This window comes from Haliotis rufescens, unplaced genomic scaffold (assembly GCF_023055435.1).
Source record: "Haliotis rufescens isolate VD_foot unplaced genomic scaffold, xgHalRufe1.0.p SCAF_1, whole genome shotgun sequence".
Lineage (NCBI taxonomy): Eukaryota > Metazoa > Mollusca > Gastropoda > Lepetellida > Haliotidae > Haliotis > Haliotis rufescens.
In genome coordinates this window covers 61,450,248-61,668,258 of record NW_025963779.1, presented here as the reverse complement: position 1 = coordinate 61,668,258, position 218,011 = coordinate 61,450,248, and the positions used below count along the sequence as shown (strand labels likewise).

Sequence of the window (218,011 nt, the reverse complement as noted above, 5' to 3'; positions counted from 1 at the left end):
AAACAAAAATGCATTCCTACAGTGCAATATGTATTCCCTTTCTTGGGAGTTAGATGTTTTATAGACGTAACCATATATCTCGATAACAGAAAAACTGGAGACTTATGTCCCGTGTACTGTAAACTACGGTTATAACGAACTCAAAGGGACCACTAATTTTAGTTCGTTATAACCGTAGTTCGTTATAAGCATATATACAGCATAACGACAGCAAATAGTCGGGACAAAAAAGTAGGTTCGTTATATCCGTCAGTTCGTTATAAGCGTGTTCGTTATAACCGTAATTTACTGTACTATATATAACGAGCCTGAGTTGTTCAGGGGAACTAGCGGTTTATCTGAATACAATACAAGAGGCTCACAAAGCCTCCTCACATGCTCGCTTAACAGGAAGTATAGGTGCGTTGACACTATTTATGTGTATAGGTAATAGTTTTTGTGAATACAATATACATACAGTAAATGCATTCACTGCGCGATTGTATGATTTAAGTTACTTCAGGTACACGGCTGCATGGTATATGCCCAGGAGACAAAGGCGTGCCTTGTGCAGTGTAAACCTCTGAACCTGTCATGGTTAATGCATATCTACCAGCCTAATACCCCGTTCACATGTACAACATTTATTAACAAGTAATTTTGCACATGTGTAACTATACATACGTGTGTATATGTAAATTTACTATGCGTTCACATGAAAATCAACTTAAGTGTGTAAATAAATTATGTAAATTGTGTGAGGCACACATATTCGTCAGTCTGTTTACGACTTTCAACACAAAACAGGGTGTTTTCCAATCAAAGTTGAATGAGAGGAGGGTTACTTCACCGACAATCTTGTGTTTGATTTAATTTGTACACAAAATTTTGACTCCTTGAAACCTGAAGGAAACACCGTCCGCTCAACTCTGTATATACGCATAAAAGTTGGCAACTGTTCACAGTTTTTTTGGTGTTGGCAAAAGAACATATATTAATTAGATCGTCCTCTTACGTTAACATAAACGTTCACATTGCAACATATGCACACAGTGCAAATTTACATTTACATTTGCACCTGCTCCAGACATGATGCAAATTTGCTCCTTGTGTAAATATACACACATGAGTAAACGCGTTCACATGACATAAATACTCACGTATGAATTTCTACACACGTATGCATAGAGGCGCATGTGAACGGGGTATAAGTCGTGATAGATAATGGAACATGTGTCTTGGTAAACGGATGATATATGTTTTTATGCCAATTTCATGGGAATACAATACATATAAATAATACTGATTTGTTAACATTCAACCTTTTATTTATATAGGATGACTATCCAAACTTATAATGACTAGATTAAAAGGCTACCATAATTGATTCACTAGGGTAAACATATCCATATTTTCTTATTTGTACATCAAATGGACAAATTAATCCAAGTAGCATATAGATTGTCTCCACACAGAGAATGTAGTGAAGAGACCTGTAAGTGTATGCCTTTCGTTATGCATAATAAATGTGCTGGTACATGTACACCATACTATAAACAAGTGCCGGGCCGGTAAAGGTACGTCATACTATATACATGTGCCGGGCCAGTACAAGTACGCCATGCCATATACAAGTGCCGGTACAGGTACGCCATATTATATACAAGTGCCAGTACAGGTATGCCATACTATATACAAGTGCCGGTCCAGGTATGCCATGCTATATACTAGTGCCGGTACAGGTACACCATACTATATACAAGTGCCGGGCCGGTAAAGGTGTGAGTGGGACAGTGTGATGTGCTACAGGATGTCTAGGTGTGAGTGGGGCAGTTTGCTGTGCTACAGGATGTCTAGGTGTGAGTGAGACAGTGTGATGAGCTACATGATGTCTAGGTGTGAGTGAGACAGTGTGCTGTGTGCTACAAGATGTCTAGGTGTGAGTTGGACAGTGTGCTGTGCTACAGGATGTCTAGGTGTGAGTGAGGCAGTGTGCTGTGCTACAGGATGTCTAGGTGTGAGTGAGACAGTGTGCTGTGCTACAGGATGTCTAGGTGTGAGTGAGACATTGTGCTGTGCTACAGGATGTCTAGGTGTGAGTGAGACAGTGTGATGAGCTACATGATGTCTAGGTGTGAGTGAGACAGTGTGCTGTGCTACAGGATGTCTAGGTGTGAGTGGGACAGTGTGCTGTGCTACAGGATGTCTAGGTGTGAGTGGGACAGTGTGCTGTGCTACAGGATGTCTAGGTGTGAGTGAGACAGTGTGATGAGCTACAGGATGTCTAGACGTGAGTGGGACAGTGTGCTGTGCTACAGGATGTCTAGGTGTGAGTGAGACAGTGTGATGAGCTACAGGATTTCTAGGTGTGAGTGAGGCAGTGTGATGAACTACAGGATGTCTAGGTGTGAGTGAGGCAGTGTGATGAGCTACAGGATGTCTAGGTGTGAGTGAGGCAGTGTGATGAGCTACAGGATGTCTAGGTGTGAGTGAGGCAGTGTGATGAGCTACAGGATGTCTAGGTGTGAGTTAGGCAGTGTGATGAGCTACAGGATGTCTAGGTGTGAGTTAGGCAGTGTGATGAGCTACATGATGTCTAGTTGTGAGTGGGACAGTGTGATGAGCTACAGGATGTCTAGTTGTGAGTGGGACAGTGTGCTGTGCTACAGGATGTCTAGGTGTGAGTGAGGCAGTGTGATGATCTACAGGTTGTCTAGGTGTGAGTGGGACAGTGTGCTGTGTGCTACAAGATGTCTATGTGTGAGTGAGACAGTGTGATGTGCTACATGATGTCTAGGTGTGAGTGAGACAGTGTGCTGTGCTACATGATGTCTAGGTGTGAGTGAGACAGTGTGCTGTGCTACATGATGTCTAGGTGTGAGTGAGACAGTGTGCTGTGCTACAGGATGTCTAGGTGTGGGTGAGACAGTGTGCTGTACTCCTGGATGTCTAGGTGTGAGTGAGACAGTGTGCTGTGCTACAGGATGTCTAGGTGTGAGTGAGGCAGTGTGCTGTGCTACAGGATGTCTAGGTGTGAGTGGGACAGTTTGCTGTGCTACAGGATGTCTATGTGTGAGTGAGGCAGTGTGCTGTACTACAGGATGTCTAGGTGTGAGTGGGACAGTGTGCTGTACTACATGATGTCTAGGTGTGAGTGAGACAGTGTGCTGTGCTACATGATGTCTAGGTGTGAGTGGGACAGTGTGCTGTACTACATGATGTCTAGGTGTGAGTGGGACAGTGTGCTGTACTACATGATGTCTAGGTGTGAGTGAGACAGTGTGCTGTGCTACATGATGTCTAGGTGTGAGTGGGACAGTGTGATGTACTACATGATGTCTAGGTGTGAGTGAGACAGTGTGCTGTACTACATGATGTCTAGGTGTGAGTGAGACAGTGTGCTGTGCTACAGTATGTCTAGGTGTGAGTGGGACAGTGTGATGAGCTACATGATGTCTAGGTGTGAGTGAGGCAGTGTGCTGTACTACATGATGTCTATGTGTGAGTGAGGTAGTGTGATGAGCTACATGATGTCTAGGTGTGAGTGGGACAGTGTGATGAACTACATGATGTCTAGGTGTGAGTGAGGCAGTGTGATGTGCTACATGATGTCTAGGTGTGAGTGAGACAGTGTGCTGTACTACATGATGTCTAGGTGTGAGTGAGACAGTGTGCTGTACTACATGATGTCTAGGTGTGAGTGGGACAGTGTGCTGTGCTACAGGATGTCTAGGTGTGAATGAGACAGTGTGCTGTACTACATGATGTCTAGGTGTGAGTGAGACAGTGTGCTGTGCTACAGGATGTCTAGGTGTGAGTGGGACAGTGTGCTGTACTACAGGATGTCTAGGTGTGAGTGAGGTAGTGTGATGAGCTACATGATGTCTAGGTGTGAGTGAGACAGTGTGCTGTGCTACAGGATGTCTTGGTGTGAGTGAGACAGTGTGCTGTGCTACAGGATGTCTAGGTGTGAGTAGGACAGTGTGCTGTACTACATGATGTCTAGGTGTGAGTGAGACAGTGTGCTGTGCTACATGATGTCTAGGTGTGGGTGAGACAGTGTGATGAGCTACAGTATGTCTAGGTGTGAGTAGGACAGTGTGCTGTGCTACATGATGTCTAGGTGTGAGTGAGACAGTGTGCTGTGCTACAGGATGTCTAGGTGTGAGTGGGACAGTGTGCTGTACTACATGATGTCTAGGTGTGAGTGAGACAGTGTGCTGTGCTACAGGATGTCTATGTGTGAGTGAGGTAGTGTGATGAGCTACATGATGTCTAGGTGTGAGTGAGACAGTGTGCTGTGCTACAGGATGTCTTGGTGTGAGTGAGACAGTGTGCTGTGCTACAGGATGTCTAGGTGTGAGTAGGACAGTGTGCTGTACTACATGATGTCTAGGTGTGAGTGAGACAGTGTGCTGTGCTACATGATGTCTAGGTGTGGGTGAGACAGTGTGATGAGCTACAGTATGTCTAGGTGTGAGTGGGACAGTGTGCTGTGCTACATGATGTCTAGGTGTGAGTGAGACAGTGTGCTGTGCTACAGGATGTCTAGGTGTGAGTGGGACAGTGTGCTGTGCTACATGATGTCTAGGTGTGAGTAGGACAGTGTGCTGTACTCCTGGATGTCTAGGTGTGGGTGAGACAGTGTGATGAGCTACAGTATGTCTAGGTGTGAGTGAGACAGTGTGCTGTGCTACATGATGTCTAGGTGTGAGTGAGACAGTGTGCTGTGCTACATGATGTCTAGGTGTGAGTGGGACAGTGTGCTGTGCTACATGATGTCTAGGTGTGAGTGAGACAGTGTGCTGTACTACATGATGTCTAGGTGTGAGTGGGACAGTCTGCTGTACTACATGATGTCTAGGTGTGAGTGGGACAGTGTGCTGTACTACAGGATGTCTAGGTGTGAGTGGGACAGTGTGCTGTGCTACAGCATGTCTAGGTGTGAGTGAGACAGTGTGCTGTGCTACAGGATGTCTAGGTGTGAGTAGGACGGTGTGCTGTACTCCTGGATGTCTAGGTGTGGGTGAGACAGTGTGCTGTACTACATGATGTCTGGGTGTGGGTGAGACAGTGTGATGAGCTACAGGATGTCTAGGTGTGAGTGGGACAGTGTGCTGTACTACATGATGTCTTGGTGTGGGTGAGACAGTGTGATGAGCTACAGGATGTCTAGGTGTGAGTGAGACAGTGTGCTGTACTACATGATGTCTAGGTGTGGGTGAGACAGTGTGATGAGCTACAGGATGTCTAGGTGTGAGTGAGACAGTGTGCTGTGCTTCATGATGTCTAGGTGTGAGTGAGACAGTGTGCTGTGCTACAGTATGTCTAGGTGTGAGTGAGACAGTGTGCTGTGCTACAGTATGTCTAGGTGTGAGTGGGACAGTGTGCTGTGCTACAGGATGTCTAGGTGTGAGTGGGACAGTGTGCTGTACTACAGGATGTCTAGGTGTAAGTGAGACAGTGTGCTGTACTACATGATGTCTAGGTGTGAGTGAGACAGTGTGCTGTACTACATGATGTCTAGGTGTTAGTGAGACTGTGTGCTGTGCTACATGTTGTCTAGGTGTGAGTGAGACAGTGTGCTGTACTACATGATGTCTAGGTGTGAGTGAGACAGTGTGCTGTACTACATGATGTCTAGGTGTGAGTGGGACAGTGTGCTGTACTACATGATGTCTAGGTGTGAGTGGGACAGTGTGCTGTACTACATGATGTCTAGGTGTGAGTGAGACAGTGTGCTGTACTACATGATGTCTAGGTGTGAGTGGGACAGTGTGCTGTACTACATGATGTCTAGGTGTGAGTGGGACAGTGTGCTGTACTACATGATGTCTAGGTGTGAGTGAGACAGTGTGCTGTACTACATGATGTCTAGGTGTGAGTGGGACAGTGTGCTGTACTACATGATGTCTAGGTGTGAGTGGGACAGTGTGCTGTACTACAGGATGTCTAGGTGTGAGTAGGACGGTGTGCTGTACTCCTGGATGTCTAGGTGTGGGTGAGACAGTGTGATGAGCTACAGGATGTCTAGGTGTGAGTGAGACAGTGTGCTGTGCTACATGATGTCTAGGTGTGAGTGAGACAGTGTGCTGTGCTACAGTATGTCTAGGTGTGAGTGAGACAGTGTGCTGTGCTACAGTATGTCTAGGTGTGAGTGGGACAGTGTGCTGTGCTACAGGATGTCTAGGTGTGAGTCGGACAGTGTGCTGTACTACAGGATGTCTAGGTGTGGGTGAGACAGTGTGCTGTACTACATGATGTCTAGGTGTGAGTGAGACAGTGTGCTGTACTACATGATGTCTAGGTGTTAGTGAGACTGTGTGCTGTGCTACATGTTGTCTAGGTGTGAGTGAGACAGTGTGCTGTACTACATGATGTCTAGGTGTGAGTGAGACAGTGTGCTGTACTACATGATGTCTAGGTGTGAGTGGGACAGTGTGCTGTACTACAGGATGTCTAGGTGTGAGTGGGACAGTGTGCTGTACTACATGATGTCTAGGTGTGAGTGAGACAGTGTGCTGTACTACATGATGTCTAGGTGTGAGTGGGACAGTGTGCTGTACTACATGATGTCTAGGTGTGAGTGGGACAGTGTGCTGTACTACAGGATGTCTAGGTGTGAGTGGGACAGTGTGCTGTGCTACATGATGTCTAGGTGTGAGTGGGACAGTGTGCTGTACTACATGATGTCTAGGTGTGAGTGGGACAGTGTGCTGTACTACATGATGTCTAGGTGTGAGTGGGACATTGTGCTGTACTACATGATGTCTAGGTGGGACAGTGTGTGACTCTCACTCACCCAGCTACAAATAAATTACATTAACAACGTTACAACGTTATATTCCAACACTCTGACTCATAATAATCTACTTGTGATTTCATAATGGCGAGCCTGACGCTGACCAAAGCGGAAGTGAGGAATGTCAAGTAGTTTTACGCCGAAACACTGTGACGTCATTCTATTGTTTAAACGCTCTATTATGTTAAGGGTAATAGCCGAGTAGCTCTCCATTCTTTACAAATAATGGACCGAGACCCCGAGCTACTCATTACGTGGGGCGGTCGGGTAGCCGAGTGGTTAAAGCATTCGCTCGTCACGCCGAAGACCCGGGTTCGATTCCCGACATGGGTACAATGTGTGAAGTCTCCCGCCGTGATATTGCTGGAATATTGCTAAAAGCGGCGTAAAACCATACTCACTCACTCACTGTTCGACTAGGCTGCGTTTTCTGGAAGCGTTCGCTATCTGGGCTGGTGTAGATAGGGCAAGGGCCCTGAGCTGATGATGAGCCTAACAAGCCTGACTGTCAGAGGATCACCCGACCCCCCTTTGATGCACTTTTATTTCAGCCTGTAAAACATAATAATAGTTTAAATGAAGTAATTGTATCCAAACATTCAATAAAGTTAAGACGACACAGTTCAGATTTCGTAAAGGCTACTGAACTCATCCCATGGAAGGAAAATTCCGGTTGGAAATTTGCGTGTTTAGCCTTTTAGAAGATAACTGAAAAAAGAATTTAAAGGGAGGTCATGTGTACTGCCTTTGATTTAAAGTACACTCCTCAAAAATAGAAACGCAACAGGTAGTATGTAGTTCATTGAACCTGACTACACAAAAATTCCGGAATATAAATTGGATATATGTTATTGGAAAATGTTGGTGGCCTGATATTCGACAAACGGTGCGTCAAAACGAGGCCATTGTCGATTTGCAATGTCTTAAACGGCATTGTTTTCACACTTGTTCAAAAATGTCATGGAGGTGAACAGTAAAGCAAAATGCATGTACAAGTTATGGCATTCGTAACTCGCGGTAGAGGCTATAAAAAGGCAAGCATAAGCCACTAATTTGTCATTCAATTGTCAACATTTTTCAAGTTCGGAAATGCCGAAAACATCGCCATAGGACGTATCCAAAGAGGGGAATCGCAGCCGTCTGTTGCACGCCAGTTCAACGTCCACCACAGCACCATTTGCCGCCCTTGGAACCGATACACACAGTTCAATTCCACTGTGGACCGTCCGAGAACCGGCCGACAAAGAGTTACCACCCCTGCACAGGATCGCTACATTCGACTGTCCCACCTACGTCATCGCAATGCCACAGCTACGGAGACTGCTGGACGCATCCCTGGTTTGAGGAGGATATCAGACCAGGCTGTCAGGAATCATCTTCGCGAGGCTGGAATCCGAACCAGAAGACCAGTTATCGCCTCTGTTTTGCAACAGATCCACCGATAGCGACGCTTGCGTTGGTGCCATACCTTACAGCCTTGGAATGTGACAAACTGGAGACGAGTGTGGTTCACGATTTCTTCTTCACATGCGAGATGGAAGACAACGTGTTTATCGTCGTCGAAATGAGCGTTTCGCCCCACATTGTGTACGTGAATTCGACAAATTCGGTGACGGTAGTGTCATGGTGTGGGGGGCCATATCCTTCACCATGAGATCTGACTTGGTTGTGGTTTAGGGACATTAGACAGCAAATCGCTACATGAATCAAATTCTTCAACCTCATCTTCTTCCAATCATTGACCGCCAGAGAGAGCTGTTTCAACAGGACAACGCTCCACCGCACACAGATCGTGTCGTGGTAGACTACCTCATAATGCCAACATCAACCTCATACCCTGGCCGTCGAGATCTCCAGATCTCAACCCAATCGAACACTTCTGGGATGAATTCGAGCGACCTGTACGTCAACGTCAGAACACGCCGCAGACACTCCCACAACTGGCCAACGCGTTGCAAACAGAATGGCGCATAATTCCGCAGGACAGAATTCGTACACTTATTCAATAAGTGCCGAGGAGATGCAGAGCCGTGATTGCTGCCCGGGGTGGTCACATGAGATACTGAGTTCAGCGCTACCTTGTGATCTTATGTGACATGACAATGAACAATTTTCAATGCCGTTGTACAACGACAGCATGTGACTATCGAGCTCCAAAATTTCATATTTGTATCTATGATATTAAATTAAATACATGTATTTCGACTTTATTTGGTACAATATATTTACTAAAAATCTACCTGTGCGTTTCCTTTTTTGAAGAGTGTAGATATAATGTTAATCCTTGGCCTGACCAACTTTGATAACGTTGCATTATCAAGAGCAGTTCCAGGTGTTCTGTTTTTATTGAGCTGTGGTTTACGTCACGTTGCACTCTACCTCAGTTATTTCACGGCGTGTCAGCTTGACGTGGAAGGAAAATGTGATGCAGGTCATACACGTTTACCACTTTGCAACTGGTTAAACCCCTTGAGCACGGGTATGGTGCTGACAATCCCAGAAACAATGTGGGAGAACCGGAATTCGAACTCACGATCACAGTTTTCTAATACGGCCAATTTTAGTGTCGGTTTGAAGGACAGCGAATTACGCCGAATCAGACGCCTTCGCCACCCTTGCCCCCTACCTATCTGTAGAAGGAATAACATCAAGTAGAGTGGTCACTCGTTTCGTTTAACTGTGCTGTTCTTGGCCGGTAGACACTTGTAGAATGCAGGTTTCTGAGACAATAGGCTTTTTGTACTTTTTTTTGTTCAACTCCGCGCTCAGCAATATTCCATCTATATGGCGGCTAGTAAATAACGAATTTGGACCAGACAAACCAATGATAGATATCATGAGCAACGACCAACGCCGTCGGGGCAAGATGACGCAATTAAGCAAGTGACCGAATCTGACCACCCGATTCATTTTGTCTCCCTGTAAAGGCGCCTACAAAAAGGAGATTGGAGGGTGAGTTTGTGTCACTTCCGGGAAGTAGGGATATTTTAACTTGTGAGTGAGTGAGTATGGTTTTACGCCGCTTTTAGCAATATTCCAGCAATATCAAGGCAGGGGACACCACAAATGGGCTTCTCACACTTTGTTCTCATGTCGGGAATCGAACCCGGGTCTTCGATGCGAACGCTTTAACCACTAGACTACCCGACCGCCCCTTTAGCTTGTAATGAGTGTGAAGTGGATTAGTTGTCATTGACTTGGTTGATGGAAAATAACAAAACGACGGTCGTATAGAATCGACGCTGTACAATTTATTTAGTACAATTACAACAAACGTTTTTCAACATTCGGGGACTCTCAGATAAAATTTACCTTTAAGGCGGGTAGTAGCAATTATTAATGTTTCTACAATTTTAGCATGATTGATATAATCCGGGAATGAAGGTTAGTCATGGTGATTTTGTTTATTCTTTGACGTTTCAGTCCAGACAGCGTGCAACACTGTTCCAGCGTTACTGGCCAGTAGATGACTCAGTCATTTTGTACTGGACAGGGATATCAGCGACCTACCTCAGTCTCTTTCAGTGAAATCAGTGACATTAAAACCGGCACCTTTATTTCAAGATGTCTACATGGAAACAAAGTCGTTGGTAAGATATATATATTGTTTGAGTCCCTTAGTGCCGACTTGTCTGCACCCATCAAGGAGCTGGATTTCACGCTGGTTCTGTACGATAGGTCCAGGTGAACGAAATTCAGAATGGTTGATGCGGGGCAACACAATGATGACAGAATGACATGTACATAAGGACCTACACTCGGATATGTGTACATTGCTTCTACTACACTGCAGTATATATGTATCTGTTTGATATATCAAATACATGTTGAATGGTCACCAGTGACACACTGGGGAACACTGATGTCAAATGTCGGTGTTCGAATATCGATTCATCGGTTAACATCCCCACAAGCATCCCGTCTGTACAATATAAAGTAAGGGCAAACTTGTCCAGCAGCATGTGATTTTGGAAAACTACGTTTATAACGAACACGCTTATAACGAACAGTCGGATATAACGAACGGTTTCTTGGTGCCGTCCGTTTTCTGTATAGATGTTGTACATATGCTTATAACGAACTACGGTTATAACGAATTTGAATTAGTGGTCCCTTTGAGTTCGTTATAATCGTAGTTTACTGTTGCCTTGATAGAAGAGTGAGTGAGTTAAGCTTAACGCTGCTTTGAACAATATTCCATTTAAACACTTAGCCTGGCCATCAGTCTACTCTGAAGGACTCAATGACCTGAAGGACACCCTGCATGTGAGTCTGTTATAGGAAGTGTATAATTAGGAGTCGGGAAGGGGGGCACAACAGCGGATATATTGCCACTCTGATCATTTTAATCTCACTTGATTAACTGGCTTCCTTTCCTCTTTGTGTGTTTGTTGTTTAACGCCGCACTCAGCGATATTCCAGCTACCTATATGATGGCGGTCTGTAAATAATCGAGTCTGAACCAGACAATCATGAGCATCGATCCACGCAATTTGGATACGATGGCATGCATCAACCAAATCAGCGAGCCTGACAACCCGATTCCGTTAGTCGCCACTAACGACAAGCATAGTTGCCTTTTACGGCAAGCATGGGTTGCTGAAGACCCATATATTCTACCCCGGGTCGGCTTCCTTTCTACGTAAGAAACCTTTGCATGGGAACTATTCACATGTTGATAGGTAACTGAGCTCAATTTCCTTAACATACCGAGTCCATGAATATGCCTCAACCAGGACGGATTCTTCTGTAATGTAATTTGGCAAATTGATATATTTATTCTCAAATAATTAATCACCTTTTCAGAAATACATAAATGCTACTGCCTGGCCCTTGGGATCCCCACGGAACGTTTGTGAATGCAGTACTTGTTGTTTGGAGTATTGTTTTGTGTTGCTATTCAATATTTTATACAAGAGAGCAGTTCACATCACTCTGGGTCCGTCTCAGCCTGTGTTGAGTGAGTGGGTGAGTTGGGGTTAACGCCGCTCTGAACGGCGTGTCAGCTTGATGTGGGAGGAAAGCCCCAAGTGATGCAGGTCTTAGACGTTTACCACTTCGGTGAAACCCACGAGCACGGGTATGGTGCTGACAAACCTAGAAACATAATCGGGGTGAACCGGGATTCGAACCAACAATCATAGGTTTCTGGCGTGCCTAAGGGACGCAACTCTGCACAGCGTATCGCGGCGCTTTAGACGACTGGGCCACCCGTGCCCCCTCAGCCTGTGTTGAAATGGGATCCTGGACTCCCCCTAAGAAGAGCAAGTACAACCGACTGTTCAAAGATAGGGAACAAACTTTGGTGCTGATGTTCCAAACGTGTCAACTAAGTTCACACCATAGAAACTGAATAATTAATTACTCGTATCTGTAGCCATGGCAATCGTACGGATACAAAGTGTTTCAATCATTCAAGTTATGATAATTTATTATTCTGTTTTGTGTTTTTGTGTGGCAAAGATAACTCAAAAACTAGTGGTGAGATTCTGTACATATAGTTTTGAGCAATGAAAAATGTCATGTGCCCGCGCCACTATGACCAAGGATAGATGATTAAAATGATCCTTTTAAAAATACTTTATTCTCCGATACATGCTTGCCTAATAGCTGCCAAACTAAGCACGTGGGTGCAGATGCAGCTGCTTGTTTATCAGTCCTCCACATGTCTACAATAAAAGGTTTTGAACCTACTGAGGTCGTATGACGCTCTTTGAAATCGTCGTAGAAAGAGCATTCTCGATTGTTCCTCAAAAGTTGTGAAATGTAGACCCCAAGGCAAGAGCTGCTGGAATAGGTTCGACATGAAGGGAAAGTTAGAGGCATCCATCCGTCTTGTCATACACTCTTGGGAAGAGTTTTCTGTCGCTCTGAATATCTATGCATAGATCTAAATATATAAGAGATGATCATGAGGCGGTCCCACAGTCTCTTTTATCTCCAGTTCAGGTGGGTAAATCAATGGAAGAGAATGATAGAAGGGCTGCTATTTGATGGTTATTGAACGATATCAGATAATCAATACACGAAAAGCTTAACTTCAATTTCTTGGCCAAATTACCTTGTTTTGACTTTGCCAATCCGAGCAGAAATTGCTGAACGTATGCATAGAGAAACAGATCAGCAAGAAGGGGAGTGCAATTGGTGCCCATGGGTGCAATTGGTGCCTCTTGCCTAAACGCCAAACTAGGCACAGACATACAGTAAACTACGGTTATAACGAACACGCTTATAACGAACTGACGGATATAACGAACCTACTTTTTGGTCCCGACTACTTGCTGTAGTCATGCTGCATATGTACTTATAACGAACTACGGTTATAACGAACTAAAATTAGTAGTCCCTTTGAGTTCGTTATAACCGTATATAACTGTAATGTAAAACTGTGAAAACCGGTATCTTGTTTAGATATCTTGCGTCTTTTGCCCCTTTGAGTCGTTACCAATAAATTACTGAATTATGTACACAAATCCCTACTAATAAATCTAATCTATTCAGATTAAGAATAGTAAGTTCGTTTATAATGAGCAAAATCCAAATTCCATCCGCACAGGACCACATGCTACTACGTGCACGATTCGGGAAATGACTAGTCCTGCCTCCCTATCCTCATGCCCATATGAAATATATAGTTGTCTCCTAATGAATCAAATCAGGAACGTAAAACCCATTGTGCTTTGACACTGGCACATGTCACGACAATAAATCTGTTACGTCCATTGTCACAGTGACATACTTTCGAGATACAATGGAAATGTTGGTGACATATTTCTCACTGAAGACAAATCGGAAATGTGGATTGTTTGATAGGCATTACCTATAAGATTACGGATGACAAAGTAGAGATAATTTATGGATAACAACTTCTCTATTTACTGTAAAGGCGACGATTCGATATAAATCCTTATACCGGGTCGTTAACGATATATGCTTGACAACGGTATAGGATCTATAGGGGCGGTCGGGTACCCCAGTGGTTTAAGCGTTCGCTCGTCACGCCGAAGACCCGGGTTCGATTCCCGACATGGGTACAATGTGTGAAGCCCATTTCTGGTGTCTCCCGCCGTGATATTGCTGGAATATTGCTAAAAGCGGCGTAAAACCATACTCACTCACTATAGGATCTATATCGAAACGTCGCCTTTACAGTAAATAAAGAAGTTGTTATCCCTAAATTGTCTCTGCCTTGCGGAAATGTGGAGATGGTGTGGTGTCTCACATCGTCAGACATGAACAGAACTTTATTTCTATCATGCGGATATGACATGCCGATATACCAAGAATTAGAGAACAATTGACAGTCATTTTCATGTTCCATTTTATTTCAGGAAAAAGGATGAATTGTCCGAGCATATGGTCAAACTAGATCCTTGCAAAAATTATGTTTTACGTCTTTTAAAGGGTTGATTACCAAAGAAAGGACTTACTTATGCTTATGTTACCGTTTAGCGCTTTAATGATTCATTTAGGAGATAAACATTATTTGTTTTAATGTAGAGCTAGGTTACATGAAAGCACTTTTGAAAGCATGTAAGCACGGTAACTTGGAAAGCTAACATAAGGTGGGCACCCCTAAGCAAGCTTTGTAAAGCTTTCGTTCTACACCGCACGTCACATTGTGACGCAAACGGTATGACGTCACAGTCGTAAATAGAAAAGCGCCAAATTCCGAGCTCTCTGTTGTCCCCAAAACTTAAATTACATTCTCATTGTAGATTTCTATCTTGTTTTCTGCACGAAATGTTTTGCCACACCTCCTATGAATATTATAGTAACCGCAACTTTGCAATTATTTAAATATGCCTACCGAAAATGACTACTATTCTACGAATATAAGCTTCCGCGGTGATGCGACCGTCAAACCAGCTGTTTCAATCAGAGGGGTTTTATTGTGATTTAAATAGCCTCTGACTGACCAATCAGAATCGAGCAATTTCCAAATTCATGGTAGAATTACTTACGTTAGCAAACAAGCCAGTTTACATTGTGTCACAAGTTGTTAAGACGGCGGCCAATGAACTTTTCTGGGAATTCGTAATCAAATATGATAAATACATCAGGATACAAACGATTAGGGAAAATAACCCTAACATCATTCCACGTAGTCGAAGGTATGCGATACTGAATTGTACCCACTATCTTTAGTTGATATATAATTAGGATTTTTTTCAATTTATTGACAATAGACAATTGACAATTTGCCAGATGAAAATTATATAGTCAAAGGTGAATTGCTTAGCATAGAATATGGACAGCGACGGGAGCGTCCATTACAGTACATACAGTAGTCATGGGACTTTAAACTGTTTCATATGGCTACTTTTATTAAGTACTCAAACAACTTATTCTTCTTTTTAAAAGCTAAATAACGCCAGTCAGTTCCTTTTTATAAATGTCCAAGGTCAAAAAGTCAGAAACGATAACACCTAGAGAGCTTATAGATAACATTTTCTTCTCGCACCTGAGGCTTCTCAGAACTCCATTCAGTGTTCCTGAAGGCTTGAACAACTATGACTGGATGGACAGTGTTTGCACTGACGGTGGTGCTATGGCACCTGGGTAAGACTATAATTGCTTCTTTTTCAAATAATCAGCCGAAGAATAAAACTTAAGATACATTTACAAATCACTTTCAGCACATACCTTATGAAGTTACATGGTGTTTGCCTGTACACTTCAACATGTAATGATACAGAATAAAATGTACGCTTCATATAATCCTATGATCCTAACCAAACTGGATTGAATGTGGAATGGAATGTGGAATTTAACGCTCTTTAATATAGGTATATGTATCTATATAAATTGTTTCTACGGACTGGACTATTGTTTGTGTTTATGGTTTCGACAGTTATTTGTATATGTAATATGGATATTTAACCGTGCCAGTGAGTGAGTGTGAGTGAATATGGTTTTACGCCGCTTTTAGCAATATTCCAGCAATATCACGGCGGGGGACACCAGAAATGGGCTTCACACATTGTACCCATGTCGGGAATCGAACCCGGGTCTTCGGCGTGACGATCGAACGCCTTAACCACTAGGCTACCCGACCGCCCCAACCGTGCCAGTGACGTGGCCACTAATGGATAACTTGTGTTGATGGTGTACATGCCCACAGCTGTGCTTATGTGTGAGACATAACGCATTCTTGTTGCAGCCGAGTCTGCATGTACCTCTTGCTCTAGCGGAAATGGACGGTATGTGTTTCTACCGTAAACTTGTCTTTTCCGGCACATACCTTAAAAACATGAGTAGCATATAGATGTAACTGCTTCTGTGATCCTGCAATTCTGCTTGAACCATTCAATATATTATCATAAAATAAACTCTTTGCTCAACATTTCTCTTCGAAACAATGATTTATCACTAGAACTGCCAGTGTAATCGATTATTATGCATGTAACACCTTTGTGACGTAGTAGGTGTACACATACAGAATAATGTTGTCATCTATCACTATCTGGTAACAGGAGGCATACCTATAGCAGCAGTATGGACCATCTCGAGAATCCTCACCGGGGCTTTGTTGATCAAATCGTAGGAACTGCTTCTCACTTCGACCCACTCACAGTATGTATTCCGAGGAACTGCATTTGTCACGTTAAGTCTACTAACTGATGTCTATATGTATATGTAATATACTTCTCAGATAGTATCATGTATTCACAGGGAGATGTGGTCGAGCATCTGTCGCAATTCATGTAAAGGGTGAAGAACCCACGCTGAGATAATGCTTACTAATAGTAAACAAATATCGAAGAAATTTTGAAGTCACACTGTTGAGTCCCTGTCGATTTGTGGCGTCAATATAGTGGTGTGTATATTTGGGAGTTTGTTCATTGTGTCTTATGTTGTTGTTTTTATTATGTTATTTTGTGAGTGTTTTTTAGGAGGGCGGAGGTAGGTGCCTGAGCTAGTTGATGGTCATGGTAGAATTGAAATAAAACTATTTAAAAGTATCTACCACCGAAACTTCTTTATTGAAAACTCAGCATGAATCTTGGAGTCTTCCCTCCAATTACAATTCAGTTAAGGAAGGTAATCATTGAAGTCTACAACATAATAGTAGGACGTTTACACATTCAAGTTCTCAGTTCAAACTTCATTAAGTACAAATGAAATTGGGTGCCTTGTTTAGACATTTGTTTAATAAGATTTGCTTGATCAGTGTGTATGTATTTGGATGGTTATTTAGCAACTGGTACTAATTGCTGCATTTTTTTTTCTCACAGGGCTAGGATCAAGTTGTTTTGAAACCATTACTATTACCTGCAGGAGAAGACAATTTTGTGTACGTATCATGGCATGAATCCTCTTTCAACAGGTTTCACACCTGGACAGTGAGCGTAGGAGGTCGGGCATGACGATGGTATGGAGGACATACGTCTTGGACACATTTCGTACTAAAGCAATTAGCGCTGACTTCCTTCACAAGATCCGAGTAGATCTAACCAACGTCCACACAGCTGGTATGACAGTAGTTGTCCGGTTCTGCTATACCTTTCACAGGGTAAGTTGTTCCAAGCTCCTACCAAACGAGCAAACATAATATAGAATAGATTCAATAATATGATATTCCGTGGATCTGTTAACCCTTCCTCTACAGAATCAACATGCCCCTTATGGCGACGCCACAGAGCATCAGATCCTGCAGCACATCCAGCAGCTCAAACCAATCTTCCACGACTTTGAAGGGGTCATCACTTCAGTAGAGGCTGGCTTCATCGGTACATGGGGTGAGTACAATTATCATTACCATGCCTTCACTCAGTACGTTGGCCGAGTGACAATCACTAAAGTTACGTATTCTACACCAAAGTTCATTGGAGACACGTGAGACTTTACAAAGCTTGGCAGCAACATACCCGTTAACGACCTGCATCACGTGTATCTTTCATCCCAAATTGTGTCCCGTGTGCCCCGCGTGTCCCGTGTGTCCCGTGTGCCCCGTGTGTCCCGTGTGCCCGTGTGTCCCGTGTGCCCGTGTGTCCCGTGTGCCCCGTGTGTCCCGTGTGCCCCGTGTAAGTGTTGTATGCAATGATTTTCATGTTCATTCAAGTGACATTAGTTTTTCTTACTATTGTATTAGGGATGTTGTTTGGTCAGGCAATATTTCTGCTGCAGGAGAATGGTACTACACAACATATTTTGGTGATCCTGAGCATCGAAACTTCCACATCGACCCTTACTATGGCTACACTCCCCAGCAGTGGCAAGGGCGAAAGAACGTCCTCACTGCACTTCTCGATGCTGTTCCACAGTCCATGTAAGTTCAAGACTGTCATCCTTATGCCAGATCCCGTTATCAACCATTGACATTGCTTTAACTCTATGAATAATCAAATATAACAATTTAGCTAAATACAGCTTTATGTTACGGCTATACCAGTCAGGTCCAGCTGCGATATCCGGGGCAGAAGATTGCCATGTTCCATACAACAAAGCCCATCACATATGCTGATGTCAACAAGAATACCAAGTCTTACGTTGCCAGGATCGGTAGGCTACTCTCTATCATAATATCGAATTGTCATCTTAATTCTCTGATTGTTTAGCAAATGTTTAGTTTACATACTACTAGGTTTTTTTCCATTTTGAATGGTAATATCTACATAAAATAATTACTTGTTCGCATGAGATCTAAAGCTACATAATAATGCCCCTCGTGATCAGTACAGTGTATAGGCCTTTACTATCAGAAACTATGATGTTCGTTTGCTTGTGTGTGTGTTGTTTAACGCTGCACTCAGAAATATTCCAGCTATATCACGACGAACTGTGAAAAAAATCAAGACTGGCCTACACAATCCAGTGATCGATATTGTGAGGGAGGATCCATGTTGCCGGGGTACGGTGACACCTAGGCACCCAGCCTGACCACCCGATCCATTCCTTCGCCTCTCACCACCAGCATATGTTGTAAGGGATACTGCCTCGGAATCTTCATGGGGTTCGGACTCTATGAAGTGTATCATTCAAAATAATAAAATGAATCATTTTTTGAAAATTACAGAAGATAGGATATAGCCATAAAATAGTTTGCCGACTACAAAAGGTTTTGATTGGAGAAATTTGTTTTCTTTGGATTTTGAACATTGACCATGGAAAGTTGCTTGCTATTTTTTTTTTAGCAAAATCCGTGTTTTCATTGAAAGCAACAACACTCCTCTCATAGCCACATGAAATCTCTGATAAAAGTCAATTGTACGCTTCCGATATCATGATCATGTGTTTATGAATCTCTATCAAACAATGATGGTATCAGGTGTTCGCGAAAAGGTAAGTGTATCCCTCCCCCTCCCCCACCCACTGGTTGCAACCACGGTAAGTCAAAAATAGTGAATTGCAACGTCGAACATCATTTTTGTCAATGATGCGTCAGGTTTAGAAAGCACTGTATAACAGTCTTTTTTATTATTAAGTAATTGCATTTATAGATTATTTTCTGACAACCTGAATACCACAATCAAGAAACAGAACAATATTTGCGTTATTTTAGGCTAGAATCGGTTTCCCTTTCTTGGAGTCTTCACTTGTCTACAGAGGATTACTGCTTCTGTTTATTTCCAAAATGATATAAGTTGTGTTGCTATTGCACTTTCAGCTTCTCACAACGACTGTTTCCTATCAAGCGATAACGACGTTGGCACCTACAAAAACGCAAGTATTGAGAGACCCTACCTTGCAGCCGAGACTCGCTACCTAATTATTGGTGGAGAAACATGCAGCCTCACCAAAAATGATAGGTAGCTATTGATTAAAACGGTCTATTTGAAACATGATGCATGAGTGTCATACCAATTATTAATATCATTATAAAAACACTGTAGTTTCTGGTGTGTGTCATGTCAGTTTTTGCAAAGCAAACGAATTCTTTTTGTCTCTTTCAGGATTTAATATAAATGTCACAAAAAGATAATACAATCTTATTCTAAATGACGCTTCATAGGTATTTTAAGGGAAGTTGCCACTTAAGCGCACTGAATGACATTGAAGATGAATATTATTTTCTTTTTATATATCCATTTTATTCTATATTAAGGATTCAGTACATCCCTGAATATTACTGTCAACCCCAATTCCTTTAAAATTCGCAATTCTCTGTTAAACAACTCGAATAGCTTTATTTTACTTGACTTTTAACTTGTACAGTTATCATGCAATGAGATATAGGGAAAATAATATACACTCTACTTCTACTAATTATAAAAGTACCATGGGCATATGGCCTCCTTCAGAGGAGGAGTTCGGGAATAAAGAATATCAAATAAGTCTCATCTTTATCTTCCAACCAATAGAGACCACTGCCCTACAGCCCTGTCTGAGATGAAGACTTTCCACTGGACGTGGCTCAATCAACAATTCGACAAGGATATGTATAATCTCTGGGCAAGGGAAGGATGCTACGAAGAAGTCCACAGGAAGCTTGGCTACAGGTTACGGTTGACTGAGGTAGGCATTGAAACCCCAGGTTTTCTTTATATATATTTATATGATTGTCTTTTGATCAGATGAAGATCCATTCGATAGGGATGAAATATGTCTTGTATTAGAAGACGTGTCTTGGCATAAAATCCTATTGATTTAAGTATATGTGGCCCCGAAAGAATCCGACTATGTAGTGTCAGTAGGGCAGCCAGATTTTGGATGGCAGCTGGCTGGGACAGAATGGCTCTTTCCAATTCTGTTTCTTAAATTTCAGTTTGTGGGCTTTACCAATGCCATCGCGTACTGATCTAATCCACTCAGCAAGACACTCAGCAACGAATTCATGTCAATTGGCCCATCCTTTGCCTCAAGCTTCTTATTGGCATTACCATAATCATCTGATTATTGCGATCCCAATTGATCGCAGGCTGTTCAAGACACGCATTCATTAACCCATTCATGTCTCATGGGCCATGCTCTCTGTGCAGTCGATCCTTCCAGACAGCGTGCAGAAAGGAGCAGACTTCTGCGTCCATCTCACTCTCACTAACGACGGTTTTGCTGCCCCAGTCAAGGAGATGGATGTCACTCTTGTCATGCATGACAAGGCCAGGTAGGCAAAGGCCACGTTAAAGAAAGTGAAAGCCACTATTACATCAGTGTTGTTTTTCTCCATTTTCATATATTCAAATGGTGGTTTTCCGCCTGCATGTAAAGGGCAGAAAGGATTATGTCCACAATATTTTATCTCTACAGCATACCAAGACTTACGTGTGTTTTGTGTTTTTTCAGTGGAAAATATTATGGTACCCCAATCACCAGTGTTGATGTTCGAGTATGGCAGCCCAATGAGCATCACACAATTGCTACTTCTGTCAACATCCCAACCAACATCCCAGCTGGGCAGTATGATGTAGGTTTAGCAACAGCACACAATCGCTACCTCATAATGTCACACATACTTTCTATATCAGTCAACATTATCTAACGACTAGTAATGTTGGTTAATAGGTCAACAACTCAATATAATCCCAGCTAGGCTATATCATACGAGACTACGTACGTTCATACCATTATTCATACCTAGCAGCTAATTCTGACGGTGCAAGAACATAATAGACATGTGAATTGTATGTCTCCTTATAAACCTATCATGGTGTTGTAACCATCTCCCAGACGACCTTTCTTTTGTAGTAAGACCACTCAGCAAGTTTTACAATTGCTCCTCAGGTTTTACAATTGCTCCCCAGGTTTTACAATTGCAATTGTAAAACCTGGGGAGCAATTTTTTGCACTCATTTCGACCAAAGATTCTGTCAAACAACTTCGTGACAAGGACAAATTGTCAACAAGAGAACGTTGCTTCCTCTGCTCTTGCCATTTTTCAGGACACCAAGAGCCCAATCGTTTTTAATTCTCGTTCGCTCCGAAATTTTGTTTCGCAGTTTTTTGGCAACTTCATCATCTGACAAAGGGTCACCTAAAAGGGAACAAAAGTCATCCTCATCCTTTTCTGCAGAATTTTCATCAATTAACTTACTTTGAGTAAGGAAAATATCGTCATCGTCAGACATCCTCTCTTGTGAACAGTTAACGACACAATGCCATGTGGTACGACGCACGCGGTTCTTTCTGCACGTACAGCCCTCTTCTGCACGTGCAGTCCGCGCAGCGGCCCGCGATAACAACTGTTATAAAGCGTGTCTCGTTATACCGCGCTTATTTGCGACCCGTATACCGCGTAAATATAAGCTCAAAAAAATACATAGATTAATGGATAGCGTTTTATAAGTTGGACAAACCATTCCACCTCAGGAATGGTATGATTGTATAACCGGGTAGGCACAGAAGGCACTGTAGGCACTGTGCCTACCCGGTTATACAATCATACCATTCCTTCGGTGTCATGGTTTCTCCATTACTTAATTCGGTAACATTTATATGTATTTTTTTACATTGTCAATTTATGTAGTAACCTTTCAATCCTTCAGTTGTACCTGGCTATTGGTGACAAGATCATGAAGCACGAGTCTGACTACTACGTCCTCCTGGCCAACACTGGGGGAGTGCCAGTTTACTCTGAAGGTCTCAATGACCTGAAGCACACCCTGCACGTGAGTCAAGATAGTTACGTGATAAAACTAACAGGAATATAACGGCAGTGGATGCACATTTTGTGAACACTGTCATCATCATTGTCATTATAGACGAGGGAAGATGATGTCCATGCCAATAGTACACTTATGATCTCCGTGATACTTGCAGATGTAACGACAATGGTACACGTATGACCTGCATGATGCTTGCATGATATCACGACAATGGTACACGTATGACCTGCATGATGCTTGCATGATATCACGGCAAAGGTACACGTATGACCTGCATGATGCTTGCATGATATCACGACAATGGTACACGTATGACCTGCATGATGCTTGCATGATATCACGGCAAAGGTACACGCATGACCTGCATGATGCTTGCATGATATCACGGCAATGGTACACGCATGACCTGCATGGTGCTTGCATGATATCACGGCAATGGTACACGTATAACCTGCATGGTGCTTGCATGATATCACCGCAATGGTACACGCATGACCTGCATGATGCTTGCATGATATTACGACAATGGTACACGCATGACCTGCATGGTGCTTGCATGATATCACGGCAATGGTACACGCATGACCTGCATGGTGCTTGCATGATATCAACGCAATGGTACACGTATGACTTGCATGGTGCTTACATGATATATCGGCAATGGTACACGCATGACCTGCATAGTGCTTACATGATATCACGGCAATGGTACACGCATGACCTGCATGATGATTGCATGATATCACGCAAAGGGAACAGGTAAGACCTGCATGACGCTTTCATGATATCATGGCAATGGTACACGCAAGACCTGCATGGTGCTTGCATGATATCACGGCAATGGTACACGCATGACCTGCATGATGCTTGCATGATATCACGGCAATGGTACACGCATGACCTGCATGGTGCTTGCATGATATCACGGCAATTGTACACGCATGACCTGCATGGTGCTTGCATGATATTTGGCAATGGTACACGCATGACCTGCATGGTGCTTGCATGATATCACGGCAATGGTACACGTATGACCCGCATGGTGCTTACATGATACCACGGCAATGGTACACGCATGACCTGCATGATGCTTGCATGATATCACCGCAATGGTACACGTATGACCTGCATGGTGCTTGCATGATATCACAGCAATGGTACACGTATGACTTGCATGATGCTTGCATGATATCACAGCAATGGTACACGTATGACCTGCATGATGCTTGCATGATATCACAGCAATGGTACACGCATGACCTGCATGATGCTTGCATGATATCACGGCAATGATACATGCATGACCTGCATGATGCTTGCATGATATCACCGCAATGGTACAAGTATAACCTGCATGATGCTTGCAAATGTAACAACAAGGGTACAAGTATCACCAGCAAGATGCTTTCATGATATCATGGCAATAGTACACGTATGACCTGCATGATATCAACACAAGATTCATCAAGGCATTGCCGCTCATAGAGCATGTATTAATATGATTGTCATGATGCCTGTTTTCTGCCTTTATTATACATGCACACTGTCAGCATGATATATGTATGGTGCCTATGTGATGTCTGTATAACGTCTGTATTTGGCCAAACTAAATTAGTATAACCAAGTAATATAATGTAGTGAATCAGTGTCAGCAATATACCCGCCACATCAAGGCGGCCTGGAGATGAGTTTGAGTCTTACCACTAACCCGCTTCAGTCAGCACAAACACACGTATTCATTTTGTGCTCAAAACTTGTATGAGTTCCATGGCAGAATTTGTACCCAGTACCAAATGTGTGTCATAAGTGCCAAATACTACTGGGATCCGCTGATTACATCATTACTACAACGAGAACATGGGCTGGTGTCCGCATGAAGACCTTTCAACCAGTTTCAAATCTGCATTTCGTGAACATAACCGTAGCTTCCCAACACCATCAAATGCCTTTTTAAGTTTACACCTTATTAAGGATAATAATTTATCGATGAACAACTTCTTTATTACAATTAAGAGCGACGTTTCGGTGTAGGTTCTAACACCGTTATCAAGCAAGTGATAAATTGTAATAAAGAAGTTGTTCATCGACAAATTCTGATCCTTACTTATTACTCCAACTTCTAAATGCCTATCAAAGACGTTACACCTTATGTATAGCCTGTTGATTGTGTGTCATCGTCACCCTAACTGCATGGGTCGATATTAACCACAGACTTTCCTGGTTTAGGATTGATTACCTAGAGACAACCAGGACTTGCTTGTTGCTGATTGTGACATGAAATCTATGAAATATGTGTCTCAATAAGAGTGGCTTGCCCTGGCAAATAATCACTTAAGTTCCTCGTTGTGCTGGAACAATAATCTGTAGCACAATGAATATCAAGGAAGTATAGTAAATGAAGCAACCGAATGACTCCCTTAGTCCCTTAGTCAAGTTAAGCGGTGTGCAATTACTGTTGTAGCTAAATAAACCTAAAAACATTTCTCGGAAGCAATTGTATATAATTTCATATAAATATGCACATGCACACAGGTGAGCAGTTCACATCATTCCGGGTCCTCCTCAGCCTGTGCTAAAGTGGGGTCCTGGACTCCCCCGAAGAAGAGCAAGTACAACCGACTGTTCACAGGTACGGACGACTCGCCAGTAAGCCTCCACGTTTCAATAGCGTTAATTAACATTACGTTTCGTAAAACTCTTTCATTTCTTCTTGCAGTACATGCATATGTGTCCATCATCGGCTGAGTGAACCTTCCTTGGAGTAAACAGTTGTTAAAATTTCCATGGAACTTGACATCTTTGTTCGTTGTTAGTTGCGGACTCTTGGAAGGATGACGTAATGCTGCTTTAACGTTTAGGGAAGGGATTGCATCAAAGAAATACTTACACGTGAAGATCCGGGGTAGAATACGTCTTCAGCAACCTATGCTTGTCGTAAAAGGCGACAATGCTTGCCGCAAGAGGAGACTAACGGGATCGGGTGGTCAGACTCGCTGACTTGGTTGATGCATGTCATCGTATCCCAATTGCGTGGATCGATGCTCATGATGTCAATTACTGGATTGTCTGTTCGTTCAGACTCGATTATTTACAGACCTCGTCATATAGCTTGAATGTTGCTGAGTGCGGCGTTAAACAACAAACAAACAAACAAATACTGCGTTTTACGTGTGTTGCCAGAACAGTGTATGCTGGTTACCTGAACGGGAATGTATTTGGTTTGTAATCGTAGCATTACCAATAGAACACCTAAGTCATTTTAGAAATACAACATAGGAAGTGGTATGTAAACACGGCATCTCTCACGGGAATCCCATTTCATTTTCGTCTGAGAAATACAGCATGTGGAGTGGTATATACCCATAACATCACCCACAGTGGTCTCATGACATATTCATCTTAGCACAACAACAAAGGGATTCATACCTACTTATACATTGTAACATCACCCAGCGTGATCTCATGACATATTCATCTTAGCACTACAACAAAGGGAGTCATACCTACTTATACATTGTAACATCACCCAGCGTGATCTCATGACATATTCATCTTAGCACTACAACGTAGGGAGTCATACCTACTTAAAACATCACCCAGAGTGATTTCATGACATATTCATCTTAGCACTACAACGTAGGGAGTCATACCTACTTATAACATCACCCAGAGTGGTCTCATGACACATTCATCTTAGCACTACAACATAGGGAGTCATACCTACTTATAACATCACCCAGCGTGATCTCATGACATATTCATCTTAGCACTACAAGAAAGGGAGTCATACCTACTTATACATTGTAACATCACCCAGCGTGATCTCATGACATATTCATCTTAGCACTACAACATAGGGAGTCATACCTACTTTTAACATCACCCAGAGTGGTCTCATGACATATTCATCTTAGCACTACAACATAGGGAGTCGTACCTACTTATAACATCACCCATAGTGGTCTCATGACATATTCATCTTAACACTACAAAAAAGGGAGTCTTACCTACTTATAACATCACCGATATTGATCGCATGAAATATTCATCATAGCACTACAATACAGGGAGTCATGCATACACATAGCATCTCCCGCAGTGATCTCAGGTCATATTCATCTTTGATATGCAAACACAGGGAGTCATACTTACCCATAGCATCACCAATATTGTGATAAAGCGATTATATTGACACATTGTGTAACAACAACCACAATCATCCAAATTGCAAGTAGATGTAGACAGTAGATGAGTCAAAGGAGGTTGTACGTGCGCTTCAACTTTGTGACACGATGTGCAAACCGAAGATGAGTGAGTGAGTTGGGTTTAACGCCGCTTTTAACAGTATTCCAGTTATATCGCGGCGTGTCAGTTTAATGTGGGAGGTAAGCCCGAAGTGATTCAGGTCTCAGACGTTTACCACTTCGGTCGGTGAAACCCAAGAGCACGGGTATGGTGCTGACAAACCTAGAAACATAAACGGGGCGAACCGGGATTTGAACCCACAATTTGGCGTACCCAAGGGACGCAACTCTGCACAGCAAATCGCGGCGCTTTAGACGACTGGGTTGCTTCTTGAGTTTACAGAAGGCCGGAGAAGGTCTCTTTGGAGACATCTTAAGATTGCCTGGCATCACCTACAGATACAGTACAGACCTCATCCACCGTCTTGGTCGACTCACTCGTTAACGTGATGAGGTCTTGAAACCAATCGTGGAACGTTTAAACGTAGGATTGATAATCAGTTTGAACAGGATTTGAACAGGATACCGTCCTCTCATATACATCGTGTGTGTCAATTGGTTGTTTTACGAATGGGAACATCCTGGTGCTGCAATGCACCACTAACAGGCTTCACCTGAATTTACCTGGCCGGCGTATTCGCCAACGTCCTCTAGCACCTTAAATCTGCACCAATATTGTTGTTGAATATTTCAGACAACAAAGAAATCCATACAAGAAGTAGAGTATGCATCTGATATCATACCAGTCATAAACCTGTCAAATCTGCAGTTTGTGTCAACGCGCTTGACATGCATATTCTGACATTACATTTATCAATCATTTGCTAAGCTTCTAATATTAAGTTCACTTACGTTCCAGCAGTAATTGAACACCACTGCCTGAGGCTGAATAATGAACATAAACCTACAGTAGCTTTGTTGTTTAACGTCATACTTGCGGCTATATGCAGGCTGCCTGTAAATGATAGACTCTGAAGCAGACAATCCAGTGATTGATATTATGACCAACGATCCACGCCGTACGTTGATATGGCAAGCCGTTTTCACATTTATTAAGGAATTACAGATATCTTCAATTGTTTTAAAGATATCGGTATTTTATTTAAAGATATCAATAATGTTTTTAAGATATCAAAAAATAATTAAAAATATCTTAAATTCATTTCTGATATCCATAATACAATTACTGATATCTTAAAATGTTACGGTGATATCAACAAATTAGTTTGTGATATCTCTAAATGTATTTAAGATATCATTAAACAATTACCATCCTACAATACATAAATATATTAGAAATAAATTCAAGATATCTTAAATTCAATTCAAGATATCTTGAAATAAGTTATACATATCCACAAATGCATTACAGATATCTTTAATTCAATTAGAGATATCTTTAATTCAATTAGAGATATCTTTAATTCAATTCAAGATATCATGAATTCTGACCGTTACTGATATCAAACATCCAATTAAAGATATCATTAATCCTTTTGATGATATCTTTATATCAATTAATGATATCAGTTATCTAATTTAAGTAACATTATTAATGTAACATCTTTAGTAATGGCAACAATTGAAGACATCAATAATTAATTATTGATATCTTTATTTAGTTTCAAGATATCAGGAATTGAATTAATGACATCAAAACAGAACATGCCATTTTGATATCTTTAAATCATATTTTGATATCAATAATCGAATTTAAGATATCAGCAATTCTTTTCAAGATATCTTCAATTCCATTCAAGATATCTTCAATTCATTTCAAGATATCTTTAAAACAATTGAAGATATCTTAAATTTTATTGCAGATATCTACAATTATCTCCATTGAAGATATCTTCAATTCCATTCCAGATATCTTCAATTCCATTCAAGATATCTTCAATTCATTTCAAGATATCTTTAAAACAATTGAAGATATCTGTAATTCCGTAATAAATGTGAAAACCGAGTGACCAAACCTTACCACAGGTCCATTATCTCGCGTCTTACAACCCGCATAGGTTATTTGAGCAGAATAGATTGCTTGGGCCAATTCTAAACCGGAATCCACATGTTTCAGTGACATGGATAAATACCAGAATCTGTGCATGACAGCTATTTGTTTCTGTGGGATGGGCAGCTATCTTTGTCTAGGGCATGATCTGTCACACCTCATCGTCTATATGTACTCCTCGCTCCAAAGGAAATGGACGGTATGCGTATCATTTGTCATTTGGTATATGTATCTCACAATTATATGATGTCCTTATTTTGTTGTACTTGATAGTCTACTTCCTACATACACTACTCAACTTTGGATAATGGTACTTAGACATTTTGTTTGTTTGTTGTGTAAGGCCGCACTTAGTAATATTCCAGCTATATGACGGCGGTCTGTATATAATCGAGTCTTGGCCAGACAATCCAGTGATTGACATCATGCGCATCGATCCACGCATTTGGGATTCGATGACATGCATCCTTAGACATTTCATACTTCTACACTATCATATTATCAGTAATGGCATAGTAGTACGTGTGGTGAATCAAGAAGTAATAAATGTGTCCCATTGAAAGTAGAGTAGTGTATAATATATATCCAGAACATAAAGCAACGACAATGTAAACTATGACTCCGGCAACAGTCCAGTAGCAGTATCCCCACCGTGGCTTTGTCAAACAGGAAGTAGCCTCCAGCTTTAAACAGCTGACAGTATGGTCACAACAGCCGTCGCTGATATACAGATAAACATTGTAGTAATGTAGGTTTCAGGTCAAGTATGTGTCAATGTTCTGATGAACGGTGAACTAAATTCAGAACCCCTAAAAACATGCAGGAGAGCAATTCGTCATTTCCATAAAGGCGGTGTGTTCTCAGCCATCTCACTATAAAAAGTAGTTTTTATGTCAACATTATGGTTGTACTACTGAACTCAAAATAACCGATGACAGAATAAATACCTAAATAAAGAAGAAATATATACTCGACTTCATTTCCACCTGACTCGATTATAAAACAAGGGATATATATATAGAAACCTTATATGCAGTGACTATAGGCACACTCTTCCAATAGACCATGGACCAAAAGCAGCTAATTGCTGTGTTGTGATGCTGAGACAACCCCTGGATATATCAATTCTGTCCATAATTAAGAAGTATAGATTTGGTATTGTACCGGACATGTATCGGTTATATAAAATATTTAATAAGATGAAAGGGGTAGGTTTGTGTCAGATATATTATAAACAACATTAAAGAAGGAAAGAGGGAGCGTGGAATGATCGTTTACAAGAGCGGAAGTAGAATTTGTTCAACAAAACTTCAAGCTGCTGGGTTGTTTATATTCAAAATGTGCCGGAGCCGGGGCGAGGTGTGGGCTCGTCGTTATCGGAACATTAATGCTGAGAACATTAATTCCTTGAATTCACCGATTTGGGCATTACTTAACATATACTCTTTCAATCTACTGATAGAACACACATATGGTAGTTCAAATTTAGACTAATTCACTGTACCAGGTAATGCTTTTCTCCATAAAATAACATATGCAGTCCCGCTCATGTGTTCTTTCTGAAAACATTTATCATGTGACAACTCGCATCTATTTAGGGACTGGCCCTATTTCAAGTCTCTTTGCAATCATGTTGAACAGTGGACAATCGAAAAGCTGCTATTCAAATAACACTCACCAAAACTAGAATTTCTCTTCTTTTCCCCCAAACAATGACCCTATTAATACTATTATTACAATAATTAAAGATTTACTCATTCATCTCCATTTAACAAAATATATGTTAAACTTCACAAAAATGCAATTGGAAAACAAACAATATATATTTACAAAAGCAACAGCTAGTCAATCTTTATTTCACGTACTGAAGAGGCCACAGGCCTATAGTACAATTTGAAGAATATACAATTTTATACAATTTATGTACATATCTCACCAAATCACCTCACGCCATTCCACATCGCATCTCAACACAGTCACATAATTTCACACATACAGTACAATACCATACCCTGTAATTTCATAATTTCTATTTTACCATATCACAACTTGTTATATCATACAACATATTCTATAACATCATATCATATTGTATCATTATTATAAGATCATACCATAAAGTATTATTTCATATACCATTATCATATCATAACATACCATACATACAGCTATTGACAAGCTTGTTAATTTTCTGTCCAGTTGGCATGCATTATTGGAAGAGTAAATTTGTTTACGACTAATTGTAAGTATATGCCCTCAATATGTATATGAGCCATGTGTCGTATACAAAATAATACGTGCGATAAAAAAAACCTCCTACAACTCCTGACATATCATCAGTAACGTAGGTAGACGTGTGATGCAGTTCAAACACATTTATCCCTGGGGAAAGATACATGCGTATACAACTAACGAGTAACTGAAGGTAAACTCACATCAATCACAACGGTAAAATGACGCAGAGCACATTCCTGTTTTAACGGAAATTATACGTGCGCTACAGTGTACTTAACTGAGTGAAATCTGGCACTTTTATCGCAGATGCAGGGTATACAGTAGTGTTTGATCTGCCAATACCCACGATATACAGTAGTGTTTGATCTGCCAATACCCACGATATACAGTAGTGTTGGATCTGCCAATACCAACGATATACAGTGGTTTAGGATCTGTCCTAACCAACTATATACAATTGTGTCGAATCTGTCATTACCAACGATATACAGTAGTAACGAATCTGTCATTACCAACGATATACAGAAGTAACGAATCTGTCATTACCAACGATAAACAAAAAGTATCGGATCTGTCGTAACCAACGATATACAGTAGTAAAGGATCTGTCATTACCAACGATTTACAAAAGTATCGGATCTGTCGTAACCAACGATATAGAATAGTGTCGAATCTGCCATTACCAACGATATACGTTAGTATCAAAGCTGTCATTACCAACGTTATACATTCATGTCGGGCTGTCATTGCCATCGTTATACATTAGTATCGGATCTGGGTTATTCTGCTACCAATCGTTTTTTACGTTACCTACATTATACATGCCTATAGAGGACATGGGTTAGAACACTGTCAGGTTACCTGCACTCAGTCGTTGTAAGGGACCACATAATGAGTTCGGGTGGTATCGATAATGGACTCCGTGGCATGGCGAGTCCAGCCTCGATCATGTACTGAAACAACAAACAAACAAACCGTAATTATCAGTTATACCCGAAGCTGACAATGGTTGAGAATACTAGCTGACGTATATTGAACGGTTGTTAAGGAGGTTTCATATATTTGAACCCGTGAAGATCCGGGTAGAATAGGTCTTCAGTAACCAATGCTTGTCGACAATGCTTGTCATAAGATGCGACTCACGGGATTGGGTGGTCAGACTGGGTGGCCTGGCTGATTCATATCATCGTATCCCAGTTGCAAGGCTCATGATATCAATCACTCGGTTGTCTGGTGCAGACGCTATTAATTACAGGCCACCTTCATGTAGCTGGAATATTGTTGAGTTCAGCGTTAAACAACAAACAAAACATAGATTTGATCACTGATAACATACATTATCTTCATCATCACACACACACACACACACACACACACACACACACACACACACACACACACACACGTACACACGCACGCACGCACGCACGCACACACACACACACACACACACACATTTGCACAAAAATAATCTTATTTTTTCACAAAAACTTAACTTCTCTAGCAATTAACGATCGTTCTTGACAGGTTGGTCGTTTTCCAGCATTGGCTGACATCAATATGTATATATGGCACGCTATAGATAAGTGTTTGAAATTAGCAAGATATTTGAAACCTGATTGTTTGATAACTTTTAAAGATGAAACCATCTCTAATCTGACGCTTGAACCAGATCACGCTGAAGTTATCCCACGATCGAGGTAAGTTTCATCAGTCCAAACTTTAACAAGATTGGGAAACTGTGCCCCAACGTCAGTTACAATATCGCTGTAAGTTCAACCTTCTTTATCGTCCTAAATAATGTTTGCATACTGTTTGAGGTTACTGTATCGTACAAAAACAGTTGATTCATCGTTCATCACGAAAGACCAATGTTTCTCTCATAAATACATTTGATTCATCATTCGTCACTCTTGTCCGTTGCTTATCATAAATACAGTTGGTACGTCGTTCATCACGCGTGTCCAATGCTTGTCTCATAAATGCAGTTGATTCATCGTTCATCTTGCTATTCCATTGCTTGTTCCATAAATACAGTGGATACATCGTTCATCACGCGAGTCCAATGCTTGTTTCTATAAAACAGTCGACAAATTGTTCATCATGCATGTCGCTTTTATTATTGTTATTGTTTTTATTGTTCTTGTTGTTGCTGCTATTCTTCTTCTTCTGGGGTGGTCGGGTAGCCTAGTGGTTAAAGCGTTCGCACGTCACGTCGAAGACCCGGGTTTGATCCCGGACATGGGTACAATGTGTGAAGCCCATTTCTGGTGTCCCCCGCCGTGATATTGATGGAATATTGCTAAAAGCTCATTCTCCTCCTCCTCCTCCTCCTCCTCCTCCTCCTCCTCCTTCTTCTTCTTCTTCTTCTTCTTCTTCTTCTTCTTATTATTATTATTATTATTATTATTACACTGATATTAAATTTCAGATGATGCCACTGAAACCCACTTCCTGCTGCGATGTTTGTCTTGTCCTGCTGTCTGTGATGCTGTGGTCAATCGTGTTATAATTACACATCAGCATCACACTATTCATCACGACTCCGCAATACATCATTAGTCTACCAGAGGGATCAGAGGTATTAGAGGCATCAGAGGTATCAGAGGGATCAGAGGGATCAGAGGTATCAGAGGGATCAGAGGGATTAGAGGTATCAGAGGGATCAGAGGGATCAGAGGTATCAGAGGTATTAGAGGCATCAGAGGTATCAGAGGGATCAGAGGTATCAGAGGGATCAGAGGGATCAGAGGGATCAGAGGTATCAGAGGGATCAGAGGGATCAGAGGGATCAGAGGGATCAGAGGTATCAGAGGGATCAGAGGTATTAGAGGTATCAGAGGGATCAGAGGGATCAGAGGGATCAGAGAGATCAGAGGGATCAGAGGTATCAGAGGGATCAGAGGTATCAGAGGTATTAGAGGTATCAGAGAGATCAGAGGGATCAGAGGTATTAGAGGTATCAGAGGGATCAGAGGGATCAGAGGTATCAGAGAGATCAGAGGGATCAGAGGTATTAGAGGGATCAGAGGGATCAGAGGGATCAGAGGGATCAGAGAGATCAGAGGGATCAGAGGGATCAGAGGTATCAGAGGTATTAGAGGTATCAGAGAGATCAGAGGGATCAGAGGTATTAGAGGTATCAGAGGGATCAGAGGGATCAGAGGGATCAGAGGTATTAGAGGTATCAGAGGGATCAGAGGGATCAGAGGTATTAGAGGTATCAGAGGGATCAGAGGTATTAGAGGGATCAGAGGGATCAGAGGTATCAGAGGTATTAGAGGTATCAGAGGGATCAGAGGGATCAGAGGTATCAGAGGGATCAGAGGGATCAGAGGGATCAGAGGGATCAGAGGTATCAGAGGTATTAGAGGTATCAGAGGGATCAGAGGGATCAGAGGTATCAGAGGGATCAGAGGGATCAGAGGGATCAGAGGTATTAGAGGTATCAGAGGGATCAGAGGGATCAGAGGGATCAGAGGTATCAGAGGTATTAGAGGTATCAGAGGGATCAGAGGGATCAGAGGTATCAGAGGGATCAGAGGTATCAGAGGTATCAGAGGGATCAGAGGGATCAGAGGGATCACGGGGTTTCACGTTGAAGGACTACTGGATACCACCAGCATGGTCAGGGATTGCATTCCATATGATGGAAAAAAGCTGGACCAAGCACAATGATATATGCCGGTCAGAAGAGAACTTCACTGCCATATAGTAACACCGGGTCGCAAATCCTTCTTTCTGTACAACCACGCCTCAGAGAGTGACGGAACAGTGAATCAAACACAGACCAAGACATACAAGGAAACAAAGACGTTTATGTAGAGGCATTATTGCATCTGGCCTTCGGTGACGAAACTACATCGTGACGAATGCACTTTACAGCAGCCATACGGATCTGGCTTTAACCACTGACAAAATTGCACCAGAAAAGTACGCAATGAAATCACTTATGACTTCAAAAAAGAAACGAAAACAAGATATCATGTCATTCTCAATATTGCTAGACGACCTTTTGACAAAATTTAATATTACTGTTGCGGGATTGCGAATACCAGCAACGCACCATCCTGACAGGATTTTGAAGGGAGGGCAAGCATTTTTTACGAAAGTAGACGACAGGTTTGTGTATATGGACTGGCGTTGGAATGAGGACTTCAAGGGGAAGTACATTTGCCTTTTTTTGACTGACAACGGTATGTTGCCCTACGCCAAGAGCGACTTCGATAACGCTCTTAAGATAGAGGACCACTTTAATTGGTCTTCAATTGTAATCTGGAAACGAAGAGGTCCTTAACAGTTATATGTGTCATGTACTGGCTTAGATCATCAGGGCCGGTCGGGTAGCCTAGTGGTTAAGGAGTTAGCTCGTCACACCGAAGACCCGGGTTCGATTCCCGACATGGGTACAATGTGTGAAGCCCATTTCTGGTGTCCCCCGCCGTGATATTGCTGGAATATTGCTAAAAGCGGCGTAAAACCATACTCACCCACTCACTTAGATCATCAAAGCTTGTGGGTTGTACTGAATTAAAGGCACGTATTAACACAGCATCGTATTTGAAATGGTCCATGTGCGGCGGGGAGGTAGGATTAGGGAGGGGAAGGGATGGATGAGTTAGGGTGATAGAGGGTGAGGGTGAAAGGGAGACGAGGTTGTGGCAGTAGATTTGAACCATTTGTGATAAACGTGGATAAACACTAACGATCTACGTCATTTGGGACTGTCCTCTTACATTCAACAGGGGCAACGTGATATGCCTGCCTTAAAGTTTTACTGGTAATAGATAGCATTCCCACAATACAACCATACCGTAATCGGCCATCAATGACTATCGTTGTTTCCCGAGATTAGACGGTAGCTTTTGATTAACATGGCAGATATCAGGATAGATTCTCTCTTCTCTCTTACCCACAGACGCACGCTCCATGTAGTGGTGCACGCGACGTTATCAATGTGCTGCACAAAACCTCGCTACTACTCCGTTTTCCTACTCTGTTACGAGCCTACCCTGTATTGTTTAGTGTGAGTGAGTATGCTTTTACGCTGCTTTTAGCAATATTCCAGAAATATCACGACGGCGGACACCAGAAATGGGCTTCACACATTGTACCCATGTCGGGAATCGAACCCGGGTCTTCGGCGTGACGAGCGAACGCTTTAACCACTAGGCTACCAGACCACCCCTGTCTTGTTTAGAAGTTGTATTTTGAGCGATGGACTGAAGATTAGTAAATGTATGTGAGAATAAACCTCGTGTTGTGTTTAGCCTTTGTGTGTATGGTCCGGTACATGAATTCTGATGAGGGCAATTCGGAGATCACTCCTTGACCCCTCGATACCAGGCGAGTTGTAGAGCCAGGGCGTACACAGACCATGACGGCACCGTACGGCAATACGTTTAGGTAACTGTGGATAGGTTCTCTTTAAGCCCCAAACGCAGTTTCGGTCGACACAATCGGGACAACATACTGGGACATGTTAGGGAGACGTGTGCATCAACGTCATAGGCCGCCGACCACGTTGGCAGAACTTGGTCAGGCGCTCCAAGATCACCTTCGGAAGACTCATACGTAGTATGTCTCGTGGAGCGAATGAATGTTTCCAACGTCTCCACCGACTTCAATAAACACCCACTACCATTTGGCGAAATATGCGACAGTTTCAGTGATATACAAAAGAAATAACATAGCCAATATTTAACAAAAAACTCGTTATCCTAAACTAGTACGTTTGCTTTCCACAATCTCTAGACACACAAAAACGTTATTCGTATATATTTAAAGGGCAAAATAATAGGGTTGCAATAGCAGGTTTTACGACGTTTGAAAAGGGTGCGTCGTGTTGGTGAAATAAAAGGTTTCCATAGTATTACATTGTCCATGCATGAGTATCTCGGGTGCAGTTACTCCGACGATGTTGTTAGGTGTTCGGGTATATTCACATCACTCTAACACTAACCGAGAGGGAAATTATAGGCCATCAGAATGAATCCCTTAAATATGGCGAGGTTATAGTAATGACAACAAAAAAACACATTCAGTTGATTCATATGATTGCAGAATATCATTTCTTAATAAAATATTAATACATTATCTGCAAATCGTTTGTTTTGACACAAGAAACCAGGGTGTAGGACGTGTCGTTGTATCGTATGTCTGGTTGAACTGTTCCCTTTGTTTATTTAACAACTTTCGTCAGATGTTTTTTCAGCGAGGTCAGTATAAAGGGTTTTTTTCAATAAGAATTAGACATAAACTCAATGACCTTGTGATCATGATTACTACTCAAACATTCATGGTCGATCGTTGTGATCTGAGATATTCAATAAATGCTATGTTGATTTCTATTTGAGTATACGCAATGATTGTTGTATTCCATTAAACAGAATGTTTTTGTGTATCACAAATATATAATATTTCACTAAATTTGATGACTTGCGCATTCAATATAAACTTTTTGGAATTCGAAATGAAACAACTCTAGTTCGATTCCCACTTCCGATGAAACTTTTGTAGTCACTTATTGTGAACGTGGGGGCACGGGTGGCCCAGTCGTCTAAGGCCCTGCGTTTCGCTGTGCAGAGTTGCGTCCCTTGGCACGCCAGAAACCTATGATTGTGGGTTCGAATCCCGGGTCGCCCCGATTATGTTTCTAGGTTTGTCAGCACCATACCCGTGCTCGTGGGTTTCATCGAAGGGGTAAACGTCTGATATCTGCATCACTTCGGGCTTTCCTCCCACATTAAGCTGGAATACTGTTAAAAGCGGCGTAAAACCAAACTCACTCACTCACTATTGTGAACGTGATGATATAACCATGTTGTTCACTTTGCACGTGAATGCACGTGCCCAAGTAATTCATTGACGTTTAATGTGATTCGATATCAGATCAAGACTTAGATCATTATTTCCATTGTACAGGTATAGCCTTATATAATTTCTGCAAAAGGCAGTTTATTATTTTAAAATACAGCAGTAACCTTTGAAGGTGTTTTCGAGAAAAGAGAAAAATCAAATAAGTAAATCTCATTGTGTAACTACTGAATCACATCTGTATTGTTGGAAGTATGGGGCACACCTATCCATTGAAACACTAGATATGAGTCTGCGTCGTCAAACTATAGCCCACAAACGGGGGGTGGTGATAGACACGCTATCTGGGGACATGACACGACTCAGCATGAGACCAGAACCGACATGCAATATCCGAGAGTGAAATAATACTTCTCTCGTGACTGAATTGTGATTAACATGACGATTGTCTTTAATAATAATCATAATAATAGATAAACACGCGTAGCTCACACAGGTCCATGTACACATGGTGTGGTTTAAGTATTCAATAACGCCGATGAAGGTATCCATGTCAGCCTCGACATACGCTTTGTTGGGCATACCATGAGGCGATCCTTATCGCCAGCAGCATGGCATGTACATGACGCGACACACTCGCACAAGGTACTAGGACACCTGATGCAGGTAAGACAGCAATGTCCTTTTTCAACATTGATTCTACAAGCAATTTTTTTAATGCCCCGAGAAATGTTTGCACTGATAAATAGTAAAACAATAATAATAATTGTCCACAGAGTTGAGATATCCGAAATACATACATTCTCGTTCATATTCCTGTTGTTTAGACGATCAAATGGTGTTCTGTGTAGTATCATTTCGCCCGACATGTCAGCACCGTGCCCGTGGTCATGGGTTTCACAGAAGGGCTTTCCTCCAACATAGTGCTGATACATCGTGATGTAAGTGAAATTAAACCCAAGTCACTCACTTTCAGACACCATGCGCACCTCCGGATCCAGACTGGAGGACATCTATACTTCCTGTCAAGTATCCAGATATCGCTTACTCTTCATACTGCTGACAGTCCTGGGCATATTTCTCATCATTACTGTAATCAACGAAAGCACGTCTACTGCAACCTTTCACGATGAAGACGTGTCCAACTCATATGACCCCAGTTGGTCCGAAAGGTCGAAAGGCAACTGGTCAGTTCTGGGCACAGGGATGGTGATGAGACGGCAGATGAAGACCTGGAACGTCCTGGACAGCCTATGTGCCACAAATGACACTCTCATACCCGTGAACGTGTCCACCCCTGCTGGAAATGTCGTAATGTATGTACATGATGAAGATGACGAAGTTGCGTATGAGCAGAAAGATAAACAGATCTTGACACCTGTACTAAAACTCATGTGGAAGAACAAAGACATGAGTTTCATTGACATCGGTGCCAACACAGGCCTGTGCAGTTTGGTCGTAGCTGCACTTGGAAACCCCGTTGTTGCTATTGAACCATTCCGTGACAATATTCCAAGGTTCTGCCAAGGAATTCTGGACTCGGACTTGGTTGGCAGATGCTACATTGTCACCAACGCACTATGGGATTCGAACAGAATGGTTAAAGTGACACCAGCTTTAGGAAAATTTAATCACAATTACAAGGTATTGCCATACCCAAATCGAAAAGGTGACACGACGAACACGATTCTTCTCTCGGAGTTGCTCGATCAGTTCCCTATGACGAAAACAGGGATACAGATAGGCTCTCATGACAACGTGACCCGCGTGTTGGCAGGAGGTGTAAAGCTGTTCGATGTAGTGGATGTTGTGTTTGTACATGTAAACTGGCACTATGTACTCCAAAAACAGCAGGACAAGTTCGTCCTCAATTTTCTGAAAAGCCGCGGATATAGATCGTATGGCTATTGGAGGGATTTCACTCTGCTGGACGACCAGCCTGACACATGGCCCCAGTATGTCTTTTTTATGAAAGATGGTGAGGACAGCCCATCGGGCAAAAAGCAGAAATATGTGGGAAAGAAGGACAAGGGTCATTATGCCAATAATGACGAGGATGACGATGGTGACTACGATGGCAAAGACGACAACAACGACTACGATGAATACAAAGAATACGATGATTACGAGGACTACGTAGACTACGATGATTACGAAGACTACATGGATTATGAAGGTAGTGGTTTAGAAGAGGGGAGCATCTGGTCTCGGATGATACAGTCGAAAGTTGGGAGCGTTGTTGCAGATTCAAGGATAGACTATGACGATCTCGAAGACTATAACGATGACGATGACGACGACGACGACGACGTAGAAGAGGAAGACGCCACCTGGTGGCGCTACACTGACACAGACGTCAGAGATGGAGGACATGGACCTCTGACTAGAAGACGATAAAGGACATACAGGATGCTGTATTTAAAGCAAGGCCGCTGCAGGAAGGCTTTGATATTTCAACAGCTAAAATGATTGACAATATTTATAGCTCTAGGTCTAGTAACAGTTGTAGAATATGATGTTTTATTGATTGACAATATTTATAGCGCTAGGTCTAGTAACAGTTGTAGAATATGATGTTTTATTGATTGACAATATTTATAGCGCTAGGTCTAGTAACAGTTGTAGAATATGATGTTTTATTGATTGACAATATTTATAGCTCTAGGTCTAGTACCAGTTGTAGAATATGATGTTTTATTGATTGACAATATCTATAGCTCTAGGTCTAGTAACAGTTGTAGAATATGATGTTTTATTGATTGACAATATTTATAGCTCTAGGTCTAGTTACAGTTGTAGAATATGATGTTTTATTGATTGACAATATTTATAGCTCTAGGTCTAGTAACAGTTGTAGAATATGATGTTTTATTGATTGACAATATCTATAGCTCTAGGTCTAGTAACAGTTGTAGAATATGATGTTTTATTGATTGACAATATCTATAGCTCTAGGTCTAGTTACAGTTGTAGAATATGATGTTTTATTGATTGACAATATTTATAGCGCTTGGTCTAGTAACAGTTGTAGAATATGATGTTTTATTGATTGACAATATCTATAGCTCTAGGTCTAGTTACAGTTGTAGAATATGATGTTTTATTGATTGACAATATTTATAGCTCTAGGTCTAGTTACAGTTATAGAATATGATGTTTTATTGATTGACAATATCTATAGCTCTAGGTCTAGTTACAGTTGTAGAATAAGATGTTTTATTGATTGACAATATCTATAGCTCTAGGTCTAGTTACAGTTGTAGAATATGATGTTTTATTGATTGACAATATTTATAGCTCTAGGTCTAGTTACAGTTGTAGAATATGATGTCTTATTGATTGACAATATTTATAGCTCTAGGTCTAGTTACAGTTGTAGAATATGATGTTTTATTGATTGACAATATTTATAGCTCTAGGTCTAGTAACAGTTGTAGAATATGATGTTTTATTGATTGACAATATTTATAGCTCTAGGTCTAGTTACAGTTGTAGAATATGATGTTTTATTGATTGACAATATTTATAGCTCTAGGTCTAGTAACAGTTGTAGAATATGATGTTTTATTGATTGACAATATTTATAGCTCTAGGTCTAGTTACAGTTGTAGAATATGATGTTTTATTGATTGACAATATCTATAGCTCTAGGTCTAGTAACAGTTGTAGAATAAGATGTTTTATTGATTGACAATATCTATAGCTCTAGGTCTAGTTACAGTTGTAGAATATGATGTTTTATTGTCCCTGACGTTATGCATTACACGAAGTAGCAACATGTGATACGATATCAGCTACTTCTTTATTTGTCTGATATGACTGAAGAGGTTTAATAAAAGTGTATCGGGATGATGTTGCGTATATCATGCATGTCTGCCAGGGATGCATTTTAGTTATCTTGCCTTTCAGTTTATTGCCTACATGCATCGCCTCATTTTAATACCGAATAATGGCGTTGTATTAAGCACTGTGTTTTAGCGTCTGCCCCGGAGGCCGGAAGGACGGTCGCTCGATCCCTTGGCCCTGGCGTTCGACATTAAGGGGGAAAAACCAAGGGCTGGCTGCCTCTAAGACAGTATAATGCCTCTGAGTTGGCTACACATGTGAAGGTATCTCAGTGGGCTAGTACTATAAAACCGACATAAATCTGGACAAGTACAAGCAGCCATACACACACGTGCATTCGGGTCACTATAAAAGTGAAACATTCATGAACGCCACCTTAAACCCCACCTCATGTCACCTCCCACCTCATGTCACAGCGTGAAAGCTTCGAGTAGTGAGAAAAGTGCTAAACAGGTAAAACATGATCAGAGGGGAGGCAAACGGTAAACACTGATCAGAGTGGGGCTAAAGGTGAAAATTGTTCAGAGTGGAGGATAAAGGTGAACACTGATCAGAGGAGAGGCTGAAGGTAAACGCTGATTAGAGGAGAGGCTGAAGGTAAACGCTGATCAGAGGAGAGGCTGAAGGTAAACGCTGATTAGAGGAGAGGCTGAAGGTAAACGCTGATCAGAGGGGAGGCTGAAGGTAAACACTGATCAGAGGAGAGGCTGAAGGTAAACACTGATCAGAGGGGAAGCTAAAGGTAAACACTGATCAGAGGAGAGGCTAAAGGTAAACACTGATCAGAGGGGAGGCTGAAGTTAAACGCTGATCAGAGGAGAGGCTGAAGGTAAACACTGATCAGAGTGGGGCAATTAGCATAAACCCTACTCACTCACAGTGGCGATGGACACCGCATAAATTGATAAGAGATGATACTACATCCGCGTTTGAGTCAGCCTTCCGTGGCAGGAAGCATTACACAAGCAACGGCATGCTGTAAATAATCGAGTCTAGACTAGGCAAACCAGTGGGACAACCCAGTCATCTGCAGAACGACAGTCTGGCCACCGGAACCAACTGTGACACCCTTTACTACCACCAACAGGGTGCTGGGGGCAATCTCTGACCAGGGACCCCCTGGGGAGGGGATGCTGACGGTTAACACTGGTAACATTTAGAAGACTAATGTTAAACACAAATGCGAGATGGGATTTACTGTCAACACAAATCACAAAGAGGCGACTAACGGGATCGGGTGGTCAGGCTCGCTGACTTGGTTGATGCATGATGCACTGGATTGTCTGGTCCAGACTCGATTATTTACAGACCGCGTCATATAGCAGGAATATTGCTGAGTGCGGCGTTAAACAACAAACCAACAAACCAACAACAAAGAGGTTTCGGCCAATGATCACAGAGGCAAAAGCCAGATCGAAACTTGAAACACTATAGGTAGTCATGTTGGGTCGCTCTGGAAACATTGCACATTGTATGCCCGGAAGAATGGAAGTTGACTCTGCAAGCTCATCTCATTACATGAAGATCCGTTATGAAACAAACACCATGGAAATAAACTTGTAACAGCCAATGTTGCATAGAAACTGTTGGATAAATTTTAGGGACCTACCACTTAATATTTTGAGGAGTTGTTGGGGTTGGGGTTTGAGACGTTCAAAACGCGTAACTTGACCCGTTGAATGAGTGAGTGAGTATGGTTTTACGCCGCTGTCAGCAATATTCCAGCAATATCACGGCGGGGAACACCAGAAATGGGCTTCACACATTGTACCCATGTCGGGATTCGAACCCGGGTCTTCGGGGTGACGAGGGAATGCTTTAACCACTATGCTACCCGACCGTCCCCCCTTGAATGAAGTAGCTGTACAATTATTTAAAAAACGTTTCGTAACACCATGTCCAGCCAACAATGTATCTTTTTCGGTAACCTCTGCCTGTCTTCTTCTCTAACGCATTCTCAAATATTCATTCTATCCTGCCAAGTTACATTGGAAAGGTAATTAGTAGCGTTTCCTTGTCAACAACCCAGATGGCGGGAACGTATGGGGATTTATTTCTGTGCGTATGACACGTCTGTCGGCAGACCGTGTGGTGTCTCCCGAACGACGTTGCCAGATATAAATTGCTTCGTGTGTCATGGGCTTTGTGCTAGTTGTAGCACAATATCAGAATACACACATATCTGTCGGCAGACCTTATGGTGTCTCCAGATCGATGTTGCCAAATATAAATTGCTTCGTGTGTCATGGGCTTTATGCTAGTCGTAGCACAATATCAAAATACACAAAGAAACCATGTCGGAATAATGCGACTTGACTGTATAACACTGATTTATCATCCGTGTGATACATGAATCTAGGACACGCGTACATGTGTCTCGCCCATCTCATTCAGGATTGGTTGACAATACACAGGGAAAAACAACTTATCGTATAACCGGTAGCAAGGGGACGTGCAGATTTGTATCAGAACTCATATACGATATTTTTTAAAACGGATATTTGACAATTGAGGTCGCTAGATGGAAGAAAATAAAATTATTTTATACTTCCTCTTGCGATTCGTCATACTTCGTTGTGTAAATTTTTTTAAAGGTTTTAATAGCGAATACACTGCTTGTCATTGTTTTTCACATTTCATTTTGTTGAGTCGGCGGATTCGTAAATATTAAACGTCAACCAGAATACCCATTCGTAAATATTGAACGTCAATCAGAAAACCCATCGTTAATATTGAACGTCAACCAGAATACCCATTCGTAAATATTGAACGTCAACCAGAATACCCATCGTAAATATTGAACGTCAACCAGAATACCCATCGTAAATATTGAACGTCAACCAGAATACCCATCGTAAATATTGAACGTCAACGAGAATACCCTTTCGTAAATATTGAACGTCAACCAGAATACCCATTCGTAAATATTGAACGTCAACCAGAATACCCATCGTAAATATTGAACGTCAACCAGAATACCCATTCGTAAATATTGAACGTCAACCAGAATACCCATCGTAAATATTGAACGTCAACCAGAATACCCATCGTAAATATTGAACGTCAACCAGAATACCCATCGTAAATATTGAACGTCAACCAGAATACCCATTCGTAAATATTGAACGTCATGTCCGCCGAAAGATGTCCATTGGGCGTAGATATATATACTCTTCAAAAAAAGAAACTTGACATAGATGTTAAACCACTTTTGCCAAATATCTAAAATAATTACATTAAATGAGAACCAAATAAGTCAAACAGAAAGATGATGTGTCTATAATTCGCGAAAACACATGCAAAGCACATAAACGTAGCGTTTGGGGATCAATTTTACAGCTTCATCCAAACGCAACCGCCTGTAAAAAACGTGCAGCACAGGATCCTGCATTTAGGCATGCAGGCCCCCCTGCTGAATGGGTATAAAAATCCACATCAACGGCTGTTCATACAGTCCTTATAACGGCAGTAGAGGCGGTGACAGAATGCCAAGACTGAATGCAGCTCAACGGAACAACGCCATTGGGAGATAACAAGCTGGAGCAACTCAGCAAGAAGTGGCCAGGCACTTTGGCGTATCCAGACAGACAATCCCCGCACTGTGGACCCGATACAACAACACCAACAGAGTTGACGACAGACCTAGGTCAGGAAGACCAAGGGTGACAACCCAAGCACAAGATCGATACATCCGGCTCCGACACTTCCGAGACCGCACTACCACAGCCACGTCTACAACCACACAGATCCCTGGGGTACGCAGAATATCAGATCAAACGGTATGCAACAGACTGAGGGAGGCTTGACTTTTTGCACGAAGACCTGTTCGACGTCATGTATTGACCCCACGTCACCTGGCGGACCGTCTGCTTTGGTGCCAACAGAGGGTTAGATGGGCACGTGCAAGGTGGAGAAATGTACTGTTTACTGACGAGTCCCGTTTCCTACTCACACGTACTGATTGGCGCGTTACGCCCCCAACCGTGTGCAGCAGGTTGTCCCATTTGGCGGCGGGAGTGTCATGGTATTGGCCGGAATTCATCACGGTGGTAGGACGCCTCTCGTGCATGTGGCAGGTGCATTGACAGGTGTGCGTTACAGAGACTTGATCCTACAGCCTTACGTTCTTCCTCACGTCAACGTTCATGGCGGACAGTTCCAGCAGGACAACGCTCGACCGCATATTGCACGTGTTTGTCAGGACTTCTTACAGCACAACAACATCCAGACATTACCTTGGCCAGCCCGGTCACCAGATTTGTCCCCGCTTGAGCATCTGTGGGACGAGTTGCATCGACGCCTTCGCAGAAGGAATCCACCGCCCCAAACACTTCCGGCGCTTCTTGATGCACTTCAGCATGAATGGCAGCACATCCAACAGCGTGTTATTGACAACTTGATTGTATCTATGGGTCGTCGGTGTCAAGCGGTGATTGATGCGCGTGGTGGGCACAACCGATACTGACATTTTCTGTACCCCTGTGACATTAACTGTATCGTGTACGTGTGTCTGTCTAGGTGACACGATTAATATTTTGAACATTGTGTACATTGATCTTCAAACAGTGTTTCAATTATGGTTTCTGGGTCCTATTTTGAAACAATCGCATTATACATGTATTACATTTTGAAAGTCAGTGTCAAGTTTCTTTTTTTGAAGAGTATATATTGTGCACTGTGTTTCAACAATGTCAAGCTTCACGTGTAAATTGTTCATTCCCAGTGCGAGATGTTATGTTTAATTGTATAGGCGACAATAAGAGGTGCACGTTTGGACAATAAAATATGGTTAAAACAAATATAAAACTACACCAATCATACCATATTACATGTCTCTTATCCCGTAATGTGTGGTATATTATATACACTGCAAAAATCACAAGAAGCAATTATCACATGTTTTATATTTGTATTGTTTAGGATGTTACAATTAAATATATCTGTTTCTTTTGAGTGATTGAGTGAATATTGTTTAACGCCGCATCAACAATCGTCTAGCTATTGTTCCCTTGGATAATGCCTCACATTTAACCAGGGAAGTGAATATGAGCGTCCCGTTATCTTGTAGATTGTTATCGTCATCAGTGAAATGACACACACATAAATCCTATTGTTAAATACTATACTGTTTGTATGTAAAATGATCAACATGTATTTCTGATATTTGATAAGAGCTTGATTTCATGGAATAAATCAAGGCTGCCATGTGTGCATGTATATTTTTATATGCGATGTGCTCTTGTGATACATTCTCCTATAATCCATAGGGTAGGAGAGTGGGGAGGTGGGGAGGTGGGTGGGGGTGGGAGAAGAGGATGTGTCTGTACAAGATGTTACTTTATACATGCTTCCCCAGAGCTCCATATCCAGGTAAGCTGTGACATAGGAATACTACATTTGTCAATCACCATAACCCACTTGAGTCGCCTTGCGTTCACAGATGTTTTTGCAGATCTTTTCTTACTGACTCGATGCATCCATCGTGTATACAAGAAGCCTACTGCAGTGAGTAATGCATAAATGTGCAACACCTCGCTAACTGCAAATTGTATCACCGTAATAAGTGAGTGAGTGGGTGATTGAGTCGCTTTTAACAATATTCCAGCAATATCACGGCGGGGGAAACAAGAAATGGGCTTCGCACATTGTACCCATGTCGAGAATCGAACCCGGGTCTTCGGCGTGACGAGCGAAAGCTTTAACCACCAGGCTATCCGATCGCCCCCTATCAATGTAATGAAGTGTTCATTTGACAATAATTTTAAAATGTCCACTTATTGGTTTGCAAAGTCCATTAGACGGGAAGAGATTAATAATGCACTTGATATCCAAACAAACTTTCCCATTCCCACTCAGTTGTCTCAAGAACTGGCATTAAGTGATGATTTAATGGGAAAGTGTCAGCTTGCAAAACAGTGTTTTGCGTAGCCAGGCCCCTAGCGTCATAAGGTTAATGAAGTCATGTTCGCCTTGATGCCAAAGGTTTTGTTTGTGTGTTTGTTTGTGTGTGTGTTTGTTTGTTCGTTTGTTTGTTTGTTTGTTTGTTTGTTTAACGCCGCACTCATGGCCCTGTCACACTACAACGTTTTAGAGTAACTTGCATTTAGTGTGCCAAAGACAGTTAGTACGCTGTCATACGTCGAGCTTTCATAGAAAAACCATAATATTGGCGTATCCATTGCGTATGCATAACGAGAGTTTACCGTATATGTAACTCATGTCTAACGTATTAGTACCGTATCACTGACTTATACATAATTTATGGCAGCGTATTAAAGCGTATTGCCAGCGTGTGTCCAGCGTGTTCAACGTATGGCCAGCGTATGCCCAGCGTATGAGTAACGTATGACTAGCGCGCTCAGCGTTGTGGAAAGGTGCCTAAAACGGGCCGAATGGGTAAAGTATATCTGGCGTATGTAAACTTATGTAGAGCGTACCTCTAACGTTTGCCTACCGTATAATTCTTACCTTCATACGTTCCCATACGCCGAAAATTTTGTGCAAGCACAAAAATGTTTTTAAGCCTCGGCGTACTCTCATCGTATACCAGCGTGCTTTCAACGTATACAACGTACACCTAACTTATCCATAGGGTGTTTCAGCGTTGCCGGCGTTTCGGCAAAACTTCTCACACGTCGCAATACGTCACTGCTACACGTTGTTGCGTGACAGGGCCATCAGCAATATCCCAGCTTTATAACGACGGTCTGTATATAATCGGGTCTTGACCAGACAATCCAGTGACTGACATCATGAGTATCGATCCACGCAATTGTGATACGATAACATGTATCAACCAATTCGGATGCCTGACTACCCGATCCCGTTAGTCGCCTCTTACGACTAGCATAGTCGCCTTTTACTGCAAGCATGGGTTGCTGAAGACCTATTCTACCCCGGATATTCACGGGTCCCATTGTAACGGTATCAGCATAAGTGAATAATATATACTAAGGTTAACCCAATATTTCATATGTTGGGCACATATGATCATCTTGCTTCATATGAAATAATTCCCGAATAATTCCCGTTTATATCGGGAAACATACGTAATCCGGTCCTAGCATACATTTCCTACTGTATTTGCGATGGTTTCAGTGGTGCAAATCCCGGCTTTTGGTCCTGTGATACGTTTCACATTTTCGACCCCACTGTTACATTTCATGGAAATATATTCCTCGGTTGCATTATTTCCCGAAAAGTAATTCTTTTGAGGTAACGGCAGTAAAATAAGAGCGATCGAAACATGAAAATGAAACGCGGCACCAAAGCTATTGTATTGGGCGTGACAGTGAACTAGCTGATAGGGAAGTGATGTTGCATGAACATAAAAGATGACACTTATCAAAATACAATTACTGAAGCAAGTGAATGTCCCTATTATGTTCCATGAGTGATCATTACTTTGCGTTACATTGAGATTCAGAGATTCAGAGATTCTTTATTTCAGTATTGGAGGCCTCGTGGCCCAGAGTACAATACATTTATATCTAATTTATGTGTGGATCTCACACAGTTGACTTACAATGTTCCCATCATATGTGACGTAATACATAATATATACAAAAATTATGTTTGTTTGTTTCTTGTGTTTTTCAAAGTTCTCTTTAGGTACAAAGCAAGACCTTTGATTGTTGAATGTGTTGTAGAGGACATTAGTTCAATTAATTTCTGACGAGAAGGATGTTTATGGTAATATTGAGGAATAAATGTATTTCTACTTTGCTTATAGTATGAACAGACTAGTACAAAAGTACATTGAAGCGTCCTGTATAAACATTTGTGACCAAAGAAAAAAAGAATTCTTTAACACTTGCTATTTTGAATCCGAAATTACAAACGCACACACTATTATTTTTTTGGTTTAATGGATGAACTTTAGCCTGTATTTACATAAACGAAACGACATTTTCAGCAATGGCTTTTATGTACATTGTGCCTTTCTATTCTGAAATGAGGGCCTCATCTCGAAAACATGCAATGGTATGACATTCTATTCGCTTGTTTTCACAACATATCTCATATTCATATTCTACACTGATATCACATAGCTGACTGGTGATATCGATCATTTAGATGTATTACAGTCATTTTGCAATTACAAACTCAAAAATAGACCTCACTTTATGATGTTAAAGTCATTACCACGGCAAACACTTAAAGGGCAAGTTCACACGGAAATTAACCTATTTTTCTTGTACTTTTTCCACATTAAAAGTGTGAACCTAGAAGTGTCATAGACAAAAATATAAAGATATCACAATTAATTAACATATTTTTCGCATTAAAACGATTTATATTTTTCACATTTACCAAGTGTTCTATTTCCACAACAAAAACACCATGGCTTATGCCCCTTGCAATATGACGTCATTGGTGCCAATTGATAAACATTATGACGTCATCATGCTTTGTTAGAGCCGCTTCACGTGATGTAGGTCTAGGTGTGTGATTCTAGCGTCTCAGATGCCAGCCAGCATAGTGTTATGCTGAGTCACCACTGCGCTGGAGTGTGTCGTAGGCCATGTTGTTTTACCGCAAACTGGTACTTGATATTTTTTGCGTTGAGAATAGACAGGGACCCAGTTGAATTGGCACCAATTACGTCATAATCTAAGGGGGATAACTCAGGCCTGTTTAGCTCGAAAAACGAAGGCCTCATAACGGCATATCATTTTCACACTATTGTGAGCTTCCTACTTTCACCGTGAAAAAAATGAGTGTATATTTTCAAGCACAGATACTAATTAATTCTAAAATTGCGTTTTGTTTAGAAAAAGAAAGAAAGTGATTTTTGCGTGTACACTTCCCCTTTAACAGACAGATGCAGACGATTCCAACATGGCTGATTTTACACTCCACTCGACAACTGGTGGCATTACAGAGTATACTATTCTTAGGAAACGATATAGATAAAATCTACAATGGTATAATAGTATGGCTACTGCCTACGCGAAACCAAGGCGAATGTTAAATATCGTATCCGTTGATTCAAACTTAAAATGTTGTAGATTTGATCTACATCCTCTGCCGATCAGGTCTGTGGCTCCAGAACTTCCATACTACGCAAGACGAGGGCAGGAGAAACACCGTATATCTCAAATAACTTTTCACTGTTTCAGCATATAATGCGAATCACGTGAACTGAGAGTCTGCCTGATTAGACACAGCTTGTAGAATTCAACGCTTCAAGCAATGATATACAGTTTGTCAGCAGGATATCAGGTTTGCAGGGGGAGGTATTTACCCACTGTTGTTATTTGGGAGTCTGCCTGATTAGACACAGCTTGTAGAATACAACGCTTCAAGCAATGATATACAGTTTGTCAGCAGGATATCAGGTTTGCAGGGGGAGGTATTTACCCACTGTTGTTATTTGTTTTCTACGGACCCTTCTCCGTGTACGTGTGAGTAACGGGTTATTGAACACCACGTATCCAGGCCCGACTCTCGACAGCACGCCAACGGGCTCTGACTCCTCCAGAATCATCAGTAATGTACATCCACTTCAACATCGTCCATCAGCCCATATGTTACACACGCACGGTGAAGTTCACAGTCAGTATTTCTTTGCGTCTCCGATTTCATCGTAGATGGGGTCTTCCTCCTTGCTTCTCTTCAGCTCGTCACAGGGTACCAGATACACCTCCGTGTTGTCATCCAGACTGGCTCCGATCTCCATATACATGTTGTTCGTGAACGGCCCCTCGCGTTGACGGTCCAAGTAGCAATACGTTTCTTGCCGATGTTCTCTTCTGCGTCTGTAAATCAGAAGATTCAGGTATAATCTTCGGTATAATAATGTGTCGGTAGGGAAACTCATTGATTATGACAAGTGTCGTTGTAGAATGGGCTTAAGATTGCATATGGATTGTTTAACGTCGCTTTCACGATTATTGCGCTTATACAACGACGTGAATGAAGGTGTGTGTGCATGTGTGTTTGTGAGTGTGTGAGTGAGTGAGTGAGTGTGCTAGTCCGCACTAATGTCGGTTTTATAGTGCTAACCCACGGAGAAACCATGGCCCAAATTAACAGTGTCCGACACAGACTCCGAGCCGACTAGTCCTTGTTTTATTACCTTTATGCCTTAATGACGAGCGAAAGGCTGGGTTTAACTATAAGTACCATCTTTTAACGTATTTTGGTATGATGCGACCGGATGTGAACCACTGACCTTTCCGACTAGACGCTCACTAGACTACGGAGGCGGTCCTGTGTGTGTGTGTGTGTATATATATATATATATTGCAGGCCCTACCTTATTGAGGATGCGACCGTTGCATAAACCACATACATGTAGATAGAAAGCCTCGGCGTAAGCTTGCAATGGATCCAACGGACCCCTGACCTATTTTTCAGATTAATTGATATATCGAGGTGCACCTAACGTTCTGCTGATACTAAAACGTTCGGTCTTGTGCACAAAGCACCACGTGGTCAGGTACACGGCTGACAGGGAGTTGGGTGGACTAGTTACCTGAGCAGGTAGAAGATGGCCAGGAACGTGACAGCCATCAGGAGGAACACCGACACACAGCCCAGCGCCACGAACATCGTTTGCACTGACAGCAACAACAGCAATGGAAACAGTGTTACAACATAATGAAGCAACATCTTTACAAGCTTAATGGACGAACTGCAATGGACGTATAATTTTATATAAAGTTTCTTGTTGCTTAATGTCGCACTCAGTAATATCCCAGCTATATGTCGGTGGTCTGTAAATAATCAAGTCTAGACCAGACAATCCAGTGACTGACATCATGAGCACCGATCTGCGCAATTTGGATACAATGACATGCATCAATCAAGTCAACGCGTCTGACCACTTGTTAGTCGCGTCGTACATCAAGCACGGGTTGCTGAAGACCAGTTTTAACTCGGATTTTGTTGGGGGTTTGATGCAACTGAACGGCTCACCAAAAGACAAGTGTACTCCCGACTCCACCTCGACACTTGAAGCCCCGACTGCAGGGGTCATATGCTCGTCCTGGGCCGCGTCATGCTTGGAACCTGCAACAAACATTAGTGCATGAGGGGAATATTGGTGCTTGAGTGAGCATCCTCTCAGCAATATTCCAGTAATATCACGACGAGGGAAATGGACTTCACACATTGTACTCATGTAGGAAATTGAACCCCGGCCTTCAACTTGACAGGCGAAAGCTTTACCCACAAGGCTACCCCAAGGCCATAGCGGGATTTAATTTTTCAGCATTGTTGATAATGGTAAAAGTATCTACCCGAATGTTCCTCCCCCACGTCGATGTGCGAATCTGAAGTCGCAGGCGCCACCACAGTCACATAGGTGGAAGATGTTACCGAAGAAACTGAAAATATAGAGGTATTTTTGATTGTTCACCTAGGTAAGAATAAAACATATCAATATAAACACCAACAACATATACCACAGCAAACGAAATTCTAAGGGAATTCATGACATGGCTGCATCACAGGTTTGTCATGTCTTCATGGAACGGAAACATACTCTATAATCTGGAAATGTATTACTTTCATTCGTGAATGTTTATATTTTTCTGTGGCCAAAGATTGATGAATACATTGTTTAAAAGCAAGCGTTACTGATGATCAATCATTTTTTTCGTGCATTTTCAAAACTTCTCTGACATGGTTAACTTTGAATAATATTTACTCTTTTCTTGGTTCCTGACAATGTATTATTACAAAATGAAATGTTACTGTATTGTTACTAAATAATCAAACGTTCATGGGGATTCGACTCAACATTTACTGACATTAAACTTCTAGCCTAAGATGGATTCTCCAATAGCGTCCAGAGACATTGTATCCAAGGATAAGCCTAGTCAAACATCTTTTCTTTCACCAAAACAGTCAAACAGGAGATTTAAACAACCCTCGTACAGTTTGTTACTGCTTTTTGTCAACTTTCTTTTGGACGACAGTCACATGTAGGACCTCGCTAATAAATACTGGTCAGATATATAACAACGCCGATTCAACCCTTTGTCTGCCAACCGGAGTGAGCTACATCTGTGTTGTTGACGATGCCGTACCTGACGGTGAGGAGATGTTAGAGATGACGTGGATGCCGGCGAGGTGGGAGAATCCGTGGGACTCCAGGGAGCTGACATTGCCGCCAGACACGGGGATGTAGAGAATAGACCTGAGATAGGACAGTGGTTCAGTGTGGATGCTGCTTCGTGGTCAGCCAGTACATGGATAACCGGACACAGATATTAAAAGAAGGAGGATACTCCGCCAAAAAGACATAACAGTGAGTTTGGTTTAACGCCGCTGTCAGTAATTTTCCAGCAATATCACGGCGGGGAACATCAGAAATAGGCTTCACACATTGTACCCATGTCGAAAATCGAACCCGGGTCTTCGGCGTGACGAGCGAAAGATTAAACCACTCGGCTACCCAACCGCTCCCAAATAGACAAGAGGGGCTCAAGGGTATACATGTATGTGAAGGTTTATTCATACTAAAACTTTTACAAGTTCAATTATCAACATAATATACATTAATAGAAAACAATATGCGCGAATGTCAGGAGCATGTAGAGTGATACAGCTCGAAGACTTTTACCACTTTGGTGAAACCTACGAGCATGGATTTGGTGTTGACAAACCAAGAAACATATTCAGAGCGATCCCGGGATTCGGAGGTTTCCGGCACGCCTAAGGGACGCAACTGTGCACTGCGAGCTGTTGCGTCTCAGACGTCTGGGCCATCCGTGCCCCTAATACATGGTTCACGCCCTACTAAACGACATGATGCGTGATCACTGGGAATAACATGGGTACATACTGAGGGGTGCTACCTTTGTTTGTGCCAGTCTGTGAAATAGAGGCGTCCCTGGTGGTGAAAGATGTCGAAGTAGTGCGCCTTGGTCTCAGACAACAGCACCCTCCGGCTCCCGCCATCAAGCGACACCGACTCTATGACCTTCCGCTTGGCGTCACACCAATATAGTCGGCCATCTGTCAAACAACGGACATTTTTACACTACCACAGCACACTAGCATCTAATGTTAACAACATTGTCTAACTTCATGATGGCACAATAGTATCTTATCTCATCAATATAACAACCAACATTCTCACACCATGACGGCACAATAGTATCTTATCTCAGCTATATAACAGCCAACATTCTCACACCATGACGGCACAATAGTATTTTATCTCAGCTATATAACAGCCAAAATTCTCACACCATGACGGCACAATAGTATCTTATCTCATCTATATAACGACCAACATTCTCACACCATGACGGCACAATAGCATCTTATCTCATATGTATAACAGCCAACATTCTCACATCATAACGGCACAATAGTATCTTAACTCATCTGTATAACAGCCAAAATTCTCACATTATGACGGCACAATAGCATCTTATCTCATCTATGTAACATCCAACATTCTCACATCATGACGGCACAATAGCATCTTATCTAATCTATATAACAGGAAAAAATTCTCACATCATGACGGCACAACAGTATATAACAACCAGCACATCCAGTTAACACATTGGTTGGTATATCTTGAGGCAAAAATACGATTTTTCAACAAAATTCCAGCACTACCAGTACAACACCACCACCCCCTCCGCGCTCCCATAGCACCCTCTCCCGAACACCACCCCACCCCCTCGCCCGACAACCCTGCCCACCCCCAACCCCTCGCACCCCCTCCCGAATATTTAATTAATCTATCCCAGATGAGCCAATTCAGGAAGAGTATAACCCATTGTGCTGTGGACACTCACATATCGCCACGACATTATTGTGATTTGGGCCATTGTCGTTGTGACATACTTTCCACATACAATGGACATGTTGATGACAAATTTCCCACTGAGGGCAAATCGGAAAGTGAATGTTGTGACGTAGAAGGTAGGCGAGTGCAACCAGTTGGGGGATGCGAGGGAATGAGGGAGTTGTTGAGTTGGCTTCAGCAAGTACTTGAACAGTATCTCACGGCGTAACGCAGGTCGTACTGGTTTACTAATCATAATCAGGGCAGGTCTTCGCAGCAAAGGCCAGCAGAGGCTGGTACGTCAAAGATACTTTTACAAGACATTTGTACGCCTTGAGTTGCATGTATCACTAGCGATATGCGCGGGATGTTATGAGCTGAACGTTCATCACGAGACAGAAGCTCGAGGGTGTACTGGAACGTACAGCAAGTCAAATCCTGAAATATGTGTGTGTGTGACAATATCAGATCTGCCTTCCGAGCGCCAGTTGGGTCGGCATGTTAACTCAAATATGAAAAGGGTCAATTAGGAAGTGACAAGGAGACATGACGTCCGAATAAATGTCATGGTGTCCGTACAGACAAGCAAACCGACTTGCATGGTACTTGAGAAATCCTTTCAGACACACACACACACACACACACACACACACACACACACACACACACACACACACACACACACACACACACACACACACACACACACACACACAATCGCGCGCGCGCACGCACGCACACACACACACACACACACAGGCACACACACACACACATACACACACACGTGTATGCACGTCGCTATATAAGGCCAGGTTAACACAGTGCCGATTATGACTCCCGTTTGAGATCAGACAGCGCTACGACGCGAAAAGTGAAAAGGTCGGATTACTATCCTCAATGATCTGGAATGTCCTAGCATTGTCTGAACGCAGTCGTATACCTTCATAACAGAGTCCCACGGATCGGGAAAGGTCTAGAGAGGTCGGCCAAGCACTCCCGACAGTATGGTGCGTCCCGTTACATTCGGGAAACTCTGCCGATTTTGTCTAGTCGGATTATGTGTGTGACAGTCGTGACCGATTCTGCTGTGTCGGATCAAGATCGTAAAAATGTCCTGTGTTGTCTGGACGGTGTCCTGTGGGTCGGGACGCTGTCGCGATGAACGGGCGTGAATTGTTCATTGCCGTTTCTTGTCGATCGTGTCCAGACTGCGTCCAGATCTTGCCGAATGCTAACCTTTTTTGTCGGTTCACTGTCCGGTCACTGTCGGATCTCTGTCGGATGGCATTCGGGAGAATCGGGACAATGTCGGGACCGATTCGGTCGGTCTTTTTACCATGCGGAAGATACACATCGGATCAGTTTCGGATTGAGAACGGGAGAATCGGGGCGAATTTGGCTAAAAACGCCTGAACAAAATCTGATTGTTTGTGAATTTCCCGCCACGAATCACAGGGTCTTGATCAGACTTTTGACAAATTTTAATCGGGGATGGTCCCATCAAGGACGGCAGTAAAAATGAATGTGTGACTGAGATAGTTAAGTATAAACTTCCAAGCTACAGAAACTCTATTCTGACCCTCTACAGGGTTACTAAAGGCCATGTACTGAGACACTTTGACCCGGAAGTGTGCGGATACTGCGTATTACGATACCTAAATAAGTATGATTCTCACCCGCGAGTACGACGGAATTCAAAGATATCAGTTACAGCGGTGGTTGTGTGATTTCGACCCGACCATGTACCGTACTTATTTCAGGGTGAGGTGAGGTGAGGTGAAATTGGGTTTAACGTCGCGTCCAAGATTATTGCACTTATATAGCGACGTGCATGCACGTGTATGTGTGTGTGTGGCTGCTTGTACTAGTCCGGACTGATGCCGATTTATAGTGCTAGCTCACTGAGATACCATGCCGCAGTTTAACATGAATACCCTACTCAGACACAGTATACTGACTCCGAGCCGACCAGTCCTTGTTTTAGCCCCTTAATGCCGAGCGCTAGACAGGGTAACAACAAGTACAATCTTTTAACGTCTTTTTGTATGACGCGGCCCGGGATCGAACCCTGGACCTTCCGCTCTCCGGGCGGACGCTCTACCACAAGACCACGGAGGCGGTCTCTTATTTCAGGGACATACACCGAAGAGACCTAATACGTACTCGGTTTGTCCAGCGTGATTCCATTTGGCCAGATGAGATCAGTTGCCACAAGTGTTGTCCTGTCTGACCCATCGTATCTGGCCGTCTCTATCCTGGGAAAGGCGCCCCAATCAGTCCAGTACAACTGCCTATACAAGAAAACACTGGCTCTACAGGTCATATTCATAGCGATGTATATTAGAGTATATCTACATTATATAACCTCCATGTTTCAGTGGTATATTGCTGTTACAGTGACATATACATGTTACAGTGGTATATTGATATTACAGGTTTAGTTTCAGTTTATCTGTTACTGTTTCAGTGGTATTTTGCTATTACGGTGACATATACAATCATTTTTCAGTGGTATATTGCTGTTACAGTGGTATATTGCTGTTACAGTGGTATATTGTTGTTGCAGTGGTATATTGTTGTTGCAGTGAAATAAAATGTTACAGTGACATGTTGCTATTGCGGTAAAATTCAAACATTACAGTGGCATATTAAGAGTTGAAGTCATATAAAGCCGTTAAGATGATATAGAAAGCTTGTCGTGGTACATACAACGGACGAGAAAACATGGTCCCAATGAATGAATGCATACAAATCATAGTGAATAGTAAATCGTTTTTAAAACACATATAGATTAAAAATAAAACCCATTTTTTTGTGGATATATTTTTAATGTGTATATATTATTCATCAAAGTATGCTGAGTTGGGCGTTACACAACAAACAAACAAATATTCATCAGAGTAATTTCACATCATGCAATAACAAACATTTGTATGCTACACACCAAAGTGGCGGAAATGTCCACAAAACAGTAGAAGGATGCTGAGCCCCAAAACACTTTTACCCCCGGTACTTCAGTTTGTGTGATGATAGCTGACATTGTGTTGGCAAAGTGATTATTGTCAACTCAAACAAAGTGATTATTGTCATAAAATGTACACTACTGCTCATAAGTACCTACCTCTTTTTGCGGAATCATTCGTGAATATTAAGAGATACCAGTGTGGTAAGTTATGGTAATTCCCCAAACGTACAGTTTCAATTCCGAATACCAACCGCATTAATCACGCAAACGCACAGCGTTGATGCAACAAACGCAAAGTATCAATTTACACAACTCACCGCTTTTCTGTGTATGCATAGATGGCTCTCGGGTCATGGAGATTGGTATCAATCAACGCATGACTCTCAAGAGTATCCAGGTCCACCTTGCCTATGAAGTCATTACCAGCATCTGTGTAAAACACCGTCCTCTCTGTGACGTCAACAGCAATTCCATCCGGCGTTGCAGCTTAAAGGAAAATGATACAATGCAATCATAATGTAAACATTTATTTTCCAAGTAGCCCGTTGTCAGATGTAATTTAATTTTCTATACGATTTGAATATGCATTTAATGTACGTTATTCATATCAGGGAAAGAATGTATTTTACCGGACACCTCCCGTCATTTTAGTAAGGATGTTCTTTCTTTAATAACGGTTTCTAAGTTTTTCAGACACCATTTTCAGCCTTCTCGCTCAAATAACAGGGGATTTGGTGCTTTTTCTCCATACAACGTCTTCAATTAAATACTTTCGTAAGTAAATGTTATTGTTTGTTATCAAAGCTAATAAACGATACTAGAACCTGTTTGTTGAAATGTGTCCCCGACGGATTCTTGCAAACCATTATGGAACTTCTATTTGCGATTATTTTTTATTTCTTTATGTCCAATTTTCGATGTTAATGAACTGCTTTGATATTCAATTTCGAGTGTTAATTATATTAAGCGATGTTATTGTTTCTGCACATAGTGAGCTTCATTGTCCTAGTTTTATATAAATATTAACACAGGCGCGTGCGGCTATATCGGTAACAACAACCAAAAACGGCGGATAGGCATCCGGTAAAATACAGTAGCCCCAGAGGTCAACAGAATTAGAGCTTCGGAAATCATTTAGATCTTTTTCTTTTAAACTTACAGTCGTTCAGCTGAACTAGAACCAGGTCCGTCCCATCATGTAGACTTGTCTGACGAATCTGTTTGAGGAAGACGTCGGTCCAGTAGAGGGCGTGTGCTTCCGGGTCGTAGTCAATGGCAACAGGTCGGGAGATGTTGATGATGGGGAGGGTGGAGAAGTTCATGTGCTGCATGCTGACGCTTTGGACCTTTCCAGGAACGGACCAGTCAGAAACGAGGATGACGGTGTCATCTACCGCTGAAAATTTGAACATCGTTACACCGCCTGTCCGTTATATGATTGAAACTGTCATAGGGTTCATAGTTACTCCATCTTGGTTAGGAATAGGTATGCATTTAAGAAGTTATGCATTCACTTTGTATGATTTTATTGGAAAGAACCTTCGTTAACTGAAGGTCATATTGGATGAACGCCGTCACGGTAACGAGGATTGAATGAAGCGAGGGCATTCAAGAACGTGTAGAAAATTCAGATTTAGAAAAGGTACGCAAATATCCAGAGTAAAAATATATATTGTCTCAGTGGTCATAAGCTGCAACTCTGTATTTATTCCAGGTGTTCGGATGTAGTCCGTCAGCGTTGACGTGTTCTTTTAGATTATGCTCTCAACGGAGAGAAAGGCAACATATTTGTTAAGTTCACATTTAATAGTATTGACATATCAATGACCCGAACTTCATACCAACAGTCAAAACACGTCAACATTCGTGTATATGTACCTTTGTAGATCTGAAAGAGTGATAAGACCGTAGAGGTTTACAAACTCCACTGACACCACAGACCACGTGTATAGTGCTGTCTCTCCAGTCAGGGAGAACATGGGATTACAACCCATTACCAGCACAGCGATTGTCTCCCCCAACCCCTACATGCCCAAGCCCATACCCCCAATACCCCTACACTTAGTTTAAACAATAAAGGAAATTTACTTTTTGTAATAGTAGAAGCAGCTTTTTCAAAGAAGGTTAAAGCTAATTTGCCCATGAGAGTAAGGCTAAGTTTAGATGGAATAAGCCAAGATTAACAATGTTATCTGTTGGATATGATCAAAGATATATATGCTGAAAATATGTCAAGAACCATCCATTGTGCTAATTGATAAACAAATGCCACAACTTTTCGAATTCGACCCATTTGGACAAAATAATTTCAAGGTTTCCTAGTTGCATACAAAATCTATATTCTATACTTAACACACAAAACAGACACAACAATGGACACTGTACAAACTGCAACACTACCGAAAACCTTATATATGTTTATTTCACTTTCCTCTACGGTGGCCCATAAGGGACATGGAGTCTGTTTTTCAATATTTTGATATTTCACTTACTGTTATCGTAACCTTTTGCAAATTAACACTATTTGTCATACAAATGTGTGATTAATCATGTATAAAGAAGATATTGAATCGCTGAAAAGTAAAGCGAAAATGTCAAAAACTAAAATAAAAATGTCAAAAACAAAAACGAAAAGGTCAAAAACTAAAATGAAAATGTCAAAAACAAAAACGAAAAGGTCAAAAACTAAAATGAAAATACAGAAAACTATTTCCACCGCGGTAGGAATATTATCACCGAGGTGGAAATAGTTTTCTTTATTTTCATTTTAGTTTTTGACATTTTCGCTTTTGTTTTTGACATTTCCGTTTTTGTTTTTGACATTTTCATTTTAGTTTTTGACATTTTCGCTTCACATTTCAGCGATTCAATAGTTACTTGAAAGTACATTTTCCGTGTTTTCGGTTGTTTTTATACATGATTTTTCACATATTTGTATGACAAATTGTGTTAATTTGCAAAAGGTTATGATAAAAGTAAGTGAAATATCAAAATATTGCAAAGCAGACTCCATGTCCCTTATGGGCCACCGTAGTCCTCGTTATCATTCTGACCATAAGCAACGCTATCAAGCTTTACCTTCACAGTACAAAAACAGTCTCTTTCTTTTACTCAGCCTCTACAACCTATCGTCATCATTTAAGGGTTTATCGTTCACTTCGTTTCTTAGACGGGGTCAGGTTGGGTTAAGTTAATAATAAATATAGGCAATATAAAGGTAAATACCTGACCCAAAAATATACATGTATAAGTTAAGAAAATATATAAGATATGACTATATAAAAAAATGAAATAAACAATTATTAAAGCTTACAGCGTAGTTTGATAAGTAAAGAAAAAGTAGAACTATTCTAGAGTAAGTATTGAGAATGGGCATGTATAAGTTAAATGAATAAGTATTATAACAGATTATGAATGATTACAGAAATATAGGTTTAAGACTATCATATGAGCTGTCGTAAAACCTCAAATGACTGACTAACTGCTTGATAATTAAAATGTGCTATTTAATTTGTCATACTATGGCTATTCAATTGCTTACTCAGAAACAATACGTCGAATCTATGTGCTTGAAGATTCAAATGAGTATTTATTTTGTCATTAATGTACTTCGATAAATAATTATCTCTATACAGCTTGGTCTTCTCGTTTTGCCACCAGCTATTGTTCTGGATACAAGTGCAGTCAGTATATGAGAATCGAAAATGAGGAGACAAAAGGGGTATTAACTAACTGTTAGTGAAATGTCGCAACGTGTAGGAAAATATCATCTTTTAAGTACATATAAAATTTGATTTTGTACAATGTTTTAAACTTATTTACATATATAAATTACATATACAATTTTAGATATTCAATGTGATAATTTAATTTAATTCAATGAAAAATGAATTTAGAGTAGTAAACAAGCGCCACGGTTACTGCGTTATTACAAGTGGGGGGTCCGCACTTCCAGCGAGTGTACTGAACGCAGGCTGGATGGATATCTACGATAATGTGAACGATGTTCACTATATTGAACATTGCAATGATTAAGCCCCTTGTTTTGACAAGTTGAAAAGTAATCAATGAGATCGTATATATACTCTATACATATAAAATTTATTTCTGCTCCAGATTCAGACTGGTGACAGGCATCCACCAACGAGAGGAATACATCGCAAACAATGACCGGCAGAAAACAATTCCAATTAAGTATGTTGATGCTGTATCCCAATATTGTTGGCCTGTTTGAAGATGTTTGTACATATCAATCAGTAAGTAAGTCAACTCAATCAATGTCTTGTTCATTACAAAGCTTTTCATGTAACAGATTTTCAGAATCTATGTTCTGGAATATGTATCGTAAATCTTTGAAGATGATGTATGTAGACCTTAATAATTATATGTTTATTAAATCAATAATCATATTCATATAATTGAGTTCAATAGAATGTGTATCTGATTAATCTATGCTTCTTGCACTGTATCGCATAGTGTATTTTGTCTGTATATGTGTATTGTGTGCATGTATAAATGAATAAACTAATACATGATATTCTGCAACAGACTATAGTTAATCAGCCTATAGTCTCTCCATTTACCAAGGCTGAATGCACTTTTACTCAGAACAATAGGAGAAGGGCACAGTGAGGTGTCCCAACTATTTGAACCAGATAGACATACACACAGCCACGCACACACAGGCACGTACATCCGACTGCACATACTGCACGACTGTGTTCTGGTACAGACAGTTCCTTTGGGAGTTTTAAGAAGCGTGTCATCATAAAGGGCCATACGTACCCTCAGGCCCAACTCCCTGAACCATCACGATTGGCGGACTATGTCATAAAGCACTTTCGAAGGGCAAGGCTGCCAGTTAAGGTGATATCGGTAAATGACCCTGCGGTAATTGCGTGGCATATTTGGTACCGTCTCGGCCAATGTGGTCAGATTGAAACATACCTTCACTCCAGGGAAATGATTCGACCAGATCCATACCTTCACCACACGACAGTGATTCAACCCGATACATACCTTCACCACACGACAGTGATTCAACCAGATCCATACCTTCATCACACGACAGTGATTCAACCCGATACATACCTTCTCTACAGGACAATGATTCAACGCGATACATACCTTCTCAACAGAACAATGATTCAACCAGATACATACCTTCACTACAAGACTGTGATTCAAACAGAAACATACCTTCACTACAAGACAGTGATTCAACCTGATACATACCTTCACTACAAGACAGTGATTCAACCCGATACATACCTTCTCTACAGGACAATGATTCAACGCGATACATACCTTCTCAACAGAACAATGATTCAACCAGATACATACCTTCATTACAAGACTGTGATTCAAACAGAAACATACCTTCACTACAAGACAGTGATTCAACCTGATACATACCTTCACTACAAGACAGTGATTCAACCTGATACATACCTTCTCTACAGGACAATGATTCAACGCGATACATACCTTCTCAACAGAACAATGATTCAACCAGATACATACCTTCACTACAAGACTGTGATTCAACCTGATACATACCTTCACTACAAGACAGTGATTCAACCTGATACATAGCTCACTACACGACAGTGATTCAACGCCATACATGCTTTTATTGCAAGACTGTGATTCACCGCGGTTCATATCGATTTTTTCAATTCAATCAATGTCATTGACTTTTCCATGATACATACCTTCAGATCCAAACCCCGACAAGAAGATCGCGATGAAAGCTCCACAGATAACCGTCCATCCTTCCATGGTCGCAGCGTCTGACTCAGTGCAGCAGCAATGTGGCCTGCTGGTGACACCACACAGGATAGACTGTGATCGCTGACAACAATGGTAGCTCTCTTCAATTGACTTCCTGTACGTACGCATACAACATTCACAGTTTCATAACCTATTCACACCGATTCTCTTGCATTTTATTAATGCTCTCATTTAAGGAAATAATCCCGTGTGGACTGAGATCAAATACCATTATCAGCTCCCATCTATGTCATCCTAAACAGATAGCACACTTTCTAGGTTACACAATAGGAACTTGTTGTAAAAGACGACTAAATGGATCGGATGGCAAAGGCTTGGGGAGAGTCAGCATATTCCGACGGCGTTGCTCATTTTATCAACCACTGAGTTGTCTCATCCAGACTCGGTTTTTAACACGCCGTCGTCCTATAGCTGTAAGATTGTGACTGTAATAACATAAACAAACTCGATGTGTTACAGAGTAATGGTTGTATTCAACCTGATCTGTAATATAAACCTACATATGTCCGAACCAATTCTCTAATTTGACTTGTACCATATGCTCCAGTATTTATTCAGATGAACAATTGACTCGCCTTTGCATGCGTTTGGGAGGGCTGCCACCGCCGGGGCAGGATACCCTCTTCTTCGCGAGCCCCTGATATAAATATTATTTGATAGTGATTTACAAACACATGCTTATGATATACTCGAGATCGTACAAATGGACTCCGCTTTTAGAAGATATTTCGCATGATTATGGAAATGTTTTTTGTCGCTTTAATTTAATTTATTTATAAAAAATATCCCCCATAATTAAATGTTAAATCTCGGAGTACAAGTGTTTTGTATTTTACCATGTAAAACAGAAACAGATGAACTTTAACATAAGCATCTGTCCAATAATTCCGGAACGTAACAATGGCGTATCACACTCAGCTAAAGGACCGACTTCCTACTGCAGGAAATGTGTAAGATATATACTGAGTGAGGATATGGGAAGGGAGTGTGTGTACATGTCGTCCATCAGAAGTGTTACGTTTCAAATTTCGACTTGATTAAGAATCTTTGCCTTTAATTGGTTAATCCATATCATGTCACGAAACAATATATTTCAATGCCAACCTGACACAAAAATACTGCCCTGAAAAAGGTTTGGTCAAATCACGCCACTGACTCTGACCTCGAATTTTGACTAGTCACATGATCACTATAGACCTATCACGTGATCAATATGGACCTCATCGGCAAGAAAGCAACACGGAAGTTTCGTGTGGCATACACGCCGATCTTACTGCAGAATATCCCGTTGACTACAGGGATAGCAGTAACACCAAAAGATGAAATTAATCACTTTATAAATTACTTTCGGTATAACAAAACAATTATTAGTCATGGCGACCTCAGTATGCGAAAACTAGGACCTTCGGTTTTTGATCATTCAGGTCCTACGGATAACGATGTGCCAACCATGTGCTAATCATGTATATTGAAACAACTGCCGAACATGATTTGTTTTGTTTGTTGTTTAACGCCGCACTCAGCAATATTACAGCTCTATGGCGGCGGTTTGTAAATAATCGAGTCTGAACATGAGCATCGATCCACGCAATTGGGATACGATGACATGTATCAACAAGTCAGAGAGCCTGACTACCCGATTCCGTTAGTCGCCTCTTACGACAAGCATAGTCGACTCTTCCGGTAAGCATGGGTTTGCTGAAGACCTATTCTAACCCGGATGTGCACAGGGTGCCACCCATGTGCTAGATGTGTATATTGAGATAACTTAGTCTGATCGGGTTTTAATGCACCTAAGTTTACTTACATGTATTATCTGGGGACAACTTTCACACGACTGGGTCTCCCTTGACCAAGGCAAAAGTTTGAGCATACAAATTATCATTTAATGATAAATATATACAAATTATTATTATTTTTAAATTAATGGGGCATATATTACGTGTCAAAAATACACAAAACTGCCCCACGTATTAAATTCACACACCAAAACAGACACAGCAATGCAAAAACATTTGTAGTATTTGTTTATTGAAAATTCATATAATTCAACCTCTTTGCTTTTAAAGATGTTCCAGCGTCAGAGGTTTACACTGAGTCAATTACCCCAGTTAGTTGCTAGACTGACGTCACAGAGCATTGCTTTGAGGCTGTTTTGTGTAGTCAAGTTTTCCAAATTACGTCAAAAGGCTTTCTCTGTTCATTGTTTAACAATAAAGCATACTCCTGCTTTGTGACGTCGGTCTGTAAATAATCGAATCTGGAACTGACAATCCAGTGATCGCATTCTTACATGACCATTCATGATCGATAAACATGCACGCTCGAGGCAACAGCTGGCTGGAATACTGCTGAGAGCGGCGATAAACAACATGAAACATGAAGCCCATTTCTGGTGTTCTCCGCCGTGATATTGCTGGAACATTGCTAAAAGTGTCGTAAAACCATACTCACTCACTCACTCTCATACTCAGGCTAACGCATCCAAAGCCCTACAATTGATGCGTTATATAACCCTGCTAATTTAATTTCATCATAGTGCGGGGGGCACGGATGGCCCAGTCTTTTAAGGCGCCGCGATTCGCTGTGCAGAGTTGCGTTCCTAGGCACGCATAAAAAACCTATGATTGTGGGTTCGAATCCCGGTTCGCCCCGATTATGTTTCTAGGTTTGTCAGCACCATACCCGTGCTCGTGGGTTTCACCGAAGTAGTAAACGTCTAAGACCTGCATCACTTCGGGCTTTCCTCCCACATTAAGCTGACACGCCGTGATATGACTGGAATACTGTTAAAAGCGGCGTTAAACGCAAATCACTCACTCACTCATCATAGTGCGCCTCGTCCACTGAAGTCCACTGCACGAACGTGATTGAACCATGACATGACACTCTGGGAGATACTGATGTAGGAGGGATGAGACATTTTCCGCTCGATGTCAAACGTCCAACTCCCTATACTCCACGGAGGGGTGGATCTCCGATACCCTGTTTACATGTTACAACAAACCACGTAACAAACAATTGCCACCTGCATTGCCTGTAAAATGGGTGTTCTGTTTATATACCGAGGACAAAGGCATGAGCTAACAAGAATCAAGTGACCATATGTTTCTAAATCTACAATAGTACTTGTACCTTTTTTTTACAACACTGTTGCAATTCACAGCAGTTTACACAACCTTTGAACTCTGAGTCGTATATACCTACCAAGGATATACAAATCCCACAGTCATTATTATGAAACAATCACTCACAGCAAACGTTTCGCAAGACGACAGGAAAAGGAGATTTGTCACGGCACTTGTTACAAGTCTAGCTGCTGTCCTACACTAGGACGTAGAGGAAAGGAGCACTTCTTGTGGAATTATATATATCACACTTCAAACATTTGACGACGTTCAGGACCAGTGAAGATCCGGGTTAGAATTGATCTTCAGCAACCCGGGCTTGCCGTAAAAGGCGGATATGTTTGTCGTAAGAGGTGAGTCACGCGATCGAGTGGTCAGGCTCGCTGACTTGATTGATGCATGTCATCGTATCCCAATTGCGTGGATCGATGCTCATGATGTCAATCACGGGATTGTCTGTTCGTTCAGCACACAGACACTGCAGCAGTTGCTGTGTACGTTTTATCATCTTATAGGAATAATAAACTTGGTTGTCATCACCAAGTCAACAGATCGTTTTTGTATACACCTGTATGTAGCAGGGTGTTATTAGGTCGGACTTGCTCAGAGATGATTTTGGTGTATGCTTAACTGTCATATGCGTAATACAGCTTTAAAATATCAAACATTTTATGCCTACAACTCGGTTAATGGACTATTCTAGCAACCCACCACCATCTACGACTTGGTCTAGTCTGCTCCAAAATGACTGCCGATAAGTCGCACCCGCCGATCCGAGGTTGATGGGTGTGTTTTGTCAGTGGGGAGTATTAGCAGGGCGTGGATTTATTTCACAGATGACATCCTCATCATGCCACGTTGCTGACGGGGTTAACCTCTTTGGTAATGTGGACAAATTTAATGACCGCCACATGTACATGACATATTTAAAGAACGTTTAATTATCCTTGTACGACTCCCAAGAAGGTCATTACTGGACAGAGGTCACGGGTGGCCCAGTCGTCTAATGCGCCACAATTTGCTGTGCAGAGTTGCGTGCTCGGGAACGCATGAAACCCATGATTGTGGGTTCGAATCCCGGTTCACTCCGATTATGTTTCTAGATTTGTTAGCACCATACCCGTGCTCGTGGGTTTCACTGAAGTGGTAAACGTCCGAGACCTGCATCACTTCGGGCTTTCCACCCACATTAAGCTGGCACGCCGTGATATGACTGGAATACTGTTAAAAGCGGCGTTAAACCCAACTCACTCAATCATTCCTGGACAAAAGGGCATTTGTAAATTTCCAAACTGCGCTGCACATATCTTCATCGGATTACCATGGCAAGATGTGTGCAACTAAAGTTGTCTTTTCACAGACATACGCATGACCAATTGGTTGCAAACTCCCCACGCATGGACGCTGCAGTTTGGTGGCACTTTACTACCCAAAACGCAAGCGCGGCCCTAGAATCGGAGCTGATCCGCATGTAATCAAAATGCTATTAGACTGAAAAGAAGGTTAAGTCGTTGATAGCTTTACAATCGTTATGGCTGCTGTGGAAGCATCTGCCAAACATGAGAAGAAGAACCCGTTGAATGTCTTTCAACTATCAAAATGTCCTTTTTTTTGCCGGTGGAGCAGTATATGTTAAACTGTTCGCGAACACCTTGTACCATTGTGTATTGACTGGAGCACGAGAACCTGGTGTCTAATTGTTGAAATACCAGTAGTTATTTCAACTAATTCAGTTCAACTTCAACTAACCATTTCAACGATTAAACACTATGGTCCGAGTGCTCGAACCTATTTAAACCATAGCCAACATTCAGCGAACTGTACAACCTAAAATGTTTTAACAGCAGTGTTTTGATAACAGTACTTTAAATTATATTCAAGAACTGTGTGCTTAACCGTAGGAACACTATGTGGGTCGCCTTTGTGTGACGCACGTGAAATATGTTCCCTGTGCTTTCACACGTGCATCTCGCGCTTTGGCGATTCGGGTTAAGAAATGCATGTCCCGGGGCAAGTAAACAAATCTTACAGGACCAACTCGAGCATATTTATCAATACTTAAATATTACTCGCCCATGTTGTTTGGCAATTATATGCAAAATCAGCCCTGATCAAGCGAAGAGTAATTTCCGTTCTACATGTTAGTTTCTTTGAATGAAAAGCTACAAATCATTGCGAGTTCGCAATAGCCGCTTTGTCACCCTCGACAGCCGAGCTCAAATCGACAGCCTCGTGGTGCCGGCGAAACTCAAATTAACAATCGTCCGTGCAAGAGACGAAGCGGACGACACGTCATGTGTCTGTGAAATGACATGAACAGGTCCTTGATACAAATTCTTTATTTGAGATACACTCGTATTTCAACACATGTGGTCAATCGATGAAACAACCAGGGGGTCGGGCGGGGGGTCGGGGGTCGTCAATATGCATCACCACTATATGGGGCAGGGCCATTTTTGTTTGTTTGTTGTTTAACGCCTCACTCAGCAATAGTGCTGCGATATGACGGCAATTTGTAAATAATCGAGTCTCGACCAGAACATCTTGTGATTAACATCATGAGCATCGATCCACACAGTTGCTCCACACCAAGTCAGCAAGCCTGACCATCCGATCCTGTTTGTCGCCTCTTACGACAAGCATGGGTTACCGAAGACCAATTCTTACCCGGATCTTCACGGGTCGGCAGGGCCATGAAAAAATGACACAGATATATGTTTTCAAACTACAAACGTAATTTAGGGACTGGTCATCTATGATACGAAGGAGGGACATGAAAAAATGTTTCATCAAATGGGAGTGTCAGCAAAATGTGATACAGTCCTAAGGCCAATCTCACCAACCCCGGCCCCCATGATAAATGACCAGTCTATTACCATATGATTGATATATAGATTGTTTGTCCTTGTTCATGGAGAACATTTTCAGTAAAGCGCACATAAAATCAACCCAACGCCTATCGGTTGATTACAACACGCCTTCCACACATGTGGGTGGGAATGCCATTTGAGATAATTGGTATCAAACATGTGTGACATCGAATTCCAGGTCTGTGATTGGCTGCTCCATGGTGATGACAAAAGGTCAGCTAATGACGGACAGCTTCTCTGGTTGTATTTCATCGATATGTTTCTAACTCGAGCTTCAGTCGAATTCCCCCACGTCGGTGTCGAGAAGTGTTATGGCTTTAGAGGGTTAATAAATGTTCTTTAATCGAGTTTGCATTATCATCATCGCTTTGGTAATCAACACATATGGCGGAAACTTGTGGAGGGTCACAAGCAGTAAGCCACCCATGACCGTTGTGTTATGTATTAATACGCCACTGCGATCATGAGTGAGTGAGTGAGTATGGTTTTACGCCGCTTTTAGCAATATTCAAGCAATATCACGGCGGGGGACACCAGAAATGGGCTTCACACATTGTACCCATGTCGGGAATCGAACCCGGGTCTTCGGCGTGGCGTGCAAACGCTTTAACCACTAGGCTACCCGACCGCCCCTGCGATCATGAGAAAAGACAAGATATGTATCGATTCGATGCTAAATGGTGCGGTTTTAGGGTGTGTAAGAAACACGAGTGGCCGTCAGTGTGCTCTGACGGATAGAGCTGTTCGGACAGAAAAAGGTCGGGGTTCTATCCCCGGCCGCGTCATACCAAAAGACGTCAAAGATGGTACTTGAGAATAAAAGTAGAAATCATGACCCGCCAAGCCTCATAATTATAATCACTGGACGTCGTCCTAATCACATACTTTTCAACGACAAAACCATTTTCCCTGATCATAAGCCGATTTATTTTTTAATCTTTCGTTTACGATTCCGGAGACATTGGAAACGCCAAAGTAAGAATATAGATAAACTGACTTGTTTTATTGCAGGCTATCTATTTCTTCAAGTGTCCTCGAAATAAAATGTCGCTCGATCTCTCAAAACACAATGTCTGAAGATTCAGAACGTACATTTTACCACCAGTGCACGAATACAGCCTCGCAACATTTGTTTTGCCAGTTCCTGGTTAAATCGCCCCCCGAGAATATTTAGAATGATCTCCCTTGATCGCGCATAAACTTCATCTCCGACAATGACACATAGCGACCTACATGAATACATAGCTATATCACGGCGGTCTGTAAATAATCGAGTCTGGACCAGACAATCCAGTGATTGATATCATGAGCCTAACGTCCCGATCCCCTTAGTCACCTCTTACGACAAGCATAGTCGCCTTTTACAGCAAGCATGGGTTGCTGAAGACCTATTCTACCCCGGATCTTCACGTGTCGTATTGTGAAAAGTTGATCGGAGTAGTAGTAGTAGTAGTGGTAGTAGTAGTAGTAGTAGTAGTAGTAGTATAATTTGGATAAACTACGTTCTATCCAGATTATTTTCTATATTTGCCTTATTTTGAACGGTAAATTTTCCCTTTAATATGATATTTGATTGAGATTTGAGTCGTCTTCAAAATTTCTTTTGTTGATTCTGTTTCCCAATGATAGGAATGTAGACATTTCTCGCCACGAATAGCTGCAATCTTTCCGTCCTACCATGACCAAAAGCGTTCTTTCTTGTGTACGTATTCAGTGCAGTGACTCGTTAACCACTTTTGATTTAGTAAAAGTAGCCAATCAAATGAGATCAACCTTCAGTGTTATGGTTGAATCGGTATTAAGACCATAATATGCATACTCATGACAAGTGATTATTAAAGTTTACATACAATTTTTTTTTTTCTGCTGTGAAACAGTAAAAGAGTTCATGAGTTTAATAACACATCATAAAAAACCATAGATTTTGGATATTGTCATATCTGCTAACAAGGAGATATATCAAGGTTGTTTGCTATGTGCTTCATGGCTAGAAGGAGTATCAGATCGAATTTACAAGGACATAAAACATTTATTTCATCGTCAATAAATACAGCTAAAAACATGTATAACTTTTCTTCGACAGGGGTATAAGTATATCTTCCATTCTCAATGCTTAAGTGACCCGTGAAGATCCGGGTTAGAATTGGTCCTCAGTAACTCATGCTTGCCGTAAAATGCGACTTTGCTTTTCGTAAGAGGCTACTAACGGGATTGGGTGATCGGGCTCTCTGACATGGTTGATGCATGTCATCGCATCCCATTTGCGTAGATCGATGCTCATGATATCACAACACTGGATTGTCCAGTCCAGGCTCGATTATTTACAGACCGCCGTCATATAGCTAGAATTATGCTGAATGCTGCGTTAAGCAACAAACAAACTATGCGTAAGTCTTAAGTATCCGATATGCGTAATGATGAATAAGGCGGTGGTGACGTGTCATTCATATTGTCTTTGTTATTGTTCATGATGTTGCTATTAACAATGTCGTTGTATGTCGGAGGAGGGGCAGATAACTCTGTAGCATTACCATTTGGAGCCACAATCCCTGTAGGCATCTCTGCCTGCGGAGTTTGATGCTGAGTTTCAAGTTCAATTCTCCTCTCGTGTCTTTTCCTTGCACATTTGGAGGCAGTTTTGCAAAGAACAAAGAAGAATAAAATGAAACCCGAACATATCCCAATACCGCAAAGGAACGCCGAGGTATACGTCTGTGAGTCTGAAACGAGAGAATGTATTTTATCATCCAAAACTGGCTCCCACAGGAGATATCGCTTGGATGAGATCAAGCGATATCTACACTGTAGATATCGCTGCAATGAAATTACATCACAATGCTTTGCAGACCATTGTGCAATCTTTTTACACTGAAGACACTGCTAATTACTGTCTACAAATTGAAAAAGTTGAAAGAATGATGTTGGATGATAAATAAAATCTCACCCTCGTGTCTTTTGATATCAAATATATCAACACTCGTTGATAAAAGTGGCAAAAATCCTCGGCAAGCCTGAATTTTTCCACTTTTATCAACTCGTGTTGATATATTTGATATCAAAAGACACGAGGGTGAGATTCTCTATTTATACACACAGTATATACAAAGTAACCGACATAACGACCCCGTGCATCACGCTGCCACATCATGAGTCTGCAAGCCTGTGGCGGGGATCGTTTCACTCACTTGTTGTGTGGTCCAAACGTATTTTCAGGACGCCGTGATATAACTTGATTATTGTTCATGCGACGTTTGTAACATTCACCTACTCATTTACTACTGGTATAAAAGGTACGATAAATGGACACTGTCGGGACAGCAATGTGACTAGTTAAAAAAATGTTGTAAAAACATATCTGAACGTAATTAGTTCGTTTGTTTGTTGTTTAATGCCGCACTCGTCAATATTCAAGGTATATGACGGCGGTTTGTATATAATCAAGTATGGACAAGAAACTCCAGTGATTGACATCATGAGCACCGATCTACACAAATGGGATGCGATGACATGCATCAACAAAGTCAGCGATCCTGACCACCCGATCTCGTTAGTCACCCCTTACGACAAGCACTGGCTGCTGAAGATCAATTCTATCCCATCATTTCACGAGGGCGTCTGAATGCTATGAATGCAACAACGCAGCAGTTAACAACTCACCTGTATAGTTGTACTTCAGCCGGAAACCCTTACCAGTTCCTGATCCATCAGATATAAACCTGATCGTGATGGTGGAGCCGCTGCTTCTGTACGAAGGTGTATTGACGCCACAGAAGGTCCCAAGCGAGGCCGCGTCCTTGCTTCCTGGTAAAACAAAAGAATTATACGTATATCACATACCATGTTTAAACGTAATATGTTCATCTGTTTAATTTGATTACTTGTAGACATCATGAGCAACCATCCAAGTAATCGAGACTGGCAACCCGATCCGATATTTACTGGATTAGATTCTTAAGAGATGAGCACGTGTTGATTAATTCATCGACTGAACGTGTAGCAACCTACCATCAAACAATTCGACTGAAGGTATATCAACCTACCATCAAGCACCTGGACTGAACCTATAGCAAACCTACCACCAAGCACCTGGACTGAACCTATAGCAAACCTACCATCAAGCACATGGACTGAACCTACAGCAAACCTACCATCAAGCACCTGGACTGAACCTGTAGCAAACCTACCATCAAGCACCTGGACTGAACCTATAGCAAACCTACCATCAAGCACCTGGACTGAACCTATAGCAAACCTACCATCAAGCACCTGGACTGAACCTATAGCAAACCTACCACCAAGCACCTGGACTGAACCTGTAGCAACCTGCTACAAACACCTGGACTGAACCTATAGCAAACCTACCATCAAGCACCTGGACTGAACCTATAGCAAACCTACCATCAAGCACCTGGACTGAACCTATAGCAAACCTACCACCAAGCACCTGGACTGAACCTGTAGCAACCTGCTACAAACACATGGACTGAACCTATAGCAAACCTACCACTAAACACATGGACTGAACCTATAGCAAACCTACCACCAAACACATGGACTGAACCTATAGCAAACCTACAATCAAGCACCTGGACTGAACCTATAGCAAACTTACCATCAAGCACCTGGACTGAACCTATAGCAAACCTACCATCAAGCACCTGGACTGAACCTATAGCAAACCTACCACCAAACACATCGACTGAACCTATAGCAAACCTACCACCAAACACATGGACTGAACCTATAGCAAACCTACCACCAAGCACCTGGACTGAACCTATTGCAAACCAACCATCAAGCACCTGGACTGAACCTATAGCAAACCTACCACCAAACACATGGACTGAACCTATAGCAAACCTACCATCAAACACATGGACTGAACCTATTGCAAACCTACCACCAAGCACCTGGACTGAACCTATAGCAACTCTACCACCAAGCATCTGGACTGATACTATAGCAACCTGCCACCAAGCACCCGGATTGAACCTATAGCACACCTACCATCAGGCACCTGGACTGAACCTATAGCAAACCTACCATCAAGCACCTGGACTGAACCTATAGCAAACCTACCACCAAACACATGGACTGAACCTATAGCAAACCTACCACCAAACACATGGACTGAACCTATAGCAAACCTACCATCAAGCACCTGGACTGAACCTATAGCAAACCTACCACCAAGCACCTGGACTGAACCTATAGCAAACCTACCACCAAACACATGGACTGAACCTATAGCAAACCTACCACCAAGCACCTGGACTGAACCTATTGCAAACCAACCATCAAGCACCTGGACTGAACCTATAGCAAACCTACCACCAAACACATGGACGGAACCTATAGCAAACCTACCATCAAACACATGGACTGAACCTATTGCAAACCTACCACCAAGCACATGGACTGAACCTATAGCAACTCTACCACCAAGCATCTGGACTGATACTATAGCAACCTGCCACCAAGCACCCGGACTGAACCTATAGCACACCTACCATCAGGCACCTGGACTGAACCTATAGCAAACCTACCATCAAGCACCTAGACTGAACCTATAGCAAACCTACCACCAAACACATGGACTGAACCTATAGCAAACCTACCACCAAACACATGGACTGAACCTATAGCAAACCTACCATCAAGCACATGGACTGAACCTATAGCAAACCTACCATCAAGCACATGGACTGAACCTATAGCAAACCTACCATCAAGCACCTGGACTGAACCTATAGCAAACCTACCACCAAGCACCTGGACTGAACCTGTAGCAACCTGCTACAAACACCTGGACTGAACCTATAGCAAACCTACCATCAAGCACCTGGACTGAACCTATAGCAAACCTACCATCAAGCACCTGGACTGAACCTATAGCAAACCTACCACCAAGCACATGGACTGAACCTGTAGCAACCTGCTACAAACACATGGACTGAACCTATAGCAAACCTACCACCAAACACATGGACTGAACCTATAGCAAACCTACCTCCAAACACATGGACTGAACCTATAGCAAACCTACAATCAAGCACCTGGACTGAACCTATAGCAAACCTACCATCAAGCACCTGGACTGAACCTATAGCAAACCTACCATCAAGCACCTGGACTGAACCTATAGCAAACCTACCACCAAACACATCGACTGAACCTATAGCAAACCTACCACCAAACACATGGACTGAACCTATATCAAACCTACCACCAAGCACCTGGACTGAACCTATTGCAAACCAACCATCAAGCACCTGGACTGAACCTATAGCAAACCTACCACCAAACACATGGACTGAACCTATAGCAAACCTACCATCAAACACATGGACTGAACCTATTGCAAACCTACCACCAAGCACCTGGACTGAACCTATAGCAACTCTACCACCAAGCATCTGGACTGATACTATAGCAACCTGCCACCAAGCACCCGGACTGAACCTATAGCACACCTACCATCAGGCACCTGGACTGAACCTATAGCAAACCTACCATCAAGCACCTAGACTGAACCTATAGCAAACCTACCACCAAACACATGGACTGAACCTATAGCAAACCTACCACCAAACACATGGACTGAACCTATAGCAAACCTACCATCAAGCACCTGGACTGAACCTATAGCAAACCTACCACCAAGCACCTGGACTGAACCTATAGCAAACCTACCACCAAACACATGGACTGAACCTATATCAAACCTACCATCAAGCACCTGGACTGAACCTATTGCAAACCAACCATCAAGCACCTGGACTGAACCTATAGCAAACCTACCACCAAACACATGGACTGAACCTATCGCAAACCTACCATCAAACACATGGACTGAACCTATTGCAAACCTACCACCAAGCACCTGGACTGAACCTATAGCAACTCTACCACCAAGCATCTGGACTGATACTATAGCAACCTGCCATTAAGCACCTGGACTGATTGGAACGCAACCTACCATCAAACACCTGGACTGAATGTGTAGCAAACTTCGATCAAACATCTGGACTGAACGTATAGCAACCTACCATCAAACACCTGGACTGAATGTGTAGCAACATACCATCAAGCACCTGGACTGAACCTATAGCAACATACCATCAAGCACCAGGACTGAACGTATAGCAACATACCATCAAGCACCTGGACTGAACGTATAGCAACATACCATCAAGCACCTGGACTGAAAGTAAAGCAACATACCATCAAACACCTGGACTGAACGTATAGCAACATACCAACAAGCACCTGGACTGAACATACAACTACCCACCATCAAGCACCTGGACTGAACGTATAGCAAACTACCATCAAGCACCTGGACTGAACATACAACTACCCACCATCAAGCACCTGGGCTGAACGTATAGCAAACTACCATCAAGCACCTAGACTGAACGGAAAGCAACATACCATCAAGCACCTGGACTGAACCTATAGCAACATACCATCAAGCACCTGGACTGAACGTAAAGCAACATACCATCAAACACCTGGACTAAACGTATAGCAACATACCATCAAGCACCTGGACTGAACGTATAGCAACATACCATCAAGCACCTGGACTGAACGGAAAGCAACCTACCATCAAGCACCTGACTGAACGTATAGCAACATACCATCAAGCACCTGGACTGAACGGAAAGCAACATACCATCAAGCACCTGGACTGAACGGAAAGCAACATACCATCAAGCACCTGGACTGAACGGAAAGCAACCTACCATCAAGCACCTGACTGAACGTATAGCAACATACCATCAAGCACCTGGACTGAACGGAAAGCAACCTACCATCAAGCACCTGGACTGAATGAATAGCAACATACCATCAAGCACCTGGACTGAACGTATAGCAACATACCATCAAGCACCTGGACTGAACGGAAAGCAACATACCATCAAGCACCTGGACTGAACGGAAAACAACATACCATCAAGCACCTGGACGTAGTCTCCTTCACAGGTCACTTGCCGGCCGATGTCACTGCTGAGGATCTTCACTTTCAGTTTGCTGTTCTGGGGTCCGATAATTTCCCAAGTACAATTTAAGTTGCTGCAAAAGTAAAATGATAGGTTTTTCTCAAGTGTTGTCTCACGTAGATTGTGTCAGAGGTTCTCACACAAACACACGTACTGAACGAGTGAGTTTCGATTTACACTGCTTGGAGAAGTATTTCTCTTACTTTTCGGCGTGTCCGCTTCATGTGGGCTAAAACCCCGAAGTAATGCAAGTCCACCGAACTACGGTATTGCTACATACCAATCTTAATCAGATTCCGACACGCCTACAAATATGATCATTAGAAAGAAAAGCGGCAGCTATATTGAATTTCGAGCTTTCGCTTGTTAACGGTTATCATATCTGATAGGCCGAGTGATGCAAGTCTTAGACGTTTACTAATTTAGCGAAACCAACGAGAACCGGCATTGCGCTACATACCAAAAATCTTAATCAAGGCGTTTCTTGGATTCGGACCAGCGACAATTGGATTCCGGGCGATCTTAGCGCTAAGTAGATCGTAACTCCCATACCTTAAGACAGACTTACGACAGTCGTAGCGCTAAGATTGTTTCGTGCATAATCACCAGGGACATTTGCCAAGAAACGCGATGGCTATATTGAATTTCCGGTAACTTCCGCTTGTCTCAATCAACCATGATCAACCAGTTCATGTGATTCACTAAATGAAACCACAGACATCCAGGTTACTTTCATAATGCATCAAAGGCATCTTCTGTTTAACACACTGCTGTGTACAGCTATACTTACTTCTGGTACCTCAGTGGGTAGCCTGGCGATGTTAGATATCTTGCTTCCTTGGTCGCTGTCAATGTTTCACTGATGCATCCGTCCCCTTCCACTGTTGTAACAGAGTAGATACATTGTTGTGATGCACATGTAGTACATATTTGTACATTTGTTTGTTGTTAAACACTGCACTCAGCAAAATTCCAGCTATATGACGTCGGTCTGTAAGTAATCGAGTCTGGACCAAACAATCCAGTGATAAACATCATGGGCATCGATCCACGCAATTCGGATACGATAACATGCATCAACCAAGTCAGCGTACCAGATAACACGATCCCGTTTGTCGCCTCTTACGACAAGCATGGGTTGCTGAAGACCTCTTATTATCCGGGTCTTCACGGGTCACATGTACAACAAAGATCACAGATACGCACGGGTATTCAAGGAAAAAGGATTATGCAATTGACTGATAACTGAAGGTAATAGTTATTTTATGATACGGTTATCCAACCCTGTACATGTAAGTGTGTAACCAGCAGACCAAGTCGGGCCAGGGAAGCTTGATGTCCTGTTCGGATCCATCTCAAGCTGCCGTACATGAGAAAATCACAATATACTGACATTTCACTTTAAACAAGAATTTCTCGTCAACACTGAATTTGAAATTGGATGTTTCTTGAAACTATATTTTAACAATTAAAATCTTCAGAAAGCCTGGGAAATTCATATTCGGCCAAATCAAATATATACCAGTTCACTTTTAGGTCTTGAAGGAAAAGGAAAGATTTAAGCCTGTGCTTCTGAGCTTAATGGCAATATGATAAATGAAGACATGGATACAGATACGTTTGCCTTTAAGTGTCTTTCCGCGAACAACAGGTGACGTCACTGAATTTCAGTGACCCATTTTCAGCGCTATCTTGCCTTTACGCCCAGTGGAATCTGTTCCGGCCGATAATCGCGACTGTTATACTCTGGCTTTATATACATGTAGTAGATTTGAGTATATATAATGTACAACAACACATATACCATACAACAACAAAGAAGACGCTTTTAACAATATGATAAAGATATTACACCTACATGCATGTTGAATCGTCTGTTGAGCATGTACAACATTAAAGTGTGGTTATGCAGAATAATTCATACACATGACTTCAAACAGTGACTCCCACACTTACCGTGTTTTTGTATATATGTATGTCCAAAGGGATGGGTGAGTGTGTTGAGTAAACGCCGCTTTTAGGATTATTTCAGTCGTGTGAAATGGGTTTCACACATGGAATAACCCTAAAAGTGGCGTTTAACATCGTGAATGAAACCCATGTGTTTGACGTGACCAGCTAACGCTTGATCCACTAGGCGTCCCTCATTCGAGGATGGTGAGGTGAGGTGAAATGGGGTTTAACGTCGCGTCCAAAATTATTGCACTTATATAGCGACTTGCATGCACGTGTGTGTGGCTGCTTGTACTACTCCGGACTGACGCCGATTTGTAGTGCTAGCACACCGAGATACCATGCCGTAGTTTAACATGAATACCCCACTCAGACACAGTATACTGATCCCGAGCCCATCAGTCCTTGTTTTATCCCATGAATGCCGAGCGCCAGGGTAACAACAAATACCATCTTTTAACTTCTTTTGGTACCCCGGACCTTCCGCGCTCCGGGCGGACGCTCTACCAGTAGACCCTGGAGGCGGTCCATTCCAGGATGAAAACAAAGTGATTGAATGTGACTGTTAACATACATTGTACTTTCAATACACTATTTCATATGATGCCTGTCTTTGCCATATATTATCATAAAATGTTGGTACTGGCCAGTCACCATCTTGTATATCGGCGCCCTGTCTGTGCAGACTTCGTGACGTCATCATGTTCAACATAGCGTTACTTACTTGTCACATTACGACTGACCCTGTTATACAGGCTAAACTTAGTACAGACAGATCTAGATTGGTCGGAATTTCACACAAATCTATTTCACCGAACGGTTTTATAACCTGCAAACTCGTAATTCTAAATTCGTTAAATGTGTCAACAGCGGGCTGGGACCCGTATACATCTTCACCAACCCGTGCTTGCCGTAAAAGGCGACAATGCTTGTCGTAAGAGGCGAGTAACGGGATCGTGTGGTCAGGATCGCTGACTTGGTTGATATATGTCATCGCATCCCAATTGCGTGGATCGATGCTCATGTTAGCAATCACTTGATTGCAATTGTCTGGCCCAGACCGCCGTCATATAGCTGGCATATTGGTGAGTGCGGCGTTAAACAACAACAAACAAAAACTAGCAGGGTGGACGGAATTTTACGAGCCCATTCAGATCGTAAAATACGCCACACCACGCAATTGACATTTGTAACTCAAAGCAGTAAGACAATATAGAGTCATACGAAATAATAAATATAACTTACCATTGAAGAAGGCAAAGACAAATACCACAAATGTAAAGTCAAAACTCGATGCTCCGAATACCATAGCCTTCTGCACAATGAAGGTGAATAACAGGCTTACACCGATCACTGGTGAAAGATGAACACCTAATGCCGCAAGTGTGTGTGAATATTATGTCGCAAGTGTTTGTGAAATATACCTTGCATGTCGTCACATTTCCGGCCATGCGTATATCTCGGTTGTAAAGACGGGAAACACTCTCTACGAAGATAACAGGATGTCGCCACTATGACCCAGCTTGCAGTTGTTAATAGGAGGACCAGGTTGTTTGTGTGTATAATGTAATTCTTGTTCTGTCGTGCGTTATTCTATCTATAGAGGGATGCAGCCAATGTTTTCATGCGTTAATGTTTGCCGGTGTATTACTGCGTACAGATACAATATGTTGAATAAATCTGAGTTCTTGAGAGAAATTGAAAGAAAGGTGAGTTACAATTTAACGTCGCATCGGAATTATTTCAGCCATATAGCGGCTTGCGGGTATGCTTTGTTTATTTGTTTGTTGTTTTATGACGCACTCAGCAATATTCTAGCTATATGACGACGGTCTGCCAATAATTGAGCCTGGAACAGACAATCCAGTGAATGACATCATGAGCATCGATTCACGTAATTGGGATACGATGACATGCATCAACCTTGTCAGCGAACCTGAACACCCGGTCCCGATAGTCGCCTCTTCTCTGTTCAAAATGTTTGCATTTCGTTACTATATCACAATATTACAGATTGACATGCTTTGTAGTAAGATATTAATAAGACGCTAGTATAGAACTGATTCTGCAATCGCTTTCATTAGAACATACATTTGAAAGCATGCATGCATATATTTATATAGGGTACACTGCATCACCTTGAAACAGACATACATTTTATTAATCAAATTAAATATTAAGTGGTGTCAATATTTATTAGAACAACTTTGATGTAGTTTGGATGTTTTTTGCAGCAGGGTTAGTCAAATACTAGTATTGTCAACTTCAGCAGGATGAGACAAATATTAGTACTGTTAACTTCAGCAGGGTGAGACAAATATTAGTATTGTCAACATGAGCAAGGTGAGACAAATATTAGTATTGTCAACTTCACTGGGTGAGACAAATATTAGTACTGATAACTTCAGCAGGGTGAGACAAATATTAGTATTGTTAACTTCAGCAGGATGAGACAGATATTAATATTGTCAACTTCAGCATATTTTGCAGGCTAGGCGAGTTCAGTAATTATGGAAGCATGTGACGTCATCCATTATATCATGCCATCATTGCATGCCAGAGGGACGTCATGGCTGTCTCGCAAATATGAGATTTCAGTAAGAGACTTTTTTTTTTTAAAATAATATACAATTTAGATATAAGAATAAAATCTTTTGTTGAGTTTTCAAATCAATTATATTCATCAAAGATGCGTTACTCGCATTACCTGCTTCTGCGTACAATGGCAAAACATCGACGTTTATCATTTTTTTGAATTGTGATTGTAGACAAATTGTCTAGCCTAACTAAAATAATAATATTTAACAATAACATGCGTTGCCAATGTTGCAATAGTGTTGACTATATATAGAATACAGACATAAAAATAGAAAAGTGCAACCAATTTAATAATATGACATTTACGTGATACACAAACATAATAAAATTGTTGATGGTGTATTAGTAACAACATTTTATATAAACATTTAAAACATTACATAATTACAACAAAAAAACATTCAAGAATCTAAACAAGTATAGAACATGAAACTGACACTTCCAATATAAACACAAATTGATATGGTCACACGAGTTATTCCCGCTGCACATTCGGCAACTTACAGTGTATTGTGTGGGACTGTCTCTTTTCGTCTTCAAAATAAGAGACATGTTCCCTGTATGAAAGATGTCGTCTATATGTGAAGACGATTTTTCGTGTGTTTGTGACGGGTGCCAGCGGCGGTGAAGGATACGCTCAAATTTTCGCGAGTATTGTCAACTTCCGCAGGGTGAGACAAATATAAATATTGTTAACTTTAGCAAGGTGAGTCAACATTAGTATTGTCAACTTCAGCAGGGTGAGTCAACATTAGTATTGTTAACTTCAGCAGGGTGAGACAAATATCAATATTGTTAACTTCAGCAGGGTGAGTCGACATTAGTATTGTTAATTTCAGCAGGGTGAGACGAATATCAATATTGTTAACTTCAGCAGGGTGAGTCGACATTAGTATTGTCAATTCAGCAGGGTGAGTCAACATTAGTATTGTTAACTTCAGCAGGGTGAGACAAATATCAATATTGTTAACTTCAGCAGGGTGAATCAAATATCAGTGTTGTTAAATTCAAAAGGTGAGTCAATTATTTGCCTTGTTAACGCCAGTGGGGGTGGGGGGTCAAATATTCGTACCCATCCCACGAGAGACTGCTTCTGTGCACATTGTCTCGGACCACGTTCAGACCACGACGGAGTTTTTCATGTAGGATTACGATTTCTAACTTGATTAATGAAAATATTGCCTTTCGTGAAATACAATCATCCATGTTGGGACGATTCGGTAGCCTATTGGAATAAAAGAAACCTTATCCCGTCAAAGGCGCGAGTTCGATTCCCAGATGGGTAACGATTATGTGAAACTCAATGGCCCCCACGATGTGACAGAATTAGGCCAAAGTAACTCACACACACACACACACACACACACACACACACACACACACACACACACACACACACACACACACACACACACACACACACACACACACACATGACATAAGGATTCTTTTGCCGCCATTAATCCTGAAGAGTTACTGATATAGGCCATTAACAACGAAAGCGTTCCAATCCATCGGCATGACACAAATGGTCTTCCCCATGTTTCAATGTCAATGGACAATGCCGGCCAATAAGGTCATAGTCATTCATATCGGTCTCTCTTCCTCGTACCGTGTTCAGTACACTTGTCTTAATATCAGTACTTATATAATACTTGATTATTCAATCAAATATTAAACAAAGGTGGTGCTGAATTGTCAAGGTCAACAACAACACTATGAACGTTGTTCAAATTGCTATTTGATGTTCGTTATGTCATTACAACGATTCACCATAATCTCTATCTATTACCTTTATCTTTGTACCTTAAATAGAAATATACTGAGTTACCTTGTGACTCGATTTTACTTTATTACTGTTCTGACAGATAAGGACACTCCTGACAAAGCTTGAACACAGCCAGAAATGTGAAATGGCAGTAGGAAAGTGAACTAACATCTGCAACTTGTCCATTGTAATTGTCATCAAGCCCACCTGTGCCCCGTTCCACAAAGCGACTGCCGTGAATTAGTGTTATAGCGTGGGAGTTACGGTCGTGTTAGCGATGAGATCTCTTTGTGGAACATCTTCCTGGTCTAAAGGTCAACGTAAGCTTCACCAATGGTCGATTGCGAGTTTTAAGATTTTCATATGTTCAGTTGCATAATGCCCTGAAACCTATTCACTTTATCAAATTAACTGACAAAGCATCCCTGTTAAAGTGTGCTGTTCCTTCATTTTCTTTTCACTATTGTATTCCTGAGAAGTAAATATGTAGGTCATACATAAGATAATTAATTTCGGTAATATGTCCGTGTTCAGAATTGTAAGTGCTATCACGGCTCGGAAATAGCGACACTATTACGGCTTTAGTAGTATAGAATGTGGTTCACACGTTGCACACATAAGGAGAATCGAACCTAGGGCTTCATTGTGACAAGGTAATCATTTATCAACTACTCTCCATCGTCTCGTTTACATTTTCAGTCATTTTGATGAAACGGAGGTGCATACTCCAAGTACAACGATGAACAAAAGACATATGTATTTAGTCACTTTTATCATATTTATCATCATACTATACTTTTGCATTGAAAATTCCAAAACGTATTTAATTCTATCGTGGAAACTTCATTGGTGAATGTAATATGCGCTGCTGCATTCTGAATTTTCTACCTTTGGTGTTCCGTGTCTTCAGCAACCAGTGCTTGTCGTGAGAGGTCTATGTAGGGCTCGCTCACTTGGTTGATGCATGTCATCGTATCTCAATTGCGTGGATCGATGCTCATGATATCAATTACTGAATTGTCTGATTTAGACTCCATTATTTACAGACAACCGTCATAGAGCTAAAATATTGCTGAGTGCGGCGTTAAACAACAAACAAACACAGCCATTAAGTAGTCAGCCTTAGAAGAAATATTTTAACTACCATATTTCAAGCAAAGCTTTATGGTTTGTGGGTCACATTTCTAAAACTGACGCAAGGTGACAAAAACTATGTCCGTTGCAATTCCCTATTTTGACATCGTACCATATGTGTTTTTAAGTTGAACACTTGACTTGCCTTTGCATGTGTTTGTGACGGGTACCTCCGGTCGGACATGGTTAGCTCCCTTTTGCACGGACACCTGATATCATCATATTTGATACTGATTCAGAAAGACATGCTCATATTATAGTCAGGAATCATACAAAGGACTCTGCTTAAGTGGAGATTTCTTATGGACATTGAAGGGACACGACTGTTCTTGACGAAACACAAACCGGGAAATTGGATATACTCGTATGTTAAGTTTGCATGTATGCACACGACAGTGCATTTAAAGTGACCAACTGCTATCAATGTGACACCGTCCAATCAAATGAGGCGACATTATCACTCGTCTTTGTAGGGTAGTAGTGTCACTTTCATGTCTTTGGTTAAATACACTGCTGTGAGGTGAGACAGTAGTGTAAGTATGTGGATTCTCGGGGCATATTTATGTGAGTATTGTTGGATCTACAGTGATACACCAATACCAATATACTGATCGGCTTCATAATGTTTGTTGTTTTCTATTTGTTGTGTGTGCTTTTAAATTGTTTGTTTGTTTGTTTGTAACGTCGCGCTCAGCACTATTCCCGCTACGTCTTATAAATAGTCAGACAATCCAGTTATTCCACGGCTTTCTGTGGGACTTGTGGGTAGTTGAAACATGGTCTTTTGGGTAATTGAATAGAAATTACATGCTTCTTTTTTAAGCATTTGTTTATAACATGTCATTATTGGTTTACTGGTTCTTACATGTTGCCATATGTCGTTAGATGTTATGTACATTTAAACCATGAACTACATGACATTCATTTGAATGTTTACCGCATATGAGAGGGAGACAGAGCCTACATGTCGGTTCGTCACAAGCGGAGTTCGACTGAATGTGGAAATACACTGATAAGGAAATTCAGTATGCATAGAGAGGGAGAGTGGGTAGGGGGTTGGGGTGGGGTTGAGGTCATCGCATTGTAGTGAAAAACATGGTTTAAGATGTAAGACATGAAAGGACATGTACATATGGTTTTAAACATGACAATGTTTATCAATATATTTTGGTGAAATTATTTCATTTTAAAATTTTTCTGACAAAACTGATTGTTTGCCATTTTGGTGCCACGCGTGAAAAGTATTCTTGTGTGTATCATAAGCAACGCCCAATGGCGTCGGGGTTCCTGTACCCGGGCATGGGTTTAAATGCTGACTTCCAGATTTGGTTTCTGGGTTTGTCAGCTACACACTTGTACTCGTTTGTTTCACCTAAGACCTGCACTTGTTTGTTGTTTTCACCCGCAAGCTGTTATATAATTGACACACGGTTTCAAATCAGCGTTAGAACCCAAGTGTTACCCACCCGAAACCGATAGCAATGGAGGGGCTTCATTACACTCTGGCATAAGGCTGCTTTCAGCAATGTCCCTCTTCCCGCGGCAAGGGAGTCAACTGACTATAAAAATCCAGTTTCCACCCTTGCTGAACTTTGCTGGAATTTCGTGCCACGATCGAAGCGCTACCATTGTCCATTACGAGTTATAGGCTTGACATGTCCATCCTACTGACCAATTAGATTCTAGCTCTCATGTCACACTAGAGTTATATTATGGTTGGACTAACAAGTAAAGCATAGTCCAATCAAAGCCACGTAACGAGATCGACATCTGTTCAGCAGCAGGGGAGCTGAGTGCACTGCTTCATGGCTTGCCTAAGCTCGCCATCAGCTTGCCTTCTCCGCACCACAGCCATGTTGGCAGTGGGTCAAAACAGTGAACACAACATAAAGTCCGTTTGTCCGTTACTGATAACTGTTACGTAACGAGATCGACATCTGTTCAACAGCAGGGGAGCTGAGTGCACTGCTTCATGGCTTGCCTAAGCTCGCTATCAGCTTGCCTTCTCCGCACCACAGCCATGTTGGCAGTGGGTCAAAACAGTGAACACAACATAAAGTCCGTTTCTCCGTTACTGATAACGCTGATACTTTCATTACAATTCAATGATTGTTTTCGATGTCCTTAAAGATCGGATAGGAACTCATCGGTTTCAAAATTAATGTATTGACATTGCTTCTGTATTCGGTAAATGCCTTAATTAAAAAAAAATATAACAAGATAATTACAGACAAATGCAATATAAAGTTATAATATTGGACAAAAGGCTCTTTCATCTTGTTTAACTCTTGGATACAGCCAAAATAACTTTATTAAGGGCACAGCTTTTTGACAGTTTTACACAACTAATGCATAATCTTTGTAATGCCTTTTTGAATTGAGACATCAGGAAGTGGGGCAAACAGTTATCATAGCTGATAGCGCATTTCTCAGCGGTCCACTTATCAGTGTATTGAACAACCACGCGTCATATGACAAACAGTAATATGGTAGTAGAGTGAACAATCATTGCAACAAATACGTGCCACTGGCTAGTTTTAAACGTCATGTGTTGAAAACACTGTAAACATGACTGTCGTCAACATTATCGTGCAATAACAAGGAAAGGGGCACTATTCCAAAGCCCTGTCGCAAGTGTGGAGTTGGCGTTCAGACAGTGACACAGCTTTGTAGACCATGTGGAAGTGGTCTTTTTTATAGTAAACTGTTTCGGAAAGAAAGGACAGCTAGAAAGATGTATCCTAAAGTAATGCAAGAATTGATAGAAAAATTCCATCAAGAGAAACAATGAACAAAAATGTATCATTTTACTAAAACCTTTATCCATGACATAAGCTCATGACATTGTTATAATTGCTGAGCAATGATTCTAATTGTGTTACATTGTTTCTGTTCAGATTCGGTAGACGCTCATTGCATTGTGTTTGGATAGTGATTAGTTGTCAGGAATATAGTACTGTTTAATGTAAGCAGTTTTGAGGAAGTTCCTATTTTAAGATGCTGGTGTCATGCCTCGGATTGTGATAGTGCGAAAATTCTATTCATGTGAAACATGTGGAATATTCTATTTTGTGAGGGCACTGTGTAAACAAATCCAGTAGCTAGTTAGAGTGTATATAAGGGGACAAGGGCATGCCTCTCGTATCTCGTATCACACATTTCGTATTTCTCACATTCCATTACACCAAGACCAGCTTTCGTGTGAAGATCACTTTTCATCCCAGATTCCCTGCATAGGCCCGTCTTGGAAGCTTGACCACTGTCTCCGCTGGGTTAATAAATATTATTATCAGGGTTTTGTGTTATCACTACTGTATTTTTGTATTAGATGCTCACCGCTGCCATTATATTATATATTACCATTGAATATTGTGCTACGACTCTATTGTTTACTGCCACTGTTATTGCTGTGCTGTTATTTGTATTGATTTGTAAATTTAGTTAATTTTGTAATACATTTGTTGATTGTATTCCACTTGTTGGTTGTTTGTTGGTTTAACACTAAGTCATTTTACGTAATAAGTTCTAGGTAAGCCTAATATTGTTTCAATGTGGGAATTGACATGGAACAGAAATTGGGGGCTCGTCCGGGATAGAAATTCGGCTAAAAGAATTGGAAGCAGAAAAAGAGAGAGAATTTCTGCTTAAGAAATTGAAGCTGAAAATACAAAAAAATGAGAATTTAAACTGAGAATGAAAAATTGAGAGCTGATAGAAATTAGGCTAAAACAGCTTGAACTACAGAATGATCGTGCCTCAGCAGGTGATGGATTGTTTGATCTTTCCAAGCAGATTAGACTTGTTCCGCCCTTCTCTGAACATGATGTTGAGAAGGTTTTCTTACATTGTGAAAAGGTGGCTAACAGTTTGAAATGGCCTCAAAATCATTGGACCATGTTTGTTATTAAAACGTGTGTTCAGAGGAAAAGCTCAGGAAGATTATTCTACATTACCTATTGATAGGAGTTCTGATTATCAGGTTTTTAAGGCTGAAGATTTGAAGGCTTATGGATTGATTCCTGAAGCTTACAGACAAAAGTTTCGGTCTACTAAGAAAAGGAATGGTTCAACTTTTGTAGAGTTTGCAAGAGAGAAGGAAACTCTGTTTGATAGGTGGTGTACTTCAAAGGAGGTCATGGTGATTTTGATAGTTTGAGACATATCTTGATGTGCAGAAAGTGGATCAGTTACACAAGGCTGCTACTTTGGCTGATGATGATTCGTTACTCACAGGGTTAGTTTTAAGCAGTCAGGGCATACAGGCAGGAGTTCGCAGGGTAACAAATCAGGAAAGGATAGTTCATTTGGTTCTGAGTTTGTTGACATAAAGTCAAGTTCTACTCCAGTTGGTTCTAAAAATATATCTGGATTTTCGTCAGAGCCTACTTGTAGATATTGCCACAAGCCAGGGCATATCATTTCTAAATGTAGAAGGCTCGCTTTCTAAAACGGCCATTCTTCCCCGAATGCTTTTGTGTATGTCAAGTCAGAGCCTTTTTGTGGTTCGGCTAATGAGGAGTCAGCTGTTGTAGACCAGTCATCAAAGTCTGCTGTTGTGATAGAGGTGTACTTACTTTTGTTAGTAAATGTTTTGTGTCAGTTCCAATGTTAAACCATATTGTGGGATACTGGTGCTCTTCAACCTCTGATTTTGGGTAGAATTTGCCACTTTCTTTGGAGTCATCGGCAAACTCTGAGGTTTTGTTAAAGGGTTAAAGGTGTGGACTTGCTCATTGGAAATGATTTGGCAGGGGTAAGATGTTTGCTTGAAAATTCTGAAAGTTCTGAAAATCTTGGAAAGAACAAAAACAGCTAGTTTACCTTCATTTGTTCTTACTATGGCTAAGTAAAGTTCTTCTTTCTTTTGTGTGTTGTTACTGGTGCTACGCAAAGCGTTTCTTATAATGATTCCATTTATGATTTGGCTGGATTTTTATGGATCATTCTCTTGACCTGTCTAAATTTTCGAGGAGAGAACTCAAAACTCTGAAAGTTTGGCTGTTGAGGAACCACCCCTGGGTAGGGAGCAGTTATTTAAGTTAGAGGGGAAGATCAAGAACTCAAAGCTGTTGCCAACAGGGCACTCTCTTTAGAAGAAGATAAGGTTCCAGTTTGCTATTTCAAGGAAATGAGGAAATTGATACCGCCAGATGTACCTGTTGTTAATGAATGGAAGGTTTTCTAAAAAATAGTTCTTCCATATACATATAAACAGCATGTTTTGAGCTTGGCACATGAAACTCCTTTGGCAGGTCATTTGAGTGTGAACAAAACTTGACAAAAATTGACTTTGGCCTTATTGACGGCATGATGTGGCTGAATTTGGACAATTACAGCTCAGGTTATTATCAAGGGTTTCCTAAGGTTTTTCACCATGGTTGGTTTGCTGAAGACTATACGGTCAGATCAGGGCTCTAGGTGTTTTCGAACAGGCTATGCACCAGGTAGGCATAACTCAGGTGAAGTCAAGTGCATGTTATCTTGAATCTCAAGGAGCTTTACACCGATTTGATCAAACTCTTAAGAATATGACAAGGACTTACTGTATTGAGACTGAGAAGGATTGGAGTGAAAGCATTCATTTGTTGTTGTTTGCTGTGAGGGAGTCAGTTCAGGGGTCCCTAGGTTTTTAGTCCTTTAAAGCACTTAAAGGAGCATTGGCTTAATGATTGGTCTGAAATGAGTTTGTTGGAGTATGTCTTTCAAAATCTTATGAAGTTGCTGGGGATAACTTGAAGGAATCCCAGGGCAAAATGAAAGTACAATATGACAAAAAGTCTCAAAAGAGAAATTTCAGACCTGGTGATTCAATCTTAGTGTTTTTGCCAATCCCTGATCAACCATTACGTGCTAGGTTCCATGGTCCGAATGGCATTGACAGAAGTCAGTGATACTGATGATTATGTTATACAAACACCAGACCATCGTAAAAAGACACAGCTTTGTCATGTCAATATGATTAGAAAGTATCATGAAAGAAATGACAATGTGTTGCCACTGTTTCTCCTGTGTATATTGCATCAGATGGTGATACTAATGAGAATTCTGACGCCAAATACACAAGGACATCCCGATCACTGCTATGGCTTCATGACACGTCAAATATATGACTTGTATACTTTTCAGGTATAGCCTCTTGTATGGCTCTCGATCAGGAAGGCCTCAATGACCTTGGTAAAAATCTCCAGATTAAATGGCTTATCAAGGACAACACCCAAACAGAGACAAGAGCATTTGCCGAAATAATTCTTACCAACAATGGCAACACAACACTCTCTAAAGACGGAGACTGGCGAATTCATCTCGACACAATCTTCTTGTTAGAACCGGACTATCTGCCTCGACCTGGGGGATATGAACTTCCGGGTCAAGGAATCAGGATCAACCATCTTGTAGGGACACAATTCACGATAGCACCTACGGACAGCTTCTTTGATCTTCTTCCTGGCAGAAGCAGAAAGGTAGATGTCGTTTTATAGTTTTATAGTGAAATTGTTTACGTAGTCTAACTGTAGATTAAAAGAGCGAGAGACTGAGACACATATAGATTGACAGACAGATAGTGATCGTGTGATGTTTACTGCATGGACGAGTTTTATTTAGAGATAGATATTCAATCATTCATAATCATGATTAAATTGGATGTGGGTCCGTGGTACCAATATTAACACCCCGTGAGGATCCGATGTGTCACACGCATGAATTGTCGCAGGTCGTCAGAAGAGTTTATCTATATTGTGAAATCTCACGCGCATGGGTATGATGCTGACAGATCAAGGATAATCTATAATACAGGCAACGTCAATGGACGCAACTCTGCAAAGAGATATCCCGCTCGGCTATGCGTGCATTCTATTAATGCTACATGAGAAATCAGTGAGTGAATGAGTGAGTGAGTGAGTCAGTTCAGTTTGATTTATCGCCACAGGGATTCATTTACATCCCGGTGCGTTAGCGTGACCTGGGAGGAAAGCCCGAAGTTATGCTAGTCTTAGAAGTGAATCACTTTGATGAAACCCATAAACACGGACATGTGCTGACAAACCAAGAATTTTAGTCAGGGCGGTCTTGGGTTTCGAACTCATGGGTCAAGAAGTGGGACGAAGTGTATGTTGTTCAGCTGACATTTATTCGTTTGAATTATCTTCTTATAGATAAAGCTGCAACTCATCTACTGGGTGACAGCTAAGACAGATATGATGCCCAATTGGTTCATCGTTGCTGCGGGTCTGGTTCCCCATGTACTGGTCAGCACTGTCGGGGAGACTCTGGACTTTGTCCAGCCAATCACGCAGCCACAGCAATTTAAGAGGTACAACTATGATCGTTTTGCGCCATTTTCTCTGGAGGAAAGGTTCAGTCGGTTTGCTGTGGATGATCTACATGACAGTGGAGAGATCCGCGTCATCCCCAAACCCATGGAGATGACATTGAACAGGCGCCGCAGCTTCCAGATGGATGTGTCTAATGTTGCTGTGCATTCACAGTCTGGGCTAGACACAGAGGAACAAATCTTTAGTAAGCCCCCGTACTATAAGTGAAGGTCATTTGATATTCTGGGTGAAACCTGATATTTCTGTTTAAATATTTTCGCCTCAGATTTTACCATAAATAATAATATATACCGGATATGCGGGGAAAAACAATTGAATGACTTGAAACAGTGACAAAAACATAATTTTGATTCCTCAAAAAACATTACTGCATTATAAAACTTAATTTTAATGAAAAGAAATGAAAATTTATATTTTCTTCCACTCTGTGACACCTGGTACCTCAGACAGAGGAAACAAGCATGACATCTTAGTATATGTAATTGTTACAAATAGATTTGTGTCGTAAATTGAAAATAGTTATCAAAATTGACTTAGGCGTACATTTCAGTAATCGTCCGCATAATATAAGTAAATATTTGTATTTGCAGAGCAAGCATTAAAATCCATTCGTCCCACACCCGGCACAACAACCACCGCATCGGTAAAATTACAGATAGGGAGCGTAACAGTAAAAAATACAAGCCTCTACCACATGGACGACGCTTACAGCATAGACATCAACCCAACGTCGTCGACAGTGACCATTATCGGGTCTCAACCATCCGGAGTGCTCTATGGAATTCAAACATTATTACAGGTGTGCGGTACATATTATACGAGAGGGGCTGTTGGCTAGACTACTTTTATAATATAAAACGTCAACGCCAGAGAACAATTAATCTCGATTATCTTGAGTTACTTAACAGATTCCATGGGTTCTTTGAGTGGCATTTAGAAGTTGGTGTGTTGAAGAAAGACAAGTTCTATGGATGAAAAACTTCTTTATTACAATTAGTGCGACGTTTCGGTGTAGATCCTAACACCTTTATCAGGCAAATGATTCCATAGGGCGTAAAATGCATAATAGTTGTAAATATCAGTGATGACACCAGATGTTCGCGAAAAGGGTAGGCATGTCCTACTTGACCGGTTGCATTGATGTCGTCGTCACACCGAGGGTTCAATCCCTCACATTAGTATCCGAGGACATATCTGATGTTCCACGCAGTGACATTGCAGAAACATTGCAAAAAGCGGCGCAAATCAATTTCCACTGGATCCCTTACTCACTCATATGCCGTCAGTGAAACACTGTTTAATATAAAAAATGGTATTTGTCATATTAATGATAAAACCAAACTTAATATTTAAATTAATTCATAGGTTCGGAGTTATGTTCAGTTGTATTTATTCAAACATTCAAAAAGTTTCGGGCATGATTGTTTTCTGTACCAGCGAAGTTTCATTGTATATACGTGTAATAATTATGTTTTCAGCTGATACGCGAGGCGAACGGTAAGCTCTTCACGACGCTTGTCCGCGATGCACCGCGTTATGGATATCGTGGTCTTTTCCTGGATGCTGGACGGAATTTCTACCCGAAGGATGACGTCATTGGTCTGATTGACAAAATGGCGTCCTACAAGTTGAACAAATTTCACTTCCATCTATCGGATGACGAAGGATGGAGACTAGAAATACCCGGACTTCAGGAGTTGACACAGGTGAAATGCCAACATTTCTCTCATTTAACCCATTTACTGTTACAAGACAAACTGTCTGTCGCAAACAGCCACCATTCCCTTGGGGATAGAATAGACCTTCAGCCATCCATGCTTTCCTTAAAAGGCGACTATGCTTGTTTTAAGAGGCGACTAACGTGATCGGGTGGCCAGGCTCGCTGACTTGGTTGATGCATGTCATCGTATCCCAATTGCGTTGATCAATGCTCATGATTGTCTTGTCCAGACGTGATTTTTTACAGACCGTCGTCATATGGCTGGAATATTGGAACATTATTCGAAGCATTGTACTATGTGGCCTGTCCTAGGATAATTCGAGAAAAAACGGAGTGCAATCTCATAAAAATCAGATCTTAGTTTTCGCTGCTGCTAAACAAATATCTGAGGACATTCCATTACGGGTCATGTCAGAACGACCTTTCGCGAACTCTGACCGACCACTGAAATGACTAACAAGAAGTCGACATCAGCCAAATAAAAAGCAGCTTTCTCGAGCTTCACGGCACTCGTTTCAACCTGGCGAATTCCACTTCAGACAACGCTTGAAAATATGTTGACACCATTCTCGATTAAGATTTTGAAAACTGAACAAACGAACATTCCAGAATTTCTAATATATGGTTGAGATTGTATGGCAGTTCTTCCCACGTACTATGCGACTCCTCCTCCCTTCAATGTTTATCCCAACGTAAGCGAGAGATAGACGATAATTTTGACGGAATCAGTCGTACGGGACGTAACTGTTGTTCGGAATACGTTAACGTTTTCGAGGTTGCATGATTAGAAAACGCATTCCGACTGTCACTTCCACGATCAGGTAAGCGACGCTTGATTTGGTCGGAAAAAAGGTCGTTCTGACATGACCCGTATTGGGATGTCCTCAGATCTTTGTTTAGCAATAGCAAGAACTAAGGTCTGACTTAATGAGATTGAAACGGAGTGTTGACACCATACCACAATTCCGATAAGGACCATGCAGAAACTATTAGAAGTTGATCATTTAATATTGTGGGAGATTATGTGTTTTATTTGCGACATGATATATTTTCAGTCTGCCTTGAAAACTATTGTCTTTTAGACAATGAAGGAATTATTCTTTAGAACATCCATCATTTCCAGAGAACGATTTAAGTTCTTTGTTAATCATTTTTCCAGGATGTTTGGAAACAGATTATTATATTAATAACCTTACTCCACTTTTTATTTGCTCAAGTTTGGCTCTCAGCGATGTTTCGACCCAAGTGGTAACAAATGCCTGCCACCCCAAATAGGTTCAGGTCCAACGAACTGTACCTCGGGATCTGGTTTTTACTCTGTGGCAGATTACAGGGAAATTCTACGGTTTGCCAAAGATCGACATATCGAAATAATCCCAGAGTTTGACCTCCCTGGACATGCGCGCGCCGCCGTTCAGTCGATGGAACTAAGATATAACAATCTGAAGATGGCCGGCAATGACACAGAGGCATTAAAATATCGACTTGTTGAGGGTGGAATCAAAGATTGGTCAAAGTATCTATCTATTCAGATGTATGTTGATGATGCAGTGAATCCCTGCATTGAATCCACTTATAGCTTCATCAATCATGTGATGGAAGAATTATCCATCATGCATCGGGATATTCAGCCTTTGAGGATTTTCAATTTTGGAGGGGACGAGGTGGCGGAGGGAGCCTGGGACAATTCTACCGCCTGTAGACAAGTGTCCAACTCCTCTGTTGTCAATGTTCCCAAAGTCAAGGAGCATTTCTTCAGAAAGGTGGTGGGACTCGGGTCGAGTCGAAACCTAGACATTGCAGCCTGGGAAGATGGGTTGCTCCAAGAGGGGAGCGGCTTTGTAATGACTGTAAGTGTTCCTTACTTACTCTGGTGGCCCAGATGTATCAGCTAGGGGCCTAACTTCGTGATGCAGTGGTGCACCCCTTAGCCGGGGAATGACGGTTCGAATACCAGATACGTCTTGGTGTATCAACTGTTGACTTTCCTGGTGCATGAGACTGATGCATTATGTTGTAAAGGAAATACTAAGCGCTGTAAAAATCAATTAACTCACTCATTCTCTCAAAAGATATGTTCAGTGTGCTATTTGTTATAACCACACTCTCAAATCAATTACTTGAGTAGGTTTGATTCTTTTGTTGTTTTGAGTTGAGAGGGGTTGTGCGATTGGATCCTGTTTTAATTCCTCGTCTCTTATATTTTTTTCTGTAGGGCGCTCCTGACCAGTCGACTGGCTACAAAATGTTCAGCCTAAACGGGAGTCACGATGTGTACGCCTATGTGTACCAGAATATATGGGAATGGGGGAATGCGGGCCGTGCCTATAACCTAGCTAACAATGGTTATAAGGTAGGTTACCTGAGTGGACAAGTGACAAATAACATTAGTTCATTGGAATGATATACTCTATATAATGTCATACTCTATATATATTCCAAAGTAAGACCAAAGTAGTACCAAAGTAACGATAATCATGTTCTTAGCACCATATATTCGTCCTTTTTAGATTGAAGATTTCTCGTTTCGTGTGTTTAATAAAGCTACTGATGTGCCACTTGACCTTTAAAGATTTTACATTCAAATAAATGTGAACGCATTTTACACACATCGTGTGATAGAGAAAAGAGTGGTGATGTTTTACCTTTATAAAGTTTTCTCTCAGTTCTTACTTCCTATAGTATTTAGTAGGTACACATGTAGAGATTGTTACATTGGGCGTGCCATCTGTTCAGGTGGTGATGTGTCCAGCAACTCTCCTTAACTTCGACTTCCCTTATGAACCTGATCCTCTTGAACGTGGGTACTATTGGGCGGCAAGGTACATCGACTCTAGGAAAGCCTTCAGCTTCATGCCAGAAAACCTGTACGGAAACATCGACACTCAGCGTTCTGGAGAACCCATCAGCCACGAGGAGGCCTGTGGCAGCAACAATGAAAAGTGTCCCCCTTTGCTCAAACCAGGCAACATTGTCGGTAAGACGTTTTTAATTAATATCTGTTAATAGCCTGCGGCGGGCCAAAAGTAAATAAAATCAAGTTTGAATGCACGTTTGGTTTTTTCAAAGTCATTGTTGATAATTACCGGTCGGCTGAATAAAAAAAAAGTCACACAGGAGAAAACAAGTAAAATATTTCCCTTTCCATGTTGACTTTGGTGCTTTTTTAATGTTATTAAATTATTACTGAATTTATGAACTCTTTGAGGGGGGATAATTTTATTTGACCATAAAATGAAACTAAAACCCAGAGGAAGACACGATACACAAACTACTTCTGATCTTAAACGTTTATACTACAAAAGCGAGTGTAAATTGGTTTAAGCCGCAATATACAGCCCTATTACGATAGCCTTTGAATATCATGTTGTTGATAGCATGAGTTACCCTGTCAGGGAAAGGTGAATCACAAACTGTCATGTCATACATTGTAACCACCCAATCCTCATTCGTTGGTACAAGCACTGGGTACCGTGAACCTATTTCATGACAGACTCCAACGGCATGTTATATTACTAAAAGAATCTGCATGGTCTATAAACTTAGGAGGTGTAGTGGTGACCTATGATTGTGGGTTCGAATCCCGGTTCGCCCCGATTATGTTTCTAGGTTTGTCAGCACCATCTGACCTGCATCACTCCCTCCATGCTTTCCTCCCACATTAAGCCGACACGCCGCGATTTTACTGTAATACTGTTAAAAGCGGCGTGAAACCAAACACCCAACTTTTGAAAATCACCTATGACAGGAATCCAGGGGCATCTGTGGTCTGACACGTTACGCAGCACAGAAGATATGCACATGAGAGCCTTCCCTCGGATGTTGTCGTTGGCTGAGAGGGCGTGGCATAAAGCTGACTGGGAATCAATGGATAACTCTACGACACGTGATCAAGCCAGACATGACGACTGGTCAAGTTATGTGAAAGCTGTTGGGTTGAGAGAACTCCCTTGGCTGGATTCAGAGGGCATCGATTATCGTGTTGCACCACCCGCCGCAAGGTATGTAACGTACCACTAACACGATGAATATAAAGCGATGTGCATTCATATGTGTGTGTGTGTGTGTGTGTGTGTGTGTGTGTGTGTTTCTGTGTGTGTTTCTGTGTGTGTGTGTGTGTGTGTGTGTGTGTGTGTGTGTGTGTGTGTGTGTGTGTGTGTGTGTGCATTGATATCCTTTGACTTAGAGCATTCAAAGTCTTGTTTGGTTAAACCACAATACCTTCTGTGGTGGCAGCAAGGTGTGACTTTGATATCACCGCTGACAGAATGTCATACTCATATAAAATAAACGCAATGCTGGATATAAAACAATGTCACTCTCTTGTGATATTTAACCTTATCATGTCTACGTTTACATTACTCTAACGTTCAGCGTGAAGACAATGCGATATTGTTCCAATGTGCAGAGTTGTCGATGGGTTGCTGGTACCGATTACCGAGTTTCCAGGCCTACGGGTGCAGTATCAGGACTCGCATGGTAACTGGATTGATATCTTCACCAACTCAAGCACTGACAGGCCTATTCGAACAAGGTGAATATCACCCAATGTTGTACTTATGTTAAATATATCTGAATTTTCTGTTGTCTGTCTTGCACAGTTCCTTCATGTTTCCCTTGGGGGTGTTTAATATGTATCTACACAGCAATTAGTTGTATCTGTCATTTTGTAGCCTCATTAATTTCCCGCCATTTCAGAACAGCTGATGGAAAACGTTACAGTCGAGCTGTCAAATACGATTCGTGTAAGTATCGCGAATCTTATGGACATGTTATGGCACGCGTTTAATCTTATGTGATTTTATGGCACATGTTAGTACAAGTGTCACGGTTTTCCATACTGTTCTAATGGTGTTAGTTATTCTGACGTAGTGTATTAAATATATTATTCAGTAGTATATTAGATTATTTATATAAAAGCAAGTAACATGTAAACTGAAGTATGCCTGGTAATAACGTTTTGGAATACGATACTATAGCATCGTCCAATTCTTTTAAATCCCAAAGCAACAGAAATTAACATTAATACAGTTAGTGACATAATGCAACTGTAAATGGTTTTTTTCTTATTTCAAGCATTGCATGCATTTTGGTTTCACGTTCTTCTTTACCTAATCACACAGCTCCGCCCTACATTGCACAGCCAACCCTCGACAGAATTGCTGATAGTCTAGTTGTAAACTTTTCTGTCATTGACAATCTCTACGATGGATGCACCTCCTACAAAGCACAGCTAACCCTCACCAACAATGGAACACTTCCTATAGAACCAGGGAACTGGGGAATCTACTTCAACAGTGAGACTGTCCTACACAACATAGACTCTGGTATGACAGCTGAAGAGTTCAATGAAGGGTTCTTTGCAATCAAACCCCAGAAAGACTTTAAACCCATAATGCCAAATGAAAAGCGAGTTTTGAATGGTGAATTTAAACCATGGTCTGTCTCAAAGTACGACCAGATGCCTAATTGGTTTGTTGCTGCAGAAGGTTTGGAACCAAGGATATTACCAAATACTGTTGGCGAAAGTCTTGACTTCGTGAGTGCTTTCGATACTCCGAACAAATGGAAACGATGTTTCTCACTTCAGAATGCTTTTACTGATGTATACAAACCGTTTTCACCAGAGGACAGATTTAACCGTAATCCTGACCCTGCCAGTAAAGCCGATTCCCACAAGACCCTGATCCCGACGCCCATGTCCTTGACATCTGTGAAGGAGGGGGACATGGCTACCATATACCTCGACAAATGCTGCTGGACTATTACTTCTGACGTTTTTTTTACCAGAGAAGCTTCATTCTTAAAAGGTGTGTATTGGTTATAGGTTTATACATATCCATGGCTAGGTGTCAAACTTCAATGTCAATATATCTACTATCTGTTGCTTGCTGATATTGATATCCTTGCGCCTTTCTTTGAGAGTAAGCTTTGTAATTGAATCCACAGTGCTATAAGGACGTGCATGGTGACGTAGTCATGGTGTTTTTCATATGAGGTGAAGGCCTGAAAGCTGGTTACTGGAAGATTTAAACATGATTGTAATTGCTCACTTTCAGATCAACTTAGCGCAATGGGATTATCGACAATGACACTTTCTGCCAATACTGCTGCTCAAAGCTACATTAGGATCAAGGAGGACGTCTCACTGTCTGAAGATGGCTACACGTTGACAATGGAGCCAAAGTACCAAGGCATTCTTATATCTGCATCGACTAAGGCAGGAGCATTCTACGGTATTCAATCGCTGATCAGTCTTGCCTTGCGAGGTGTCAAGGTTGGCGTCATGTCTGCAGTCAGTGTGAAGGACAAACCCAGATATCACTACCGTGGTCTCCTGCTAGATGTTGCAAGTAACTTCTATCCAAAAGAAACATTATTTCGGGTACTGGATTTAATGGCGATGTACAAAATGAATAAACTACACTTGCACCTGACCAATAATTATGCATGGCGAATTGAGGTTTCTGGACTTGACGGGCTCAGCCAGGTTAGAGCATGTTATGTAATTCTTTGCACTATATAGATCTTTTGTGGCTTTATTCTAAACATATTTTCCATCCCATATGTCCAGCACTCACACCGTGCGAAACACGAAGGTGATTTAATACAAAGCATATTTTCAATCAATATATTTGCATTTATGGCATATCTATCTGTACCTAGTGTTAGTATTCTATCAGTACCTATCATCCAGCTTATCTATCACAATACATAAATATCAAACAAAATGAAATTAACAGTTCAACAAGCATAGGCTGATGTTGCATCCAATCAATTGCACAATCTGTAAAAAGGAGATAAATTATTATGTGAATTTTGACAGGAACTGCTCGTTGACATGAGTAAATTATTAACGATCAATGTTGCAGATTGGTAGTCAGCGGTGTTTCAATCAAGTGTGGTTACGATGCCTCTACCCCCAATTTGGATCGGGTCCAACCAACAGCACATCCGGATTCTACAGGAAGCAAGACTATGAAGACATCCTGAAGTACGCTGCCTATCGCCACATTGAAGTCATACCAGAAATCAGTCTGCCTGGAAACGCGCATGCAGCCATTCAAGCAATGGCTATCAGAAAACAAACCAGATTAGATGTTGGTGATTTTAATAGTTCCGAAGAATTCATGCTGACAAGTATACCGTTCAAAGAAGATGTACCAATTGGAACCAACACAATTAATCCCATGCTCTCGTCAACGTTTGACTTCTTCTCTCTTGTGTTTGATGAACTTTACAATATGCATCAAAACATTAACCCACTAAAGACCATGCATTTCGGAGGAGGGGAAGCAACGATACATGCATGGTCAGATGCTGTTGTAGACCATATCATGAATTCCCTTAGCGCGACCAGTTTTCAAATCAAACTGGTAAAAGAATTGTCCAAAATAGTAAGCTCCAAAAATGTAACCTTGGCTGGATTTGAAGAAGGCTTCATGAGCAACATTTACGATATCATCCCCAAACAGCAGCTGTCTGGACGTGTGATGGCATATGAGTGGAAGGATTTCTGGGCAGATCAATCAGTTCCAGCTTCTCAGGCTTATTTACTGGCAAACGATGATTATGAGGTACATAAGTAGTAGTAGTAGTAGTAGTAGTAGTAGTAGTAGTAGTAGTAGTAGTAGTAGCAGTAGTAGTAGTTGTTACATTTTAAAAAAACATCAATGCAGCAAAGAGGGTTTGGGTGATCCTGGCATAGTCAGGCTCAGCAGCAGCTCAGGGCCCTTTCAACATCTATACGCAGCTCAGTCAGCGAAAGGGACTTCTCCCAGGAAGCGCTGCCTAGTCAAACCCACCCAGAAATATTCGGGGGAATGCGAAGACTCCCTAACAATGCAGCTTTCTGCATTACTCAGATTGTCAGAGGGGGTTGTATTCCTGGCAGCAAACTCTGGTACTCTCACAATGTCAGTCAACAGATTGGGAGGTACTAAACCTAAGGCACCGAGAACAATGGGGGTCGGACAACTTGGTACTTGGGATGCAAGCGTGATATTTCGAAAGTGAGGTCGACATATTTGCCATGGTGTTCCTGAATGTTGTCAATCACATGAGTGTCAAAAGGGACCAAACAAATTCAATGCTATAAACGATTTCAATGAATTTATCAGGTTTGCTGGTCTGAATTTGTCACAGGCTGTATACGGGACCATGTCAAAGAAGTTTGTATTCATAATTTTCCATGACGCCCTCAACACATTCTGGGTCGTACCATAGGTGGACCTCTGTGTCAAAACCACAAGCTTGGCGAAGACGGTAATAAAATGATCAAGCCACTCCATCATGTCACTTAAGATACTGTGTTTGTGACAAAGCTGTCATCCACTGACAATGTGTTGGACAGTTTCATTTAATTCATTGAATGATCTACATTTCATATTTACATTTTGAGGCAAAATCACACACTGACGGTTTCGAGTGAGAAGTGACTGATCCTGAGCAGCAAATAGAAAGACTTCGGATTCACTTTTCAGGCCAGCCGACTTCATCCAAGCGAAGGACTCTGCAGGGTTGCTGATCCTCTCAACACACTTCACATAAACTCAGATAGCCCCTCATTGTTAAGGAGCACCCGGTTCTTGCATATACTTTGTTTTTAGAAGTATACTAATATATGTGAAGCCCATTATTGGGGTCGACTGCGCTACCCTGAAAATTGTTGTGTATGTACAAGACGTGTTGTATGTATTCTGCTTGATGTAAGGCAGACTTGGGCAGTTAAATGAGTTCTGGGGTCTCTTCACCATGAAATCGTTCAATTTTCAGTCGAGTTCGAATATGTGCCTCTGTAAACTAAGCTTGTTGTAGGAGGTCGATTGAAAGAATCGGATGGTCAACCTCGGGTCTACTTAATTGTGTGTCACTGTACGTCCGCGAAGTGGGAAGTTGCCCACAGATTCAATCACTGGTTTATCTGGTCAAACTCGATTATTCACAGGCTGCTGTCATCTAGTTGGAATATTGCCGAGTGATGTGTTAAACAACAAACATATCTGCCGAATACGTCATATCCTTGTTGTCAACACTAACTCATTCACTCTTTGCAGCTTGTGGTGGCTTCGTCAAAACATCTGAACCTTGACACACCCTATGAGCCCGACCCCCAGGAAAGAGGAGAATATTGGGCCAGTAGGTACACTGACACAAAGAAGGTGTTCGAGTTTATGCCTGGGGATATCTACAGTAACATACACACGAACTCTCAGGGAATAACAGTGACAAGGGAGCGCGTGTGTGGGAACAGTAACGCCATCTGCCCAAGACTGACTCGGCCACAGAACGTCATAGGTATGAAACAGGAACATACATGTAGGTTTGAACTGAGAACATTGGTATGAACCGAGTACATGGGCTTGAGTGTATGAGTATGGTTTTTATGCCGCTTTTAGCAATATTCCAGCAATATCATGGAGTACATGGGTATAAACCGAGAGCATACGTGTGATCGCGAGAGAAGAATTGAGCAGATCTGAATTTTGCTGCATGTTTGAAAAATAGGTAATTCGGTTATGACAGTTACATTATGAAAATAAGTCATCATCCGATTGAAACATTTGAAAATCGGATTTGTCTTACAGGGGTTATTTTTAAGCATGTTTTCATTGATCATCAGGCATGCAAGCTCAGCTCTGGACAGATGAAATCAGAACAGAGCAACAACTCTTTGAAATGCTGCTACCTAGAATGTTGGCTGTGGCTGAGAGAGCTTGGCATAAAGCACCATGGGAGAATTTGAAATACTCAGATTCAAGGCGGGATGATGACTGGCTGCAGTTTTCCTCTAGTATAGGTTTGCAGGAGATGAAGATATTGGACCGACTCAACTACACCTACCACCTGCCACCCCCCGGAGCCAAGTGAGTTACACAAAAGACTAAAACAATATTGTAGCCTAGTACTTAAAGCAGTCGCTCAATTTGAATACCTTGGTTTGATTACAAACATGGATATCACTTGTCAAACGTGTCCTCTGTCGCTGGAAAATTGATAAAATGGAAAATATTAACATGATGCTTAATAAACCAAGTCATCGTCAGTAATATATTTTCCACAAGCTTCATCACTAATGGGTGTCATTGGTGGGGCAGTACATGCTCCCCTTTCCGATATCTGATATCATCAATATTTGATAGCACATTTATAAGCACATGCCGATTATACAGTCGGAACTGTACAATCTTTCTTGTGGCTAGGGAAAGTTTTTTGTCGATTTTATATCTAACCCCTGTAACAAGACTTTTTTCACGGGCTTACGGTTTTGGCCGACCCAACCATGTAAACAAATCCGAGGAATGTAAACGTACAAAAAAATTGTGCATATAATAGGTTAAACTTCAAGACTGACGACGAGACAAACCTAGCTTGCACGTCAATATATTCATAAAACATTTTAAACAACCCCCCCCCCCAAAAAAAAAAAAACCCAAAAAAAACAACAATCAATTCTTTTACATACCGACCAGGTCTTTTCACTGAAAATTATCTGTAATTCAGGAAATAATGTCTGACAAATGTACTTCTGGTAAGAATCCATAATTTCAATTGCCATGATTATTGTTCAGTTACCTGGTAACAATTTTTTACAACAGTCTGTCTTTTTTATTCCCAACGAGTTGTTTTATTAATTTGAGTTCTTATAAAATTAAAATAAGACAATATTAGAAGGGAATGTACCCCTTTACTTTTAATATAAACATCAAATTTACAATTCTTTTATATTTACACAAAATGACTAGTGAATAATATTTACTTGCATTCTAACCATCACCCAGCGTTTTGGGGAAAATGCATTTATCAAAGACTGGAAAAAATGCCTAATGGCATAAAGGAAATATTGTCGACGTGCAAACTACAAAAGGAGTAACCTCAGAAAATTTACACCAACCATTAGATGGCAAATACCAGAGTATTATGCTCTCATACTCGACACTGTTAGGATTATGCATGAAACAATGTTTGTTTCCTGCTCTTTGTAGACTATCCGGGCCTCAGCTACACATCAACACAGCCTTCCCAGGTCTTCCAGTCGAAGCCAGCGTAGACGCTGGTCAGTCCTGGATCACAGTCAACCCAGTTTCTGGCATGACGGTCATTGATGGACAAACTGTACTGCTAAGAACAAGGTACATTGGGACCCCGTTAATCCAGACCTAGCATTCCAACCGAAACCGACCGGATTAACAAAACATTACGAGGAGCCTCCACTTGAATACTTGTAGCTGCCCCCAGCAGTAATCACCTTGGAGGTGGGGATTAACGGGGTTCTGACTAACGAGGTTTCACTATAGATGTATTATCCTCTGCTGTCGTATTGCTTGATGTCCATGTTTCTGCCAGAGCATCATATAACCCTTATTGGCACCACTGGTACATTTCCGCCAACCAACGTTGCGACACATTGACTTGTCAACATGTCAATTATAAGGAAAAATAAGAGATTTAATCAATGTTTTAGATTAAAGGGAGATTAGGCGTGGGCAATTTAGCAGTCCTAGCAAGCTAGATTCAAGTTGTACGTACATGAGTTCAGCTGTCTGCAAACGCAATGTTTATGATGATGATGCATTGCAATCTAGCTGTTTAAATATTATCCTGATTACACACACAGAGGCAATGTCTCAGTTTCATGCATGACACTTATTGCAAGGTCTAGACCTAGACTTAAAATAAGTACCAGACCATGGAGCATTGTCTCCCTTTAAAGGAAGACTAGGCTTAGTGGTCTGTCAACAAATATTTGTCAAGATCCAAATGTTGTTATCAGCGTCATGCTCACGTCTAATACATTAACTAAGCAAAAGAAAGTATAGGTTTTTATTTTCAATTTTTCAAAACTATTTAATATGTAATAGACAGTAAACTGGTTCACTAGAATCGTCCAACTACAGATAATGAAAAACACATCACTTAAACACAAAACACGTTACCGTACAGCTGACGTCATGAAAATGTGTAAACCCTGTATTCCGCTCGCAGTATGAAATGCACGTGCTGTAATCGGGTATAAATTTGCAGCTTTAGTATCACAGCTGAGAAAAACACAAAACATATTGCCAGATTGACTTCGGTGCACACAGAGAGTGGAACAAATGGGTGCTGAGCAAGTCCATACTTCCCGAACAATTTGGTGTACCCCTCTGAAATTGTTACAATGACACAGCCAGACAGAAGGGACCCAAGACAGATCGCATAGTGGTCATAGGATACCGATATTTCGCACGATATATCTCCGGAATAGATTCGTGACGTCAACGGCGTAAGCCTTCGCATAAGTCCGCGCACAGTGTTCACCACGGAACGCCAGTACTCAGACTGACAGAGAGACACAAGACTGTCTAAATCAGAACAACGTCAATGTTCTTCCCTGGCCTGCATGCTCTCCGGATATGAATCCGATAGAACTTCTGTGGGATCAGCTTGGCAGATGAATTCCCTGTCGTCGTTGTGGAACAGACACTGAGAGGAGAAATACTAAATACCAAATTACGTCATCCGATGTTTGAAGTCATCCATGAGAAGACGTGTTGATTGCTTGTGTTAATGCAGCGGGAGTTCATACAAGTTATTATGGCTATTTTGATTCATAAAATAAAGATAAAATGCTTCACGACATTAATTTCAGGTTCACATATCCGTGAAAAGTCGACGTTCTTACCCTTACTGTGTGTTTAAGTTCTGATTTTATCTTGAATGTTGTGAATATCACAACGCCTGCCTAAACGACGAACATCCAGTGATTACTTTATAACATGAAATTAATTTGATTACTTTAAAAAACAAAATATTTTGTTTTCTAGGTTTTATCTACATGTAAAACCCAACCTATACTTCCTTTAGTATTTTAAAGGGCTACCATTTGCCGGGGCCTAATCCACTTGTAATGGTGCAAGATCAACGCTTTGCACATTCTGAAAGAAAGACACAGTCCAGACATTAATATTGTTAGACTTCTCACCAGTCGAAATGTCAATGGTGACGAAACAAGTGTTTTTGGTCTCCCCACAATGATTTCATGTGATCATTAATGCAAAATATTGTTATTGTTTTCAGATCACCATCAAATCAACGTAAGAGCAGAGTCATAACCATGAAGATATCTGGAGTCACAATTGTTCCCGTGGTTGGATAATATCCATGTTAAATGATGGGTGTATTTCTGTATTTTGTCTGAACATGAAATCATATTATACCCTATGCTTTTCTGCATATACTTTTGTACTCATTATTGTGTCTTGGCAAGTCACACGGAGTAGGCGAGGTGTTACAAACTGCATTCGTACTAATATTGAAGCTTTGACACGCGAGTCTCCTTTTGCAATAATACAAGACAGTCGTATCAGCATTACACATAATCTATTTTCATTTTAACAACCTTTCAGAAACTGTTATATGCTTATGTGTCATCACAATATATGCCCATACGTAGGTCTGACGATTTGTGCGAACAGAAACAACACATTAATCTTCTTATATTCAATAACTATGTTATTTGAAATATCTTGATATCTATATTTTAAAATGGTGTGCTTTATAGCTCTATAAAACATGATCGGTTGACTGATAAGTAAGGTGTTATTCTAATTATCATCTATGCAATGGATTATCTCTTCTACTCCGACACTTAGTTTTTTAACACACCTTGGATTAGTAATTTAAGGATTATGTCTCCAGTATCACATAATCCTATACAAAACGTCAGTAAACAGGTATTCATTCTGCCCCAGCCATCTATTCACAGATGGTCTGGCTGTCCTGTATGAACAGTTTGTAGTCGTTCCCATTGACAACACCTCAAATAACATAGCCATTTTACGAAAGCATCACTACATGAATTGTTCAGTGAAGGAACCAAGTGACATATCAAATAATGACACAAACAAGGCCAGCATGTTAACTGAGGAAGAAATCTGCCAATACCACGCTTCACTACTATCAACTTTTGACTTGACTCTAAAACCTTAAGATAAGTCCATTCCTCTTTTGTACTGGATTCCAAACCTCAAAATAAATCTTTACAAAGAGAGATAAGGCTGTGTCCAGCAAGTGTACCACTAAACCCCTGTCACAAAGATATGCCCTAATCTTTAATACAACCAAGGTAGGAATTTCTTTATTTTCACAGAATGTATTTGTGACAATTGAAAGTAATACCATGTGGATTCTCAAAACAAGAAAGGATTTGCACATCTTTTGGCAATCTCCGGAAAGAACCAAGTTCCATTATATACTAACAATTTTTTTCAATTTTGTACGCCACTTTCCTCCACTTAAAACTTAAAGGAAAACGTCATTCCTTAATCCATGGGACATTTGTCACTAAACGTTTTGACCATAGATACAGTTACATCTATGTCTTCAAAGGTTCAGGACAATTTTTCAAAATATTAAAGCAAATACCATCTGTAGTTTACTGAGAAAACAATAAGTGAAATGATGGACGTCCTCATTGGTAACATATATGTGAGATTTGGGGATAAGACACTAAGGCAAAATATGGGGCATCCCCATTGGCACCATTTTAGCTCCCCTTTTTGGTGATGTTTTTATGCATATAAATCGGACTGGCAAAATCAAAACAAGGTAATGAGTCCAGTGAAACCGTCTCCCCTGTTTCACATGTAGATATATGTGATTGACAAGAAAACTCTCCATAATACTAATAGTCAGCTTTCCCTTTAGGGGTCGGGTTATCACAACACAGTTCATAATTCATGAGGTCTGGTCTGGGTAGTGTAGCATGTTCGTTACTCAGCAAATGGTTTTGGTTGTGTTTGGGCGATTGATTCTCGACCCTTTTGTAAGGGTCTGGACCGAACGTTAACAAATTGACAAGTACTAGCACATTCTTCAATCAGTTGTGATAGAAAAATGTTAAGTTGACCAGTTTTCTGTCAATTTGAAGACAGCTGCATACATTCTGTTGTAACGATTATATAAATACTTTATTGTTCTATTACTTTCATCGCTCTGCTTTCACATCACCTTCAGTTATCATGTTCCAGTGAAAAGTGAGAAAGTTTTAACATTCTTTCTGTGGGTTGAATTTGAAATGTGACGTAAAACAAAAATCTCAGCTCTCTTTTATGAAGAAGGAATAAGTCAGGCCTTAAAGACGAAGAAACACATGACTCTTCTCCCAAACCCCTTAAATTGTACGCATCAGTTACAAAAATGATGCTCCATGCAATTCCCTATTTGACCTTATTTTGACCATATGTACCTGTGTGGGTTTTGTCAGGTGAACAGTTGCCTTGCCTTTACATGTGTCTGTGACAGGTGCCACCGGTGGGGCATGATACGCTCACCTTTTCGCGAACACCTGGTATCATCACTATTCGACAGTGATTCATAAACACATATCGTACTTATGATATGGTCTGAATCGTGCAATGGACTCTGCTATAAGTTGTGATTGCTAAATATTAGGGACATGTTTCTGTCGCTTTCATTCAGTTCCCAAACATGCCAACACTGCTCTGTGGGAAGTTAGGGCTTAAATCCCACATGCGGAGTTCAAATACATTGTTCTCCGAGGAAACACGTTCAAGTTGTCTATCTTTCATCTCTAAAATGAATGTTCATCTCTAAAATGAATGTTTGTGCCACGTTATTGAAGGAAAGTGATGATGGCAGCAATCACAGACCTGTTCCTGATACTGTTAATAGCATCGTACAAATAGTCAGAAAGCTCACTGAGTAGTAGGATAGTGCAGTGCTTGGTGTATTTAACAAGGTTCTGTAAAACACAGATAACATCTGAAGCTACATCTGCGCGCTATATAGCGCTGTATCAAAAATCAATCACTTAGTTCGTTCAATTGGTACCAAACATTGTCAAACTCATTCCTGAACAAGGTCAAGATTCTAAAATCAAGCACCATTGAGCGTATATCACAAACTGTTTGAGATGTTACATGTTAAAAATTAGAAAAATCAGGTTAGAAGATTTAGAAATAAACTCCGGTTTCACAAGGAATACAATGGACGCCTATCCCAAAATATGAAATTACAGCTTATGGAAACAATTCAATGTAGATCAATATAGACATCAAAGTCACCCTTAGACTCATCCTTAAAACATCGCTTCTGTTTCACCCGTTTGACAATTCCAATACTTGCAAAATAATGTTTTAAAAAGTTATGTAAAATCTATTTCCACCACCGACCCTAACGTGGTGGAAAGTTACATGAATCAAGTGATCACCATCTTCCGGAGGGAAGGGAGTTAACTGACTTTAAAAGTCCACTTTTCACCCTTGCCTAACCAGGCTGAAATTTCGTGACTTAAACGTAGCGCCACCAGTGACTATTTCGCGTAATGTCCCTTCCGTGTACCTCATTTTGAACAAGATCGTTATTGTTTTAAACGGGTCTTACCTCGCGAGGCGCATCAATTACTTGAGCACCTCTATAAAAAAACTGCTCGCAAAACACTTTTTACCGATATTATAATTTGATATTAGAATTATTCGAGAATGCAGAAAGGAGACCAGGGTCCGTCACATTGCCAAAATGCCAAAATGTCAGAAAAACGTGGAAACATTACGATAAGAAAATTGACTATCTGCAGTGAGGTCAGACAATCAATGAGAAATATTACTTCAAACGGGAGCTGGTGGCGATGGCGGTGGCAGCAGCTGCAGATTGTGGCTTTTCATTACTTCCCCCATGCCCCTTAGTCTTCGTAACTAAACACCTTCTTCCCTAAACAAATGCCACATCTGCGTTGTAAAGTTTTCCCCAGTAACGACGATGTGATCGTTTAATCGGGGCCTGTTTAATCGTTTGTGTGTGCGTGCGTGCGTGCGTGCGTGCGTGAGACAGAGAAAGATATGGAGGGGGGCGGGGGCTTGGACGAGTACATTCGATTTGGAACAATGCCGGTTTACCTACTGCCATTTCCCGGTTTGTAAATATTGAGTTCTGTTTTTAACAGCCTTCTCGCCTCGAAGGATAATGTATTGAAGGCTTCCTTTTCTACTAATCGTGCTTCACTCCACACAATCCTTGTTCGTAGATCGTCATCTCGGTAGACATGCTTCAAAATGTCCTGTCCACAAGGGTTATGCTGGCCGCCTACTGGGAGCTATGCAATTCTACAATAGGGAATTCGGCGTTCACTTCCGTTTTGATCGCTTTCACTGTCTGCGTCATGTGTACAGATATCCAATGTAGTTTGTGTTAAAGCATCGTAATTAATATGGTGTGTGAGGTCGCCATCATTCTCAGAAAGGAAATTCTTGCAGACATGTTAATGCAAAACCAGTTTGATAACAAAGACCAGCATCAGTAGCAGCGAAGGTGTCACACACTTGGAAGAAGCTTGTTCGGCTATAGGTCAACGGGAGACAACTCATCCAACGGCTTCGTGCTCTCATCGAGCAGTTTTTTGTTATTTGCGGAATACATGCTGAGGAGAAAGAGAGTCTCGCACTGACGATTTCAGCATGATTTGGGTCCACTCGGCTTATTGGGTTACCTTCGTACTGCATCGATACGAATCATTGCATTGCAGGAGCCGTGCCGGTAATGGTCAAAGCGAAGGAACTGTAAGTCATGTCTAGCATTTGCCATTCGTCACCACTCGCATGTTTTAGTAACCGACAACAAGGCCGCCGTGCGTCGAAACGGACAAGCCAATCACAAAGTGCGTCAGGACATGAGCACTTCGATTAATATAATACCGAGCATTTAAATCAATTTCGCGTGACGGCGACATCCGTTTATTTCAGCTATATAACTAGACCTGGCTTTCAAAAACGACATTTCGTGTAATGTCCCTTTGCATACTATACAATGAAGTGACAAATGTAGAAAAGTAATTAATTAAACACCGATTTCAAAACATAATATTCACGTACCTCATTATGTGATATTGTGTTGCAGACAATTTTGACCAATGCTCCAGTAAAGTCATGGAAAAAAACTTTCATACCGATAAAAACATTATGTTGTTCTGAAATATTCGAATGTGTAAAGTGGACATGCAGAGACGTGCATACATCGATATATGTCTTTGGGACATGTAACTATAGAGTTGGGTGAAGATGCTCAGGTCATTCATACTTTTAAAAGTATTTATTGACCATGTCAAATGTATGTAATTATAACTGACGACAGAGGTATTACGTCTAGGTTGGATGAACAGCGAATATATGTGGGGGATTCATGGGATTTGTTCATGGGGTTCATGGGATTTATGTAGTAAGGTTAAATTGCTGGTAAACAAATTTTGCAGTGTGGTTTGTACCACGAGCGTCACTTTATCTAAGCATACATTACACAGTACACTCATTCATTTTAGTTCGCCATGGGGATTCAGGGACACATCAGTCGTCAGTCACTCCCTGTTTGTTGCAATATGCGACCTGGCTGATCGTAACCCGACTCGATTGTTTACAGGCAGCCCTGAGAAAGCTATTGCTAACTGCAGTTTAACACTCACTTACCACTCACTGTGAAAGCATCGCCTCTATGTTGTTTATAAACCAGGATTTTTCGGATCTTCCCACTCTGAGAGAGGAATTATTAGGACGAGACATTGGACACCCTGTCATATCTGACTGTGTTTCATTGACGACCCTACCCATGGCATTTCAACGCGTATGAGAATGCGCTCAAACATGTACAACTCTGTTGTTGACCGTATTTTCTGGGTTACAGCATTCATGACCTTAGGGGCTGACCTTTTGATATTCTGTGGGCGGGGGACTGGGAGTTTTCAAAACAAAATAAATTGCCACCCAACATTATTGAAAAAATATAATTATGCTTCAGAGTGATGAAAAAATATTGCCTGCCTCAAAAATTACATTCTTGCAAGGTGGTTTTCTTTAAAAATAAAATTCAGACTCTAAGTTTCAATAAAAAGAATATCTGGTATTTTAGCTGTAGCTGATCAAATAACTAATCTCGATACAAAATCTTTACCCAGTGATTCGTTGCTGGCACACTGACAGAAATATTTTGTAAAGTTTACTTACCTTAGTGGATTTCATTATCCACTAGCGGATCGGACTCCAACATGTCAGTAGACTTTACGAATATAGTTAGTAATTTTTCACTAGGTGGCCTATGTGAAACTAACTTGCGCTAACTGAAAAAGGTGTAGCAGTAATCAGATATACTTTCATTGTCAGCTTCCTGCACGAGACAAGCAATATGAAGCATACAATAACAACACATCAATGAACACAAAGAAATTTAACCTTGGTGGGATTCGTATCTGCCAATTCCTCTTTTGTAATCTGTCATGCTACAAAATGTGCTATGGAGACTGCTGTCATCATACGTGTCTATTTTCATAGTCACCGTTAGCTTGGTCTATTTGTATATTTTTATGTTAATATTTACCAAGCTCGTTGTTTGTCCGGGTGGCAAATGTGTTATGTTAGTGCCTGTCAATCTGATATGCACATCTAATTTCAAGATAATTTTTATATTATTCATCTCATTCATATTTCACTTTTAGTCTGATGACATGCACTATATTAAACATTGCTAAATTCTAAACATGTTTCAAGGTGTTACATGTTAATGGGGATCTTGTGTTTAGGTGGTGTTTATATTATCAGGCGACTGTTGATTTCGTGTGTTCAGGCCATCAAACGTGCTTAAATGGAACACACGAAAGGGGCATACCGTTTCGTAGTGAAACACATTCCTAAAAATGTTTTGTATGTGTTTAATTCTTACACTGTGGTTTAAGTAGTGAATTATATTAATTCGATGAGTAATATTTACCAATCTTCAGTATCTTCGTGCAGTCTACTAGGCAGGATAGTAAAGTCACTGTTTACTTACCTCCTGACCGCTGTTCCTATTAAGTTAGGATATAGAATTCACTAAACTTTTTTTCTCAGTGCATATGTGTAGGTCTTTTTGCCCGTCAAGGTGATCTCTCCCCACACAATTATCCACAATTACGAAGATCATGAAGAGTCATCGCAGGTGGCTTATAACGTTGTCCATGACGTCATCAAACCTATCACGACATTGAGAACTAATGGTCAATGTCCTCTGACTTTTTATCCAAGGTAGCGATGTCGCATCACTACCTTAGGGATCAATATACATACATGCAGGGAAAGCATATATGCACATATTTATATATTGTAGATAAAATGACCTTAAAAGAGAAACACAATATATTAATTTATTCAGTTTTAAGTTGGATCAATATGTATCAGAACAACTTCGATTTAGTTGTGTGTGTTGGGGGGGATGGGGGGCATATTTGCCGAAGCTGACAATTAGTGTTACGTTCTAAAACAAAACAACTTATTGTTCGGGACTGTCCCATTGGCCTTATCTGTATGAAAGATGTTTTATTTGTATGGAATATGTCGTCTGTATATGGACATATTTTATTTACAGAATATGATGTTATTAAATGACACTTTTTTATTCAAAACTACGTTTCTTATTGAATGATGCAGGTCTGAATTTATGATAAGTATATAAAGCGTTAATGTTTAGTTAAGATTAATTCTTGATGCTTGGTCTGACTGGACGAAACATCGCGAGTTTCACCCTAGTGCCTAACCCTGCGACTTGGGTCACTTGGGAATTTCCTCCCACGCTAAATAGTTTATGCTATACTGTTCAAAAATAGCACTTAATTTCTCTCAGACCGAGTACATCCGCAAATGAGGGACAAACACTAATCACTGTCCAAATACAATGCACCGCTTCGATATTACGGGACCGGGTGAGCCACTCCGGTAGATTCTTCACTGAACTTTTTCAAGACTAATAAAACAACTAATGAAACAGTTAATCAATTCTTGTAAAAAATACTGATAAAATAGCGAAACATACCATATTGTTTTTAGTATTATTAAAAAATAACCATCAACCACATAAGAAATGTCACGTTGTTTCGAAGTGTTGATCTAGAGCCGATCGATCGTTTGTGTAACCCACCGTCAAAATCATATTTTATAGTTATATTAAAATAATCGAGGCTTATATTTCATATTTTAAGAAAATAAACACCTTAAATAATTTGTATCAAAAGACTCAATTTTAATGCATTAAACGATCAACCTTTGCCGGACCGAACATATCACGACCAAGATGTTTTGCAACCACAGCAGTTGTTTCCCCTTTCAACAGTTGGAGTTTATCGAGAACATTAAAATACATTCACTTTGGCCTGTAATTATTTGTTTGTTTGTTTTTTTTAACTTGAAGACTTCAATTATTTAAACATTCTATTTCAGGCCAATCAAGAAACTCATTTTTTTTTTAAACAAAGAACATTACTACATTTAAACTTGAATGTATTTAGTTTTAGTACCTAGATCTATGTATTTATATTTTTTCTTAGCTATTTTGATTTCTTATAGGGAGCAGACAAAATGATGAAGATAAAGATGGTGGGCACTAATCAACCTTATATTAGGTCATTTTTTTCAAAAACAATATTCATTTTTTTTTTTGAATAATGATTTACATTTATGCATCTTAAAATATATTTGGTATTTTGGATAGGATGAAATCCTCTCAAAATTAATTTCATATTATCATTTTTAGGTAGAAAATCACTATCACAGTTAATTATTTTCAGAATTGACAGACAATACAAAGTGTTAAAGAAATATAGAATTATGTTTGTCTCATGTATATTCTTGAAACCAAAGGTGTTTTGTTTGTTTTTTACCATGTTTACTGAAAAACAACAACATTTCTTTAATAATGAAACTTTTATATATTATCAGTGCAGTTAAAGAACCCCAATATGCTTGGCTAGCTTAATTTTAAAGATAATTATTCAGCATTCCTTTGGATGATAAACTAGACATATGAAAAAATAAGAAATGTAATTTTTCTGAATTATTTTTCCATTACATGGTTTACAGTGGTTTATTTTTTTCACACAATCTTATTAGCTGCCTGAGAGTGGAAAGCTATGTTGCTATTTTAACCAGACCTTAAATTATTCTATTGTTGTATGTGTAAATTTTCAGAACTTGGTAAGTAAAAACTCAAATTTATGGATGATGAAGAAACGACGAACAAGAGGTCATCTTATAACATTTACCATTAACCTAATTTCTTAACATAAGCAATGTTTTAATTTTAATACTTTTACAAACAATTCACATATGATCAGGTCACTAAAATATATATTTATTATGAGTCTTGTTGATAAAAAGAAGCACATGTTAAATTTTAATTACCTATGGTCAGTAATTCTTAATTTCTAATCTGATAAAATAAAAATAAAATAAAGTTTGGATGTAACTGTAGCAATAAAATAACAACGTAATATTACAAGGGCATTTAAAAAATGTAAATATTTGTATAACTATTGAAATGATAATTTATTGTTTACATATATTCTCTTTTATTTATTATAGAAACACATGTGCTCACCATTTTCAGGAACAAAACAAATGAAAAAGAAAAAAGATTACATGAAATAATCATCATTTTACATATTAAATTATTCACTGAAAAGTTCATTTTAAAGACGAAAATTCGTTTAAAAATATTACAATTCATTGATGGTGTTGAGAAGATTTACCTAGCAGTAATCAACTGATCAGTTGCCTGAGTTGGTATTTATATAATCTATCCTGAACAATCCTCCTGACATTTCCTATGGCCCTTGTTTTTCGTTAACAATATGTTACAAAAAAGACAATATTTAATTTCCTCATATTTGGGTTTATTACATTAGTTTCTAACGGACAAATAAACGAATAACGTATTTACATACACTAAAAATGTGGGCCTATTTAGTGTTGCGCATTGAGAATGACAGTCACGGTGAAACGAATGTAAAATTAATAAACTTATGGGCCGAGTTATCCAAAGTCATCAACAAATATCAAATGACATTAATTATTTTCAAAACAATACTCCCATCAATTTTTAATAGTTAACAAAGACCATAACATGAATACTAAAAAGTGGCTTCCCTGTCACGGGAAAACTCGTGTGGGTTGCCTTCGCTAGATCCTTTTTACCTGTTTTTGGTGCAGTTGTCTTACTGAGTGGAAATTTTCAACTACGAGCTCGACTTTTTATGGCGTATTGTTATGGAGAAAAAGGATCGTGGCAGATAAATCACTCGTGTGTAGATTTTTCGGTAACAACCGAACACAGTGGTTAATCCTCTATGTCATAAAACAAAATCCAAACTGACACAATGTAATACAGCCACAATCAGTGTTGCCATACACTGCCATTAAACAAAATCCAAAATTTCTTAACACAAACAGATAAGGTCACAAGAGGTCGGCCCCCCTGCACATTCGACAACTTATAGTAAATGTGATTTTTTTATTCGAAACTACAAAGCAGCGGACAGGGTTAAACCGGGAATTTGTTTTTCCAATTTTCATTATTATATCAACAAATTTACATAGTTCCTTTTTTAAGAAGATATCGTATGGCACTTAAATAATTGTTTTAATTGTAACATATTTGGTTGTTTTGAATAACGTTTTTGAATGTACATTTCCCTTTGTTCATCGAATATTTACATAAAATAATAGTCCCCAATCATCTCCAATGTCAAACCAATCACACAATTTACATATACGTTCATTCAACGAAGTTTTAATCTATCTTCAAGTTTCTATTTACAGTCGGTGACAAGATGTCCTAAAGACGAGCAATTAAAAGGGAAAAGGGTGATGTGATGTTTATTAAATTTGTTTCCAGTTTATTGTTGATTTTAATGTGGATGATGTGGAGCATTTACTGAAATTTGAAATACCTGCATTGGTTTGGGAGACACCCCCTTTCAGCCAGTGAGATTATATAAAACTCAACCAGCGTTCAGATCAAGTCACCCACTGAGGTGAGGTGTGCAGTTGTCCGAAACGGATAGGCATATTCGGTGCCACTCGGCACTTTCCATCATCTTCAAAACACCTCGGGCAGCAATGAGGTGGTACACTGACCGACCCCTCCACGTATTATGTAATATCATGTAATGGAACCGAGTTCCAATGTGGATTCCTCCTAAAGCTGGCGGAGATCACTTTTCGGATTTGGTTCAGGTGATCCGAGTGGATTAAGGTGGGCATGTTTACGAACTGTATCAAATTTCGTCAAGGTTCTTGTACAATGTCACACATTTCAGATCACTTTTGAGGTGATTGAGTTAGGTAAGGGTGAGGTGAAATGGGGTTTAACTTCGCGTATAAGATTGTCGAACGTTTATAGCGATGTGTGTGTGTGTGCGTGCGTGTGTGGTCAGTTAAACTTTAAGATCGTATCGGCAATACATATAAAAAAGCTGTCAAATCAAATTAAGCGAAGCAAATATTTATTGAACCAAGCTAACCATACATTTAGATATAAAATCGATTCGTCTTAAGCATTGATTTTATTTGAGTTAATATATTTCGTATTGCTTATCTTCTTGTAAATGTACGATAATCATGGAAGCGTCACGTATCCGTTTCAAAGTGTTTCATCGAACTAAGCGCAATTATGGAGTCATATATATATATATCTATTCAACCTCAATCTGATATTGTTCATTGTCCCAACACAAGTTTACATGATCACAGGCCAGGTTTGAAAAGTCATTGTGTTTTCCAGTTTCTATTAGAATATGAGGATAGCGTGCACAGAAAGGACATATGTTAGCACGCGACTCTGCAACAACGTTGACACAGTGGCGGTGGAGTTGACAGTTGTTGATGTCGTTGGAGAGGTTGTTGATGTCGTTGGAGAGGATGTTGATGTCGGGGGAGGAGTGGGGCATGCAGCATCCGAATCTGAAAATATTGAATTCGTCAATTAAAACATACACAATTAAAATAAAGGCTTATTCCGCGACGTAAGAGCGAATGGGTATGGTTTTACGCCGCTTTTAGCAATATTACAGCAATATCACGGCGGGGAACACCAAAAATGGGCTTCACACACTGTACCCATGTCGGAAATCGAACCCTGGTCTTTTGCATGACGAGTGAACGCTTTAATCACAAGGCTACCCGACCGCCCCCTGCGCTGTGAGAGAAAATACTAAGTGTATACTAGCATATCACAATACGGCAGTTACTTGAATGTGTTGCTGCATGATCATTGAGATCATTGTCAACATTGAAAGTTGTCACGTTTAAGAACCATTTACAGTGTTTAGGTTTTGAGAGCAGCGTGAACGTAAATGGAATTAATAAAAATGAACTGTTCAGCGTATTCAAACAACCAAATGTACCCACCAAAGCAGTATCGACCTGCACAAGCTGCAGCCTTATTTAAGAAGTACACAAAGAAGTTCGTGCAGTTCTTAATCTGAATATATCTCATCTGTTCACAGCAGTCCTCGCCGTATCTCAAACACACCGTCCTGTTCGCAATACCATCCTTGACAGCCGGATGTGTACCTGGTAAAATGTGAATGGATACGATCAGAATAATACATTTAATTGATCACATGTAAAAAAAGGTTTTTATCAGAAAAATAATTATTAATCTGAATGTACAAGGTGGTATATGTGCTTTGTACCAGAGAGGAATCGCCACATCTATAATTTTATAATAAGGACGGGCTACAGAATACACTACAGTTTTTAATTAATTAGATTAATTAACGAAGACAGCCGCATGTGTGTTAATTCTTATAAAGTGACAACAAGTCATTCCGGCAATAAGGAATATTACTTACAGTAATGCCAAAAATTGCAATGTGCGCTTTTTAGCAATATAATAATTTTTCTAGCGATAAATGTTTTGATTGAGTTTTGATCACTTGGTTACAAACCGGGTAACTCCGGTACTCTCATCATAAATCAGTTGCAAGGTATTACATACCAACTCTATAAAAAGTTTAAGAATATAGATTGAAGGAAAAAGACAAAATCAAATATATTTTACACTGTGCCTATTTGTTCATATTTAAAAAAATAAACCTTTCTGTGTTGCTTGCTTTGTGAATGTGTTACAAGTGTCAACAACAAAATTCGTTATTGTATCGCCCTCCAGGTTTGTTATGGCGGGTAGAAATATTTTACTGTAGCCGAAAGAATATCGCCTATCCTTTACATAAAGCAGTTTACCAAAATACCCTGTGTTATTCACATCGCCCTCTACTTATTCAGGGTCGTACCATGGATGGACCTCTGTGTCAAAACCACAAGTATGGCGAAGACAGTGTACGTGCACACGTTAGTCAAATTAAGTCAAATATGCGACATAAGTTTAGACAAACTGACAGTAAGACACACAAAACTCAATTCATGGGATCATAGTGACAAGTGCAATGACATTCTCAAAGAAATCAAGGCATGGCTAAATACTTCACACTGAAAACAATTTTTTTTTTCCATTTCCACTGTTAAAACGAGCTGGGTTGTTTTCAAAATATTATGGAATAAACAAAATCTAAAAACGAACCGTTCAGCCAGATTGGGTAATTTGCACCACAGCTGTTTGCTTCGGGACAGTGCGACGTCATCTTTGGAAATTCGTCTTCTTCACCGACTTTAATTCTAAACCATGATGGCGTGAGAAACTCATCACACTTTTCATCTGTCTTCTGATAGGGGCATCTCGGACTTCTGTCACCGTTGGTGATAACGTCCCTATAGTTTGCGCAAGGCTCATCCACAGACTGGGCTGCAATGAGTTTTCATATACTCAAAACATGTGTCAACAATTACTCGTTTGTTCTTTTATGATTGCCAGAAATTGTCGTCTTGAAGAGGGAAGATACAAAGTTCTAAAGAATTATCAGTGAAACGTTTTTGACAACATAATGTCTCTTGCTACTGTTCCTTCCGATCGCGTTATGTTGAGAGCAAAGGAGTCAAATACTTTATATTCTGGTGGAGAGGGTTGGGGGAGGGTGGTCTTGGGGATATTCTGAAATATTTTTTGCCTCAGAAAGAAAATAAGGGCTCGTCATTCTGGATGTCCTGAACTGTGTTGTCAAAATGCTATAGTTTCGATTGGCTCTTCCCTTCAGAGAGAATGATTGGCTCTTCCAACTTGTGACCGAAAACATATCTATTTTTTCTTTATCTCTTTGAACCTAGCTAAAGCAAAAATATTAACGAAAACATTAAATAAAACTTACGATGTAATATTTTATTCAGTCAGCGCCGCCAGATTTACAAATTACAATACAATAGACATAGGTGGAACCAATTCTTTTGGATTCACAACACATTGTTTTCAGTACATGCAGCATGTCCTGTGACAGATGTATTTTATTAAAATGGTTAAACCTGAGAACAACTGATTTTTCAATAACCATCAAATAGCCAATTCCCTTGCACTGATTTACCCACCTTAATTGGAAATAACGGAGACCAGTGAGACCGCTTCATATTTTGGTCTATGCATAACGATTCAGCGTGACAAAAACTTCTCTTTAAGACTATGACAAGAGAAATGAGTTCAACTTTCCAACAGTCAGCTTTCCCTTTATGTCGAGCAAAATTCCTTCACCATGCCTTGGTGTCTACATTTTACAACGCTTTACAAACAAGGGTTTTGTTGCTTTTATTTACATCATTTCCGGGAACAAAAAACATCCCAGCCCCTCCCCTGAATATCAAATGATCGGTTCCCGAAAGTACATGCAGCGTGTTATCGTTGCTTTTTTTCGTGAAATAAGCGTTTTTCAAAGTGAATGTTTGGAAAGACTTACCCAGGAAACCCGTGATGAAAACCATCAGTCCACAAAACACGTTCTGTTGTCGGACCATGTTGAGAAGTTATGTCAATGTGTAACCGTTTAAATTGTCACATGCTTGGATTGGTATTGCCCGCAAGTCAGCCTGGCGTTTGTGAACAGGTGGCAACAGAAATTATTTCTCGTTCGTTTCTATTTGACTTAGCTAAGGCGAACGCCGCCTAGTTCAGGGGAAATCAATAACAAAACTACCGCAATAACGTTCAACACGCCCCTCTGTGCATTGATTACTTCAAATGTTAACACTGGTTAATACCAACAGGATATGCATTGATCCAGATATTATTAGTTCTTATCACCAGGAATTAGCAACGGTGTTATGCACGTACAACATCTGATTTACTTTTTTATGTTCATGTAAATGTTATTTCGTGCTTTGAAAAGTAACTTGTTATGTTTTGTTATTTACCTCTATCCACGGGAATAATCGTGATTTAGGATAATAGCTTATTCAATTTGGCTGCAATATAAGTATATCAAATTGAAAGGTCGACACAGAATATATATATTTTGGAGATACATTTTTACACTCTCTTATATAAAGTGGTCAGTGTGTCATACAGACCCTAAAACAAATATATCCAAAACAGCCTATGCAAGTCTATAATAGTGAGTAAGTATATAATACTGCAGTATCTGAAAATGAAGAGTCTCTTTGCTCCTTTTCATTATATATTATTAATGTAACAACTTCGGGTTTTTTGTTCTGTAGGACATGTTCATTTCAGAGACAAGCTGTCAGTCTAAATAGTGTTATACGTACAAGTTTACTTCGTAAGGAGAAATGAATGTCTCATTTATGTGAGAATGACTCGGGTTATCGTTTCAATACAGTTGATGGTTTACTTAGCAGTCCACAAGTTTACGGATTTACTTATTGATATTTATCATAGATTTATTCCAAACAAGATTATTACAATCAGAAGCAAAGATTATCCTTGGGTGAATAGTGAAAGTCAATATAATCGTAAACACAAACTTGCAAAGCAAACAAACTCAACATCATATTGCGAAGTGTTTAGAAGATTAAGAAATTGGGTAGTATATGTTATCGAGAAAGCTAAAGAAACTTATTACACGATCTAGATTCCAAGATTAATGAGAAATGCGGTAGTAAGATATGGAGGTGTTTGGTAAAAGATTCCTAAAGGGAAAAGAACAATCTGTACTATACCCACCCAATACTTTTCAAAACCAGTACATAATGATCCAGTATCGATAGCTAACGTTTTAAATGACTTTTTCGTAAATCAGTCCACGCTCGAAGGGATTAGTACACAAGACCGTATCGTATTAATGACTTCAAACTTCCATAGGTGTAAAAATAATCGACAGTTATTGCTATATACAAAAAGACAGTAGAAGTGGATATGCTAAGGGTTACCCTGCTGCCCTCACAAGTTAAAAGTTTTTGAAAATGTGTTCAAAAGTGCGAATTCAACTTCTTCAAATATGACAATGTAATACAACCGGGTTTTACCCTGCCAGATTCGACAGGGTATCAGTTGATTGGTAAATGTAATATATTTCGAGCGCGTAAGATAGCCAGAGAAGTTAGAGCTGTGTTCTGTGACATAAGGAAGGCCTTCGATAAAGTAAGGCACAAGGGACCTTTGAACACGTTGCGCTTGGAGTTAGCGGTAATCTACTGAGCTGGTTTGATCGTTATCTTCATAATAGAATTCAAACAGTAGTTATAAACGGACATAATTCGAAATTTATCCAGTAAAGGCCGGCGTTGGGACGTCATTATTTCTTGTATGCATAAATGACTTGGTGGATATCAAAAACTGCAATTTGCGACTTTTTGCAGACGATCAATGATTATAATGCAATAAATATTGATCCAATAACTACAGCAACACGTCTAAATGATGATCTAGAAACAATTCCAATGTCGTCAGATCAGTTGCAGGTAACGTTTAATTCTTAAAAATAGAAACAAAACAGTTCAGTGAAAAAAGTAATATATGTCAGAAATTGTTAATGCCAAGTATAAAAAGACATAGACATTTGAGTTTAATGTTGGCAAGTTACTCTCATACTGTCAGACATTCTGTTGAATTGAAATATATTAAAGTAAGGACGTCATCTTATCTTTCCTACCTTGTACTCGACGTAGAACTTTGGAACTCTTTCCCAAAAATACTGAAGCAATCCTTTTGTAGTTTTACAGACAAGATTCCCACGAAATTAGGACATAACTCTGCATTCGGTGAGTGAGTGAGTGAATATGGTTTTACGCCGCTTTTAGCAATATTCCAGCAATATCACGGCGTCGGGAATCGAACGCTTTAACCACTAGGCTACCCGACCGCCCCTCTCTGCATTCGATATCAGGTTTGGAAATAGATTCTGCCAAGTATTATATTCTGGACTCAGATTAGGTTGAAGCACTTTAAATTCACATAAAACTGACAGATTTGTTTGACAATAAAACCGATCCCCCAAACGCATCACAGCGACGGCCATGGTAGTGAGTGAGTGAGTGAGTGAGTGAGGTTTTACGCCGCTTTTAGCAATATTCCAGCCATATCACGGCGGGGGACACCAGTAGTGGGCTTCACACATTGTACCCATGTCGGGAATCGAACCCGTGTCTTCGGCGTGACGAGTGAACGCTTTGACCACCAGGCTACCCGACCGCCCTGGAAGATCCAGAGACCACGTAATATTAAACACCACTTATATGTTTGCTGGGAGATAGTATGTATTAGATTTTTGTAATATCTGAAAAAAAACCGACAAGAACATGATAACAGAATTCTAAGCATGCTGAACTTAATCAGATATAAATCTCAACTAAGTTCAAATCACATTACACAGACATAATTCAATACTTAACATGACATGAAGAAATGTGATCATCTACATGTATCATATGCTAAATATACTCTCAAAAAGAGTAGGGGATCAAGAAATATACGTGTTATGATCGGTCATCAGAAGAAAGATTAGCTTTTCAAATAGTCAATTTTCCCTTTACAGTCCGGGTTGGGGTCGGCAGTCAGGTGACTGAGGGCGGCTATATTCAGCAGTATGTGCATCATACGTTTATTACCAACACGAATTGGAAGAACCAAAACCGTGCACTTGTAAACTCAAGTTCAAGAAAAAAAGGTATTTTTACCGAGAGTTTTTGTTTGATCAAAATGTGAGTTGGGTCATTCGGGTTGTTTAGAGAAACCTCGTTAGTCCGTAAAATGCGCCATGCGGACGAATACAAAAGGCGAAATTTCAGCAAACATTATTCGTTATTCCGGAAACATTTTATAGCTATTATCGAAAAAATGTATTGTTCCCGAAAATTACTTCGAAAAATAACCATGCTTCAGACTGTTGAAAAAAGAGAAATTGCCTGCAACAAACATGACATTGTTGCAAGGTGTTATTCTGGCTCATTGCTTTTTTAATAGCTGTTCACACGCCAGAATATCAAATGGTCGGTCACTAACTCCAAGAACTATGCCCTTCCTGGATGAGATAACACAGGTGTGTTGATTGGTAAAAGGCAACTGCAATCGTAAAAGGACTTCAATACTTGTGTTCTTATCGTCCTAATAATACCGTCGCATCGATAAGGGCCTCGTGTTTTGTATTGTAGCTATGGGTTACACTAAGTCTTGTTGAAGTATATGACATCAGATTGAAAAGCAAGATGTATGGACAACATGCATTTGAGACACAGCCTTACCGCCCAATCCCATTACAGCCTGGGTTACTAGGGTATGTTATCACATCCGGATAGTGTAACCAATCTATTGTCATTCGTAAAAATATCAAGTCTCCTGGGTAGGTAGATATCGTTTCAGGCATATTTCCAATAGATAAGCATCGATACACATGTTTCAGAGTCTGTCCAATCACAGCGATTGTGGGCGTAACTGCAGATGAGATAAGACCCAAGCTTTCTGTATATATAGGTAAGCATCTGTCTGTCAAGGTATACCTTTCTGACATGGCGCCAGATATCAGTGCAGGTTTCTGTTGGCTTCTCTTCCTCTTCATCGGGCTGTCAAATGGTAAGTACCTGCAAAGTGTTGTATTGTCCGTATAAATATTCATGTTCTTATTTTTGTAGGGAGATGGTTAGCTCATTCTTGTTTTCCCGCTGCATACTTGCACTGGCAGCTTTCCTCCTCCAACATGTACATGTTTTGAACATTTATTTTGAACTACTACTATGGTGTTTTTAATCTTGAACTTTAGTAATAATTGTTACATATGTCACTACATGTGACCACTTTCCGGAATGTTCTAAAATTGCAAACCTGTGTACTTGTGTTGTAACGCGTTGCGAGGGAGCACCGTTTTCAAAGCGTTGTTGACGTCATGGTAGAATGGAGATAAACCTACTGTGTTTTGAAATTTGATATAGTCCCACTGTAGATACCCCTTTATTATAATTTTTCGCTTTAGCGCGAGGTTCCAAATTATAATAAAGAGGTATCCCATCTACAGTGGGACTACATCAAATTTCAAAACACAGTAGGTTTATCTCCTAAATATATTGATATTCCTTCTTAAGCACTGTCCGTTACAGGCATTCCAATCATTATATTATACTATATATAGTTTAAACGTTGAGAAATATTGCATTTCAAATACTAGTAATCGCAAATTATGTATCTTTCTACATTTTGAATTCACCTTGATGCTCTGCAATAAAAGAGTAACATCAGATTGTGATATAAACGGATATGATCCACATTGTGATAAAGTGATTATTAATTTCTTATTATGATAATTATTAATAAACTAAAATAAGAAAAGATAGTCCAAATAAATCATTTGAATCTGTTCGCGTGAGTAGGTAACCAGAGATCAAGACAACACACTAACGTAACCATTTGTGAAAAATCATGTGCATTGTATGACAGACAGTAAATCAACACATGTGATTAAATTATTAATCCAATTATTTTATAAATAAAAGTTGTTGGAAGGTGTTTGATTAAAGATAATTTTTATTGTTTCTTGTTAAACGCCGCACGTAGCAATATACCAGCTATATGACGGTGGTTTGTAAACAATCAAGCCTGGACCAGATAATCCAGTTATTGACGTCAAGAGCATCGATCTACGCAATTGGGATATGATTACATGCATCAACCAAGTCAACGAGCCTGACCCCAGATTACCAAATTACCAGATTACTCACACAATTATTCAGTTATCTTCATGCACGTTCTACAATCATCTACGATCACTACTTACTATGTCCACATATATATGTATTAAGCAAGGCCTACACTCTTCCTTAAAGATAAATGCTAGGCATTCTCTCTGTATGTATTTTTATATATATAAATAACATTTTAATGTCAACACTGATGCAGTGAACGTACCAAAGATCTGATGCTAGTCTATAAGACTAACATCTTATCTCTGAAATGAACATATTTTACAGAAAAAAAATGTTGTTAAATAATAGTTATAAAATATAATAAAAAGGAGCAAAGAGACTTTCATCATTTTGCCAAATATTGGACTGTATTTGCAATATTTGTTTCCGGGACTGTATGACAGACAAACCTGACACCGTTAAGTATAATCACTGAGTAAAGCTTATTGAAACAAATTCTTCATAATAACGTTTTCTAGTGATTGTCATTTTTTTTTCACACACTTTCATACATGCATATGTGATGGGTCAGCTCTGTTAATAGTTTAATGAAATTAGCAGGGTCATTTATTTAGAAATGATCAAATCATCAAATTAAAGATAAGTAATAAAAAATAGCTGTTGTATACATTCAAATATGTTTGTGATTAACCCAACCTTGTTTAAATATATATTTTAAAAGATGAGTGGTCACAATATCATTATTTCAAATTAGAATTATAGCAAAGCAGGAAAGCGTGTTTATAGCGGGTGCCACCGGTCGATCGGGGTGAGCTGGCCTTTTTTTGCGAGCACCGAGTGATGATTGTTTGATGGTGGACCATGACATATTCTCCCGGTGTTATCGGAATCGTGTAGTTGGCTCTACTTTTGACAAGGATTTCTTAAAGCAATGGAAAGGTTTATGTCGCTATTGTTAACTGAAAAATATGAGAGATAATGTCAGTGTATGGTCATGTAATTAAGAAACTTTTGTTTTTAAAATTATGAATCCCTGAATAGGATCGCGGCAATGTCGTATAAATCTGTTTTTTGAACACTGTGTGTGTGTGTGTGTGTGGGGGGGGGGGGGGGGGGGGGGGTTGAATATATCAGCGAATACTACATTATGGAATTGTTAGCCTACAGTGATTTTTGCAAGGCAACTGCCATAAATTTCATGACGCATTTTAGGCCAGGGTCCTGTACACGCAATAATGTTCTGAAGTATTATTGATGATTATACGGTATTTATGAAGAACAATTCAAGTGGGACCAATAGAGGAAATTAGAGCATAGACTTGCTAATTATTTTATAATATTCATGCCAGCTCAAACGCAACTTTGATTTATTTTATGGTATCCAAATAATAAGTAGGATCCGGGTTTTTTTCTTTTTTGTTCGTTTTTGTTTAACGCCGCAGCTATATATGCCAGCTATATAACGGCGGTCTGTAAATAGTCGAGTCTGAACTAGACAATCCAATCCAATCCAATCCAATTCAAATACGTGATATCTGTATATACGTGATATCAACGATATTGTCTACGTTCCACCGGTGAGTAAGCGTTAGCCTTACTATTTCGTAGTATATATATTTGCAAGAAATAGTTTTTCTGAAGACATCAGAACGATGCATCACGATTACACTAGCCTTTGATAACAGCCTTGTGTTTGCGTGTTTTAGAAATTGAAATTGCTACTCTTGATACTGTTGATTAAACTTTCATAATGTGGACAAGATAAGGTTATATGAGATGATGACTTTAGAACGGTACGTAACATGCATTCATGTATATCTGATATATATAAGACAACATAAATAGAACAATGGGTAGTACTTCCAGCGCAGTGCAAAGGAAACATTTAATAATTATTGAATTAAACAACTCTCCTTTTAAGAAAATGCAAGAACACAATCGTGCAGAATACAATGCATAACTCTAGTATGGCTATATACCAATCTTCATCGGGCTGTCAAATGGTAGGTACCTGCAAAGTGTTGTATTGTCCGTATAAATATTCATGTTCTTATTTTTGTAGGGAGATGGTTAGCTCATTCTTGTTTTCCCGCTGCATACTTGCACTGGCAACTTTCCTCCTCCAACATGTACATGTCTTGAACATTTATTTTGAACTACTACTATGGTGTTTTTAATCTTGAACTTTAGTAATAATTGTTACATATATAACTACATGTGACCACTTTCCGGAATGTTCTAAAATTGCAAACCTGTGTACTTGTGTTGTAACGCGTTGCGAGGGAGCACCGTTTTCAAAGCGTTGTTGACGTCATGGTAGAATGGAGATAAACCTACTGTGTTTTGAAATTTGATATAGTCCCACTGTAGATACCCCTTTATTATAATTTTTCGCTTTAGCGCGAGGTTCCAAATTATAATAAGAGGTATCCCATCTACAGTGGGACTACATCAAATTTCAAAACACAGTAGGTTTATCTCCTAAATATATTGATATTCCTTCTTAAGCACTGTCCGTTACAGGCATTCCAATCATTATATTATACTATATATAGTTTAAACGTTGAGAAATATTGCATTTCAAATACTAGTAATCGCAAATTATGTATCTTTCTACATTTTGAATTCACCATGATGCTCTGCAATAAAAGAGTAACATCAGATTGTGATATAAACGGATATGATCCATATTGTGATAAAGTGAACTATTAATTTCTTATTATGATAATTATTAATAAACTAAAATAAGAAAAGATAGTCCAAATAAATCATTTGAATCTGTTCGCGTGAGTAGGTAACCAGAGATCAAGACAACACACTAACGTAACCATTTGTGAAAAATCATGTGCATTGTATGACAGACAGTAAATACAATGCATAACTCTAGTATGGCTATATACCATACAGTAGGCTGTCGGGTGCCGTTTGGATCGGTTTGGGAGACAGCGTATATATCCATAGAAAAGACACTAGTTTGTCTCAAAGTCTCTGAACCATATCATTTTCCCTTTCGCTCAGACCTTTCTTTTATGCCAAAGCCCCAAATGAACCAAGTCTAGATTTTCCTCAGGTTTATCTCTAAATCTTCCATCTCACTGGTGCTCCTCTCCAATTTAAAAGGAGTTATTTGTTTCTATCAAAATTATATATTTTTAGAGACTAAGCATTAGTCTGAATAGACATCACTAGTTTGGAATTTGAAACCAAATCTGTTTACAATAACAGAACATTGTCGACTACATTATAATATTAAGCAGATCACTGCAGATCACAAGTGTCGTGTACAAAGGAGAACGTGGAATCCCGACAATTAGAAGGCGGACGAACCTTAAAATTATTAATAAACATAGTTTCCTCAATTCCAAGCAATATCGGAAAAATATACATGCATATAAAACTCTTACCGTTATCATTGTATTAGTTCATGAGAAAAGCAAGCTGATTATGTACGTGCCATAAATTTAAGCGACATTGTACGATTTCGACCTTATCATGAGAATGGGTTAATGAATCATTGTCAAATAGTGATGACATTAAATCTACGTAACAATCCATGAATTCGCGAATGCACAGAACGGAAATTTGGACAAGGAATTAACCAATCGGCATGCGCAGCACGATTGATTTCAGTTCTTCCCCTGTGCGCTACGAGCACAGCGTCAAACTCCCGCTGAGAAGTAGAATTACCGGTAGACGCTGTTGCTTGATTGACAATGTCAGTCAAGAAAAGGAGGAGCTTGATGATATCGTTCTCTCCCAGTAAATTCCGATGTCAAATAACGACGTTATTTGGTCCGGAAAAATGGTTTGAAAGCGTCCAAAAAACGGCCATATGCGGAAGATAACGACGTTTTCGTGTTTGCAATGATGTAGATCCAATAAACATTGCTAATATTGCAAAAATGTTGCAAATTGAAACACAATGTTAAAACAGAAATTGTCACGCTCAGAACTAAATTGTTAAATCAGCAATATAATCAATATATTATACTAAAACATGAGGTTTGAGGTTAGAAAAGGACGCAATACAATGTGACAACGTGACAAATCAGTGGGAAGAGCAATACGTAATCCGTAATGGTGTTGGAAACTGGCAGAAATTCGGCAAATAGATAAGACACAAATCAGATCGAAAAAGGCCTCGTCGCGCTTTTATAGATACAGCCGACCTTCCAGCAATTGTCCATTTTCAATTTTCTTGAGCCTTCCTTGATCATGTTTACGCATAGGAGGAAAACTCTGAACTACCCGCTGATTAAAATCTGTCAGTCTCTACCCGAAATAACCTTGCCTAACACCACCGTGAACCTGCAATTATAAGGCCAGCTAACTAACCCTTATGTTTCCATGCAGAATACGAGATACTTCGCCAGACGCAGGAAGAAACATAGCGTCGCCAGAAACTAACACATATACTGACGAAGATAAATGTGGCAATAAAGCAAGTGTGTTTTTCATGAATGAAAGCAAGAATTGTAACGTAGCTATGTACATGTGCTCATGTCTTCTTATGGACGACGACCGTCTCTGTGGTCTAGTGGTAGAGCGTCCGCCCAGAGAGCGGAAGGTCCGGGGTTCGATCCCCGACCGCGTCATACCAAAAGACGTTAAAAGATGGTACTTGTTGTTACCCTGTCTGGCGCTCGGCATTAAGGGGCTAAAACAAGGACTGGTCGGCTCGGAGTCAGTATACAGTGTCTGAGTGGGGTATTCATGTTAAACTGCGTCATGGTATCTCAGTGAGCTAGCACTAAAAATCGGTATCAGTCCGAACTAGTACAAGCAGCCACACACACACACGTGCATGCACGTCGCTATATAAGTGCAATAATCTTAGACGCGACGTTAAACCCCATTTCACCTCACCTCTGATGGACGACAGGTACATGTACAGAGCAATAAAACATGGACGCGCCCTCTTCCAACGGGACCGCGTGTAAATAGCAAAGAAGACCGAAGACATACAGTTACAATTTCTTTAAGGCGTCGTGTCATGTGCTTAAACGTGTTATCATTTCCATTTCAGTCTCTAGAATACGTATTATGTGTTATTTGGATTTTAGTGAGAGGGATACCATGTCCACTGTTAATGTCATGTCATGTCATGTCATGCCGTCTTATCCCCTTCTGTTCGATGCGCTTTCACTCACTGACATGACTGCTGATACGTTAGTCATAGTACACCAAGGAACTCGCACTACCCTATGTAATTATATACTGAACAGCATTGAAAACGCACCACCATGAAAATGGGTGTATTTTTATCCGGGCTTAAGTCATATGAAAATATATAAGTGAATGAGTAATATACGACGTTCTGGACGAAACATGAAGAAGAACAGCTCGTCAAAACTCATTTCTAAATTTTTTGTGAGCGACATCGCCAAAACGCAACAAATTGCGTGCACATCATGGAAAACGTGTTTTGTTTCACGGGAAGCATGCAGAATAGGGCTATAAAAGACAGACTTCATCACTTGTTGCTGCAGACGTAAAGGGTACTGACACAAGAAATGCCAATTTTAACAGCAGAGGAACGTGAACGTGCCTTGGGCATGCTTCAAGTTGGTACGTCAAGTAGAGTCGTTGCACAACGGTTTCAATACCATCATTCAAGTCCTCAGGCTACTGTCAGATACCAGCAGACAAGAACCACCAGAGATCGACCACGTCCGGGTCAACGTCGTGTAACTACACCCCGTCAGGATCGCCATATTGTTCGTCGGCATCTTCGTGATCGTACACTTCCGGCTACCAGGACTGCAGCAACCGTACAAGACCGACGGGGTTTGATCAGCGCTGACATCGTACGTCGACGTCTCCGCTCAGCAGGGCTACGTGCTCGACGTCCATATGTTGGACCCATACTCACTGATCGACATCGAAATGAACGTCTGCGTTGGGCCAAAAGGCATCGTCATTGGAGATTGCGGCAGTGGCATGGTGTGCTGTTCTCTGATGAGTCCCGTTTTCATTTACGGAATGCTGACGGTCGACTGCGAGTGTGGCGTCGACGTGGAAAACGTTACCACAATGACTGCGTTGTACAGACAGATCGATGGGGGGGGGGGGGGGGGGGGGGGGGTGTGTGTCATGGTGTGGGGCGGCATCAGTCATAACCATCGAACAGAGCTCCATGTTTGTCGTGGAAGAGTTAATGCCCTTTACTACAGGAATAACATATTGGCAAATCACGTCATCCCATTCTTTCAACAGCACCAGGATATGCACACCTTCCAGCAAGATAATGCAAGAGCGCACACAGCACGTGTTTCAACACAGTAACTAGCGAACAATAATGTGCCTCTGCTTCCATGGCCAGCCCTGTCACCCGATCTATCGCCAATTGAACATCTATGGGATTACCTGGGTCAACGCCTCTCACGTCGTCCGCAAGTACAGAACCTGAGAGAACTTGAAGATACACTACGTCAAGAGTGGAATGCCCGAGAACACTATTAGCAGACTTATTCGATCAATGAGAAGACGTTGCATGGCGTGTTGCTGCCAATGGCGGACATACCAGATATTGACTTTTCATTTTAACCCTATGTGTCTTCCTTACACTGATGACGTAAATGTAATTACTGTGTGGTATTCCTGTTTCCTTTGTCGTCTTTCTTAATAATCCGTCTATGTCTGTTCTAATTAAAATCGGTCATTGCTCAAGTTGTTTTTGTAATATTTCAAGATTTATTCCTGGTGCGTTTTTAATGCTGTTCAGTATATTTGTAAACTCTCTGAATTGATAAATGTGTTCCAGGTTCCGATCCATGTAAAAGCTACATTTCCTTCCCCTTTCTCGAGAAGAGAAGCATCAACTACACCCTACCGACAGCCTACACCCTAACCAAAGTAGTTAGATTTGTAAACTCTCTGAATTGATAAATGTGTTCCAGGTTCCGATCCATGTAAAAGCTACATTTCCTTCCCCTTTCTCGAGAAGAGAAGCATCAACTACACCCTACCGACAGCTGATACACCGCTGAACGACTTATACATAGACGCAAGTAATGATTGGTTCGGCGAAGAAGGGTATGATCTGGTGTTAAGTTCTCCCCCACCGGGTGATGGACGTTGCGGAACGTCGTATCCTTTATGGGTTCGAGGTAATCACTGCTTGATTGATTCCATAGTGAAACTTTACAAACAGATTATTAGCTGAAGGTGTCATGTATGGCATATTACTTGTTTTATGTTTCATTTGAATTCAATATGTATGATATTCACGATAGGGAAACGCAAGGGAACAATTAGATCTTTACCGAATGTATAATTTCGTTCAATAAAGCAATGCTGGAAACGTATGTGAATACAAAGTTAGAGCTAACCGGCCAATTTGTCAAATGCTTCATATTCGCGGCCATGTTTGTCTACAGAATCATCCACACTTCGGGAAAACGTACGGCGCTTACAAGTAATTCCTTCGCGGTATCCTCACTTGAATATTTATCGACTCGTGATACCAAGTTAATCTGATTGGTTTATCACACCAATAATAATCCTTTATGATAAATTAAATATCATGAAATTCACATGGGTTTTAGTCAGACTTCATTTCTATTTCGTGTTGGTGGAACGAGTTCATATTCAACAGTGCCTTACATGCCGTCATCCGTGATCATTCATATAATTTTCACTGGTAATCACTGACTGATTGCTTTAACACAGATACACTCCCTCTTGGTGGTATGAACAAGACAGTTGAAGTGTGCATGAAAGATGGACCGGAACACTGTTCTACGTCGTTCACGATAGATGTAAAGGATTGTGGTACGCTACGTGTTTATCAGCTGAAGAAACCGCCTGTTTTTGAAGCAGCATTTTGTGTTGGTAAGAAAACACTCGCATGAATAACTGAATACATAAAACAAACGTTCGACACTTATGTAAAGAATGCATACCTTTGTCTAGAGAATTTTATTGTATTTGATCGACAAAATAGATTTAACCAGAACAGAAATATTGATTTCCACTAAGCCCCCTCCCTCTACCCCCTGTAAAAATATAGTTTCATGACATAATTCTATTCCAAAGTATAAATTCATGAAATAAAAGGAATACTACTTATATGATCAGACAGTGTACGCACTCGTTACTGTCTTTAATTATTATTATCGAAATCCCCTGCACAGTCTCATTAGAATATAGATGTTTTACTCTGATACAATACCCCAGTGCGTCGTAAAGATCGACAGGGTGTATACAGTACCCACAACATATATAACGCGGCCTGTATGGAAATATGTGCATGTCCAAATATGACAATACTAGGCCATAACACAATCATGTTTGTCCTACTGTTCATACATGTACATGTATCAAATATATATATGCATGTTCATTTTCAGATCTGACAAACCCCACGAAACGTACGTATGTCTTTCACAAATCGGAGATTCTCTGGAACCGTCTCCCTGCTGCCATCAATTCCTAACAAGCAATCTCCTTTCATAGCTTGTTTCAAAGCAGTCCTGAAAATTCATCTCTTCGCACTTCGATACTATATATAATTGTTTCTTCCTTTTCCTTTATTTTTATGTAGCAGTTCTATGAGAATGCATTTGTGGATTTATATGGTGTATTACAAATGTCCAGTAGCAGTAGTAGTAGAGCAGAAGCAGCAGTAGCAGTAGCAGTAGTAGTAGTAGTAGTAGTAGTAGTAAGAGTAGTAGAAGTAGTAGTAGTAAGAGTAGTAGTAGTAGTAGCAGAAGTGAAAGTAGTAGTAGTAATAGTAGTAGTAGTAGTAGTAGTAGTAGCAGCGGTAGTAGTAGTAGTAGTTACAGATTAAATAAAAATGCAGCAAAGAGGGTTTTGGTGATCCTGGCACAGTCAGGCTGGTTAGGCTCATCTTCAGCACAGGGCCTTTGTCCCCTCTACACGCAGTCCAGACAGCGAACGGGACTTCTCCCAGGAAGCGCTGCCTAGTCAAACCAACCGAGAATCTTTTGGAGAATGTGAAAACTCCCCAACACTGCAACCTTCTGCATTACCCAGATTGTCAGAAGGGCTGTATTCCTGGTAGCAAATCAGGGTACTCTCCCAATGCCAGACAACAGATGGGGGATACCAAACCTAAGGCACCGAGAACAATGGGGAAAGCTCAGTTACAAAAGAACATACACTGCAACGCAGCTGATTGGGAGAAAATGGAAAAGTTCCTAACTGGCCATATTTCAATTCAGTGATGTACCCATCTGAACTCATTGATGCTAATAAACACAAATTCGACCACTGCAATTTCTAATAACAATTATTATAGCAAAGTTTTTGCATGCATGTAGCTGGAATATTACGGTGTTAAAAATCAAAAACAATAAAATGTAGGTTCGACTCTCTATCTCTCGTTCACATTTTTCCCTTCAGCAAGAACATCATTCAAAGTTAAGCCCACTGTTCACGTTGACGTGGAAACCGACACACACAACAAGGACCACTTCAAATTCACATGTACGTTTGGCAAGTCTCACGATGACCTGTTGTACCATGTCCTCTGGTATGTTAACGGCGGATTCATATATTCCTTCCCTCCTAAACATTGGTCAAACACGTTCGTTGATCATTCAGCTCTCACTGAAGACATCTTAACCAGAAGTGGATTCAGTACTCCTGGATTCCAGGTATGTCGTTGGGATTCCGTTATGCAAAGAATTCCTCCATGACTGTGTGTATGTTTGTAATTGGATGGTCTGTCTTCGTGACTTTGCTACTTTGCTCTGTCATTATTCATCGACATGTTGGACGTTGCTATATCAGCGATCATAAGTACGTTTTTAACTCGATTATTTACATGTCGCCTGTCATATAGCTTGAATATCGCTGAATGTGACGTTATTAGTAACATATTTTTTTTAAACAAAACAGACGACACATGAAATGCGTTATTGCCATTTAAGTTGATCGGACATTAAAGGTTAGTGTTTTCAGGCTAATAAAATATATTTGATAAAAAACATAATATAGACATTTACTAAACTGACGTCGTGAGAGAGTTTGGCTTTTACGCCGCTTTTAGCAATATTTCAGCAATATCAGGGCGGGGGACACAACATTGTACGGGGGTAATCGAACACGCGCAATCGGCGTGACGAGCGAACGCTTTAGCACTAGGCTACCCCACCGCCCTCTAAGCTGACCCTCGTTGAGAACAAGATCAAGTGTCTAATGGCGAAAATTAGAAACATTTTCAAATCCAGTTTGGTTAAAACAAAATATAATGCATGTACAGACTTACTTTTGATTAACTATCTATTACTTGCAGGTTCAGTGTGCAGTGAAGGCATCTCTGGGTGAGGGTTTCCCTGCGGGTGGAAGTATCTTAAGTGACGAAAAGTTCATCGGTATCAAGGTAGATTAATCTCCTTCAGGCTCGGTGACTTTGTTGATCGTGTCCCTACGACATGTGATGCTGCTCATAATGTCGACCTCTGACCCAGACTCGATTATTTACAGGTCGTCGTTCACTTGTATGAGAGAGAGAGAAGTTTTAAAAAAAAGAATATAATCAAACCTCTTTTTAACTAAAAACAAATACAAATACAATTGTCAAAAGAAAAGAGTTCGTCATTTTTTTACTTAAAAAAATATTGGAGCACCAGCAAAGATAATTTACTTCCTGAAGATTAAATAATGAAGCTGATGTAACGTTTACAGCGGCTCTTTTCCTTTAAAATCACCCTCATACTTATTGTTAAATGTTAACAAACACCTTTCCAATATCATTATTCTAAGGATATAGAAAATATGGAGGAAATATTTGGTATCCAAACAGGATCCATTTACGAAATATATCTGCAGAATATAAAAAGTTTGAATAAGTTTGGTTTTACTCCTCTTTGAACAGTATTTCAGTTAAATGTGTACCACGGTGTAAGCTTAATGTGGGGAAAACTCCGAGGTGATTCAGGGCGTTTGGTTATGACCAAGAGGATGAGTATTGTCCTGAACAACCTATCGAAATATATTCAGGGCGAATCTGGGATTCGAACCTAAATTCCTAGGTTTCTGACCGCCTCCGTGGTCTAGAGGTAGAGCGTCCGCCCGGAGAGCGGAAGGTCCGGGGTTCGATCCCCGACCGCGTCATACCAAAAGACGTTATAAGATGGTACTTGTTACCCTGTCTGGCGCTCGGCATTAAGGGGCTAATACAAGGACTGGTCGGCTCGGAGTCAGTATACAGTGTCTGAGTTGGGTATTCATGTTAAACTGCGTCATGGTATCTCAGTGAGCTAGCACTATAAATCGGCATCAGTCATCAGTCCGGACTAGTACAAGCAGCCACACACACACACACACACACACACACACACACACACGCATGCACGTCGCTATGTAAGTGCAATAATCTTGGACTGTATCATCCGTGCCCCCTCCACTTAAGTAAAGCTGGTGTGGCAAAATGTCTTCATGCTATATTTCTTCATGAAATCATTATATGTAGTGAACGGGCTTCACAAATGTAACATTTCTTTCTCGGGTAGATTCCAAGTGGCACAGTGGTTGTGAAAGAAGGAGAGAGTGTGATGTTGAACCTTACCCTAACAGCACCACTTGGATGTGGATCACGGTCATACTGTTCGATGGCAGTATTTGTAGTCGCCAGGAATCAACCAGGATTGTGTGACCCCTCGGCCTTCATCCCGACCCAGTGTGGTCTTACCATCAAAGGATCTTCTTGGCGCACACTTCATCATCTTGAAATTAAAGGAAAATTGACCTCGGGCTACAATGCCAAAACGGCGTTGATAAGGTTGTACTTGAAGACAGATAACCTCGTAATAAGTCATCCTTTCTGGTCGAAATACGAAATTGGAAGCGTGGCGGTAAGTGATAATAAACCCATTATTCCTTTAGTTATTTCAAACTGTCTCCTCCGTGGTGTAGTGGATAGATCACCTTCCCGGGGAGTGGAGGGTCGGTGGTCGATCCCCTGGTCGCGATATACCGAAAGGTGGCACTTGCTGTTGAACTGCCTGGTGCTCGGCATTAAGGGGATAAAGCTTGGAAGGAGTCAGTATTATGTGTTAAACTGCAACATGGCATCTCAGTTGTCCAACACGATGGAACGAGAATAAATCCCGACTAGTACAAGTAATTATATTCACGCACGTGCATGTGCGTAGCTATAGAAGTGAAATGATCTAGAACTCGACGTTCATCCCGCCGCCTTCTGGGCGAGACTTCACGAGATCTCTGTTCACTATAATTCCAAAGTAGCATCAGAGATTGTGGTAGAAGGCGACACAAGAGGATGTGCTTGTTTCAATGCGTGATCTGAGAGAATGAGTAGATATTCTGTACCGCCAGTCAGCAATGTTCCAGCTGCATGAATCGTGTCTACATATGTTTTGTTTATGAAGTCATCCATTCAATACAAGTAAATGTTGATACATAGCTATTCGAGTATGGTTTTACCCCGATTTTAGTTATATTCCAGCAATATCACGACGGGGGGACACCAGAAAGATGCTTCACGCATTGTACAGACGTGGGAAATCGAACCTGGGTCTTTGGCGTGACGAGCGAACGTTTTACCCACCTGGCTACCCCACTGTCCCCGATCAATATTAATGGGGCCACATTTCAGTGAACATCAATTAGTCTCCAATTAGCTTTAGAATAGTTCCGCGAAGTTATCGTTTTGAGCGACTAAATTTCGATGAGGTCATGCTGTGTGACTTGGTTGACAGCGCGCAATCTGAAACAATCTGAAACAATAAGATTCAGCGCTGGTATCTTTGATGTGTAGCATTGCGATTGTATTGAGATGTAGATGAACAGTTATCAGTAAAACCCGGAGTGATGTAGGTCTTTATCACCTCGGTGCAACCCAAGAGCACGAGTTTGGTGCAAGAATCTGGGTTGCGATTACTGGAATCCGTCATAGCTTAAGGGACGCAACTCCATACAGCGAAGTACGGCGCCTTTGACGACTGGACATCGGAAACACCAGTACCTTTTATCTCCATTTACATTAACCCTTACCAATAGCTTTCTTGGTGGTTACATATTTCACAATACGTTCCGCTCATTGAATGTGAAAAACAGTGCTATTTTGAAGGCAGTTCATAGATGTTTCACTGTCCTTTATACAAAGTCTCCATGAAGATCCGGGTTAAAATTGTTCGTCAACAACGCGTGCTTGTCGTAAGTGTCGACTAACGGGATCGGGTGGTCAAGCTCACTGACTTGGTTGATGTATGTCATGGTATCCCAACTGTGTTGGTTGGTCCGCATGCTATCAGTCAGTGGCTTGTCTGCTCTAGAGTCATCTATTTACAGACCGTCGTCATATAGATGAGTGCGGCGTTAAACAACAAGCTTTTTATCCCCCGCCGGACCAGAATGGCCGAAGGGGGATTATGTCGTGGCGCAGAACGTCCGTCCGTCTGTCCGTTCCACCGAGGGTACTAAGCTTATGAAATCAAATCCTCCTACAGTTTCCAGAGACTATCCCTGACACTCTACACACAAGATGTCGACATGTTGATGATACGCATACCGCAGTCCCGTTTCCTTTCGACAAATGTTGACAGAGTTACTTCCCATGTTTTACGGAGCTTCATTTGCCTAATTGTGAGAGAGTGTACTAAGCTTTGAAATCAAACCTCCTACAGTTTCCAGAGAATATCACTGACACTCTACACACAAGATGTCGACATGTTGATTATACGCATACCGCAGTCCCGTTTCATTTCGACAAATTTTGACAGAGTTACTGCCCCTGTTTTACGGAGCTTCATGAAATCTACTCCTCCTCCAGTTTCCAGAGAATATCACAATATCTAACTATAACTATAACTAAAGTTAGTTTCCATGTTTAAGGCTTTTATGGGTGAGCTACATCCTTATGGCATTAGCATTCAGACTGGATTACTCCCAACAAAATGTTCTGCACAATTTGTTTCAAATGCAGTGCCATCTACTGTTGTTATTTCATAAAATACAAAGAAAATATAAATTCGTTAAAAACATTCATGCGGGGGATTTTGTGCTCTCAGAGCACTCTTGTTTATGTATATGTATTTTTTGTTCTGCCGCAATAGTGCTGAAATATTGCCATTGTGAAGTTGAAATGTAATATACTCACTTAATAAAAACGTTCGAAAATTTAATTTTGAAGGTTCAAGTTGTAAAGGAAGCTGTTATTAACAAACAAAGCGTCTGCCATGCTGTGCAGGACCCGCACATGAGAACATTTGACGGAAGGTAAGGAAAACACATTGATTCAATGGGTCAAGGGTATTTATCATGGGAATACTTCACTGGGTAGTCAAGGATGGTCGTGATCGCGAATCGACGACCGCCATCATAATACTCAACCCAAAATTAACTTTTTTGCTTTAGAGAAATGATATAGACGTGATAGCGCTACATGTCAATTTTGTAAGTCTACAGAAAACAATACTCTACATCTTATAATTTCAAATCATCATTTTTTCAGATTGTATGAATTTCACCAGCCCGGCGTGTTTCTATTGTATAAACACGATGAATTGGAATTAGAGGTATGACCTTGTCGTTATATATCCCCCTCTGCAATGTCGGAAGGGTATATAAACTGCCTGGCAAAAGAAAGTATACACCCAAGTGTGAATGTACAATACAAACAGGCTATAGCGAACATAAAATGGCTGCTTTTCGATGGTGATATTTTGAAATGGGTATCATAGTTGTGTTGTTGGGCCTTACGTTTGGAGTGTTTCGGCGACTGTTGTAAGCTAGTAACGTTTTAATAAGGAGTGTAGTTTTTGGCCAAATCCAATTTTCAAGTGTATATTTCTTACTCAATTTGAAATGAGATAAAACAAGAACATTTTTCTTTATAAACATAAATTCAAACAAAATTTTCTTCAAGAAATATTAACAAATTTTCCATGATCTCTTTGCACGTTCAAAGAAATATGTCTTTCTAATTCATTTCAAGAGATACTTATACTCACTGTTTTTTGACAGGTTCAAATGCAAGTATCACAGTGTTATCCTCCACGCAACACAGTGCAATGTCCCTGTGGTATAGCGGTTCGAGCTGGACAGACCATATTCCATATAGATAAATGTAACAGACCTAACTGGAGTATTGACTTCGTGTTATGCAAGGATGGTAAAGACCTCATCAAAATTTTAAAAAGTGGAACTCAATACAAGGTTTGTGTACAACTACGTCAAGCTCCCAAAATACTTCTGACAATACACCGTACAGTGTATGCTGTTCCAAATTGATGGTCGTTAGAGGCGACTAAATTAGGCTAAGTTTTCAGGCACGTAACTCGTGCTCCGATGGCCTTGTTTGTTGCTCATGATATCAGTCACATGTTTGTCTGTAATAGTAATATGAGAGTAACTTAAGCCGGTATTAGTTATTGTCATTAGGTACTGTACTGTATCATATTAACAGTTTAACCTGGCAGGTTACAAGTGACGTCGCAGTCGTTTATTTAAAAATAAATTAAAACTACATGTACGTGGGAATTTCGGTTTGAATAGTCCCCCAGTATATTATGCTGGTTATAACAGGCCTCAAGACGCGCACTGTCTCGAGAATTTGCGGGAACAGGACTAAAAAGGTAAACTGTCGAAATCTGACATTTATTTGTTTGATCACTTACTATAAGCATTCTTACCTCTGACATATTTATATTTCCCAGATATATTTGCCAACTGGATCCTACTTGGATATCAACGTTACTCCTACTTCAAAGTTCATCAATATACAAATATATCCTTCGTATAACGATCATGGAAAGGTGTCTGGACTGTGCGGAACATTTACCAATAAGTGTGAGGATGATTTCAAGAAAAGGGATGGAACCTTTGAAACGGACCCCAAAGCCAAACACGCATGTGCCAATGGAAACGCTTTGGACAGATTTGACAGTTTCGCGTTTACCTGGAGGTATATTCTGACTTAAAACAAACCTAGAAGGCAAACTATATATTCGGGGTATGTCCGACTTCATGTACATGTAATGGTAGCATTCAAATGTTATTTAATATTTGGGGAAGGTAGGGTAGTCTAGTTGTTAAAGCGTTCGATTACCAACATGGGTACAATGTGTGAAGCCCATTTCTGGTGTCCCCCACCGTGATATTGTTGGGATATTGCTAACAGTGGCTTAAAACCAAAATCAGTCACATCTAAATACATGTATGTGTCTAATACATGTTACATATGGTGGCATTTCAGGGCCGACGTGAATCTGTTCAACCATGACGATTTCCATAGATTGAAACCCTGGACACCCCCCATTCTGCTTTGCACATGTGTCTACCACAACAGATTCCCGCAGAAATTGGTTGAAAAAGTAACATGTTCATCGGAATTAAACAAAGATGTGTGCATCTTCAACCAACGCTTTCTCCCACCGCCTTCATCCTTCAGGCAATGCGCAAGTGAAACCAACAGAAGAAGGCGTTCCCCTGTTCAACGCCAAATGTACCGAGAAAAAAGAGATGCGGTAAATTTTATCTGACACTGATTTAGGAAATAACGTTTGTTGGAACATGAGATATTTTGTAGATGTAGATATGCGTTAACGACAATCTGCAATGAGTAAGTCGGGTCTTGGACCAGAAAAACGATATTTTTACATGTATTATCATAGGGCCAGAAAGTCGGCGTATGGTGTTGTAGGCTGACATTGTATGATTTGCAGACAGCTGTTTTGGCCACTAGGAAACCATTTTAGTCCATTCTAAGGATGAATACTAGTACATGAAACCGATCCTGTCCCGTTTGATGAGTGCGTCAGTGAGTATGGTTTTACGCCGCTTGTAGTAATGTTCCAGCAATATCACCGAGGGGGACACCAGAAATGGGCTTCACACATTGTACCCATGTCGGGAATCGAACCCGGGTCTTTTGCGTGACGAGCGAACGCGTTAACCACTAGGCTACCCGACCGCCCCCTGCGCTGTAAGAGAAAATACTAAGTGTTGAACCATTCAACATTTGATCTCGGGAACACGAGACAGAATTTATTTCGCATGTCACAATACGGCAGTTACTTGAATGTGTTGCTGTATGATCATAGAGGTCATTGTCGCGTAGGTAAAACTGAAGCAGGCTATGCTACTTGGGAAAGTCTAATTGTTTCTGACTCTCTACCTTGTTTAAGATTGTAGATTCATATTTACCCGTGACGATCCGGGGTAGAATAGGTCTTCAGCAAACCATGCTTGAGGTAAAAGGCGACTATACTTGTCGTAAGAGGCGACTAACGGGATCTGGTGGTCAGGCTCGCTGACTTGTTTGATGCATTTGTATGACCGCCGTCATAAAACTGGAATATTACTCAGTGCGGCGTAAAACAACAAACCAAACCAAACCAAAACCATGTCCACTATGTCTAGCTACGTTGTGTAGGTAGATGTATCAATATAGAGAAGTATGTTTTTTTATGCTTACACCCGCTGTGCTTACATTAAGCGTACAACGCTGTGCGGCGTTAAACAACAAACACATGTTTTAGATTTTGTAATGTGTTATTAGGAGGACGCGGGAACACTGACAACGTGGACAACAGCTACAGCCACAACATACTGTAACCAGCTGTTCAACAATTCTCCTCCAATAGCTGCTTGCAGGACTGTTGAGGGCGTGTCTAAAATCATAAAACAACACGAAGACAACTGTATCATGGATATAACTGTATGTATTCCATCATTATATAAACGATATACTTACCGTCATACATGTATCTGTGCTCATGTTTTCAATAAATGCTTTCAAAATTGCCTGGTCCGCCGTGACTTCATAGGAATATTGCGAACTCACTACTATGCGTTACTTATGAAGATCGGCTAATTACAATGACGTGGCTGAATGTGTGCCATCATGCCCTAATGGCTTGGTACCATTACTTTGCCTTTACCAAACTCGATTTAAATTATTAACAGACCGCCGTGAAATAGCAGTTATATTGCTGACTGTGGCGTAAAATGAAATTTCACTCACTCACTCACTCACCCATTCATTCACTCACTCACTCGATCACTCACTCACTCACTCACTCATTCTCTGTTAACAAAGGCGATCAATGCAGTAGACTTTGCAACCCACTCGCTCGAGGCAGCCAAATCTGAGTGCATTCACGAAGTGGAGATGAATTCAACGTTGCATACTGAGAAAACACCTGGTGTTCCTTCTTTCCTAAGCACTTTGTCTGCCATGACATGTAGTCACGATTGCTCTGGTAAAGGGACATGTCAAAATGGTACGAAATCAAGGAAATATTATTTTGTAGTCGGAATATAGTTGTGTCCTTTGTATCCAAACTTGTTGAAACCTCATTCAAATACACATTTCATCTACCCATCCACGGCGTGGAGCGTTGCTTTGGGTATCAATTACTGTATTGTCTGGCTTAGACTCGATTATTTACAGGACATCGTCATGCAGCTTGAAAACTGCTGAGCGTGACGTTAAACATTTAAACATTCAACAAGGCGAAGCAAAGGGTCTATGTTGACATGAGAATGTTCATTAGCACATTGTTTCCCTTTGTCAACCCCTAAAACACACACACACAAAATGAAATTATATATAAAATAAAATATATTATATAAATTATATATAAACACACACACATTTTAGGGGTTGACAAAGGGAAACAATGTGCTAATGAACATTCTCATGTCAACATAGACCCTTTGCTTCGCCTTGTTGAATGTTTAAATGTTTAACGTATATATACGTTTGGAAGAAACGAATTGACGGGTACAACGAACTGGTCTCTATTGGCCACGGCCATTTGCTGTTTAAATGCCTATAACGAACAAAAACTAGTGGTCCCTCTGAGTTTGTTATCACCGTAGTTTATTGTATTTATATGGATACAAGAAAACAAAATTCATGCAATAACTTCATACCTGTATATTAGGTGCATGCTCCTGTAACGATGGGCTTGGTGGAGATGACTGTTCCATTGACAAGTCTCTACCTCCTGTTATCGATGGCATTAGCGGAGACGGGTACTGCGATCTGGCCTCAGATGTCTGCAATGAGACGTCGCTGCATGGTCCATATTTTGACGAACATGGACAACTGCAATGCCGATTTGTACCTTTCACTGTAAGCATGGTTATTTTACCAAAAGCTGAGCTTTTCGACACTTATTTGTCGACATTTTACACACAATAAGGGGCACGTGTGATCCAGTCGTCTACTATTAGTCAGTTGGCCACCAGCGGAAAAGAGGCTTAGTTTAGATTTTCGTTCCCACATTTTCCTGTATACCTTAAACCTTTTCTATTGCATAAAGGAGGTATCTGTACACAATTTTCATTGGGTAGTAAGCTTGCATGTGTGTGCAGGAATTTTCAGGGGATCAAAATTGCATAAATTGAAGGCAAAATGCATAATTTGACAGAATTGGCTGTAACATTTTTATTAAGTCATTAAACTATCCAAATTATGTCTTTGATTACAGGTAATATGTTCGGTTATCTGAATTTGGCAAACATTTTGTTTCATTTAATTGTTATTCTAATTCTCAGTGGAAACATTAGTAAAAATCATGTTTTTTTACTTCATTTTCAAATCTTGTGAGTAGGTTTAACACTAATTCCATTGAATTGTGACAATAAAACCACTATAACTGGGTATTAAAATCTGCCTTATCCATTGTACTAACCTATACAAAAAACAAAATGAAAATATATTACATAGGGGTTGAGATATTGTATACAATGTTATCCCACCCCCCAAAAACCAATTTTGACGAAAATTGCTTATTGAGATATGGTGGTAGATGATGTTGCTGTAGTGGATGAGTGGGATAATTGCAACAATGCTTAAAAACACCAAAATAGTAAACTCATAAAGAAAAATGATGTTTCAAGTTTTTCCGTGAGCATTTATGGTGGCCATCTTGAATTTCAAGATGGCCGCCATTTTGACCTGTTTTCAAAATCAAGATCTTATATAGTTCTTCAACATGGTCATGTAATATATCATATGAAAGCTTTTCACATTTTCTTTTCAATTATATACATTATTCACTGACTCATGTGGTAAATTGTTCCCCAACAATGAAAAAAGGAAATATTGAAATCTAATTACTCTCGCGACTTCAACCCATACCCAAATTTAGATTTAAATTAAAATGGACATATTTTCACTCAAAATTGTAGATATACTGCACTTTAGTTCTTCAACATGGTCATGTAATATATCATATGAAAGCTTTTTTACCTTGTCTTTTCAATGATGTACCTTATTCACTGACTTCTGTGGTAATCTTATCCCCCCAATAATACAACAAATGATATATCGAAAGCTAATTTCTCTAGCAACACCAACCAACCTCCAAAGTTGTATTTCAATAAGATGGATATCGTTTCACTCATAATTGTAGATATACAGTACTTTTGTCTGAGCATTTCACTAGTTTATCGTTTGAGTGTAAAAACATGAGAATACTTCTAGTATTATGAAGTATTAAAGATTACATCACAGAGTCATGGGCTGTGAAATAATGCCACCTCTAGTCACCGTCAGAGTCCATCTCTTCTGGAAAGGTAGGTAAATTGTTTCTGTTTAGGCATGACATAGCACAACTGCATCCAAGGGAACGTCCAATGATGTTCTTGGCGCAGCTACACCTGGATGAGGAGCATCTACCTGTTGTGCATTTACAGGTGAGCAATTCTAGACACAGTGCTGGCTTCTGGGTCATTGGAATGGGTTCTCAGTGGACGACCACCTATACTCTTCTGGTGGTGGAATGTCAGCCTTTCCTTTAAGTGCAGAACACCATGTGATGCACTGGTGCTGACATCTGAGTAGAGGTTGTGTGGTGGGAGTTCCTCTAGGTCTCCAACTCTGTGGAACATGTCAGCTGTAAGTGTATTAATGCCAGTTGTAGTTGATGCTGGATTGTACACTTTGACGACAACTGTTTCTGTCTTTTTCATGTTGACAGCACCAGTTTCTTCTGTTGGTTGCAACAAATCTGGTTGTGCGATAAATATGTTCCAGGTCGACTTCTTGCCATAACCACTGAACAGGCTTGTTGTGTCACAACCATGACCGCACTGAATGCTGGTAGAGTTGCTACAACATCTGGGGTGAGAGATTGATGTACATCATCAACTTGTATGAACAGAGGGTCCTTTGCAGTACCTGCACCCATCTATATCTGAGCAGAAAACCGATGTTTATGATTTATCAACGGTACTAACACATCAGTGTCTCGGTTGTGAATGACTCTGTGGTCGTATACATTGCAGGAGGCATCAATGACATGCATCATCCTTTGTGTATCTGCCTCTTCATGTGTTTATAGTAGATTTGGTATTGCTGCAGATTGATCTAAGGAAGACATTACATCATCATGGTATGAATCGAGGTGACAAGCTTTTGTCAGAGTTCATTGACAATCGATTGGCGGATAATGCTGAGAGTATTCATGACAAAATATCAGAAAATATGTCCAACAGTACATGTTCCGCGATGTACACCATGCAGGTATAAAAGAAGTCAACTCAAACCAATACCTTTAAGCAAGGAAGAAATCTTTTCAGAAGGTTGCTGAGTGCCACCCACATTGGAAGAGAAGTGAACGTACCACATCTTCTAACACTTGAGCTGTCCCAGACCCCACCTTCCCTGGCAACAACAGATGGTCTACTTTGTACAACAAAGCTGCATTATCACATTTGCTTGCAGATTCTCATGCTACCATCAACTGATGACACAACATGCATTGTTATTTCTGGCATGGCTCTTGTACAGGCTATAGGCAAACCAAGCAAAGCTAGGACCTTTGGAGATTTGGCTGATGTTTTCAATTGGAATGTGCTGAAGAACTTCAGTGAAACTTGTTCTTAAGTCGATGATGTCTTTGACCAATATGTTGCAAAGTCAGTACTCGGACAAAAAGAGGTGATCGATCAAAGAAAATTCGAAGAATAATAGATAAATGAGACATCCTTCTGCTGACTTCATTGTCCAGTTTTATTGAAATGGACAAGCAAAATTTGACACAATTCTTGACCACAGAATTGCACACACAGGCACAGCATCTCCATCATAATCATCAAATCATCATCATTGCAGGTGGATTAAGCAGCCCAGATACAGCAGTATCTACCATAGATCAATCTGAAGCAATGCCAAATCTACTGTCAACACATAAAGAGGCAGATACACGAATGGTGATCAATGTCATGGATGCCTCCTGCAATGGATACGACCACAGAGTCATTCACATCCGAGACACTGATGTGTTAGTACAGTTGAAACATCATAAACATCGGTTTTCTGCTCAGATATGAATGGGTGCATATCAGTTGATGATGTACATCAATCTCTCATTCTCTCAGATGTTGTATTAGCTCTACCATCATTCCATGCGGTCACAGGTTGTGGACCTGGAACATATTTATTGCACAACAATATTTGTTGCAACCAACAGAAGAAACTGGTGCCTTCAACATGAAAGAGACAGACTCACTTGTCATCAAAGTGTACAATCCAGCATTGACTGCAACTAGCATTAATACACTTACAGCTGACATGTTCCACAGAGTTGGAGACCTAGAGGAACTCCCACTACACAACCACACAACCTCTACTCAGATGTCAGCACCAGTGCATCACATGGTGTTCTGCACTTAAAGGAAAGGCTGACAAACCACCACCAGAAGGGGATAGGTGGACGTCTCCAGACGATGTCATAGAACCCATCCCAATGACCCAGGAATAAATGCCAGCACTGTGTCTAGAATTACTCACCTGTAAATGCCCAACAGGTAGATGCTCCTCATTCATGTGTAGCTGCGCCAAAAACATCATGGGATGTTCCCTTGGATGCAGTTGTGCTATGTCATGCCTACACAGAAACAACTTACCTACCTCTACAGATGAGATGGACTCTGACGGTGACTAGAGATGACATTATTTCACATTCTATTTTTAATACTTCATAATACTAGAAGTATTCTCATGTTTGTTTCTTCACTATAATTATAAACTAGTGAAATGCTCAGACAAAAGTGCAGTATATCTACAATTTTGAGTGAAACGATGTCCATTTTAATTTAAATCTAAATTTGGGTAAAGTCGCGAGAAATTAGCTTTCAATATTTCCTTTTTTCATTGTTGGGGAACAATTTACCACAGGAGTCAGTATATCATTGAAAAGACAATGTGAAAAGCTTTCATATGATATATTACATGACCATGTTGAAGAACTATATAAGATCTTGATTTTAAAAACAGGTCAAAATGGCGGCCATCTTGAAATTCAAGATGGCCACCATAAATGCTCACGGAAAAACTTGAAACATCATTTTTCTTTATGAGTTTACTATTTTGGTGTTTTTAAGCATTGTTGCAATTATCCCACTCATCCACTACAGCAACATCATCTACCACCATATCTCAATAAGCAATTTTCGTCAAAATTGTTTTTTTGGGGGTGGGGTAACATTGTATACAATATCTCAACCCCTATGTAATATATTTTCATTTTGTTTTTTGTATAGGTTAGTACAATGGATAAGCCAGATTTTAATACCCAGTTATAGTGGTTTTATTGTCACACTTCAATGGAATTAGTGTTTTACCTACTCACAAGATTTGAAAATGAAGTAAAAAAACATGATTTTTACTAATGTTTCCACTGAGAATTAGAATAACAATTAAATGAAACAAAATGTTTGCCAAATTCAGATAACCGAACATATTACCTGTAATCAAAGACATAATTTGGATAGTTTAATGACTTAATAAAAATGTTACAGCCAATTTTGTCAAATTATGCATTTTCCCCTTCAATTTATGCAATTTTGATCCCCTGAAAATACCTGCACACACTTGCAAGCTTACTACCCAATGAATATTGTGTACAGATACCTCCTTTATGCAATAGAAAAGGTTTAAGGTATACAGGAAAATGTGGGAACGAAAATCTTGTTTTTCACCCCTGGCCAACTGACTATACGGCGTCGCAATTCGATATGTGGAGTTCCGTCCCTTGGGCACACCAGAAACCTATCATTGTGGGTTGGAATCCCGGTTCACCCGATTATGTTTCTAGGTTTGTCTGCACCATACCGTGCTCGTGTGCTTCACCAAATTGGTAAGTGTCTAAGAACCTGCATCATTTCGGGCTTTCCTCCCCCATTAAGCTGACACGCCGTGATATAACAGTAATACTGTTCAGAGCGGCGTCAAACCCAACTCACTCACTCACACTACAAATAATAATTCTAATCTCCTTAATGCCTTATTGGTTTTTTTTGTAATTGAAACCTTTCAGTACCGTGAAATCGGACATGTCACTAAGAATAATTATCACCCTAGGTACATGCTGATGGGACACAAAAGACGGGGACGGTCAGCTACTCTAAACCCTTGGTCGAGAGCTTTGTGGAAGTCATTTGTATCCTTCCAAAACAACAACGTACGAAGCGCTCCCCGAGCTCTCAACCCCCCGAAGCCGAATTAGCAGCTGGGTTTAGAATCTCGATTGCTAACTATGGTGATGTATTCAGCGATGAGAGCGTCCTGGTCATGTACAACTCCAAGTGTCAGTACTGCAATGTGACCGGAAAAGCTGTAGTTTGCGCTTTCACAGTAAGATTATTTTTGTTCCTGAGATTATCCTCGATGTAAGATCCGACTGTAGTACATGATCTTACTTATCGCGTAAGTGCAGTTTGAAGTTTACTCAGGAATTTGAGTCCCAATTTTACATTCACTTCTTTGCAGAACTGTTGTTTGTCATATGGTAAGCATGTTTCTTGTCATATGGTAAGCATGTTTCTTGTCTTTTGGTAAGATTGTTTTTATTTGTCATGTGGTAAGCATGTTTCTTGTCATATGGTAAGCATGTTGTTTGTCATGTGGTAAGAATGTTGCTTGTAATGCGGTAAGCATGTTTTTATTTGTCATGTGGTAAGCATGTTTCTTGTCATACGGTAAGAATGTTGCTTGTCATGTGGTAAGCATGTTTCTTGTCATATGGTAAGCATGTTGTTTGTCATGTGGTAAGAATGTTGCTTGAAAGGCGGTAAGCATGTTTTTATTTGTCATGTGGTAAGCATGTTTCTTGTCATACGGTAAGAATGTTGCTTGTCATGTGGTAAGAATGTTGCTTGTCGTGTGGTAAGCATGTTTTTATTTGTCATGTGGTAAGCATGTTGCTTGTCATGTGGTAAGCATGTTGTTTGTCATATGGTAAGAATGTTTCTAGTCATATGGTAAGAATGTTGCTTGTCATGTGGTAAGCATGTTTCTTGTCATATGGTAAGCATGTTTCTTGTCATATGGTAAGAATGTTGCTTGTCATATGGTAAGCATATTTTTATTTGTCATGTGGTAAGCATGTTGTTTGTCATGTGGTAAGAATGTTGCTTGTAATGCGGTAAGCATGTTTTTATTTGTCATGTGGTAAGCATGTTTCATGTCATACGGTCAGAATGTTGCTTGTCATGTGGTAAGAATGTTGCTTGTCTTGTGGTAAGCATGTTTTTATTTGTCATATGGTAAGCATGTTTCTTGTCATATGGTAAGCATGTTATTTGTCATGTGGTAAGCGTGTTGCTTGTCATATGGTTAGCATGTTTTTATTTGCCATGTGGTAAGAATGTTGCTTGTCATATGGTAAGAATATTTCTAGTCATATGGTAAGAATGTTGCTTGTCATGTGGTAAGCATGTTTTTATTTGTCATGTGGTAAACATGCTGCTTGTCACGTGGTAAGCATGGTGTTTGTCATGTGGTAAGCGTGTTGCTTGTCTTATGGTAAGCATGTTTTGTTATTTGTCATGTGGTAAGCATGTTTTTATTTGTCATGTGGTAAACATGCTGCTTGTCACGTGGTAAGCATGTTTCTTGTCATGTGGTAAGCATGTTGCTTGTCATGTGGTAAGCATGTTTTTATTTGTCATATGGTAAGCATGTTTCTTATCATGTGGTAAGCATGTTGTTTGTCATGTGGTAAGAATGTTGCTTGTCATGTGGTAAGCATGTTGTTTGTCATGTGGTAAGCATGTTGCTTGTCATGTGGTAAGTAATTTGATGATTCATGGATTGCTGGTATCTTTGCACTAGTCCGACTATATTCACAGTATCACCGATTTCAATCAGATTTCAGTCAAAACGTACGTGCATATTAAAATGAATAAAATTGCCAGTTTGAGTGATTATTTTGTTGCTTTAATATATTGTTTTACTGTTTAAAAATACAACATGGCGGTTGAAAAGATACGCTTTCGCAGTTGTAGAAGAGCATTTATCTGTCATTTTACTACTAGATCTATAGGTAATCGTGATGATTTATTCTAATATTTTAGAGTCAGTCTTGCAACGCCAAAGGCGTGTGTGTGAGCCATGGCGACATCCATCCTGAAAAGCCCTGCTACGTTTGTGATGCATCCAGTTCTGTCCGAAAATGGACGCTGAAAAGTGGTAAGAAAGACGTACATTGAGATTAAAAGATTTCATACAGTTATGCTTTCACAGAAATAATGACTTGTACTTTGCAACAGACAAGATTAATCTACAGCCGGAGATGATCATTGTTGAAGCAAAACACATGTGGCCAATTCTGCCTCCTTTGTTTTGTTGTCTAAACAGTAATGTTAATGTTAAAGATATTTTAAGTAACCAACCTTAATCATTTGAAAGAAATAGGTGTACATATATTGTGACTGTATTGATTAATTACACGTTTTTAATTTTTGTCTAAATGATATATTTTATCTACTTTGTTTTATATTGAATCTGAGATATTCACGTTATTGTTTTACCGTTATGTGAGTCTCCTCGTCACAATATGGCGGATATTTTAGCGATTCCCATAGATGACTAATTAGCTGGCACCCCATACAATCGTATTGCTGCATTATTAAAAATAATGCGGAAGTGCGTTACCCATTGCTTTTTATGTCACAAATTGACAATAATTGTCAACAGATCTACTTCAGCAAAGTTTATTTGCTGGGGCGATATTTTAAGATATTGTTAGCTCACAGTGCTAGGGTTTTTGTCATTTCACGTTGTCCGTCAGTACGTCCTGTTAACTTTTGACTGAAACCCGACTGAAGGGATGACCCTGGGGCTTTCTTTTCGAAAACAACAATGTCTAGGGATCTGAAACATCGATATAAAGTTTGTACAAACAATGGGAGGCAGATTTTACATAAATATTTTTGTCTCTAGGATACCTCTTGGATACATTTAAACTTTGAGATAAAGCTCTTAGTTCCAAATTATAATAAGAGGTAGCTAATCTACAGTTGGATTATCCCAAATATCAAAACAGTAGGTTTATCTCCTAATTGAACTGTCATCATGCTTTGATCCCTCATCAAACAGACCATATAACACACCAGCTTAACACGTGGAGCAGAATAGGCTCACCCCTTCGCGAACACCCGGCATCATCACTATTTGATAGAGATTCATAAACACATGTTCATGATATAGTCGGAATCGTTCAATGGACTCTGCATTCAGTAGAGCTTTTTCATGATTGTTGAAATAGTCTTGTCGCTTACATTTACCTTAATCATGAAAGGTGTAACTCAGGAAGTCGCCATTCATTACTCGGGACAGATAATACGCTCTGTCTCGATTCTCGTTAGTTCACTGACTGCTAACTTGTGTTATATCTCTGTAACAGATGGTGCGTGTACAGCAACCACCACAGACACCTCCATATCCTTCTCACTGTGGATAATAGGAGCAGTGGTCGTCGGCCTTCTCCTAGCCGGTGTAGGATGTTGCATCTACAAACACGGAAAGTGAGTGGTTCAGCACTAATACATGAACGGTCATTCCCATGATCATTTTGAGTTCCCGTTAAACTTGAAATGCATGATTGATGAGTTCTTCACCTGTGATGTAAATATGATTGAATGTCATGGATGCTTAGTAGGACACGGATGGCACAGTCGTCTCAGGTGCCACAATTCATTATGTGGAGTTGCGTACCTAAGGCCTTCCAGATTCTGATCGTGCGTTAGACACTCAGATTCAACCTGATTATGTGTCCGGGTTTGTAAGCACCATACCAGTTGAGATATGCATCACTTCGGGCTTTCCTCCAACATCAAGCTGAGGGCGCCGTTTACAACTGAAATACTGTTCAAGCGGCACAAAGCAAATCTCACTCACAAGTTCATTACTGCCCATGTATTGATCCTCTTGCTGTTTCAGAAAGAAGAGTAGCATCGGAGACAAACCAAGGGGCTCTGCTTTCATGATCAATTTTTCAACAAGTCAAGTGGCCAGTAAATAAGAGTCCTCACACACAGATTCCTTTGATATAATGGCTATGTTCCAGTTCTCATTCCGAAGAAGTCATGTATTTGACAAACAGTTGGATGGACAAAAATGTATCTTAATATTGCCAGATATTTAAGGCTATTGCAAACGTTTTGTATCAAAGATATTTTTCCTCGGAGTTCTTTCTAAATGACAAGCTGCGCCATACTTGCAGTGTGGAATAATACCATTATGCAATACTCTATATAGTGGAGTGGCGGTCGGGTAGCCTTGTGGTTAAAGTGTTCGCTCGTCACGCCGAAGACCCCGGTTCGATTCCCGACATGGGTACAGCCCATTTCTGGTGTCCCCCGCCGTGATATTGCAGGAATATTGCTAAAAGCGGCCTAAAATCAAACTCACTCACACTCACTCACTGTACAGTGGATTGCATAACAGTATGACAATATTACATTTACTTGTTTGTAATTTTTCAGACGACCGCTGATTATTTTATGCATTGAGCAAATGCAAGATTTAAGTACATATTCTGTTATTGCGTTATTTTTTGTTTATACATGAATTATTTGTTTATCAATTTTCGCTAATCATGCTCAATCAATCCTTCACTTTTTACTATGTCTGAATGCCTATGAAAGTAATAAACTAATCCCAGCTGGCATAGATTGTGTTCGCTTGCAGTGGGAACTCTGTATTAATTGTATGATACAGAGTATCGAATGATATTTCGTCCAAATTATACAATCTTTACGATCCTTGGGTTATTTTAACAATTTCAATAAGGGAATTTTGCTCCTCATTTGATCACGTATACTGATACTTAAGATATTAATGCAAAAATTCTACACTTTTATCTGTTAAAATCACGTAGGGCCAAGGTTCGATTCTGCACATAATGTCAAGTATAATGTCATAATGTATTTTCCCTTCCGCCATGGTTCGGATGAAATGGTCGTAACACCTGGGGTATTCAACTGTGATCATAGCTAAGACATGTAGGATCGACAAGAGAACATATACTCCTTCTGAATGATGCATTTTCAAATTGAGGATGTTACGAGTTGATCTCTAGATCGTTCATGGACCAAAACATTAAAGATGGTGTTGACACGATCTTAATTCAGTGTATTGCTATGGTTTTCATCTGCCATCAGTAAACTTGGGAGCAACTCATTCAAATCTAGGTGAATCCAAAGATTCCAATTCCAAAAAGCCAGATATAGAAATATTAAGATGTAACCTGTTATTTTTTCTCTTGGGCTGAAATATGCCTCTATAAAAAGAATTATACGTATTTTGTTAAACCTTGCGACTGTTTAACGACTCTGTGAAGAGTAATTCGGTTATATTGCGGCATATCATGGAGAAAAGACTCAAGATAAAAGGAGGCAAGTCACCGATTTTGGCATTCCACCTTAAATAAAACAAGTCCAAGGACATGGATATGGATACAAACCACAGATCATCATCAAGTGAAATGTGTGATTCGAACCCACACTTAGTCCACTTAGACACTCATGCTGTGATACCATACGTTAACAATAGATGAATAGATCTTGTTCACTGTATGCTTGCAGATAAGCCATTTCAACTTCACCTATGAAAGGTATACGTTATTTTTTGTTACACTTAGGTGAAACGTTTATCTGGAACATTATAGCAATGTTTAACTTAAAATATATTACACGTAATAAATATATAAAGATGTTACCATAACTAACTTCTCAAGAAGATTCACTGTAAATATAATTAATATGAATATATTAAATGATTGATGCAAGATGTTGGAGATTTCTTCTGTGATCTTATACGACAAATCTGACACTGATAATGTGAAACTATGGATTTCGTGAATAGCACATTTAGGATATTTCAATGATTTCATAAAAATATGGTCAGGGATTTCATATAATCCCTAGCATATTCAGGGATTTCATGAATTCACTGAATATAATGACTTTTGATTTCATTAAATCCCTGCATTACTTTGACAACATGTTCAATGACATTTTGTGCAGTTCATCCCATACAGAACCATGGTTAAAACAAATAATAGATAACAAAACCAAATGTACATCAAATCTTTTATTCTACCTGATTCAACTCTTGTCAAGATACAAAATGTATATAAAGATAAATGCAATTGTCAGTCATAAACATAATCAAGGTCGCACATGATTACAACCTATACAAATTGGATTCATTCATTCATTCATTCATTCATTCATTCATCCGTTCATTCATTCATTCATTCATTCATTCATTCATTCATTCATTCATGTGGATCAATGCCAATAAATAAGATTACCCGACTGTTGTGTTACGCCGTTGTCCGCACTTTTGCAGCTGTATCGCGACGGCCTGTATGTAATCGATTTTCTCACGCACAAAAACATTGAGTGATAGCATGAGCAACTATGCTAAATAGTAACACTCAGATATATTCCACTGTAATAGGCTTTTCCGATGAGACTGGTCTACTGAGTCTCCTCACTCCTTGCACTTCCATGTATGTGTACAATTGTATCCGATATGCGTAATGATGAATAAGGCGGTGGTGACGTGTCATTCACATTGTCTTTGTTATTGCTCATGTTGTTGCTATTAACATTGTCGTTGTATGTCGGAGGTGGGGCAAACAACTCCGTATTATTAGTGTTCGGAGCCACAGTCACAGTCTGCATCTCTGCGTGCTGATTTTGATGCCGGGTTTCAAGCTGACTTCTCCTCTCGGGGCTCTTCCTTGAACATTTTGTGGAAGTCGTGTAAAGAAGAACGAAGAATACAACCACACCTACCATTATCAAAATTCCGTACATTAGCGAGTTATCCGTCTGTGAGTCTGAAACGAGAGAAATGTATATCATATACACAATATCTACAGCCAACCATAGGACACTATGGTCTAAGTCGTCATGTTCTCTGGGACATAGTTACGATACACGTTCTTTTTAATTGAAAGAAGAGGATCCACCTCAATGAATAGCTTGCAATACACAGACTGAGTCCAATCAGTATGAAGTCCATTTTGCTTGAGTGTCAGACAAAGGAATTTTATTAATGTCCACACCTGATTATACCATATTTATAGAAATCAAATTATATGATAATATGTAGATCTTTAGTTGAACAATATTTGATTGAGATTTCAGTGATTTTCAGGATTGCTTTTATGGGGTTTGTTTACATAACTCACTCACTCACTCACTCGTTAAATACAGTGTGAATATGAAAATGCTAATTGTCAACACAAACACAACGCAACAACGCAACAACGCAACAACTCACCTATATAGTAGTACTGCAGCCGGAAACCCTTACTAGTTCCTGATCCATCAGATATAAACCTGATTGTGATGGTGGAGCCGCTACTTGTGTATGACGGTGTTTCAAAGTAACAAAAAGTGTTGGTCGTGCTTCCTGATATAACAAAGGAATTACATGGTGAGCACAATGTTGGATGATCAGTGCACACTACATAGACAATAGGTGTACGTACAGGATATATTGTTAGTCTGTTTATTTGCTGTTTTTCGCTGCAGTCAATATAGCTATATTCAACTATACCAATAATCGAATCTAGGCAGGCAAACTAATGGTTGACATCATGAGCGACGTAGAGGTCCGATGACACGCAACCAACTGAGCCTGTCCTACCGATCCAATATTCGCCTCTTACAAAAAGCACTGGAGTGCTAAGAACCCGGATTCCCACGAGGTCATAACATGCCGGAAAAGGTTAATATAATTAATGAGTACTGATTTATATCTAACAGCATTTATACATCTGACAAACAGATGTATATTGACTGGATTGGAGACTAGTTATATATTTTTTGATGCAATATATACAACGCTTTATAGGGATATTTTAAAGTTGCACTGTACAATCTATTTATAGCTGAAATTTGAAAATCATTATCATGTAACCATGCCTAAAAGTAGAATAATACCATTGAGAACAAAACTTATGTAAACCTAAAGAAAACTGAATTATGATTTGTCGTACGACGTTATACGCGTGTATAACAACTGCCCTAGTACCCTCACTCACCCGGAGATAGTCACCTCGATTACTTCAACGACTGAACTTACAGCAGCCTACCATCAAGCACCTGGACTGAACGTATAGCAACCTACCATCAAGCATCTGGACTGAACGTATAGCAACCTACCATCAATCATCTGAACTGAACGTATAGCAACCTACCATCAATCATGTGGACTGAATGTATAGCAACCCACCATCAAGTACCTGGACTGAAGGTATAGCAACCTACCATCAATCATCTGAACTGAACGTATAGCAATCTACCATCAATCATGTGGACTGAATGTATAGCAACCCACCATTAAGTACCTGGACTGAAGGTATAGCAACCCACCATCAAGCACTTGGACTGAAGGTATATCAACCTGCCATCAAGCACCTGGACTGAAGGTATAGCAACCCACCATCAAGCACCTGGACTGAATGTATAGCAACCTACCATCAAGCACCTGGACTGAACGTATAGCAACATACCATCAAGCATCTGGACTGAACCTATAACAACCTACCATCAAGCACCTGGACTGAATGTATAGCAACCCACCATCAAGCATCTGGACTGAATGTATAGCAACCTACCATCAAGCACTAGGACTGAAGGTATATCAACCTACCATCAAGCACCTGGACTGAAGGTATAGCAACCTTCCATCAAGCACCTGGACTGAACGTATATCAACCTACCATCAAGCATCTGGACTGAATGCATAGCAACCTACCATCAAGCATCTGGGCTGAATGCATAGCAACCCAAAATCAAGCACTTGGACTGAATGAATAGCAACCTACCACCAAACACCTGGACTGAACGTATAACAACCTACCATCAAGCACTTAGACTGAAGGTATAGCAACCTACCATCAAGCATCTGGACTGAATGCATAGCAACCTACCATCAAGCATCTGGGCTGAATGCATAGCAATCCACAATAAAGCACTTGGACTGAATGTATAGCAACCTACCACCAAACGCCTGGACTGAACGTATAACAACCTACCATCAACCATCTGGAGTGAACACTGAACGTATAGCAACCTACAATCAAGCACTTAGACTGAACGTATAGCAACATACCATCAAGCACCTGGACTGAAGGTATAGCAACATACCATCAAGCACCTGGACTGAACAGAAAGCAACCTCCTATTAAACGCCTGGACAGAACATACAACTACCTACCATCAAGCACCTGGACTGAACAGAAAGCAACCTAACATCAAGCACCTGGACTGAATGTGTAGCAACCGTCGATCAAACATCTGTCCTGAATATACAACTACCTACCATCAAGCACCTTGACTGAACGGAAAGCAACCTCCTATGAAACGCCTGGACTGAACGTATTGCAACATACCATCAAACATCTGGACTGAACGTATAGCAACCTACCATCAAGCACCTGGACGTAGTCTCCTTCACAGGTCACTTGCCGGCCGATGTCACTGCTGAGGATCTTCACTTTCAGTTTGCTGTTCGGGGGCCCGACAATTTCCCATTTACATTTTAAGTTGCTGCAAAGGAAGAATGAAAGGTTATTCTCAAATGTTGTCTGGCGTACTAGGCAGTAGAACAGCTAACGTTTTATTATCAAACGCTCAGTCGTCTTTGTCAAGCTTTCAAGAATAATTATCCTATGCTATGCCATCATTTTCTGATATATCACCTCCTCCTAAAGTTAACAATTTTTAATTTGGCGGCTCCCCCTCAAAGGGTATCGATCCACATGTGTGTTGTATACATGTAGGTGCTGTGTATAGCTATACTTACTTCTGGTACCCCAGTGGGTAGCCCGGCGATGTCAGAAATTTTGCCTCCTTGGTCGCTGTCAAAGTTTGATCGATGTCCCCTTTGACCGCTGTAACAGAGTAGATAATGACACACCGAGGGTATATATATATATATGCAAAGGGTATGCAAAGGAAACGATAACTCTGATCATATGAATTAACTTAAAAATAACAATTCATCGTAATATTACGATATGGACCTATATGGCCGTTTACACTGAGCAACCGTCTCAAGTCGCCCTACACTGAAATAGCGCCACGGAGCGCGACAGCATTAAAAAATCCCGTCAGTGTTCCCATGACAATCCAGATTAACGCTCTGCGTCAGCAGACATTTAATATTTTGGATCGTTCAAAGGGTGCTTTTTACTGCTTTCTTCCCTGCCGCACCAAGGTTATTTTCATGGGCCCAGGATCCTCGTTTTTCAGTCATATTTAGATTGCGCTGTCCGATAAAGATATATCATTATCAATACTTTCTTCATACGCATTTCCCTGTCCATCGTGTTAACTAATCAAGGATCTCAGTGGTTCCACTGTAATGTACAACTGGCATTCGTTTAACAAAAATAAAATAAATGTCCAATTATTTTTCTAACACATTCAATTCTATTTATTTTTTTCGACTTTCTAAACTGCTGGTCTAGTGCGCTTCCTGAATGTGTCTTTCAAACTCCGTTCGGCTGTGTTGCGCTGCTGCAATGAGTGAGTGAGTTGAAATTGAACGTCGCGTCGGCCGTAACTGTATAAATAACAAACCACTTGACAAGACGGGTCAGGGTAGGTTAATGCCGTTGTCAATAACTGCACGTACGTTTTGGATTCAAACATTAATCAAATTGTCTTTCCCTCAAACTGCAGTACATATGGAAATTAAATAACCAGACATTTTACTTTTGTGAAGAACACACGAATTGCTTGGTCAATTTTGAATTTTGATTTTTTGTAAAATGTGAAATATTTAGAAAGCCGAGGAAATCCATCTTTGGCAAAAAAAGGTCACACACGAGTCACTTATAATCATAAATGATCAAAGAACATTGAGGAATATTTATTTTTGTACAAAATCACAATATGATAAATAACAACCTGATTACATTGACTTCTACCTATTATACTATACAAATGACAACGAAACGAAAAACCCACACAACAACCATAAAGAAGAATGTTATTACAAAATCAGAAATAACTAACACACCTACACAACTACACACCTGTAGTTGTATTTTGAAACGCGCGTTGAGTACGCACAGCATTAAGGTGCGGTAATGCAGTATGACACGTATATATATATATATATATATATATATGTTACAGGAAAAATGTATGATAAGGGAATATGTGTATTCCCTGAAATTTTCAGGCCTTAAATCCTTCTTTCAATATTCACCTCTCTTAATATATTACCATTTAACTTTTCTTTTCTTTTTATATTTTAATACACTTGTTGTACATTATAGCCGTAGTTGTTTAGGATTAGATTTATGCCCTTCTCACTTACAGTCTTTTGGGTATGGTGTTTAATTACATTAAAAGATGTGTAATACCTGAAAATTGAGGGATTACATAACATTGCTTTGTTTGTTTATTTCATGTTGTTTAACGCGGCACTCAGCACTATTCCAGCTCAATGACGGCGGTCTGTAAATAATCGACTCTGGACCAGACAGTCCAGTGACTGACATCATGAGCATCGATCCATGCAACTGGGATACGATGACGTGCATCAACCAAGTTAGCGAGCCTGACCACTCGATCCCGTTAGTCGCCTCTTACGAGAAGCATAGTCGCCTTTTACGGCAAGCATGGGTTGCTGACCTATATTCTACCCCGGATCTTCACGGGTCTACGAGCTGAATATTTTTGTACGCCCCTCAACATTCGATCTAGTTGTGTACAGTTTATTCAGATCGAAAAGCCACCACACCACGCTGGGTGAACAGAGGCCCATTTGAACTAAGTCACATGCCCCGGGTGACACCACAAGGTTCGACAATTGTGTTTCTGGTGTATGTAAATATTCGTGTGACACATGTAACTCAGTATTAGCCTGTAAATGATGAAAACCATCGATCATACGAAATAATATATATAACTTACCATTGATGAAGGCTATCACAATTACCACGAATGTAAAGTCCAAACTTGATGCTAGGAATACCATACCCTTGTACACTATGTAGTTGAACAACTGAAGCCTTACACCGATCACTTGTGAATGAGGCAAACGCTAGAAAACATCATGGTGCAAGTGTGTGTGTGAATGCTATGTCGCAATGTGTGTGATATTGACATTCAATGACGTCACACTTGCGGCAGTACGAACATCCGAGTTGTAAACACGGGAAACACTCGCTATGTAGATAACAGGATGTTATCACTATAACTCAGTTTGAAGTTGTTATTGGGGAATGTGTGTTACTTGCGTCTACAGTGTACTCTCGGTCTGGCGGAGAACCACGTTATTCGGTCTATACACGAGTGCGGACAAAGTTTTCATGCTATAATGTTTCGTGGGATACTCTTGCGTAGAGACACACAAAATCTTGAATGAGCCAGAGCTACATAAGGTCTATTAAACCAAAATGTAACGGCGGTGAGGAGGGTATCCATTTTGCTGATAAATAGAGAATCTCACCCGAGTGTCTTTTGATATCAAATATATCAACGAGTGTTGATATATTTGATATCAAAAGACACGAGGGTGAGATTTTATTTATCATCCAACATCATTCTTTCAACTTTTTCAATTTGTAGACAGTAATTAGCAGTGTCTTCAGTGTAAAAAGTACTGCAAACAGCTTCAGTAGCAGAGCCATTTGTGATGTCATTTGATTGTGACGTCATGGTAACCAGTGACGTCACAATGGTCTGCAAAGCATTGTGATGTAATTTCATTGCAGCGAGTGTAGATATCGCTTGATCTCATCCAAGCGATATCTCCTGTGGGAGCCAGTTTTGGATGATAAATATATTTCACAACAAGATATGATAGAATTATTATATCTTTGAAGTTTATCTTACAAGTTTGCAGTCGTGCCGAAGCGGAAGTGAAAACAAACTGACATTTACACAAGATCATACTAATCACTGAGGGTGAAATCGAGAAAATATAACTGTTTTTAATGTAACGCGCTTTGCAGAGTAAATATAAAGTTAATATCGCACAGGAAAAACGGCAAAGCGCATCTCAAAAGGATTATGAGATATCACAGCTTAAACAACGAGAAACACGATGGAATTCATTTGTATATGCATTTTATAAGAATGCATGTGTATGTTTTTGTAAGTAGTGTTTACATAGCTACTGATAGAAATAAATATCAAAACGAATAAATGACGTGGTATTGTTAGTTATAAGAGGGGAATAATCAAGACTTCAATCTGTGTTTTAACACTAACAAGGACTACATGTCATCAGAGGCCGTAAAAGCAATTTTAGGGCTCTGATGTCATGGATATTTCCTGACCCACTTACGCAACGTCAGCACGGTCATATGGGGTTTATCGAGGAGTGGTGATATGCACCTGGTGGTCCGGTGACGTAACAGTCATGTGATCGTACTAGTATATTTATAGCCTGGAAGTATATTTATAGCCGATGTCCCCTGCCAATCCCTCGTCACGATATGGCTGATATACTGCCGATGTGACGTTAAATATTAACTCACTCACCCTGCAAATCCATACTGTCCACAGATGTGTGGAGATTCATCAGGGGAACTGTTACAATGACTACAATACTGGATTGGAGTGAGAGAATTAATTATAGCTTAGCTGTGTACACTGTTTATTTCTCTTAGTTGTGAGTTTGTGAGTATGTTTTTACGCCGGTGTTAGCAATTTTCCATAAACCAGCCGGTCTGTGCGGTCATCGTGACGTCACAATGATCAGCATGTCGTTTACTTGTAACGTCGCAATTGATCCTATTCGCACTTTGAGTAAACACATACATCTAGATATATCAAAATATCACACAAAAGAACTTCAACTGAATGTTTTGTGACCGATGAATGATAAATTCGTTACAGGTGTCACGTGTGTGAGGAATATTACGAGCTGAACATTCTTGTACGCCCCTCGGTCTCCGCCCATTAGTAAGACAGACTGACAGACAGCTGCAGATTGTTTATTTGAGTCTCACCTCACAAAGATTATTACATAAATACATATAAAAGGACATAAAAGTGAGCCACCCGTTAAGGGTTACGAGAGACTTAAAAAATATCACAGTATGTACAGCATAAATATATTGGTGTAAAAGGGGTATGAAAATATACTACCCGTAACTAGCCATATAAATTATTTTTTCTTCGTTGGAGAATTAAAAAGCAGGTTTTGGCTGTAAAATATACATAATATTTAAAAAGTACAATAAGTTTATCAGTATTGCCTAACTCTAGAAAGTTGGGATAGCTAAAACTCACCTTTTCGTATAAACTTTCACGCAAATCATCGTACACAGGGCAATCAAGTAATACATGACATTCATCTTCAATACTTTCCTTACACTGAAAACACACTCTTTCATTCACATTCATATTCGTATATCTGCCTGTTTCCAACTTCAGAGCAGCAGTACCTGATCTAAATTTGGAGAAGGCAGAGCGGTAAGAACGAGGCATATACATACTTACATAACTTTCACATCCATACCCATCTTTAAACATTCTATACGTACGTTTTTTGTTACCACCCGTTCTTCCGCCAGGCTTGCATAACCGTTCATTCCAATCAGACACATACTTTCCCATGCATATATCTTGCACACGTACAACTACACTTTTCACGCTAACATTCTCAGAAATATTCAGACCCCATTCGTTCAGCTTTGCCCTCACACGAAAATTCCAGTTTTTCACACGTCCACCAGCATAACGTTCAGACCACATAAAAACATACTTATTTAATCTAAGGGACATTTTAGTAAAACGACAATACTGTCTAACAATACACATCCACTGTCTAACTATCGGAGGAATCCATCCCATATCTCCATTAACAGCAACATTTGGAGCGTATTTACCCAACCCTAAGAAAAATCTCAAAGCACGATGGTGAACGGCATTTACAGAAGAAATGTCACGATGACCCCAGATAGATGCCCCATAACTCAAGACTGGCCAAACCATCGTATCATACAATTTGGAATAAGTAGTGGATTGCATACCTCCAATTGCCTTATATTTACATATAAGAAGACCTAATGCTCTGTTAGCCGATTTAGCTGCTGCTTTTGCCATAGCATTGTAGTCAAGATGTTCCGTGAGCAGTAGGCCTAGATAATTATAACAATCAACAATGTCTAAAACAGAGTTACCAATATTTAAAAAAGCTGTTGTTCTTGGAACACTTACATTTCTAAAGTGTACAATCTTGGACTTGTCATTATTAATAAGGATACTATTATCAACACACCATGTATTCATAACATGTAATAGACGATTCAAATCATCTGCCGGTTCTGCAAGTAAAATAAGATTATCAGCATATGCTAAGGCTGCAATAGTAATATCATCAACACAAATACCAATACCAGTTTCATTTAGCTTGTCAAGCAAATCATTAATAAAAGAGTTAAACAGAATTGGCGAAAGTAAACATCCTTGTTTTAAACCACGATTAACATTAAACCAGGGTGTAAGCATACCATTTATACGTACACTGCATTTCACATTATCATATAAAGATTGAAGTGCTAGAAACATTTTCCCTTTCATGCCAATGTTACATAATTTCTCCCACAGCACACCTCTGTTAATGTTATCATACGCTTTATGAAAGTCAATAAAAGCAGAAAAAGTGTCTTTTTTAATACATTTTCTAGTTTCAATAAAAGAACAAACAGAGTGAATATGATCCGTAGTTGATCTACGCTTCCGGGACCAATTTTGTGCATCATTTAGAGCTCCTGTGCTTTCAGCCCAAGATTGCAGACGGTTATTTAAAATATAACAATATAATTTGTACGTAGAATTGGTGAGGGTCAAACCTCTATATGATAAAGGATCCGCAGGATCTGAAGTAGAACACTTTGGTATAGGGTTAATTATGCCCTTTAACCACAATGCAGGGATTTTCCCTGTGCTAAAACATATATTAAAGATATTGTGCATCGCCGGAATAACATTTTGTGATTTAAGATATTCCATCGGAATACCGTCAACACCAGGAGCCTTGCCACAGTGGCTTCTATCAACCGCTCTGGTTACTTCAAAGAGAGTAATTTTAGCGTCGAACAATATATGTGTTTCACCAGTCTCACTGTCACACTTAACATTCTGCATCCTGACGTCACCATTTAGCAGTTTACAATAATCATTCTTCCACTTATCTAGTACATCACTCCATTTCTCAGACACATTTCCATCCTCTAAAACCACTCTCATGGGGATCTGTCTTCGTCTCTCCCCACCTACCCCAATTTTACCAATCTTCTTCCAGAACTCTCTATCATTATCCTCACACATTTCATCCAACCGTTTTCTTTACCCTGTCGCATACATTCGTTTAGCAATTTGTACTGTTTTGTCAAAATGTTTTCGCTTTTTAACAAACATATGTTTCAGAAACATTCTCTCATTACCAGCCCAGTTGTGAGACACCTTAAAACAACAATGTCATACCTGGTTGCACATGTTAATCAGGTAATTAACCCCTATCATGAAAATGGACTTGTCTTATTATACACAAAAGAAATGACTCAAGATGCTTGATACCCTCTATAACTTTATTTCATTCAACATTTTAATTCATCCATCCCTTAAATCCATTGTTTTAAAATATTCGCCTCTTAGAGTTCAGTTAAAGTTAATATCACAGTTCACATCACAGTTCACATCGAGGTTGTCACACTGACACAACCTTAATCCATCTTCAGAAGTTTGCCACCAGCATCCAAGAACTGGAGTGGTGTCTTGACACCCTGGGATAGCTGATCCTTCAGTCTGGAAAGTCGATTGTCAATCTCCTTGTACACACGCTTTCTTGCTGGTGGAGCTGCACCTAGGTCTAACTGAGATAGCTTGGTCTTTTCAGATTTCTCAATCTTCTTGATGATCTCGATAAACCTGAAGAGATTAGGATGACGATGATTCAGTGATGCATTGAGGCGACTGTGGAAACCCTCCAGGTTGTTGTTGGTCCTTGGGCCGAATGTCTGGTGATGGTTCCACAGCGAAAGAGGGAATCTGGCTTCATAATCCACCCAGTTTGTGACTATGTAGTCGCACCGCCCATTCAGATCGGAAAGCCGCAACACCAGGCTAGTGATACATGTAACTCAACATTGGCCTTTAAATATCGAAAACGATCGATTATACGAAATAATAAATATAACTTGATTAATGAAGGTAAACACAAATACCACAAATGTCAAGTCAAAACTCGATGCTCCGAATACCATGTCCTTGTTAACCATGAAAAGTTTAGTTCCATCCTGTGTCGTTACACACTACCATCCTCTGTGGTTTTGGTACACTACTTGAGGTGCAGTTCGGAAACTGAGGACACTTGTTGCCACGACCCTCACCGACCAGTACAGCAGCAAGGTATAATAACAGTATGCCCATGATGTGATGTGATGTTTGTTGTTTAACGCCGCACTCAGCAATATTCCAGATATATGACGGCGGTCTGTAAATAATCGAGTCGGTACCAGACAATCCAGTGATTGTCACCATGAGTATCGATCCAAGCAATTGGGATACGATGACATGCATCAACCAAGTCAGCGAGTCTGACCACCCGGTCCCGTTAGTCGCCTCTTACGATAAGCATAGTAGCATTGGTTGCTGAAGACTTATTCTACCCCGGATCTTCACGGGTCAGTGTGCCAGTGAGAGGCACTGAAACACCCCCTAAAAATAGGGAAAGGGTCACATTCTTACAAGTTCATTTTAGCAGTTACCTTTTTTGCTGATGAACGGTATGAATTCTTATAATATAACGTTACAATATGATGCAGGAAGTATTGATTGCCACAGTAAATGATATAAATGACAAAAGAAGAGACAACTAGTTTACATTAACGAACTCTGAAACGTAACGGTAAAGGCCAAGTTGGGCCGGGTGGGAAGGGATAAATACGACACTTCTGATCACGATACACGTGTGTCCCGCCTTTCAATGTGCGCGGACAGATGCTCGAGTCACGAACGTCACATGACCTGTTCATGATTCCATCAACAAGGGAGGCAACTCCACGAAGCTGCGTTAGGGTGCGTAAGATTGACCCGATTATCCCGAGTGGCCATTTGTAGTAATAGTGTGGTTGGCACATCTCCGTGGCCATCATCTGCTAGCATAAAAACATACTTGCCAAGAAGATATTCAGTGACATTTCTCTGTCACGAAAACACCCTGAAGGCAGAAGTACGACAATAAGTCTTCTGGGGTCAATAATTGCCAAGAAAGAATTCTGTGGAAATTCTGTCACGACGACAGCATGGAGGCATAACAACGCCAAGAAGACGTCTGGGTGCAACAATTGCTGAGAACATGATCAGTGGCATTTCTCTGTCACGAAGACACCCTGAAGCCAAAAGTGTAACAAGAAGTCCCCTACAGGCAATAATTGCCAAGAAGACATTCAGTGGCATTTCTCTATCACGAAGACACCCTGAGGGCAGAAGTGTGATAAGATGTCCCCTGGAGGCAATAATTGCCAAGAAGAGATTCAGTGGCATTTCTCTGTCACTAAGACATCCTGAAGATAGAAGTGTGACAAGAAGTCCCGTGGAGCCAATACTTGCCTAGAACATATTCTGGAAGGCAGAAGAACGCCGAGAAGTCTAATGGAGGCAACCATTGCAAACTACATATTCTATAACAATTCTCTGTCACCAAGACATCCTCTAGGGAAAACAACCCCAAGAGCTTTTCAAGGGGCAATAATTACTAAGAAGATATTCAGTAGCACTTCTGTCACGAAGACAGCAACTATTCTTAAGAGTGTCAAGAAGACCTCTGAAGGCAATAATTGCCAAGAAGTTATTCAGTGGCATTTCTGACACGAAGACACCCTGAGGGCAGAAGTGGGATAAGATGTCCCCTGGAGGCAATAATTGCCAAGAACAGATTCTGTGGCAATTCTCTGACTTGAAAAGACCCTGAAGACAAAAGAGTGTCACGAAGACATCTGGATGCAATAATTGCCAAGAAGATATTCAGTGGCATTTCTCTGTCACGAAGACACCATGAAGGCAGAAGTGTGACAAGAAGTCCTGTGGAGCCAATAATTGCCTTGAACATATTCTGTGATGCAGAAGAACGCCGAGAAGTCTAATGGAGGCAATCAATGCCAACTACATATTATATGACAATTCTCTGTCACCAAGACATCCTCTAGGGAGAACAACCCCAGGTAGTCTTCAAGGGGCAAATATTGCCAAGATGATAATGACGATATTCAATGGCAATGCCGTGTCACTACTACACGCTGGAGTGCCAAGAAGTTCTCTGGAGGCAATAATTTCCAAGAACATATTCAGTGGTAAATATCTCTCTCGAAGACATCTTGGAGGCAGAAGAACGCCAAGAAGTCACCTGGACATTCTATTCAGTAGCTATTCTCTGTCACAAAGACGTCCTGCATGCAGAAAAGTGCCAAGTCCACATCTCAATGCACAAATTACTTAGAAACAGGGAATTGCCATTTCATATCGTCTAAGACACGCTGGAGTGCCAGGAAGTCGTCTGGAGGCAACAATTGCCAAGAAGATATTCAGTGGCAAATATCTGCCTCTGGGCCATCCTGGAGGCAGAAGAACGCCAAGAAGTCATCTGGAGCCAATATTTGCAAGAACATATTTAGTGGCAATTCTCTGTCATGAAAACATCCTGGTGGAAGAAGAAAGCTAAACGTCCTAAGGAAGCATAAGTGCCAAGAACATATTCAGTGGCAATTCTCTGTCACAAAGTCATCACGGAGGAAGAAGAAAGCCGAGAAGTCCCTTAAATGCAATATTTCACAAGAACATATCCAGTAGCAATTGACATCCTGGAGGTAGAAGAACACCAAGAACTACACTGGAGCCAATAATTGCCAGAACATATTCAGTGGCAGTTCTCTGTCTCGAAGACATCCTGGAGCCAGAAGAAGTTATCTCGATGCAATGGCTACTCAGCAGACATTCCATTCAATGGCGAAGATCTGTCATAAAGACAATCTGGATGCAGAGAGCTTGTCAAGAAGTTCCCTTGAGGCAATAATTGCAAAAAAACATATTTCTCTGTCACGATGACATCCTGGAGGCAGAAGAAGGCCAAGAAGTCCTCTGGGGAAAATAATTGTCAAAAACATATTCAGTGGTAACTCTCTGTCACAAAGATATCCTGGAGGCAGAATTTTGTTATGAAGATGTCAAGAGACAATGACTCTCGAGAGTATATTCAATGGTAATTCTGTCACAAGGACAATCTGAATGGAGAAGTGTTTCAAGTAGTCCCCTGGAGGCAATCATTGCCAACTACCTATTCTATGACAATTCTCTGTCACGAAGACATCTTCCAGGCAGAACAACTCCAAGAAGTTTTCAAGGGGCAATAACTGCCAAGAAGTTATTCAGTGGCATTTCTCTGTCACGAAGACATCCTGGAGGCAGAGTAACGCCAAGAAGACATCTGGATGCAACAATTGCTGAGAAAATTTTTAGTGGCATTTCTCTGTCACGAATACGCCCTGAGGGCAGAAGTGGATAAGATGTCCCCTGGAGGCAATAATTGCCATGAACCGACTCTGTGGCAATTCCCTGTCATGAAGAGACCCTGAGGACAAAAGAGTGTCACGAAGACATCTGGATGCAATAATTGCCAAGAAGATATTCAGTGGCATTTCTCTGTCACGAAGACACCATGAAGGCAGAAGTGTGACAAGAAGTCCTGTGGAGCCAATAATTGCCTTGAACATATTCTGTGAGGCAGAAGAACGCCGAGAAGTCTAATGGAGGCAATCATTGCCAACTACATATTATATGACAATTCTCTGTCACCAAGACATCCTCTAGGGAGAACAACCCCAGGTAGTCTTCAAGGGGCAAATATTGCCAAGATGATAATGACGTTATTCAATGGCAATGCCGTGTCACTACTACACGCTGGAGTGCCAAGAAGTTCTCTGGAGGCAATAATTTCCAAGAACATATTCAGTGGTAAATATCTCTCTGCAAAAAAACATATTTCTCTGTCACGATGACATCCTGGAGGCAGAAGAAGGCCAAGAAGTCCTCTGGGGAAAATAATTGTCAATAACATATTCAGTGGTAACTCTCTGTCACAAAGATATCCTGGAGGCAGAATTTTGTTATGAAGATGTCAAGAGACAATGACTCTCGAGAGTATATTCAATAGTAATTCTGTCACAAAGACAATCTGAATGGAGAAGTGTTTCAAGTAGTCCCCTGGAGGCAATAATTGCCAAGAACATGTTCTGTGGCAATTCTCTGTCATGAAGACATTCTGGACACAGAAGAACCCAAGGAAATCCTCAAGGGGCAGGATGCAGTCACGAAGACATCCTTGATGCAGAGGAACGCCAAGAAGCCATCTGGAAGGAATGACTGCCAAGAGGATTTCCAGTTGCATTTCTCTGTCAATAAGACACCTTGAAGCCAGAAGTGTCCCAAGAAGACGTCTAGAGGCAATGATTCACAAGACCATATGCAGTGGATATGCAATGTCACGTCATGAAGGCATCTTGGAGCAATAAGATTGACAAGAAGACCTCTGCAAGCAACGGCTGCCAAGAGGACATGCAGTGGCAATTCTCTGTCACAAAGACACTCTGAATGCAGACGTCTGGAGGCAATGACTGCCAAGAGGATATTGAGAGGCAATTGACTTTCGCGAAAACGCCCTGGGAGCAGAAAAGTCCACTTTAGGCAATGATTGCGTGCAATGCATTATGTGGAAAGAGACTATCAAGAAGCGCCCCAGAGGCACAAAGGTTCACTAGAAACCCCCCATGACCAGTGGTTCCCAAAGAAGACCTCAGAAGACCTCGATCCAAGCGTCGGGTATGCTTCTAATGGGTGTTAGATTCATTGACTTAACACTGCACTAACCCCATTAACCCCACTAACATCTAGCACATAGGTGCATGATTTTATGAAAAGACACTTTCAAATTCTGTAGAGTTAGGTCCAAAATCTGTTTGGTTCTCTGGGGCAGTGTCGGCCTCATTTTATCTGCCTGAAGCATGCCCGACCAATGGATTACAACGGTCAAACCCTGAAAGCGGAAGTTTGCCAAGACGACCTTCAGGAAGAAATTCAGTGGCATTTTTTTAACAGTCACGAAGACATCCTGAAGGCAGAAGAACACCAAGAAGTCCTCTTCCGGAATTAATTGCCAAAAACAGATTCAGTGTGAATTCTCTGTCAAGAAGACACCCTGAAGGCACAAGTGTACGAAAAAGACGTCCAGAAGGAATGATTCACAAGAAAATATGCAGTAGATATTCACTGTTATGAAGGCATCCTGGAGACAAGAGTGCCAAGAAGATCTCAGGAGGCAACTATTCAGTGGCAATTCTCTCTCACAAAGACACTCTAGTGAGTCAAAAACACCTCTGCAAGTCACTGACTGTCAAGAATATATTCAGTGGCAATTGACTGTCACAGAGACATCCTGGAGGGTGAAGAGTGCGAAGAAGACCTCAAGATGCAATTCTTGCTAAGAACATATTCTGTGGCAATTCTCTGTCACGAAGACACAGTGGAGGCAGAAGAACGCCAAGATGTCCTCTGGAGGCAACAATTGCCAAGACGATATTCTGTGGCAATTCTCTGTCACGAAGTCATCCTGGATTCAGAAGTGTGTATTAAGGACGTCAAGATACAGTGACTGCCAAGAGGATATAAATTGGCAATTCTGTAACGAAGACACCCTGAAGGCAGATGTGTGCCAAGACGTCCTCAGGGGGCAATAAGATACCCAGTGGGAATTGATGGTCACGAAGACATCCTGGAGGCAGACGAACGCCATGAAGTCCCGTTGAGGTAGTAATTGCAAAGAACATATTCTGTCGCAATTCTCTGTCACAAAAACGCCCTGGGGGCAGACGAGTGCCAAGAATACATCTGGAGGCAATAATTGACATGGAGATATTCAGTGGCAATTGACTCTGTCATTAGGCGAGGGCAAGTTGGCAGTCATAGCCAGCTAGATTCAAGTAGTAAATACATCACTTCACTTTTCTGCTAACTCAGTGTTTATGATGATGATGCACAGCAATCTAAATTTACACATAGGCAATGTCTGAGTTTCATTTATGGCACTTTTAGGTCTAGACCTCGACTGAAAATAGGCACCAGACCATGAAGCATTATCTCCCTGTAAAGGAAGACTCGGTCCGCTGTCTGTCATCAAGTTTTAGTCAAGGTCCAGATGTTATTATCAGTGTCAGTGTCTCACGTCTAATACATAAACTAAGAGGCAAAAGAAAGCATAGGGTTTTATTTTTCCATATTTAATAGACAATGAACTGGTTCACCAGAATCGTCCAACTACAGATAATAAAAAACACATCGCTTAAACACAAAACAATATGTGAAGTGTTTGACTTCCTCATTGATGACATACATATGTGTAAATTTGGGGGGAAAGACATTTAGGCAAGAAGGGGCCATCCCCAAGGGCACCAGTTGTGCTCCCCTTTTTGGTGATGTTTCTTTATGCATATAAATCGAAATTTCTGCTCGAATTGGCAAAATCAAAACACAGTAATTTGGCCAAAAAATAAATGAGACTAGTGAAACCGTCTCCTCTGTTCCACATTTAGATGTATGAAGAGTGACAAAAAAAACTTCTCCACAAGCCTGTATGACATCACAAGAGGAATGACTGCAACTGTCCAATAGTCAGCTTATAACAACACAGCTCATAATTCTTGAGATCTGGACCCACTTGCACAAGCGCTAAGATGATCGTAACTACCATACTTTAACATAGGCTTACAATAGTCGTAGCACTAAGATCGCTTTGTGCAAGTGGGCACTGGTCTGGGTACTGCAGCATGTGGAGTACTCAGCAAATGGTTTTGGTTGTGTTTGGTCTATTGATTCTCAACCCTTTTGTAACACTATTCCGTCCTGGGCCCAACGTGTACAAAAATCAGTTTGGTAACGTATCTCCATCGCCCATCATCCATAATCTTAGTAATTAACAAAGTCCTAAAGCAGTTGTGAGTGCAAAATGTCAAGTTGACCCGCACCGACGTTTAAAGTTTTATCTGGGTCCATTTGGCTTATTCTGTTACCTACACACTGCATCGATACGACGCATTGCATTTGAGGAGCCGTGCCGTTGATGGAAGGGAAGTAAATGTAAATCATGTCTAGCATTTGCTAAACAGACTTATCTCCCTTCGGGACAAAGGATATAATTCTTAATTTGTTGTACGCGATTAGCTCCCTTTGATTGAGGACACATGCTCTGTGTGACGTTTGGAACGAGACCATTTTAGTTAGTGAAGGGAGTTAACTCTTGTAGAACACGATTGCCTCCCTTTGACCATGAACACAACTTTGAGAAATGTTTTCTACGCTAAATCCATTTTAGAAGAATATTCAAACGTGCACGTAACTGAACCAGCTTTGCAAAGCTTCCAATCCCATTTAAGTGTCGAAGTTCTTGGCTTTAGAGCCCGGCGTCCAGGGGCATTAGATTAAATTCCGGTATTTCCCGTGTGAGACCAACATATAGTGTTGTGTCGTAAACACAGCGGTAAAAACTAACATTTTTAGACTACTAGTCCTTATAATGATAACATATTGCCGTAGTTCGAACCTACTAGGGACGTGTTACGACGTGGTGCAGTCGAACCTAAATTTCAGTACGTGCATGTGCACACCGACCGGATCGACTTCTCTTTGGAGGCATGATGTGTACAGCTCGGAGCCCTGAACTTGAATGAAGACTGACTACAACGCGCTCGGTATCCATAGGCGTCGGGCCAGGACGCGAATACACACGCACTTAAATTTGGACGAGATGAGGACGTACTGCGAACGAGTTGGTCGGGTTAAGAATTAGTTAGAACTGGCTTGGACGTATTGTGATCGGGGTTGAACTGGTTAAGAACGGTTGGTTTGGTTGGTTAGTTTGTTGGTAACGCCGCACGCAGCAATATGACGGCGGTCTGTAAATAATCGAGTCTGGACCAGAAAATCCAGTGATTAATATCATGAGCATCGATCCACGCAATTGGGATCAATGGCATGCATCAACCAAGTCAGCGAGCCTGGCCACCCGATCCCGTTAGTCGCCTTTTACGACAAGCATAGTCGCCTTTTAGGGCAAGCATATGGGTTGCTGAAGACCTATTCTACCCCGGATCTTCACGGGTCCGGTTCAGAACGGCTACGGGCGTGCTCGAACTGCTTCGAAACGTTGTCGGGATGAGGTGAACGGGCACTTTTACACGATCTCAACTGGATACAAACGATCTGCAGACTGGCTAAGAACGAGATAGACATATTGAGGACTGCTTATGAACGAACTAGCATATATAGTACTCTGTTTATGCCGAACTACGCGTTCTACCGAACGGGGTAGAACGGGATAGAACTACTTTGGTGTGATGGTAGCATACAGGAATAGTGCCAATTTCTAACGCTGTACACATAGTATAACATGAACACTCATATAATATCCTCTATTTATTTATGAGGTCTGACGTCCCTACAAGCCAACCGACTTTATGTTGTTGGTTTTTTCTAGCCAATCAGATTGCTGTATTTTATTACGGGTATTTAACAAAACTTTGTAAACTTCACAAAGTTTACGCCAGTTATATGGGACGTTTTGTCTTTTTGTCGCGTGTCCAATATCATAGCGCGTGACTTCTCACAAGAGTTACAAAGCGATATGGCCGGGAATCAGGTCACTTGACATCAGTGATAACCTATATGTATGGACATAGTCTGGGTGTACGACACCATTTCGAGTGTGATACCAGTTAAGGCCACAAAACATCATTATTTGTTTTTTTGTTATCCCCCGTTCACTCATCTATTAACCACTTGTAATGCACACCATCACGGTTTCAGAAACCCATGTCATCTTTTCTGGCCTATAAACTTAGAAATTGGTCTTCTGTATCTTCACTTTCGATTTTTCTCCGTATGAATGAATCAATGAGCGCTGTTTTGAACATTATTTTAGTTTAATCACGGCGTGTCAGTTTCAGGAGGAAAGCATGTTACAAATGGCAGCAGTCCGATCTCGACGTTATTAACCCATATTGGTGCAGTTGTTTCGAAGTAATTAACTGAAAGGCTATATAAGTATTTACGAAGAGAATTTATGGATGTCAACTTCTTTATTATGACGAACACAACATAAATTCTCTTCCTGATGTGTATCACTTCTAAATGCCATCCAAAGACTACATTTCTGGTGTCCCCCGCCGTGATGTTGCTGGAATATTGCTAAAAGCGGCGTAAAACCATACTCACTCACTCACTCACTCCAAAGACTAAATATTTATAGTATTGCTTTCCGCTGCATCAACAATTTTGAAGGAATACTTATTAACCTGTGTTATTTCGTGGTGAGTTTTGTTGGTTGGGTGGTTGGTTGACGCCGCACTCAGCAATATTAGAGCTATAATGACGGCGACAGTTCTTTCTTCTTTTTGTAGATATATAATTTTAAATAAGATAACTTTTGTTTCTGGGACTGGAATTAAGGATTGTTTTTGACTCCATTTGGATTTTGTAAATTATATTTTGTAGAAATAAGACTAAATGTCTGTCCACTGTTGGACGTGTCGGCCTAAACTGGTACGTGCTCGATTGATTACAGAACTCCGTTATACAGTTTGATGGGGTAGCCTCGTGGTTAGGGACCAGTTCAAACGTTCGATGTCGGATAAAAAAAATCTATTCCTTCAGTATTCCATAAGTCGCCTCTTACGGCAAGTATATAGTTCGACATTTCAAGTACGACAAGCACGGGTTCCGAAGTCTTTTTCTAACCCGGATATTCACAGGTCCCCTACATGTGTACATGTATGCAGTGTGTGAATCAATTGAGTCCCCCGCTGTGGTATTGCTGGAATATCCCTAAAAGCGTCGTAAACGTATAATCTCTCACTATACAGCTTGAATATTGCGTACTACGGCATAAATGATTTGCGCTGTCAAATCAACACTCGCTCAGCTATAAATTAAGACATTGTATTACAATGTAGTGATATTTGAAATTTGTTAGATTCCAATTTTAGTTTAATAACAAAAGAAAGAGATATTCTTATGCAAAACATGTTCCTGCCCATCACTGTCAACCGTTTAGTTCTAATAATAACACGAGGTCAAAATTTGCTTCTGAGCTCAACAGCGAGCGATCTTGTTTAGACGCGCGTCAGGACGATACAGCTGGTTGTCGTGAACTTTGACACAGGCAAGATGGCGTCTCCAACAGTAAACCCCGATTTGGCTCGTGAGAGAAAGAGAGCTACGTTCGATCCCATACAACTGACTTATGTCTTATATAATGGGCCGGAGAGGGTCAGAAGAAAGCGATATTTACGTGAGTTATTTTTTTATGAGTTGTCTTTTCTTATTAACATTTATATCGAGTGAATCAAGTTTCATGTCTGCAAATGACACAGTGACTGGACAATTTTCGGTGTGAGCAAAGTCCACTCTCATGTGATACCGGCACTTGGATCTTATTAGAAATTATCACCGTTTTATATTGGAAGTGTGGATTTATTTTGAATAACACCAAGTTGTAAATAAAGGTGAAAAAAAAATTCAAAATGATTTTGACAGTCATACATCTATATTGGTAACAGATATATTGCACAAAAACCGTCAGCACAGCTGTGACACTGTTTGTGATTCATAAACTGCAGCCATGTCTAAAACTAGAACTATGGTGCGTTTTATTATATAGACAATTAATGTCCCATTCAGTGTTAGTATATGGAGTTCTATCTAGCTGTAACCTTACTAGGCCAACAGACATTAATTTTTTAACCTTAGTACAAGTGCCATAACTGTATGCAAGGTATGGGAGTTACGCTCACTTGCAACTCATCTTAGCGCTATGATTGCTTTGTACAACAGCACCCAGGCTTCAATCTCATCATAATCACATCTTAGTTCTCGCATCTGCGTGACTTTGTGTATAGGTAGTACATAAGCACATACTGATTTTTAATGAGATTGACCAGACGTTATTTGCTTAGGTTTAGAGATGGTGAGTAGGGGATAAATGGCTCTGCAAGTTTTCCGTCCGACAAGATCAACTTATCTGATTTCTCAATGTTTTATACAGTTACTAAACTCAGCAAAAACTCGGATCCTATTTTCATTCATATGCTGTCAGGAGTTGGCATTGATAAGTCTGATCTCTCCACAAGATAGGGCTTAGTTATCGCTGGTACTCGTGGGAAGTCCTTCTAGTGCAATGCATGATAAAGAATTCATTTTTATATCCGACTTCAAACTTTTGAACTGGTCCCTTAACTGCTAAAGATTCAGACTTACAGTAGATTTGGTAAAAGATATTCTGTTCTGAAGTGCAGCAATGCATTTGTGTTTCTCTTTCTTGTCCTATATATTCAGATATTAAGTGAACCTCATATTTCAATTCATGAATTTTACTTCCCATCCATTACCAACTGGACCGCCTCCGTGGTCTAGTGGTAGAGCGTCCGCCCGGAGTGCGGAAGGTCCGGGGTTCGATCCCCGGCCACGTCATACTAAAGGACCTTAAAAGATGGTACTTGTTGTTACCTTCTCTGGCGCTCTTAAGGCGCTAAAACAAGGACTGGTTGGCTTGGAGTCAGTATACTGTAGCTGAGTGGGGTATTTATGTTAAACTGTGGCATGGTATCTCAGTGTGCTAACACTATAAATCGGCATCATTCCGGACTAGTACAAGCAGCCACACACACACACACATACACGTGCATGCACGTCGCTATATAAGTGCAATAATCTTGGACGCGACGTTAAACCCCATTTCACCTCACCATTACCAACTGTCATAAACTTTATGAAGTTTGACATCTCTGAAACCACATGGTAAGCCTTTAACTTTATACTAGTGGTAACAGGCTATTGTTTCTTCATTGTTTGATGGTAGAATGAGCAGGGCTTGTGTTGCAATAATGAGCTGAAGGGTGTCGCTGAATTCGCATTGCTGGCTGCAGTAATTTGTGTGTATAAGAAGTCTGTGAAGTTATTATAGTTGACATATCTATAAAGCAGTGCGCACGTGGAGTAAATCCACTACACAGATGTGCCCATAGGATTTACGCAGTATGCACATCCATGATCGGTTTTTACATTTATACCTAAATTAATGCAAAAACTATTGAAGTCAAAACTTTCATGTGACCAACCATGAGATCAGAGACCTTATGGGTAAAACATCACATTTTAACTTCTCATTATATTTTAAAACTACAGTATCTTAGGAACTCAAAAAGTACAATTCACAAGCTTCAATTCATATTTTTTACAGAGATACATCTCAACTAATGTTTGGACTCATTTTCTGCAAAGTCCCATTTTTAGACTTATAACTGTTTATGTAATAGTTGGAGTTTTTAGATATAATGTCAGATTAATTGAATGCAGAAATGTATGCTGAAATGTTTTTCAATAATGTTTTTATTACTTTACGAACTAATGCGAGAAAATAAGATATAGACATGTTACAGAAGTAAGTTGAAGTCAAACGTCTTTCTTTAAGACATCACAGCACAATTGTATTCTTGCACGTATAAGGTCCCTCTTCTCCTCGACGGTCACAAATAATGAATGTTGCCTCAACAATTTTCAGTAGGATAGAGTAATCATGGTAACAGAACCAAGCAAAATTTTAGATTTTGGGGTTTGAGGAACTGAGAGGCTTTCTGACATTACCAAAGAACACTTGCAGTAAATGAGTACCGGTAATTGAAACAATGATCTTATCAAACGTTTGATGCATTTTACTCAAATGTATTATCATTTAAATCAATGCTAATCCAATGTTAAAAAATCTTTCCCTCACTCACTCTTAAATTTTCTTGAAAATATTTGTTTAATCATTTCACGCAAACATATACGACAAATTGCTAATCATGAACTATTTGTTTATCATGTCAATTTGTCTGTCAGAATCGTTGGCCATCAATGATCCTGTGATTGCAAACAGCCCTGACTGGCACACACTGAGTCGTGAACAGAAGTACGAGGAGGTGATGCGCAAGACAGTGTACTACACCAACAGAGTACAGGAGCTCGGACTGACCGACCCGGAAGAAATATTCAGCTACTGGGAGTAAGTGCAGTACAAGACATAGCTGCAACTGAAATGGTGGTCAAGTTGGAAACAGAAGTCTGTGTATTTAGACACTAGTCTAGTAAAGTTACGTAGGAAATGATTTCAAATGGAGTGGCCATTGCAGGCCTACTGATATCTTTTTCTGAATGATATGGAAACAATAACACAAGTTGAGGAAATCTGACAATAATACTCATAAACACTTCTCATATGTCAAGATGCTGTTTTTGCACAGTCAGCACCAATCAAGTCATAATCAAAGCTGTGGTGTTTTATGATTTAGAACAGATTTTTTTAAAGCTTCAATTGTTTAATTTTTGTGTGAACTTCCTCTTTAACGTTGCATTCAATCAATCAGTTTATTCGGTAATAAGGCCTCAGGCCCACGTACAGATATATACAATTTAGTTTCACATCAAGTGCTGCATGAAATAATATTTACAGGTAAGAAGAACGAAGACAGATAGCATTTTTAACGTAATTGGCTAAGTTCTTAAGGCTGTTTACATCAGAAGAGTTTAACATTCTAACCAGTGTGTCTTTACGATTTTTACCAGTAATGAAGTCTAAGTATGGGAAATATTTTGAGCGAAAATCTTCATAAATAGGGCAAACAAGAATGAAATGTATTTCATTTTCAACTGCCCTTAACTTGCAAATGGACAAAAACGGATGCCATCCCTCCTTCCTGTGTTATGCATAATTCCCAGTTCTCTAATACGTAAAAGGGTAAGCGTACATCGCTTTTCTTTTGATAATACATTCAATAACATTGCATTCAATGTAATAATGTAACAGCTAAAGGCACTTTTATTGGTCCTGTTATCAGTGAAATGCAAATCAGCTGTACAAAGATATGACTTTAGTTATGCAAGGAACTATTTTAACATGAGAATGGGGATTTACCTGGATTATGTACTTTGGGGGTCCAGAGGACACAAAGCCTTTAATTGGAGGCTTCCCAGGTTAAGAGATGAGGTTCCCAGAGAAATATCATAATTGAATACATTACTCTACCACTAGTGACGTAACATTGCGCATGGACAGGCTGTTAGTTAAACAATGATATGGAGTTTCCCAAATGAACCATGCATACAAGAGCTTGTGCTAGATCATGAAGCATTTGACTGTTGTGTATTTCTTAAATGACTGTGTATAGAAATTAATTTTAAGTACCAGGGTAGTACCAAATTATGAAATAACAGCATTCACTTTTTCTGCATCTGTTTAGAAATTGTATGTGTTAAGAATACAGTATTTCATGTCTGGTGACAGATCTAGATAAAATCCCTGGATAAGCCTTGGGATAATAGTTACAGTTCTTCTCTGAGGAATGAGGGTATGAAATTTTGCCCTCCATACTTCCAATTTCCAATATTTTTGGGGGGGATAGCGTCCGTAAATGAGTTGATCTTTTAGCATATAACTTATTCCTTGTTGGTGGAGTGAAACAACCACTGCTTTAATTTAGGAATGGGCTTTTTAACAATTCAATTTTCAGGAGTCGGCGGATCTGTAAACCAAGTTTGATAAATAGTCTGGCCTTATATGTGTAGGTGGGCGGTTAACGAGAAAATTGTTCACATTGGGTTAAAAGTACTAAACTTGGCATATGTTTATACATTGAACCATTCCATACATTTCTGGATATAGATCCAGTTTAGCAGTTGTGGTAGAAAATCCAAGATGGCCACCAACATGGCTGAAATCTCTAATGATATCAATCAGTTCTCAGTATGTCATAATTATCTGGTCAATTTATACAAATTATTCAGGATTAATAGCAGCAATGATGTATATAATTCAAATCTAGTATCGAGCAACCCTAATGGTGATGAAAATCCAAAGTGGATGCCAGACCAACTTAACTTTTAGATATTGTCCATTTCTGCTGCAGATATCTATATTTTTTTATATCGTTTGTTCTTTCAATAAGTTGATAAGTTTGATATGATGACCAAAACACATTTTTACATGCCATTGTATGAATGTATATGTATTGTGTATGATCTATTCGTATTATTGTACAGTTGTCTGTCAACCAATTGACATTTATGCCATGAACCTCTGATATCAACTTACTTACTTATCTACTTACTGTGACAACGAATATCAGTCTAGTGCATGTGTTTCCAGTTCCTTAATTCAGTTACTGGAAACTAAAGCTTTCCTTCATAGTGGCACAGAGCAGTGCACTTTACATGCCTAGGAATGTCTTTGTAATATTTACAGTCTGTGCAAGACTTCTCACAGGTGCAGTATATAAGTCCCTATCGTTGTTCTTGTACCTGACCAAGAGTGTCATCTTGGATATTCACATATTACTACATGTCCTCTCCCAATCCATCTGCAGGACTCTGTAATGTGGGATGTTTATCGAGCAACTGTCTCCATATTGTTTTAGCATTTGCATACAGAAGTTGATCCATGGCAAGCACAGGTATTTGACCTGGATTCATTCGCTCAACGGCCTGTTTAACCACATTCATTGAATGCTGTATCATAGCAACATAGTGTGCTCATTCTGAAATATTGGCATAAGGGCAATTGTTGTTGGAAGATCTGTTTGTGGGGATTATGATGACACATTGAATAACCTCTATGCCTGGATTGTGTGCTCTCAGATCTGATGTCCTGACAAGATTTGATTCCTATGTCTGTCACTCGACACAAGTATAGATTCTGCAGATCTGCCATATGGAATACATGCCTTGTTTCAAATGAATTAATTTTAGTACCAAAAACTAAAACATTCAGTAACACTGTACTTGGAAATGTTTAAATCCAAATTTATTGGAATTAAAGAAATGATACTAATTTTGTGAACAAACATTTTCGACAATTTCTGAAGAATAAAGGGACAGTATGTCGACAGTTCTGTGTGATTTTAAATTTAGATTAAATAATTTCCGAAAGTGACATCACATGCCTGATTCAATTCTCAAACCAAAACAATAGAGCTCTGTACAGCAAAGCAGACAAACACAAGCTCTGCGCAGAGTAAACTGGCTTTAGTCTTATTTCTTCTTATTAGAGGCAAATTGGCGTGTTTTTCTTACAAATGAGTTACAAAATACTAATTGCTAGCTTGATTTGATTAGAAGCCAGTGTTTATCAAAGCCTAGATTACAATATAAATATGCCTCAGTCACATGAAGCCAATCATTTTCCTACTCAGACTTCCTTGCGGAGTATGTGTGTCACGTCGTCACATCTTACACAGTCGATTCATGGTTTTTTTACATCTGTTTCATTTAGGATTATCTCATGAAATGTTTAACTTTCTTTGAGAAAACATCCTAAAATGTGAAAAACTATTTTCATTTGCATATTTATTCTTCATGTGCAGTCATCAAAGCCCTTTGGAGAGCTAGCGATACAGTCACTTTGTGCAGAGACCATCAAATAGAATCTGTTATGGTCTCTGCTTTGTGTAAAGATATGGACCTCAGTGTCTCAGTTGTACTAGTGTATTTATATACAATTATGCAAAACAATATGTAAAGCACTGAAAGGCATAAGGAAAAAGTGTGTCTGTTTACAAACAAGATAAAAGTCCAGTCACTTGATCAGCCTCGACCCGCAGTGATGTCACTGGAAAAAAATGCTATTGTTCACAAACAGAGATTCAGAACGGTCAACGTCCTGTCCCGTTCAGTCATTTTGGCAGCCATATTGGATTTTGTCAGCACCAGGGGATGCTGCCTGCTACATTTGAATTATATATAGCAATGTTGCAATTAATCCTGAATAAATTACTAAGGTTGACCAAATAATTATGATGTATTGAGTATAGAATGGTGTCACTAGAGGTTTCAGCCACATTGGTGGCCATCTTGGATTTTCTACCACCAGGAGGCGCTACTGAACTGGATCCATATCCGGAAATGCAAGGAGTGGTTCAATGTAGAGGTGTTTCATGTTTGGTGCTTTTAACCCTAAGTGCACGATTTTAACTAAATCCTGCCTTAAAAACCGCCCAACTGATAAGGCATAAGTAAAGTTTTTATTTTTGAAGTCCTATATATCGGTATACTAACCACATGCGATCACAAGGCATAGTCTCACGTGCTGATGGACATTCCCCTCACCTTGCATTTATCCTCCTCAGGGCTGGGATGGCTCATGAGAACTCGGCCTTTGGTCTCCATAGCAGCATGTTCATCCCGACCATTGAGAAGATGGGTACGGAGGAGCAGAAACAGGCATGGATCCCCAGATCCCTGAGTTACGAGATCATTGGGACGTATGCCCAGACGGAACTCGGACATGGTAAGACACTATGATTTTATTTGAAAATCAGACAACTGTCCATTTCAAGTGCAAGATCAGATTTACAAGTTTGTTTGTTTTTTAGACCACACCAATTGAATTACTTCTTATGCAGACCCGACCGTCACTTTTAAGCCATTTTGAAAAAAATATATAAAATTCTGTAATGGGGAAATAATCATGTCTAGTAGATGCCACCTACTATCTGTCTGCATCCAAATAGACAAAAATCAAAGTTTTCCTTTTGAAATTTTCTTGTGCCATGTATAATGAAGAGATTTCACACAGGTAACATTTTTATCCCAGGTACATTTGTACGAGGCTTGGAGACCACAGCAACATATGATCCAAAGTCTAAGGAGTTTGTCATCAACTCTCCGACCTTGACCTCCACCAAATTCTGGCCAGGGGCATGTGAGTACAACCTGAGAACCCTCTTTTCCCTGTTACGTCATAAACTATGACGTCAACAACCAGCATGACGTCACAATGACACCACCGGTACAGCCTGACAAACTGTCACTCATCTGCAAAAATGTCCGACAAGCATGAATGCAATGTATGCAACAAGACATACACCAGAAGGGACAGTCGCTTGAGACACTTCCGAGGCAACCACCTCCCGAATAGTTCAAATGCACCATTTGTTCGAAACTATACAAGAGAAAAGACGACCTGGCCAACCACATCTCCTGAATCCACGGGAGATACCTATCGGGCGAGGCTCGTAATTTTTTTTATTCGGTCTCGAGATGTACAGCCAATCTCGGCCAACACATCGACCTAGACAACAACAGTTGTGGAAAAGAAACCTCCACAACTATTGCACACTAACGGGAGACCGCAAACATCTAAGTCTCCGGACACTCAACCAAACAAGGCCCCCACGTCCCACAAGACGACACGACCACTGTTGCAAGATGATGCAACCAACCAAGAGAGACCCTCATCACTGAACATTGGAGGGTTGTCCGCCCACAAAACAGGCACAACGTGGCTGACCCCCAAACCGCGGATCCACGAGATCCAGGAAGAACTAGACAAAATTCTTAGAGAATTCAACCAGACCTTCCCTGTGACCACCCAACAAGACATCCAACGGACATCCATGCTTCTCACCATTACAGACATAACCCTGTAATTTCAGAGATATATAACTCCTTTGCAGTCAAAGAATTTTTGTGACCCTTTATGTGAGAACCAATCACACTAGAACACACCTCTTCTATAGGTGATACACACAACTTGTGCCAATATCACCAAATAATGACCAAAACACACACTGTCATTATAAGATTTTTTTCTGTCTTAAATACAATATGTTTGTCCTCTATCGCTTAACTAAAATCAGAGTTAAAGATAACATTAAGACAATATCTCAACTAGGATGTTGTTTATACATTAAATCCTTTTATATTTAATCACGACTGCCACTGGCAGCTAACCCTGATCAAACACCGGCGACAATAACACCACCGGTACTCACTTACGTGTCACCATTCAGGACACTGGGGAGCAATCACCGGCGACAATAACACCGCCGGTACTCATACGTGTCACCATTCAGGACACCGGCGGCCCCTTGATCTTGAGGAGCAATCACTGGCGACAATAACACCGCCGGTACTCATACGTGTCACCATTCAGGACACCAGCGGCCCCTTGATCTTGAGGAGCAATCACTGGCGACAATAACACCGCCGGTACTCATACGTGTCACCATTCAGGACACCGGCGGCCCCTTGATCTTGAGGAGCAATCACTGGCGACAATAACACCGCCGGTACTCATACGTGTCACCATTCAGGACACCGGCGGCCCCTTGATCTTGAGGAGCAATCACTGGCGACAATAACACCGCCGGTACTCATACGTGTCACCATTCAGGACACCGGCGGCCCCTTGATCTTGAGGAGCAATCACCGGCGACAATAACACCACCGGTACTCACTTACGTGTCACCATTCAGGACACCGGCGGCCCCTTGATCTTGAGGAGCAATCACTGGCGACAATAACACCGCCGGTACTCACTTACGTGTCACCATTCAGGACACCAGCGGCCCCTTGATCTTGAGGAGCAATCACCGGCGACAATAACACCGCCGGTACTCACTTACGTGTCACCATTCAGGACACCGGCGGCGCCTTGATCTTGAGGAGCAATCACCGGCGACAATAACACCGCCGGTACTCACTTACGTGTCACCATTCAGGACACTAGCGGCCCCTTGATCTTGAGGAGCAATCACCGGCGACAACCTCCCTATTGTTGTCATAACAACAGCTCACCAAACCGGTGACCTGCCTCTTTGTAATCTCAGACCACCGGTCCCATTAAGCCACTTGATTGGCTAAACAAGCGTCACTATAGTTACAAACACACCAGCGACAAGACAAAATATAAAGGTTCACACAACAGCTAGTAATCAGTCTGATGAGTTGAACTCGACGAAACTAGTAACTCTAGCTATAATAACGAGTATACCACCGGTGCAGCCCTGCACTCTATTTACAAAGTCCTCAGCTAGGCTGGAAATTGGCACCATATTGAGGAGTATGGTCCCCCTTTAAGAAACGGTGTCTTCAGAACATTACTTCAGTGTGTGACACTGACCCGTGAAGATTCCGGGGTAGAATAGGTCTTCAGCAACCCATGCTTGCCGTAAAAGGCGACTATGCTTGTCGTAAAAGGTGACTTGGTTGATGCATGTCATCGATCCCAATTGCGCGGATTGATGCTCATGATGTCAATCACTGGATTGTCTGGTCCAGACTCGATTATTTACAGACCGCCGTTATATAGCTGGAATATTGCTGTGTGCGGCGTTAAACAACAAACAAACAACAACAAAAAACACTGACTAGAACTTATTGATAAGCCAATACTAAACAACACACCCAAATTTATAATGTTTTGCTGGACCACCATTTAATATATGCCATTGGTTCCGGAGAAAAGTTAGGAGACTTGGGACCAGCACTAGTGTCAAACACTGTGTATATGTTGTGTATTCCAGTGGGCAAGACATCTAACTACTGTATCGTGATGGCCCAGCTGCTCACCCAGGGTCAGAACTGTGGGATACAGGCGTTCATCGTGCCGCTTCGTCGCCTTGACAACCACCAGGCACTGCCAGGTAACAGGGATTTTATATCTTGTACTGTAATATTATTAATTGTTTGAAACTAAATGTATTTAATGTACTAAATGTGACTTGGTTGATGTACATCTCATATCCCAAATGCGCAGATGGATGCTCATGATGTCAATCACTGGATTGTCTGGCCAGACTCCATTATTTATTGACCATGGACGTAAAGTTGGAATATTGCTGGGTATGGTGTTAAACAACAAACAAAGCTGCTGCTGCAGCTACTGCTGCTGCAGCTACTGCTGCTGACAAGATGTCTTCATTATTGAAGTGTATGTAATGCTTGACTTGTACACTCACATACTATTGACAAACTGTGGCTTCTTCTTACTGACACTTTGTGTATATTTTTGATGCACCTCCACAAGTTACTGATGTGTGTGTATTGTTTCACTAGGTGTGACAGTGGGTGACATTGGCACCAAGTTTGGCTATGAGAGTATAGACAATGGCTTTCTGAAGTTGAATCATGTCCGTGTCCCAAGGATGAATATGCTTATGAGATATGCAAAGGTACAACCTTGTGAAGTCACATGATGATTATTAACAGATAGCTGTATAAGGCTAAAAAAAATAATAGTCTTGGTTCTCAGACACTGCCCACATCATCATAAAGTTCATTGCACATGTTTTGTTTCCATTTTCGATTTTGTTTGTGCATTGTGTTCAAGTAATCAGATTTTTTTTTAGATTTTTTTGAAAATGGAAATAAAAACAAAACGTGAGGCAGACTTTATGATGATGCGGGTGGTGCCTGAGAACCAACACTATTAATTGTTTTAGCCTAAGACATTAAGGATGAGAAAAAGCAGCGATGTAGAAGCAAAGTAGTTAACACTGGTTCGAGTCCGAATATGGGTAATTCCGTAAATGTTTAAAGTCCTTTTTTGTGAAAACGGCAAAAGGAATATTGGTAGATAAGTCACTCTATCAAATGTTGTTGTTTTTAAATAACAAAATATCAGATTGTTACTTTTGATATTATTTATGATAATATAAACATTTGTGTAACAGAGTACCACTTAATCTGTCAACAGTACTGACAAATTCTGAACTATAAAATTTGATTGTGACAAACTCACTTCTATTTAACATGTTATGTCAGCATAATGAGGTGGAAATGGGGACCTAGTTGTGTGTTCATGTCTGCCGGGATGTGTGTTGCCAGGTGCTGGAGGATGGGACCTTCATAAAGCCAGACAACGACAAGCTCGTTTATGGGTCCATGGTCTTCATACGCTCCGTCATCACAAATGACGCTGCCCGCAGCCTGGGCCAGGCCTGCACCATTGCCATCCGCTACAGCGCTGTGCGCAGACAGACTGAAGTCAGCCCCAAGTGAGGATTACAACATAACAATGCTAGTTCCTGCTAGTTCATCTTGACAGTTATGTTTGCAGACACAGAATAACAGAATGGGGTTAAAGAATTGTTTTCTCTGGAGTGTTGGAGTCTCCACAAGGGTACTGCAGCTTGTAAACAACGTTCACTCACTCTGAGCATGGTCCTGTGTTGCTGATGTCTTGCTGTAACCATGGTTACATGGGTCTTTGCATTACCATAGTTACAGAAATGTTTGTGTTGCCATGGTACTGAGGTCTTTATTTGCTATGGTTACAGAGGCCTATGTGTTGCCATGGTTACAGAGGCCTGTGTTGCCATGGTTACAGATGGCTTTGCATTGCCTTGGTTCAAGAGTTTCTTTTGTTGCAGAGGTGAGGAGGCACAGGTCCTAGACTACCAGACCCAGCAGCACCGAGTATTCCCAGCCCTGGCTACGTCCTACGCACTGTGGTTTGCTGGGAGGTACATGGTGGACGTGTACCTGCGGGTCACGGAGCAGATAGAGAAGGGGGCCCTGGAAGAACTGCCACAGGTGAGATGGAGGACTGTCGGGTCACATCAGATGGGAATTATACTTGTCATAGGTGGCAACTAACAGGACTGGTGGGCTGACTTGGTTGATGGAGGACATTCGGGTCACATCAGATGGGAATTATACTTGTCATAGGTGGCAACTAATGGGACTGGAGGGCTGACTTGGTTGATGCATGTCTCAGATCAATGCTATTGGTGTCAATCACTGAATTGTCTGGTCCGGACTCGATTATTTTCAGACCAGCGTCATATAGCTGGAATATTGAAACAAACAAGATGGAAGTTTAGTTGATTTATTACACAGGGCAACGGATCTTTGTACAGCTGGGTCTTGATTCCTAATATCTTATGTCTGTCAGCCTTTCTGACACATTTCATGTATTTGATATTTTACCGATACATAAATTCTATGTGAACCCTACAGTATATAAGTTTAATATCTTGATGGGTTCAACTGATGTCTCCACTTTTCAAAAGTTAGTTATCTTTAGTTATCTTTAGTCAGTGTGGTTAAAACTAGTGTTTCATCTTGTATATTGTACATTAAAACTCTCTCACACTGGGTGGCTAATGGCCCACACTACTTGTTGAATAAGAATATGTTGAATACTGACATATCTGATCCGGTTCAAGTAAACAAAACAGTAAAGTAATAGTTTGTGTATTTAGATATATTTTTATTTCATTTGGGATGTCATTATCTGCCCGTTGTGCAGGAAAAATTAAATGCTTCTTATTTGTAGGAGATATTTACAGTACAGTATGACGAACAAGACAAACATTTGTCCCTCTTATCAAGTGTAAATAGATGCTAGGTACTAGACTGCTCTTTACGATCAATTATTAAAACAAATCAATTACAGTGAAAGCTTGTTTAGAAGCGCATGAAGAATTAATATGGATTATTAGGTTTTTGTAGGTGGCTTTTAGTTCACTTTATTAGAACAAAAAACAATAACATTTCTAAAGTGCCACCTTTTGATATCAGATATGTAAAAGTGTAAATTCTTCTTGATGCGATACGGAAACATAGTTCTACTTAAATCAAAAAGTTAAATGTCTTTATTATTTTGACCATTGACATTATGATCTTTAAGCCCTTTCTATTCCTCCTATAATATCTTCCACCTGTAGCTCCATGGCCTTTCATCAGGTCTCAAAGCCTTCAGCAGCTGGGCAGCCTCTAGGATGCTGGAGGAGTGTCGCATGTCCTGTGGTGGCCATGGTTACAGCAACGCAAGCGGCTTCTCCAAGATCTATGTGGATCTGACTCCAGCTTGTACCTACGAAGGGGAAAATATGGTCATGATGCTTCAGAGTGCAAGGTACATCAGTGGTCTGTCAGGGAAATGCATCTTCCCCAGGAAAGGGAGTTAACTGACTGTACAAGTCCAGTTTTCACCCTTGCCGAACTAGGTTGGAATTTCTGTGCTCAATTGCAGTGGAACCAGTCCCATGTCCCTTCAGTGTCCCTCCTATTGACCAATCAGATTCCACCTCTCATATCACTTGCATTTGCTTCAAATGAAATGGCGCCCCACAGTCAAGACGATCTGATGGATAATCAAAATATACTTTCATAGTCAGTTAACTCCCTTGCCTTGGGAAGATGGGGAAATGTCATGGACATTGTGTAGGGTCGCAATCCTTCAGGTTGCAAGGTACATCAGTGATCGGTCAGAGAACTATTATTGACATTTGTTTAGAGTAACGATGCTTCCGAGTTCATAATGGTAACATCAGTTGTCTGTCAGGGAACTGTCATGGACATTTATTTTGGGTGATGATGCTTCAGTGTGCAAAGTCAGCAAGTGACATAGCAATTGTTAAAGAAATGTCTGCCCTTTCAGGGATGCAGCTAGGAACTAAGCCAGATTGCCTGATTAAGTTTGTTTAATATCAAAGTATCCCAAGGACAAGTTCACATTTTTAGCGGTGTCCATATATGTTTTCACACTATGTGGGCAACTAAGTGTTTCAGGTTAGGTCATAAAAAGTCAGTTCTGTATCTCCAACTCCCACCTCCAACTTCCTACAAAGAAAACTGCTGTCTGTGTTCCTTTCTTTCACTACTTGATGGAATACACTATCTGCTTCATGTGTTTCACCACTGACATTTAACACCTTGTATAGTCCGTTCAAGACACACCAAACTTTATTGCCAATGAGTCATATGTTTGAAAATTTGGGATACAAAACTTAAAAGTTATTTATCAAATTTGTTAGAAGGAAACTGAGGTTGGCAGTTTGCTTGATTTTGAGAGTTGTTGATAAATGTGTTCATCTTTCAGGTTCCTGTTGAAATGTTTTGCTCAGGCCAAGTCTGGGGCCAAGCTGCCTGGCCTGGTGTCTTGTCTGAACAGACCCCTACGGGGCTCCAGCTCCATCGACAGCAGGCTGGACCTCACAGCGCTGTTTGATGCCTATGAACACAGAGCTGTCAGGTAGGTCCACTAACTGTTCGGGAATCTTCTCTGTAGTCATCAACTGATCATGTTTAGACCAGTGTTCAAAGTAAGGTCACCTGGGCTATCTTATGACACAGACATCTTGACTTGAATGCTTAATTTTGAACAGTGTCACCATCTGTTGTCTACCTGTGTGTTTACCGGTATGTTGTCACTAAGTGTTTACCGGTATGTTGTCACCATCTGTTGTCTACCTGTGTGTTTACCGGTATGTTGTCACTAAGTGTTTATCGGTATGTTGTCACTAAGTGTTTACCGGTATGTTGTCACCATCTGTTGTCTACCTGTGTGTTTACCGGTATGTTGTCACTAAGTGTTTACCGGTATGTTGTCACCATCTGTTGTCTACCTGTGTGTTTACCGGTATGTTGTCACTAAGTGTTTATCGGTATGTTGTCACCATCTGTTGTCTACCTGTGTGTTTACCGGTATGTTGTCACTAAGTGTTTACCGGTATGTTGTCACCATCTGTTGTCTACCTGTGTGTTTACCGGTATGTTGTCACTAAGTGTTTATCGGTATGTTGTCACCATCTATTGTCACTAAGTGTTTATCGGTATGTTGTCACTAAGTGTTTATCGGTATGTTGTCACCATCTATTGTCACTAAGTGTTTATCGGTATGTTGTCACCATCTGTTGTCACTGTGTTCTGTTACCACGTGTTGTTACCATCAGTTTCTGTATGTTGTCACCATTATTATGTTGTCAGACTCATCACAGAGGCGGCAGGTCGAGTGCAGGGATTGGTCACATCAGGGAAGACAGGTCAGCAGGCATCCAATCAGGCCTCAGTACAGCTTGTTGCTGCAGCCAATGTGAGTGCAGATACTTACAGAGAATCTTCGCACACCATTTGATGTTTTGTGGATTTAAACTACAGAGATAAATTTACAAAAGTTGACAAAGGAATAAAATCATGGTCTGCACGAACTTAAACACAATAAGGAAGAAAAGAAGTTTGAAAATCCTTATTACTGCCAAAGTTAAGTGATTTGTTCCAAATACTACAGATCTCATAATAGAAGAATTTCAAAAGAAATTTTGATTTATTTGGAGAGGCAAACAAGACTGAAGAAAAAGAGATACAATGTCATATCCACAATGTTATAAATATTCCCAAAATAATGGGGACAATCCTTTCATAAGATAGATCATGGATAAAGGATATAATTGATAATTTATTGATTATATCATGATATCAGATTTAAATAATATTAAAGATATAATACATTCATAATTTTAAATATCCAGTGTAGTTTGGGAAAATGTTTTTGAATTGTGTATATTCTTACCGTAACGTGTGAATTTGCTTGTCATAACGGGATCAGGTGGTCAGGTTTTCTGACTTGGTTGATCATCATATCCCAATTGCGTAGATCGATGCTCATGATGTCAATCACTGGAATCTCTGGTCCAGGCTTGATAATTTACCGACTGCCGTCATATAGCGGGAATATTGCAGAGTGCAGCATTAAACAAACAACAAACATAAACACAAAACAAATACTAGTACAGAAGATATTATGGAATAATGATGGTGTATTTATAGAAAATATACATGTAGCCCAACTGGTAGTTTTTATCAATGACCTTGCTGATGAAAACAGAATCTATGTTTTTTAACATTTTATTGCTAAATATTAAATAAAAAATAAGTTTTAGTTTTCAAGGTTCACAAAATGCAGTTATATCGTATTGTAGATCTTTTAACTGTGTTCACTGTACAAACACCTTGGACAACCCAATACTCCCTTTCAACATGTTTCATATGCGGGTTAGAAGTGGTCTTCAGCAATCCATGCTTGTCGTAAGAGGTTCACTAAGGGGATCAGGTGGTCAGACTCAATGACTTGGTATATAGATGTCACCGTGTCCCAGGTCGATGCTCATGATGTAGGTTGGACGTTTGGCTCGGACTCCATTATTTATCGACCTTTGTGACAAAGTGTTCGACAACAAACATACAAACTTAAATCTGTGATTGTGTGGTTATTGGCTGTTGTTTATATTACAGGCATTCTGCCATGCGTTTGTCCTGAAGACATTTATGGACAAGCTGTCGGTGGGTGTGTCAGATGCTGCAGCGAGGTCCGCCCTCAACACCCTGTGTCAGCTGTACGCTGTGTACGGCATCGTCGACAACTTGGGAGAGTTTATGATTGTGAGTAACAAAGGACCCTTATAATGACTAAGATCACCATTTACAGAGGAACGTCAACAAGGTGTTTGTTGTTGAATTTTGCAAATGTAATAAACATAATGGCTTGAAAGTTTTCATCTGAGCATTTCTTGGTATGTTTTTCAGTCTGCAAATTGCATTTTAACAGTTATGATGAATAGCCTGAGACAGTCTTGAAGTGTTGGATAGCATCATGGTTATCTACAGGGGTAATATAGAATACTAAACTCGCTCCCGTGTAATACCAATTTTATGAAACTCGTGAATAGTTGTGGTATCGGACTCGCTTTCGCTCGTCCGATACCACAACTTTTCACGAGTTTCATAAAATTGGTTTAACACGGGAGCGAGTTTAGTATTTTCTTTATTACTTGCCATTTATAATGTTTTTTTAATTATACTGTTGAGTATAAATAGGCTGATACCAACACGATCCACGGCATAGTCCAATTGAGTTTAACAGAATAATACTTCAAACACGTCAAAAGTTGAAACGTATGAATTTAATACCATACAACGGTCCACCTTTAGAATTCACAAAATTATCGTAGGGCTAAGACTATCGCAACTCACATACTTTAACAGACTAACGACTGTCGTTGCGCTACAATACGACCGCCTTGTGAAACGGGCCTTGCACCTCAAAGTTTACAATAACGTCACAATACCCGATGACGTAATTTGTGGAATTTTGTTGCAAGATCCATCAGCGAAACAATGCCATGTGACGTCAGCCTAGCAACAAGGTTGCTGGGGGTCATCGAGTGTGCATAGGCTCCTCTGAGTGATCTATCAACTCCACACGCAATGTCTATGAATAAGCCAAGGGATGTTGAGAGCTTTCAATATTTGTTCGTGAAACGTGTTCCGAGAGTACATAAGCACGTGTTTCGGTATTACACAATGTGTATTACAGCTGTATGTTTATTAAATGGGTGATCTATTCACGGGCAAGTAATAACTACAGTTATCACTGTAGAACTGCAATAGTAAAGACCCTATTGCAATGCTTTTACTAAGTGTTGTGCCACTATTTCAATTTTATTTTGACAATATCATGAAGACTGTTATCTTCCAGTTGTGTAGATTACCTTGCAGTATTCAACATGATATAAAGGCCTCATATGACTGTATTTCTTAGAATTGGTAGAATAGGACGGAACTTGCAAACAAGGGAGATAACTCTGATTATCTTATATGAAGTAAGGGACCAAACATATAATATTCTATCAGACCGCAGCCCCCTCCTCCAAATATCAAATTGTCAGCCCCTAGTGAATGTTTTCTTGCTAGGAATGAGTGGTGAAGTAAATGTTTAGTCATACTTTTCAGTCCATTGCTTCTTTTGATTTTCTTGATGTTGTAGCATGGCATTGGTAAAATCAAATGATATTTTACATTGTCATTGATATATTGGCATTGAGGCATATGGACAACTGCAAGGCATTGATGGTTTGATTACTCATAAGTAGCTTACTAATGGTTAAAGCATTCTTTCACCACACAGAAGACTGGGAATATAGACTGGGAATATAGGTACCATGCATACGCAGATCCAGAGGGGTAACGCAGAGGTGCTCATCCCAATTGTTCACTTATTTCTCTGTATCCTCTGCATTGATATTGCAGGAATATGGTGTAAAGGGGTATAAAAATACAGTTACTCACTGACTCACTCACTCGCTCACTGAAGTTAAGGAAAGTTGACTGTGTTATTGATGTAAAAGGAGAGACATTACTATGTTCAGGATGGCTACGTCAGCAGCAAGCAGGCGACAATGCTGAATCAGCGACTTCTGGACCTCCTGGCTGAGATCAGACCCAATGCAGTGGCCTTCGTAGATGCGTTCGACACCCCTGATAATGTCCTCAAGAGTGCCCTGGGTCGCTTTGATGGCAACGTGTATGAGGCAATCTTTGAATATGCAAAGAATTCCAAACTGAATGAGAAGGATGTAAGTACATGCTGGAAATAAGAACATAAAACATAGCATGCAATATCACACACAGACCCTGTACCTTGCAGCACAGTAACTAAGAACTATCAAGGCTGACCCACAGTATGTGTAGACTGACAACTGTATGTGTAGGCTGACAACTGTGTGTAGGCTGACAACTGTGTGTGTAGAGTGACAACTGTATGTGTAGACTGACAACTGTGTGTGTAGGCTGACAACTGTGTGTGTAGGCTGACAACTGTATGTGTAGGCTGACAACTGTATGTAGGCTGACAACTGTGTGTGTAGGCTGACAACTGTATGTGTAGACTGACAACTGTATGTGTAGGTTTACAACGGTATGTGTAGGCTGACAACTGTGTGTGTAGGCTGACAACTGTGTGTGTAGGCTGACAACTGTGTGTGTAGACTGACAACTGTGTGTGTAGACTGACAACTGTGTGTGTAGGCTGACAACTGTGTGTGTAGACTGACAACTGTATGTGTAGGCTGACAACTGTATGTGTAGGCTGACAACTGTATGTGTAGGCTGACAACTGTATGTGTAGGCTGACAACTGTATGTGTAGGCTGACAACTGTATGTGTAGGCTGACAACTGTATGTGTAGGCTGACAACTGTATGTGTAGGCTGACAACTGTATGTGTAGGTTTACAACTGTATGTGTAGGCTGACAACTGTATGTGTAGGTTCACAACTGTATGTGTAGGTTGACAACTGTGTGTAGGCTGACAACTGTGTGTGTAGACTGACAACTGTGTGTATAGACTGACAACTGTATGTGTAGACTGACAACTGTATGTGTAGGCTGACAACTGTGTGTGTAGGTTTACAACGGTATGTGTAGGCTGGCAACTGTATGTGTAGGCTGACAACTGTATGTGTAGACTGACAACTGTATGTGTAGGTTGACAACTGTATGTGTAGGTTGACAACTGTATGTGTAGGCTGACAACTGTATGTGTAGGCTGACAACTGTATGTGTAGGCTGACAACTGTATGTGTAGGTTGACAACTGTATGTGTAGGCTGACCCTCAGTATGTGTAGGCTGACAACTGTATGTGTAGGTTGACAACTGTATGTGTAGACTGACAACTGTGTGTGTAGGCTGACAACTGTGTGTGTAGGCTGACAACTGTATGTGTAGGCTGACAACTGTATGTAGGCTGACAACTGTGTGTGTAGGCTGACAACTGTATGTGTAGACTGACAACTGTATGTGTAGGTTTACAACGGTATGTGTAGGCTGACAACTGTGTGTGTAGGCTGACAACTGTGTGTGTAGGCTGACAACTGTGTGTGTAGACTGACAACTGTGTGTGTAGACTGACAACTGTGTGTGTAGGCTGACAACTGTGTGTGTAGACTGACAACTGTATGTGTAGGCTGACAACTGTATGTGTAGGCTGACAACTGTATGTGTAGGCTGACAACTGTATGTGTAGGCTGACAACTGTATGTGTAGGTTTACAACTGTATGTGTAGGCTGACAACTGTATGTGTAGGTTGACAACTGTATGTGTAGGCTGACAACTGTGTGTAGGCTGACAACTGTGTGTGTAGACTGACAACTGTGTGTATAGACTGACAACTGTATGTGTAGACTGACAACTGTATGTGTAGGCTGACAACTGTGTGTGTAGGTTTACAACGGTATGTGTAGGCTGGCAACTGTATGTGTAGGCTGACAACTGTATGTGTAGACTGACAACTGTATGTGTAGGTTGACAACTGTATGTGTAGGTTGACAACTGTATGTGTAGGCTGACAACTGTATGTGTAGGCTGACAACTGTATGTGTAGGCTGACAACTGTATGTGTAGGTTGACAACTGTATGTGTAGGCTGACCCTCAGTATGTGTAGGCTGACAACTGTATGTGTAGGTTGACAACTGTATGTGTAGGCTGACAACTGTATGTGTAGACTGACAACTGTATGTGTAGGCTGACAACTGTATGTGTAGGTTGACAACTGTATGTGTAGGCTGACAACTGTATGTGTAGACTGACAACTGTATGTGTAGGTTTACAACGGTATGTGTAGGCTGACAACTGTATGTGTAGACTGACAACTGTATGTGTAGGTTTACAACGGTATGTGTAGGCTGACAACTGTATGTGTAGACTGACAACTGTATGTGTAGGTTTACAACGGTATGTGTAGGCTGGCAACTGTATGTGTAGGTTTACAACGGTATGTGTAGGCTGACAACTGTATGTATAGACTGACAACTGTATGTGTAGGCTGACAACTGTATGTGTAGGCTGACAACTGTGTGTGTAGACTGACAACTGTGTGTGTAGGCTGACAACGGTATGTGTAGGCTGACAACTGTATGTGTAGACTGACAACTGTATGTGTAGGCTGACAACTGTGTGTGTAGGCTGACAACTGTATGTGTAGACTGACAACTGTATGTGTAGACTGACAACTGTAACTGTAGGCTGACAACTGTATGTGTAGACTGACAACTGTGTGTGTAGACTGACAACTGTGTGTGTAGGCTGACAACTGTATGTGTAGGCTGACAACTGTGTGTGTAGACAGACAACTGTGTGTGTAGGCTGACAACTGTGTGTGTAGGCTGACAACTGTGTGTGTAGGCTGACAACTGTGTGTAGGCTGACAACTGTGTGTGTAGGCTGACAACTGTATGTGTAGACAGACAACTGTATGTGTAGGCTGACAACTGTGTGTGTAGGCTGACAACTGTATGTGTAGGCTGACAACTGTGTGTGTAGGCTGACAACTGTATGTGTAGGCTGACAACTGTGTGTGTAGGCTGACAACTGTATGTGTAGGCTGACAACTGTGTGTAGGCTGACAACTGTATGTGTAGGCTGACAACTGTATGTGTAGGCTGACAACTGTGTGTGTAGGCTGACAACTGTATGTGTAGGCTGACAACTGTGTGTAGGCTGACAACTGTATGTGTAGGCTGACAACTGTATGTGTAGGCTGACAACTGTGTGTGTAGGCTGACAACTGTATGTGTAGGCTGACAACTGTGTGTGTAGGCTGACAACTGTATGTGTAGGCTGACAACTGTGTTTAGGCTGACAACTGTATGTGTAGGCTGACAACTGTATGTGTAGGCTGACAACTGAGGGTGTAGGCTGACAACTGTGTGTGTAGGCTGACAACTGTGTGTGTTGTTTGACAACTGAGATATATTTTGGCTAGACTAACAAGTTTATGCATAAGTCTAATCAAAGTTGTGTATGAAAATTGACATCCTGTTTGTATTTGTAAACTGCTTTGCAGATTTCATTTTGATTGCAGGATTTTCAAAGCATGTGTACCGACAGCTAACCATCAACATTTAGTTTCCAAATTTGTTCATGTTTTTAATCAAGGTGCTCACGTGATTTGATGCACTTCGCAAAGTAAACCCTGTCTTCACTGGGTGATGCCATTTTATTTGAAGCAAATACAAGTGATATGAGAGGTGGAATGTGATTGGTCAATAGTAGGGACATAGAAGGGACATAACTCATGATAACCAGTGGTGGTGCTACGATAGAGCCCAGAAATTCGGTTGGAAACTAGACTTTCACAGTCAGTTAACTCCCTAGACTCAGTAACATGTACACAGCAGCAAGTCCAAGGGTTGAATTCCATGGGATCCACTGGTCATGGATTTGAAGCCTGTATGGTGCGGATAATTAGTGTCAGCACCACATCCATGTTCGTCTGTTTCAACTAGCCACGAATAGCTGGAATATTGCTGATGCGGCTTAAAGCACCACTTACTCACTCACTCGTCTGTTTCAGTGGTATTTGTCTACAACTTGTGTATCTCTTGTGTGAATTGGACAAATCAATATTACTAAGATACAGTTAAAACAACAATAAAAGCAACTCACTTCAAGACGGCTTATTCCAAAATGATATGATAAGTTTTAGGGCTGGCAAAAACTATCAATAATCGGAATTATCGTCGATGGAAGAAATATTATTGATTATCGATATGAAAATTGTGTCATCAACAATATCTTACATAAACTATTGTGATGAAAAAAAGTTGAGATTTAACAAAACAGACTTGTCAATTATGTCAATTGCTGTAAATGGAATGTAACTGTCTTTGTTATGCCTTTAATGTCCACAAAGTAATTCCTGCACAAATGTGCCACAATTCACCAGTTGAGTGAAATAAGATTTTTTGTGTATTGGCTCAAAACTACTTCTCCGATATTTATTGATAATTAACAGATATTTAGTTTGCAATTATCCATCTCCATGATATGTATTAATAGCCAGCCCTAATAAATTTATCAATATTGTCCCTCCTGTCATACTTTTGATACTCTGTTTCATTGTTCCACAGAAATAGATGGCTGTGAAGGGGATAGTGGATAGCATATTGAGTACATAATGTTTATTTCAGGTCGCAGATGCATACCACAAGCACATGAAGCCTTTCATGGATGAGATGAAGCTCAAAGCCCCACGCGTGGCAGCCCGCTTGTAGAGAATGATCTTGGCACAAGGCGGTCCGGCATGTTCAGTGTTCTGTACCAGGAGCCTACAGGTTGGGGGTTCAGTGTTGTAGCATCATAATGAGTTGACTTAGGGGACGTTTAACTGTAACAAACCTAGTACCTTTATCCCTTGCTCTCTGTGTCAGCTCTTTTCTTTGATACTGCAACTTCGCAAGACCCCCATAAGTAGCCATAAGAAGAAAAAGGAGACCAAAGTTTATTTCATGAACATTTTTACTTTATTTGATTGTTTGTATTAATTTCTGACGTTTTTTGGTTCATATTTACATAGTTTATAAGAAACATTTTGAACTTTGTCCCGGGTCAGTATCTACTCAAGATTTTCTTGTTGTGAAGATGAGACACCTTCTATTGAAGACTCCTTGTCTTTACAGCATAATGTCAACTGTTTTCTAAAATATACAACAAAGATGTTGTTATAAGAACACCCGATTCTTCCATTTTACTGTAGTTAATCTGTCATGACAGTTTAACGAAATCATATGAAAGAATCAGGTGTAGTATATCCCAAACAATACATACCACAAGGAGCCACCTATAGGTTCAGCAGACCCATTTAACCACTTTCTAGTGTTGTACGACTGTGTTTGTTCGTATTGCAGCTTACATCGTTAGAGGAGCCAATTGTTCTTGTGAAAATCATTTTGAACAAATAGAACACTGAAGACATGTACGACTTGAAGGAATTGTACATGGTTGTTTTGAAAATACATTGTATATTTTTGTATACTTGGTGTACTATATTCACCATATTTAGCCAGACAAAAGTTAATTTTTACAAGTATACAAACGCCAGAAAGTTTCAGGAGTTTGTAATTGCTTTGTAACTATTATCGAAAAAATGTTAGTTTTGCTAGATCACTGACAAACATTTAGCTCACTGTGTATGGTGTTAATAAGCATCCCCCCGACATACACACCTTTATCAATTTCAAGGTGCTTATTACAGCTAATAGTACATGATTAATTTTTACAAGTAATTACCATAAGGGTTCATATTGATTTATTATAGATGTGTGTAGTTTTGCTGTTTAAACACAACTTCATATAAAATTAGATCTATCAACATTATTTATACTCTAAGTTATTGGGTTAAATTAAGCACACACATCAAGTTGACCTCAGATTGGGAAGAATATGTCAAGTTGAACATTTTGAATATTTTGAATGAATGAGATATCCTTTTAAATAACAGATCACCAAGTTACTATTTGTAAACAGACTGAGAAAACTCATCCAACTAAATAATACCTCAGGAAACAGTGGAGTTGTGATATTGAATGATTTCATTGTAATCTGCATGATACCAGATCCTGCAGCATTAAGTTTTGTTTCATGGCAACCCAGTATGATATTAAAGTATACAATTTGATATGGATGTTTATCAGAGCCATGACTGCTGCCAGAATGTGTTGTCTCTTGTGATGGTCAGTTCAGGTGTGCTGAGAATACCTCACAAAAGTAACCTATGAGAACAAATAAATCAGCTCATTCATGTTGCAAGCACACGTTAAGATGGGATTTCTGATTGCTCTCTCTATAACAATAGAGATATGGAAAGTTCTGCAAATTTGTTACCAGTGGTGAAATGTGACCACATGTGATAATTTATTTCTGCAATAAAAATCAAAAGTGATATCAGTGATAGTTGTTTTGATATCTGTTTGTGATAATTTTTTCATCATATGCAGATGTGAATTTCGTTTGTCTGTTCTGCAAGCCATTGTGGAGTCAACTGTACTTTGTCTAAGGTTTTCTGAGCTGGTTTAGTAAATTAACATCTTGACCCAGTTGATACCCAGATTACTTTTTATAACCCCAGGCACATCAGCTTATAGGACATGAGACCTGACCACAGCAATTTGCCATCAGCTGTCTTGACTAAATATCTCTATGTAATTGTAATCTTCACTATTTCTGTGTTTCTCCCGTATGTGTCCAAAAGAAAAAAAAGATTCAACAAATTCAAACTGTCAAGCAATGTTTTATTAACACAGAAAATTTAAAATGTCTGAAAATCATATAAAAATATAATCACCTGGACATAAAGATGACACAGAATGACAAGGTTTGAAAACGAGTATCCATCTATTAGATATTTTGGCCCTTTTCCCACACCAAATCATCATCATGGCACACTGTATATTGTCTGAAGCATTAAGATGGCAGATTATTGGAATGAAAAACGTAGAAATGTCTTGTAGGGAAATTGGACATCTACTTTGACGTCACTAAATTTAAATTTCAAGACCCAGGTCAGGTCAGACATCCAGGAGAGAAGATGCAGCATTATTCAGTTTTAAAGGCAAGGCACAGTGGCTACCATGCAAGACCAGTTAACCAGTACCATCAGAAATCGTCTGGAAACTGCTTGATACAGGGCCAGAAGACCAATCAAATGTCCCTTGTTAACTCAGGGCCATAATGGGGCTCTTTTGGTATGGTCTAATCAACGTCTAAACTGGAATATTGCATCATGGCGGAGATTCCATTTTTCTGATGACTAAATATGTACATGTGGTTTTCATGTAACTATACAAGACATGGCAGCAGAATTACTTTAAATGTAAAAAAGTAATGGTTTAACGGCAGAAACATGACACATTGGACACCTTGCAAGAACTTTCATCACTCGCACTTCTAAGCACTCACACAAATAATTACTTCGAACTTGCTTTCCTCCACAACACATTATCAGGCCACTCACTATAGGTGTCAGTTGGATATCTTTCTTTTGTCCGATAAGGATTGAACGGTACATAGTTTCTTTTGGCCATCCATTCTAATATTTTCTCCCCAGTTGAACCCTTCCTATAAAACCTCCATTCCATGTAAATAGCTTTTACATTCAAAGTACTGAAGAATTTTTCTCCACTACTGAGGACCTGGTATTCATGGCCTTCAACATCCATCTTTAAAAAGGCATTCTGAAATTTCGACTTCGCTTCTGGTAAAAGGTCATCAAGACGAACTGTTTGTGTGACGTCAGGGTTAAAGAACCGAACCTTGCTACCATGGTGCGAATCAACAATGCCAGTTCCACCAATATTCCCTGTTGCACGACTGAACCTAACTTCTCTGTAACTATTAGAAATAGCTGTGAAAAAAATAGTCACTTTTTTGGTCAATCCACCATGTTGAACCGACTTACAAAACCTGAGCACATTCTCCACAAGCGGGTCAGCTGCTACAACCTCGTGCCCAGCACGTGCAGCCATAATGGAGAATGTTCCCACGTGGGAACCGATGTCAACAAATCCAAGTGTCCGATCTTCTGCCAAGGTGTCTTGGATTACCTTTGCAGACTCCGCCTCATAAACACCCAGGTAGTATATGTCTCCAGATACATACTTATCATCCTGAAGATCATGGATGTATATAGGTGTATCACCAGCATCTGTTTTGAGGCTTACACACTCAAAGCTATCTGTCCATGCACAGAAGCTGTGTAGTTTGATCCAGGCATTGCCATCCCAACGGAAAACACGACTTTCAGGTGAACCACTATCTGTCTCATCCATAGGGGAGTTTGAGTACACAATATCTGGATACGGAAACACTCTACATTCTTGCTTCTTCTTCCACACTTCATATTTACACATTAACGGACAGCCCACAAATAACACAATCACCACAACAGAAATAATGCCAGCTATCTTCTTCCAGTGGATGGTAACCGGCCGTGCCATTTTAAGCTGTATAATCCCGTAGAAACTAAAGTAATAAAGGCGTCTATATCGATACAGTTTTCAGTCTCGGTGGTCCATCAGATCTCTTGTTCCAGCTCTTTAGCATGTCTGATGTCATTGTGGATTACAATGTGGCTGGCGTCTAGACATTCTTTCAGCTCCACCTGCAGCAACCACCTGGAAGTAAGGAAGAATAAGGATATATATTAAACATCTACAGCAATATCACGGCTGGCTATTAATATTCCATTCTTGATCAGACTTTTTGTTTGTTTGTTTTTTGTTTAACATTGCACTGGGCAATATTCCAGCTATATGATGGCAGTAAATAATCGAGTCTTGACCTGACAATCCAGTGATTGATATCATGAGCATCGATCCATACAATTCGGATACTGAAGACATATTCCAGCCCGTAATTTTCTTATGTATATTCTAGCTGTCCTAAAGGACACTTTACATGTGTGTCTAACTTTCTAAGAAGTAACAGCAACAACAAAATCTATCTGTAACAGTAGTGACAATCATGGTAACAGGAAGGACCTTTGAAAAAGAAAGAAATTTATCATTTGTTTTTTTGCATCAGCTCATAGTGAAAATGTCAATGGTAGGACATAGCTTAAAATAATTTCTGGGATGTTAAGAAACTTTCATAACAATGAAGTTATGACAAAAATTGTGATTTTAATTGCCTAGTACAGGTAAACTAAAATTTGATTAACATTATTAACTAGCTGAACAAAGTTTGATGTCTTGATGACATTGCCTTCATGCAAAATCGATCAATTGCTAGTTCTTGACTTCTCTTATATTCTCTGGACCTTATTCAGCAAAGTAATCAGGATCAATGCAAAATACATCAAAATAAAGTCTAATGTCCATATCATCATAGGTCAGTCATAGACGAATTCTGAGATTACCCTATCACGGAAGATTTGCAGAAAATGTAACTTACAGCCAAATTGCATAAAAATCGATGAATTTGTTTTTTTATCAAAAAATCAATGTTCATTATTTTCAAGCTTTGCTTTCTAATTTTGCACTGGATTAATGCGCAAACATTTAACATGGGATTCAAACATACAAAAATATCAATCATACCATAAAACGAAATTTCTAATTCTTATTTTTTCTTAATCTTAACTATGTTGACATCTAACCATAAATAATTATCAGACACTATGGATATAATTTTGCATAATTTTATGTCTTGAAGTGTCTAAATGCATACATGGTCAACTTTTGAATGGTCAAATGTATCATATTAAATGTACATATGATAAACTAGAGTCCCTATAGTTACACATGTCTTCTGATCTAAAGTTAGGCTTCAACAACTGTAAATATCAAACAAGGCAATCCTTGGTGAAATAACCCGTAGGAATATTTTTGTAGTCAGACAATTAAGGGTAATTAAGTATTGGATAAAGTTACTTAGAATGATGTCTGATAGATATGATCAGTGTTACAAAATGTACTTATGATAATGGTAAAAATAATTGGGTTTCAGATGTGAGAAATCTATTATTTGTTAGTGGCTTTTCATATGTATGGATTTCCCAAGATGTGGGAGATCCACAGGTTTTTCTTATATTCATTTAAGCAAAGACTAAAGGATATATTTTGTCAACAGTGGCACAAAACTTTATCTTAGCAATTACAGCAAAGTAAAATCATTGTTACAAACTGAAAGATATTTAACTTGTTTAACCAATAAAAGTTTAATCAGAGCTTATTGTAAACTTAGAATTTCTTTTCACAATTTTAATGTAAATGTATGTCGCAGGTCCAAAGACAGTGATATTGTGAACTCTATTTGTACAAACTGTTCATCCAGAGAAGTAGAGGATGAATACCATGTCTTCGTTACATGTGAAACATATTCCCATTTAAGGTATTTTTAAAGACTGTCAGTTGATGATAAATCTGCTAAACTCTGAAAATCCTGATATGATCCATGCTGTTTCTGTATATTTTAAACATGTCTTTAAAATGAGAAATGTGTAACTTGATTTAAAGTCCAATCATGTACATCACGTGACAAAAGTTAATATCCAATCTGCATTGTACTATGGGCCTTGATGCCTAAATCACTGCATAAACTGTCTGTCCAATGCATGTTATGATATATAAGATTATTCTGTTGAAGTTGAGTAGTTTGCTAAGTCTTTAAAAGTTCATATTTCATAATGCACAACTCTCACATTTCGAAAGTATATAATTTAATCAGCTAGGACTGTCCCTTCTGTTACACTGCCATCAAATGAAAGAGCTGTTAAAGAAGTTAAACAATTCAGCACCTTTCAACTTTGAGAAAAATGTATCACCATCTATCTAAATATTCATTAATACATTAATATACATCATAAACATTATTAATTAAACATGAAAACACAAATACTGTTACTATTGTCCATACTGTCAATACTGTTACATAACGTGTGCCTACTGTTATCCGTCCTGTCCTTACTGTTAGACCCGTGAAGATTCCAGGGTAGAATAGGTCTTCAGCAACCCATGCTTGCCGTAAAAGGTGACTATACTTGTCGTAAAAGGCGACTAACGGGATCGGGTGGTCAGGTTCGCTGACTTGGTTGATACATGTCATCGATCCCATTTGTGTGGATCGATGCTCATGATAACGATCACTGGATTGTCTGGTCCAGACTCGATTATTTACAGACCGCTGTCATATAGCTGGAATATTGCTGAGTGCGGAGTTAAACAACAAACATCACATCACATCATGGGCATACTGTTATTATACCTTGCTGCTGTACTGGTCGGTGAGGGTCGTGGCAACAAGTGTCCTCAGTTTCGGAACTGCACCTCAAGTAGTGTACCAAAACCACAGAGGATGGTAGTGTGTAACGACACAGGATGGAACTAAAATTTTCATGGTTAGCAATCAGCAATATTCCAGCTATATGACAGGTGAAGATATGGAGACAGATGTGTAGATATGTAAGACATTGTAGATATCGCTGCAATGAAATTGCACCACAATACTTTGCAGACCATTGTGATGTCATTGGTTACCATGATGTCACAATCAAATGACATCACCAATGGCTCTGCTACTGAAGCTGTTAGCAGTACTTTTTACACTTAGACACTGCTTATTACTGTCTACAAACTGAAAAAGTTGGAAGAATGATGTTGGATGATAAATAAAATCTCCCCCAAGTGTCTTTTGATATCAAATATATAAACACTTGTTGATATCAACTTGTGTTGATTTTTTTTATATCAAAAGAAACTCAGGTGAGATTGTCTATTTAATTACCTGTGAATTCTCTTTTATGTAAGCTTTTTAATGCAATCTTGAAATTTCAACTTAGTATCTTGATGCTATGTTGAAATTTCAAGATAATAAGATAAAATTTCAGATAGTATCTGGAAATTTCAAGTAAATAGATTCTAACTAAAAATTGTCATGTCATGCTAAAAGGCTTCGGTATGAAAATCTACATAACAATAAATATTTATAAACTTCAAAATTATATTGGTCAAGAAGATCAAATCTTTACTCATCTATGCATTAATAAGCTCATGACACCTTCGAAATGTCCAATTTTTCGATGTTGATGGGGAAATATGAGTGTAAATCTAATGATATTTTCCTCCAAATTTGTGCACGCATCGATTTCCTCATCTAGTCAAGGAGCATTCAAATAATAACGCATACCTACCGACTTAATTATGTAAAACAGTGTCTGTATAATATTGCCACTTTTGAAATTAATATGTATTACTGAGACATTCCATTAATGCTTCTGAATCTCAAGTTCTGCGAATGCTCAGAACTCGTACAGCAACACAAAATGGCGACCGAGGTTCAAGGTCACTGAGCGAGTCGGTAAGGGATGCTGGGACCCGCCTGGAGATTAGTGCCAGTCGCGTCAACACAGGGAGTTGGGTTACATAGACTGGCGGCAAGTTTCCCTCGCCAGTTCCCTCATTCCCAGGCTGTGATTGAAGGTAACCCCCACACGCACCGATCTCATCACCTGTCATCAGAACTCTCACGCCGAGTTCTTGTGATAATTAAAATATTTGTGCAATGTTCTGCACTTTTCATATCATACTTCTATTAATTCTAAGTCGATTACATGGTTTGTTTACGGTAGATGAATTTATGTGACCATAGTGTCATTGCCAAACCTTTTAGTTCAATATTCAGACTGCACAATATCTGGGGAAAACATCACCACATCACTGGTTGTATAGTTTACCTGAGGCGTGTTCAGTATAGTGCGACCGCTGTCTCGCGTTGCCTGCTTCACGCTCAAGTGACTCTCGCTTCACGATCAAACACTCCCTTTTCGGTCTTATGCCCCACCACTCTCCTACCCAGAGTTCCATGCGGCCGGCAGCCAGCTAGCATAGTACCTCTGCCACAGGCCAGCGCCATGTGACGATTCGTCACATCTTTCACAGTCCATTCAAGATATTGCATATGATTTTCATCCGTTTCATGTTTGACAAGTCTACACATTTTCATAAACAAATGTCAAAGAATGGTTAACTTTCATTGAGAAAGTATGCAAATACGTAAAAATCTACTTGTTTTCGCGTAGTTATCCTATGTTTACATTGGTTGTACGGCTCCACGTGCTGTCATCGAAGCCCAACGGAGAGCTAGCGACACGGTCACTTTGATGCATAAATATATATTGTCATGCAACTCACTGTCGCAGTTGTAGTAGCATATCTATATAGTTATGCAAAACAATATGTAAAGCGCCCCCAAATACTTGCATTAGTCCGTTCTATACTGATTTCTGAAAAAGCGCGTTTGTTTACAAACAAGAGAAAAGTCCGGTCACGTGATATGCAAATTAGCCTGTGGCAGTGGTGTTATGCTGAGTCACCACTGCGACGGAGTGTGATGCCCCACCCTTCACTACGACCACGAATATCCCGAATCACCCTGAATCGGAAACTTTCGAAATTCGGGATGATTCGGCCAATAATGCAAACTTTCGTGGAGAATCGGTAGGAGGTACGAAGCAGTTACGACAAACGTACGACGGAGTTGAAAAATATGAAGAATGCCAGGAATGGATTAAGAAACATGTACGAATTACAAGATTCATGTACGGATCATGCACGAATTGTAAGAATTTTTTTAATCACCTACGACTAAGTTACGAATATGCCGAATGCAGGACGATCGCAACGAATAAGATACGACTAATACGACATATGTACGAGTAGTTTGCGAAAATCGGTACTTTTCCCTACACTTCGGCATGTTGTTGGGTCCCGAAAACTAAAAAGTTCCCAATCGCAGGCCAACCCATCATTTCCACCATCGAGGTTCAACGGCTCCGTTTCTTGGGGAATCGTGTTGTTCTTATTTAATTCTTACATGATTCGCAGTTGACTCGGGACATTCGTGGCCGTTTCGGGATGTTTTCGGGTTGAGGACAAGAAATTTTGGGAGCCACGAATCGCCAAAGAATAGCCAGGAATGCAAAAGAATCGAATACGAAGCTGTTACGGAACATAAGAATTAATTACAAATGGATTACGATACAGCCACGAAATTGCAATTTGGTGACCCTTCCACGAAAGTTTTTGACAAACAAAACCTTATTCGCCGATTCGACGAACTCCCGCGAACTGTACGAATGTTTCGGAATCAAATAAAATTCATTTAAGAACTTCAAGAAATATGATTGAGATTTATCTACGAACATGAAAAAATTCCTATTCGGGGTGATTCGGGATATTCGTGGTCGTAGTGAAATGGGGGCATTTGGGAAACTTACACGTCTTTACGATCGAACACCCCTTTTCGGTCTTAGGGAAACTTACACTTCTTTACGATCGTACACCCCTTTTCGGTCTTTGGGAAAGTTATACGTCTTTACGATCCTACACCCCTTGTCGGTCCTTAAGGTTAGCTTGCTTATGGCAAGGGTTGGGCATATATTCTTACCCCTTTTCAAGTGTCCCCACTCTGTAACTATTGTACACATGGTTGTCTTGTCTATCCAATAATTACATTGTTTACATTATTACTTAGAATGAGACCGCGAGCAAGAGATGACCTTCACACCACTGCCGTGAGGCTAAAGTTTCACAAACACTGGTCAAGGTTCGTTACACCATAGACTAACCTATCCAGTGAGTGAGTCAGTCAGTTGGGTTTAACGCCGCTTTTAACAGTTTTACAGTTATATCGCGGCGTGTCACCTTAATGTGGGAGACAAAGCCCGAAGTGTTGCATGTCTCAGACGTTTACCACTTCGGTGAAACCCACGAGCACGGGTATGGTGCTGACAAACCTAGAAACATAATCGGGGCGAACTGGGATTGGAACCCACAATCATAGGTTTCTGGCGTGCCCAAGGGACGCAACTCTGCACAGCGAATCGCGGCGCCTTAGACGACTGGGCCACCCGTGCCCCCCTCATATAACAGAATAGGGTCTTTTTTTTAAACTTTTAACTTGCAGATTTCGTTCGACTGCAGGATTTGATGTGTACCGCCAACTTTGCAAATCTTCTCATGTTTTCAGTCAAGGAGCTCAAGTGATCTGATGCACTTCGCTAGGCAAGACTCGTTAATACAATATAGATCTTGATTATCGATTAGATCGTCTTGACTGGGCATCGCCATTTTGTTTGAAGCAAATGCAAGTGATATGAGAAGTGGAATACGATTGGTCATTAGTGGGAGACAAGCTCCTCACATCGATAGCCCGTTCGCTGAGCTCTCTATACTATCGCTGCCACCAGTCAAAACTAACCATGCTTGGAGTTCAACTCGCAACCGACGGACCCACACTCCGTCTCAGTGGTGACATAGCATGGAGCTCTGGGTAATAGAGTGCGACGGACTGTTATGCTTACAAACAAGCATGACTGCCGTGACGCCGAATACTCTTACCCTAACTAAATAATTTACTTTGTTTGTCAATTTTAAATTCTATTTCCTTTCAACTTTCACGTAAATGATATAGTAAGAATGTAAGGGGGGTTTTAAGTGATTTTCCGTTCGTCGGCAATCTCGAACCAATCTGATCAAACAAACAAAAAGTTAAATTCATCTGGGAAATAAGGTCAGTCGAAAAACCTTATAAAAAATAACAGTATTAGTATTCCCAAAGACATAAACAAAAGTATCAACGTTACTACATTTGGGGTTATAGTGCAAATTTCAAGATTCTTGCAATGGCCGCGCCCACACTGCTAGCAGCGATGTTGCCGAGAGTGTAACGAAGGTGTCACGCGCTGGGAAGGAACGTGTAGGGGAGACATAGAAGGGACATAACTCGTAATAGCATTGGTGGCGCTACGATCGATTCCAGCCTAGTTCGACAAGGGTGGAAACTGGACTTTTATGGTCAGTTAACTCACTTGCCTCAGGAAGATGTTGATGGTGGATTGCATCTTGTTGTTTCAAATTACTCATGCAAGCTCTAGCATACACAATGGCGCGCAAGCTCTAGCATCATGATGGAGCCAAAGTCCAATTTAGAGCGGATTAATGATCTGTATATATAAATGAGATTTGTCTGATCCCCGCCCCACTGGTCTATTATTAGTCGCCAGTGTGTGAAAGTAGATCACCAGTGTGCGAAACTCGGCCGCCAATACACGAAAGACAGAGGCTTCTCATTTCATTGGAGGGCTATCTCATGTAATGGTACTGCAAAGATCTGTTTAATAATTTTCTAACATACTCTAATATGTGTATGTTCAATGGTAGCCTTGGACATCAGGAGTCCACGCAGAGGTAAATCAGTTGTATATTAGCAGCTGTCCCATACGAACAAGTATCAGACTGTACAGACGTTTAGGTACATTTTGCTTTCAAAGCTCATCGGCAATTCTGACATCCCGCTAAGCTGTGAAACCTCAGACCACAGTCTTCTTGAGTGTACTATAAGATTTGAAGTTGATTATAATGATTCTACTTTAGTTATGGATGAAATCAGAAGAGAAAAACGATACTATACATTAAACATGTCTACCAAGTTTTTTCTATTAATGAAGATGCTCATAATAAAGTACAGGACACATTACTTATCCTGTACGGAACAAGCCCTTAAAGGCAATGATGTTGACCTGGGTGCCGTTGTACAAAACAACCTTAGCGCTACGACTGTCGTAAGTCTATGTTAAGGTATGGGAGTTACGATCACCTTAGCGCTAAGATCGCTTTGTAGAACGGCACCCTGGTGTTTATTGTATAGGAATAAACGCTCCTCCGACGTTTTGGCTGAAAATGTAAAACCGCGAGCGAGGGAAAAGTCTAAATGCAAGAAATTCAAGAAAAAAAAAAGATCGACACACATTGTAGTGAAAGAATACAGTGTATCGTGTTATAAAAGGAATTCGCTCAAAGCATGGGAGAGAAAACCAACGTGCAGCATGGCCTAGCTGGAGTCATGACATGATAAGCAGACCAACCTCCCATCAACTGAGTGAGTGAGTATGGTTTTACGCAGCCTTTAGCAATTTTCCACCAATATCACGGCGGGGGACACCAGAAATGGGCTTCACACATTGTACCCATGTCGGGAATCGAAACCGGGTCTTTGTTGTGACGATCGAACGCTTTAACCACTAGGCTACCCGACCGCCCCGGGATGTTTACCAACATTTTGAAAAACCTTCTGTTACTTAGTGTGACGTCATCAGAGGTTTATAAGTCTGGCAACATCAGTTGAGATGAGTGATAAACTGCCAAGTGGAATACTTTATGCACAGAAGTGTACGCGTAGTGTGTGTCTGTGTGAGAGAGAGAGAGAGAGAGAGAGAGAGAAGGCCTTGTTGAAATTAAAAGGGAATAAACAGTTGAAACGTGGACCAATGGATATTTCTTTGATAAGAGTTCAAAGAAAGCTGACATAGCATATCAATCTACAGAAAAAAAATCGATAGCCAGAGTCCATATGTCAAACCTATCACAAATATTAACTGAGGGAAATTTAGAAAAGTTGGAACTAGTAACGAGAGGAAGACTATTATTCCTATGAAAATTGTTGATATTGAAGGGTCAGTGAATACTGCTACAGATGCGGTCATAAAAGAGGGATGATAACAAGACGATATATAATCCTACACAGGATACTGCAGGCGATGCCGATGACGAATATCTTGCAGGGACTACATGCAGACCTGACTCAAACCAGGAAGAGGAAGGCAATGCTTCACATGTGTTACACGTCCAATTATAGCAGGGTTGAAAAATTGAATTTGCCACATACAAAGCAAAGATTGGGAAAGCAACAGGACTCTATAATACTCCAAGTATCGTGTGAAAAATGATGTATTTACTGAATTAATGTATAGAATTAAATCACACATGTTCGACATAGGACCTAGCATCTGGAATCGAGGCAAGCTTAAACCAATCTCGAAGCTAGGTCCAGACGCGGACAGCCCTCAAGTGTTGATAATCATCCTATATGTAGGTATGCGGAAATAGACACTGAGTGACCTGTAGTCACGTGACAATCGACTTACCTCGGGCTGTGGTTGCATGTTCTAGTGATATGCTACATGGTCAAGTGGTGAAATCTGCATCACGAGCACTGGGTTTCCTTAGCCATACGGGATCGGGCTCGCTGATTTCGATTTCATGTCAACGTATCACATTTGCGTGGATCGATGCTCATGATGTCAATCACTGGATTATCTGGTCCATACTCGATTATTTACAGACAGCCGTCATATAGCTTGAATATTAAGTGCGGCGTTAAACAACAAAGAAAACAAAACAAAGATTCTGCCATTCGTCACCACTCACCCCTTTCCATAGCCTCGCTATTCGGCTTGTCCCGGAATAACACGGGTTGGTCACGAATGAGATTCTGCATATTTTGTGACCCGTGAAGATCCGGGATAGAATAGATATTCCGCAACCCATGCTTGCAATAAGAGGCGACTATGCTTGTCGTAAGAGGCGACTAACGGGATCGGGTGGTCAGACTCGCTGACCTGGTTGATGCATGTCATCGTATCCCAATTGCATAGATCGATGCTCATGATATCAATCACTGGATTGTCTGGTCCAGACTCCATTATTTACATACCGCCGTCATACAGCTGGAATAGTGCTAAGTGCGGCAAATCAAACAAACAATCAAACGGTAAATCTTGTACTGAATCTGTGCAGAATTACCAACCTTATTGCACCAAAACTTTACTACTGATATGAATAATTTATTTAATGACAGCAACCTAGTACCTGCAATAGCTACCATGTTTTTTAAAACTTTTTTTTCGTCGAAAACTGTTTCGCAAATCACTACTCTTGTATTATATCATATTATTTTACTGTGCCTAAGCCCATTGCATGTTAATAATTACACTGGTATTCAACTTAGTCATGTATGCATGTATTCTATAAAATATGAACGTGTGTTAATATGTTTGTATGAACCTGAGTAAGTTGAGTGTATATGTTTGTGTGCGTCTGTGTGTGTGTTAGTGCATGTTCGTGTGTCTGCCTGGTGTGCGTTTGCGTGCGTGTGTGCATGTGTGTCAGTTGTTTTCTGATGTTCGTGTGTGTGAATATGCGCGAATATGCGCGCGTTTGGATTAATAATATTTGCAGGTATGTACTCATGTATGAGGTATGTATATTTACATCTGCGTTCTTATATATTTATAATGAATGAATCTATATACTTCTGTCTGTATGTCTCTGTGATGCTGGCACATAGTGTATGTTTATATAGATAGATACATAGATAGATAGATATCCTCCAATGGAATGAGTGAGTGAGTATGGTTTTACGCTGTGTTTAGCAATATTCCAGCAATATCACGGCGGGGGACACCAGAAATTGGCTTCACACATTGCTCCCGTGTTTGGATTCGAACCTGGGTCTTCGGCGTGACGAGCGGACGCTTTAACCACAAGGCTACCCGACCGCCCCTCCAAGTGAATGAAGATTACAATATGCAGAGATAATATGGTTGCATGTTTGACATGGACTGGGGGTATATTTAAGCATGTTCAACAAACACGTTTTCTGGCAGGTATCGCCATTTCCTTAAAAAGTGGCTTACATTAATGATTACTTCTGCCCACACATCTCTTTCTAATTCCATAGTATATTCTATTGGACATCCACCAAGTAAAAATGCAAGAATTACAACATCATCTTTCTCCCAGATCCTAATAAAAACATTTACATCCAGAATATCACATATGGTGTTGAAGAGTAAATGTCGGTCATTCATATTGATCCTACAAGACATAAACACGTGCTTTACGCTATCATTGGCAAGGGGTTAAAAATAGCATTTTCTGGAAACAATTTCCGCTGATACACACAATACATCATGCATTGTGGTATTTGTTGTTTAATGCCGTGTACTGTACAAACGGCGATTCTATAATAAACTGTTATGTATTGCATTGCATTGTATAACATTCACTGTAACAGAAGTGCGTCCAGCCATAATTGACTCACGAGACACAAAGGACACACAATGTCGTATTCTAAAACTAAATTACAGCAAAATCTACTTACTTAGAGTCCTGCGTCTGTGATCTGTTAGAAAGTGAGTTAATCCATGCGTGGCAAGCACGTGTTACAACATTGGGTTGATTTATGGGGGTGGCGAGGTTGACGCTGGGGTTTATCCTCGGTGGTGTATCCTTCACCGTCTATCCTAAACAATAGGTGGGCGAAACAAACAGACCCCTATCGGAAGGTGCTCCACGTCTGCAATGGACTGACAACAGCTCAGTGGTCCATTATAAAACAGATTCGCTCCAGTCAAGTGTTGAGCTGGGAATATGCCAGAAGATGACGCACGCATTGATGGTCCCCAGGCCCGCCCCTTGGTCCATGAAACTCATTAACTTATCACGAAATTCGCTCGTCAATCAATACATGGCCGATCACGCCCGAGGATACTGTGCACTGTGCAATCGTGTCGAAGTAAGTTGATATCCGAGCAGTCCTTATCAGTAACATAAATTGCCATAGAACAATCGCAATGAAATAATGTAATGAAGAGCATGTATTTCTGCACGACTCCGAGGTAAGGCGAGGGGTTGTTAGACTCGAGGAAGCAAAGCCGAGGGAAAGTAAGACCGATGGCGAAACCCGAGGGGTCACTTTCCCGAAGCTTTCTTTCCGAGGATCTTCCCTTCCCATATCATCCTAGGCATAATCAGGAGGGTTATACCAGATGACGATCAATATATGTCAAATATCAAGCAAAAACAAATATTAGCTGGTTTGCCAACCCTATACGGAAGTGGACTCGACCGGCGCTTGGCCCATTTC

The 218,011-nt window shown here is 40.4% G+C and overlaps 11 protein-coding genes and 1 long non-coding RNA gene across 18 annotated transcripts; 7 read left to right on the top strand and 5 right to left on the bottom strand.

Moving 5' to 3' along the window:
• The first annotated feature begins 15,250 nt into the window (after window positions 1–15,250).
• On the top strand, window positions 15,251–25,108 carry LOC124145009. Its single transcript, XM_046514643.2, has 14 exons — window positions 15,251–15,343; window positions 15,945–15,984; window positions 16,258–16,357; window positions 17,112–17,297; window positions 17,394–17,523; window positions 17,912–18,053; window positions 18,177–18,286; window positions 19,392–19,533; window positions 20,086–20,239; window positions 20,704–20,828; window positions 21,008–21,128; window positions 22,207–22,329; window positions 24,859–24,955; window positions 25,043–25,108. The coding sequence occupies exons 1-14, from the start codon at window positions 15,295–15,297 to the stop codon at window positions 25,069–25,071; spliced, it is 1,548 nt and encodes a 515-aa protein (XP_046370599.2). The 5' UTR covers window positions 15,251–15,294; the 3' UTR covers window positions 25,072–25,108.
• A 6,621-nt stretch (window positions 25,109–31,729) lies between these two features.
• On the top strand, window positions 31,730–34,531 carry LOC125371998 (protein rtoA-like). Its single transcript, XM_048380780.1, has 2 exons — window positions 31,730–31,746; window positions 33,340–34,531. The coding sequence occupies exons 1-2, from the start codon at window positions 31,730–31,732 to the stop codon at window positions 34,529–34,531; spliced, it is 1,209 nt and encodes a 402-aa protein (XP_048236737.1).
• Window positions 34,532–38,241: 3,710 nt separating this feature from the next.
• Window positions 38,242–40,756, top strand: LOC124145011. Its single transcript, XM_046514644.2, has 2 exons — window positions 38,242–38,298; window positions 38,609–40,756. Exon 2 carries the CDS (start codon window positions 38,614–38,616, stop codon window positions 40,027–40,029), a length of 1,416 nt encoding a protein of 471 aa, XP_046370600.2. The 5' UTR covers window positions 38,242–38,298; window positions 38,609–38,613; the 3' UTR covers window positions 40,030–40,756.
• Window positions 40,757–40,897: 141 nt separating this feature from the next.
• Window positions 40,898–41,528, top strand: LOC125372384. The gene is made up of 2 exons (XR_007218107.1): window positions 40,898–41,283; window positions 41,342–41,528. It is a non-coding gene; the product is annotated as an uncharacterized LOC125372384 (long non-coding RNA).
• An 8,741-nt stretch (window positions 41,529–50,269) lies between these two features.
• LOC124145038 (low-density lipoprotein receptor-related protein 5-like) lies at window positions 50,270–64,071 on the bottom strand. Its single transcript, XM_046514686.2, has 10 exons — window positions 63,917–64,071; window positions 59,362–59,598; window positions 58,520–58,688; window positions 57,401–57,528; window positions 54,288–54,447; window positions 53,517–53,626; window positions 52,725–52,811; window positions 52,402–52,494; window positions 51,959–52,043; window positions 50,270–51,239 (listed from the first exon to the last, which is right to left on the bottom strand). The coding sequence occupies exons 1-10, from the start codon at window positions 63,981–63,983 to the stop codon at window positions 51,038–51,040; spliced, it is 1,338 nt and encodes a 445-aa protein (XP_046370642.1). The 5' UTR covers window positions 63,984–64,071; the 3' UTR covers window positions 50,270–51,037.
• Window positions 64,072–72,254: 8,183 nt separating this feature from the next.
• Window positions 72,255–81,364, bottom strand: LOC124145012 (cubilin-like). The gene is made up of 5 exons (XM_046514645.2): window positions 81,198–81,364; window positions 78,790–78,880; window positions 77,951–78,072; window positions 73,651–73,794; window positions 72,255–72,713 (listed from the first exon to the last, which is right to left on the bottom strand). The coding sequence occupies exons 1-5, from the start codon at window positions 81,259–81,261 to the stop codon at window positions 72,388–72,390; spliced, it is 747 nt and encodes a 248-aa protein (XP_046370601.2). The 5' UTR covers window positions 81,262–81,364; the 3' UTR covers window positions 72,255–72,387.
• Window positions 81,365–85,927: 4,563 nt separating this feature from the next.
• On the top strand, window positions 85,928–107,704 carry LOC124145039. The gene is made up of 18 exons (XM_046514687.2): window positions 85,928–86,016; window positions 91,579–91,913; window positions 92,607–92,970; window positions 93,377–93,585; window positions 94,265–94,492; window positions 95,724–96,356; window positions 96,722–96,859; window positions 97,243–97,483; window positions 98,255–98,507; window positions 98,915–99,040; window positions 99,205–99,251; window positions 99,630–100,316; window positions 100,566–100,996; window positions 101,379–102,083; window positions 103,563–103,803; window positions 104,129–104,372; window positions 105,492–105,638; window positions 107,566–107,704. Exons 1-18 carry the CDS (start codon window positions 85,992–85,994, stop codon window positions 107,642–107,644), a joined length of 5,133 nt encoding a protein of 1,710 aa, XP_046370643.2. The 5' UTR covers window positions 85,928–85,991; the 3' UTR covers window positions 107,645–107,704.
• Window positions 107,705–118,784: 11,080 nt separating this feature from the next.
• On the bottom strand, window positions 118,785–122,365 carry LOC125372381 (pancreatic secretory granule membrane major glycoprotein GP2-like). Of its 2 annotated transcripts, XM_048382254.1 has the most exons (5): window positions 122,138–122,365; window positions 120,880–121,101; window positions 119,706–119,870; window positions 119,204–119,258; window positions 118,785–119,173 (listed from the first exon to the last, which is right to left on the bottom strand). In XM_048382254.1, the coding sequence occupies exons 1-5, from the start codon at window positions 122,193–122,195 to the stop codon at window positions 119,086–119,088; spliced, it is 588 nt and encodes a 195-aa protein (XP_048238211.1). In that variant the 5' UTR covers window positions 122,196–122,365; the 3' UTR covers window positions 118,785–119,085. The 2 variants fall into 2 exon arrangements, with proteins under 2 accessions (XP_048238211.1, XP_048238209.1); XM_048382252.1 differs by having other exon boundaries at window positions 118,785–119,258; window positions 122,138–122,363.
• A 3,760-nt stretch (window positions 122,366–126,125) lies between these two features.
• On the top strand, window positions 126,126–156,627 carry LOC124145021 (von Willebrand factor D and EGF domain-containing protein-like). 2 transcript variants are annotated; one of them, XM_048398945.1, is made up of 19 exons: window positions 126,126–126,204; window positions 134,168–134,377; window positions 134,940–135,101; window positions 135,620–135,640; window positions 136,635–136,888; window positions 137,530–137,616; window positions 138,749–139,090; window positions 141,391–141,476; window positions 141,712–141,775; window positions 142,224–142,415; window positions 142,916–143,163; window positions 143,455–143,725; window positions 144,760–144,918; window positions 145,300–145,483; window positions 146,150–146,340; window positions 151,579–151,851; window positions 153,573–153,687; window positions 154,904–155,024; window positions 155,440–156,627. In XM_048398945.1, exons 1-19 carry the CDS (start codon window positions 126,141–126,143, stop codon window positions 155,519–155,521), a joined length of 3,126 nt encoding a protein of 1,041 aa, XP_048254902.1. In that variant the 5' UTR covers window positions 126,126–126,140; the 3' UTR covers window positions 155,522–156,627. The 2 variants fall into 2 exon arrangements, with proteins under 2 accessions (XP_048254902.1, XP_046370611.2); XM_046514655.2 differs by having other exon boundaries at window positions 154,901–155,024.
• Window positions 156,628–157,606: 979 nt separating this feature from the next.
• LOC124145040 (suppressor of tumorigenicity 14 protein homolog) lies at window positions 157,607–163,628 on the bottom strand. The gene is made up of 5 exons (XM_046514689.2): window positions 163,452–163,628; window positions 161,329–161,416; window positions 160,951–161,072; window positions 158,797–158,928; window positions 157,607–158,350 (listed from the first exon to the last, which is right to left on the bottom strand). The coding sequence occupies exons 1-5, from the start codon at window positions 163,513–163,515 to the stop codon at window positions 157,986–157,988; spliced, it is 771 nt and encodes a 256-aa protein (XP_046370645.2). The 5' UTR covers window positions 163,516–163,628; the 3' UTR covers window positions 157,607–157,985.
• Window positions 163,629–178,725: 15,097 nt separating this feature from the next.
• On the top strand, window positions 178,726–203,697 carry LOC124145041 (peroxisomal acyl-coenzyme A oxidase 1-like). Its single transcript, XM_046514690.2, has 14 exons — window positions 178,726–178,884; window positions 181,473–181,635; window positions 185,750–185,910; window positions 186,217–186,324; window positions 188,930–189,049; window positions 189,462–189,577; window positions 190,233–190,402; window positions 190,778–190,940; window positions 192,077–192,267; window positions 193,234–193,386; window positions 194,121–194,226; window positions 195,426–195,572; window positions 197,339–197,545; window positions 201,940–203,697. Exons 1-14 carry the CDS (start codon window positions 178,761–178,763, stop codon window positions 202,021–202,023), a joined length of 2,013 nt encoding a protein of 670 aa, XP_046370646.2. The 5' UTR covers window positions 178,726–178,760; the 3' UTR covers window positions 202,024–203,697.
• Window positions 203,698–204,022: 325 nt separating this feature from the next.
• On the bottom strand, window positions 204,023–217,801 carry LOC124145043. 5 transcript variants are annotated; one of them, XM_046514692.2, is made up of 2 exons: window positions 217,247–217,801; window positions 204,023–205,920 (listed from the first exon to the last, which is right to left on the bottom strand). In XM_046514692.2, exon 2 carries the CDS (start codon window positions 205,741–205,743, stop codon window positions 204,715–204,717), a length of 1,029 nt encoding a protein of 342 aa, XP_046370648.2. In that variant the 5' UTR covers window positions 205,744–205,920; window positions 217,247–217,801; the 3' UTR covers window positions 204,023–204,714. The 5 variants fall into 5 exon arrangements, with proteins under 5 accessions (XP_046370648.2, XP_048254892.1, XP_046370650.2 ...); XM_048398935.1 differs by lacking the exon at window positions 217,247–217,801 and adding an exon at window positions 212,241–212,259; XM_046514694.2 differs by lacking the exon at window positions 217,247–217,801 and adding an exon at window positions 209,979–210,115.
• Between the last annotated feature and the right edge of the window lie 210 nt (window positions 217,802–218,011).

Bases quoted from the DNA above. Each gene is read 5' to 3' on its own strand.
- LOC124145009 (XM_046514643.2), top strand. From the start codon at position 15,295: ATGACTGGATGGACAGTGTTTGCACTGACGGTGGTGCTATGGCACCTG. The intron at 17,524-17,911 runs GTGAGTACAATT...TTTCTGCTGCAG, and splicing joins TGGCTTCATCGGTACATGGG to GAGAATGGTACTACACAACA. The intron at 22,330-24,858 runs GTGAGTCAAGAT...ACATGCACACAG, and splicing joins ACCTGAAGCACACCCTGCAC to GTGAGCAGTTCACATCATTC.
- LOC124145011 (XM_046514644.2), top strand. From the start codon at position 38,614: ATGCGCACCTCCGGATCCAGACTGGAGGACATCTATACTTCCTGTCAA.
- LOC124145038 (XM_046514686.2), bottom strand. From the start codon at position 63,983: ATGGAAGGATGGACGGTTATCTGTGGAGCTTTCATCGCGATCTTCTTG. The intron at 58,689-59,361 runs GTAAGTTTAAAA...TTTTCCTTTAAG, and splicing joins TCTAGTTCAGCTGAACGACT to CTGCAACGCCGGATGGAATT. The intron at 52,812-53,516 runs GTACGGCATCGT...CTATATTTTCAG, and splicing joins TAACATCTCCTCACCGTCAG to TTTCTTCGGTAACATCTTCC.
- LOC124145012 (XM_046514645.2), bottom strand. From the start codon at position 81,261: ATGGTATTCGGAGCATCGAGTTTTGACTTTACATTTGTGGTATTTGTC. The intron at 78,881-81,197 runs GTAAGTTATATT...CTGTTACAACAG, and splicing joins TGTCTTTGCCTTCTTCAATG to TGGAAGGGGACGGATGCATC. The intron at 72,714-73,650 runs GTGAGTTGTTAA...CTCTCGTTTCAG, and splicing joins GCTGAAGTACAACTATACAG to ACTCACAGACGTATACCTCG.
- LOC124145039 (XM_046514687.2), top strand. From the start codon at position 85,992: ATGTGGATTCTCGGGGCATATTTAT. The intron at 103,804-104,128 runs GTATGAAACAGG...ATTGATCATCAG, and splicing joins TCGGCCACAGAACGTCATAG to GCATGCAAGCTCAGCTCTGG. The intron at 105,639-107,565 runs GTACATTGGGAC...TATTGTTTTCAG, and splicing joins ACTGTACTGCTAAGAACAAG to ATCACCATCAAATCAACGTA.
- LOC125372381 (XM_048382252.1), bottom strand. From the start codon at position 122,195: ATGGTCCGACAACAGAACGTGTTTTGTGGACTGATGGTTTTCATCACG. The intron at 121,102-122,137 runs GTAAGTCTTTCC...AACTCATTGCAG, and splicing joins TTTCATCACGGGTTTCCTGG to CCCAGTCTGTGGATGAGCCT. The intron at 119,259-119,705 runs GTGGGTACATTT...CAATATTTTCAG, and splicing joins TGCAGGTCGATACTGCTTTG to ATTCGGATGCTGCATGCCCC.
- LOC124145021 (XM_046514655.2), top strand. From the start codon at position 126,141: ATGGCGCCAGATATCAGTGCAGGTTTCTGTTGGCTTCTCTTCCTCTTC. The intron at 126,205-134,167 runs GTAAGTACCTGC...AATGTGTTCCAG, and splicing joins CTTCATCGGGCTGTCAAATG to GTTCCGATCCATGTAAAAGC. The intron at 151,852-153,572 runs GTAAGATTATTT...CTAATATTTTAG, and splicing joins CTGTAGTTTGCGCTTTCACA to AGTCAGTCTTGCAACGCCAA.
- LOC124145040 (XM_046514689.2), bottom strand. From the start codon at position 163,515: ATGGTATTCCTAGCATCAAGTTTGGACTTTACATTCGTGGTAATTGTG. The intron at 161,417-163,451 runs GTAAGTTATATA...ACTCTGTTACAG, and splicing joins TGTGATAGCCTTCATCAATG to CGGTCAAAGGGGACATCGAT. The intron at 158,929-160,950 runs GTAGGTTGCTAT...TTGTTATATCAG, and splicing joins CTACGTCCAGGTGCTTGATG to GAAGCACGACCAACACTTTT.
- LOC124145041 (XM_046514690.2), top strand. From the start codon at position 178,761: ATGGCGTCTCCAACAGTAAACCCCGATTTGGCTCGTGAGAGAAAGAGA. The intron at 189,578-190,232 runs GTACAACCTTGT...GTGTGTTGCCAG, and splicing joins TGCTTATGAGATATGCAAAG to GTGCTGGAGGATGGGACCTT. The intron at 194,227-195,425 runs GTGAGTGCAGAT...TTTATATTACAG, and splicing joins AGCTTGTTGCTGCAGCCAAT to GCATTCTGCCATGCGTTTGT.
- LOC124145043 (XM_046514692.2), bottom strand. From the start codon at position 205,743: ATGGCACGGCCGGTTACCATCCACTGGAAGAAGATAGCTGGCATTATT.